This window comes from Doryrhamphus excisus, chromosome 5 (genome assembly GCF_030265055.1).
Source record: "Doryrhamphus excisus isolate RoL2022-K1 chromosome 5, RoL_Dexc_1.0, whole genome shotgun sequence".
NCBI lineage: Eukaryota > Metazoa > Chordata > Actinopteri > Syngnathiformes > Syngnathidae > Doryrhamphus > Doryrhamphus excisus.
The window spans coordinates 15,475,014-15,763,371 of record NC_080470.1 but is presented as its reverse complement, the minus strand read 5'-3'; the positions used below and the strand labels follow the sequence as shown (position 1 = coordinate 15,763,371).

Here is a 288,358-nt window from a genome sequence, read left to right as displayed (position 1 = left end):
CAGGGCATTTGCAGTGAAGGTCAACAACGATTATATGGGAGTGTTTGACCTGATGGACCAAATGGTGGCAATGTATCCTCACAGATGCAAGACCAAACACTGGTACATCAGAATGTTCTTCCACTTCCTCGATGTAACCGTTGTGAATGCCTGGCATCTCCTCAGATTCTCTGGATTGGAGGAGGGTGGTCTTCTGCCTTTCAAGGCATCTGTGGCTCATTCATTGATAAATTCAGGCACTGTCCGCAAAAGGGGGAGACCAAGTGACACATCCCCACCTCCTCTTCCTGTGAAGCGCAAACCTGCATCCAAGGTACCCTGGGAGGTCAGGCCTGGTCCTGGAAACCTCTTGCCCCAGCTGAACAACATAAAAAATGCCCAAAGATGCCAAGACCCTGCGTGCACCCGAAAAACAAAGTGCAGCTGCATGTGTTGCAATGTGGCTGTGTGCCCTGGATGCATGGCAATTTTTCATACAAGACGGTGATCTAGTACTGTATCTCAGTACTGATCGACTACATAAGTACATAAGCATAAGCATGCAGCGTTGTAGCAGGGTTGTACCACCTCATCTGTGGCTTATCCCTAACCTTGTGAGGTTGGCAGTTGATGCACTATACTTTGTGTAGTTTGTCAGTTGAAGCACTGCAGTTTGATGAGTTTTGTCAATTGAAGCACTGCTGTTTGTCTCGTTTTGTCAAAATCCACAAACGCATGCTGTCCACCTATGTGGACATATTCATAACTTCTTGAAAATTTGGTGTATAAAAACAGAACCAAATCAGTTCTTATTTTTATGTCTAAAGACACATAAAAACACTTAGTAACATTTTTTTATCTCAGTTTATCATGGGTCATGCATGAAAGGGTTAATATATCTGCAATATGTCTGCTCTTGCATATGCTCCTGTGCAATACTATGTGTATATTTTGGATATCTAGTATAAATCTTGTATATATCTAAATATAAATTGTCTTTTTTACTCTACTTTTATATACTTTTTCTTAAAACTTGACTACTGCACTGAAAGGAGAAGCTCTCCAATCTCGTTGTACATCTTGTATAATGACAATAAAGGCCATTCCATTCCAACCACCACTGGTCCGACGGGCTGCTACTCCGACAGACCAGTACACTCGGGACAAGTTTGCTACCTATTCAGACTTTCTAAAATATCCCCACATTTAGTGTACTTTCATATTTTCTGTGAAAATTCATTCATTCATTTTCTACTGCTTAAACTTCCCGTTAAAAATGAACGTGCAATTTAAATGTTGCCCTCTGCTGGTGAAAAGTCTTCAAACTTTCTATGACTGAATCACTTTGTGGATTCGACAGTGATGGCTCGGTTGATGAAGTACGGGCTTCCCAACCCAAAAAAAGGCGACGGCTAAGTTGACAACTTATTTCTTCATAACATTAATTCCTGATTGCTACCATTGAATTGACTTTAGTAAATATCCCCCCATTTAGAGTGATTTGATATTTTCTATGAAAATCCAACATCAAAATGTTCAAGTGTGTTACCAATTCTGACTTTTCTATTATTTCCAATATTTGTAAAAAGTGTTTTTTAATCACGTCAAGCAGAAGGGTGGCCAGCCAATCACAGGGCACATATAGACAAACAACCATTCACACTCACATTCATACCTATGGACAATTTGGAGTGGCCCATGAAGCTAACATGTTTTCGAAATGGGGGAGGAAGCCGGAACATGCAAACTCCTCACAGATGCCAAGTGGAGATTCGAACCCAGTCTGCTGACTGTGTGGCTCACATGCTAACCACTTGGTCACCGGCCACCATGTAGCCCTGTTTTTGAGTTTAGAGAAGTTCATGCTAGGTGGTAGCTAGGTGCTAGCATTCCTTTCTATGCTGCTAAGTGAAATCAATGCACCCAGGAAGAATGTTCCGCTAATGCTTAAAAAGACCAAAATACAGCCAAATACTGTATTATGTTCTCATGAATGTTCCTGTTACCTGTTCATCAAACCATGAAACCTTGTTTGGGGTTTTTGGAGGTGTTTTAATAGCGGGCTTTGTAGGCTGAACAGCTATCTCTAAGGGAGACGTGTAACTGCTGAGGTTAGGTGGGGAGGAGATGAGATGGAAGAGGATGAAGGACATCAACGTAACACTGCAAGCACCCTGAACTCCTCAGGGGAACGCGTGAAGCCCATCACGCCCTCCAGGTTGGGCATCTCCCCCGGAACGGCAGTGAAGGTGAAGCGTTGCAGCAGACCGGTGAAGAACAGAAAGAGCTCCATCCTGGCCAGCTGCTCCCCCAAACACGCTCGCTTACCTGGAAGCAAAAACAGCACTTTTAGCTTTTTCATTGAAACCAGACCTTCTTGCTTGGAGACTTGTGGAACCTGCTGAGAACGGCAGAAATGCATCTCTTTTGCGGAAGTGGCCCTCTGAATCCAGGAAATGTTGAGGGTTGAAGGTATCTGGTGTCTCCCACTCATTCTTGTCATGAAGCACAGATGTGAGGATGGTGGTGATGGCTGTGCCCTGGAATTCATCATCAGTGGATAGGATGAGGTCTTGGCGAGGGAGGGTCCCTTTTGCGCTTCCCGCAGCTCATGCTTCTCTTTTTCTCGCTCTGTGATTGGCTGTTCTACGTTGTCAATATCCCGCCCACCTGTTCAGGATAACCAATCAACAGAGTGCACTTGTGGTGTGCGCTGTGATTGGCTGTTCCAAAAAAAAAAACCCTAGTGGCGTGCGCTGTGATTGGCTGTTCCAACCAGCCGACCTGCTTTGGCAATAAATGTATGAAAGTACAGTAAACCTCGGATATATCGGATTCAATTGTTCCCACTGGTTTTGTCCGATATAAGCGAAATCCGTTATATGCGTATACCGGAAAATGTCCGTTTTACACATATATCGGATTTATATCCGTATATGCGTGAATTGGATTTTATCCGTTATAAAAAGGCACTTCCTTGACTATGTTTCCAATGTACCTGGACTGGGCAATGAAAAGAGACGTAAGGTAATGAGAATTTAACTTTATTGGACTCTGAGCATAACAAATTGTTAATTAAGCTAGGCCCTGTTACGCCCGTCAGGCCTCCGTTATTTCCAATAGTGAGGTTAAGATCTCATTCACTGCTGTGCTACAGTAAACCTCGGATATATCGGACTCGGATATATCGGAAATTCGCTCACAACGGACAGATAAAAAGAACCAATTTTTCTGTAATGCATTTCCAATAAAAATTCATTGCATATATCGGATTTTTTATAACGGATTTTGCCTATTTCGGACAAAATCTCCAGTCCCGTTCCAATGCATTTCCATGAAATTTCCCTCGCATATATCGGATGGCCGCATCGTGGCGCTCCGATTCGCCGAATCGTGACAGGCCGCTATACGACGTCATTTGCAGCGTTTGCAGCGTTGCCTGCGCGTCCAGGTACATTGGAAACATAGTCAAGGAAGTGCCTTTTTATAACGGATAAAATCCGATTTACGCATATACCGGATATAAATCCGATATATGCGTAAAACGGACATTTTCCGGTATACGCATATAACGGATTTCGCTTATATCGGACAAAACCAGTGGGAACAATTGAATCTGATATATCCGAGGTTTACTGTAGTATTATTGACGTCACTCACTTTTATATTTGTCCTAAATCTGGAGCCAGGAGAAAGACAGGATGCGGCCATCCGATATATGCAAGGGAAATTGGAACGGGACTGGAGATTTTGTCCGAAATAGGCGAAATCTGTTATAAAAAATCTGATATATGCAATGAATTTTTATTGGAAATGCATTACAGAAAAATTGGTTCTTTTTTATCTGTCCGTTGTGAGGGAATTTCCGATATATCCGAGTCCGATATATCCGAGAGAGGTATTCTCTTTTGTTATATCATTTTCAGCACACAGTGAGAAAAGGGAAGTTGTTTTAAAATGTATTTGTTAACATTGTGTCGAGTGTCTAAGTGGACGTCAGCGATGTTCACAATCGAACTTTGAAAGTTAGAGAGTGGCGATTTGCGATTCATATTAAAGTTCCTAGAAAAGACATTTCACTGCACTCTACACAAAAACATTTGTGCTAATTACCTTTTAACAGTTACTACGAAGTTATTTGAATACTAGCAAAAACATTCACACACAAATCCAGCTAATTAGCACGACAATTTGAAGCCTTTAGTTCATTACTTTGTAATGGTTGGTGTTTTTCGGCAGAAAATTATTACTCCAAATTTGTGTTCCGCACGGCGACCACTGAGCTGACTCTGAAATGTTCTTTGGAAGCGTGGAAGCTGGCTCAGGCCTCCCGATCAAGGCCGGCTGTGGCCTATGCCATGAAGACGGACGAGAAGGTGAAGGAGGAAGCCCGGGCATGGGTCATAGAGGCTGGAGGCGACCCCGAGTGCTGGCAGTTGGTGCTCAGTGAGAGAAAGCTCCAGTTTGGTCAGTACCGGGGTCAAACTTTCAAGTGGCTACTCGGTACTGACGTGGGCTACGCATGTTGCGTTTTGGCGTCACACCAGAAGGAGCGGGAAAGTGGCGACAAGTCCCAGTCTCCCCTTGCTGCCAATAAGCATGTGCTGGCATCGTATGCACAGCTCTTTCCACCCATGGTGGCAGCCATCCACAGTCGAGCAATGCAGATGGGCCATTGTAGTGTCACGGTGATGGATAACACGCTGGTGGGATTGGGGGCTAAAAGTCTTTATGAATCCCCCAAGGAACACCAAACGTGAGTTGCATTGAGAAAGGAGTCATCCGTTTGTGACTGTAGTGATGTCTATTTTTATTGTTGTAGTGTGTTCAGGTACTTGCAGCGGGTGAGGCGGCAGAATGTGAAAAAGGGGTCACTCATGCACACCCTCCAGCAGTACGCCATTGTTCGTGACAACCAGGCCAAGGAGCGGAGCAGTGCCCAACCCCACACCTCAAGTAAATACCACCGCTGACCCCACGACGGACGCAAATTCAGCGGGCCGTTCCAAAATCCTGGAGGCAGACTCTGCCAGAGCACCATCACGACTGGGTGGGATGCGCGCTGTTCGTCCCGGGTCCTAAGGGAAGGAAGTGCTCACCTCCAAGCTGCAGCTCTGGTGGGACCCACCCAGGAGGCCGCCGTATTATACGCAGCTCCCCGCATCGGCCAGTGCATTTTACTACATGCGTCTGTTTTTGTGGTGCCCATATAAGATGTTACAAACTTTTGTGCCCCACATGTAAGCGACAGAACTGGTGGTGGTTTGTACAAGACCATGAGGAAGGTCCTTGACGTGAGCAGCTGGTACTTCATGGCCACGGAGTACCTTGAGTGCTACAGTTGTTTGCCTTGTGGGTGCCAGTGATCGTCAATCAGATGACGGCCTACGTCAGGGAGGACACCAAGTCCAGGATCACCTCAACATTTGTAGATATAAAAATGGACTTCACAAAGAAGGCAAGTAACCCCTAAAAGTAGTTTTTTTTTCATTAACCAACCCCTTGCACTCTGCCAACACTTTTTTTTGGCTTTTTCAGATCACCAAGTTGGTCAGTGAAGCAGCAGGAACAGCAGCGTGGGTCACCAATGTGGGCAACGAGTACGGAGGTGCTCATATCGCTGCTCATTGCTGCTGAGGGGGGACGGACTGCGGGCCATGGCTGACGGGCTGGTATGGCGCTACAGGGAAGCCTGAAAGGATCCCCCACAAGTGTTGAGGGGACCGTGACTGCTGCCGCGCCAGTGGACAGTCTAAGGTGAGTTTTTTTTTTTTTGGCTCGGCCTTCGTCTCATCATGGCCAGTGTTGCCTGCCCACAAAGCAACATGTTCTTGTTATTAGGTGGCGGCCATGTTCAGCGAGTGGAAGCAGCTCGTGGTGCATCTAGATGTGTGGCACCTCATGCGCCGCTTCGCCAGGGGTGTCACCACTGATGCCCATGTGCTGTATGGCACGTTCATGGCCAGGCTGTCCTTCGCCATTTTTGAGTGGGATGAGAAGCTCCTCAGGGAGGCCGAGCAAGCGGAGGAGGGTCACGCCGGCTTTGTTCGGCTGTCGGCCAGGGAGCTGGCCCGGCACTGCCGTTGCCGCACCCGCGGGGCAGAGGAGACGGAGCCGCTCATCCAGGAGGTGCTTGACCACTTTTGGGAGACCAAGGACACACTGGGCGTTGCCCTCTTTCATCAGGAGAGGATTGGGTAAATTTGGGCAATGCAATGCAGCGCCGCCACCTGGCCTGCATCCAGGACCCACCGGGTGTGGTGCTTTACACCAAGATCGGCAGCGTTACCAGAGGCGGGGGACACGTACCTTCCTGCACAAAGTGAGTTTGGCCAATGGACTTTCTGAACCAGCCAGGGCACAAACTTACATTTTTGCACCTTAAATGACTGCCAATCAGTAGAACTTTGGCTGGCTGAATGCAGGGAGGAGGAGAGAAAATGGGCAGCCGAAGAACAAGATGCTGAAAAGTTGTAGCCAGTAGTAGAAGTGTGGTTGTTGTTGTTTGAATATAAAGCCTTGTTTGCGTAATTCATGGTGTGCTTTAGATGTGTCACTGGTCACGCGTGCTGATCGACATCACACACTGTGGTATGGCTTATAACCAGGACCCTGCATTGATTTCACGACACCGCGTCTACGCCCACTTCCTCCCGACGGTGACCGCCAGCCAGCACGTGGCTAATTTAAATGTGGTACGCCTTGCCCGGCCGGCGCATGGCTTATTTAAATACGAGTTGCGTCCGACTTCTCGTATCATTCAGAAAAGTCAAGCAATCGACCGGGAGCGACGACGCCTCGAAAACGAAGCTGCGGCAAAATGGTGCATTTCGCGCCCGAGGTAGCCCAATTTCGCAGGCAGCGGCGGCGGGACGAGATTCGTCCCCGAAGAACGGGCCCAAGCTTCTTGGTGAGGGAGGTTCCCTTGGTGGTGTTTTACCTTTGGGACAACGTATCCTCCCAATGTAGCATCTTGACTGGCCATCTTAGGGAATCCAAAGGGAACAATGTTCGCCATCCTTTGAGTTTCGTGGATGACGGCTTCCGTGTAGTGCATGTTGGGTCTGTCAGCCAACGTAGGTTGGCGAGCCTGTCCGATCACCCTGTCGATCTCCGCCTGGACTTTGTCTGGGAGAGTCAGAAGTCACAACTGTAAGTTTCTGAACGGAGTGGTTGGAAAGAGACACCCAGACTCACTCTGCATCTCTGGGTAGTGCAGCATGTAGACTAGAGCCCAGCGCAAGGTTGTGGCTGAGGTTTCTGTGCCGGCCTCCACAAGGTCAAGCATGCAAACCAGCAGGGTTTCAATGTTGAAGCCGGCCTGAGGGTCTTCCTTCCCCTGCCAAGTCGCCAACAGAAAATATTTTTCTCGGAAACAAAAGATATTAAAAAAAACATACATCTGAATCTTCTTCAAGTGAGACTTTACTGGAAAATGTTATTTGTTTTGTTATTTGAAGGAGGAGAACATTTAGAGTCCCTCCTCAACATCTTGCGCAGGCTTTTCCAAGTATCAGAGTCATGCATCTCTTGCGTCCGGAGGCACTGACTTCATGGTGTCCATGGGGAGGGACACCGAGGCCTTCCCGGGAAAGCTGCAAGACGTAATTTTCCCAGCATGTTCTAGCTCTTCCCGGGACATCCTCACCATGGAAGCTTGCAGTAGGCATCTGGACTAGATGTGGACTACTAACCTCGACTGGCTCCTCGACTCTGAGTTCCTCCCGGAGGATGGAGCTTTTTACTCTCGCTCTCTACTTGGTAAGTTCAGCCAACCTACAGAGGCTCTGATCTTGCTCTTTTGGTCACTGCCCAAAGCGCATGATCCTAAGTGAGTTGAGGAACGTAGGCGAGGAACGCTCGACCAGTGAATTGAGTTTTGCCTTACGGTTCAGCTCTCTCTTTCCCACGACGGTCGCCATTATCGCAGATGCTGCTCCGACCCGCCTCAATCTCATGCTCCAGCCTTCCCTTCCTCATGCACAAGAACCTGAATAACTTGAACTCTTCCACCTGGGAAAATACCTCACTTCAAACTCGAAGCGTGAAATCTATCTACCCTTTTCTGTCTGAGAACCATGGACTCAGATTTGGAGATGCCGAGTCTCATCCCAGAAGCCTCACACTTGGCTGAAAACCTCCCCAGTAAACTCTGAAGGTCACAGATTGCTAAGAATCACCGGGACCACATTATCTGTGAATAGCAGAGATGAGCCTAAGGACCCTAAACTGGACCCCTTCAATATCTTGACTGTGCCTGGTGACAAAGGGCAGCCTTGGCCAAGGAACAGGCTGGACTTACTGCTGGAAATGCAAACCAGCCTTCTAAAAAAGGGGGACCACCACCCCACAAATGCATCTGCTGCATTCTGCCACCACTCCAAACAATGTTAGAAGATCAAATGATCCTACAGGATTGTGATCCTAACCGTAGCTGGAATCAGGCGCCAGTGGCCTTGCTAGGGAAAAATGGAATCAACTCACCTTCTCTATCTCACCAAGGTACACGTCAATATAATCCCGGGGTTCATCTTGGTTCCACTCTTCCTTGTGCTTCTCCACTTCCTTCCGCAGAAAGACCATGATCTCCCTGTAGTTGGCATGCACCTTCTGGTGGGGACCAGGCAGATACTGTAGCAGACGGGGGAAGGCGTCGTAAACCTGTGGACAGAACAAACCCTTTAGGTTGGTGCTGCTAGATGGCCGCGTGTCATTATGGAGCGAATCGAGGCGATGGCGGCCATGACCTGTATAACCTCAGAGGTGGCGAGTGCGATGGCCTCATTGTCCAACTCCAGGAACTTGCGAAAGGTCCCGTCACTGTACTCAAAGCGGCGTCCAAAGACCACAGATGAGATGATGTTACTCACTGCATTTATTATGGTGTACCGAGGGTTGAACGGCTTTCCTGGAAAGGTAGCATGAGGATATGATGGATCAATACGTTTCTGTTTTGGAAGTCAATTTCACAGCTCTCTGAAATGGACTTGCCTTGTTCGTCTTTGAACGCTTCACAAATGAAGTTACATTCGACTTCAATGTAGTTTTCTAGTGACTTGTGGCCTTCTCCGAAGTAACGAAGGTGAATGTTGGCAAATTTCCTTTGCTTCTTCCAGTGGTAGCCATTGCTCATGGCGATGCCTGCGACAAAATGTTATTCATTTGTCTTCAGTCAACAGTTGATTCTGGTCACCAGTCAGCCACAGGTCACATAAAACCAGGTGACTGCTTCAGAGCTGGTTCAGAGTCTTCAGAGCCTTGGTTTTCCATTATCGTGGGCTGAACTGGTGCTCGAAGTATTTTTTGCTTCAAATGGGGCTCCAAAAGCTCACTTTCAATTTCATTGACTCCTTTTTTTGTCAGACTTTAATTTAGTCCGCAAATGCTGAAAATGTACCACCCGAATACGAAATCGCCGACCACAATGCCCATCAAACAAGGCAGTGAATGAGGCGAAGGGTTATTAAAATTGAAATTTGTTTGCAATTTCTTAATATTAAATTGCGTTTCCACCATATATGTAAACACTATAAATATAAACATGTAAGTCACTGTCGAGGTTTATTCCTTTAATTCACACTTATATATTGTGTTTGTGGTTGTTTCTAGCATAATCGCACATTGGTCGTGGAGAGAAATATTTTATATTTTCATCCCTATACTACTAAAATGACATCTACTCATAATGTCACAAGCATATTGGTGAGGAGGGACGCTGGCGTTGATTGTTCGCCGCTCTCCCAATCGATGCTACAGCATCTTTTGCACCATTTTTAGCTAATTTTGCTTAACTTGAAAGTCTGTTATTTCACGTGCGCCAGTATGCTTTACTGCGCATCTGCGGTGCGAGGACCCACGTTGAACCGGTGTATTACCTGGAGAAACCTCCTGCCACTGGTGACTGGGTCCACCCATCGACGTTCACTAAGCCGAATCGCTCCATGGGAAGTTTCTCTATGATTAAGGATCTGGGCTGTCTGGACGGTGTTAATTCATAGCCGGCCCGGCGTGGCTAGGTGGCTAACCGGCATCCGTCCTCATCTGACATGACTAGGGATAGACTGATATGTTTTTTTTTGGGGCCGATGCCGATACAGTTTTTTTCCATCACCCTTAGCCGATGGCCGATTTTGCTTGGGCCGATATTTGTGGCCGATACTGCTTTTGCTTGGAGAGAGCGCACACACATAACACGACACGCATTTAAAGTTGCATAGTTGTTTATGAGGCAATGATGCGAGAGGCAATGATGAGAGGTTTAGTAGATTATTCTCGCTAAACCGGTGGCTGGCTGGCTTCTGTAACGAACAGGGATTTCAGTTTGTAGATAACTGGCCTTCCTTCTGGAGGAACCCCCGACTGTTTGGTAGAGATGGCCTTCACCCTAATAGGGAAGGTGCTCTTACCCTTTCCAGAAATATAGATTACTGTTTAAGTCCCACATGACATCCTGCACTAGAACAAGTCGGGGGACAGGTGATTAGCGAGCCTGTTAGAACGGGTGTGGAGTCTGTAAGGTTATGGCTAACTGGCGCTATGCCGGACTTGAACAATACACATAGCCCTTTCTGTAGAATAAAGCAACATACTATGCATACAGATTCACAACCCATAAATGCTCCACAGTCTGTCTTGCCTTCTACTGAGGTAGGGCCTCGTGATAAACTTGAACCTCCCTCTTGTACTAGTGATGATTCAACAAACAACTATCAGACCCCTATGGTCTTGACTTCTTATCGTGTGTACAACAAGTCAAAATATGGCATGGGTTCTAGACGGAGCAATTTTGTTAATATTACTACTATTAATTCTTTGGGAGTGAACAGCCTCAGTCAGCCAACCTTTACGAAAATTGGTCTTATGAATATTAGATCGCTCTCCTCAAAGGCTGTGCTCATTAATGATCTGATAAGAGATCATAATCTCAACATAATGGGTCTTTGCGAGACCTGGTTAAAACCAAACGATTTTATATCCCTTAATGAGGCATCTCCACCTAATTTTTTGAGTTCTCAGGTTTCACGTCCTAATAGGAAAGGTGGGGGTGTTGCCCTCATCCATGAATCTGCTCTTAACTTCAGCACTTGGTCAAAATCTGAAATTAAAACATTTGAGGTCCTCGTTTTGCGATCGACCGCATCATTACCATTTTATCTAGCACTTCTCTATCGTCCTCCTGGTCCGTACTCGGGCTTCTTGGATGAATTTTCTGAATTTATTGCAGACCTGGTAACCCACGCAGACAATATTGTACTCATGGGTGATTTCAATATCCATGTCAATTCTCCTGAAGAGTCCCTTAGTGTGGCTTTTCAGACAATAATCGATACCTTTGATTTTGTTCAATTAATTAATGAGCCAACCCATATCAGTGGTAATACCCTGGATCTGGTTTTAATTCGTGGTATTAGGACCTCCAACGTAACAGTCCTCCCTTACGTAACCACTGTGTCTGACCATTATTTTATAACATTTGAAATCTTGACCCAATCCCACCGCTTGGACCGGAACCAGTGCTCTAGCAGTCGTAATATTAGTTCTTCGACTGCTACTGCACTTGCTGAGTTACTGCCCTCAGTGGTCTCCTCTTTCCCTTCCTATAAGGGTCCTATAGACAACCTTACAAATGATTTCAACAAGGTGTTATGTAAAGCTCTTGATACTGTTGCACCTTTGAGATTTAAGTGTCATGTCAAAAGACTTACTCCTTGGTTTACAGCTGAAACTCGAAGGCTGAAACAATTTTGTCGGAGATTGGAGCGCAGATGGCGTGCAACTAAACTTGAGGTCTTCCGACAGGCATGGGGAGATAATCTGACTAAATATAAACAGGCTCTTGTTGCGGCAAAAAACAACTATTTTTCTAGACTAATTGACCTCCATAAAAATAACCCTAAATACTTATTCGACACAGTGGCATTGCTAACCCAGAAGAGGACCTCTCCTAGTAGTTCCCCCTTCTCAGCCGATGAGTTCTTGCGATTGTTCGCAAATAAAGTTGAGCTCATCAGGAAGGAAATAAAGTACACCCTACCGCCAGACGGGTTTAACATGTCAACCGCCATGACCGCTGCTGGGACTACTTCCAGCCTCTGTCCCACTAGTTTCTCCTACTTTGAGGAAGTATCTCTGGACGAGCTTACAAAACTTGTCAGTACAGCAAAGCAGACAACATGTCTGCTTGACCCGCTTCCTGGGAAACTTGTTAAAGAACTGTTCCCAATCCTAGCCCCCTCACTCTTAAATATATTTAATCTATCACTCTCATCTGGCACTGTGCCTGCAGCTTTCAAGACTGCAGTGATTCGACCCCTGCTGAAGAAACCAACCCTCGACCCCGGGAGTATTTCCCACTATAGGCCGGTGTCTAACCTCCCATTTATGTCCAAGATCCTTGAAAGAATTGTAGCACAACAGCTCAATGACCACATGGCTTTGGGTGATCTTTTTGAACCTTTTCAGTCTGGTTTCAGGAGAAACCATTCCACTGAATCAGCCCTTGCAAAAGTGACAAATGATCTTCTTCTTTCTATGGACTGTGACACATCTACAATATTGTTATTACTTGATCTCAGTGCTGCTTTCGACACTGTCCATCACTCTATCCTACTGGAACGCCTTCAAACATATATTGGTGTTACTGGTCCGGTACTCTCTTGGTTTAGATCCTACCTTGAGGATCGGACGCATCGTGTCGTTTGTGATGATATGACTTCAGAGTTCTGTGGTGTCACTTGTGGAGTTCCACAAGGTTCAGTGCTCGGCCCTCTTTTGTTTAACATTTACATGTTGCCGCTTGGCGACATCATTCGCAAACATAAGATTAGCTTTCACTCTTATGCTGATGACACTCAGCTATATGTCCCACTAAAGTTAACTGACCCGCGGGACTGCTCTAATTTGGAGGCTTGCCTCATTGATATTAAACATTGGATGTCCTGTAACTTTTTACTCCTGAACTCTGATAAAACTGAGATGGTGATCATCGGCCCTGCTAAACAGAGCCGCCTGTTTAAGGACACCACTCTGAGTTTTGATAATAGCATAATTTCCCAAAGTGACTCTGTGAAAAATCTGGGTGTGATATTGGACCCGACTCTATCCTTTCATAAACACATTAAGAATGTTACTAAAACAGCATTTTTTCATCTTCCCAATATTGCGAAGATACGACCTATTCTATCCACCTCTGATGCAGAGACCCTAGTCCATGCATTTGTCACGTCTCGCCTTGACTACTGTAATGTACTGCTTTCTGGTCTTCCAATGGCGAGTCTCAAAAGCTTGCAGTTAGTACAAAATGCTGCAGCGCGACTTCTTACAAGGACACGTAAGTGTGACCATATTTCACCAATACTAGCCAACCTGCACTGGCTCCCAGTTCATTTAAGATGTGACTTTAAGGTACTGCTTCTGGTTTACAAAATATTACACGGGTTGGCACCTTTTTATCTGGTGGACCTAATTGTACCCTATGCTCCGTCTAGAAACCTATGCTCACAACACGCCGGTCTTTTGACTATCCCGAGAGCCAGAAAGAAGTATGCGGGCTCTAGAGCCTTTTCCATTCGGGCCCCAACATTGTGGAATGATCTACCTGTTAATATTAGAGCTGCTACCTCAGTAGAAATGTTCAAGTCCCGACTCAAGACTCATTTCTATACTTTAGCGTTTAGTTAAAAATATTCCCTGCCTGTTTTGACTGCCGCTCCTTCTCTCTCCCATACCGCCCCCCCCGGCTGAGGGGGGGGGGGGGGGGGGGGGGGCGTCCAGGAGAGGCTGTTTTGGAAGTTTGCCTTGACGAAACTGGACATCGGACGTGGCCTACCTTGGAGGCGCTGCAGCAGAGGGATAGTGATCATCTCAAGACCCGTGGCTGCCCAACTGTCCTAATGGCATCACATCTTGGACCTGGACTATTATACTCTATGTTTATATTTAACTGTCACATGTAAACCTCTCCACATCCATTGCAGCCTGGTCATCCTAGAAGGGGGATTCCCCCATCTGCGGTCCCTTCTCAAGGTTTCTTTTTCCCTAATGGGTTTTGAGTTTTTCCTTGCCCTGATGGGGGTTCAGATCAGCGGATGTCGTTTGTCGTCTATTGTCTGTCTTCTACTGTTGCCTGCTTGTTAAGCCCTTTGAGGCTCTTTTGTGATTAAGGGCTATATAAATAAACTTGACTTGGACTTAGTAAAGTGTTAAAAGCAAGCTAATTCTATTACTTGTGAAAACGCGCTCTTGATGTGATTCAACAGTGGGGCGGGGTACCACGACTACGTGTGTTGCGGGGTCCTCTGCCGCCGGGGCAACACAAAGCTGCCCCGGCGGATGCCTGACTGTAAATCATGCGGTGGAAAACTACATCGCGAACCCACGCCGCGTATCGGCCGATACCGATAAAAGGGAAAAACGCAAATATAGGCCCGATATATCGGCTGGCTGATGTATCGGTCGATCCTTAGACATGACCCTCTGTTACTCCACTGCACAGCTCCAAAAACTCAACCCTGCAGTCACTTCTGGATTTAATATCCCCATCGTGGAAGAGCTCGGACTCTGGCGGCGCCTCCGGTATTTTCCATAGCTTGCCTATATTAATGCTTATTCAATGTCTTTGGTTCACTGTGTTGTGTTAGTTTGACTTTGGTCATTTCCACCTCCACTGCTCTACCTATTCTTTAGATGTTCGTATTGTGTTATTATGACACTTGCTGTTAACTTTTATTATTTTCTTGTAACTGTTGCACTTTGAGATCATTTATTTGATGTAATGTGCGTTATAAATTAAATTTATTATTATTATTTATTATATTCTCTTACAATTGCAATTGTTTTCTAATTAAAATAACAAAAACATTTTTTCTCTTAATACTTTTAACTTAGAAACAGGAACAGTACCTTTGGATTGGCAGACCGGGGCGGTGGTCCCCCTTTTCAAGAAGGGTGACCGGAGGGTGTGTTCCAACTACAGGGGGATCACACTCCTCAGCCTCCCTGGGAAAGTCTATTCCAGGGTGCTGGAGAGAAGGGTACGACCGTTGGTCGAACCTCTGATACAAGAGGTCCAATGCGGTTTTCGTCCTGGTCGTGGAACACTGGACCAGCTCTACACCCTCACCAGGGTGCTTGAGGGTGCATGGGAGTTTGCCCAACCAGTCTACATGTGCTTTGTAGACCTGGAAAAGGCATTCGACCGTGTCCCTCGTGGCGTCCTTTGGGGGGTGCTCCGGGAGTACGGGATTGGTGGCGCGCTACTACGTGCTATCCGGTCCTTGTACAAACGGGGCAGGAGCCTGGTTCGCATTGCCAGTAGTAAGTCGAGCCTGTTTCTGGTAAACGTTGGCCTCCGTCAAGGCTGCCCTTTGTCACCGATTCTGTTCACAATTTTCATGGACAGAATTTCTAGGCGCAGCCAAGGCGTTGAGGGAGTCCAGTTCGGGGGCCTTAGAATCTCATCTCTGCTATTTGCAGATGATGTGGTTCTTATGGCTTCTTCGGGCTGCGACCTTCAGCGTTTACTGGGACGGTTTGCATCTGAGTGTGAAGCGGCTGGGATGAGACACAGTACCTCCAAATCAGAGGCCATGGTTCTCTGTCGGAAAAGGGTGGAGTGCTCCCTCCGGGTTGGGAATGAGGTCCTGCCCCAGGTGGAGGAGTTTAAGTATCTCGGGGTCTTGTTCATGAGTGAGGGAAAGTGGGAGCGGGCGGTCGACAGACGTATCGGTGCAGCCTCGGCAGTAATGCGGTCGCTGTACCGGACCGTCGTGGTGAAAAGAGAGCTGAGCCAGAGGGCAAAGCTCTCAATTTACCGGTGGATCTATGTTCCCACCCTCACCTATGGTCATGAGCTTTGGGTCATGACCGAAAGAATGAGATTGCGGATACAGGTGGCTGAAATGAGTTTCCTCCGTAGGGTAGCTGGACTCACCCTAAGAGATAGGGTGAGGAGCTCAGCCATCCGGGAGGGGCTCAGAGTAGAGCCACTTCTCCTTCACATCGAGAGGAGTCAGTTGAGGTGGCTTGGGCATCTAGTCCGGATGCCTCCCGGACGCCTCCCTGGTGAGGTGTTCCGGGCATGCCCAGCCGGGAAAAGGCCCCGGGGCAGACCTAGGACACGCTGGAGGGACTATGTCTCACAGCTGGCCTGGGAACGCCTTGGTGTCCTCCCGGTGGAGCTGGAGGAGGTGGCCGGGGATCGGGAAGTCTGGGCTTCCCTACTAAGACTGCTGCCCCCGCGACCCGGACCCGGATAAGCAGAGGAAAATGGATGGATGGATACTTTTAACTTTATTGTTGTAAAATTGCAGGTATTTTTTTCCCCCAAATTTCTGCTGCTTTTTAATATTTATATATTTAAATTTAATATATTAAATTATTAGCGCCCTCTAGACATGAAATATCACCATTATAGTCACCTTCACACTTTATCACCCAATATAGTAGACATAATTAGAGACATAAATAAGATAAGATATACTCACACTTTTTCCCAATTCCTGATACTAATTGTGAATGCATAAAGGTAAAATGTGTGCATATGGTTTGGTGCAACTCTGTGAAAAACAAACTGGTACCACACGCTGGTGTTTAGACTCTGGGAGAACTTAGTGGTACTTAGTCACTCACCGATGCCTTTAAAGAACTCATGGAAGAGCTGGACGATGGGACGATCAACAAAGCTGTCCAGCTGGGTGACGAGAGCTTCTTTGACCATCTTATAACCCCAAATAAACACCATCCTCTGGCTGCCTCTCCTCAGGCTGAACACCGGACCGTACTTCTTTGCGAGCTGCGGACCATAACAACCATCTCACAAATCCAAGAATTATTTGGGAAGTTTTTCATTACGTTCCACCGTTCATCTCACATTCTCCAAAGATTTGTCGTCGGCACGGGTGAAGACATTCCCGAGAAAAGGCACGGCCCAGGGTCCGGGTGGGAAACTGTGAGGTCTCCGGTTTCGGACCACATCTGTCAACAGCAGCACAACAAAACCAAACAGCAGCCAGCTGCTAATGTCCAAGCATTGGAAAAGCACATGGAAAATCATGATGAAGTTTTCCTGCGTGAAAATCTTCCTGATGGGTTGTCACGTTGTCCGAGGAGGGAAAAAAAAAAGAGAGCTCTACTTGGACATGTTATGTAACACAAATTGAAAAACTAGAGCAGAGGTTAAACTCTCCCAGCTGATAACACTCACTTCCACACAGGAGCTTGTGTATGACATCAGGTAGTACAGTAAACCTCGGATATATCGGACTCGGATATAATGTAATGTATTTCCAATAAAAATTCATTGCATGTATCGGATTTTTTATAACGGATTTCGCCTATTTCGGACAAAATCTCCAGTCCCGTTCCAATGCATTTCCATTAAATTTCCCTCGCATATATCGGATGGCTGCATCGTGGCGCTCCGATTTGCTATACGACGTCATTTGCAGCGTTTGCAGCGTTGCCTGCAGGTACATCCAGGTACATTGGAAACATAGTCAAGGAAGTGCCTTTTTATAACGGATAAAATCCGATTTACGCATATACTGGATATAAATCCGATATATGCGTAAAACGGACATTTTCCGGTATATGCATATAACGGATTTCGCTTATATCGGACAAAACCAGTGGGAACAATTGAATCCGATATATCCGAGGTTTACTGTATATGAAAGTACATGATACTACACATCTTTATCCACAATGTGGATTTTAGTCTGACTGTAATCTGTAATTTCTCCATGTGGCCACAATGTGCCTTTGTTGAAGTGACCTTAACTTTATCCCTTTCATTCCTCAGGGATGCTCTGCCATTGGCTGGCCACTAGTCCAGGGTGTACCTCCCTCTCGCCCAAAGAGAGCTGGGATAGGCTCCAGCATACCCACGACGTCAGTGAGAACAAGTGACATAGAAAATGGACGGACGGATTCCTCAGGGAATATCCTGAGAAAGTTATAGGGAAAAGCCTCATTGGAAAGTTGCTGCAACATTTTTGAAAATGCATCATTTCAGTCAAGAATACAGAACATTTTCTAAATATGCATAGAAGAAAAATGATTACAATAATTAAATTTAATTATGCTAAAGTCTAAGGGGAAGGGTTCACCCCGTGGACAAACTAGCGTACCTGCTAGCTCATGTAGCTCGGATCGAAGCACTACGAACATGGTTATTAGCTTTTCATGATCCACCGCCGCCGCCGAAACCTGCTGAGCAGTACGTGAACTATCCCTACCACCAGCCGGTGCAGCTGCTAATGGAGATTAGCACACTAGAGAGCATAATGAAGTTGCTAACGAAGCTGGATTACACCAACCGGAGGCTGGATCACATTGACAGGAAGATACTGAAGTTGGAATATATGGGGCAGATAATAGAAAAGATGGGTCAGAAAGTGGAGCAGAAACTGGAACAGATGGATCAGAAAGTGGATCTACACATCGAAACCCTAACACAGGAGATCCGAGATTTGAAAGTGGCAAATAAAGAATTACAGGCGAGTTATGCCACCATCAAAAAAGATAATTAGGAGAAAGATCAAATAATTGGAGGAGCAGAAAATCCCAATGGACGACATGAATCTGAACACAAGGATGGATGACATAATAGTGACGGGACTGAGGATCAAACCCAGCTCTTATTCCTGGCCAGTCAGGAAGGTCGAGGAAGCAGACCAAATGGATGTCGCTTCTATGGAGCAACAAGTGATTTCCTAACATCTAAAGAAGTAAGATGTGGACATCCAATCCATGGACACTTGCTTTACGGCCTTTTGTAGAGCTTCAACATTTGCATCCGAGCACATCCTGCTGTCTCTTCAAGGATGGTGGGCACAGCAGGAGGCTATCTGTAACCTGGGGTTAGGGACAGTGTCGGAGGAGGTCATTCGTTGATCAAAGCTCTCCCTTCATGGGACAGGGGACATCAGGATGTCCCACCAAATGGTTGACCCTAGGAGGTTATCTCGCTTGGGTGTGACAAACCGTGCCAGAAGAATGGGTGTGTAGGCTAACCCCCATGCATGAGGATGGCATCGGGGAGTGACATGAATGTCTCGTTTCTATTTCTATCCAGCACCGGATTCCCCCAGGGCTGCGTTCTTTCTCCTCTGCTCTTCTCCCTGTACACAAACAGTTGCACCTCCAGTCACCAGTCTGTCAAGCTCCTGAAGTTTGCGGACGACACCACCCTCATCGGACTCATCTCTGACGGTGACGAGTCCGCCTACAGGTGGGAGGTTGACCATCTGGAGACTTGGTGCAACCTAAACAACCTGGAGCTCAACGCCCTAAAAACAGTGGAGATGGTTGTGGACAACAGAAAGAACTCAGCCTCTCCTGTCCCCATCACCCTCTGTGACTCTACAATTGACATTGTGGAGTCCTCCCGCTTCCTGGGTACCATCATCTCCCAGGACCTCAAGTGGGAGCCGAACATCAGCTCCCTCATCAAGAAGGCTCAGCAGAGGATGTACTTCCTACGGCAGCTGAAGAAATTCAGCCTGCCAAAGACAATGATGGTGCACTTCTACACCTCCATCATTGAGTCCATCCTCACCTCCTCCATCACCATCTGGTACGCTGCTGCCACTGCTAAGGACAAAGGCAGGCTGCAGCGTGTCATTCGGTCTGCAGAGAAGGTGATTGGCTGCAATCTCCCGTCCCTCCAGGATCTGTACGCTTCCAGGACCCGAGCTCTTATTCCTGGCCAGTCAGGAACATCGAGGAAGCAGACCAAATGGATGTCGCTTCTATGGAGCAACAAGTGATTTCCTAACATAAGATGTGGACATCCAATCCATGGACACTTGCTTCCCTCCATATGGCAGGAACAGAACCACACTAGGGTGTGAATCTTAGCACTGAGGACGATTCGATACACATCTCCATGCACTGCCAGCGATGAAGATCCACTTGTTCTGACCTGATTTGCTTGCTTTTTCCCCGGTGTCCGACGGGGGGGTAGACTTGTCGGTGTTGTGGTGTCCCCTTTTTAAGGGGGTCTGCATGTTTGTCGTGCTGCCGTTGTACGGCTTCTTAAAGCGGCATTCTTTGCAAATGACGGACGTTTTGTCGAGCTTTCTGCCGTTCTTTGAGAATCCGTAGTGTTTCCAAACATACCATTTAAACGTTGCGGGGAGGTTAAAAATAGAAACTTCCTCGCTGCTGCTTGCGTGCAAACGTTCATGCTGTTTTACTAGTAGTTGTATGTGATGTGATAGATTTCACCCGTCAATTGCATCCATACCCAGTGAATGAGCCGATGCACTCACATTGCACGCATACTGAAACAGGGGAAAGAAGCTGAAAGGTACTGTAGCAGCATAGGAGTATATCCATATCTCCCTATGCAGCGTGTCCCGTTAAACAGAGTTCACGGCCGGCCAATCATTGTGTAGGTGGAGAGTATTTAAGCAGCGCTCCTCTCACTGCTTCTCTCTCTGCACTTCCGTCTGTGTACTTCCGGGTCAAGTGTTCGACTGAGACAGTGATCGGTGTGCTGTTGGGGCATACGTGTCTTTCGCCGTCCTATTGTGGTGAGTGTTATCTCTCCCTCTCTCTCCGTTGCTGTGCATGCTCGTAGCTTGCTAATGCGAGTGTGGTCATAGGTGAGACGCCCGTAGCCGCCTGGGTTTACGCCCTCCCTCGCTCCTCTCATGTGCCTGTGTATCTGCTTAGAAGGTACGTATGTAGAGTACTAACATAGGTCGTAACCGCATCATCGTCGGCCATTTCATTAATTTTAACATCTGCGATAGGTGTAATCTGCCTGAATGCCAGCCGTCTGAGAACTCCGCTGTTTTGTCTCCACTGCTTTGTCTCTGCTGTTCTGTCTCTGTGGTTGTTCTCGCTGCTTCGTCTGCGCGTCCGCTGCTTGCCTTGGCTGGCTGCTTTCCCGCCGCTGTGCTGCGGCTTGCCGCTGACCTGTTCCGCTGCTGCTCGGTCTTGTGGCTTCGCCTGGCTGGGAGCTTGGCGCTGGTGCCCTCTGTCTGGGCTCTGGACTGCTCTGCCTGCTGTGGTCGGCCCGCGGACTGGGCTGTGACTGACTTGCCAGGCCGCTCGGCCTCTCCTGACAGACACTACGTGCAATTTCTATTATTATTTTAGAGTTCCGCTTTTATGTGTGTGTTTTGATGGTGGGGTTGTAGGTCCCTTTTTGTTTAGTTACAATTGTATAGGTTTTTCTTTTGCTTTTGTTTAGATTATTTCTATAGGTTTACCTTTTTTGTTTTAGGGTTATTTTGACTTAGTTATATTTTCTAGTCTAGTTGCTTTATTTGATTTTGGGAATTGGGTGGATTTTCCTTGAATAGTTCTTCTTTTGTTTATCATGTTGTTTTGCTTGTTTAATTTGTGTTTAGTGGCTCTACCTTTAATTTAGTTAGTACAATTTTGTTACTTTTGTTTAATTGCGTTATTATTTCGTTTTTGACCCCACTAATTGTTTTATTCCCTTTTCAGTTGCTGAGGATCGGTGGTGGTGCTGGTGGTCTGGGTGGCGGTATCCCCTCCTTCCGTGTGCGGTGCTCCTTTGGGATTGGTTTTCTTTGCACAACCCTGTGTGAGTGCGTCACGTGTGACTGGGTGCTTTTTGAGTTGTTTTGGGTGGATCCCTCCCCCCTTCACTAGCCCATTGTCCACCTGGTAAGCCTCAGCACCTGATTAGGTTTCCCTCTTCCCCTTCTTGTGTGTGGTATTTTAAACAGATGTTAACTTGTTAATAAAATCTATTAATTTTTTTATAATGTGAACCATGTCTCCAGCCTCATGAGTATAATGAACCTGTGTATGCCTTAAGAGGGAAAAGAAAAAGAAATTGACTCTCTGGGTGAAATTCCCAGGGTGGCGTTGTCTGGTCCTCGAAAATCTCTGGTGTAAGCCAGTATTCTTTCACTCCCTACCACTGCCACAGTACAAACGTCTACATGTCAGGTTCAAACTCCTGTGACACACTAAAAACACTCAAATACAAAAGAGACAGACAACAATATTCAAAGTTACTCGCAGCGAGGAAAATGAAACAACATACCCAGTGACATGCCGCTCCACTCTGAATATGCAGTTCACACTCCTCTCTTTTTATTCTCTTTTCGGGGGTCCCTACTACATGGTGTATTTGTTTGTCAAATATTTCCCAACCCGAACACAAGATTATGTTCACTTTGTCACACATGATAGGAAGAGAAATTGAGTAGGAGGAGTTGGTTAAGAATGTCCTGGAGGTAAAAAGAGTGTCAGATAGGGTGATGAGTCTGAAGCTAGAAATTGAAGGTGTGTTGTTCAAAGTTGGTAGTGGGTATGCCCCACAAGTAGGATGGGAGTTGGAGGAAAAGGACCTTGATGAAGTGATGCAGAGCATCCCTGGAAGGCAAAGAGTTCATTGGGGCAGACTTGAATGGACATGTTGGTGCAGGAAATAGAGATGATGAAGAGGTGAGGGGCAGGTTTGGTATTCAGGAGAAGAACGCAGAAGGACAGATGGTGGTTGACTTTGCCAAGTGCTTAGCATCTAATACTTTCTTCTAGAAGAGAGAGGAACATAGAGTGAGTGGAGATAGGAGTACACAGGTAGACTACATCTTGTGTAGACGCTGTCATCTGAAGATCAGTGACTGCAAAGTAGTGGTAGGTGAAAGTGTAGCCAGGCAGCATAGGATGGTGGTGTGTAGAAGGACCCTCATGGTGAGGAAGATGAAGAGGCCAAAGGCAGAGCAAAGGACCAAATGGTGGAAGATTAAAAAAAAAGAATGAGTTAATCAATCTCCTCCATCCAACCCTGTCTTCTGCATCTGTCCATCTCACACCAACTACCCTCATGTCCTCCTTCACTACATCCATAAACCTCCTCTTTGGTCTTCCTCTACGCCTCCTACCTGGGAGCATCCTTCTACCAATATATTCACTATCTCTCCTCTGGACATGTCCCAACCATCTCAGTCTGGCCGATAACTGACTTTATCTCCTAAGCCTGTAATATCCCTCTGATGTACGTACTCCTTCCTAATCCTATCAATCCTGGTCACTCCCAATGTGAACCACAGCATCCTCATCTCTGCTACCTCCAGTTCTGCTTCCTGTCTTTTCCTCGGTGGCACTGTCTCTAGACCAAACATGGCTGGTCTCACCACGCTTTTGTATACCTTTCCTTTCATTTTAGCTGAAACTCTTCTATCACACATGATCATACCTTATTGGAATCTATTACTATGTGTTTAAAATAAGGTGTCTTAATATGTTATGCAGTTGTCTGAAGTTGTATATGTGTTACCAGATCAATAAGAATGTCTGCAAAATATTGGGTATAAAAAGGAGTTTGTGTGCCCCCTACCATCCTCAAACCAATGGTCTGGTAGAACGTATGAACGCAACCATCCAAAGGTATGTAATGCCACATTGTCATCCAAGTTGTCCCTCACAAATGATATTGTTGAATAGATTTGTAATCTATTTTTTGGTAAACTGGTAGGGTCCAAACCAGAAATGTGGAATGAATATTTGGATGCTGTTATGTTTGGGTTGCGAACAACCAAATTCTCCCCCTACTTTTTAATGTTTGGCCGTGAAGCCCGCTACCCAATAGAAATTCCAGAGGACTTTCAGGTTTGTGAAATGCAGTATTAAGTTGAATTACATTATGAAGAATGAATGTTGTCATTATGAAATTAAAGAAATAATATATTTTCAGGCTGTTTTCTTTCATATTGTATTTGTAGAATGAAAGTGTAGCATGAGCTATTGTCTATTTTACAGATGGACAGCGGTGTGGAGGATACAATTGGAGAGGAGACTGTGTGTGAGGACATTAGGCGGCTTGATGAGATCAGGGCTGTCATCAAAAACATCTCTGGATCTCAGCAGAGGACAAGAGATGAGTTTGCAACTGGTGACAGAGTGTGGCGGCAAAATGTCAGGAGCCAACAGCGTAAGGGTGGGAAGCTGGAGTCCAATTTTCTTGGGCCCTTCACCATCACGACAATCGATGGGAAAAGTGCTGATCTCCTTGGGGACAACGGAGTGGCTTATAAAAAAATCAACATTGACCATCTCAAACATTTCAGGCAGGAGAATCAGCGGATTCCCTCCAAAATTGGTGCATCCGCTGCCACAGGAACTGCTGTCACTGCGCCAGGTGTGTCTGTCCCCACTGGCACTGTCCTCACTGCCACAAGACCTGCAGTCATTGTCCTCCCCAGGACAAGACCTTCGGTGATTGTCGCCTCAGCCCTCGCCACCACAAGACCTGCAGCCACTGTCCCAGCTGCCTCAGGACCAACTGCCTGTGTCCTCCCAGTCACTGTCCCAGGTGCAGCAAGACCTGAATGTAAAGACTCTCCAGCTGAAGGACATATCACATCCCTAAATAGTGGCACGTACAGTGAATAGAAGTACAAAAATGTATGTTTATTTCACATTTTGTCTTTACAAACAAAACAAATCTGGTATGCATGGATGTTTAAAAGTTTCTAAATCAGCGTTCAGTCTTGTAACTGATTATTAACTAGTACTTTTCACTTTTGTACATCTAGAAGCAGTGTGGACTGGGAACCATTCCAGTGACAATGTGCTTCAGTGCGTTCAACACCATCCAGCCAGCACTTCTGAGGGACAAGCTGGAGCACACAGGGGTGGACCTGCACCTCACATCATGGATCCTGGACTACCTCACCAACCGTCCACAGTATGTGAGGACATGGGACTGTGTCTCCGACACGGTTGTCTGCAGTACGGGGGCCCCGCAGGGAACGGTCCTGGCTCCGTTCCTTTTCACCCTTTACACTGCAGACTTCTCATACAACACACCAACCTGCCACCTGCAGAAGTTCTCTGACGACTCTGCAATCGTTGGCCTCATCACAGATGGGGACGACTTGGAGTACAGAGGACTGACACAGGACTTTGTGGACTGGGGCCAGCGGAACTGCCTCCAGATCCACGTGGGGAAAACCAGAGAGCTGGTAGTGGATTTCTGCAGGCGCATCCACTCTCCTCCAACACCAGTGAACATTCAGGGAATGGACATTGAGATGGTGACATCTTACAAGTACCTGGGTGTTCATCTCAACAATAGACTGGACTGGACTCATCACAGGGAAGCACTTTACAGGAAGGGCATAAGCAGACTCTATCTGCTCAGGAGACTGAGGTCTTTTGGAGTGCAAGGGGCACTCCTCAAGATGTTCCATGACTCTGTTGTGGCTTCAGCCATTTTCCAGGGAGTGGTTTATATTGTTTATTTTTCTATATTGTGTATTTTGTACTGCTTAACTGACTCTGTACTCTTGCTGCTGTGCAATACAAATTTCCCCAATGAGGGACGAATAAAGGCATATCTTAATCTTAATCTTATAAAATAGTCCTTATTGGGACTGATATGAAGTTTATGATCATAGTTTAGGAAACATTTTAAACAAATCTGTTTTCATTGTCTCACTTGGTGGTATTTGTGGTGGAAAAGTTGTAAAAGTTGTTACCTTCCGAAAGGTTATTTATCCTCATGAAAAGCAAACCTTGTTTGTGGATCCATTTGGAGAAACCCAAGATCAAATAAAAAGATGCCTGGAAATAACAAGGTAAGAAGAACTTAAAGAAAGCAGTTAAAAACATCAATCTGGTCCAGACCCAGATGTATCATTTCTTCAAAGGGCATTCATGCGGAAGAGGGACTGCAAAGTGTCGAGGTGGACATGTGGTACACTTCCCCATGGACTTCAGGGTGATGGCACATCATGTGGTGCCATAGCCTTGAACGTGAGTACAGTTGTAGTTTCATATAGCCAGACTTTTAATGTTGACTCAATCAGTCCGTCTTATGCACACATAGAATATTCATAACAGATTTTAAGATTCATTGTCTGTAACCCCCCCTTACATTTTTTGCAAAGTACAAAGTATCACAAATCATTGGGTCCTTAGTATCGAATAACTTGTCTTCAGTTTGCTCACTGTCCTGGAAGACCAGCCCCTGACTTTAGACACCAGCAAAGGGGCTGTCAACAACAGACAGAACTCTTACTGTGTTTTTTCTAGATGCATAATTGGAAGGATGCAGAGGAAGCAAGACTTCGTGTTCATAGGTATCAAACATGTCCCCAAACTTTCCCTCGCAAGTTTGGTACGCACCAAATTTGATAAAATACTGTAGTTTACTGTAATTTATAACAGTAGCATACTGTTGACAGCCCTTGCGCTGTTGCTTCACGTTGAACAACTCAATGTGTTGCTGCCAATTCTGTTTCGAGTTCCAGCTGCTCCTTTTGCTTCCTTAACTGTTCCTCCTGAGCTTCAATTAGATGTTTCCTTTTCAGCGCGGCAACACGCTCCATTAGTGCCGCTTTATCCGCTTCAGCTTTTATGCGTGCAGATGTTGTAGAAGAAATGCGTGATACCTGTGAATGCTTGGAAGACTTTGATTTTGCACGTGATATGTTAGAAGCACTGTCTTCAGGATTTATTTCCTCCAAATCTGCAACATCTTGATCAGGACATTCTTTATTCGGCTGCACATATGGATTTCCGGCTTCAATTAACCATGCCTTTACCTTGTCGGTAAAATCACAGTACATTGTCATTTTTGCTTGAAAATAACCCGTTTGCTTTGCAGCTTCATCTTCTGGTAAAGGTAAATCCATGAACGATTCATGCACGTCATGGGCGTCTTGATAACAACCAATAAACTTACAAAGTTCAGAATTAACTGTTTTCACGTTTTCGTTTGATTCCATCAACTCACAGATTTTTTCCATATACCCTTTGGCTTGTCTACATTTGACACTCCTTTTGTCTTGACACGTTTTTATGTAAAAACTCAATCCTTTCGATGTCCATTTAATATTCCTTTTTGTTGCTGGTATTTCAACATCGTTCTGAGACCCTGTATTAACATCAGACATCTTTAATCATATAGTCCGTCAACCATTCCATTTAATTCAGAAGGCGAGGGGGTAAAAGGCCAAATATAATCCTCACTGGCAGCACAGCCACTCTTGCAAGCATAGATGCGCACTGGAGTTGTAGATTTAATGAATGAAATACGCCAGCACTTCTGCGTAAAGTAGCGCTTAATAGCCGACTTAACTCCGAGTTATCACCGTTTTCCAATACAGCTTTTGCAGTAACACATACCAGTTTCTGATGGCCAAGCTGAGTGTGTCGCTGGTGTGGGCCAGGCGTAGTTTGAAGCTGACACGATTTCAGATGGGAGATGAATAAAACAATTCGTGAGCTTCGTTCATCCAAGGTCCAAAAGAGTCCAACGAGTCCATTATTGATGGGTTCTTTCCTTTATCCAAGGGCGGGTTTTGTACTTGTGTAGTGGCTATTTGTCCTTCTCTAAAATAATAAACGTAACTTATAATCAAACGGCCACTGATGCACCATGGGTTTTGTTTCACGCAGGCAAAAGAGTCATTGTCCAAACAATCCTGTTGCGTTTCTTCTTTCCTTTTATTACCAAGCAAGCAAACAAAATAAAAAAGGAACAAGGGCCTTTTCCTATTGCCTCTCTTGCTCTGGTACAAAACCATAGGCCCACCCCGGTGCATGCTGGTCCTGTGAGCACCGCCTACCCAAATATATTGCAGGTGCCCAGGGTGTTATCCAATGAAATTAACCCAGAAATTAACTACTAATTAACCCCAAGAAAATATGATAGATAAACAAATAAATAAATAACTAACAAGAAAATATTATCAAGGAATCCAAACAAAACAACAACAACAAAAAATAAATCAACAGATATCAGAAACCTAGGAACACACCAATAAATAGCTCCTACACAATGCATTGCAAACTACAGAAAAAAACGTATTCCGTTAATACAGTATATTACTGTTGGATATTGGCCGTAAATTAATAGTAATTGGAGCATTTTAAATCCTTTGTGAAATCTCACTTTTATGGTCTGGCCTTTAACACAAGTTAACCGTAGCACCTTTAAAATATAATCTCATCCCAAAAGACTGACACTTTGGTTTAGAGATGAAACAGTTATGTCGGAGATTGGAGCGCAAATGGAAAGCAACTAAACTTTGCGTCGTCTGTCGGGCGCGGGGACTCTGACCAAATACAAACAGGCTCCTGTCGCAGAAAAAAAATGTTTCTTCAAGACTAAATTAGTGTCACAATCTGCATCGCCTCCGGTGTGACAGTTTTGTTTTTCACGTTGTTTGCCTTAGTTCCGGTTTTCATGCTCTTATTTTGTAGTTCTTCCTGTGTTCGTCTGTCCTGTGTTTCGTCACTTTTACACTCTCTTCTACGCGCACCTGTTTCCAATTTGTTTCTTGTATTTAGTTCAGCCAGGTGCGTCTGTTTTTTGGTTGGTTCATTGTTTGTTTTTTGCTACGTGTCGTACGCCAGTGCTGCATTCGCCTATTTTCTAAAATAAAAGCTAAGCTTTTTCCTGCACCATTCGCTTCATCTCTGCATCCTGGGGTCGCATCGCATCACCCGCATGCCGAACCGTGACAATTAGCCTCATAAAAACAACGGTAAATACTTATTCGACATAGTTGCATTGCTAACTCAGAAGAAGACCTCTCCTAGTAGTTCCCCTTTCTCAGCTGACGAGTTGTTGCCATTTTTCACTCATAAAATTGAGGTACCGTAATTTCCGGACTATAGAACGCACCTGATTATAAGCCTCACCCACTACATTTTTAGAGGAAAACAGATTTTGTACATACACAAGCCGCACCTGTAAATAAGCTGCATGTGCCCACATTAAAACATGTAAACATATTTACAAAGAAAGAAAGTTTTAATAATATAACTTAATAATATAACTTTCTTCACAAACGGTGCCTGTGACGCGGCAGTAAAACGGTAGCAACATGGTAACAACACGCTAGCAAAACAATAGCAACACAGTATAGAATGTTTTCCAGTTCGGGCCACCTGCTTTTATTACCTCTGAAAGCTTTTTTCGTCTTTTTACATTGCTCCAGTTCTTCCCGCTACCGTTTCCAGCGTCTCACCATCGATTAGTTTATGCCAAGTTTACGTGCAGCAGCTCCGTTTCCTTCTTTATTGGACAACTCTGATTGCTTTTAGCTTGAAAGCTGCGTCATATGCCTTTCTTTTTGCATTTTCCATGATGAGGGTATGTTCACGCTAATTTCATTTATGCACAAGACAAGAAGTTGCAGTCTTCCTCGACACATATATTCCACCGGTCTTAATCTTACCTTTTCATACTCGAGAGTTCCTGGCGGCCGTTCGAAAAATTACATAAATTGGCCGCATCACTGAATTAGCCGCAGGGTTGAAAGTTTGGGGAAAAAAGTAGCGGCTTATAGTCCGGAATTTACAGTAATCTGGATGAAATAAAAAGGACACTCAGTGAAACATGTCGTTTGCCATGACCACTGTTGGGAATACTTCCATCCTTTGTCCCACTAGCTTTTCCTACTTTGAGGAATATCTCTTGACGGGCTTACAAAACTTGTCAGTTCAGCAAAACGGACAACATGTCTGCTTGACCTGCTTCCTGGGAAAGTTGGAAGAGTTGTTCCCAATTCTAGTTCCCTCAATCTTAAATATTATAAATCTATCATTTTCTTCTGGCACTGTGCCTGCAGCTTTCAAGACTGCAATAATTCCACCTTTACTGAACAAACCAAGCCTTGATCCTGGGAGTGTTTCTAACTATAGGCCGGTGTCTAACCTCCCATTCAATTCCAAAACCCTTGAAAAAAATTGTAGCACAACATCTCAATGATCACATGGCTTTGGGTGATCTACTTGAACCTCTTAAGGCTGGTTTCAGGGTGAACCACTCTACTGAATTAGCCCTTGCTAAAGTGACAAATGATCTATGGACTGTGACATATCCTGAATATTGTTATTACTTGATCTCTGTACTGCCTTTGATACCGTCCATCACTCTAACCTACTGGAACGCCTTAAAACGCATATTGTCACTTCCCGAGTTCCACAAGGATCAGTGCTTCTGTTCAACATATACATGTTGCCACTTGGCGACATCATTCACAAAAATACATAAGATTAGCTTTCACTGTTATGCTGATGACACTCAGATGTATGTGCCATTAAAGCTCTAATCTGGAGGCGTGTCTCATTGATATCACACATGGGATGACCTGGAACTTTTTAACTCTTGAACCCTGATAAAACTGAGATGTTGATTGGCCCTGCTAAACAGAGTTGCCTGTTTAAGGACACCACTCTGAGCTTTGCGCAACCTGGCTCCATCAACAGTTTTTCTCTGCATGGTTCTGAACACCCTCTCCAAGAGTGCTTGGCCCCTCAACTAGCCGTGTCATACTGGCCACACTACTGTTCCAACTGGGCAACACACCTCAGTTGTAGGGGGATCGGATGACTCATCTGACTTCCTGAATGAATGACCATCAGCAGTTTAACCCCCCTCAATGGTGTCATCAGGTATACATCATATGGACTTCCTATGAATGACCAGTATACTGGTCACATGCAATTTCCGGAATATTTACAAGACAATGGCATATCGCCATCAAATGCAGCTATGTTACAACTTTCGATCTGGCTCTGTGTTGAGTCACATCACGGAGGTTGGCCCAGGGCCCAGCACCTTTCTGTCCACCATAGACGGCTTTAAAGACCTCCAAAAGGATCTAACAGATTTCCCCGTTTTCACTGAGGTTTTGGTGCCAGCTTGGGTGACTTTCAAGGGCATTAAACACAGACCAGGCATGACAGTATTCCTCTCCTACAACCCAGATGGTGAACCCCAGTTTGGGCTTATAAAATCCATCATCTTTCCAGGTCCATTGACAGACAAACCAACAACTCTGTTTGTTGTACAGAAGTGGGAAACCCAAGGTTTTGAACGGCACTTTCATGCATACAGTGTGACCCAGACTCAGACTTTGGCAGCTGTTGATCCAAGTAGACTAATTGATCATCATGCATTACATGCTGTAAAACCATACAGGGAACATGGGGACTGTTTCTACATTTCCCTTCGCTATAGAGTATTTTAGGACAATTCGACTGACGTGGTGGTGGGGTGGGTAGCTGGGGTTGAAGTTGTGTAAAAAAATTGAAAACTCGTGTGTTTGGGGGGGGGGGGTTGAAGACATTCAGTGGAGACTAGGGGTGGGGGCTGCAGACATTGAACACACTTGGTGCAACACAGAGCAACCACGTGGTGCAACCAAGACCAGATTTGACTAGGGGTGGCTGTGTTAGAGTCTAAGCTTTAAAGCTTGTTCAACTCTTAAACGCAGTTTAAAGCTGTAAAGAGTTGCCCTGCACAGGTTGGGCACACAGTTTGCCCACCAGCCACCCTCCCAAGATCTGATTTGCCAGCTGCCGCAGTTGCAAACGCAAACCCGGACCCGACGGCACCTGCAAACCCGGACACGACTGCTCCACCAATGATGCCCATAGACAAGGAAAATCTCATCACAATAAAGCAGGGGGTGTCATGGTACGGATTTTGGTGTATCACCTGATGGAAAAGTGTGGGAAAACGTGAGTAACAATTTATAGGAGCTTTTTTTTTTTTAAGATTAGTGTACGCCCAGACTATGAAAGGTCATGATTTAGATCCCCAACCAAGTCATACCAAATAAAATGGTGACTGATATCTCCCTTCTCTGCTGTCAGTATCAAGGGTAGGATGAGGGGTAAGTCCCTGTGACATATTGGCATATAGAACTATGTCCAAGATTGTACTTGTTCTTAACCTGTCTGACGCAACATACACAGAAGATGGGCTACAGTGTGACTTTTTATCGTCTAATTATTCAATCTGTACGTGTTGGCCTTTTTCAGACCTTCCGCGGTGATCAAAATTGCCCTGGCTTCCGCCTTGATCAATACATTCCCCTGCTTAAAGGATGGCAGTGGCAGTGGTTTTGCGAGTACATTTTGTGAAGTAAAACTAAATACTATCTAAAAAAGATTGAATGTATATGCACAGAGTCTAGTCGACATCTTAGGCTCATGGACTTGCATGGTTATTTTTCTATCTTGTCAGGATACATGGTATACTGTTGGAACTGTTGTAGATAAGTTATCCAATTTGCTGGTCTAGCTGTTTGCCTTTCTAGCTACAAGTTGGTAAGATAGGTATAGCTTTGTTCTATGTGTATGTATGCATGACTTGCTTTTATTGCAGGATGTGGCACCAGCAGAAGGGGACAGTTGATTGCTCAAGCAGTCAACCACGAGCAGAAGCATGTGTGCAAGAGGCAGATAGTGTTTTGTTTTAAAATGGTCTCAGCTGGATAGTCAGCACCCCCTTTCCCGTAGCAGTTGAGGCCTCATGTGACCTAGGGCATTCCTAAATAAAAGGCAGGAAAGTGAAGGCTGTTTCAGAGTTGGTTTGGAGGTTGTTACTGAGCAGACTTCAATCACTCTCTTTGAGCAGATTGCTTTACAGATGTTTGGTGATTAAACCTGACATTTACATGGTCCTTCGAGCCGGATCCCAAGATACCTGACGATTCCAGCGTGTGAGTGAGATCCCAGACAAGTCCGTGGCCACGGCAAAAGACCCTTTTCGGGACTGGTTCCTCCCTCTCGGGCTGGGATCAGACGGTTGACGGGAAATCCAAGGACAGAGAGACTGTGAGTACAGATTTTAATTAAAAGAGTGTGGAAAAAAAAAAAAGACGATTAGAAAAATTTAAGGCTCATTTACAATCAACGTCAATGGCCAAAATATGAACAAAGTGTCAGTATTCAGTCAGACACTACATGACGGCTGCCTACTGCTCTTAGGTTGCCTGCTGCTCTCGAGGTTAGCGAGATTAGTTATGTGTAGAGAACACATCTGACATGTATCGCGTAATGGTAAAATGTTGTGTTGCTCATTCATTTCTTTCTATGTTCTTGGTGGGTGTCGAGTGACCTGACATCTGTTGCTCCAGCAGAGGGAAGACTCCACTGTCAGTGTGGTCATATGAGAGACCTGCACACAGATCGGTTAAGGCAGAAAGACACTACCTGAACACTAGAGGACTACAACTACAACCAGAACGAAAGAAATGTCCATGACGCACTCAACCTTCTCAACTGCGTGTTTGGATGGAGCTCACGAGTTTGCACCGCAAACTCCGGCAGCCTATGAACAAGCGCTTCAATCAAGAGGATTGGCTGACTGACTGACTGTCTGATTGAATACAACACGAAAGAACAACAGCAAGCCATCAACGGAGGCACAAGGACTTCGACATGATTCGGCAATCTAACATCTCAACTCGTACACATCATGTTTACCACATCGTTGATGTCATACGGACAGCATCTCCCACAAAAGTTGAAGACAAACACTTTAAGACACCTGGACATCCATTCGTCTTTTTCCTGTGTCACTTATTCTCACTGGGATTGCGGGTAGGCTGGAGTCTATCCCGGTTGACTTTGGGCAAGCGGATGCACTGACTGCCAACCAATCTCATGGCATACACCAAATGAATTGAACTCACTGTCGATCAACACCTCCACCATCTATCGCAACAGTTGAACACATATTAACACGGTTTTCCACATTCCTAACTTTCATGATAATTTACTGACAACCCTGATCTGATGTTTGTTTATCTGTAAATGTACTGTAATTCGTGATTAATTAATAATCAAAAGGGAGGAGTGATGGAAAAAATTTATATTTCACAGGTATAACATAGGTTACACATTGTTTGAATTACTTTACGGCCTTTTGAAGAGCTTCAACATTTGCATCTGAGCACATCCTGCTGTCCCTTCAAAGATGGTGGGCACAGCAGGAGGCTATCTGTAACCTGGGGTTAGGGACAGTGTCGGAGGAGGCCATTCTTTGATCAAAGCTTTACCTTCATGGGACAAGGGGACATCAGGATGTCCCACCAAATGGTTGACCCTAGGAGGTTATCTCGCATGGGTGTGTATGTTAAACCCCATACATGAGGGTGGCATCGGGGGAGTGACACGAATGTCTCTTTTCTATTGTAATGTAATTCATTTGCATGCTATGGAGTATAAAAGTTCCCGCCAAGAGACCCTTCTTGGCCAGACACCTACAGACGGCCATGCATACTGTGTGTTGTCTGACCCCTTTGTTTTGCAAAGGTAATAAAAACTGCCAGAGCTATGTATTTATTTCAGGCATTCTCTATCCTACTTAGGATGATAGAATTTTTTTCCACAACAGTGTACATCATGATTAGAGAAAACAGAACGTGACAGAACGTTCTCTCAGCAGATAGTTTTATCGCACCCTCGAGAGGACATAGCTGCACGGGTCAGAAGTAGATGTGACCTCAGAGTGTGTGTGTGTGTGTGTGTGTGAGTGTCTCCAGAAGATCACATGCCAAGGAGGAGATACCCACACACTGAATAACATGTTGTACAAAAGAACCGGTTTCAACTGGAATAGTTAAACGCACCCTTCCCTTTTCGCAGTTGAAACCTCATGTAACTACGGCGTTCCTAACTGAATAAAAGGCAAGGAGAACGGAGACTGTGTCAGAGTTGGTTGGGAGGATTGTAACTGTGCAGTCTCCATCACTCTCCTTGCAAGTAAAAAGAAACTCAACTCTCTGTGTCTTCCTTTGTACAGGCTGTGTTTTACAAGTGTTGGGGTTTAAACCTGACACCCTGCGAAACAGAGTTGCCTGTTTAAGGACACCACTCTGAGCTTTGAGCAACCTGGCTCCATCAACAGTTTTTCTCTGCATGGTTCTGAACACCCTCTCCAAGAGTGCTTGGCCCCTCACATAGCCGTGTCATACTGGCCACACTACTGTTCCAACTGGGCAACACACCTCAGTTGTAGGGGGATCGGATGACTCATCTGACTTCCTGAATGAATGACCATCAGCAGTTTAACCCCCCTCAATGGTGTCATCAGGTATACATCATATGGACTTCCTATGAATGACCAGTATACTGGTCACATGCAATTTCTGGAATATTTGCAAGACAATGGCGTATCGCCATCAAATGCAGCTATGTTACAACTTTCGATCTGGCTCTGGGTTGAGTCACATCACGGAGGTTGGCCCAGGGCCTAGCACCTTTCTGTCCACCACAGACGGCTTTAAAGACCTCCAAAAGGATCTAACAGATTTCCCTGTTTTCACTGAGGTTTTGGTGCCAGCTTGGGTGACTTTCAAGGGCACTAAATACAGACCAGGCATGACAGTATTCCTCTCCTACGACCCAGATGCTGAACCCCAGTTTGGGTCCATTGGCAGACAAACCAACAACTCTGTTTGTTGTACAGAAGTGGGAAACCCAAGGTTTTGAACGGCACTTTCATGCATACAGTGTGACCCAGACTCAGACTTTGGCAGCTGTTGATCCAAGTAGACTAATTGATCATCATGCATTACATGCTGTAAAATCATACAGGGAACATGGGGACTGTTTCTACATTTCCCTTCGCAATAGAGTATTTTAGGACAATTCGACTGACGTGGTGGTGGGGTGGGTAGCTGGGGTTGAAGTAGTGTAAAAAAGATTGAGAACTAGTGTGGGGGGTGAAGACTTTCAGTGGAGATGAGGGGTGGGGGCTGCAGACATTGAACACACACAACACAGAGCAACCATGTGGTGCAACCAAGACCAGATTTGACTAAAGGGGTGGGGGGGTGTGTTAGAGTCTAAGCTTTAAAGCTTGTTCAACTCTTAAACGCAGTTTAAAGCTGTAAAGAGTTGCCCTGCACAGGTCGGGCACACAGTTTGCCCACCAGCCACCCTCCCAAGATCTGATTTGCCAGCTGCTGCAGTTGCAAACGCAAACCCGGACCCGACGGCACCTGCAAACCCGGACACGACTGCTCCACCAATGATGCCCATAGACAAGGAAAATCTCATCACAATAAAGCAGAGGCGTGTCATGGTACGGATTTTGGTGTCTCACCTGATAGAAAAGTGTGGGCAAACATGAGTAACAATTTATAGGAGCTTTTTTTTATGATTAGTGTACGCCCAGACTATGAAAGGTCATGATTTAGATCCCCAACCAAGTCATACCAAATAAAATGGTGACTGATATCTCCCTTCTCTGCTGTCAGTATCAAGGGTAGGATGAGGGGTAAGTCCCTGTGACATATTGGCATATAGAACTATGTCCAAGATTGTACTTGTTCTTAACCTGTCTGACGCAACATACACAGAAGATGGGCTACAGTGTGACGTTTTATCGTCTAATAATTCAATCTGTACGTGTTGGCCTTTTTCAGACCTTCCACGGTGATCAAAATTGCTCTGGCTTCCGCCTTGATCAATACATTCCCCTGCTTAAAGGATGGCAGTGGTTTTGTGAGTACATTTTGTGAAGTAAAACTAAATACTATCTAAAAAAGATTGAATGTATATGCACAGAGTCTAGTCGACATTTTAGGCTCATGGACTTGCATGGTTATTTTTCTATCTTGTCAGGATATATGGTATACCCAGGGCCGATACCACCACCACCACCACCCAGCAACAGGGTTCCTCGAAGAAAGACTCCGCAATATCAGAAAGCGGTTGAGGAGTTCGGGCGGTCCCAGGCCACAGCAGGAACGAGAGACTGTGCCAAGCAGGACAGTCATACCAGGTAATGCAATGTCAGTCCCTGATTTACCTCTGTTGCGGCATTGTCTGTCAGATTCCGAATACCAAAGTATTCTGTATGGAGTCATATTTGTTACACGGCCAATAATGCTGCATCTTAATAGTGACAAAACAGATATCATCATCGGTCCCAAAACATCACAACACCCACCCATAACTTCTATCTTCAATTTGACAGCGCCATCCCTCACTCCATCCCCGCTAATCCGCAACCTTGGTATCCTCCTGGACCCCACCCTTTCATTTGAACCCCACATCAAATAATTAACCCGGACTGCATTTTTCCATCTTAAGAACATAGCCCGACTCCGTCCATCACTTACATTCTCTGCCGCTGAATCCCTGATCCATGCATTCATCCCAACCAGAATGGACTACTGCAACAGTATTCTCTTCAGTACACCATCCAAAACCCTCAACAAACTACAATATATTCACAACTCCAAAATCTCCACTGGCTTCCCATTCCCCAATGCATTCACTTCAAAATTCTTCTCATCACCTACAAAGCCCTCCATGATCTGACCTCCCCCCCATATCTCACAGACCTGCTCCATCCACACAATCCCCCACGTCCCCTTCGCTCCTCAGACTCCAACCTCCTGGCACTCCCCTGTAAGACCAAGCTCCGAACCTGGGGAGACAGAGTCTTCTCCATCGCTGCCCCCACCCTCTGGGACTCTTTGCCACATTCGCTCTGTGCTTGCCCTGACCTCCCCACCTTCAAAAAACAACTAAAAACCCACCTCTTTAAATCTGTTTTTAATGTCTGACTTTTTATATCTGACTGCTGTGCCCTGCCCTGCTTTTACTCATGTTTTAACTCTGTATTAACCAATGAATGTTGGATTTTGGTGTGTCTTCTATTCTGTTTACTTGCTTTATTCAACTCCATTCTTCTGTAAAGTGTCTTTGAGTATTTTGAAAAGCGCTATACAAATAAAATGTATTATTATTATCTTCTGCAGTCTCTGCAGGATTCTGCTCTGGCTCTAGAGCTGCTATTCCATTAATTGTTTTTCCTGTGAAACTGCCTCAATAGCTTCATCGATGTTTGCATCACCTCAAACCTATGGAACCCCGTCTTATCAGTGACATGAGAAAATAGTGTATGGCACACTGGGGTAGTAGCATGGAATAATTATTTGACATTGATCTTTTGTATTTTACAGCAGCCACCATATCTGATGAGCGAGCTTTGCAGTGTTCAGAATGGTTGAAGAACAACTCACAGTCCCTCGCTCAGGTGGGGGCATATATGCGGGACACCTGCCGCCAGTACAGGGCTGGATGGTTACGGGCTGACCACTCAAAATCCATTCCTGAAATCGTGGGCGAGTTCCCCCGTCTGGCTACTCCAGGCATGGTATGTGTTACAAGGTGTAAGTACTGATTTGCATTAAGTTTGGATCATAAGGATAGTAAAGCTTATTTTAAAACATCAACTACAGAGCTATGTGTTACAAGGTGGATGACTTTAAAAACATCAATTACAGAGCTACACAAAGTTGCGGAAGAGCAATTTTGCGGAGCGTTCGAAGACCGGGGAGAGGGTGATCGTACACAAAGGAGAATGATTTTGAACCACATGTTCACCGAATGAGTGTTGAAGCGCATCAAGTGGACTTGGGTATGTATCGATCTCCATCAAGTTAACAATGAGGCTCATGATATTCATTTAAACGTGAATTACAGGGTTAAGCAACCTCGCAAAGGGGTCTGTAGAAGAGGATGGAGGTCCTAAGAAAGATCTGACTCAGTCAGAGGGGTGTGACCAAGACTCTGATGATAAACCAGGTAATGTGTGTAATTGATGATGCAATACAATATCCGATCATTATAATAATATGGTGATATCCGATCATTATAATAACGACGGTGATATTATTCCTTCGCAGACAGAAGCAGTTTACCGGGGTAAACGACAAAGCAGAGGAGCGACAGATCGAAAGAAAAGAATCAGAGCTCGAAAGATGTTGATGAAAAGTCTTCTCACCCATGCGCTTCACATCTTGGTTGAAGTCTGGTAATGTGGAACGTTTTTTTGTTTTTGTCAGACATATGGATTTTAATATGGATGAGGGTTACCCTGCTGATGTACCGTGTGAACTGGAGGCTGTCATAAATGAGTTAAATAGAATCCCCAACGAGCAAAATGACCCACTACCCGAAACAAATGATGATTATGATGATGGTGAAGAGCCTGTTTTTGCTATCAGACAAATCGCAGACTTTGAAGACTTTTTTTAATCCGATTGAAAGAGCGCTTGAGCGGCTTAATCAGCCATCAGCATCTGATTGTATACACGATGAGCCATCCTCACAAGCCGGAGGAGGTCTGGCCGAGCCACAAATTGTGAACAGAGACCGTTTCAACAATGTGGAAATAAGACGTGCGCTAAACATTCCTCCTCCTGAGCGTGTACCTAATTTTGCGACCTTCTACACAGGTGTTATGGAACATGTGAATGATTTGGCCGATAGAGCAATAGGTGCTTCAGCACCGGGGGATGTTGTGTAGTTGGAGCTGATGGGGGAGGGTGTGAGACAACACATAGTCGTTTGAACGACGCATGACCCAAACGATATCAGGACCGCGTTTCAAGATTTACTGGATCGATTGGTACAATCCAATCTAGAAGTCATGACCGATGCTGGTTTAGAACTCGTCATGCAGGTGGTGCGTGACCAGAGAGGTGGTGCAAAACGCAAGTTGGAGAAAACACTTCATTGTGAAATCATCCAAAAGAAAAAAACGGCATTTGTACATTCTGTACAATAGAGATCAATTATGCTTCGCCACCGTGATAGCTCTGATGCTAGATAGCCATCAGACGGTAGAGTCTGCCAGGCAACGGGGTCAGCACCTACATCATTGTGTAGGTTTGAGCGAACATACCCGGGTGGGTTTTAATGACATCCATAAATTTGAGACGGTTCTGAATCGTAAAATTGTTGTTTTGTACAGAAATGAGGGATTTACACCGCTTTGTCATTTTGAGACAAATTTCACCAAATCTGCAGACACATTGTTTTTGGTGCAGAATCACTACTACGGCATAAAATCAGTAGCGGCTTTTGTCGGGCACAGGTATTTCTGCCATTTTTGCTACAAAAGGTCACGACAATCTCAACACACATCGATGTCAATGGCATTGCCCCGTTTGCACCACACATGACTGCATCCGGCAAGAGATGGCAGGAGTTTACTGCTCCGATTGTCACAAAGTATGTCGCACCAAAGTTTGTTTTGCCAAACACGAGGAACGCAAACACGCCACCAAAAGCGGGGGCTGCGTTAGCACGGGCGACTTGTGGAAAAGATGTGATGAATGCAATATGACGTACTATGTCAACAAGAACAAACAACCCAGAAAGCATGTATGTCCTGTTAGACGATGTCAGACCTGCAATGAACAACTGCCTCGTGATAATGATGCAACCCCCCACCTGTGTTTCATGCAACCGCTAACGACAGAAAAACCATGCGATAGCCTGATATTCTATGATTTTGAAACCTACGTTGATCAAAACAACAAACACGTCCCTGACCTGGAAATGAGCTGAGTTGGTTTGGGGAGGACTGTGTCGAAAAATTTCTCCTCCATTTCAGGAGAGATAAGTTTAAAGGGTCGACTTTAATAGCTCACAATGCAAGAGGATTTGACAGCTATTTGGTCCTCAATCAAATGATAGAGATGAAACTCACGCCATCCATTATCATGACGGGGAGTAAAGTTCTGAGTTTTACAGACCAAGATTACAATTTAAAGTACATCGACTCGCTGTCATTCCTCACCTTGCGACTCAGCGCCAGGCCCAAAGCCTTAGGGTTTGAAAATCAAACTAAAGGTTATTTTCCACACGAGTTCAGCTCCAGGGAGCATCTAAAGTACGTAGGCCCGTACCCACCACCCAACGCTTACGGCCTAGAACGTATGGCTCCAGCTGAGAAAGAGTTGTTTCTTGCTTGGTACGGTAGAGTGCGGTGGCACATTTAACTTTGAGAAGGAAGCCTTGCTCTATTGCAAAAATGATGTTGACATTTTGTTCCAGGTGTGCGCTAGATTCAGAGATGAATTTCTTAGCGAGACGGACGTAGACCCGATGAGTTGCATCACCATAGCCTCAGCCTGTATGAAAGTGTTCAGGACCAGGTTCTTGAAACCTAATACGGTCGCTATACCGCCGCCATGCGCGTCAACACAAATCATACTCACAAGCAGGCGTCCAATATTTGGAATGGGTTACTCACAGCGAAAAAGTGAACTCTGGTGAAAAAAAGATTGGCGAGTACTTTGTAGACGGTTATGCCGAGTCTGGGGGTATAAAATATGTCTGGGAGTACCTGGGGTGTTTTTTTCACGGATGCTCCGATTGTTTTCAACCGGCTGAGATTTGTCCATTGATGAGGCGCCCCTTTCAGGAGCTGCGTGACAAAACTGAGAAGAAATTAGAGGCGTTGAAGACCAAACACGGGGTGCATGTCACGGTAATGAAGGAGCACGACTGGGACAACATGAAAAAGACACATCCGGGGGTGCAGGCATTCTTGCGTAACTATAAACCTCCGGAGCCTCTTTTACCGCGCCAGGCCTTTTTCGGGGGTCGAACGAGTGCATTTACTCTAAGGTATGCAGCTGCACAAAACGAACGTGTTATGTACGTTGATGTCACTTCCCTGTATCCTTATGTGAACAGCAACTTTGCTTACCCGCTAGGTCACCCCCTCATTATCCACAAAGACTTTGATGACCCTCGAAACTATTACGGTCTCATTAAAGCGAAAATTTACCCGCCTAGAGGCCTTTTCTTTCCTGTTCTTCCGCACAAAACATCCAAGGGGAAACTGGTGTTTCCGCTTTGTCGTACATGTGCCGAAACAAACAACCAGGAGGGGGCGTGTTCCCATGATGATGACAAGAGGGCTCTGACCGGTGTGGGGGTCACGGTTGAATTCAACAAAGCCGTTGAGTTAGCTTACAGGGTGGCCGAGATTATGGAGATGTGGCATTTTGAAAGGGCCATCAACACCATCTTTGTGGATTATATGCATACTTTTCTGAAGGGGAAACAGGAGGATTCTGGGTACCCCCCTGATGTGGTTGATGATGAAAGCAGAGAAAGTACATATGCGACTACCGAACCCACCAGCGTATCCGCTTAGACCCATCTAAAATCAAACCAAACCCGGCAAAGAGACAGATGTCTAAACTCTTTCTGAATTCTCTTTGGGGGAAACTAGGACAGAGGGATAATTTAGCCCAAACCCAACTCGTCAGAGACCCTGACGATTTTTTCAAACTCATGTTTTCGGGTAAATATGAACTCAAGTACTTTTCCTTCCTCAACGATAATGTGGCGATGATACAGTATAATTACAATCAGCGTTACATCAAGCCCTCCGGTAAATCCTCCAACATCTTTTACGCCTGTTTTACGACGGCGTACGCCAGGCTGTTAATGTACAGCGACCTGGAGCAGCTACAGACGCGGGTTCTTGACACTGACAGCCTTATCTACGTCGTTAAAGAGGGGGAGACTCCTCTCCGACTGGGGGATTACACGGACGAACTGAACGGTGACAGCATTCAGGAGTTTGTCGCAGCTGGTCCTAAAAGCTACGACTACCAAACCCGAGACAGCGGGAAAACTGTGTTGAAGGTGAAAGGTATCACACAAACGCAAGAGTGCTGCGAACGAGTCAATTTTGACAGTGTCAAAACACTGGTGGAGGGTTACATTCAATCAGACCGCACACAGGCCGCCGCCTCTTGAAACACCCCAGCATAGCATCATACGTGATAAAAGGGGATTTCATTTGAAAAACACAACATTCATGAAAAAGTTCAGGGTGGTGTACGACAAAAGACGACTCAACACTCCCGTCTGGCTATTAGCACAAAAATGGATATGGGGCAGGTTGATTTTGACCCTAGGTTAGAGCTACCGTTTTCATGTCTGATTTCAGGCCCCAGCGGATGTGGAAAAACCTTTTTTGTAAAAAGTATTTTAGAAAACTGAACATGTCATGAAATGTGTACCGCAAAATGTGGTGTGGATTTACACCTCTTATCGAACCATGTACGATGAAATGCAAAAAAAGAATAAAAGACTCAAGTTTGTGGAGGGATTGCCTGATTCCTTTGACGATGAAAGCCTCTTTCGACGTGACCAGACGCATCTCATCATCCTGGATGACTTGATCTTCCAAGCTTCAGATCACCCCGAGGTTGTAAAAATATTCACGCAGTACAGACATCATAGGAATATTTTGATGACTCAAAATGTCTTCCACCAAGGTAAATACAGCCGGACAATCAGTTTAAACAGTAATTATATGGTGTTGTTTAAAAATCCTAGAGATATGCTTCAGCTCATCACATTTTCCCCATGAGAAAGAAATATTTTTTAAAGAGTTTTGAGGACGCCACCTGTTGGAACTGTTGTAGATAAGTTATCCAATTTGCTGGTCTAACTGTTTGCCTTTCTAGCTACAAGTTGGTAAGATAGGTATAGCTTTGTTCTATGTGTATGTATGCATGACTTGCTTTTATTGCAGGATGTGGCACCAGCAGAAGGGGACAGTTGATTGCTCAAGCAGTCAACCACGAGCAGAAGAATGTGTGTATGAGGCAGATAGTGGTTTGTTTTTAAATGGTCTCAACTGGATAGTCAGGACACCCTTCCCCCGTAGCAGTTGAGACCTCCTGTGACCTAGGGCATTCCTAAATAAATAACAGGAGCGATGGGGGCTGTTTCAGAGTTGGTAGGAGAATTGTAACTGTGCAGTCTCCATCACTCTCCTTGCAAGTTAAAGAAACTCACCTCTCTGTGTCTTCTTTTGTACAGGCAGTGTTTTTTACAAGTGTTGGGGTTTAAACCTGACATTTATTTTGGTCCTTTGAGCTGGATACCAAGACACCTGACGATCCCAGCGGGCAAGCGAGATCCAGGCAAGACTGTGGCCACAGCATTAAGACCCTTTCCGGGACTGGTCCCTCCCTTGCGGGCTGGGATCCGAGGGTTGAAGGAGATCCAGAGACGCAGAGATTGTGAGTACAAATTTTGTTTAAAAGGAATGAAAGTGAGAAGAAGTAAAATAGAAGAAGAAGAGAAAAGTAAAATAGAGAAAAAGTATAGTAAAATAGAGAAAAGGTATAAAAACAAGAAGTACAAACCCTGACAATTCTAGACTCAGTTAAATTCCGTAGGTGGAGTAGACCCCCCTAGTTGAAACAGACTAGTTAAACTCTACATAGGATGAGCGGAGTCCTCTGGGCTGGAAAAATAAGACGCGCGAAGTGTGAAAGTGTGAATGTATGAATGAAAATACAATTACCACTAGGTAACTGTGTTTTATACCAAACCAACAAGAAACAAATGGTGAGCCTTTGTGGATGCTTGTAGGCAAGAAAATTCCACCTGAAAAGGTTGAAGAGACTTTTACCACAAAAGGTTGTTGATCACCATCTTGTTGAAAATAAATCCAGTGTTAGAACACGACTGGTGTTAAGAACCACTGGGTCCAAATTTAGTTCAAAATGGGGAAGGGACAAAGTAAAGAAAAACAAAAGGTCCTTGAAGAACTCCTGTGTAAGGATTGGAAGGGATAGTCTAGCAGTAAACCCCCTATATTATTGGATAAAACAGTACAAATTCAACGGAAAATTATCCACGGCATGTATTAGGGAGTTTCAACAAAACATAAAAAAGAAATGTAAGCAAAACGAGAAGAAGATGAAAAAGGAAGGTTATGAGCAGACACAAGTCTGGATGAAAAGAGCAAGACAGCGAGAGGAAGGTGAAAGAAGGGCAAGGCAGGAGAGAGAAGAGAAGAAAAAAACAGGAGAAGGAGAGACAGCAAAAAGAAAAAGAAAGTGAACAGAAAGAAAAGGAAAGTGAAGAGAAAGAAAAACCCGTAATGTTTCACAGGAAGGAAGATAATGAATATTCAGGCCCTTACAACGTGTTGAGGCAACAATTGGAACAGCCAGTGGGAGCCTCAGCACCAAATGAAGAATTAGGAGCGCAACCCCCGCAGTATACACCTCAAATAACAGACGTACCACGAAAAACGTATACCCGTTCTCAAGGAGACGTAGGAAACTGGTCCAAAACATTGACAAAAGGGATAGGAAAATTACTATCGCCAATACCAAAAATGCCAGTATTAACAGAAGAGGGAGACGAAGCTCATGTGTTTCCCTTAATAGAGCTACCGAACCCAGGTCCCAGGTCAGGGAGGAGAAGGAGCCGTAATCAGGGTCTATAGGACCTGGACCCAAGATGATGTGAGAAAAGCCGTAGCAGGCATTCCTCACCCTAAAGAAGATGTTGAGGAGTGTATGACACAGATGGAAAATCTGAGAAGGCCATATCACTTAAATGGAGTAGAAGTACAGCAAGTGTGGATGTGCAGACTTGCCAGATTGGTTTCATGTTAAGGGAACTTATTCCCCAACTGGAGAAAACCACGCAGTAATCCAAAGATCTCCATGTGTTGCAGATCCACACATGCTGCTAAATTCACTGAATCCAAATATTCAATATATAAGGACAGCCAATATTGGTTTGCATTTACTTTCAAAAGGAAGAAGGTACACCTATACCAGATTACCTCAAGGGTATTGTGAAAGTCCCACAATTTACTCTCAAGTGATTAATTCAAGTCTGTCTACCTTCGAGCCTCCAAGAAAAAGCCAGCTACTTACGTATGTGGATGACATATTAGTAGCATCTGAGACACAGGAAGACTGTGAAGCAGACACTATAGCCTTGCTAAAACATCTAGCTGCAGAAGGCCATAAAGTGAGCAAAAATAAACTACAATTCTGTCAAGAAAAGGTCAAATATCTATTAGATAGATATATTAGAAGAAAGAAAAACCGCCTTATTGCAAGCACCTAAACCATTGACCAAAAAACAAATGATGTCCTTTTTAGGACTCACTAATTATTGTAGATGTTGGATTCCAAACTATGCACAAATAGTGTCACTATTAACAGACTTAATGTACAAAACAGACTTAAAAATGACGTCACCCTTACAGTGGAATGAGGAAGCAGACAAAGCATTCTGTGAAATTAAAAGAGTAATGGTAGGAAGTACAATCCTCGCACTACCTGATTACAGCAAAACATTCATACAAACAGTAGATTGTAAAGGACATTACATGACCTCAGTCTTACAAGAATATGGTATTAAGAACGACCAATAGCATACTACTCTTCTAAGCTCCATGCATTAGCGTGCACCATGCCACATTGTGTGCGGGCTGTAATAGCAGCATCTATAGCCGTGGAAACAAGTGCAACCATTGTATTGTTCCATTCACTCGTACTAAAAGTACCTAATGCGGTTTCCACCCTGCTATTACAGACTAACATGACATTTTTGTCTCCTGCTGGACATCTGTCTTGCATTGTGACACTTTTATCCCAACCACATTTAACACTTGAGCGATGCACCACGCTCAACCCAGCTACCCTTCTACCATTCCCTGAGGAAGGCCAACCACATGATTGTTATGAGCTAACACCACAAACTACAAAGTGTAGACCAGACTTATTAGATCAGACACTAACAAAAAGGGGTGATTTTGTAGATGGTTCCGCAAAGAAAAATTATTTGGGAAAAACAACAACAGGCTATGCAGTCATAGCGCTTACAGAAGCATGCAAATTAATGAAAGGTCAAAAGGTGACAATTTATACTGATAGCCAATATGTATATTCAACAGTACATATCTTTGCACAATATTGGCAAAACAGAGGTATGACAACATCAACTAGAAAACCAGTAACTCATGCAGGATTATTAACAACTTTACTAGAAGCAGTGCAATTACCAAAACAAATTGCTGTATGTAAATGCACGGCACATACTAATAATTTGGATCCAATATCTTTAGGAAATACGTTCGCTGATAAGATGGTTCAGTTCCTTCAGTGCCGCTTGTTTTACCATTTTAACACAGAAAAAATTACAAGTAGACTTTGAGATCCTGGCAGACATAACAACAGAGTCCAACGCAAGAAATTGACCACTGGCTAAGGAATAAAGCAACCCTGGACAAAAATGTTAATATGTCGACAGATAATAAAACAATCTTGCCAAAAATGTGCCTAAGTGGGACGCTATTTTGAGCCATGGTTTTACACATGTCTCAACAGGAGGGATATGTGCCACACTATTAACACCCACTTTACTACGTATGGATTTCATTCTTATTCAAAAAAATTTTGTAGAGCGTGTTTAGCGTGTGCAAAACAATGCCCAGGGCAGCTTGCGACCTCGGCGTGGCCAATTTCAAATACCACAATACTTATTTCAAGAAATACACATGGACTTTATTGTTTTATTAGTGTAAAAAGAAAACACTGACATTCAAGTGCTATTAACTACAGGAACTGCAGTAAAAATCGCAGAACGAAGCACATGGATTCATTTGACACATTGCAAGAAAGTGATAAACTATGACTAAATTATGCATCTCCATCTTAGTATTTACCTTAACTGTACCTGTTTGCGTCATGATAATAGCATTGTGGTATCTGCTGTAGATTTGTAGCTCCTCAACGACCTTCAGAGGAAGTCCGGCTACAAAGGGGGCTGTAATTCTAGTTTGCAGTCATCTCAAACCGGTGAAGATTGTCCACAACTCTGTTGCGTTATTAGGAGGGGTTGCAAGCCTGCAGGTAAGATGATCACTCAGACGCATAAAAAATTAGCGGCAGTAGGAGGACTGATCGGAGCAATAATAGTGATGTCACTGCCACTATGGGAAAAGAATCTTAGTATACAGAAAAGAAGAGTGGGATATTACAACCCTGTTCGGTCACAAATCCAGCATAGGATATTGCACAATCCCTGCAATACTACAGACTGTGATCAAACCAAAACAAAAGAACTGTATTTTTGCTATCAAAGCAATAATACCCAGGCTGTGTTCACTTTCGGTCAGACCTTAAAAGATAGGAGGCTATGACATAAATAGTCGGAACGGATACGATTGGTACCTGGATTGTACTGGCATGAAACAATCAGGTCACTGGTGGGGAAATGTGTTCACTACCACCGGATCGTGGAAAAAAGGGACATACGGATATTCTTCAGTCTCCCAGAACTGGCAACAACAGGTATCCCTAACTAAAACTAATAATAAACTAATGTTGAATATCAACACAACCCAAGTACCCTTTGGAGAACCTGCAAGTTTTGGGGAACACCGGAACCCTCCATGCCACGGGTTAGCCTTGTGCATATGGAGGCCACATGACCCTTGTATCACACTGTGTCCTAATATCACGACCGCTGATGACGCAGCTCCGGCAATGAGGCCAGACATTACGCCAGGCCCAAAATCTAGTTCCCCTGTTGAACCTAAAATCTATATACAACCCGAGACAGACGACTGGTTCAAAATTACCACAGGAATCTCACGTGTAGACAATAATTGGCTCTTAATGGCCGAACAAGCCGCTCAGACAGCTAAGGAAGACTGTGTAATATGCATGGGGGCCAGACCACTATTACAAGTCGTGCCCTTGGCGCTAAGTCAACAATGCCTACTTGACGTAATGAACAACACTTTACCGTCAGTCAACTGTTCATTCTGGGACAAGATTTATCCGTTGACTTCTGCTGAAAAACGAAAACCAACATTCTCTAACAAGGTAGCAGCAGGAAATTTCTCTTGCATAAACAGAACCAGTAAGGGCCGTAGATTGGGCAAATTAAATAATACCCAATATCACCTAGTACAAACAGTAGACATAACTTTCAGACCAAAATCTCGTAGTGACATCTGGTGGTGGTGTGGGGATGATAAACTGTTTGATAGATTACCATACGATACCACAGGACTTTGCGCCTCAGTGTCACTGATTTTACCAGTATCAATTTTTCCAAGCTCCATCACCGATCTATTAACCGCAGTAAACAGTGTTCTTCCCCACACCTGGAAAATCAGAACAAAAAGATCAACAACAGGATGGACTGCAAAGGATCCAACATACATAGACAGCATAGGGGTACCAAGAGGAGTCCCTGATGAATACAAATTAGTCAACCAGATAGCAGCAGGTTTCGAATCATCAATTTGCTGGTGGTGCACAATTAACAAAAATGTAGACAGAATCAACTACATCCACTATAAAGTGCAGAAACTTGGTAATAGAACAGAAGAAGGGTTCTCCGCCATCCATGAACAACTGTCAGCTACCTCCCTCATGGCTTTCCAAAACAGAGTTGCTGTTGACATGCTCCTGGCAGAGAAGGGCGGAGTATGCACCATTTTTGGTGATCAGTGCTGCACGTTCATTCCGAACAACACGGCAGCGGACGGGAGTCTCACCAAGGCCTTGGAAGGTCCAAGGTCCCTTAACAGCAAGATGAAAGACCATTCTGGAGTTGACACGTCAATATGGGATGGCTTTGGAGACGTATTTGGCAAATATAAACAACTGATAATGTCAATCGCTGTATTTGCAGCTATTCTCACCTTATGTGGATGTTGGTGCATTCCCTGCATTAGAGTATTGTGCACCAGGTTAATCACCACTGCTATCCAACCAGTTAAGCAAGAGGTGTCAGAAATGTATGCGCTCCTTACTCCAAAAGGGGAGCCCCAAGAAGACAGCGACAATGAAGACACCGAAACTGAAGAGATAAATGATGAAACATCATGGCATTTTCCGGACTTGTTTTCCGATCCAGGAGATTATGCAGTTGACCTCTGAGTGTACCTTTTGTGCTATAGGATGAATCCATGACTGAAAGTCTGAAAAGAAGAGGTCAATGGAGGATGGGAGAATATAGTGCAAAGTGAATAAACAGGAGGGAAATGTTGGAAGTATTGTACATAAAGTTATTCTATTTTTACTATATTCTTATGACCTACAAACATTTCATATCACTCACATAGCAAAGTAAGATTAATGCTGTGTCGCTTGCACATGTGGTGTACATCATGATTAGAGAAAACAGAACGTGACAGAACGTTCTCTCAGATAGTTTTATCACACCCTCGAGAGGAAATAGCTGCACGGGTCAGAAGTAGATGTGACCTCAGAGTGTGTGTGTGTCTCCAGAAGATCACATGCCAAGGAGGAGATACCCACACACTGTGAACAACATGTTGTACAAAAGAACCGGTTTCAACTGGAATAGTTAAACGCACCCTCCCCCTTAGCAGTTGAAACCTCATGTAACTAGGGCGTTCCTAACTGAATAAAAGGCAAGGAGAACGGAGACTGTCTCAGAGTTGGTTGGGAGGATTGTAACTGTGCAGTCTCCATCACTCTCCTTGCAAGTAAAAAGAAACTCAACTCTCTGTGTCTTCCTTTGTACAGGCTGTGTTTTACAAGTGTTGGGGTTTAAACCTGACACCCTGCTAAACAGAGTTGCCTGTTTAAGGACACCACTCTGAGCTTTGAGCAACCTGGCTCCATCAACAGTTTTTCTCTGCATGGTTCTGAACACCCTCTCCAAGAGTGCTTGGCCCCTCAACTAGCCGTGTCATACTGGCCACACTACTGTTCCGACTGGGCAACACACCTCAGTTGTAGGGGGATCGGATGACTCATCTGACTTCCTGAATGAATGACCATCAGCAGTTTAACCCCCCTCAATGGTGTCATCAGGTATACATCATATGGACTTCCTATGAATGACCAGTATACTGGTCACATGCAATTTCAGGAATATTTGCAAGACAATGGCGTATCGCCATCAAATGCAGCTATGTTACAACTTTCGATCTGGCTCTGTGTTGAGTCACATCACGGAGGTTGGCCCATGCAGGGCCCAGCACCTTTCTGTCCACCATAGACGGCTTTAAAGACCTCCAAAAGGATCTAACAGATTTCCCTGTTTTCACTGAGGTTTTGGTGCCAGCTTGGGTGACTTTCAAGGGCACTAAATACAGACCAGGCATGACAGTATTCCTCTCCTACGACCCAGATGCTGAACCCCAGTTTGGGTCAATTGGCAGACAAACCAACAACTCTGTTGTACAGAAGTGGGAAACCCAAGGTTTTGAACGGCACTTTCATGCATACAGTGTGACCCAGACTCAGACTTTGGCAGCTGTTGATCCAGGTAGACTAATTGATCATCATTCATTACATGCTGTAAAACCATACAGGGAACATGAGGACTGTTTCTACATTTCCCTTCGCTATAGAGTATTTTAGGACAATTCGACTGACGTGGTGGTGGGGTGGGTAGCTGGGGTTGAAGTAGTGTAAAAAAGATTGAGAACCCGAACCCGACGGCACCTGCAAACCCGGACCTGACGGCACCTGCAAACCCGGACACGACTGCTCCACCAATGATGCCCATAGACAAGGAAAATCTCATCACAATAAAGCAGGGGGTGTCATGGTGCGGATTTTGGTGTCTCACCTGATGGAAAAGTGTGGGCAAACGTGAGTAACAATTTATAGGAGCTTTTTTATGATTAGTGTATGCCCAGACTATGAAAAGTCACAATTTAGATCCCCAACCAAGTCATACCAAATAAAATGGTGACTGATATCTCCCTTCTCTGCTGTCAGTATCAAGGGTAGGATGAGGGGTAAGTCCCTGTGACATATTGGCATATAGAACTATGTCCAAGATTGTACTTGTTCTTAACCTGTCTGACGCAACATACACAGAAGATGGGCTACAGTGTGACGTTTTATCGTCTAATAATTCAATCTGTACGTGTTGGCCTTTTTCAGACCTTCCGCGGTGATCAAAATTGCCCTGGCTTCCGCCTTGATCAATACATTTCCCTGCTTAAAGGATGGCAGTGGTTTTGCGAGTACATTTTGTGAAGTAAAACTAAATACTATCTAAAAAAGATTGAATGTATATGCACAGAGTCTAGTCGACATCTTAGGCTCATGGACTTGCATGGTTATTTTTCTATCTTGTCAGGATACATGGTATACCCAGGGCCGATACCACCACCACCACCACCACCACCCAGCAACAGGGTTCCTTGAAGAAAGACTCCGCAATATCAGAAAGCGGTTGAGGAGCTCGGGCGGTCCCAGGCCACAGCAGGAACGAGAGACTGTGCCAAGCAGGACAGTCATACCAGGTAATGCAATGTCAGTCCCTGATTTACCTCTGTTGCGGCATTGTCTGTCAGATTCCGAATACCAAAGTATTCTGTATGGAGTCATATTTGTTACACGGCCAATAATGCTGCATCTTAATAGTGACAAAACAGATATCATCATCGGTCCCAAAACATCACAACACCCACCCATAACTTCTATCTTCAATTTGACAGCGCCATCCCTCACTCCATCCCCGCTAATCCGCAACCTTGGTATCCTCCTGGACCCCACCCTTTCATTTGAACCCCACATCAAACAGTTAACCCGGACTGCATTTTTCCATCTTAAGAACATAGCCCGACTCCGTCCATCACTTACATGCTCTGCCGCTGAATCCCTGATCCATGCATTCATCACCTCCAGAATGGACTACTGCAACAGTATTCTCTACGGTACACCTTCCAAAACCCTCAACAAACTACAATATATTCACAACTCCAAAATCTCCACTGGCTTCCCATTCCCCAACGCATTCATTTCAAAATTCTTCTCATCACCTACAAAACCCTCCATGATCTGACCCCCCCCCCCCCCCCCATATCTCACAGACCTGCTCCATCCACACAATCCCCCACGTCCCCTTCGCTCCTCAGACTCCAACCTCCTGGCACTCCCCTGTAAGACCAAGCTCCGAACCTGGGGAGACAGAGTCTTCTCCATCGCTGCCCCCACCCTCTGGAACTCTTTGCCCCATTCACTCCGTGCTTGCCCTGACCTTCCCACCTTCAAAAAACAACCAAAAACCCACCTCTTTAAATCTGTTTTTAATGTCTAACTTTATATCTGACTGCTGTGCCCCGTTTTTACTTGTGTTTTAACTGTGTATTAACCAATGAATGTTGGATTTTGGTGTCTTCCATTCTGTTTACTTGCTTTATTCAACTCCATTCTTCTCTAAAGTGTCTTTGAGTATTTTGAAAAGTGCTATATTTATTTATTATTATTATTATTATTATTATCTTCTACAGTCTCTGCAGGATTCTGCTCTGGCTCTAGAGCTGCTATTCCATTAATTGTTTTTCCTGTGAAACTGCCTCAGTTGCTTCATCGATGTTTGCATTACTTCAAACCTATGGAACCCCGTCTTATCAGTGACATGAGAAAATAGTGTATGGCACACTGGGGTAGTAGCATGTAATAATTATTTGACTTTGATCTTTTGTATTTTACAGCAGCCACCATATCTGATGAGCGAGCTTTGCAGTGTTCAGAATGGTTGAAGAACAACTCACAGCCCCTCGCTCAGGTGGGGGCATACGTATATGCGAGACAACTGCCGCCAGTACAGGGCTGGATGGATACGGGCTGACCACTCAAAATCCATTCCTGAAATCGTGGGCGAGTTCCCCCGTCCCCTGTCTGACTACTCCAGGCATGGTATGTGTTACAAGGTGTAAGTACTGATTTGCATTAAGTTTGGATCATAAGGATAGTAAAGCTCATTTTAAAACATTAACTACAGAGCTATGTGTTACAAGGTGGATGACTTTAAAAAGCATCAATTACAGAGCTACACAAAGTTGCGGAAGAGCAATTTTGCGGAGCGTTCGAAAACCAGGGAGAGGGTGATCGTACACAGAGGAGAATAATTTTGAACCACATGTTCACCGAATGAGTGTTGAAGCGCATCAAGTGGACTTGGGTATGTATCGATCTCCATCAAGTTAACAATGAGGCTCATGATGACATTCATTTAAACGTGAATTACAGGGTTAAGCAACCTCGCAAAGGGGTCTGTAGAAGAGGATGGAGGTCCTGAGAAAGATCTGACTGAGTCAGAGGGGTGTGACCAAGACTCTGATGATAAACCAGGTAATGTGTGTAATTGATGATGCAATACAATATCCGATCATTATAATAATATGGTGATATCCGATCATTATAATAACGACAGTGATATTATTCCTTCGCAGAAAGAAGCAGAGGCCGGGGTAAACGACAAAGCAGAGGAGCGACAGATCGAAAGAAAAGAATCAGAGCTCAAGTCTTCTCACCCATGCGCTTCACATCTTGGTTGAAGTCTGGTAATGTGGAACGTTTTTTTGTTTATGTCAGACATATGGATTTTAATATGGATGAGGGTTACCCTGCTGATGTACCGTGTGAACTGGAGGCTGTCATAATTGAGTTAAATAGAATCCCCAACGAGCAAAATGACCCACTACCCGATACAAATTATGATTATGATGATGGTGAAGATCCTTTTTTTTGCTATCAGACAAATCGCAGACTTTGAAGACTTTTTTTAATCCGATTGAAAGAGCGCTTGAGCGGCTTAATCAGCCATCAGCGTCTGATTGTATACACGATGAGCCATCCTCACAAGCCGGAGGAGGTCTGGCCGAGCCACAAATTGTGAACAGAGACCGTTTCAACAATGTGGAAATAAGACGTGCGCTAAACATTCCTCCTCCTGAGCGTGTACCTAATTTTGCGACCTTCTACACAGGTGTTATGGAACATGTGAATGATTTAGCCGATAGAGCTATAGGTGCTTCAGCACCGGGGGATGTTGTGTAGTTGGAGCTGATGGGGGAGGGTGTGAGACAACACAGTCGTTCGAACGACGCATGACCCAAACGATATCAGGACCGCGTTTCAAGATTTACTGGATCGATTGGTACAATCCAATCTAGAAGTCATGACCGATGCTGGTTTAGAACTCGTCATGCAGGTGGTGCGTGACCAGAGAGGTGGTGCAAAACGCAAGTTGGAGAAAACACTTGATTGTGAAATCATCCAAAAGAAAAAAACGGCATTTGTACATTCTGTACAATAGAGATCAATTATGCTTCGGCACCGTGATAGCTCTGATGCTAGATAGCCATCAGACGGTAGAGTCTGCCAGGCAACGGGGTCAGCACCTACAGCATTGTGTAGGTTTGAGCGAACATACCCCGGTGGGTTTAATGACATCCATAAATTTGAGACGGTTCTGAATCGTCAAATTGTTGTTTTGTACAGAAATGAGGGATTTACACCGCTTTGTCATTTTGAGACAAATTTCACCAAATCTGCAGACACATTGTTTTTGGCGCAGAATCACTACTACGGCATAAAATCAGTAGCGGCTTTTGTCGGGCACAGGTATTTCTGCCATTTTTGCTACAAAAGGTCACGACAATCTCAACACACATCGATGTCAATGGCATTGCCCCGTTTGCACCACACATGACTGCATGCGGCAAGAGATGGCAGGAGTTTACTGCTCCGACTGTCAAAAAGTATGTCGCACCAAAGTTTGTTTTGCCAAACACAAGGAACGCAAACATGCCACCAAAAGCACGTGCGACTTGTGGAAAAGATGTGTTGAATGCAATATGACGTATTATATCAACAAGAACAAACAACCCAGAAAGCATGTATGTCCTGTTAGACGGTGTCAGACCTGCAATGAACAACTGCCTCGTGATAATGATGCAACCGCTAACAACAGAAAAAACATGCGATAGCCTGATATTCTATCATTTTGAAACCTACGTTGATCAAAACAACAAACACGTCCCTGACCTGGAAATGAGCTGAGTTGGTTTGGGGAGGACTGTGTCGAAAAATTTCTCCTCCATTTCAGGAGAGATAAGTTTAAAGGGTCGACTTTAATAGCTCACAATGCAAGAGGATTTGACAGCTATTTGGTCCTCAATCAAATGATAGAGATGAAACTCACGCCATCCATTATCATGACGGGGAGTAAAGTTCTGAGTTTTACAGACCAAGATTACAATTTAAAGTACATCGACTCGCTGTCATTCCTCACCATGCGACTCAGCGCCAGACCCAAAGCCTTAGGGTTTGAAAATCAAACTAAAGGTTATTTTCCACAAGAGTTCAGCTCCAGGGAGCATCTAAAGTACGTAGGCCCGTACCCACCACCCAACGCTTAAGGCCTAGAACGTATGGCTCCAGCTGAGAAAGAGTTGTTTCTTGCTTGGTACGGTAGAGTGCGGTGGCACATTTAACTTTTAGAAGGAAGCCTTGCTCTATTGCAAAAATGATGTTGACATTTTGTTCCAGGCGTGCGCTAGATTCAGAGATGAATTTCTTAGCGAGACGGACGTAGACCCGATGAGTTGCATCACCATAGCCTCAGCCTGTATGAAAGTGTTCAGGACCAGGTTCTTGAAACCTAATACGGTCGCTATACCGCCGCCAGACAATTATGCGCGTCAACACAAATCATACTCACAAGCAGGCGTCCAATATTTGGAATGGGTTGCTCACAGCGAAAAAGTGAACTCTGGTGAAAAAAAAGATTGGCGAGTACTTTGTAGACGGTTATGCCGAGTCTGGGGGTATAAAATATGTCTGGGAGTACCTGGGGTGTTTTTTTCACGGATGCTCCGATTGTTTTCAAGCGTCTGAGATTTGTCCATTGATGAGGCGCCCCTTTCAGGAGCTGTGTGACAAAACTGAGAAGAAATTAGAGGCGTTGAAGACCAAACACGGGGTGCATGTCACGGTAATGAAGGAGCACGACTGGGATAACATGAAAAAGACACATCCGGGGGTGCAGGCATTCCTGTGTAACTATAACCCTCCGGAGCCTCTTTCACCGCGCCAGGCCTTTTTCGGGGCTCGAACGAGTGCATTTACTCTGTGTGTGATGTACGTTGATGTCACTTCCCTGTATCCTTATGTGAACAGCAACTTTGTGGATAATGAGGGGGTGACCTAGCGGGTAAGCAAAGACTTTGATGACCCTCGGAACTATTACGGTCTCATTAAAGCGAAAATTTACCCGCCTAGAGGCCTTTTCTTTCCTGTTCTTCCGCACAAAACATCCAAGGGGAAACTGGTGTTTCCGCTTTGTCGTACATGTGCCGAAACAAACAACCAGGAGGGGGCGTGTTCCCATGATGATGACGACAAGAGGGCCCTGACCGGTGTGTGGGTCACGGTTGAATTCAACAAAGCCGTTGAGTTAGCTTACAGGGTGGCCGAGATTATGGAAGTGTGGCATTTTGAAAGGGCCATCAACACCATCTTTGTGGATTATATGCATACTTTTCTGAAGGGGAAACAGGAGGCCTCCGGGTACCCCCCTGATGTGGTTGATGACGAAAGCAGAGAAAAGTACATATGCGACTACCGAACCCACCAGCGTATCCGCTTAGACCCATCTAAAATCAAACCAAACCCGGCAAAGAGACAGATGTCTAAACTCTTTCTGAATTCTCTTTGGGGGAAACTAGGACAGAGGGATAATTTAGCCCAAACCCAACTCGTCAGAGACCCTGACGATTTTTTCAAACTCATGTTTTCGGGTAAATGTGAACTCAAGTACTTTTCCTTCCTCAACGATAATGTGGCGATGATACAGTATAATTACAATCAGCGTTACATCAAGCCCTCCGGTAAATTTGGTGTCTATTTATTCTCCACATTGTTATTACTTATCTTCTTTTGTGTCTGTTATATGGGAGCCAGGCAACGACATTTCGTTGGCAATTTCACTACTGTGTTTTTGTGCAATGACAATAAAGGAAGTCTATCTATCTATCTAAATCCTCCAACATCTTTTACGCCTGTTTTACGACGGCGTACGCCAGGCTGTTAATGTACAGCGACAGACGCGGGTTCTTGACACTGACAGCCTTATCTACGTCGTTAAAGAGGGGGAGACTCCTCTCCGACTAGGGGATTACTTGGGGGATTTGACGGACGAACTGAACGGTGGCAGCATTCAGGAGTTTGTCGCAGCTGGTCCTAAAAGCTACGCCTACCAAACCCGAGACAGCGGGAAAACTGTTTTTGAACGAGTCAACGAACGTCTGCGAACGAGTCAATTTTGACAGCGTCAAAACACTGGTGGAGGGTTACATTCAATCAGACCGCACACAGGCCACCGCTCTTGATACACCCCAGCATAGCATTATACGTGATAAAAGGGGATTTCATTTGAAAAACACAACATTCATGAAAAAGTTCAGGGTGGTGTACAACAAAAGACGGCTCTTGCCTGACGGGACAACACTGCCGTTTGGCTATTAGCACAAAAATGGATATGGGGCAGGTTGATTTTGACCCTAGGTTAGAGCTACCGTTTTCATGTCTGATTTCAGGCCCCAGCGGATGTGGAAAAACCTTTTTTGTAAAAAGTATTTTAGAAAACTGTGAACATGTCATGAAATGTGTACCGCAAAATGTGGTGTGGATTTACACCTCTTATCGAACCATGTACGATGAAATGCAAAAAAAGAATAAAAGACTCAAGTTTGTGGAGGGATTGCCTGATTCCTTTGACGATGAAAACCTCTTTCCACGTGACCAGACGCATCTCATCATCCTGGATGACTTGATCTTCCAAGCTTCGGATCACCCCGAGGTTGTAAAAATATTCACGCAGTACAGACATCATAGGAATATTTTGATGACTCAAAATGTCTTCCACCAAGGTAAATACAGCCGGACAATCAGTTTAAACAGTAATTATATGGTGTTTAAAAATCCTAGAGATATGCTTCAGCTCATCAGATTTTCCCCATGAGAAAGAAATATTTTTTAGAGAGTTTTGAGGACGCCACCAAAGAGCCGCACGGGTATTTATTACTGGATCTGACCCCCGCATGTCCAGAATAATATAGACTGAGGACGGGGTTACTACCCCATCACTGGCCAACCGTTTACATGCCTAAAGGCTGATATCGTAAACTTCATAAGCTTTTAAAAAGAAACGCCCCCGCAGCTCAAAGCCCTGTTTCACGCAACACCAAGAAAGCGTAAAGATAAATAAGAAAATTATACGCTTACTGGCAAATAAAAAAAAACAGTTTGAGCGGCTGGGTAGAACAGAGCCATCCATCCGACAAGACGCGGAGCATGATTTGGATTTAAAAATGAGGGCCGTGTTGGAAGATCGGACATTGAATCAGTACCATAAAGGTTAAAAAGTACGAGGCTTTGGAGTGCTATCTGCATGGGATTCCTTAAACAAGATCAGAACGAGCGTCATTCGCTAACCTTAACCGTGCCTCAGGAGCCTATTCATGACCTTATTCAGAAGGGGGAGAGCGAGAGGAAAAAAAGAGCAGCCGGGGGAAGAAGGGGGAATGGGTGCGGGTCGTGAGGTCGGCGGTTGGACGGACATTTTACAAAATATATCGTGATTTTTGTGGGTACACTTCACACAAGAACTTAACTAACAAAGCAAACATTCTAACAAGAAAGTCCAAGTAAGCAAACTGCAAAAGGCAAGAAGGAGAGAGGGTGATGCAAAGGAGGATTGTCAAATGCATGTTGTTACCTTGATGGGATTTGAGTTTACTTTTATATGAGGGGAGTCAGATTTATGGACGGCAATGGCAGAGTAGTTCAGTACAATTGAATTCTAACCATATTACTAAGTAAATTAACAGGGAAAGAAAACATTGGCTCATATTACTGGTAATGACACCCATAATTGTCCTACAGATGCCAGGGGAGAAGTCGCCCTGACGCTGCTGCCCATCCTGCTCCCTTAATAAAAAGGGCAGGGAATTGATTCGGGCGAGCATACAAGAGTCGAAGAGGGCCTTCATTGATGTTAAGCCTGCAAGTATTTTTTTTTTTTCAACAAAATTAAAATGTAAATGAATTGTGAAATGACTCCAGTTGTTCTTTGTTGTAGAGCAGGACTCTTTTTACAAGGAGCTACTTGAAAAGATTGTATTTCGTGGAATGTGTGACAACATAACATTTGTTTCTCATCTTCACCCCCAGAATAAAATTTTGAACAACACGCCATTGAATTTAAGGGTGTCATACTTCTCCCTATAGAATGCTACTAAATCAGCTATAATGGGGTTGGGAGGTGATTGAAATAGCTTCAGTAGGCAGCTGATGACAATTGCTCTGCACTGGATTGAAATACTTATTTTTTTTTCTTTTCTCATCGTAGGTCGGAACTAACATGGTGGAATATTTGGAGCAGGCAGAATCGTTGAGGGCCTATACCCATTTGTGCTGCTGCTTAGTGATGGTATTTTGTGTTCCCAGGCATTTGCCATCATATCAGGCAGGCAAAGCCATTCCATCAGATACAGCACCTGCTGCTGTGGACACTTGTTTTAAAAGCTTTTATATATTTGACTGTAATTAAAGAAGAAAGAGCCTCAAAGGGCTTAACAAGCAGGCAACAGTAGATGATAGACAATAGACGACAAACGACATCCCCTGATCTGAACCCCCATCAGGGCAAGGAAAAACTCAAAACCCATTAGGGAAAAAGAAACCTTGAGAAGGGACCACAGATGGGGGAATCCCCCTTCTAGGATGACCAAGCTGCAATGGATGTCGAGAGGTTAACATGTGACAGTTAAATATAAACAGAGTATAATAGTCCAGGTCCAAGATGTAATGCCATTAGGACAGTTGGGCAGCCGCGGGTCTCGAGATGATCACCATCCCTCTGCTGCAGCGCCTCCACAAGGTAGGCCATGTCAGATGTCCAGTTTCGTCAAGGCAACTTCCAAACAGCCTCTCCTGGACACCCCCCCCTCCACCGGGGGGGGCGGTATGGGAGAGAGAAGGAGCGGCAGTCAAAACAGGCAGGCAATATTTTTAACTAAACGCTAAAGTATAGAAATGAGTCTTAAGTCGGGACTTGAACATTTCTACTGAGGTAGCAGCTCTAATATTAACAGGTAGAGCATTCCACAACGTTGGGGCCCGAATGGAAAAGGCTCTGGAGCCCGCATACTTCTTTCTGGCTCTCGGGATAGTCAAAAGACTGGCGTGTTGTGAGCATAGGTTTCTAGACTGAGCATAGGGTACAAATTAGGTCAACCAGATAAAAAAGGTGCCAACCCATGCAATATTTTGTAAACCAGAAGCAGTACCTTAAAGTCACATCTTAAATGAACTGGGAGCCAGTGCAGGTTGGCTAGTATTTGAGAAATATGGTCACACTTACGTGTCCTTGTAAGAAGTCGCGCTGCAGCATTTTGTACTAACTGCAAGCTTTTGAGACTCGCCATTGGAAGACCAGAAAGCAGTACATTACAGTAGTCAAGGCGAGACGTGACAAATGCATGGACTAGGGTCTCTGCATCAGAAGTGGATAGAATAGGTCGTATCTTCGCAATATTGCGAAGATGAAAAAATGCTGTTTTAGTAACATTCTTAATGTGTTTATGAAAGGATAGAGTCGGGTCCAATATCACACCCAGATTTTTCCACAGAGTCACTTTGGGAAATTATGCTATTATCAAAACTCAGAGTGGTGTCCTTAAACGGGCGGCTCTGTTTAGCAGGGCCGATGATCAACATCTCAGTTTTATCAGGGTTCAAGAGTAAAAAGTTACAGGACATCCAATGTTTAATATCAATGAGACAAGCCTCCAAATTAGAGCAGTCCTGCGGGTTAGTTAACTTTAGTGGGACATATAGCTGAGTGTCATCAGCATAAGAGTGAAAGCTAATCTTATGTTTGCGAATGATGTCGCCAAGCGGCAACATGTAAATGTTAAACAAAAGACGGCCGAGCACTGAACCTTGTGGAACTCCACAGAACTCTGAAGTCATATCATCAAACGACACGATGCGTCCGATCCTCAAGATAAGATCTAAACCAAGAGAGTACCGGACCAGTAACACCAATATATGTTTGAAGGCGTTCCAGTAGGATAGAGTGATTGACAGTGTCGAAAGCAGCACTGAGATCAAGTAATAACAATATTGTAGATGTGTCACAGTCCATGGATAGAAGATCATTTGTCACTTTAGCAAGGGCTGATTCAGTGGAGTGGTTCATCCTGAAACCAGACTGAAAAGGTTCAAAAAGATCACCCAAAGCCATGTGATCATTGAGCTGTTCAAGGATCTTGGACAGAAATGGGAGGTTAGACACCGGCCTATAGTGGGAAATACTCCCGGGGTGGAGGGTTGTTTTTTTCAGCAGGGGTCGAATCACTGCAGTCTTGAAAGCTGCAGGCACAGTGCCAGATGAGTGATAGATTAATTATATTTAAGATTGAGGGGGGCCAGAATTGGGAACAATTCTTTAACAAGTTTCCCAGGAAGCGGGTCAAGCAGACATGTCTGTTTTGCTGCACTGACAAGTTTTGTAAGCTCGTCCAGAGATACTTCCTCAAAAGTAGGAGAAACTAGTGGGACAGAGGATGGAAGTAGTCCCAGCAGCGGTCATGGCGGCCGATTAACCTGTCTGGCGGTAGGGTGTCCTTTATTTCCTTCCTGATGAGCTCAACTTTATTTGCGAAGAATCGCAAGAACTCGTCGGCTGAGAAAGGGGAACTACTAGGAGAGGTCCTCTTCTGGGTTAGCAATGCAACTGTGTCAAATAAGTATTTAGGGTTATTTTTATGGCGGTCAATTAGTCTAGAAATAGTTGTTTTTTGCCGCAACAAGAGCCTGTTTATATTTAGTCAGACCATCTCCCCATGCCTGTCGGAAGACCTCAAGTTTAGTTGCACGCCATCTGCGCTCCAATCTCCGACAAAATTGTTTCAGCCTTCGAGTTTCATCTGTAAACCAAGGAGTAAGTTTTTGGAATGACACTTAAATCTCAAAGGTGCAACAGTATCAAGAGCTTTACATAACACCTTGTTGAAATCATTTGTAAGGTTGTCTATAGGACCCTTATAGGAAGGGAAAGAGGAAACCACTGAGGGCAGTACCTCAGCAAGTGCAGTAGCAGTCGAAGAACTAATATTACGACTGCTAGAGCACTGGTTCCGGTCCAAGCGGTGGCATTGGGTCAAGATTTCAAATGTTATAAAATAATGGTCAGACACAGTGGTTACGTAAGGGAGGACTGTTACGTTGGAGGTCCTAATACCTCGAGTTAAAACCAGATCCAGGGTATTACCACTGATGTGGGTTGGCTCATTAATTAATTGAACAAAACCAAAAGTATTGATTATTGTCTGAAAAGCCACACTAAGGGACTCTTCAGGAGAATTGACATGGATATTGAAATCACCCATGAGTACAATATTGTCTGCGTGGGTTACCAGGTCTGCAATAAATTCAGAAAATTCATCCAAGAACCCCGAGTAAGGACCAGGAGGACGATAGAGAAGTGCTAGATAAAATGGCAATGATGCGGTCGATCGCAAAACGAGGACCTCAAATGTTTTAATTTCAGATTTTGATTAAGTACTGAGGTTAAGAGCAGATTCATGGATGAGGGCAACACCCCCACCTTTCCTATTAGGACGTGAAACCTGAGAACTCAAAAAATTAGGTGGAGATGCCTCATTAAGGGATATAAAATCGTTTGGTTTTAACCTGTCCCCCGACTTGTTCTAGTGCAGGATGTCATGTGGGACTTAAACAGTAATCTATATTTCTGGAAAGGGTAAGAGCACCTTCCCCATTAGGGTGAAGGCCGTCTCTAACAAACGGTCGGGGGTTCCTCCAGAAGGAAGGCCAGTTATCTACAAACTGAAATCCCTGTTCGTTACAGAAGCCAGCCAGCCACCGGTTTAGCGAGAATAATCTACTAAACCTCTCATTGCCTCTCGCAGGCAAGGGACCAGAGACAACTACTCGATGCCGACACATCTTTCTGGCGAGATTACAAGTCCATGCTGTGTTCCTTTTTGTAATCTCTGATTGCCTCATCCTAGTGTCATTGGAGCCGACGTGTATCACTATATCAGAGAAACTAGTGTTTGCTTTATGTTGGTGTTTGGACCTGTTGCGAGTCAGCTCCCTAAGGCTAGCTTCAATATCGGGTGCTCTGGCCCCAGGAATACACATTACGGTGGCTGGGTTCTTAAGCTTAATGTTACGGGTGATGGAGTCACCTATAACTAATGTGCGGGAGCCAGTAGACTGTGACATAGTGGGGCTTTCTCAGGGAGTGTAACTGTTATGCGTCTGAATTGGCTCATGAGATTGAGATGCCTCATTAAGGGATATACAATCATTTGGTTTCAACCCAGAGATAATGATCTCTTATAAGATTGTTAGAGCACAGTGATCTAATATTCATAAGGCCAATTTTGGTCAAAGTTGGCTGGGTGAGGCTGTTCACCTTCAGAGAACTCATAGTAGCGATATTAAGATTGCTCCGTCTAAAACCTGTGCTATATTATGGCTTTTTAAAGCACACAATAAGTTAATACCTTTGATAGTTGAATTATCACTAGTTTTAAAATCACTCTACCAAACAGTCGGGGGTTCCTCCAGAAGGAAGGCCAATTATCTACAAACTGAAATCCCTGCTCGCTAAGCTAGCCAGCCACCGGTTAAGCGACAATAATCTGCTAAACCTCTCATTACCTCTCGCAGGCGAGGGATTAGAGACCTCGATGCAGACAGGTTTCTGGCGAGATGACTTGTTCCTTTGTAATTGCCTCATCCTAGAGTCATTGGAGTCGATATGCATCACCATGTCAGAAAAGCTAGTGTGCTTTATTACGCTGGTGTTTAGGCCTGCTGATAGTCAACTCCCTAAAGGGCTGGTCAACCTGGTTAGCAGTCCGTTAGGGCTAATGCTAACTGGACTAGTAGGTTGGCTGCAACGTATCCCATCTAATGTTACCAAACTTTTCTGCTCTATTTGGCGACACGTCCCTATCGCAGAGAAACCTCTCAAGAAGGGAACAGATGTTGTACGAAGCCATACTCGCGTCTCGTCGGTAGTCTGGTTTTAGGAAACTTTGACACAGCCAAGTCCAAGTCAGTCATTTAGTTTTGGAAAAAACAAAAAAAAGGTTTGAAAAAAAAGGTCTGTTGAAGATCGAAGTTTACAAGGCTAGCTTAATGAGCGAGCGGTCGGTCAACACAGGAGGAGGTGACATCCAACCGAAACCTTTCATACTTGATACTAAAAATGTATCTAGTATGTTACTTTCTTTTTGTGCACTTTGAAATAAAAATGGGAAAGAAGCCCTATTTATAGCCCTTGTTATATTGTCTCAGGTCAACATGGATACAAATCCATACTGGAGATAAATGCAAGGGCAGGCCCATTCAGAGTTCAGACTGAAATTTTTCCAATTACCAGCAACACTAAAAAAAAAAAAAAAAAAAAAAAAAAAAAAAAAAAAAACACAACAACAATTTCTCAATATATTTCATTTTATAAGTACTATCAGTGTAACCAACTTTAATGCTACTGTAACGGCCTTTGTTAGGTTTCTGATGGACAAAAGAATGAAAATAAACTTCTTTTTCCTCCACTTCTGCACCCCTCGTCAATGCCAACCACGTTGTGTGGCAAAGAGAGGAAGTGCTACCAGAGCTGGGGCCAACTACGGAAGCCCGGGAGGAACAGAATTGAAAAAAAAAACACAAGAAAGCAATGAAAATAGAGTAAACAAGAAAAAATAAATAACTCATTGACATAAAATTCACACAATAACTAAATAAATTCACACATTTAGAAAATAAATAATAAAGTGCATTTTTAACTCCGTTACACTACATATGAAGAATATTGACGTAACGGAGCAACCATTTACTATATGTATGGCTGGAGGGTGGGACCTAGGTATGAGCATACACTGTATGCCCATTTAATTCTCTATCCATACCCACTGGTTGGGACATAAACCGGAAGTGGGTGTGGTTTAATCAGAAATGGCTTAAATTGGCTGGCGACCAGTCCAGCGTGTACCCCGCGTCTCACCGGAAGTCAACTGGGATAGGCTCCAGCATACCCGACAGAAAAAGGATGGCTATACATTACTGCAATGGGTTTTTAATGCTTGTTGTTACACATCCAGTCCTCAATGTGTCTGTCCTAGTCAGGTGTAGACATTAAAAAAAAAAAAAAAAAAAAAAAACACAAATATTAAATAAAAATGTTAAAAAAATAAAATAGAGAACACGTCCATTTTGGTAAGAACAAATTGAACGCAATTGCAAATAAAGAATTGGAACTTGTTTGGATGTGAGAACCAGTAACCAGGTTTACATGAGGAGCTTTTCTCTTTCCGAAAACATGGTATACAAGGAAAGGAATATTCCAATCTCTTGTCTGCATGCGCCGCTATAATCAAACAGAATAGTCAATGGGGCATGCACAGTAAAACGTAAACAACATCACGTGATACCGACTTCCGCGTTTCTTATACTTGTTGGAATAACTGATTCGCAAGTTTTCCGTTTCCAGTCTTGCAATTTAGTTTGGATCAAAAACAAAATTTCCACAGCAGTCCAGTGCCGATTGCTGGCCTCCATTTTTAAAAGTGAAGAACGTCTGGATCTGCGTGTTAAGTACGTCATATCTAAGCATGCGATGAAAGAACGCACCCAGGATCAATTTAAACAGGAAAAAGATCAAATTCAATTTTGCTAATATTTTATAATTAAACTCGGGACATGTTTTATATAGATATATATTTTCTTTAATAAAACTGGACTTGTGAATAAAGTATAGAAGGGTTTAGATTCTGTTCCACAGATGGCGGTAATGCATATGAAAGCTGCTTGCCAACCGCCAATAAACAATAGAAGAAAAACACCCTGACAACTTTCCGTTTGAGCGGGTACAAGATACGTCAATCGGATATTCCACCCCTGTGAATCCCATTCGGATTGGCACGTTTCTTTGGGAATGAGGTGTATACAAAAGGTTCAATTCTCTGTTTTAGCAAATAAACCGAATGCAATTGGAATATTTGGGTCCATGTATACGTGGCTAGTGCCACTAGCTGCAGTCATCACTGCCAACATTTTACCAGCAGGCGGCGCTACACATGAATACTCGACTTGCTTCACCACTGCATTACACATACTAGCATAAACAATCCAGTAATTATTAAAAAGGGATGCTTTTTGTGCTCATTTTCAGCACTTTGAATGGAGTTGTGGAATGGATAGAACGGATACGTGACAAACAGACTTTCCAGATTCTGCAATATTTCAATTGACTTCCTGCTTTGGACCCAAACAGTCTGTTCAATTTCGTCAACCCCTGGGCTGCTGTGATTGGTCACACTCCCAGATAGATCTGCATTTACCAAGGCACAAATTAGGAAAACCACTTTATATTCAATATTGTTCTACAATTCTACTGGGATAACATAAGTAAACAGTTTAAAAAGGTGGTAATGCATGTTACACTTGGAAAAAAAAACACATATATACATCTCTCAAACTCATTTACTTGTTCAAAATTGAATAAACTTTTCACATTCATACTGTGTGAACTGAGCTTTGAACTAGTTCATGACTACTAGTGATGTTATAAGAGGTGCCGGGGCTTCAAAGTGTGTGTCGAGTAATCGAGTGGGCACTTCCGCGAAGCCTCGCTGCCCGGCTGTACCACATGTCGGATTCGAGAAAAGGTTCAGAATTTTCTGCGATGTTTGCCCGTCACTCAGCGATATAAATTATATTACTTATTATATATCATTTTTTAAATTTTTTTTTTAAACTGGACCTTCACCCATGAATGGTACGGTTAATAGTACTACATTTTAATATGAATATATTACAGTATTACCAACACAACTTATATTCATTGTGCAAATGAAGGATCACACGTTTTTAAATCAGCCACAAGAAAACATGGACGTCAAAGATACAACCCTAAAGCATAGTGGAGATGCAGCAAAAAAGAGGAATCGCCTCAAACCAAAAATTAAGAAAAAATTATTATTGAATAAAAATCAATTAAATCTCCCATATTCTGTCCAAGTTACACAAGCACATTCCCTGAGCCCATGCCAGCTAAGTGACATAAAACCATGATGAAGCTAGCCATAATCACATGATACATGGCATTTATGGACAAGAACACATTCAGTATTTTATATATGCTGTGTGTTTTATCTTACACTTTGTAGATTAATCATTTGGTGATACAATTTTCTTAGTACATAATTTCCAAGAGCCAAAACAGATCAGCATTCAATGCATCACATTGTAATTGTAAGGCCAGCAAGTGGTTTTGTGTGCACATGAAGCTTCAAGAAATGAACCCATTCTCGAACCAGTTGACTGAAATGGTTCAAAGCTTCATAGGCCTTCATCTTGCCATCATTAATGACAACTATAAACTTGCACAACATGACCAAATACTAGTAAGGCAACTGTATCTAAAAACAGGCATAGACATAGCAATACAAACACTAGCAATGCTAAACCATGACACAACACAAGTACAACAGGCTTGCAGCTACCAGGAGGAAGGAACCACTGGCTATAAGTAGGGGAAGGTGATTAGAGGTGATGCGGGGCACCCGTGCACAATCAGGCAGGGGAGGGGAAGTTCCATGATGAGGGATTGGCAACAGGTGACAGGGAACGGCAGCGTGACTGTGTGTGTGTGTGTGTGTATGCATAATATGTACATAGAAATGGAAAACATTTATTTTGTGTCAAACAAGCAATGGTGTCATTAATCAAATATCAATCATATTACATTTGCCATCCAAACCAACTAGTCAGACAGAAAAATGGCAATTTGGACACAACTTGTTGTATATTAGAAGGTTATTTTGTGTTTAGAAAAAAAGTATGTTTTTTCAAACATTACTACAGTAAACCTTGGATATATCGGATTCAATTGTTCCCACTGGTTTTGTCCGATATAAGCGAAATCCGTTATATGCGTATACCGGAAAATGTCAGTTTTACGGATATATCGGATTTATATCCGGTATATGCGTAAATCGGATTTTATCCGTTATAAAAAGGCACTTCCTTGACTATGTTTCCAATGTACCTGGACGTGCAGGCAACGCTGCAAACGCTGCAAATTACGTCGTATAGCGGCCTGTCACGATTCGGCGAATCGGAGCGCCACGATGCGGCCATCCGATATATGCGAGGGAAATTTCATGGAAATGCATTGGAACGGGACTGGAGATTTTGTCCGAAATAGGCGAAATCCGTTATAAAAATTCCGATATATGTAATGAATTTTTATTGGAAATGCATTACAGAAAAATCGGTTCTTTTTTATCTGTCCGTTGTGAGCGAATTTCCGATATATCCGAGTCCGATATATCCGAGGTTTACTGTAGCATATAGACATAGAACATGAGCAATCTTTCTTTTTATATCCATGTTGAACTGAAAATGACTTAAATAGAAGGCAATTCTGATAGAACTCACCAAAACTGAGATCAGCATGATGTTTTGAGTGTTTCAGGAAGTGCACATTCTTTGTACTGCAGTGTAAACTATTTGATACCTTACCAAAGCCATTTACAACTAACTGGTTTGTGTATGACGTATGCTCACTAGACCAGTATACTTCAACCTTTTTTGAGACACGGCACGTTTTTTACATTGGAAAAACCTTGCGGCACACCACTAACCAAAAATGTTAGGAAATGTCGCCAGGACCTCTCCCTTGCATCACTAAGCCTATTGGAGGAAGGAGGCAATCCTGCTGCCCCTTCAAGGATGGTGGGCACAGCAGGAGGCTATCTGTAACCTGGGGTTGGTTAGGGGCAGTGTCGGAGGAGGTCATTCTTTGATCAAAGCTCCCCCTTCAAGGGACAGGGGACATCAGGAGGTCCCACCAAATGGTTGACCCTAGGAGGTTATCTAGCATGGGCGCAACAAACAATGCCAGGGGAATGGGTGTGGAGGCTAACACCCATACATGAAGGTGGCATCCGGGGAGTGACAAGAATGTCATGTCTCTTTTCACTTGTAATGGTGACAGATAGGAGACAAGGGTTCAATTCCACCCTCGGCCATCTCTGTGTGGAGTTTGCATGTTATCCCCGTGCATGCGTGGGTTTTCTCCGGGTACTCCGGTTTCCTCCCACATTCCAAAAACATGCTAGGTTAATTGGCCACTCCAAATTGTCCATAGGTATGAATGTGAGTGTGAATGGTTGTTTGTCTATATGTGCCCTGTGATTGGCTGCCCTCCAGTCCAGGGTGAACCCCGCCTCTCGCCCAAAGACAGCTGGGATAGGCCCCCCGTGACCCTTGTGAGGAAAAAGCAGTAGAAAATGAATGAATGAATGGTAAACAAGCAACCATAGATAAAGAAAAAAATGGGGAAAGCATGCATAAAAAAACACTAACATGGGGAACTTTTGAGAAAAAGAGGAGTGAGTTTTATATGAACAAGAGAAAGTGAGTTAAACAAAATAGAACAAAACTAAAATAAGTGAGATTTTTGTTTTGGGGAAAAAAATATGGTGATAAAAAAAAGTTAATTATGATGACTTGAGAGACAATCAAAGAGCAATCAAAAAATTAGTTTAGGGCATGAACTGTTTGGGAAAAAAATAGTGGGGAAAAAAAAAGAAAAAGGCTAAAAACCATTGGGAGCAGAGAGCACTGCTTGCAACTAAGACTAGCAATGAGGATCATTACATAGGCAAGATCTGCAACACATACCGACATGAAAAGAACAGACAAGACTTCTCAGAATAGGTCTTCTTCTCTTTCTCCTACAGTGCCTCAGTGTCTCAGAATGGACCATGATCTTGATCGCACACCTCCACCCTTGCTCTGCCAACAACCTGACAACAAAATCCTGATTCAACAACATGCATGATGAGTCCAATATCATCAACCATGCCATTAAGTCCAGTTTCATCTTCACCAAGACCTGAAGATTCATCACATGAACTGTGTTCTGACAGCAAACCATCCCTTCCAGACGTGCCCAGTTTCCCGGACCACTGAAGAGTTCTGAAGACGTTTGCTGACATGGTGTTCACGGTGACGACAATCACATCACCAGTCACTAAAGCGGAATGTGGCCAAATTAGAACTGGATGGATCACACTTTTGATGCAAGGACAAGCCAAGCACCAGAATCCATGGGTGGCAACAAATGGCCACCTGCAAGGAGGACATCCAGAGGAGAGACTGGGACAGCAATATGACCCTGGCATGTGCAGCAAAAGGAGACTTTGGACCAGAACCGTGGAGGACTTTCTTAACAAGCATGGTGGAAGGAAGCAAGGAGGTGGCTACTCTGACCCATCTACAATAAAAACAATACCTGCACTGCTCCAGTCTCTGGCAGGCCATGGAATCTATATATATATATATATATGTATATGTATATATGTATATGTATGTATGTATGTATGTGTGTGTATATATATATATATATACCTACAGATACCTAGCTCTCAATTTGGCTACAAAGACTCAACAAGATGCTGGTTTGCTGTCAACATTTTTTTACTGGGCCATCTCTGTGTGGAGTTTGCATGTTCTCCCCGTGCATGCGTGGGTTTTCTCCGGGTACTCCGGTTTCCTCCCACATTCCAAAAACACGCTAGGTTCATTCAGGTGCCCTTCCTGACGAATACCGATGGTGCTCCCTAGTGGAGATTCAAACCCGAGGCGTCCAGAACGCTAACCACTACACCACAGTGGGCTCCTAATGTAACATGTAAGTATTTTGTATTATTGTAACACTCTAAAGAACCCTGGTTTCCACCTGAGTGGTGTGCGGTGAAAGACACGTCAGCAGGGACAGGGGGGGCGTAGCCCCCTGGAGATGCACAGGATATGAATGAATGTAGTAGACATTAGGAAATCCCAAAATATAAGGAACAAGAACCGGGATATAACTTTCACACTTTTGGATAGATTTAGTAGAGATACTCAATTGTTTTAGACCATTAAATTTACACAAGTACACACAATCTACACTGCAAAACCACTGCTCAAGCTCTGCAACCATTCTGTCCAGTGATCAATTATATAATAATCATTATTATATTATTAATTAGCCTATTATCTTCTTCTGATTATTACTACTACTACTAGTAGTCGGCTAGTATTAGCCTGCCTTTGCCCTATTATACAAAATTTGTCAGATTTTTTGTAAAAAATTTTTTTATAAAAAATATAAAAATAAACAATAAAAAATATCAAATTATTTAGGGGGGCTACATGCCTAATGACGCCACTGCACGTCAGTGTGCCGTTTGGCCTGCAGAGGGAGGTGTTGATCAGTCAAAATGAAGACCAGTCTGAGTCTGACCTCCGCCTCACCTATGTGAGTAGCATCTTTGTAGCACCAAGAGGATGTTGGATGTGTGTCGGGAGTATTTGAGCCCACGCCCCTTGACCAATCGCAAAAAAGTAGGTGTGTTTGGGGAGTAACCTGTATGGAATGTTGGAAAGAAGTCATTTGAAATGAACTGACGGGATTGGCTTTGAATATTTTTGTCACTTCTGGCTCTTTTACCCGTCATTGTCAGGGGAGGGGGTGTTTGCAGAGGTCGGCAAATTGGTCGTGAGTCATGAAGACGCGCACACACATCTAATTCCTAACGATGCGTTGGCGTTTAAGATGCAAGTAAAACAAAATCATTTATTTACGTTGTAGTGTGCTCTTCCCTGACTGGATCATTTTCATTGTATACTTGCAGACATGAAGACATTAAAATGTATATTTGATTGTTTTTTTTAAGTCAGTATGCATTCATTGAGCTTTGCCTTTTGTTTTTCTTCCCTCAGCACCCTAGCTGTAAGCCGCAAATACTTGATTAGACCAAAATATACTTCATCAAGATCTTCATGAAGTGTTTGATGCTTTATAATGACATTGAAGGGAATAAATATGAATAGGGATGTTATTATTTCTTTATGAAGAATGCTCCCTCTTAGGGATGAATGTAGAAGATCAAGTTTTAATAGTTTTCTTCTGCATATACAAAAGGATTGATTGCATCACATACTTTGTGTGAATTATTTAGCAAATAATGTATAATAATAATAATGTATTTCAGTTTGAGTCACTTTTTTAATATGGTTTATTTACCAGTGCGGCCTTTTACTGCTATAACTATTCATGTATGCTGTTACATTGTTGAGTGACATACTGTATACTGTATACTCTATACTGTAGCTTATAGGAAAATGTATAAAAAAATGTGAACAGTCATGTTAACATTTCCTTCCTGATTAGTTTTTATTTGTCACATTTAATTTTTTCTTCTTTATTTTAAACATGAAAAACATCCAAAGCACAACAAACCAACCAAAATCATTCATTCATTCATTTTCTACCGCTTTTCCTCACGAGGGTCGCGGGGGGTGCTGGAGCCTATCCCAGCTGTCTTCGGGCGTAAGGCGGGGTACACCCTGGACTGGTCGCCAGCCAATCACAGGGCACATATAGACAAACAACCATTCACACTCACATTCATACCTATGGACAATTTGGAGTGGCCAATTAACCTAGCATGTTTTTGGAATGTGTGAGGAAACCGGAGTACCCGGAGAAAACCCACGCATGCACGGGGAGAACATGCAAACTCCACACAGAGATGGCCGAGGGTGGGATTGAACCCTGGTCTCCTAGCTGTGAGGTCTGTGCGCTAACTCCTAGACCACCGTGCCGCCCCAACCAAAATCAATACAAATAAAAAAACCTATGTATATATAAATGTACACATGTTCGAAACTGAGTGGGAAGAAGTCAAGACTTATCTAGTCCTACCCCCCTAAACACCCAAATTCCACATCCTACCACCCTCACCCAGCTTGAGGCACCCAACTACGTGCCAAGAGCAACCAGTTCATTATTAGTCAAACTATCGTACATCGTCCAGTACAAAAGAAATAAATAAATAATAATAATACTTAACAGTATTATTTACAATATTAGTCAATGACAACACAATTGAACACAAAGTGCAGTTTTTCAATGAAGCTTTTTATTATTAAAGGAGAAAAAAATCCAAAGGTACAGTAAACCTCGGATATATCGGATTCAATTGTTCCCACTGGTTTTGTCCGATATAAGCGAAATCCGTTATATGCGTATACCGGAAAATGTCCGTTTTACGCATATATGGGATTTATATCCGGTATATATGGGATATATCCGAGGTTTACTGTACATGGTCCTTTTGTGAAAAAGTCATTGCTCCCCAGGCCCGGACTTTTTGGTCCAGACCGGCCCCCCACAATCTGTGTGTGGATACTGTCCCGACTCGGCCCATTGATGTACTATACATATCATCACAGCAGCCATTAGCAACACAACTGTGCTGAATAAATAACATGGCTTTGAAAAAAATAAACAATAATAAACAGTATGGAGCTCAGTTGCTCTAAAGAAGGAAACTGGAGAAAGGATTTCAGATTCAAGGGTGATATTGTTGATATAACTCACTCATATGTGGTGGAAGCGCTTATGGCATCGGCAGGCTGATGGCAAGGTACTTTGGGTCACTCGCAGTTTTATGCTCATTTTTCAGAAAACCTTCTAGATTTTCCAGAATCTGCACCTATTCCAGCTGTATTTCCTAGGAGTTGTGCTTCCCACCAAAACGGTCTGTTTTCATTTATTCCACTCACGGCCCACACCGCTGTGATTGGTGACATGCCCAAAGTACTTCCTAAATACGAAGCAATGGCACTTTCTAATATGGTGGTACAGGAGTTTAAAATATAATACGAAAGTGTTTAAGAGCTACTGGAGACGCCTGACTTACCGTGGATGAACTCCAGTAGGGACCAGTGGTGCTCCTCCAACCTGCCCGAGAAGGAGCACTCATTGTCGCACACACTTTGTCAGAGGCACCACTGGTGCCGTGGAGCTCAGGAGAACCGAGATGTGTGGCCGCTGCCTCCAACTGGACCTCCAACCTCCGAAACAGGGGAGGGCAGAGAGCTTATCTGGCTTACAGCCACGCCCATAAGGAAGCCCGCTCCTCTGTGACATCATAAAGGCAGCGTTTTACAACGCCCTCTAAAACTGAGCGTTGTGAGCCATCCCAAACTTCTTTCAGGGCTCACTTCCAAATACGCAAATCTCATGATGTGAAACTTTGGCATGGATTAACACCAGAATACAGCATTCTAACTACATTTATAGGGCAGAAAAGTGGAAAAAGCATCATTTAATAATAAAAAGTTTCATTTAAAACCTGCATTTGGTGTTTAGTTGTTCAGTGATTGACTAATATTTAAATTAGTTTGACGATCTGAAACATCTAAGTGTGATAAACATGCAAAGAAAAAAGAAATCAGGAATGGGGCAAACACTTTTTCACAAACACTCTTCCTTTGCCACTTCATGATACAAAAATCGTGACCTCACTCACTCACTCATTCACTCACATTTTTTCAAAAAATATGAATAAATGATGGACGGTCTGTTCTTACTCCAAAACATGCATATTTAAACACATTTTATATACTCTTAGTCTAAATGAATGACCACTAGGTGTCACTTGTAACCGGAGTTGGTCGCTGGGACAACAGCTTTTATTGCAGGTACAGCAATACAGTAACAGCTTCATCATCGTCATCATACGGGCTACTGTTGTGGCCGTACTACAACCCCGTCACTGTCTGTCCTCAGGTCCAGAAGACATTTATGGAAAGACACACACATGTCTTATTTATCTTAAATGGCTTATTCTCTCTGATTATGCCTACTATATTGCACTATAAGAGTGTAAAGGTGACTGTAGGGGTGTTATTTTACATCTAGAAGGCTCCAATAATGTAAAAGATTTCTATGCTCTAACTACAAAAATATTGCATTTATAATCCCACTTTGCAGAAATATAGTCATCATGGTTGGGTCTGAAACCAATTAACCGCGACAAACGAGGGATTACTGTCGTCCCTCAATATGGTGCATTTTCTCAGAAATTAAAATAATGAATAAATGACGCCTGTTTGGAGGTAGATGATGGTCTAATATCAAAAGTCAAAATATTGAAATACAAGTAATGTGTAGTATTCTGGTCATTAGGCGGCAGTTTGGCTTCTTAAGTTGAGAAAAATTAACTAGCTCACTAACTTGCTAGCTTGCTACATAATGGCATCTCGAGTTCCCGGAGTATAAGAGTTCAGGAATGTATAGCAAACAAAGAATAATAGGAGTGTAAAGGTGAGTATTCATGTCTACTACAAAAATATTTCATGTATTAACATTAAATTTTACTTTTATCCATCCATTTTCTATGCCGCTTATCCTCACTACGGTCGAGGGGGTATGCTGGAGCCTATACCAGCTGTCTTTCGGTGAGAGGCGGGGTCCACCCTGGACTGGTGGCCAGCCAATCACAGGGCACATATAGACAAACAACCATTCACACTCACATTCATACCTATGGACAATTTGGAGTGGCTAATTAACCTAGCATGTTTTTGGAATGGGGGAGGAAAACCTACGCATGCACATGCAAACTCCACACAGAGAATCGAACGTAGGTCTTCCCCATCTCCTGACTGTGTGGCCTACGTGCTAACCGTTTCTTCCATATTTACTGTTCTAAAAGTTTCCTGATGAATGTTATGTTTTATGTGCAAAGGGCCATTAAAAAAATTCTGCGGGCGACAAATGGCCCCGGGCCACACTTTCGACACCCCTGGATGCAAAACAGATGTGTAAATCCCCCACATAAAGCTACTTTGAACATTTGGGTGAATGTCATATTTGTAGGAAAAGAGAAGCGACTGAAGTCTAAATGTGAATGAATTACTCCCGAGGAGTGGGGCACACGGAGGGGGTGGTGAGGAGACCCTGTGCCAACACCTCCAGTCTCGGGATCAAAGACAGAGCAGCTGGCGCTCACGCAAGTTGTTTTGCCACCAAGGAGTTTCCTGTCAAAAGCCCCGATAATAGCGATTCTACGTTACCGGCAGTCACGGGTGCGCGTCTTCTCGTCTTCTTTGCTGCTATGAATTATTCACAGGAAATCACGCATCAATGAAGTGGCGCTGATGCTTTGACAGCCATCCAAGCTGTAATGTGATTGCTGGGAATAAGGTGACATGCTTGGAGGAGGCCCCTGGCATCGGGAAATTGGATCACAGTGTTTGACTTTTGCGTCACGTTGGTGTTGAGTGGAATATTCGTCATGAGGAACCATGTATGGGTTTTAGGTGGCGTGCTCGCCATCCTCCGGCCTGTGAAGGTTGCTAGCGAACTTTGAAATGTTTCTACGGTTTGGAAGCCGCTCGGCTATACGGGAGGACCAGATTGTTTCCGCTCAGATACGACGTATGTAAAGGCATGAAAGGTCCCATGTTACAGTAAAGTCTCGTTATATCGATATTCTCGGGAGTCGGAAAAAATATCGATATAACCGGACTATCAATATATCCGATCCTGCGCCGAACTGCATTAAAAGTGGGCGGATCTTTGATATGGCATGTAATTTTCTCCTTGAGTTCATGGATTGCGTATCTAGCATGCTTTTGTACTGTAGTGAAGTGAAAAATAAACTTATGCATTAAATAAAAACGTCTTTACACTTTTTTAATGACTATTTCTTTTCTAAAATTCAACCAATGCAAAATCCTCACGCTGTAGCAGACAAAACCATAAACATTATTGCAAAAAATGATTGCATTCATATACATAACACAATTCGGTTAAAGTCAGATGGGTCACATTTTTTTTCAACATTTATTATTTTCATAACGCACTCTAGCAATAGTGACTCTGAGTAAATATTCAATAATGCACTCGACATTGTTCTATACACACGAGAGAAACCACAAACGCCAGCATGTACATATGAAAAACAGTGATTATTGCAAGCGATAAAAAGATATCTGAATACAACACAATTAAATACATGTATGGAAAACGAAAACAATTGTTCGTGCGGATCTTATCTCTAAAACGCTTCACGAGCTTCACAACTCCAATTTATACCTGCTTTCCTCCCTTTTGATGTTTACTAGTATTGTAGATTTACTTATCATATTCATCTTTAAGATACACGTGTATTGATTTATTTCAAACAACAAGAGATTGCTTCTCTGATCAAGCAATACCGTAAGTTTACTTTCATAATTTATCAGTAAAGCTAGTGCCAAGAATATTGAACACATCTGAAAACACAAAGTCTAGTCACTGAATTTTCCCTCTAAATTATACAAATATTTACTCCTTTACTTCAAAAGATTGTTTAATACTAACCTCATATTAATTATCTGTAATCCTCTAATTACCGTCCGTCGGTGGAAAAGCCGAAACGGTGTTAGCCGAAAATCAAACAATACGCCATTTACAGATTTCTAATGGTGGTATTGAAATCCTTAAGCAAATATTGATTCAGCTTTAAGCTGCTTTTGTATCGATATAAGCAGACCAAATTGGCTGGCGGGAGATGAAAAGGGCATCGTAGTAACCGGATTATCATAATAACCGGGTATCGTACTAACCGGAACTAATTATATCATAAAAGACTAGAAATTTGCCGGGAAATGAAAATAGTATCGTAATAAGCAGTACTATCGATATAACCGATATCGATATAACAAGACTTTACTGTATATTGTTTTTTAAAGAAGTCTCTGAGTTTAGTTTTCTGTTTCTGGACTGAAATCTACAACAATCCACCCACTCTCTCTAATCAGGTGTTACAACTTCACTCATCATTTTCTGGACAACTCGCACATTTGGACATTGACTCCTGACACACAAGTGTGTGGTTTATTCACCCCATCAGGTTATCCATCTGGAACTGGAGAACCGGACTATGGGGTTTCATGTTTGCTGGCACTGGCAATTTACTGGTCATTAAAAACATTATACTCTAATAACATTTACATTATATTTGAGATGTACAGTAAACCTCGGATATATCGGATTCAATTGTTCCCACTGGTTTTGTCCGATATAAGCGAAATCCGTTATATGCGTATACCGGAAAATGTCCGTTTTACGCATATATCGGATTTATATCCGGTATATGCGTAAATCGGATTTTATCCGTTATAAAAAGGCACTTCCTTGACTATGTTTCCAATGTACCTGGACGCGCAGGCAACGCTGCAAACGCTGCAAATGACGTCGTATAGCGGCCTGTCACGATTCGGCGAATCGGAGCGCCACAATGCGGCCATCCGATATATGCCAGGGAAATTTAATGAAAATGCATTGGAACGGGACTGGAGATTTTGTCCGAAATATGCCAAATCCGTTATAAAAAATCCGATATATGCAATGAATTTTTATTGGAAATGCATTACAGAAAAATCGGTTCTTTTTTATCTGTCCGTTGTGAGCGAATTTCCGATATATCCGAGTCCGATATATCCAAGGTTTACTGTATTAGCATGCGATGGTCCTTCATTTAACTTGTTCGCATGTCTGAAACTAAAAAAAAACATAACACAACCATATTGTACAATGCCATACCATAGCATCCCATAGTGTAGTATTACATACTGTATCATCCCATCTCATAGCATACCCAAAGTGGGGTGAAATAGCTGGTGTTTTTTCCAGACTGTCAAGAAGGAAAAAGCTTCCATTGAGGATTTCTAGCGGTTTCTGTATGGAATACCAGAGGAGGTTTGGTGTGTGTGTGTAATTGTGTTCCAGTCCTCCCACACACCGTCCCCAGCGCATCTTCTGTCTCCTCTCCTAATCTGGGCTGTTTGTCTCCAGATAAGCGATATCCTCCTCAGATTACCACCCAGCGTCCGTGCCCCGGCCACCCAAGGGGGTAACGGGATCCCGAGTACGTCCCCATGAGGAGGGAGTCATATTTTTAGCCGTCTAATCCTTTTATAGCCGCAGCAGAAGCCATTGCTGCTGATGCCTGCATCACATGATGAAAATACAGGATGTTTGATGGAGCTTGAAGTTGGACGTTTGTGCACACAAACTTTGTTGGCGGATGCATGGAGGAAATACTAAACAAAAAAAACAGCCTCTCGAGGCCATGCAGACACTGCAGTGTGAGAACTGAGCTGTGGTAATCTTCTCTCATCGCTTTTGCTGTGCTTGTCTGGCTCAATATTTATAAGTCCTTTCAAATAATACATAAAAATAAAAAACAGTAAAACCAGTAACTGGTCCCCAGGCTCCTATCTGTGCACACGGATGGGATGAAGAAGGTAAGAAGGAAGGTGGTTTTAGTATCATGTGGCTCATGTAAGGTTTTCACCACATGCTTTCAACCATCTGGACCAGTGGTTCACCACTTTGGGGTCAGGACCCAAAAGAGGGTCACTAATCCATTTGTTAGCAAGCCAAAAATTACATTGCAATTTTTTAAAGGTAAAATATTTTAGTCATCTTCCTCCATGGTATATGTTCATTCAACAGTTATAAGTGAAATATCTGATTTTGAGGCATTTTTGATATTGAATCTTGATTTGTGCATATTTGTACACATTTAAAAGTGTAAAAAAAATTGAGAAAAAAACACGGTTTTATATGTTGATACAATACAGTTTTACAGCAGACACAGAGCTCTAATTTTAAGGGACGAAACTAAATGAGTGGTATCGCAGTGCACTACTATGTTGCATTACCAATACAAATATTTTCCCAACAGTTAGCATTTCAATAGCATTTCTCACCTTCTTTATTGAAATGCTGGCACTTGCGACTTGAGGTGAGAAATATTATTTCATCCAACAGCTAACTGGTGTGTTTATGGGAATAAAGTCATAATATTACGAGGAAAGACATTTCAAAGATTGAAGAAAGTTGAAATATTTTGGGGGGGAAACAGCAGAAATTGAATTAGCATCTGTAATAAACATGTTGTATTGCCAAAACAGAGGGGAAAATATTCCATTCCTAACAGTTGAATTCAATAGTGTTTCTCACCTTTATAGAAATCTGGCACTTTCAACTTTCTTTGGTGCCGTTTTGGCTTATCTTTCAGAAACACTACTTAATTGAAAAATTAAGTGGCAAAACAGGAAGGTGGTGTCCGTGTTGATTCTCTCGCCGCCTTGCATTTTTGGCAACAAAAAAATTCACCTTCTGGAATGGATTCATGACGCTAACCAAGGTTCCACTGTATAGAGTCGTCCCTCACTATATCGCGTTCTGTTAGAAAATAATAATGGTTGACTGGTCCCTGGTTGACGATAACCTATTGGTCAAAAACGCAAAAAGTTATATTTGGTATTGTGGTCACCAGCCATGTTATGAGATGACCTGACCTTTCACGCGGCAGGGAGACTGGCCACTGAGCCAGCACAGCTGCACCGGCATGCCACGTCCGAGATTCTCTCATTCCGTGTGGAAGTGGTAAGTTAGAGACTTCTTTGTGCTTCTTCCCCAGTCCATCTGAGACATTTGAAGTTTAGAAGTAAAATGTACAGTAAACCTCGGATATATCGGACTCGGATATATCGGAAATTCGCTCACAACGGACAGATAAAAAAGAACAAATTTTTTCTGTAATGCATTTATAAAAATAAAAAATTCAATAAAAATTCATTGCATATATCGGATTTTTTATAACGGATTTCGCCTATTTGGGACAAAATCTCCAGTCCCGTTCCAATGCATTTCCATTAAATTTCCCTCGCATATATCGGATGGCCGCATCGTGGCGCTCCGATTCGCCGAATCGTGACACGCCGCTATACGACGTCATTTGCAGCGTTTGCAGCGTTGCCTGCGCGTCCAGGTACATTGGAAACATAGTCAAGGAAGTGCCTTTTTATAACGGATAAAATCCGATTTAAAACAGACATTTTCCGGTATACGCATAGAACGGATTTCGCTTATATCGGACAAAACCAGTGGGAACAATTGAATCCGATATATCCGAGGTTTACTGTAAAAAGTAAATTGTCGAGGCGGGCGTGTGTTATCTCCCTGCAGTTAGCCCGTAGCTTGTGTAATGTGACGTAAACAAAGAATAACAGGAGTGTCTACAGGGCTCGAATCATGTCCAATTAGAAAGTCATAAACAGGTTTTCTATGCTATAACTACAAAAATATTCTGTTTATGAAGATTGAATCCTACCTTGTGGAAATTCACTTATCCCGGTGGGGTCTGGAACCAATTAATCGGGGCAAAGAAGGAATTTTTGTACTTGGAACACGATCCATTAATGGAGGTTCATCCCACGAAATATAAGGAATGTTTATTATTAAAAGTAAGCAATGCAAGCGCACCTGCATCGTAAAAATAGTACTCACTCTTTGATGATGCTTTAGATAATATTGCTGTTTCATCCATATTGTGCTGAGCAGCCAGGACACAGACGCCATCCATCCGTCTAACTTCTTCCAAGGTCGCTTCACCCATCTCCTCCTGGCAGATACCGTGGTGTCCCCAGGCCCGTCTATCTAACAGGTCCTGGGTCTTCCCTGAGGCCCCCCTACTGGTCTGCCGACAACAGACCAATGTAGACACCACACCAGTCAGCCTCACTTTCCATCCTTCCTTCACTTGTGAACGAGACCCCAAGGTACTTCAACTTCTCAACTTGGGGCAGGATTTCATCCCGAATCCTTTTCCAAACACCTTATCCTTTTTCTGTGAATCAATCCAGTGAAAGTTGAAGGTCACAGCTCGAGGAAACCAGCAGGACCACATCATCTGCAAAAAGCCAAAGCGAAATGCCTCCACACCCATGCTGCGCCCAGAAATTGTGTCCCTAAAAGTAATAAACAGAATGGGGGACAAAGGGCAGCCCTGGTGGCGTCCAACCCTCACTGGAAACAGACTTTTTCCCAGAAATGCAAACCAAGATCTGACACCGGTCCTACAGAGAACGGACCGCCTGAATTAGGTGGCCCGGTACCCCATATTCCCAGAGTAGTCCCCACAGAATTCCTCGGGGAACCGGTTTAACACGTTGTCCAAGTCCGAGGCCGAGACCTGCATACCTCAATAAGAAAGGGTTGTCATCACACTGACAAATTTGGTGGAACTCTGAATTGTTCAACTTTAGAGGTCGTTCAGCTTCGGACTCTTCTACTGTAAAACTGCTACCTTATCACCTATTTATAAATTCATCCTAATTTCCCATTTTGCCAAAATGGAAAAGATTGTGCCGCCTTAGAGGTTGGGCTGTATTTTCCCGTCAATAATAAGTCATTCACTTCCATTTTCAGTCCGACCCGTGATGTCATCGCCTGCCTTTTATTGGCAATAATCTCAATATTGGCTCTGCTTCAATAGTCTTTATTGTGGGATAGTGCAGTGTCTTATCACATACTGGATGTCGTTCCGCCTCTTCTCACTCTTCTCGGCATGTCACTCAAGTGCCAAATAAAAAGGTGATGAGGACGAGAGGGTGACAAATGGTTCACCGCAAGGCCGGCTTGTTGCTTCACAACAATGGCGGAGGAGAACCTTTGCAAACTCATCATTCAACTCTGCATGATTTGGAAATATTACACACACAGCGTCACACCTCAATAAATATGCCTCATATTAAATTAATGTCAACTTACAAATATACATGCGTTATGTGAAATACAGTCATCCCTCGTTTATCGCGGTTAAGTAGTCTGGTGCTTGTGTGTCTCAACCAACATTACAGTACCATTACTGACACCTAGTGACCAGTGTAGAATACTACATATCATCACATCTTTCAATGCCTCTTTTTTGTATTTTACTTCAATTACTCAGGGGTGTCCAAATTGTACATTCTGAAAATAGAATTTAAACACAAAACAAACCAAAAAATGACATAAATAACGCCATAAGTCATTTTTAAGCATAACGTCAAAATATTACATTTATAATATTGAAATTAGGCTGCAGAAAAAAGTTATATTATGAGAATAATGTGAAAATATTGTGACAGTAAAGTCAAAATTTCAAGAAGAAAAGTTCCAAGAAAAAAAGTTGGAAAATTAAAAAAGATACAGCAGAAATAGACAAAAATAGATGTCATTTGCAAGTTAAAAAAATAAAGAGAAAAACATTGTATTCTAACAAGACTTAGATTTTTATAAAGAAAAATATTACAATTTTAAGTGATAATATTATGACAAACAAAATGAAATAATGAGGAAAATGTTTTTTTATTAAAGAAAAATGTTATTTATAGTAATATTTCTAATAATAAATATAATAATATGATTTTTTTTTACATTTTTTGAATATTACGTTAAGGAAAAAGTTTTATTATGGGAATAAAGTCAAAATATTACGTGAAGAAAAATTACAAAGGATATTTGAGGAAAACAACAGCAGCAGAACAGCTGTAATTAACAACTGTAATTGTATGTGAATAAAGTAAGAGAATTAAGTCATATTCCAATTAGAGAAACGAGAACAAACTTGGAATATTAGGAAAAATGTCATTTTTAGTAGCATACAGTTGAAGTTAAGTTAAGTCAAGTTATTTAAAAGATACAGAAAAAAGAAACGGTTATAATATGTGAATAAAGTGAAAATATTACAAAGATTATTTAAGATGAATGTTGAAATATTACAAAAATATTACAAAATATCAAAGTGGCAAAGTTGCATCCTTTCAATTTTCCAAGTTTGGACACCCCTGATTTAGCTTTTTTATGCTTGAAAATGCTTGAATTAGCCCCCACCCCTCCCATAAAATAGCTTAAATATGCTATTTGTCCATAGTCAACCACAAAACAGCAAAATTATTTTCTAATTAATCTATTTTGAAATACTGTGAGAGTGAAGCAGCGAAGTGGCGAGGGATTACTGTATAGAAAAAAAACAACCAAACAATGTCCGACAGCATTCTGGGTGATGTCAAGAAGGCAAACCGAATTAGACAGATTGAGGATTTGAAGGCACTTCCTTGGCAACACGGTCTTCCATCATGATGGGACCTGTGGGGGACGGGGGGAAACATGTAAAGGAAGTAGATACTGTATGTTTTTAGTCAGGAACTGATATTTTCCTGATACTTGCCTATGTTCTACTAGTTACTAAAGAAAGAAAAAAGACGGTAGGTTCCATGTTTTTATAGCCATAAAACACAATATTCTGTGTTCCTTGATAGATCGTTCCAAATGGTCTAAAACAGGGGTGGGCAAACTACGGCCCGGGGGCCACATCCGGCCCGCCAAGTGTTTGAATATGGCCCGCCCAATCTTTCAAAAGTATTTAATTTAAACTCAACATACAACCTGGCATCATGGCCTGAGCCAACCTTTTGATGGTTGTATCAATTTCGTTGTTTGACATGGTCTGTTGTTTACAAAGTGCTCCTGAAAAAAGAGACACAAGCACATAATAATAATAAAAATTAAAATAATAATTATTATATTATTATTATAACTATTATGATATTATATTTATTATATTAATGCTAATTATTATATTAATTATATATAATAATATTGTTATATTTGCATATTTTACATAATAATAATATAATAATTATTATTTTAATTTTATTTTAATTATTATAATATTTAATTATTTTTAAAATATTTAAATATAAATATAAAATAATAAATAATAATAATAGCAGATTGCATGACAATTTTACAGATACAATAATACCAGGTGGACTGTTACGTGTAAAAGATATAGTCTGCCCCCCCCATGTTATATCAATGCGGCCCGCGAGTCAAAAAGTTTGCCCACCCCTGGTCTAAAATGAGCGGTACTGAAGGGGTTGTCTTTTGAAAAGCGTCTGGGTTTGAATGAGTTAAGCAGATTGTCAAACGTCCTCACTGGTTTCTATGATGATGGCAGCTGAGCAAAGAGGGTCGTTAGGGTTCATTTACGGCTGATCTTGTTCACAAACAATGACTCAAGCATGAATCACTTCAAGCCCTTGAAACGTGATCGACGTGTGACAGATGATTCCAGAAGGCTGCGAGAGGGGTCCTCATTACGTGATTCAGTGGAGAGCACTTGGGAATTTGTCAATTTTCACATCGCCACAATTCCACCAAATACGATGTAAGGAAGTATGCAGATGAACTCTCTCACAGCAATCACTCACCAGCCGGTGCTAATTGCAGCCCGCTGAGTGCACTTATTGAGTCACGATGGACGAGTTCGGGACCAGTGAGGATCTGACCCGTTGTTTTAACAAAAGCAAAGACCTGAGCTTCTGCTCGTGTCCTCAAATGGTTCTTGAGTAATGTTGATTTGGTGGTGACAGGAAGTTATTCATGAGCAAAGTCTGGACATCCTGTCTCATACAGCACATTGTCTTTGCCTATCCCAACCTATCCCAGCTGTCCCAGCAGGCGAGAGACGGGGTCCACCCTGGACTGGTGGCCAGCCAACCACAGGGCACATATAGACAAACAACCATTCACACTCACATTCATACCTATGGGCAATTTGGAGTGGCCAATTAACCTAGCATGTTTTTGGAATGTGGGAGGAAACCGGAGTACCCGGAGAAAACCCACGCATGCACGGAGGGTGGAATTGAACCCTGGTCTCCTAGCTGTGAGGTCTGCGCGCTAACCACTCGACCGCCATGCCGCCAATTATTATTATTATTATTATTATTATTATTATTACTACTGCAGACAGTAAACAATCATTATGCCGCTTGACCATCACTAAGGTTGCAGGGGTATGCTGGAGCCTATCCCAGTGGCTTCAACTACCGTGTGGCTAATTTATGGCTAAAAGAACTACAGTTCCCATGATGCTGATAGTGCAGATTCAGAAAGTAATAATAGTAATCACATGTTTTGAAGTCGTTTGCATTTGGTTTTGATCTGACAAATCTCGAGTAAGTTTGATCAAGTGTAGAATTGATGTAGCTTCTGCTTGGACTGTGGCAGAAAAAAAAACCTTCTGTTTCTAAATGACTGGTTGTTCATCCATTGATCATCCATTCCAGGTAAATATGTCATATAGCAGACCAACACAGGGATAGATGAGAAGGGAAATTAACTTTATAGGATTTACAGAAAATCTGCAATCATTATTTAAACTACAGTAGGCAGGTGGCTAATTGTGGGCACCCTTGTTGTTTTATTGATTTGAATACCTTTACCACTAATTGTAGGAACACAACATTAGTGAAGAATCATGAGAAAGGGTATTTAAGTTGCATCTTCTCTAAAGAGCCTCAAAACAACTGTCACATGACCTAAGAGCAAAGACTGTTCAGCATCACGGTCTAGACCAGGGGTCGGCAACCTTTTTGACATGAAGTGCCAGTTTGAAATTCTAACTGTGCCAAATCAACAGAAGGCTACAACAAAGTAAAATTACGGTTATTGACACAAAATATTATTTTTCATATTTTAAATATATTTTGTTCTCTTATTCACATCAAATTATGCATGGATCCCATTTCAAAACACTGCTTTCATTGGCCTAACTCCTTTAAAACATATTGGACTTGGAGGGAATGTCAAAAACAGACTACAGTGCATCAAAAACTGTATTATATCATAATAAAACATCAACATCTTGGCATATTTAGCCTTCCAACCAAGTGTAAGCTGAGTCTACTACACATAAACAGGCGCCTACCAGTCAGTGCGACCAACTTTCTCGTCCTCCACTTCTGGATAGATTTGGCCTTTTCCCGCCAGAAAGGCCTTGATCGCATCCAAGCAGCTGACAAATCGCTCCAAAACCTTTCTGTATGCTTCTCAGCCAACCCTCAGACTGCTGAATGGAGAGGTAGATCTTTGTATGCGCTGTCATCTCTGAAACTGTCAGCGTGTCAGCGCAGATCGTTTAACTATGAAGTTAACGACCTTTGCCACCATAGCCATAACTTCACCAAGATCCCAATTTGACATTTTTGCACAGCTCCCTTTTGTCTCCCAACCATGGTGGGGGCGCCATCTGTAGTCACTGCAAACACTTTGCTCATGTCAAGCCCCCGATCCTCAAAATGTTCAACTGACGCTTTGGCTGTGTCTTCACCTTTTATTGTGTCAGGCATCGGCTTTAACAGCAGAGTTCCTCTCTTACAGATGAATCACACGATCTTGCCATGGCTGCCAAACGCAGGATGTCGTTTACATCCACGCTCTCGTCAAGCGCAATGCTGGCATCTTTTAACCACACTTTGAGCTGACGTGGGAATGTCCTTGATTTTTTACTTGATTGTTTCTGTTTGGCAAGTTGACAAACAGAGAATAGCCTCCTTATTATCATCTTTCCGTCCTTAGCAATGCAATGAGCAATGCCGTCTCATGCTTCGTCTCAAAATGTCGCTTAACGCTTGACGTTTGGCACGCAACGTTCTCAAAACATAAAGTGCACACGACACAGTTCTTCTGAGACACACAACCAAACCCCTTAATAACTCATAATAACTTCCATCCATCCATTTTCCTCCGCTTATCCGGGTCCGGGTCGCGGGGGCAGCAGTCTTAGTAGGGAAGCCCAGACTTCCCGGTCCCCGGCCACCTCCTCCAGCTCCACCGGGAGGACACCAAGGCGTTCCCAGGCCAGCTGTGAGACATAATCCCTAGATCTGTCCTAGGTCTGCCCCGGGGCCTTTTCCAGACTGGGCATGCCCGGAACACCTCACCAGGGAGGCGTCCGGGAGGCATCCGGACTAGATGCCCGAACCACCTCAACTGACTCCTCTCGATACTCTGAGCCCCTCCCGGATGGCTGAGCTCCTCACCCTATCTCTTAGGGTGAGTCCAGCTACCCGACAGGGGAAACTCATTTCAGCCGCCTGTATCCGAAATCTCATTCTTTCGGTCATTCAGAAGACCCATATGAACAAGAACAAGAGGAGGAACCGTACCTCGCCCGGATGTGGGATACCGGGGCCTCACCCTGGAGCCAGGCCCGGGGGAGGGGCTCGCAGGCGAGCGCCTGGTGGTCGGGCCTTCACCCGTGGAGCCCGGCCGGGCCCAGCCCGAATAAGCCACACGGGATCTCCCCCTCGTAGACCCACCACCTATGGGGGCAAGCATAAGGGTCCAGTGCATTGTGTGTTGGGTGGCGGTCAAGGGCCTGGTCTTCGGCGGCCAAACTCATAATAACTTATAACTCAAAAACCAAAGCATCACAAAAAGCCATTTTACCTGTACAAAACAGCACAAAAATGTCATAAACAAGTGAGACTATTGAGTTTTGAGTGAGGTGGGGGGCCAACTTCACTCAGGGAGTTATTTGGACATACCAAGGGTCGGTATGCATGGCGGATGATAAACACAGCATTCCAAGACAAACACTTGCTACCCACAGTAACATTTGGTGGTGGTTCCATCATGCTGGGGGGCTGTGGGGCCAGTGCAGGTACTGGAAATCTTCTTCAAGTTGAAGGTGGCAAGGATTCCAGTCGGTATCAGCAGATTCTTGCCAACAGTCTTCAAGAATCAGCGACAACGTTGAAGTTGGCTGGATACTTCCACCAAGACAATGACCCTAAACACTGCTCCAATGCTACTAATGCATTCATGCAGAGGAACAAGCACAACGTTCTGGAATGGCCACCTCAGTCCCCGGACCTAAATATGATTGAAAATCTGAAAATCTGTTGTGTGATTTAAAACAGGTTGTCCATGCTTGGAAACCATCAAACCTGACTCAACTGGAGATGTTTTGGAAATAGGAATGGTCCAAAATACCTTCAACCAGAATCCAGACCCTCATTGGAAGCTATAGGAAGCATTTTGAGGATCTACTCAATATTGATGTCAGTTTTTGTTGGTGTGCCCAAATGTATCCACCTGCCTACTTTAGTTTAAATGATGATTGCAGACTTTCTGTAAATGCTATAAAGTTCATTTCCCTTCTCATCTATCCCTGTGTTGGTCTGCTATATGATATATTTACGTGGAATGGATGATCCCAACAACCAGTCAACATCTGGAACATTACCCATTTTTTATGTACTTTTTTTTTCGCTTCAAATTTGGTGTGGGTAGCTTATATTCAGGTCTGGAATTTACAGTACAGTACAGTACCTGACTTAAGAAGATGACTCATCATATTTGTACTTACATTTGATATCTATGATTGCAAGCAGAGGGGACTCATTGCTAACCGTGTCAGCAATCTTGCACATCTTTTATAATCTGAAAAAAAAGGTCATTAAGTTAGCCAGCTGACATATTCATATCTACTGTACATGGTATTTAAAGGAAATACAATATATTTGAGTTTGGGTTTGGTTTCTGGGCACTGGTGTCCATCCTGCAGAGGGTGCCAAATGTGCGATGAAAATTAATAAATATTATTTTTTTTTTTTTTTAAATCCTTGCAGCCTACTCCAACTATAGTGAACATGGCAGCTTCCTGTACGGCCCAATGAGTACACTGCATCATACAGACAACTGTTTCTCATATAACTCATTTGCAAGGCTGTCAATACTTCATATATGTGTACTATAAACATTTATTTCTGTAGAAAAAGTGAATACTCTGCAAATGTGCCATATGTTCATTTCTCATCGTAGCCAGCTATGTAAGTTGTTTGTGTGTAAAAAGAACATATTAAAACATACAGTAAACCTCGGATATATCGGATTCAATTGTTTCCACTGGTTTTGTCCGATATAAGCGAAATCCGTTATATGCGTATACCGGAAAATGTCCGTTTTACGCATATATCGGATTTATATCCGGTATATGCGTAAATCGGATTTTATCCGTTATAAAAAGGCACTTCCTTGACTATGTTTCCAATGTACCTGGACGCGCAGGCAACGCTGCAAACGCTGCAAATGACGTCGTATAGCGGCCTGTCACGATTCGGCGAATCGGAGCGCCACGATGCGACCATCCGATATATGCGAGGGAAATTTAATGGAAATGCATTGGAACGGGACTGGAGATTTTGTCCGAAATAGGCGAAATCCGTTATAAAAAATCCGATATATGCAATGAATTTTTATTGGAAATGCATTACAGAAAAATTGGTCCGTTGTGAGCAAATTTCCGATATATGTCCGAGTCCAATATATCCGAGGTTTACTGTATGATTAAATATTTCAGTCATTATAACAAACCAATAAAATATGTTTTTTAGGGTATGATATCTGTATGCTGTACTTTTCCATCTTCCATGTTGACCTGGGTCAGGATTGTAAATACATAGCACGTTTTTGGAGTGTAAATTTAGGAATGTGTTTTTTTTCCAAGATGAGAATGTGACATGAATGATTGTGTAAAAGATTAGAATGTTTTACGTACAGGCCGGTCTTGAGCAATCCCTTGTGTTGTGATAAAGTCTGTCAAAGTGTGTTCTGCATTCCGATGAAAACTTGACTGGTCCTGCTTGATAGGGAACACAAAAAGGGTCTCATCAGCCAAAATGAATTACATTTCTTCTAAAGCCACAACTTGAACGGATCAGAGTGACTTTTTGTGTCCCAGTGGAAACCGGTTCACGGCTCAAATGCATTTAGTCAATAGAATAATCGATTCGCCAATTAACATGTTTCATTTAAGCGGAGAGATTTTCACACCACTAATGAAGTCTATCCTTGTCCTGAGAAAACTAATCAGCTTAAGTCCTACGTCTGTCAGCGGCGGACCATGTAGCGCTTCACTGCATTGTAGCGATCTAAGCCTCCAACGCTCGGCAGCACTCGCAGAGTTCATCGAGTTTTCAATGACCTCGGCATACTGGAAGTTAGCTTGTCAACCTTTTTTTTTTTTAACGCCAGGTAGGCATTTTTGGTTGACTGTCCAACATCGTAACCTAACGACTGTTGTGCACCACAAAAAAGTGAAACAGTTCTTGACCGGGCATTGGATGAACACGTTGGATGCTGCGCCATCCCCATCCATGGCGGAGGACACAAAATGGGACTATTTTTTAGCAGATGTCTGCAGACATCAAGTCATTTAATAGGAATTTTAACAACATTTGTGAATAGTGTATATAAATCTACTGTATAAATGCAAACTTCAAAAATAGGCATTATTTTGCCCACCATATACAAAACATATTCTCTGGAGTACCTTCAAGAATCCCCAGGGGTACTACATGGCCCCAGCATTGGAGAAACAGTGGCTTAGACCAGTGATTTTCAACCACTGTGCCGCGGCACACTAGTGTACCTTGAGAAACCGTCAGGTGTGCCGTGAGGAATATCACTTTTTATAATTAACATTTATTAATCATTATTTGCAAATATTATGTCGATATCCATGAATATATGGATCCAAATATTCCAATTGCATTTGGTTTATTTGCTCAAACGGAAAGAATTGAACAGGGATGGAATATTCCTTTAACCAATCCAATTCAGGTATCTTGTACCCGCTCAAACGGAAAGTTGTCAGGGTGCCTTCTTCTTCCTGGTGTTTTTCTTCTTCTGTTGTTTATTGGTGGTTGGCAAGCAGCTTTCGTGTGCATTAGCGCCATCTGTGGAACAGAATCTAAACCCTTCTATACTTTATTCACACGTGCAGTTTTATAAAAAAAGAAAATATATATCTATATAAAACATGTCCTGAGTTTAATTATAAAATATTAGCAAGATTGAATTTGATCTTTTCCTGTTTAAATTGATCCCGGGTGCGTTCTTTTAGCGCATGCTCAGATATGACGTAACACGCAGATCCAGACGTTCTTCACTTTTAAAAATGGAGGCCAGCAATCGGCACTGGACTAAGCAAAGTTTGTTTTTGATTCAAACTAAATTTCAAGACTGGACACACGAAAAACTGTCAATACGGAGTTATTCCAACAAGTGAAAGAAAAACTCGGGGAAGCCGGTATCACGTGATGTTGATGTTTACGTTTTACTGGGCATGCCCTATTGACTATTCTGTATTTTCACGGCGCATGTAGACAAGAGATTGGAATATTCCTTTCCATGGATACCATTGTTTCCCGAAAGGTGATTGGGAAAGAGAAAAAGTGGTGATGTAAAAACATGGCTACTGTGGAGTGTCTGTGGTGTAAAGACTGGCAGAGCAATGTAATATTGGTCCGTGTGGCAACACCTACCTTGTTCCTCCCATAGACTTATTGATGCACGTGTGAGGTCGTGGTCACATTTTGGAACATTTTTGGTTAGTGATGTGCCGCAAGATTTTTCCAATGTAAAAAAACGTGCCGTGGCTCAAAAAAGGTTGAAAAACACTGGCTTAGATGTATTCATTTTTTTTAAACATGCCATTCTTGCATGGGGAAAAGAACCAAATACGTTCAGTCATGCGTGTTCCAGATAAAACAGTTTGGCTTTCAAAGAAGACTTTAATCAAAAAGATTTCCTCCAACATGAAAATAAAACCCTTTTTTGTAGTTTTCTTACCTGTGAAGTGTTGAATGAACTTGCTCTTCATGTTTACATCTCGAGGAACAACTTCTGCAAGGGAAAGTGAGCGTTAGGTTTCACGATATCGTGATACGTTGATGATCATACAGTTGCGTTGTCAGGGCACTGAATGCATCACAGTTGGACTGTTCAAGTTGGCCACTTCATTCTCAAAAACTACCAAGGACACGTCCTGTCTGGGGAAGTTTTCTCCTGAGGGCTGTCCTATCTGGTGTTTGAGCATGAAGTGATTAAACCTGGTTGGATGAGTTGTATGAGTGAGAATATTCACAGGTAAATGCAGTTGGGGCTCCCCCAAATCCCAGATAAATTGATTTTCTGCAACAAATATTGGGGTATTATGTACTTACCAGACTATAGAAACAAAAAATCTATTAATTTTGCCTTTAAAACATAACTACATAACTGAAGTGTTTTTAGATATTTTTCCTCTCAGGTTGCTCCGCCTCCCCTGAAGTACCATTTCAATGGCAAAAATTCATACGCCCATGTTCTCCACTAATTTTGGATCAACATTTGCAGGAAAATAGACTCGCCCCTCGACCGAATCGGAGTCACACTGTAGAAATGATAACTTTTTCGCAGCAACTATGGTGCATTCAAGGACCACTGAACAAAGTGTGAAATCTCAACGGTTGACAAAAAAACAGGATCAGTGAAGCAGACAGACAAAACATTGGTACATGTATTTTGTGCATTTTAGTTAAACATTTTTGACTAAAATTCCCCCCAGATATTAATTATCATTAATCACTCGATCACACTTTTTCATGCTGTTTCGTGATTGAATATGGCCTATTGGTCATAAAATAAGCAGAACAAACAAATTGTATGCATTTTTTGCCTATATGAAGCATTTTCAAGCATAAAAAAATGGTGAAATGAAGTAAAATACAAACATAAGATATTCAGAAGATATACTATCTTCAAAATTTTCTTCTCGTAACAAACTTTCTCTAAATCAGGGGTCTCAAACACACGGCCCACGGGCCAAATGTGACCCGCAGGACACTAGTTTGAGGCCCCCGCCTTGATATGAAAGTTTAATGTTAGTGCGGCCCGCGCAAGTTTGATATGGATGCTGTATGGTATCATGTACCCAGAAAAAATTATTACGTTTGATTAATGTTCATGTTAAAGGTTAAATAACTGTTAATAGTTATCCTCACTATCCGTGTGGAAGTGGTAGGTTTTTGGCTATTTAAGTTTAACGGAAATAACTTGAAGGCTGCCGTTTAGGTCGCTAGCTCTCTAGTTTGCGAGTTAGCATGTGTCTCAAGACTCTGCAGTTGCGCAATATGTTGTAAATAAAAAGAGTATAAATGTGACTATAGTCGTGTTTTGTCATGTCTACAGGGCTCTAATAATGCTTTGTTCATTTTAATCTGAAAAAAATCATTTGTCTACCCACCAACTATATGTGGTTTCTCAAGTTTTTATTATTTGCTGTTTTATTATTATTATTATTATATTTATTTATTACTGATTGATTGATTTTCTTTATTCTTGATTTGTTTATTTATTTTCCATCTTATTTTGTGTAGAAAAATAAAAATTAAGATATTTGAGAACAGTGGAATGTTTTATCAGAGCTTTTATTGTAGAAAATTGGAACCAAAGCAAAGTTTTTTCATTTTTCTGTTTTTAATAAATGCGTTTTTTTTTTTTTTTTTTTGAAAACCTGATGCGGCCCAGTCTCACCCAGACCCTAGCTCCAGTGGCCCCCAGGTAACTTGAGTTTGAGACCCCTGCTCTAAATAGTTTAACTTACTCCTAGCCAAATCAGAAAGTTGTGATTTTTCATTAGAATATGACTTTCTTTCTCTTAATATTTTTGAGAGAATATTTTTGCCCCGGGCTGCACTTTGGACACAATTGGTGTGAAAAAATGAAATGACAAATAAAAAAATAAAAAAAAAACAGTCTCCAAATCCTAACCTCCCATTCCTGCTGCCTCTCTCCCTCACATCTGTGGTGTGGTCTCCAAATAAAATTCTAAAAGTAAATTAATTTAAATGTATTTATTATTATGAATTGGATGGCAACGAGTAGAAGGTAGCTGGGATAGACTCCAGCATACCCCTGCAACCCGTAGTGAGGATAAGCAGAATAGAAAATGAATGAATTAACATTAAACATTAACTTATTGATTAAAATAAATTTATTTTTATGCATTTTTAGCACCTTAAAGGGAACCTATGATGCTTTTTCCACTTTTCTGACTTATAAATGTAGTTGTACTTATAATGTTGTATTCTGGTGTTAAACCATGCCAAAGTTTAAGATAATGAGGTTTACACATTTGGAAGTTTAGGATGGCTCAAAATGCTCAGTTTCAGAGGGCGTTACAAAACTGTTCCTTTGTGATGTCACAAAAGAATCTCTCTGTTTACGAGGCAAGCTCAGGCAGAAGTTATTGGAACAAGAGAAAAATATTTTCATCTGTTAACGGCAGTTTGCTGTTTTTGTGAACATGAACGTGATAGCTGCCAAATATCTGTCAAACTGATGAAGTCAGAAGCAGTGTGCTCTCGCCGGGAAAGGTGCATTAATGTTGGACATGCTGTGCGTCCAGAGAAGTGGAGAGAGTGGTTCTCTCCACCGTGGTGGTGCTCACATAAAATATGTAATGACCACATTTCCACTACCGATCTTGTGGCAAGACTGTCAGTGATAGTAAACCCGGCTTCTGAGCTCTATGGTGTCCGTGACAAAGTGTGTCCAACAATGAGTGCTCCTCCTCGGGCAGGCGAGGTTGGAGGCGCACAAGTAGTGCCTAGGCTTTGAGTTCATACAGGGCAAGAAAGGAGTCTCCAGCCACTTTTCACTCCTAAAGTAAAAAGTGTTGTTTGTAGACAGGAAGTAGTTTGGGAGTGTGACCAATCACAACGGAGTGGTTGCACAGAGCCTTTTGGGGAGAAGCACAAATACAGCTGGAATAGGTGCAGATTCTGGAAGATCCCGATATTTTCCTTTGCAGGGTATTGTGTGTAGCTGCTCTACACGAGTCCAGAACTCAATACAATCTGAGCTCTTATAGTGAGGCATATTGCCGCATGTAGTGGTACAATGTAAGCCTCATGTCAGTGTGGAGTGACGGAAAAGTGGTTCCACGTAACGTAACTGTAAGACAGCTTTATTGACAGAAATTGGACCTCAGGGTTGATGTGACTCCGTACATAAGATAGAGACCTTAGTCCTGATAGCCGCTCCGACATAGCAGGTCTCACACAACACACAGTGCATACTAACAGGCTAAAGAGATTAGTATATGGGGTGTTAATGCTCATCACAGTAAGTCTGTACAAGTAGTCATGTGGCTCCACTCGTACCCTGGAACTCGCTGTACGTACGTACATCCAGCAGCGGGATTAAACATACGCAGACTACAGCCAACATGTTGGATCTCCACTTTTGGATGCAGTAGAGACATCTGTTAAAGCGCTGTCCCACCTCTAACTTGTTTGCATTTTGAAATAAGTGCAGGGCAGGATAGGTGCATAAACTTCAGCAACACTGCCGTTTTCCCCAGAAAAACTACCATATTTCACCTCCTTACCCAAAGTTAACGGTATTTTAATTTTAATGGAAAAAAAACTGACAAAACGAGTAGCTTCCTTGACCAGGAAAATATATCATGGAAAAGTTTGGATGACTTAAGGAATGCTAACATCCTAACATTAGCATGCAAACATCTAGCATGATAGCACAAAGTGTCTGCTCAAGTTCATTTTCATTAAAATCACAAAAAATGCTAGTATGCTCATGTTAGCATGCTAACATCTAGCATGATAGCACAAAGTGTCTGCTTAAGTTCATATTCATAAAAATCACAAAAAAATGCTAGTATGCTCATGTTAGCATGCTAACATCTAGCATAATAGTATCTACACACGAAAATGGATAAAAATGCTCCATGCTAATGTTAGCTCACATTACCTCATGTTATGCTCATATTAGCATGCTAGCAATGCTAACATGCTAACATTAGCATGCTAACACCTAGCATAATAGCACAAAGTGTCTGCTTAAGTTCATATTCATAAAAATTGCAAAAAAATGCTAGTATGCTCATGTTAACATGCTAACATCTAGCATAATAGTATCTATACACGAAAATGGATAAAAATGCTCCATGCTAATGTTAGCTCACATTAACTCATGTTATACTCATATTAGCATGCTAGCAATGCTAACATGTTAACATGCTAATATTAACATGATAACACCTAGCATAATAGCACAAAGTGTCTGCATAAGTTCATATTCATAAAAATCACAAAAAATGCTAGTATGCTCATGTTAGCATGGTAACACCTAGCATAATAGTATCTACACACAATAATGGCTAAAAATGCTCCAATGCTAGCTCACATTAGCTCATGTTATGCTAATATTAGCATACTTGCAATGCTAACATTAGCATGCTAACACCTAGCATAATAACACAAAGTGTCTGCTTAAGTTCATATTCAGAAAAATCGCAAAAAAATGCTAGTATGCTCATGTTAGCATGCTAACATCTAGCATAATAGTATGTACACACGAAGATGGCTAAAACGCTCCATGCTAATGTTAGCTCACATTAACTCATGTTGTGCTCATATTAGCATGCTAGCAATGCTAACATGCTAACATTAGCATGCTAACACCTAGCATAATAGCACAAAGTGTCTGCTTAAGTTCATATTCATAAAAATCGCAAAAAAATGCTAGTATGCTCATGTTAGCATGATAACACCTAGCATAATAGTATCTACACACAAAAATGGCTAAAAATGCTCCAATGCTAGCTCACATTAGCTCATGTTATGCTCATATTAGCATGCTTGCAATGCTAACATTAGCATGCTAACACCTAGCATGATAGAGCATGCTGGCAATGCTAACATTCTAACATCTAACACTAGAATGATAGTGGTAAGTGTTTAATGTATGTATCTACCCATGAAAAAGCAACAAGTGCTCTGAGGTTTTTTTGTGGAATTATATGCAAAAATGCCGAACATGGTCTCACGAAGCTAAAGAATCCTTTAAAAGATTTCTGGATCCACATAGTGGATCATCTCAATCCATTCATAACCTCATCCATTTTCTATAGCGCTTATTCTCATTTGGGTTGCGGGGTATGCTGGAGCCTATCCCAGCATGTTTTTGGAATGTAGAAGGAAACCCGGAAGAACCACAGGGAGAACATGCAAACTCCACACACAGATGGCCAACACAGATCTTCCCGATCTCCTGACTGTGTGGCCAACATACTAACCACTCAACCACCGTGTGGCCTAACATTTGAAGTTATATTGAACACAAATTCTATTTTTTTAGTTAGAATTTTTTTAATTATTATTTTTTTTACTTTTTACAATTATTTAACCAGCAAAGAGTGTGTACTTTTGCAACAGTTTGGCTCGCCTTGATATATTGGCATGTGCATGTGTGTTCGTTTTCCTCCTCCCTCTACCAAACATGCTTGTTGACAAGAGTTCACTGATTCTGTCTCAACACCTGGGCGTGTTGGTTCTATAGCGGAATGAACAGAGTGACTGAACCCTCCAGTCAGTCATTCAGTCTCCCGTCTAACTTTGTCCCACACTGCACAATACTATGACAGTACTACTAATACTACCATACTGTATTTTTACCCTTTTTCTTTCACCTCACATTTGATTCCAAATGCTGATATTATGTGGAAATGCATAAAGTTAAGATTTCATAACATTATTAAGTGCTAATGTGCATATTTATTTGGTACACAACCTCTCTGAAAAGTAATATCCAGGCTCTTACTGGTGTACGGTGGCTCCAAAAATAATATACAGTTAGAAATCTCATGGTTTTTGAATGTTTAATGCGGTGATCTGTCCCATTTTCTTTGACTGTCCCTGAATGCACCTTCACAGAGTCTCCCGTTTGTCGAGTCCTCAACTGTCACCAGAGCTTCACCTGCAGCCCTTGGGAGGACCAGAATATTGTGTCCGAATGGGCCATATTCCGTGCCTCCATTGCTGAGGCAGCTGATCGTGGGGACAGCGGGGACGGGGGCCTGCTTGCCTCCACTGAGGATGTAGTCGAACGGTGGAAGGAATTGAGGCCCTTGACATACCTTCCATAGAGGAATCAGAGTCTGAGGACACATACGCGGACAGTTCCATCACGGTGGCTAAGGTATCTGGGGTGGTCAAAATGCTCCTCAGTGGCAAAGCTCGGGGGGGTGGACAAGTTCCGCCCAGAATTCCTCAAGGCTCTGGATGTTGAGGGACCGTGTTGGCTGACATGTCTCTTCAACATTGCGTGGCAGTCGGGAACAGTACCTTTGGATTGGCAGACCGGGGTGGTGGTCCCCCTCTTTAAGAAGGGCGACCAAAGGGTGTGTTCCAATCACACTTCTCAGCTTCCCTGGGAAAGTCTATTCCAGGGTGCTGGAAAGAAGGGTATGATGTGGTTTTTGTCCTGCTCGCGGAACACTGGACCAGCTCTACCCTATTTCCGGTGAACGTTGGCCTCCATCAAGGTTGCCCTTTGTCACCGATTCTGTTCACAATTTTCATGGACAGAATTTCTAGGTGCAGCCAAGGCATGGATGGAGTCAAGTTCGGGGGCCTTAGGATCTCATCACTGCTATTTGCTGATGATGTGGTGCTGATGGCCTCTTCTGGCTTTTGGGGTGAGACTCAGCACCTCGAAATCAGAGGCCATGGTTCTCAGTCAGAAAAGGGTGAGAAAAAAAGAGTGCTCCCTTTGGGTTGGGAATGAGGTAAGTATCTCGTCTTGGTGGAAGCGTGAGGTCCCACCCTCACCTACGGTCATGAGCTTTGGGTTGTGACCCAAAGAATGAGATTGCGGATACAAGCGGCTGAAATGAGTTTCCTTCGTAGGGTAGCTGGACTCACCCGAAGAGATAGGATGAGGAGCTCAGTCATCCGGGAGTAGAGCCACTTCTCCTTCACATCGAGACTAGATGCCTGAGCCACCTTAACTGGCTCGGGTATCTAGTGCGGATGCCTCCCTGGTGAGGTGTTCCGGGCATGCCCAGCCGGGAAAAGGCCCCGGGGCAGACCTAGGACACGCTGGAGGGATTATGTTTCACAGCTGGCCTGGGAACGCCTTGGTGTCCACCCGGCAGAACTGGAGGAGGTGGCCAGGGACCGGGAAATCTGGGCTTCCATACTCAGACTGCTGTCCCGCGACCCGGACCCGGATATGCGGAGGAAATTGAGTCACTATAATGTACGTATGTTTTTCTGGTGTGACCCAGTATAGATGTTCTAGGGTAGGCTAGCCTGCTTTTAACTCGCAGCTCATACCCAAATTTTAGCTCACAGTTCCAAACAAAAAAATCAGCCCAAGGAGAGCTCGCTTTTAAAAAAAAACACTCATTAGTTGTTGGGACGCTCGTTGGTACCACTGTATAAATGTCAATTATTGCTTCAGTACCTTGCCTCTTCTCTGGCAAGTCGACAACGTAGTCTGATATTCACGTCACGGCGACAGTCGATACAAATATCTTTGGACTTGTTGCAATAGCATTTGCCAACGCTTTGAAGCTAAATTTACCAATCCAAATACCCCTTTCTTTCTCCATTTCTACTCAATAGCTACTCCCACTTGTAGCTACACGGGGATAACAGCGGTCGGCCCAGGGTCAAACACATCAACGCTTCAACTCATCAACTTTGACAGCCATAAAAATAATACAGTATATACGTATTGACTGCATTTGTAATTATTAAGTAAATAGGATTAATATTTATTTTTTGTTTTTCCACAAAATTCATTAATGGCAGTGGGTCTCAGGGCTCTTGGGTTTAGTGATACCAATCCCGGACATCCGTCATAATGACGGTGGGCCCAATTAAAAGACTACTGATGATGAAACCTCAGGTTTCGTCAAGCTTCAAATACCCCAATGCCTAAGACAAGACATGAAAACATTCCATATTTCATGGAAACGTACATGTGATCATCATACTGTGAAGAAATATGCAGCTGATTCTGCGCATAATGAGGACGGTTTCTGATTCATCGGATCAAGACAGTAACTGCTAAAAAGACGTTACAAAGCAGCAAAGACTTATTTGAAGCTGCTGCTGCCTGCAGGTACTCTATGCATAAAGCAACTGTTTGGACAGCCCTAACCAAAGGATACCTGATGGATGAAGTAGTGGATGGTAGGTGGATGGCCACCATGTCCCAACAAGGCCGTGGTGGAGGCAGGTTTTAGATTGGAATCAATACTGAGAAAGAACTGGGTAGGTCACTGAAGCTGTGAAACGGACCACAGCAAAGCATTTTGAGTGTCTGACTGACCACTTTCTTGCATGGTACAAAATGAAGAACAATGCACATCTCATGATGCAAAGAGTGCTTCTCTGTCATTGGCTGCTGGGGACATAAAAGGAGAAAAGTCATTGTGTGACCCTCAATTGAGAACCTGTGGAGCATTGTCAAGCAAAAAAAAGAAGGTAGGAGGCAGTTTGCGACATAATAGCAGCTGCTATTTTGACAAGAAATTCAAGCAGAAGCTCTCCAAAAAGTTGAATGGATGTTATATCAAAGAAGACATCTTACTGTATGTTAACATGTTTTTAACTGAAATACCGTTTGCTTTCATATGATCGAAATAATGAAAATCTGTTGTGCATAACAATGAGTACCCAAAGAAGACTCACGTTTCACTAAACAATGTATACACAGTGCATGTTGAGTTTTTTATTACAGTAAACCTCGGATATATCGGATTCAATTGTTCCCACTGATTTTGTTCGTTATAAGCGAAATCCGTTATATGCGTATACCGGAAAATGTCCGTTTTACGCATATATCGGATTTATATCCGGTATATGCGTAAATCGGATTTTATCCGTTATAAAAAGGCACTTCCTTGACTATGTTTCCAATGTACCTGGACGCGAAGGCAACGCTGCAAACGCTGCAAATGACGTCGTATAGCGGCCTGTCACGATTCGGCGAATCGGAGCGCCACGATGCGGCCATCCGATATATGCGAGGGAAATTTCATGGAAATGCATTGGAACGGGACTGGAGATTTTGTCCGAAATAGGCAAAATCCGTCATACAAAATCCGATATATGCAATGAATTTTTATTGGAAATGCATTACAGAAAAATTGTATTCTTTTTTATCTGTCCGTTGTGAGCGAATTTCCGATATATCCGAGTCCGATATATCCGAGGTTTACTGTAGCTGTCATTTGCATTTACTATATAAGAAAATCAGCAACAAATTAGCATGATAATTTGGAACGGGGTGTATAATAATGAATATGTAAACATACGACACGAGTGTCCGTCCTTCGATTTTCTGTACTGCTTATCCTCATCATGGTCACAGAAGTATGCTGGAGCCTATCCCGGCTGATAAATCTGCAAAATGCTGAATGGTGTCCAGGTGGGGATCCACTGTATTCTCTTGAATATGTGTACCAGCCAGTCATAAATAAAAAGCCAAAGAAAAAACATAAAACAGCCATGCAGGTTAGTCCTTTGTAGCTTGCTGATCTTTGGTCCCGTGGAATATGCTCACATGATGTCATGCATGCAAGTGATTCAAATATTACATTTACTATTCCTTTTGATAATGTTCCAAATCACGGTCTCATGGGTGTTGGGACCATGGAGGATCTACTACGTTCTTCCTTCATAAAAAAGAGTGCCTGCATGACCAAAACCTGGAGTCATCGCTTTGACTCTCGGAGCAACACAATTGCTTTCTCCTTCTCATCTCCTTTTGTGTTCAAAACATCTATCATTGCGTGACCGCTGAGCTTTGGTAGCGTGACACGCATCATTTGCTAATATGCTTTATTTAGTATCATCAAAAGATAAATTCCATCCAGCCACTGGTCTGAGAAAAGTCCTTTTCCAACTGCATGATCTGACTCGCTGGAAGTTGGGGAGAATCTCCAACGGCAGACAAGCAGTGTATTATTTACATTCAATAGACTCCTTCCTACTGGAAATGTGCAAGTAATGAACCAGTCTTTCAAAACTTGGGAGTTTTTTTCTGTAATCGTAATCGGAACTCTCGGGTACTGGCCTGGAATAACTCGTTCACTTAGTCACCCCTGCTACTGCTAGGTAATTAAACAATCAAACCAGGTAACATGTCATGAATTGTGCAACTCTAACTGCATTTGGAGAAAAGTTTTAGACCCGTGGAAAGAGATCCAGATTAGTTTCACTGACTCACGGTTGCTCGACAAAGACTCGAGATTCACTACATCATGGGTACTCTGCAAGTTTCGCAGACTCAGGGGCACTCGGGACTTGAGTTTCACTAGATTGGGAGTTGTTGACAAAGACTCAGGTTTTACTGACTCGTGAGTACTCAAAGAAGACTCACGTTTCACTAAATCACGGGTGCTCGACGAAGACTCAAAGTTCACCAACTCATGAGTTCTTGACAAAGACTTGAGTTTGCCTACAAACAAGTTTTACTGACTGACTTGGTGCCTAGAAAAGATTTCATCATGGGTGCTCAATGAGGATTTGTACAGTAAACCTCGGATATATCGGATTCAATTGTTCCCACTGGTTTTGTCCGATATAAGCGAAATCCGTTATATGCGTATACCGGAAAATGTCCGTTTTACGCATATATCGGATTTATATATCGGATTTATATCCGATATATGCGTAAATCGGATTTTATCCGTTATAAAAAGGCACTTCCTTGACTATGTTTCCAATGTACCTGGACGCGCAGGCAACGCTGCAAACGCTGCAAATGACGTCGTATAGCGGCCTGTCACGATTCGGCAAATCGGAGCGCCACGATGCGGCCATCCGATATATGCGAGGGAAATTTCATGGAAATGCATTGGAACGGGACTGGAGATTTTGTCCGAAATAGGCGAAATCCGTTATAAAAAATCCGATATATGCAATGAATTTTTATTGGAAATGCATTACAGAAAAATTGGTTCTTTTTTATCTGTCCGTTGTGAGCGAATTTCCGATATATCCGAGTCAGATATATCCGAGGTTTACTGTATTTGAATACTTGACAAAGACTCAATATTTACTAACTCGCGGGTACTCAACAAAGACTCGAGTTCCACTGACTGGAGTTTCACTAACTCACAGGTCTTTGACAAAGACTCAAGTTTTACTGAGTCATGAGTGCTTGACAAAGACTTGAGTTTCATTAACTCACGGGCACTTGACAAAGACTCAAGTTTCACTGACTCATGGGTGCTTAGCAAAGATTCGCGTTTGACAGCATCAAGGGTGCTCAATTAAGATTAAACTCTGACTGACTCAGGTGTATGCGATGAAGACTTGACGTTTACTAACTTGTGGGTGTGCAACCAAGACTTGTGTTCCACTGATTCATGGGCCCAGACTTAAGAAGACTTAAGTTTCACTAACTCAAAGGTACTCAACAAAGAAAAGACTCAAAGTTCACTAACTCACCAGTGCCCGACAAAAACTCGAGTGTCACTGCATCATGGTTGCTCGACAAATATTCAAATTTCACAGATTCAGGTGTACTCGACCAAGTTTGAGGTTCAGTGAGTCAACTCACAAGTACAAGACTCATGTTTTGCTAACAAATGAACGCTCGACAAAGGCTCAAGTTTCAACGAGCCCCGGGTACTCGACAAAGACTGAAGGTTGACTAACGAATCATATGCGAGGTTGACTGCATCATGGGTGCTTATGAAGATTCATGTTTCATTGAGGGGTACTCAGGGGTACTCGACCAAGTTTGAGGTTCGCTGAGTCAACTGACAAGTACAAGACTCATGTTTTGCTAACTAATGGACGCTCGACAAAGGCTCAAGTTTCAACGAGCCCCAGGTACTCAACAAAGACTGAAGGTTCACTAACGAATCATATGCGAGGTTGACTGTGTCATGGGTGCTTGTGAAGATTCATGTTTCACTGAGGGGTACTCAGGGGTACTCGACCAAGTTTGAGGTTCGGTGAGTCAACTCACAAGTACAAGACTCATGTTTTGCTAACTAATGGACGCTTGACAAAGGCTCAAGTTTCAACGAGCCCCAGGTACTCAACAAAGACTGAAGGTTCACTAACGAATCATATGCGAGGTTGACTGCGTCATGGGAGCTTGTGAAGATTCATGTTTCACTGAGGGGTACTAAGGGGTACTCGACAAAGACTTGAGGTATAGTGAGTCTCAACGAAGACTCAAAGTTCACCAGTTTCCCAAGACTTAAGTTTCTCTGACTTATGGGTCCTGAACAAAAAGGTGATTTTCGCTAACTTACGGGCGCTCGACTAGGACTGGAGTTTCACTGACTCGTGGGTACTCGGCAACGTTTCTTTGACTCATGGGTAAAAGGGGGGGGGGGGGGGGGGGGATCATGGGATGAAGCTCTGCTTCACAATGCCATGATGCAAGTTGGAATTCATGTTTACCTCGATGAACCGCAGCTCCCCAGCGCCTGCAGCACTCATGCAGCCCCAGATCATGACACCACCACGACCATGCTTGACACACTTATAATAGCTGTGTGGTAGTGACTCTGTACTGCTTTCTGTTTTGAACTTTCCTGTCGGTATCATGGTCCATTGAGAAGATATGGAGGAATAAAACCGTTGGGGTGTACTCCTAGCCCCGAAAGCCAGGTTTAGAAGGAAACGTTTGTACCGTGCCATTTTTACGCACAGGATGGACACAGCATCCCTTCACCGATCATCCTGTCTGACTAACTCAATAAAGTTTTTTTTTTTTGCCTTTTTTGGTTGTCATTGAAGTTTTAGGATCCCTCAATGAATCACAGTGAATGAGTCATTCATCTATGACGCCCCTCCTTCCTCGATGGATCTTCGGTTCCTAGCTACGCTCTCTCCATCCATCACTGATGTAAAGCTGCAGGAATGACGGAGGAGGGACGGGTGGGGGCGGGGTTGGCGGCATTCCACCGACAACCAGTCAAAATTTGGGAGTACAGCAGCGGAAAGAAAAATAAAGCACTTTAAGTTGGGATCATTTAGGGAAATGTGATGTTATCTTCTCGATTTCCAAAATAAAAGGAGCTTCCTAATCAGGCTCCTGTAAGACGTTCAACAATGACAGCTGTCTGCCATGCTAAAATGACGGATTAAGCTTCCCTCATCACAAGCTAAAAATAAATCTTATCAGCTTACCTGTGAGTTTACGCTTCTCCAGCCTGGGAACGTAGAAAGGCTTTTCACGTGAGGACACCCTCAAGTCCTGGAAGGAGGCAAAGAGTCCACCGCTGCAACGCTTGGACAGGTGTTTGTCCAGGTGCTCGCTGTCTCTGATCACCTGTAAGATGAAGTCCAGCAGGGTCCTTCTCTCCTTCTGCTTGACCTCCTTGTTGTCCATGCACTGGCCGCCTGAGGTGATGAGCAGGAGGAGGAAAGTCAGGAGTACGTGCCATTTCCTCTCCAGCTGCATGACCTGGGTGGAAGCAAACACCCTCTAAATCTTTTCACTGATTTCACTCACAAAGAATGAAATAAATAATTTGGTCAAATCAATCACATTAGACACATAAAACCTAAAAGGTGTGTTTCTTACTCTAAGTTGTTGCAAAGGGACTACACACTTACTAGTTGGCAGACAGTTGACCTCCCTAAATGTTTTTAAGTCCTGATCCTGGTCCGGGTCCTGGTCCTGGTCTTCGTGGAAGTGCGCTCTTCTTGTTCAACACCGCCTTTGGAGATATATCCTCTCGTCTCTATTTATACGTGGAGGAGCCGGCTTCTTGGGGGTAATAGAATCGATTTCGCGTGGGTGGCAAAGCAAGGTTGACATCTTCGGCGCTATTCGCGCACATTACCGCAACTTTCACAACTCGTTCACAAAATCTAAATTTCAAAAAGTCATCCCAAGTTGTTGCGTCTCCAACATCGCTCTAGTTTTTGCTGGCAGATTTTTTTTTCATCCAAAAGAAAGAAAGTTGAAGGTTACGCACAGAAGTCAGTGTGAGCTTCACTGACCTGTCAGCGTGTAGGATGTTTGTGCACCCGTGTCTGGAGTCTTGTGACTGCATTAGAGCTGCTCAATGTGCGCACCTCCAAGCTGCACCACTTCTCGTTTTATTGTGCAATAAATAGAAGAACGACAATAAAAAAAAAGTTACTGGTGCGTTCACGCCCTCTTCTTGTGCTAGGGACAATTGTCAAGTTCTGGCAGATTTTCCTTCTATTAGACGGATTCTTGATTGGGAGCACCAGACTTTTGCACCTGTTGCGTTTTCTTTGTTATGGGTTTACGCATTACAAATGCATAACATTTTACATTACATTTTAATACATTAGAAATTAATTTTCAACTGCAATAAAGGAAAAAGATACTGAATATAACTAGTAATTATGGATGGCTGATGAAACACAGATGGATACATGATCAGTTGTGGACACAACACGTACAGCAACGATATTTATTTTTCATTTAAATAAACGTATTTACAGTACGATAGTAATTCCCCAGTGCGTGTCTATATTTTCAAATAAATAATTTCGTGTTCGTGGATTCTATTTTTTGTTCCTAACTTGTAACGATTTGACAGTATTTATTTTATGAATCATGACGCAAAGTTGTACTTTTATTCTTTTTTTATATATATATAAATAGCGCACTTTCCCGGTTTCCAAGACATGCACTACACACTCCGATCCAGCAGATGACACTGTGGCGCCTTTAAAAGCCTAGTGGCCAAACCCAACCAAAGAAGAACCGACGTTGTTTTTTGTTTCCATGGAAATCTCATCTCAAGGTATGTCCTTTTGATCTTTTACGCTACACGATGTTATTAACACGAGTAAAAATTGTTGTGCCAACTTTTATTGACTCTCTTTGTAGTTTGAGACGTTCGGTTCGGGTAGACGTCATCGTGTTCGTTGTGTAAATAAAATAACAACACAAAAGTGACGTCAGAGTTGGTTGAATATGTACAATATAATGGAAGTCGTCGTGCAAAAATGGTTGAATAAACGTCAGTAGAATATAATAACCATGTCAAACATGACCACCTGTGTCATGGATAGCGACTGTATGATTAAAACATGTAATTTCGAAAAATAGTATTGCATGTTTTTGTCACTTTATGCTAGTTAAGCTAGCTAAGTCGGCGGGCGTGATTGACTGCAACCATGAGCCTCGTAAACAGAAAAAGCAGCGCAAGCTGCCAAAATGAAACATTTAGAATAATTTAACTGGTGAGTGACACTTTCATTACACCTTTTATTATTTTATTCGCGAGAAAGAAATTCTGTGTTTTCAAGTAAAAGTTTCTCACTCTGAAAAAAAAGAGTGCAGTGTCATTTTTACTGCCCCCAGGGAATATTGTATGCATGAAATTCAATTATTATGAAAAGTGGAAATATATGAATGTCTTAACAAGTTATCACACTACCAATTATAATACTGAAATATATTTAACAGCTTAGCATGTTGACCAACACTGGTGTGGCTTTAGTGTGTTCATAAAAAAAATAGAAATAAAGAAAATAATCATATCAAAGTGGCCCCTCAGCAGTAACCCCTGTGCTAAATCAATATATTTAACATTTTATTGTGATGCAGATACAATACTGTAAAAGGGGCGTCTAAACGTGAGCCATTATATAAAACAAATCTGCAGTAGTGAGATATATGATTAGACACAACAGTAAACCTCGGATATATCGGACTCGGATATATCGGAAATTCGCTCACAACGGACAGATAAAAAAGAACCAATTTTTCTGTAATGCATTTCCAATAAAAATTAATTGCATATATCGAATTTTTTATAACGGATTTCGCCTATTTCGGACAAAATCTCCAGTCCCGTTCCAATGCATTTCCATGAAATTTCCCTCGCATATATGGGATGGCTGCATCGTGGCGCTCCGATTTGCCGAATCGTGACAGGCCGCTATACGACGTAATTTGCAGCGTTTGCAGCGTTGCGTCGCGTCCAGGTACATTGGAAACATAGTCAAGGAAGTGCCTTTTTATAACGGATAAAATCCGATTTACGCATATACCGGATATAAATCCGATATATGCGTAAAACGGACATTTTCCGGTATACGCATATAACGGATTTCGCTTATATCGGACAAAACCAGTGGGAACAATTGAATCCGATATGTCCGAGGTTTACTGTATTTGCTTTGCTACATGTAACATGAGGCTACGATAGCTTAGCACATAGGTGTCCAAAGTGTGGCCTTTGGGGCATTTATGGACTGCAGCTCGATTTCTATTGGCCAATGACAAATTGTAGAACTAAAACCAGACAAAAAGTGGTGGGAAATTTGAACAAAAACCTGAAATGTGACACTAATAACTGGGAGTGCACGATAATTAATAAGTATCGGTCCAATATCAAAGGGATTAGGACATCAAGTCTGATGCTCCAATTGTCAAGATTAGCCGTACTGTGTGGATGAGCAATTTGTAACCGTAACTTCCCCTGAGTTCACATCAGCACACAGCATTTAAAAAGTGGAAAAGGTTTCCCCGAGACATCCGTGGCGTCACACCAGCTCTCTGGAGCATGTGCCCGACTACAGTGCACCATGATGGGCCACGGCAGTTGGCTCCTCCCACTCTGTACTCTGGTTCTCCTGATAGTAGTGATGTTTTAGTAGTAATCTCATGATATTTGTCAACAGGTACACTTAGTCAAATCCTTGTTAGTCAAGTCCTTCCTACCTCCATATAATAATAAAATAAATATAATAATAAAAGAAGATAGTGGTTATCAGTATAATATCGGTTTTAAGAAACAGAAAGTTCTGGTATATAGGTTTGGTATAGCTTTGAAAAAAAGATATTGTACATCTCTATTAATAGCTATTACCGGCAATCTGTATCTGTGAATGTATAATAATAATAATTATTATTATTTTCAGTATTATTCATGTATTTTAAGGAGTGTAATTGGATTTATCCTCAGGGGGAGAATTAAAAAGGTTTCATCATCTGATCACAGTTTTTAATTATTTTTTACAGCTCGCACCCACAGGAGGCTCCCGGCAGTTATCACGTCCGTGTTCCTGCGAAGAAATGTCGCAAAGGTAAACCGATGTGTAAAATAGCTTTCTTGAGGTTTTTTTCTGATCTTGAAGCCAACAACAACCTGAAATTAGAAAAATTTACTCCTGCAAACTCAGTGATCTCAAGATTTAGTTAGCCGACCTGAGATGTTCCCCTGAATAAAGTGTGACTCTCCATCCCAGGACCTACAACGAGCTGTGGGGAGAGGCCCAGGTGGAGCTGAGTCGTCTGCTCGTTGAGGAGATTCCCGCCGTGCCTCCTAAGCCAGAAAAGGACAGAGTGGTGTTCTTCCAGCGTCTGGCCACGCTCTACGTGCGCTACCTGCAGGTCTTCCGCCAACTGGAGAACGTGTACGACCAGGTGGTGCACCCGCAGAAGAGACGGCTTCTCCTAAACGTCCTCGAGGGAGTCATGGGTCGAGTCTTAGAGCTGAAGAATGAAATGGTGGAGAAGGAGTTCTGCGAGTACCACTACATGGATGATGTCCTTCACGACTTGAAGCTCACACCTGTGAGTTTTTAGTCCAGATTTGTGATTGGCTTCCGCTACTCATGAACCTTTCTCACCAGGCCGAACTTGAGATCCCAATCCCTAACTACTTCTTGCGAGAACGCAACGGTGGAAGCCTCCAGCGGACGGAGATGCTCACAGACATCCTCCAGACGATGGAGACCACTGTCACCAAAAAAGTGAGTAACTGTTTGAATTACACGGGCCCAAACTCAAAAACAAACCTCAGCAAGGCTAGCACCAAGGAAAGCGCACAGCCTCACCATGGTTGCCTGATGATGGCAAGCAGCCATTTAAAATTTTGCTTGTTCAGTGTCCAAACTACCGTACGCCGCCATCTTGGACATCTTGGCCATCACACGGCAAACTCAATCTTGTGATACTTAGTCTTTCAGACCCTGAAGCAGCCAACAGCCCCAGACCATCACACTACCACCACTATGTTTTACTGTTGCTGTGATGTTCTTTTTCCTTGACTTTTTGACTTTTGTCTTCTGGCAAAATTGAGAGGAGCCTTAATGTTCTCTTTGTTCAGCAGTGGAGCGTTTTTGCCCAGTGTCTTTCCTATGGTGGAGTTATGAACACTGACCTTAACTAACCACCTATTGTGGATAATGCCTCTCACTGTGGTTGGCTGGAGTCCCAAATGTGTAGAATTGGCTTTACAATCTTTTCCAGACTGATAGATCTCAATTCATCATTTTTTTTAATAAGACATTTCATTTAAAACATTTAAGTGTGACAAGCATGAAAAATTAAGAAATCAGGAATACATCACTGTGACTGCATATATTTAAGGAAAAAACTACATCTCAGCTTTGTGATATTGTGATATAGCTGAAAAAGCATATTATTAGTATTATTACTATGAACATTGGATGAACATTGGACATGTGTCATATTTTCACATTTCCCAATATCTTTCTTCTGAAATAATAATAATAAATCATTAATTTTCTTCAGTAATATTTTGACTATATTCCCATAATATTGATTAAGTAATTAATTAATATATATTAATTAATCAACTCTATGCTACTAAAATCGCCTTATAATTTTTTTTTCTCATAATTATGTATTAATATTATTTATGATTAATTAAACATTCATCAGGGAGGGTTTTTGTCAAAATACTACTTTTTTCTTTTAATATTTTGTTCTTTCAATTTCTCCTGTTTTTTAAATTATAAAATATATGTACATTTCAGGGCTGCACGGTAGCCGAGTGGTTAGCACGCAGGCCTCACAGCTAGGAGACCCGAGTTCATTCCACCCTCGGCCATCTCTGTGTGGAGTTTGCATGTTCTCCCTGTGCATGCGTGGGTTTTTTCCGGGTACTCCGGTTTCCTCCCCCATTCCAAAAACATGCTAGGTTAATTGGCCACTCCAAATTGTCCATAGGTATGAATGTGAGTGTGAATGGTTGTTTGTCTATATGTGCCCTGTGATTGGCTGGCCACTAGTCCAGGGTGTACCCCGCCTGTCGCCAGCAGACAGCTGGGATAGGCTCCAGCAACCCCGCGACCCTCGTGAGCATAAGCGGTAGAAATGAATGAATGAATGTACATTTCAGCTCCATGCTACTCAAATTATGTTATTTTTTCCTCATATTATGTAACATCTGACTTCTGATTAGATTAAATTTTTTCTTAAATATTATATATATTATAATATATATTATATTATATATATTATATATATATATATATTATTTATATTATATATTCCTGCAAAATTACAACAGATTTTTCAATTTTTGCTGTTATTTTTATATTATTAGTTTCCTTGTTAAATGAGTGTCAATGCCAATAAAAAACAACACGGGCCACAAATGGCCCCAGGGCCACACGCATTACAATGTGCAATCAAGTCAACTGTGATTGCTTTTTCAGGCTTCTGATTGGCCAAAATGTGCATGACAGCCAATTAATGTGTTTTTCTGTGGTGTTACTACGCCTTGCACTGTACGGAGTTGTAACAACAAGCTACATAGACAGTCCCATTATAATGGGTTTCCTTATGGTTGAGGGCAAACATTCATTCATTCATTCATTTTCTACCGCTTTTCCTCACGAGGGTCGCGGGGGTGCTGGAGCCTATCCCAGCTGTCTTCGGGCGAGAGGCGGGGTACACCCTGGACTGGTCGCCAGCCAATCACAGGGCACATATAGACAAACAACCATTCACACTCACATTCATACCTATGGACAATTTGGAGTCGCCAATTAACCTAGCATGTTTTTGGAATGTGGGAGGAAACCGGAGTACCCGGAGAAAACCCACGCATGCACGGGGAGAAGATGCAAACTCCACACAGAGATGCCCGAGGGTGGAATTGAACCCCGGTCTCCTAGCTGTGAGGTCTGCGCGCTAACCACTAGACCGTGAGGGCAAACAGGCAGTGCCAAATGTAAAATGTGGATTTTCGGAAAGACTGTATTCAGCTTCTGTTTGAACGGGTGTGTTAGCGTGTGACCAAGACCATGACTCAAGAGGAGGCCATCAGAGTCATTCAAGTGGCAGAGAGGGCACGCCAAGGACGCCTCAGGGCAGCTTTGAACGAGGCGAGCAAAAGACTGAGCAAGATACCCAGAACGGAAGACCCGACGCCCGCTGAAATGGCCAAAGCTGCAGTCCGCATCCAGAAGGTGCCGTGTTGTCACCACAGTGAGGTAACAGTTTCATCTCCTTTTGTGACTGGTGATGTCATCTGCAGGTATGGCGGGGCTACCTAGACAGGAAGAGGACTGCGGCTATTCGCAATGAAGATATGATTTTTCTGGGAATGGTGAGTGTAATGCGACAGAAATGCTTTATAGTCCGCAAATACGTTATTTTATCTTATCTTGTATGTTGTGGTCACATCCGCCAGGCTGTGCATCCCAAATACCAGCAGCCATGCAAGGCCATAATCACTGCTCAGGCCAATGAAGATGCCACTCGAAAGAAGCAGAAGGAGCATGAGGATGACTACCAAAAGTCTGTGGTGGCAATCACAAACCACCTGCGAGAGCTGGAGGGTCAGGACATTGCCGAAAACATGAAAGAACAGATCCGACAGTGGTTTCTCGAATGCCGGTGAGATTGACACTTGGACTTGCTCGGACTCTAAGGACTTATTGAAGAGGTGTGCCCTCTTTTGGGTTGTAGTAACCTAACGGGGAACTTCCCAGACTTTCCAGATGAAGACGAGGGAGGCTCGGCCCTCCTGTTTGCCGAAAAGGATTATCAGCAGGTAAAAGACAATTGTAGTGGAAAAAAGGATGTAGAGTTTTTATATCTTTGCCGTTTTCTTTTAGTTAATAGAAGAATTGGCTGAATTGGAAGAGGAAGCTTCAGGCAAGAAAAAGGACGACAAAAAAAAGGAAGAGACAAAGAAGACCAAGGGCAAGGATGCAGTAAGGGCTGCTTTCAGTCATATTAGCATCGCTGATGAAATGAAATTATGAACTTTCCTCATTCCCAACCACAGGAAGAAGATGAAGGCTTGATGATGCTCCCTTCAGCTTTTTTGGCAGAGTTGGAAATGGGCAACAAAGCCTTTGCTGGTACGTACACAGTATTCCCCACAAGACAGTAATCTTTGTGGCTGTTGCCTAGTGACCACAATGTCTAAAGTGAGCAACAAAGCACAACCAATAAGTCTAGTAATCCCTCGTTTATTATGGGTAATTGGTTCCAGACATGACCTTGATAAGTGAACGTCCGTGAAGTTTATCATTTATATATGGAAGATTTAGTGAGCGCATAGAAAACCTGTTTACCACCTTCTATATATGTTTTTTTGGTTTGTCAAGGCTTGAGCGTAGGGTAGGTCCCAATGATGTGCATTATAAGCTAGCTCATACTACCTCCTTTTCTCTCATTAGAAAGCACAGAAAAGGGAAAGAAATAAGTGTTCATGTTTCACATAAGGATTCTGAATGGGCAGAATTCCCCCAAATTTGCAAAGTTTAGAAGAAATAACTCTTTTAGCTCACTAGCTTGCTAGCCAGCAGTCATCTCGAGCATTAGAGTTCCGGTGTAAACAATGAATAACTTATTATGTCATGTCTACAGGGCTCTAATAATATTAAAACCATATTTAGGAATTGAACAGGTTTCTATGCCCTGACTACAAACATATTTCTTTTATTAACACTGAATCTTATATCGGGCTGCACGGCAGTTGAGTGGTTAGTGCACAGGCCGCACAGGAGACCTGAGTTCAATTCCAACCTCGGGCATCTCTGTGTGGAGTTTGCATTTCTCCGGGTACTCCAGTTTCCTCCCCCATTCCAAAAACATGCTAGGTTAATTGGCCACTCCAAATTGTTCATAAGTATGAATGTGAGTGTGAATGGTTGTTTGTCTATATGTGCCCCAGGGTGTACCCCGCCTGTCGCCCCCAGCAGACAGCTGGGATAGGCTCCAGCACACCCGCAACCCTCGTGAGGATAAGCGGTAGAAAATGAATGAATGTATGAATTAATCTTATAGAAATGAATTTATCACATTCGGGTCTGGATCCAATCACCCGCTATAAAGAGGGACGATTGTAATATGTTGATGAGCGACGCCCAACAAATCTATCTGTGTACAGACAAATCAAACAATCACTTGTCCGTAATAAAAAATGTATATATGATGTGTATGTCCCTGCAGATTTTTGGGAAACCCGTAGCGAGTATAAAAATTTCAACCAGCGGCACGAGGTGGAGCTGATCAAGGAGGAGAAAAGGGTGGACATCCAGGAAGAGATTCGAACCAAGGTGAACTTTCCAATGACAAACGTGTCACGTATGTAGTGAACACAACCTAATTTTTGTTTGACAGCGCCAACACTCTTTCACTGTGTTTTCCCAAGGTGGATGTGGAGATGAGAGTGGAACTGGCAGACTGGAGGCTTGCCGTGGAAAAAGTTCCAGCCAAAGTTTATGCGAAGGTCACAAAGAAAAAAAAACATCCTTGCATTCCATTACGGAATAGTTGGCCGCGTTGCTTTTGGATTCCATACCGCCGTGTTACTGTGTTTGCAGAAGAAAGGCAAGGGTAAGAAGGATAAGAAGAAGAAAAAGGGGGAGAAGGATCTGACAGCTGATAGGTGAGGCCACATAGCGCTCTATAAAATTAGTTGTGGGGAATTATGATACATAACTCATTGTAGGACTCTTGAGTCTCTGTGTCAGGAGATGGTGGAACAGGGTTTGCTGAAGCAGGCAAATGACGTTCGGATGCGGGACTACATGGGTAAGTCCAAACTGTCCGTGTCTGCTGTGTTCCATGATTACTGCTGAGGGCAAAGGGATGACCATAGGGATGACCATAGGGATGACCATAGGTAGTACGACCAAAGGTACGACCAAAGGTACGACCAAAGGACGACCAAAGGACGACCAAAGGACGACCATAGGGACGACCATAGGGACGACCATAGGGATGACCATAGGGATGACCATAGGGATGACCATAGGGACGACCAAAGGGACGACCAAAGGGATGACCAAAGGATGACCAAAGGATGACCAAAGGGACGACCAAAGGGACGACCAAAGGGACGACCATAGGGACGACCATAGGGACGACCAAAGGGACGACCATAGGACGACCATAGGGGCGACCATAGGGACGACCAAAGGGACGACCAAAGGGACGACCAAAGGGACGACCATAGGGACGACCATAGGGATGACCAAAGGACGACCATAGGGACGACCTAAGGGACAACCAAAGGGACGACCCAAGGTTGACCAAAGGGACGACCAAAGGGACGACCCAAGGGACGACCAAAGGGACGACCAAAGGGACGACCAAAGGGACGACCCAAGGGACGACCAAAGGGATGACCAAAGGGACGACCAAAGGGATGACAAAGGTTGACCAAAGGGACGACCCAAGGGAGGACCCAAGGGGCGACCAAAGGGACGACCCATAGGGACGACCATAGGGACGACCATAGGGACGACCAAGGGGACGACCCATAGGGACGACCCATAGAGACGACCATAGGGACGACCATAGGGACGACCCAAAGATGACCCAAAGACGACCATAGGGACGCCCAAAGGATGACCATAGGGACGCCCATAGGGACGCCCAAAGGGACGCCCATAGGGACGACCATAGGGACGACCATAGGGACGACCATAGGGACGACCATAGGTAGTACGACCATAGGTAGTACGACCATAGGTAGTACGACCATAGGTAGTACGACCATAGGTAGTACGACCAAAGGACGACCATAGGGATGACCATAGGGACGACCAAAGGGACGACCAAAGGGACGACCAAAGGGACGACCAAAGGGACGACCAAAGGGACGACCATAGGGACGACCATAGGGACGACCATAGGGACGACCAAAGGGACGACCAAAGGGACGACCAAAGGACGACCATAGGACGACCAAAGGGACGACCAAAGGGACGACCAAAGGGACGACCAAAGGGACGACCATAGGGACGACCATAGGGACGACCATAGGGACGACCATAGGGACGACCAAAGGGACGACCAAAGGACGACCATAGGACGACCAAAGGGACGACCAAAGGGACGGCCATAGGGACGACCATAGGGATGACCAAAGGACGACCAAAGGGACGACCCAAGGGACGACCAAAGGGATGACCAAAGGGACGACCAAAGGGATGACAAAGGTTGACCAAAGGGACAACCCAAGGGAGAACCCAAGGGGCGACCAAAGGGACGACCCATAGGGACGACCCATAGGGACGACCATAGGGACGACCATAGGGACGACCATAGGGACGACCATAGGGACGACCAAGGGGACGACCAAGGGGACGACCCAAAGATGACCCAAAGGACGACCAAAGGGACGACCCAAGGGACGACCCAAGGGACGACCAAAGGGACGACCAAAGGGACGACCAAAGGGATGACCATAGGGATGACCAAAGGGACGACCAAAGGGACGACCAAAGGGACGACCAAAGGGACGACCAAACGATGACCATAGGGACGACCAAAGGAACGACCAAACGATGACCATAGGGACGACCATAGGGACGACCATAGGGACGACCATAGGGACGACCATAGGGACGACCATAGGGACGACCAAAGGGACGACCAAAGGGACGACCAAAGGGACGACCAAAGGGACGACCAAAGGATGACCAAAGGGATGACCAAAGGGACGACCAAAGGATGACCAAAGGGATGACCATAGGGATCACCCAAGGGATGAGCAATGGGATGACCAGGGATGTAGTAAATCTCTTTGTAGTAGAGGAGTTGTTCCCAAACTTTTTACAGTTGTGTAACCCTTCAGACATCCACAAGCCATGTAGCCCCCTACTCCTTCACACTTAAAAAACATAGACCCCTTTCTCTTAAAGCGGACCTATTATTCCGATGCAACCCCGTCTCTTGCTTGTCAAACCGTATATCCGGTCACGTCGACCCAAGGGACGACCAAAGGGACGACCAAAGGGACGACCAAAGGGATGACCATAGGGATGACCATAGGGACGACCAAAGGGACGACCAAAGGGACGACCAAAGGGACGACCAAAGGGACAACCAAACGATGACCATAGGGACGACCAAAGGAACGACCAAACGATGACCATAGGGACGACCATAGGGACGACCATAGGGACGACCAAAGGGACGACCAAAGGGACGACCAAAGGACGACCATAGGACGACCAAAGGGACGACCAAAGGGACGACCAAAGGGACGACCAAAGGGACGACCATAGGGACGACCATAGGGACGACCATAGGGATGACCATAGGGACGACCATAGGGACGACCATAGGGACGACCATAGGGATGACCAAAGGGACGACCAAAGGATGACCAAAGGGATGACCATAGGGATCACCCAAGGGATGAGCAATGGGATGACCAGGGATGTAGTAAATCTCTTTGTAGTAGAGGAGTTGTTCCCAAACTTTTTACAGTTGTGTAACCCTTCAGACATCCACAAGCCATGTAGCCCCCTACTCCTTCACACTTAAAAAACATAGACCCCTTTCTCTTAAAGCGGACCTATTATTCCGATGCAACCCCGTCTCTTGCTTGTCAAACCGTATATCCGGTCACGTCGGTTGATCCTTCACAACCCCAATCAATACAATGTGTATCTATTGTGGTTGTGGTGGTCCAACATGTGTCAGTCTTTCCAAAGATGGAAGCAGTATTTAACTAGCAGCACTTTGCTGCCCTCTTCTGGTGTGCAAGTTAGTAACACCAAGGTCATGTTAGTCTGGTATTTTGTCACCATGAAGTCAGGTTCCAATGCCTTTTCACTGTTTTGCTCATTTCTTAACAATTTTCTTTTCTTCCTTAGGTGACTTCAATTATCTTGGAACCACGCTGAGGCAGAATGACATTGAACCCATGCCCTCAATGTCTGACGTGCGGCAAATCGTTTCTCTCTATGCCATTTTACCTTTAGGTATCTGATTTTCATGCTTGAGCGATACAGCAGGATGTCAGCAGCCTTTAGTCTCAATACTCCCACTATAATAACACAATCATGACAACTTTTGATTTTTGTTTGTTTCTCATAATATTTCTTTAAACATGATTTTTCTTGTGTCAAATCTGTTCATTATTATAGGACATTATTTTTCATCTGCTTTGTTTTTTTCCAACTATTTCGCCATTCTGTCTTGTAATATTATGACTTTATTCCTATAATATTGTAACTTTTCCCCTTAACCTACTTTTCATTTTGTTTTCTTTGTTTCTTATAATATTATACATCTAAAAAATAACAGATTTTTTCTTTAATATTTTTACTTTATTACCTCATAATATTACAAGTTTATTCTCATAAAATTAGAATGCACTCTTTTTTCCCCAATATTTCAACTTTATTCTTGTAAACTATATTTTTTCCATTTCTGCTATTTTTTTCAACTTTCTTGTAAATTCTTGACTTTATTCCCATACAGTATTATTATGATTTTATTCCTTTATTGATTTTATACTTTATAACCATTAGCCCCAACATATTTTTCCAAAACTTTATTTTGTTTTGTTATCTAGTATTTTTGTGACATATTCATGGTTGGCCTACAATGAAAAACAAAACAGTACAACAAATCCGCTAACATGTAATCTACAGTAAATGAACTTCTACTACGGTGTAGACTATAAACTACTATATGCTCTGCCTACCCAGCATGCGTTGCGGTCACAGTGTAAATAGCTAATGACATGTTGGCGTTATCTTCCGGCATAGAAAATGGATGGATGGATGATTGTCGTTAGCGTTAGCTACTCATGAGTTGTGTACACTTGGCAGGCTCTCACGTGGTCCATCAGAAGGCCCCCCTGACAAAAGCCATCCTGCTGGCAGGACCATCAGGCGTGGGAAAGAAGATGTTAGTGCATGCGGTTTGCAAGGAGACCGGGGCCACCCTCTTTGACCTGTCCCCTCTCAACATTGCTGGAAAGTATCCAGGCAAGAGTGGCCTCACCATGATGCTCCACTTGGTCTTCAAGGTACCACAAACACACCACTCGTCCAATGCATCCCACAGGAGCCACGTTTCAGCAGCCATTGTTCTTTCTTCTCAAAGGAAGATACCATAGAAATGAAACGTATATCACTGAAGTGTGGCATGGGGGTCGGAACATTCTATAAATACAGTCAACAGGAAAAATTTATGAAAATAAACTCAAAATAATAGGAGATTAAAGTCATAATATTACAAGAAAAAATTGTCATCTTATTGGGAAAAAAATCAACATTTTCCAAGAATAAAGTCATATTAATGGAAAAACATGTCATTTTTAAAAGCTTAAAGGTTGAAATGTTACAGAAAGAATAATATTTTCAAAAGCCATAATATTCTGAAAAACAAAACAAAAAAAGGACATTTTAGGAAAATAAAGTCATATTATATAATTAGGGAAAAACGTGGAATTTTTTAACACAAAAAGTTGCAAAAAATACGCTAAATTTATGAAAATAAACTCAAAGTATTAGGACATTAAAGTCATAATATTACGAGAAAAAAATTGTCATCTTATTGGGAAAAAAATCAAAATTTTCCAAGAATAAAGTCATATTAATGGAAAAACATGTCATTTTTAAAAGCTTAAAGGTTGAAATGTTACAGAAAAAAAATATTTTCAAAAGCCATAATATTCTGAAAAACAAAACAAAAAAAAGGACATTTTAGGAAAATAAAGTCATATTATATAATTAGGGAAAAACATGTAATTTGTGAACACAAAAAGTTGCAAAAAATACGCTAAATTTATGAAAATAAACTAAAAGTATTAGGAGATTAGAGTCATAATATTATGAGAAAAAATGTCATCTTATTGGGAAAAAAATCTACATTTTCCAAGAAAAAAGTCATATTATTGGAAAAACATGTCATTTTTAAAAGCTTAAAGGTTGAAATGTTACAGGAAAAAAAAATATTTTCAAAAGCCATAATATTCTGAAAAACAAAACAAAAAAAGGACATTTTAGGAAAATAAAGTCATATTATATAATTAGGGAAAAACATGGAATTTTTGAACACAAAAAGTTGCAAAAAATACGCTAAATTTATGAAAATAAACTCAAAGTATTAGGAGATTAAAGTCATAATATTATGAGAAAAAATGTCATCTTATTGGCAAAAAAATCAACATTTTCCAAGAATAAAGTCATATTATTGGAAAAACATGTAATTTTTAAAAGCTTAAAGGTTGAAATGTTACAGAAAAAAAAATATTTTCAAAAGCCATAATATTCTGAAAAACAAAACAAAAAAAAGGACATTTTAGGAAAATAAAGTCATATTATATAATTAGGGAAAAACATGGAATTTTTGAACACAAAAAGTTGCAATAAATACGCTAAATTTATGAAAATAAACTCAAAGTATGAGGAGATTAAAGTCATAATATTACGAGAAAAAATTGTCATCTTATTGGGAAAAAAAATCAAAATTTTCCAAGAATAAAGTCATATTAATGGAAAAACATGTCATTTTTAAAAGCTTAAAGGTTGAAATGTTACAGAAAAAAAATATTTTCAAAAGCCATAATATTCTGAAAAACAAAACAAAAAAAAGGACATTTTAGGAAAATAAAGTCATATTATATAATTAGGGAAAAACATGGAATTTTTGAACACAAAAAGTTGCAATAAATACGCTAAATTTATGAAAATAAACTCAAAGTATTAGGAGATTAAAGTCATAATATTACGAGAAAAAAATTGTCATCTTATTGGGAAAAAAAATCAAAATTTTCCAAGAATGAAGTCAGATTAATGGAAAAACATGTCATTTTTAAAAGCTTAAAGGTTGAAATGTTACAGGAAAAAAAAATATTTTCAAAAGCCATAATATTCTGAAAAACAAAACAAAAAAAGGACATTTTAGGAAAATAAAGTCATATTATATAATTAGGGAAAAACATGGAATTTTCGAACACAGAAAGTTGCAATTTTAAAGAAAAAATTTGTTATTTACACAAATTATGAAAAACAAAAAAAATGAAGTTGGGAAAATGTGAGGAGAATCAATTCAAAATATTATGGTGAAGAAAGTCATAACATTACAAGACAAAGAAAATGTAAATTTTGAAATATTTTTTGGGGAAAAAAAAAACAGATGGAAAAAGTAGCAAAAAAGGAGGTGTCATTGAAGGAGACAAAGTTCATAGTACGCTTTTCAACAGAAATGGACCAAGGAGCAAAGTGTGATTTAAGTTACGTCACAAAGCTGGGATGCATGGTGGGGTTTCTTCTTAGCCTATCTGGGCTGCTTCAGTATCAGTCAGGCCCTCTATATACACCCTTCGGACACCCCTGACGTCAGCGTGGCTTATGGGCACATCGTCACACAGGTTGCAAGACTGATGCAGCCTTCGGTGATATGGATTGATGGCGCAGAAAAAATGTTCTACAAGAAAGTTCCCAAGGAAGAAAGAGCGGTAGGTATCTCAGTGCACAGTCTGAGCATCAAATTCCAGCATCAAACAAACATTCCCATTCTAACGGAAAACACTCTGCATTGTCCAGCTGGAACCCAAACGCTTGAAGAAAGATTTGGCCAAATCGCTCAAGCTGATTAAAGAGGAGGACCGCGTTCTCATTATGGGGACAGCTAAAGATCCCATCAGTGCCGACATCAAGTCCCTGTGTAAGCTGTACAGCAAAATCATCCTCATCCCGAGGCCTGACTACGGATCCAGATATGGTGAGCACGTTCATCATGATCATCAAGTTCATCAAGCATCTACAGCATGTTCATATTGTCTGAATGGACCGGTATTGGACAGTATTGTGGAAGCAACTGATCCAAAAACACGGAGGCAAGATAACCACCGCCTTGGACCTCAGCTCCCTGGCAAAAATTTCCGATGGCTACACCCCAGGTCACATGATCCAGGCCATCCAGACAGTGATTACGAAGCGACGGCTCCTGCTGCAGGAAAAAAGGCCTTTGAGTGCCATTGAGTTCGTGGCCCCGTTAGCCAGGTTTGCCCCTGTGTTTCAAGCTGAGGAAGAAGCCTTAAAAGTACAGTCAACGTCTTTCCTTAACTACAAATATCCGACAGTTCATAGTTTGCATTACTGTTGTTGTGTTTTTTTGCTCTCCAGAAATGGTATGCAAAGACTCCCTTGGGAAAGAAGCGGAGCAAAGCTGCTGCAGAGAGGGAGGAGGCGCTGCAGGCACAGGCTAAAGGCAAAGGTGCCCCCAAAAAGGGGAAGAAATAATCCCAACCGATAGTCTGTGGAAGCTAGAATTTAAAATAAACTTATAATAAGCAAAATAGATCATTACAGTGTTGTTTGTGGCGAGTAAAAAAAGTTTAGAGACAACTCCCCGTTCAAAATTACGGCAAAGTGTCTCCAAACTTTTGACCGTTAGGTGTTTCTTTTGTAATCAAAACTTTTTGCCACAAGAGGGCAGCAAAACGCTTTTATTTTCATGCCTGATTCCCAGAAGCGGTTGGACGTCTTCTATCACTAATAACGACAGGCTAACCAGTGGTGGGCAAACTACGGCCCGGGGGCCACATCCGGCCCGCCAAGTGTTTGAATATGGCCCGCCCAATCTTTCAAAAGTATTTAATTTAAACTCAACATACAACCTGGCATCATGGCCTGAGCCAACCTTTTGATGGTTGTATCAATTTTGTTGTTTGACATGGTCTGTTGTTTACAAAGTGCTCCTGAAAAAAGAGACACAAGCACATAATAATAATAAAAATTAAAATAGTAATTATTATATTATTATTATAACTATTATGATTATTATTTATTATATTAATGCTAATTATTATATTAATTATATATAATAATACTGTTATATTTGCATATTTTACATAATAATATAATAATTATTATTTTAATTTTATTTTAATTATTATAATATTTTATTATTTTTAAAATATTTAAATATAAATATAAAATAATAAATAATAATAGCAGATTGCATGACAATTTTACAGATACAATAATACCAGGTGGACTGTTACGTGTAAAATATATAGTCTGCCCCCCCCCCCCACCCCCCCGGAAATTTTGTTATATCAATGCGGCCCGCAAGTCAAAAAGTTTGCCCACCCCTGGGCTAAACTTTTTATAAAAGTAAACATGAAGTCCAGACAGGCTGAATGAAAGAGTTACAGGCCAGGGACGAGTAGTCGGCTTCCAGGCTGTGCTGTAATTAGACATGCGGGACTGTTGACAAGGCTTAAGTCAAGGTCATCTGATGTTATTCCATGACAGTTGCCTGGTGTGACACACATTAAAGTGTGTTATTACAACCACCTGCAGGAAATGGTTTTTAGGTCACTTTGTCTGGGCCACTGATAAAAAACAGTTTGACAGAAACATGCTTTTTTGTGACCGCTGTTACGTCTGCAAGGATGGCGAGTCGGAAATGTGACACTTGTGTCTTAAGTGGACACTTCAGCTGTTCGAAATCCACTCAACACATCCTCGCATTGCCTTGCTTCTTTTGACTGCCGGCTTTTTTTTTTTTTTTTAGTCCAATGGGATGCTCCTCATCAATCTAGCACATGATGCTCCTTATAAAACAAAGCAATTGTACAATTTAGCACAAATCAATCCCCGAAATCAATACCCTTGTGATAAAGGGGCAATCGGAACTCTGGCAAGTGCAGCTGGCTTGTAGGCCGCCATTCCTCCCTCGCTGACGACAAGCTGTTTTTTTTTTTTTTTGTGCCACAGAGAGATTACTCCGTCGATAGAGTTTCACTGGATTAGGAGTGCTCAGTAGCACATGGAGCTGTCCGTCAAGCAGAGCCAACACAATGCCGGGCGAGCCTGTGTCTGTGCCGCGTCTGCATATCTAGGTAAAACCTGCTGTAAAATCAATGCCCATGGAGGACTTATTAGTTCGAGTATCTTATTTGAGGGGTGGGAGGAATTTTACCATCTATCCTTGTGTGTAGGCACTGTGTTCAAATGCACACACTTACGAAAGATGAATTCGTTATTATTATTGCAAATTCATTATTGTTATCCAAAAAAAAGAACCAAAAAAACGCATTTATTAACAAAAATTTTTAAAAAACTTAGCTTTGGTTCCAATTTTCTACAAGAAAAGCTCTGATAAATCATTCCACTGTTCTCAAATATCTTACTTTTTATTTTTCTACACAAAATAAGATCAAATCAAGAATAAAGAAAATCAATCAGTAATAAATAAATAAATATAATAATAATAATAAAACGGCAAATAATAAAAACTTAAGAAACCACATATAGTTGGTGGGTAGACAAATGATTTTTTTCAGATTAAAATGAACAAAGCATTATTAGAGCCCTGTAGACATGACAAAACACGACTATAGTCACATTTATACTCTTTTTATTTACAACATATTGCGCAACTGCAGGGTCTTGAGACGCATGCTAACTCGCAAACTAGAGAGCTAGCGACCTAAACGGTAGCCTTCAAGTTATTTCCTTTCAACTTAAATAGCCAAAAAGTTACCACTTCCACACGGATCGGGAGGATAACTATTAACAGTTATTTAATCTTTAACATGAACATGAATCAAACGTAATAATTTTTTCTGGGTACATGATACCATACAGCATCCATATCAAACTTGCGCGGGCCGCACTCATGTCAAACTTTCACATCAAGGCGGGGGCCTCAAACTAGTGTCCTGAGGGCCACATTTGGCCCGCGGGCCGCGTGTTTGAGACCCCTGATCTAGAGTATAGACGTCTGTCAGTCTGTCTGTCTGTGCAAAGGCAACTCCGACCCAGTGGTTCTCCTGAGCAACATCCCCCCCGCCCTGACGTTGGGGTGCGTTGCATCTGTTTTTGAACACGTCACCTCCATACAGGAACAAAATAAGTGCATAAAATGAAAGCATTCTTGAGTAGAGATGAGAACGGTTCTGCACGCATCATTTAAAATCATTATGTAAACATGAACACACCCCTTTCCCGTGCATTATAATGCCACAAAAAGTTAATAGCAGCTAGCTAACAATGCACGTCATTGGGACACACCTATTCCGACTATGAAGCTCTCCAAACAAACCTCTAAAACGTTTTACATACATGCTGTGATCATGTACAAACAACATGTAATAACATGTAATACTTACAGTATCAGTATTGATTTCACATAACCATTGATCGGAACTAACGCTACTTCTGTCAACAAGGTAGAGAATAATGTTGCTACACAACGTCTGTAGCGAGGAGTTTAATATAGTTTTTGTGCTAGCTGCTATGGTAACAACATGGCTGTAGCTCGGTTAATATACAGGTCAGTTATGGACATGGAACTATATTGCCGTTTTTTTTAGGGGTTTGTTAGGGGTTGTTTGTTGTCAAGATAGCTCTGTCCCGATGACGTCCATTGTTAGCTAGCTCGTATCAACTTGCTCTTTTGCATTAAAATGCACAGAAAATGGACTAAAATTTTCATGTTTCACAAAAGGATTGGGAATGATGGGCAACATTTAAAAAGTGCAGTGCAGGAAGTGAACAAATGTAACAGTTACTGATTGTAAAAGTACCAGATGGAGGGGTAGGATTTTTGCTTCTTCCTACTCCTTTTGGACATGTGGAACTGTGAACTGATTATGGGATGCACTCAATTGTAATCTCATGCATGTTCAAATGAAATTAAAGCATTACCATGCTGGAGAGAAGGGTACGACCGTTGGCCGAACCTCTGATACAAGAGGTCCAATGCGGTTTTCTTCCTGGTCGTGGAACACTGGACCAACTCTACACCCTCACGAGGGTGCTTGAGGGTGCATGGGAGTTTGCCCAACCAGTCTACATGTGCTTTGTGGACCTGGAAAAGGCATTCGACCGTGTCCCTCGTAGCGTCTTTTGGGGGGTGCTCCGGGAGTACGGGATTGGTGGCGCGTTACTACGTGCTATCCGGTCCTTGTACAAACGGGGCAGGAGTCTGGTTCGCATTGCCAGTAGTAAGTCGAGCCTGTTTCCGGTAAACGCTGGTCTCCGCCAAGGCTGCCCTTTGTCACCGATTCTGTTCACAATTTTCATGGACAGAATTTCTAGGTGCAGCCAAGGTGTTGAGGGAGTCCGGTTCGGGGGCCTTAGAATCTCATCTCTGCTATTTGCAGATGATGTGGTTCTTATGGCTTCTTCGGGCTGCGACCTTCAGCGTTTACTGGGACGGTTTGCATCTGAGTGTGAAGCGTTTGGGATGAGACTCAGTACCTCCAAATCAGAGGCCATGGTTCTCAGTCGGAAAAGGGTGGAGTGCTACCTCCGGGTTGGGAATGAGGTCCTGCCCCAGGTGGAGGAGTTTAAGTATCTCGGGGTCTAGTTCACGAGTGAGGGAAAGTGGGAGCGTGAGGTTGACAGACGGATCGGTGCAGCCTCGGCAGTAATGCGGTCGCTGTACCGGACCGTCGTGGTGAAAAGAGAGCTGAGCCGGAGGGCAAAGCCCTCAATTTACCGGTGGATCTATGTTCCCACCCTCACCTATGGTCATGAGCTTTGGGTCATGACCAAAAGAATGAGATCGTGGATACAGGCGGCTGAAATGAGTTTCCTCCGTAGGGTAGCTGGACTCACCCTAAGAGATAGGGTGAGGAGCTCAGCCATCCGGGAGGGGCTCAGAGTAGAGCCACTTCTCCTTCACATCGAGAGGAGTCAGTTGAGGTGGCTCGGGCATCTAGTCTGGATGCCTCCCGGACGCCTCCCTGTTGAGGTGTTCCGGGCATGCCCAGCCGGGAAAAGGCCCCGGGGCAGACCTAGGACACGCTGGAGGGACTATGTCTCACAGCTGGCCTGGGAACGCCTTGGTGTCCTCCCGGTGGAGCTGGAGGAGGTGGCCGGGGACCGAGAAATCTGGGCTTCCCTACTAGTTCCCCTTTAATTAGGACAGAAAAGTCAGATTTTGCTTGGACAAAAGTCTTGATACCAAAACAATGTCTGGTAGGAATTATATTTTCCTGTGATACAAAACATGTTACAAAACCATGAAAACATAAACTGAGGGTGAATTCATATTGTATATGACTCCATGGGCTTGGAGGACTCCATCCATACGTCCCAACAATGGCACTAATAATCTATCCATCCATTTTCTATACCGCTTATCCTCACCCGTGTTGGGCATGTTACTTTAAAAAAGTAATTAGTTATAGTTACAAAAAAAGGAACCGAGTTAATAACTGACATAATGCACTACAAAAGTAACTATTTACCAGTAACTATTTACCAGTAAAAAGTCGACGGGGGTTTCTGTGGGTTTGAGTTGCTCACACTAGACAACATTTCCTTCATCTAACCCCAAACATGCTCAACTATCTTCATGTCTGGCCACTGGGCTGGCCAATCCTGGAGCATCCTGACGCCATTATTGTCGCCATTATGTCGTCTGAGGTTGTGTTGGCGTTGGTGGGGCCAGAAGGTGATTTTGCGTTGAAAGTCGTCATCATGTACATGATGCACTTTTTTGGTCCATTATTCCACTGATTCCGAGCATTGTGCTTCACATCATTGAAGCTATCTTTGCCAGCGGACCCACAGCAAGCTATTTGGAGGTCAGTATGCGGGGAGGGATGTGTCAGCTGTTCACTAAGTCGCTCCATCACAACAGCACGGGGAAAAAAAAAGAACGTAGTGTAAGGGCCGTCTCCTTCGTGGAGCGTGACTCAGATTTCGTATGTATGGTCCTTTTTGGGTTTGGTGCTTACGGTGACTTTTTAATGTACATACATAATTATTTTTCCAAGAGGGACTTTGTTTTCCATGACCATCACCATGCGCCAGGAGTGTGTGTGAGCATGGACTGTTTTGACTGAGTTGAAGGTGCGTACATCACTACTAATGATGTGGCGTGTTCTGTGTTGCTTGGCATGCATCGTTTAGAACGCCATCCAGGACGTCCAGGGAGGAATATGATTTTAATACTACAGCATTAGTTCACATGTACAGCATATGGGGATGTACTTTTATGGTTTTTAGACTTCACTCTTCCGGAATGAGTTATTGTTCTGGCTACGACATTAAGCCTATTGAGTTGAACTTGTGGCTTGAATACAAATGATAAGACGCGGTGTTCGCGTCGAGATGCTGTGTAGGACAGCAATAAACATCCTGGTCCTTGATAGATAGCCATCTTAAATTTCAAGCATTAGAGAATGTGGGAACTTTTCTCTTGTTTTTTTTAAGCTTCCCTTCAGCCATCGCAGCTGAATCTATATCGGTGGTGATGAGCTAAGTCGAGGGAGGTGACAGAGATTACGCTGCTCGTCGTTACCAGGGCAGGTCGAGCAATGCCGTTGCAGGGATCCACCTTTTGAAAGGGATGCCATGTGGATGCGTTTTCATTTACTTTCTAACATCGTTAGCAGCAATAACAAGACACAAATGTCAACTCATCGATATCCACTACGAGGCTACTACAGAGGCAGAGATGGCAATGATGCATTTTCAAGGTCATTTGTAGGTGAATTTGTAGTACACAGGTACACAAAATTACAGTAGTTAATGAGGAACCACCCCACCTAAGCCTAACCACTACTCAGTTCCTCAATAACTACTCTAAATGTATGTGCCTTAGTTCCTCAGTAACTACTCATTTGTTCCTCGGTAACTACTCATTAATTCCTCGGTAACTACTCATTAATTCCTCTGTAACTACTCATTAATTCCTCAGTAACTCCTCATTGGTTCCTAGTAACTACTCATTAGTGCCTCAGTAACTACTCATTAGTTCCCCAGTAACTACTCATTAGTTCCTCAGAAACTGCTCATTAGTTCCTCAGTAACTGCTCATTAGTTCCTGACCTTCTTCGCTTTCAGAAAGTTTGTGGAGGCTGTGGTATGGGAAGGAGCACCATCCTGCTGAAGAATTTTCCCATTTTTGTAATTTGGAAGATAATGGCCAACAAGAATTGAGAGACACAGAAGAATAGAGGAAGTGAGGAAATGAGGACTGGGTAGCTCTGTATTGGACAGGAGCCAATCATGACCTATGGAAAAACAATGCACTTGCCAACCCATAGGGAATAGCAGGAAGTCATTACTGAGTCACGGTGTCGTCTTACAAACAACACTAAACTCATCACACAACAACTTAACACTCACAAAATATACCTAATAAATATACAAACATGTATGACTAAAAAGCGTTTCATTGGAGGACAAGCAGCATAAGGCATTGACTGTCCACCAGAGGGGGGCTGACATCATCGCAGTTCCTCCACAGCCTCCAATGAATGCTTTGCTCACATGCAATGCATTGTGGTAAAACGCTTTTTTTAATTGCCGTAGAAAGAGCTACCCTTTTCCTCATTGACTTGTGAGTAAATTAGTATTTACACAAGTACAGTAAACCTCGGATATATCGGACTCGGATATATCGGAAATTCGCTCACAACGGACAGATAAAAAAGAACCGATTTTTCTGTAATGCATTTCCAATAAAAATTCATTGCATATATCGGATTTTTTATAACGGATTTCGCCTATTTCGGACAAAATCTCCAGTCCCGTTCCAATGCATTTCCATTAAATTTCCCTCGCATATATCAGATGGCCGCATCGTGGCGCTCCGATTCGCCGCTATACGACGTCATATGCAGCGTTTGCAGCGTTGCCTGCGCGTCCAGGTACATTGGAAACATAGTCAAGGAAGTGCCTTTTTATAACGGATACAATCCGATTTACGCATATACCGGATATAAATCCGATATATGCGTAAAACGGACATTTTCCGGTATACGCATATAACGGATTTCGCTTATATCGGACAAAACCAGTGGGAACAATTGAATCCGATATATCCGAGGTTTACTGTACTTGCATAGTCCGTGGAGTGCAGATACATTTTGTGTTATTTTTATTCCTAATTGAGGAGGCGATGTGACGACCTCCCGTTGTGTCTTTGAGTGTCAAAATACATCTTTGTATGGGCATCTCCGTTACGACTTTGTCTGGGTGGTCCCGGAAAGTCACTTTGCCGAAAAGTGTGGGATCTACTGTATCACATTAAAACTGCCCCACTCAAATTTGTTTATACTTTTACTCTGAAAACTGCTTATGAAAGCTGATAAATGGCCAGTTGAATTGACGACCGCTAAGCTGCTTCATAAATGAGAGCAAATATGCCCCCCCAGGGGACAGTTAATAGGATATAGAGCGATCTTACTGTCGCCATTATGTCGTCTGAGGTTGTGTTGGCGTTGGTGGGGCCAGAAGGTGATTTTGCGTTGAAAGTCGTCATCATGTACATGATGCACTTTTTTGGTCCATTATTCCACTGATTCCGAGCATTGTGCTTCACATCATTGAAGCTATCTTTGCCAGCGGACCCACAGCAAGCTATTTGGAGGTCAGTATGCGGGGAGGGATGTGTCAGCTGTTCACTAAGTCGCTCCATCACAACAGTACGGGGAAAAAAAAAGAACGTAGTGTAAGGGCCGTCTCCTTCGTGGAGCGTGACTCAGATTTCGTATGTATGGTCCTTTTTGGGTTTGGTGCTTACGGTGACTTTTTAATGTACATACATAATTATTTTTCCAAGAGGGACTTTGTTTTCCATGACCATCACCATGCGCCAGGAGTGTGTGTAAGCATGGACTGTTTTTCTGAGTTGAAGGTGCGTACATCACTACTAATGATGTGGCGTGTTCTGTGTTGCTTGGCATGCATCGTTTAGAACGCCATCCAGGACGTCCAGGGAGGAATATGATTTTAATACTACAGCATTAGTTCACATGTACAGCATATGGGGATGTACTTTTATGGTTTTTAGACTTCACTCTTCCGGAATGAGTTATTGTTCTGGCTACGACATTAAGCCTATTGAGTTGAACTTGTGGCTTGAATACAAATGATAAGACGCGGTGTTCGCGTCGAGATGCTGTGTAGGACAGCAATAAACATCCTGGTCCTTGATAGATAGCCATCTTAAATTTCAAGCATTAGAGAATGTGGGAACTTTTCTCTTGTTTTTTTTAAGCTTCCCTTCAGCCATCGCAGCTGAATCTATATCGGTGGTGATGAGCTAAGTCGAGGGAGGTGACAGAGATTACGCTGCTCGTCGTTACCAGGGCAGGTCGAGCAATGCCGTTGCAGGGATCCACCTTTTGAAAGGGATGCCATGTGGATGCGTTTTCATTTACTTTCTAACATCGTTAGCAGCAATAACAAGACACAAATGTCAACTCATCGATATCCACTACGAGGCTACTACAGAGGCAGAGATGGCAATGATGCATTTTCAAGGTCATTTGTAGGTGAATTTGTAGTACACAGGTACACAAAATTACAGTAGTTAATGAGGAACCACCCCACCTAAGCCTAACCACTACTCAGTTCCTCAATAACTACTCTAAATGTATGTGCCTTAGTTCCTCAGTAACTACTCATTTGTTCCTCGGTAACTACTCATTAATTCCTCGGTAACTACTCATTAATTCCTCTGTAACTACTCATTAATTCCTCAGTAACTCCTCATTGGTTCCTAGTAACTACTCATTAGTGCCTCAGTAACTACTCATTAGTTCCCCAGTAACTACTCATTAGTTCCTCAGAAACTGCTCATTAGTTCCTCAGTAACTGCTCATTAGTTCCCCAGTAACTACTCATTAGTTCCCCAGTAACTATTCATTAGTTCCTCAGTAACTGCTCATTAGTTCCTCAGTAACTGCTCATTAGTTCCTCAGTAACTACTCATTAGTTTCTAGTAACTACTCGTTAGTTCCTCAGTAACTACACATTAGTTCCCCAGTAACTACTCATTAGTTCCCCAGTAACTACTCATTAGTTCCCCAGTAACTACTCATTAGTTCCTCAGTAACTACTCATTAGTTCCCCAGTAACTACTCATTAGTTCCCCAGTAACTACTCATTAGTTCCCCAGTAACTACTCATTAGTTCCCCAGTAACTACTCATTAGTTCCTCACTACTAATTAGTTCCTCATTAACTACTCATTAGTTCTTCAGTAAGTACTCAGTTCCTACTAACTACACATTAGTTCCCCAGTAACTACTCATTAGTTCCCCAGAAACTACTCATTAGTTCTTCAGTAACTACTAATTAGTTCCTCATTAACTACTCATTAGTTCTTCAGTAACTACTCAGTTCCTACTAACTACACATTAGTTCCCCCGTAACTACTAATTAGTTACCCAGTAACTACTCATTAGTTACTCAGGAGCTACTAATTAGTTCCCCAGTGACTACTCATTAGTTACTCAGTAACTACTCATTAGTTCCTCATTAACTACTCATTAGTTCTTCTGTAACTACTCATTAGTTCCTCAGTAACTACTCATTAATTCCTCAGTAACTACTCATTAGTTTCTAGTAACTACTCGTTAGTTCCTCACTAACTACACATTAGTTCCCCAGTAACTACTCATTAGTTCCCCAGTAACTACTCATTAATCCCTCAGTAACTACTCATTAGTTCCTCAGTAACTACTCATTAGTTCCCCAGTAACTACTCATTAGTTCCTCAGTAACTACTCATTAGTTCCTCAGTAACTACTGTATTTCTGTGTACCTTCTTGCAAGTGAGACCAACAATATGTTCATTAATGTGTTTGTGGTATGCAAGTGGTGTAGAATCATATTCATAGAATCAAAGTCTTCTTGTCACAAAATGTTTTCCATTCAGCCCAGCTTGAACAGCTTTAAGTGTCAACACAATATTAAAATGCTTCTTGTGAAGGTCTTCCTTCAAATAAGTCATCAGTGAAACATCACTGTAAACATCCAGCAGTAACACAGAAAAACAGAGGGGTGTGGTGGCCACTATCATAGCTTAACATTTCCATTCAATAAACACACTAAAATCAATCCAATGTGGGTGAAGATATTGAATAAATGTCAATAAAACCAGCCTGCATCTCAGCTTTGTGGTTTAGGCTCCATTCTCAACACGGGTGTAATTTGATGGTATTTGAAATGTACAGAGATATCATGACGAGATCCTGAGGCCATTGTTATGCCAATCCTCCACAAGCACCTCGTGTTGCAGAACGGTGATGCACAGCCCACATGTTGCGAGGATCTGTACACAATTCCTGGGAGCTGACAACGTCCCACGTCTGGGACGCCCGGATTTGGCTTTAGCGTGGCCGTTTATTGTGGCCACTCTAAGGCAAACCTGTGCAATACTCGTGCCGTCTCATCAGCATCTTGATATGCCACACCGGTGACGTGGACGGATGATGCTTCTATTTTTGTTGGGTGTAGACATTTACCTGTCGCCTACTGGGAATCCTGGCTCTGAGAGACTGAGAGAAATCTGACACTGGCAGGTAGTATGGCGGACACAATACCTGGAGGAATAGTCGCTGCTGCAAGTATGTTCCGCATTCGTTGACAACATTGGTCGTAGATTCCATGCGCAACATGTTTTCCATGTTTTATCTCAAAATTCCTTGTGTGTCTTCATAATCCAGAGAACCGTCTCCAGGTAATGAAAGGTTTGGAGGACGTGGAAGTGTCAGAGTGCGAGAGCTGCTCCTTTGACGTGACCCTCAACTTGGCCTACATCGAGGGGGTGTGGACCAGGGATGGCATGCAGCTCAAGTCCAAGCCCAACTGTCGCATCAGTGCACATGGGAAAACGCACTCCCTCGTATTGAATAGGGTGGCTCTGGGAGACGTGGGTTTGATCTCTTTCCAGGCCAACGGTATCCAGACATCTGGCCGACTCACTGTTAGAGGTAGGCTCAGAAGACTGCTAGATTGTTTTGTCTTTTGGTGTGGATGTACCCTTTCACAAGGTGAATAAGCCAAAAGTGGTCAAAAATGGTTGCATTCTGCATTTTCGCAAGAATGAACTGGTAAGCTAGCCCACAGTTGACACATCGAGAAACTGTTCTTTTCCCTGCCAGCTAGGGACATCCACATCGTAAAGGAGCTAGAGGATGTTGATACGATGGAACGCCAGTCCGTCAGCTTTTCGTGTGAGGTGAACCAGGTGGACGTGGATGGTCGGTGGTACAGGGATGACTGCAGGATCCGACACAGGGACAACATTAAGATCAGACATCAGGGTAAATCGGTCTTTTCATTCATGCAGTATGAAACCATTGGACTCATTCTTTCTGAACTGCTTTCAGGTAAAACCCACACCTTGTCTTTTAAGTCAGTCAGGCCAGAGCATGCTGGTGAGATCAGATTCACAGCCGAGCGTGTCTCGTCTTATGCAACGCTTACCGTAAAAGGTGAGTCTGTCCGAGAAAATGTAAACTTCTGAGATGTACATCATTGCCACCGAGTTGTTAATTCAGCCACTTCTTTCAACTTTCAGAGCTCCCAGTGCAAATATTGCGCCCCCTGAGGGTTAAGATAGCCATGTATCGCCACCGAGGCTTGCTGGAGTGCCAGGTTTCTCGGGCCAACGCTCAAGTCAAATGGTACAAGAACCGGAAGGAGATCTTGTCCTGCAAGAAGTACCAACTTATAAGCCAAGACGTCTTCAGGCAGCTCACCATTGACGACGTCTGCTCCTCGGATGAAGACACCTACACGTGTGACACAGGCGATGACAAAACTTCTTGCCAGCTTCTAGTTGAGGGTGAGATATACACAAGCGCTACATGTAGTGGATCGAATTGAATCCTAATTTTGGGATGCTAATCGACGTTTGATCCAATCAAGAGTCACACGGTCTGCATCGTAAAACCTTTAAATAACTAGACAGGCATTCTACAAACCGTTCTTGGCTGATGGGGGCTGTTTGTTGTCTTTGTGAATTGAGGAGGACACCACGGCGGGCGGCGTCTTAGGTGGTGCGGGCGTCGTTGTGGGCTTCTAGGGCACCATTGTGGTGATGCTGGTGTTTTGGGCGGCTGAGATCAGATTTATTGGTATGACTTCATAAGTCTTTCCGTCAGATATTTGCTTAGTAAATTCATTCATTCATTTTCTACCGCTTGTCCTCACGAGGGCCGCAAGGTGGGCTGGAGCCTATCTAGATGTAGAGGCGTGGGTACACCCTGGACTGGTGGCCAGCCAATCACAGGGCACATATAGACAAACAACCATTCACACTCACATTCATACCTATGGACAATTTGGAGTCGCTAATTAACCTAGCATGTTTTTGGAATGTGGGAGGAAACCGGAGCACCCGGAGAAAACCCGCATGCACGGGGAGAACATGCAAACTCCACACAGAGATGGCCGAGGAGGGAATTGAACTCAGGATTCCTAGCTGTTGTCAGCCACTGTGCAGCCCCTGCTTAGTAAATATTGTTAATAAAAATATTATCTTAAGTTTTATGGTGGTTAAAGTGGCTTAAGTCCAATGACCTCACTTAACTTCTGATGTATTTTCCTCTTGTCCCAACACCCCTTGGTGAGAGTGGGCCTTCTTTTGGAATAAGTGTTGAAAAAACCCCACAAAAATCTGAAGAAGCAAAACACCTGCATGCTCTTGATACTTGTTGAGGTATGTTGACATCACATGTAGTCAAGATTTAAGGTGGTCAAATTTGTAATAGCTCGGGGGTGTTGGACTTCAGAGGTTCTTCTGAACAGTATTCTATCTACACAGTCAACTGTGCTGGTAACACAAGCGTATATTGTGGCAGAACGGGCTATCAGTATAGTTCGAGGGATGACCTCAGTGGAAGTCATGGAACCAGAGCCTGCGCTCTTCCAAGTAGAGACCAGCCTGAAGTCAGGGAGGCCGCCCAGATGGACCCTGAATGGTACTGTGTTGGAGCCCAGTGAAGCGGTGGATATCTACAGGGAGGGAACCCTGCACAGCCTGTGCCTCACCTCAACAGAGACCTGCATGTCAGGGCCGGTGGTTTTCATTGCTGGCAAGAGTCGTTCCTCTGCTCAGCTTACTGTGAAAGGTGGGTGGAGCAATCCTCTCTAAATACATCCTCTCTGTGATCAGTATCACTTTCAGTCGGTCAACTCCCCCGCAGAGAGACCCCTCCAAGTTGTGCGCGATTTGGATGACGTGGAAGCCAAAGAGAACAGCTCTGTGACTCTGCGCTGTGAGTTTGAGCCCTCGCCCAGGGTGGTGCGGTGGTTTAAAGGTCGTACGGCTTTGAAGACTTCAAACAAATACAGCATGAGGCGAGAAGGGAAACGTGCAGAGTTGACCATCCATGGATTGGTTGGAATGGATGCAGGGCAGTATCGCTGCATGGCGGGCGGTTCACAGAGTGCAGCGCATCTTAAAGTCGAAGGTATGTTCAAGCGAGATTTACTCAACTGAGCTCGAACGCTGAACACTTGAATCTCTATTTGAAATGGCAGTGCGAAAGCTTAAGTTAGTGAGACACCTCGAACCGGTGGAAATCGAAGAGGACGGCATCGCCACCTTCGCATGTGAGCTCAACTATGTGGTTGCCCATGCAGAGTGGCTGCTCAACAACGTCCGCATCTATTCCAACGCCATTAACAGAATCCAGCACATGGGCACCATGTATAGCCTCACCATGAAGAAACTGAGGCCCCAGCAGAGTAGGCTTACCTTTAAAGCTGGTCTTCTTTCTGAGACAACTACTTTAAAAGTCAAAGGTCAGCTATGATAAGGCACTTTCTTATAGTTTTGTTTAGTTCTGAGAAATATTCTGGCCAATGCTCAAATCATGTCTTGTCTTCAGAGCGCCCTGCAGTCTTCCTAAGACCTCTGGAGGATGCAGTTGGAGAAGAGCAAGGGGAGGTCTGCCTTCAGTGTGAAATTTCCAAAGAGTCTGTAATCCCAGTCTGGAGCAAGGATGGCATCGTGCTGACGGCTGATGAGAAGCATGAGATGTGCCAGTTTGGACGGGCCATGGCGCTGATTGTTCATTGCTTGAGCAAAGATGACGCCGGACATTACACCTGTGATCTGGGCACCAGCCAGACCAAAGCTAAAGTTTCTGTGCATGGTTGGTTGAGGAGAAGTCAAAATGAAATGTCCGGTCGGAGCATATTTAGGTAACAGAATTTACTGTTTGGTCTATTTCCAGACTTGCATATCACTTTTGCCCAGCGCTTGAAGACTGCGTCCGTGCTAGAAGGTGAAAACTACACTTTTGAGTGTCACCTTTCTCACAATCTCAGTGATGAGCCCTCCTGGACCATCAATGGTCAGGTGGTCATCTCCAACACTCGTTTCCAGGTTTCAAACAATGGTCGCAAGTACAGGTTGAGCATTAAAGACGCGGTTCTAACCGATGCTGGTGATGTGGTCTTTACAATTAAAGACCTAAGCTGTAGAACTATGCTCTTTGTCAAAGGTAAATATCCAGTATTGGAATCAGGAAAACATAAGTATACGCCCTAATGCTTGTTCTATTTTGTCAGAGAGGCCAGTGCACATTTTTAGGGATCTCCTTAACGTCAAGACTGTGCCAGGTGAGGATGCAGAGCTGAGCTGTGAGATCACCAAACCTGAGGTCACCATCCATTGGCTGAAAAACGGTCATTTAATAAGGCAGGGTCCCAAATATAAGATGAATGTGGAGAAGAACCTGGCAAGGCTGATCATCAAGAACACCACAATCAGGGATTCAGGAGAATACTCCTGTCAGGCTGATGGGGTTTCATCCCGTGCAAAGCTCGAGGTCAGAGGTAAGTACTCTTGGTGAAAAATAAATCCAGAACACGGAAATGGATATTTCTTTCTCCGCAATTGCAGCCTGGTTTCTAACCGTATGTATCCCTTCCAGAACTGCAACACACATTTGCACGGGAGTTAAAGGACGCCCAAGCAGAGGAAAAGGGCAAAGTGACCCTGGAGTGTGAGACCAGACTGCCAGCCAAGCGAGTGACTTGGCTGAAGGGTATGATGGAGCTGAGGTCTGGTAGGAAGTATGTCATGAGGCAGAAAGGTGTGGTGCTGTCACTCACCATTTCATATCTGGAGAAGTTGGACACGGATATCTACACGTGTGATGTCGGGACCATGCAGAGCCGCGCACAGCTGACAGTGCAGGGTGAGGAAAATGCTAAGCACTTCAGCACTGTTGCTCAGGGATGTTGAGTTTGACAAAGGCCGTACAGTTTAGCTACAGTTTGTGGCGTCTTCATGGGCCTCACAAGGATGGCCCAATGGGGTTTAAACCTCATATATGTAGATTGCACGTTTAATGTGCACTGACAAGAACTGAGATTTACAGTCCATTTTCCATCCATCAGGCCAGAAAGTAGTCATCCTGGATGAACTGGAGGACGTTGAGTGTCTTGAAGGCGACACAGTCACGTTCAGGTGTCAAATCTGTCCCAGTGACTACGCGGGTGTTAAGTGGTACCTGGACGAGACTCTGCTGTACAACAACGAGCTGAATGAGATCCAAATGTTGTCGGGTGGCTACCACACGCTCACATTTCGACAACTGTCACGCAAAGACACCGGCACCATCTCGTTTGCAGCCAGCGACAAACGATCCTACGCTTCACTGTTGGTGAGAGGTGAGGCGTGTTCCTTAACCAATTTTACTGGATATTCCACTACAGTAAACCTCGGATATATCGGATTCAATTGTTCCCACTGGTTTTGTCCGATATAAGCGAAATCCGTTATATGCTTATACTGGAAAATGTCCGTTTTACGCATATATCGGATTTATATCCGCTATATGCGTGAATCGGATTTTATCCGTTATAAAAAGGCACTTCCTTGACTATGTTTCCAATGTACCTGTACGCTGCAAACGACGTCGTATAGCGGCCTGTCACGATTCGGCGAATCGGAGCGCCATGATGCGGCCATCCGATATATGCGAGGGAAATTTCATGGAAATGCATTGGAACGGGACTGGAGATTTTGTCCGAAATAGGCCAAATCCGTTATAAAAAATCCGATATATGCAATGAATTTTTATTGGAAATGCATTACAGAAAAATCTGTTCTTTTTTATCTGTCCGTTGTGAGCGAATTTCCAATATATCCGAGTCCGATATATCCGAGGTTTACTGTACTTTCATTATAAAACCACCGCCCCCTATTTGCATACCAAACAGCGTTATACATCATTGGAAAACAGGCGGCATGGCGGTCAAGTGGTTAGAGCGCAGACCTCACAGCTAGGAGACCAGGGTTCAATTCCACCCTCGGCCATCTCTGTGTGGAGTTTGCATGTTCTCCCCGTGCATGCGTGGGTTTTCTCCGGGTACTCCGGTTTCCTCCCACATTCCAAAAACATGCTAGGTTAATTGGCGATTCCAAATTGTCCATAGGTATGAATGTGAGTGTGAATGGTTGTTTGTCTATATGTGCCCTGTGATTGGTTGGCGACCAGTCCAGGGTGTACCCCGTCTCTCGCCCGAAGACAGCTGGGATAGACCCTCGTGAGGAAAAAGCAGTAGAAAATGAATGAATGAATAATTGGAAAACTAATTTTGCCGAGATTCTTTAATTTATTTAACATTTAATTTAACAGACATGAGAAAACTGTCTTGAAAGAAAAGATAGACTGTCAGGAAACCGTGTGGCTTTGTTTGCATGACATTAGCGAAGACTTGACCAAGTGCGACCATGACACCAAAGTGAATATTTTGAAGGTACTGTACATGCTTCTAAAGCTGAGGTCACAACCGATCATACGGGCCCCTACAGCCACTCTACGTACAAAAAAAACCTGCTGATTTCCGAGCCGTAGACTGGCCATCAAAGGTTCTTTGACTCCTTTTTCTCTCCTACATTTATTACTCCTTCATGGTTAACACACCTGCAAACCTTCTCCACAGGTAAACAGCAAAAAAATCAAACGGCCCAAAAAATCGTACATTCGGTTGTGACCTGGACTGAAAACATAATACAAGCAAACCTAATAGGTCCTTCTTCTCGGTATATTCAAACCCCCAGTAGTGCTGCCACTGAGATACATTCTGACCGTTGGGGTTAAAAAGTTAGCTTGATAATAAAGTAGGACTCAGTATTAATGAACACAATATTTTTCGTAGGTGGAGCATAGAAAACTTGGTCATGGCTTTGTAAATATGGCTTTTTAAAATTATTAGACTCACACACATGAATTAACACGCCAACAGTCACTCCAATAATAGAGACATTAGAGACCGTCACAGCATAACGAGCTACCAAGCTAACTGGTTAGCCCAGGGGTGGGCAAACTTTTTGACTCGAATTTCCGGGGGGGGGGGCAGACTATATATTTTACACGTAACAGTCCACCTGGTATTATTGTATCTGTAAAATTGTCATGCAATCTGCTATTATTATTATTTATTATTTTATATTTATATTAAAATATTTTAAAAATAATAAAATATTATAATTTAAATAAAATTAAAATAATAATTATATTATTATTATGTAAAATATGCAAATATAACAATATTATTATATATAATTAATATAATAATTAGCATTAATATAATAAATATAATATCATAATAGTTATAATAATAATATAATAATTATTATTTTAATTTTTATTATTATTATGTGCTTGTGTCTCTTTTTTCAGGAGCACTTTGTAAACAACAGACCATGTCAAACAACAAAATTGATACAACCATCAAAAGGTTGGCTCAGGCCATGATGCCAGGTTGTATGTTGAGTTTAAATTAAATACTTTTGAAAGATTGGGCGGGCCATATTCAAACACTTGGCGGCCCGGATGTGGCCCCCGGGCCGTAGTTTGCCCACCCCTGGGTTAGCCTCTCCAAATTACTTATTCTAAATTCTAAAGTGTTTCAAACTGAGTGGGGAAGAAAGACAAAGAAGTAAAAAAAAAAACTTGCCACAACAAGAGGACAACATTTTTTCACTCGGATTGAGCCATGGCATGTCCATCTCAGCCATGGCATGTCTGTCTCAGCCATGGCATGTCTGTCTCAGCCATGGCATGTCCATCTCAGCCATGGCATGTCCGCCTCAGCCATGGCTCACCCACCTCAGCCATGGCATGTCCGTCTCAGCCATGGCATGTCTGTCTCAGCCATGGCATGTCCATCTCAGCCATGGCATGTCCGCCTCAGCCATGGCTCGCCCACCTCAGCCATGGCATGTCCGTCTCAGCCATGGCTTGTCCATCTCATGTCGGCTTGGCTCTGCTGCCACAGTATCCAATCTCCATCGTCCATCCCAGCCATGGCATGTCCGTCTCAGCCATGGCATGTCCGTCTCAGCCATGGCATGTCCGTCTCAGCCATGGCATGTCCATCTCAGCCATGGCATGTCCGCCTCAGCCATGGCTCGCCCACCTCAGCCATGGCATGTCCGTCTCTGCCATGGCTTGTCCATCTCATGTCGGCTTGGCTCTGCTGCCACAGTATCCAATCTCCATCGTCCATCTCAGCCATGGAATGTCCGTCTCAGCCATGGCTTGTCCATCTCAGCCATGGCATGTCCGTCTCAGCCATGGCATGTCCGTCTCAGCCATGGCTTGTCCATCTCGTCGGCTTGGCTCTGCTGCCACAGTATCCAATCTCCATCGTCCATCTCAACCATGGCATGTCCATCTCAGTCATGGCATGTCCGTCTCAGCCATGGCTCGCCCACCTCAGCCATGGCATGTCCGTCTCAGCCATGGCTTGTCCATCTCATGTCGGCTTGGCTCTGCTTCCGCAGTATCCAATCTCCACATAGTTTAAAGGGTAATGTAATCTGAGGTCATGTCTGATAACATTACTGATGCCGAGTAACCGCAATACTACATAACTTGACGTTCAATATTTGGACTCATATAAAATAAGCATTAACAACTGTATTTTTGTGAAACTTATTGTAAAGTGTCAGCCAGTATTTGTACCTAATCATAGGTCATAGTCAACCATGAAACAGCCATCACTTTATTTGAAAAAAAGGTGAAATAGTGAGGGACTGATATTTGAACCGCGGTATAGCGACTGAACTTTGGGTCGGGATTTTTAATCGATTTAGCCCCCCAAAAATCCTAGCATGCAGTTAACTGGCTTCACGTCTTCACATTTCCAGAGAGACGTCCAACCATTTGTAAAGCTCTGGAGGACTGCGAGGCTATCGAAGGAGGTGGCCTTGTTTTGTCCTGCGTGACATCAAAGCCATGTCACATCCTGTGGTACAAAGATGGCTGCCTGATGTGGAACTCATCCAGGTACTTCACAAGTCGTTCAGGTTGTGAGGCTCGGCTGACTATTCGGGAGGTTTCCCAAAGTGATGGCGGGGTATACGAGTGCAGTGCTGGATCTGTCACAACCAGGGCTGTCGTCACCGTCAAAGGTATCTTCTAGGCTTGTCAGCCAGAATCAACTATGAATATGGAATAATAACATCACAATTTCTGTCTCTGTTAAGCCATCCCAGCTGAGTTCACGCAGCCTCTACAGAGCGTAGAGGCCCGAGAAGGTGACACCGCTACCCTGACTTGTGAGTACTCTCTGCCGGACGTCCAATTCCACTGGAGAAAAGGTGTGGAGAACCTCAGGTCTGGAGTTAAGTATGCAATGAAACAGAGAAAGACCATCAATTCGCTCATAATCCGAGCTCTCCAGCCAGATGACTCAGGGGAGTACACCTGTCAGTGCAGAGGTCACCACACCACAGCGAGCCTCAAAGTACACGGTAAAATCCATGCAACTTCAAAAGGTCCTTTTAAAAGGTCCATGTTTCCCAACATGCTCTTTCTTTCTTGCTCTCCAGCCATTCCGGTTACGTTCATACAACATCTGAAGAACATGCAAGTAGAGGAAGGCAGCAATGTGGTCCTGCGTTGTGAACTCTCCAAACCCGGAGTGCCGATAGAATGGAGAAGGGGACAAGAAGCGTTGAAGAATGGAGTGAAGTACCAGATGAGGAGATGGGAGACAACGCTTGAGCTTTTGATATGGAAGGCTGTGCCCGAGGACAGCGGCCTTTACAAGTGTTTGTCTGCAGATCAGATCACGTCCGCCACTGTCCAAATCACCGGTAGCAAATTCTGTTCTTTCAACCAGAACCAATCGCTTCAGAATCTTGCCCAAGTGGTCTTATTCATTCCTTGGTGTTGGCTCCTCAGCTCTACCGCTCAACTTCAAGCAGAAGCTACGCAATGTGACCATCGAGGAGGGCAGCACTGCAACTTTACGCTGTGAGCTCTCCAAAGCGTCTCTCTTTGTGGAATGGAGGAGGGGGGAGGAGCTCATTAGGAACGGAGAGAAATATCACATTCGGCAGAGAGACACGCTGATTGAACTGAGGATCCTGGACGTAACGGAAGAGGACAGCGACAGCTACACGTGTATTTGTGGGAACATCGAGACTACGGCGACCGTCACTGTGAACGGTAGTTATTATAAGCTATAGATAAAATACAGTAAACCTCGGATATATCGGATTCAATTGTTCCCACTGGTTTTGTCCGATATAAGCGAAATCCGTTATATGCGTATACCGGAAAATGTCTGTTTTACGCATATACCGGATTTATATCCGGTATATGCGTAAATCGGATTTTATCCGTTATAAAAAGGCACTTCCTTGACTATGTTTCCAATGTACCTGGACGCGCAGGCAACGCTGCAAACGCTGCAAATGACGTCGTATAGCGGCCTGTCACCATTCGGCGAATCGGAGCGCCACGATGCGGCCATCCAATATATGCGAGGGAAATTTCATGGAAATGCATTGGAACGGGACTGGAGATTTTGTCCGAAATAGGCGAAATCCGTTATAAAAAATCCGATATATGCAATGAATTTTTATTGGAAATGCATTACAGAAAAATCGGTTCTTTTTTATCTGTCCGTTGTGAGCGAATTTCCGATATATCCGAGTCCGATATATCCGAGGTTTACTGTACAAATAACCAGTAACCAGTGTAGTCCTACACCACAATTGAACAAATACTGGATAAATGACATTAACTTTCCTCTGAACAAGCAATGGTCCTAAAAACTGCTGACTGCTCTTGTTTCTCAGCTCTCCCCATCACCTTCAAGCAAAAACTGAAGAACCTTCAAGTGGAGGAAGGACACAACGTCACGCTGTCTTGTGAGCTCTCCAAACCTGGCGTCGCTGCGGACTGGAGGCTGGCTGGTGAGCTGCTGGAGAATGGAGACAAGTACCAGATGAAGCAGAGGGGCTCGGTGCTGGAGCTGACCATCAGAGACGCGCTACCAGAGGACAGTGGCGTCTACGTCTGTGTCTGTAGAGACCAGAAGACGAAGGCAACAGTTAAAGTTATTGGTATGTTAGCCAGTATGGCAGAGTTTTTATTGTTGTGGCTCATTTGTATGTACTTTAAATACCATACTGACCCAAATATAAGTACTGTATTGTTCCCCCTTGAATATGGGTTGCCAACAGCTGGCACCCACCAACTTCTTCCCAAGTACTCAAAGCTTTTCTTTCTGTCACTCACACCCACCAATGACCTTTTTTTTGAGAAGTCATCTTATGTTTGAGTCATCCATCCATCCATTTTCCTCCGCTTATCCGGGTCCGGGTCGCGGGGGCAGCAGTCTTAGTAGGGAAGCCCAGACTTCCCGATCCCCGGCCACCTCCACCAGCTCCACCGGGAGGACACCAAGGCGTTCCCAGGCCAGCTGTGAGACATAGTCCCTCCAGCGTGTCCTAGGTCTGCCCCGGGGCCTTTTCCCGGCTGGGCATGCCCGGAACACCTCACCAGGGAGGCGTCCGATGGGAGGCAAACCCCTGCTTTTCTCTGGGTTTACGTTCTGACACAAGGCTCACGCCAGTGTGAGTGACTTTTGCAGTTACAGTCGTCCCTCGTTCATAGCGGTTAATTGTTTCCAGACCCGACTGCGATAAATGAAAAACATGGTGAAAAGAGAGCTGAGCTGGAAGGCGAGAAAGAATGATATCACGGATACGACTGAAGCGACTGGAATAGGTTTCCTCCGTAGGGTAGCTGGACTCACCCTAAGAGATAAGGGTGAGGAGCTCAGTCATCTGGGAGGGGCTCAGAGTAGAGCCGCTGCTCCTTCAGATTGAGGGTAGCCAGTTGAGGTGGCTCGGGCATCTAGTCCGGATGCCTCCCAGGTGAAGTGTTCCCAGCATGCCCAGCCGGGACAAGGCCCCATGCTGAAGGTATTATGTCTCACAGCTGGCCTGGGAATGCCTTGGTGTTGAGCTCCCGGTTGAGCTGGTGGAGGTGGCCGGGAACTGGGAAGTCTGGGCTTCCCAGCTGCAGACTACTACAAACCAGACCCGGATAAGCGGAGGTGAATGGAACGGAAGTCTATTGGGAGCAGTGCTGGTTGTACAGCCTGACAACTGCAGGAAGAAAGGACCTGCGATATCGCTCCTTCACACACTTGGGGTGAAGCAGTCTATCGCTGAAGGAGTTCTCCAGTGCTGTCAAAGTGTCCTGCAGGGGGTGGGAGTTGTTCTACAACATGGATGACAGCTTAGCCAACACCCTCCTCTCTCCCACCACCTCCACTGGGTCAAGGGGGCAACCCAGGGCAGAGCTGGCCTTCTTGATGATCTTATCCAGTCTCTTCCTATCCGCAACCGAAATGCTGCTGCCCCAGCAGACTACTCCTTGGAAAATGGCTGACGCCACGACAGAGTCATAGAACGTCTTAAGGAGTGCCCCTTGCACTTCAAAAGACCTCAGTCTCCTGAGCAGTCTGCTCAGAGCCTTCTTGTAAAGTGCGTTTGTGTGATGAGTCCAGTCCAGTCGATTGTTGAGGTGAACACCCAGGTACTTGTAGGATGTCACCATCTCAATGTCCATTCCCTGATGTTCACTGGTGTAGGAGGAGAGTGGATGCGCCTGCGGAAATCCACCACCAGTTCTCTGGTTTTCCCCGTGTTGATCTGGAGGCAGTTCCGCTGGCCCCAGTCCACAAAGTCCTGTGTCAGTCCTCTGTACTCCCTGTCGTCCCAATCTGTGATGAGGCCAACAATTGCAGAGTCGTCAGAGAATCTGCAGGTGGCAGGTTGGTGTGTTGTATGAAAAGTCTGCAGTGTCAAGGGTGAAAAGGAACAGAGCCAGGACCGTTCCCTGCGGGGCCCCCGTACTGCAGACAACCGTGTCCGACACACAGTCCCGTGTCCTCACATACTATGGGTGGTTGGTGAGGTAGTCCAGTATCCACAATGTGAGGTGCAGGAACACCCCTGTGTGCTCCAGCTTGTCCCTCAGAAGTGCTGGCTGGATGGTGTTGAACGCACTGGAGAAATCAAAGAACATGATTCTCACAGTGCTCCCAGGTTTCTCCAGGTGAGAGAGCGCTCTATGCTGGAGGAAGATGACGGCGTCATCCACCCTGGTGCCAGGTTGATAGGCGAACTGAAGCGGGTCCATCAAAGGACCCACCAGGGGGCGGAGATGGTCAAGGACCAGCCGCTCCAGGGTCTTCATCAGGTGGGATGTTAATGCCACCGGCCTGTAGCAGCTGAGGTCTTTGGGGTGCGGCGTCTTGGGGACAGGAACCACACAGGATGTCTTCCACAGCTGTGACACCCTCCCCAGCTTTAGGGTCAGGTTGAAGATGTGCTCGACAATCCCGCACAGCTCGTCCGCGCAGGACTTCAGGAGCCTGGAGCTGATGCCGTCTGGTCCCGCCGCCTTCCTCACCTTGGTCTTCCGGAGCTGGTTTCTCACCTGGGATGTTGTGAGGGTCAGGTTGGAGCAGAGGGGCTGTGCGCGGGGGGATGTTGGTGAGGAGGTTGGGCCGATTAGCTGAGCAGTGGGGGGGCTGTGTGCAGGAGGGGAAAGTGGGGGTGTGGCCGTCCATTCGATGTGTCGATGGGGGGTGGGGTTGCAGCAGGGGTGCTGGGCTGGGGGACATTCGCACTCAAAGTCATCAAATCTTACCTTTATGGTAAGATTCACTATGGTTGCCCGGCGCACGACTAAGTTCCTCCTGAGGAACAGTTATATCGACACCCCTGTGCAGAAGGGGGGAGTCCCAAAGGTGCCAGGTTGCATCGAGCATACAGGAGTAATCACCCAACTGATCCAGGAAGCACGGGAAGGCAAACGAGACCTGGCAGTCCTGTGACTTGACCTTGCCAATGCCTACGGGTTTATCCCACACAAACAGACACCACATTCCAGGCAAGATCAAGGACCTCATACTGGACTATTACAGCTGCTTCAGTTTGAGAGTCACTTCCCGAACAAAAAAATCTGCATTTCATAGGCTTGAGAAGGGCATTATCACGGGATGCACCATTTCAGTGATATTGTTTGCCTTTGGTGAAGCCAGCAGAGGTGGAGCGCAGAGGCCCACTCACCAGCTCTGGTATGCGGCAGCCCCCCATCAGAGCATTTATGGATGATCTGGCAGTGACTACAACATCAGTCCCGGGCTGTAGATGGATCTTTCAAGGCCTGGAGCGTCTCATTAGCTGGGCCCGGATGGACTTCAAGCCAGCCAAGTCCAGGTCTCTGGTAGTGAAGAAGGGGAAAGTCACAGACCAGTTTGCTTCTCACTAGGAGGCACCCAGATTCCATCGGCTGACAGCAGTGGATAAATCAGGATTACTAGGCAAGTTTAAAACCTGGATCTACCAACATCCTGCCACTCTACTCTGGCCGCTGCTGGTCTACAATGTGCCACTGACCACAGTCGAGGGCTTCGAGAGGAAGGTCAGCTGCACCCTGCGGAGGTGGTTGGGCTTACCACGAATCCTCAGGAGCATCGCCTTGTACAGGAGGAGCAACAAGCTGAAATTGCCCTTCAGTAGTCTGATGGAGGAGTTCATGGTCACTCGAGCAAGAGAGGTGCTGCAGTATAGGGACTCCAGTGACATCAAAGTCTCCTGGGCTGGCATAGAAATACGAATGGGCAGAAAATGGAAGGCTCATGAGGCAGTAGACCAGGCTGAGTCCCACTTGCGACACAATGAGCTGGTGGGAACAGTGGCTTCTGGACGGTCAGGCCTCGGGAGCAACCGAGGACCTCACTTCAACAAGGCCCAGGGAAAGGAAAGGCGTCAGCTGATCCAGAAGGAGGTCCGAGCAAGGGTAGAGGAAGCTCGCTGTGCTAGGACAGTCGGGATGCGGCAGCAGGGAGCATGGACCCGATGGGAGGAAGCAGCTGACTGGAAGATATCGTGGACAAAGCTATGCCGATCTGAGCCACACCGGATCGAGTTCCTCATCCGGTTGGTGTACGATGTGCTTCCAAGCCCGTCCAACCTCTTTCGCTGGGGCTTGGTGGGGAATCCACTGTACCCTCTCTGCCGGAGTGCTGGATCGTTGGCACACATCCTGAGCTGCTGCCCAAGGGCACTGGGGGACGGGTTCTACCGCTGGCGCCATGACCAAGTGCTGCGGGTCATTGCAGAGGTCATCAGCACAGGAATCTCCACCAGTAAACACCAACAACCAACAAAGCAGCCCATCGCCTTTGTTGGGGCTGGGGAGAAGCCAAAGCAGTGCCGGAGTCAAGCAGGGGGGCTTGGCAGCTTAAAGTCCACCAAGGGAGACAGCTCAAATTCCCGGAGAACATCGCAGTGACTACTCTCAGGCCAGACATGGTCCTGGTGTCAGAAACAACTAGGCAAGTGGTCCTGCTGGAGTTGACTGTTCCCTGGGAAGACCGGATGGAGGAGGCCTTTGAGAGGAAGAGGGCCAAGTATGAGGAGCTGGCAGACGAATGCCGAAGCAGTGGATGGAGGACCCGATGCAACCCCATGGAGGTCGGGTGCAGAGGATTAGCAGGCCCGTCTCTCATCAGAATACTCAAGATATTGTGAGTGAAGGGACAGAAGAGCCATCACTGACGTAGCAGAAAAGGCATCCAGATGGCTGTGGATCAAGCGGGGAGATCTGTGGAGAACAACTAAAGCTACTTAGACACAAGCTCAGACTAAGCAACCCGGCTTGGTCACCTGGGTGAGGGTGTGAGACCCAAAACACCTAGTGAACCCAGAATACAACACTGATGTCCAAGTTGCACCAAAAGTGGATGTCAGAACTAGTTTGCAATTTGGATGAAATGTTTGAAGACTATTCCCCGATGTTTTAGGTATTTTCATTTGTACATATCATGAAGGAAAGGTGCATTGAGGCAATTCTTTAATAATATTCCTTTCTGAATGATCCTAAATGGGCTTTTTACTCACAAACATTTGGAATTTAAAACCAGTATCATAAATAAACAAATCTTATTTTGAGCAAATAAGACACAAATACACAAAAACATGTTAGTGTGAGAGGTCTCACTCGCTCACATTTTGTATTTGCTGAATGTCTGTGGGCGAGTTTAAGAGCTAATATGCTAATAATAAAGAAAAATAGTCGTACAAAAATATGCTTGCTGACTGTATTTTTTAAAATAATGTTCCAAAGTTCCCAAATTGATATCCCTTTACATAAAATTTGATTGTTTATCATTTATCGTTGTAGTTGCACATCAAATCGTTTATCACAAAGAGATTTCCCCTACTTATTATAGATTAAAACATATTTCCATCTGCGAGTAAATGCGATTAATTGTGAGTTAACTATGGACAAAAATGTGATTAATCACGATCAAATATTTTAATCGATTGACAGACCTAATATATCGATATACATATACGTACATACACAATGGGTTGCAAAGGTATTCATACCCATGACCAACACTCAATTTCTCGACACAGAACAAAGTTTTACATGAAAGGAAATTACCAAACATGACAATCCATAACTGTTCTTAATAAGTACTCTTTACAATAGATAGATTGCATAAGTCTGTATTTCATTTCATACAATATTTTTGGGCCCCAAAAAATCCACTGCACTGTTATTCACAACAGAAAAATACCTCCATCTTTCCATTACACTTATGTACAGTCTTAGGACATGTCCCCATTGTAGCCTTGGATGGGATATACCTCTCGTTGTCACAGAATAATATCTGTGTTCTTCTTTGTGTACATTTTCTTGTAGCTGTTCCCGCAACATTCAAAGTGACCTTGAAAAACCAGGAGCCAGAAGAAGGCAAAAGCGTGACGCTGTGCTGCCAACTGTCAAAAAAAGACACCCCGGTACAATGGCAGAAAGACGGACAGGCGCTATCTGAGGTGTCGTCCAGCAAATATCACATCAAGCAGGAGGGGAAGACGGCTGAGATGACCATTGTCAACGTTCAAGTGGAAGACGCAGGGAAGTACAGTTGCATCACAGGAGATGAAAAAACCACCGCTGAGCTCAAAGTGAAATGTAAGTGAAACTATACCGGCAGAACCTGCGACAACAATCACATGTAGATGATAACCTTAATGATGTGTCACTGAAAACAGCACTTCCTGTCACGTTCAAACGAGAACTCCGCAATGTGGAGGTAAAGGAAGGTGACAGTGGCGTTTTATGCTGTGAGCTCTCCAAACCCGGAGCTCCCGTGGAGTGGAGGAGAGGTCGAGTGCTTCTGAGCAATGGAGGCAAATACGAGATGAGGCAGGAGGGCCCTTACACCAAGATGATTGTCAATAACGTGGAGGAGAACGATGCCGGGAAATACATCTGCAAGACGAAGGACAGCCAATCGACTGCAGAGCTCACAGTCCAAGGTGACACACCAGTCCTTGAATTTTTACAGTCGCAAATCCTAGCTTGTACGTTGTGGGACCACCAGCAAATTATGAAAAAAAAAGTAATTGAGCCTAAGCCCGCAACAAAGGGTTCTTTTCATAGATGATTAATCTGAAGCTTAATGTTTCGATTAATTGAGTATAGAACTGCAACAATTAATCAATGACTAAAGGATCATCTAATAATTTGACAGCTACAGTAAACCTCGGATATATCGGACTCGGATATATCGGAAATTCGCTCACAACGGACAGATAAAAAAGAACCAATTTTTCTGTAATGCATTTCCAATAAAAATTCATTGCATATATCGGATTTTTTATAACGGATTTCGCCTATTTCGGACAAAATCTCCAGTCCCGTTCCAATGCATTTCCATGAAATTTCCCTTGCATATATCGGATGGCCGCATCGTGGCGCTCCGATTCGCCGAATCGTGACAGGCCGCTATACGGCGTCATTTTTCAGCGTTTGCAGCGTTGCCTGCACGTCCAGGTACATTGGAAACATAGTCAAGGAAGTGCCTTTTTATAACGGATAAAATCCGATTTACGCATATACCGCGTATAAATCCGATATATGCGTAAAACGGACATTTTCCGGTATACGCATATAACAGATTTCGCTTATATCGGACAAAACCAGTGGGAACAATTGAATCCGATATATCCGAGGTTTACTGTATTTTGGTATTGGATTCATCATTTGATTTAACAATGTAAATATACTCTGATTTTAGTGTCCCCAATGTGAATTAGGGATGTTCGCTCAATGCTCGAAAAATGTGATCTGCAACAAAATCACTTATTTTAGTCCGGGTTCGTATGCAAATAATTAACAGATAAAAAACAAAACAAGCTAAGACTGTATTCTAGAAAATGGATAGCTTTTTTAAAACAGGGTTAAACATCATTGGTCCTCCACTTTCAACTAATTTCATGCATTTTTGCTATTGTTCTTGACCAAACAGGCCTGCCGCCACGTTTCACGCTGCTGCTGGCAAACCAGGAGGTAACGGAAGGCACCAGCGTGTTTTTTCGTTGTGCGCTGAACAAACCTGTCCAGTCAGTGGAATGGCAGAGAGAAGGGTCGGTACTCAGGCATGGAGACAAGTACCAGATGAGAAAGAGGGATTTGCAGCTGGAGATGACCATCGGAGAGGCCACCCTGGAAGACGCCGGTGATTACACCTGCACATGTGGTGAAGAGAGCACGACGGCGCGGGTCGCTGTGAATGGTGAGGACTGCATAGAAATACAGTGGTGTGAAAAAGGTTGGGCACCCCTGATAATTTCCAAGATTTTCCTTAAAATTGTTGGGATCGGCCATTTCAGTTAAATATATCATATAGCACAGTGATTTTCAACCACTGTGCCGCAGCACGCTAGTGTACCTTGAGAAACCGCCAGGTGTGCCGTGAGGAATTATCTAATATCACTTTTTATAATTAACATTTATTAATCATCATTTGCCAATATTATGTCAATAGCCATTATGTCAATAGTATACATGGACCCAAATATTCCAATTCACTTTGGTTTATTTGCTCAAACGGAAAGAATTGAACAGGGATGGAATATTCCTTTAACCAATCTGATTGAGGTATCTTGTACCCGCTCAAACGGAAAGTTGTCAGGGTGCCTTCTTCTTCGTGGTGTTTTTCTTCTTCTGTTGTTTATTGGCGGTTGGCAAGCAGCTTTCGTGTGTATTACCACCATCTGTGGAACAGAATCTAAACCCTTCTATACTTTATTCACAAGTGCAGTTTTATTAAAAAAAGAAAATATATATCAATATAAAACATGTCCTGAGTTTAATTATAAAATATTAGCAAGATTGAATTTGATCTTTTCCTGTTTAAATTGATCCCGGGTGCGTTCTTTCAGCGCATGCTCAGATATGACGTAACACGCAGATCCAGTCGTTCTTCACTTTTAAAAATGGGGGCCAGCAATCGGCACTGGACTAAGCAAAGTTTGTTTTTGATTCAAACTAAATTCCAAGACTGGACAGATGAAAAACTGGCAATACGGAGTTATTCCAACAAGTGAAAGAAAAACTCGGGGAAGTCGGTATCACGTGATCTTGATGTTTACGTTTTACTGGGCATGCCCTATTGACTATTGTGGTTGATTTTCACGGTGCATGTAGACAAGAGATTGGAATATTCCTTTCCATGGATACAATTGTTTCCCGAAAGGTGATTGGGAAAGAGAAAAAGTGGTGATGTAAAAACGTGGCTACTGTGGAGTGTCTGTGGTGTAAAGACTGGCAGAGCAATGTAATATTGGTCCGTGTGGCAACACCTACCTTGTTCCTCCGATAGACTTATTGATGCACGTGTGAGGTCGTGGTCACATTTTGGAACATTTTTGGTTAGTGGTGTGCCACAAGATTTTTACAATGTAAAAAACGTGCCGTGGCTCAAAACAGGTTGAAAAACACTGATACAGCAGACCAACGCAGTGATGAAGTTTATAGGATTTACAGAAAGTATGCAATTATTATTTAAACAAAACTAGGCAGGTGCCAATATTCGGGCACCTCAACAAAAAAATGACATCAGCATTTAGTAGATTTTCCTTACAGACAAAAATGAAAGTTGATACGAATAAGAGGTTTTTAAAAATATATATATATACATATATATATATATATATATATATATATATATATATATATATATATATATATATATATATATATATATATATATATATATATATATATATATATATATATCACAAAGGGGCTGCATGGCGACCAAGTGGTTAGCACGTAGGCCTCACAGCTAGGAGACCCGAGTTCAATTCCACCTTTGGTCATCTCTGTGTGGAGTTTGCATGTTCTCCCGGGTTTTCTCCGGGTACTCCGGTTTCCTCCCACATTCCAAAAACATGCTAGGTTAATTGGCCACTCCAAATTGTCCATAGGTATGAATGTGGGTGGGAATGGTTGTTTGTTTAGATGTGTAATTGGCTGGCCACCAGTCCAGGGTGTACCACGCCTCTCTGAAGACAGCTGGGATAGGCTCCAGCACCCCCCGTGACCCTCGTGAGGACAAGCGGTACAAAATGAATGAATGAATATATCACAAAGCAAATAACTTTGTTAATGCAATAAAAATCCAATACAAAGCGCATACCTTGACACTCACATGGTGTTTTCCCTTCAGAACGACCTGTCAGATTCCTGCAAAGACTGAGTAACGTTGAAGTGCAGGAGGGAAATGTTGTTGTCCTGTGCTGCGAGCTTTCCAAAGCAGGGCTCACGGCTCAGTGGATGAAAGGAGACAAAGTGCTAACCAGCGGCGAGAAGTACCAGCTGAAACAAAGAGGCTCCATCATGGAGCTGGTCATCAGAAAGAGTCAGCCTGAAGACAGCGGCCTTTACTGCTGTGTTTGTGAAGACATTAAAAGCACTGCTACCATTATCATCACCGGTGAGCGATAATACAATAATAAATAAAATATACTATTTTTAAATAAATATCTCAATTGTAAAACCCCAGTTTCTGTTCCTCTCACTGTGTACTACTTCACGTTCCATCCATCCCTCATCGGATTTTCCCCTCTCAGCGATTCCAGTGACATTCAAGCAAAAGCTGAAGAACCAGGAAGTTGTAGAGCAGAGCACTGTGACGCTCCACTGCGAGCTGTCCAAAGCGGGAGTCCCCGTGGAGTGGTGGAAAGATGCTCAACTTCTGAAGGAGGGAGGAAGATATCAGCTGAAGCAGGAGGGCAGGGTGTGCATGGCGCTGATCAGAGATGTAACGCTCCAGGATGCTGGCGAATACGGCTGCTCTGTTGGTACAGCCGTCACTTCGGCGGATATCAAAGTAAGAGGTAGGCGTCATCTAAACTGATCCCATTTAGCAAAAATGCTCCCTTCACAAAGACAATAAGACTCAGCACAGTCAGCGAGCTAAAAGTAGTAATTAAATGTAATAAAAGCACTACACAGTCATCCCTCAGTTAGAGCGCTTAATTGGTTCCAGACCCAGCTACAATTAATTAATTAATTAAGTAATTCCTGTGCAGGGTGTTGGTATACACTCCAGCATACCCGCGAAAAGTAAATGTCAATAAATGGATTATGTTGGTAGTTAGAACATAGAAAACATGTTCATGACTTTCTGAATATGTTTTTTAACATTATGAAATAACACCCCTATAGTCACCTTAAAACTCTTATTATTCATTGTTAACAACACATTGTGCAACTCTTATGCTGCAGCGACTTGAGACGGTCACTAGCTAGGTGACCAGCTACCTCGAATTCATTATTTATTTATTTAATTTTTTGCCATTGGGGCAGATAGTATTGTTGATCTAAATGCCCTTACATGCTAAACAGATTTGCTCTGCCAGTGTGAGCTATACCGTCCCTGTACTATGAAATTTTATTTGGCATTATTTAATGTCTTTGTTATGCGAATTTGGAGCGGCCAGACCGGAGCAAGAAGGGACACAGAAAAGAAGTAGAGAAAGACAAAAACAGCAGCAACAACAATTCCCATAACAACAACAGTGACAAACAGGACTGCATCAGTTAAATGTCAATGATGGCTAAGGGTCACAATGGAGATGATATCACTGAAATGAAACAGTCCAACTTACCCGTAGCAATAGTAACAATGAAGACATGACCCGTGATAGAAAACAGAATTACAGCCATACAGTTACAGTAATTAAAATCTCACTGCTTGACATCATTATTACTGTAATAATAGCATACCAATAGCATAAATCGGCATCCACCAGGAGGCAACCCCCCCGAACCAGCAGCGCACCATCCACATACCAGAGAACCATCCCAGACGAGCCCTAAGACAGACTGGGCAACTACAAGAAAAGCACCCCCTCCCCCAGCAGGCCCGACCCCAAGGCCCACCTCCCACACACCATTCAGGCCCCCGTCCCCACGAGCGAGATCAGGCCCCACCCCAACACACAGCCCCTCCAAGGGAAGTACCGCCAACTGCGCCCCTAGGGCAAGCCCCAGCATCAGCTGGTTCCAGCGGGACCCCCAGGATGGCTAGGCAGACCAGACCAAATCATCCCGCAGCCCAGGCCACCCCTAGCAAGCCGCCGCCCCCCAGCAGCCAGCCGGCCAATCACGAGGGTAGGCAGAAGGCTCTCCGGTCCCGCCCGCCACACTTGTGTGTACAATGGAATGGTATTGTGTCTATAGTGCAATTAAAAATAGGCCTTCACCAAAGGGCTGCCCTATATGTGGTGTATGTATGTGTATGTATCATATGAAGTCATTAAAAGTGGAGTGCAGCACAAGGAAACCCCTCACCCCCAATTGCAGACCACCCCCAAGGTTCTACATGTATGTGAGGTGGTGCAATGCAGCAGGGAGGACCGGGGCCCCATACGCCCATCCCGCACTACCGACCCACCAAGCGGGGCAAGCCAGCACAACACCGCCCGGAGCAAGCCATGGGCTACAGGACCGGCCACAGGCCACCAAAGATCGCGTCAGCTATGCCCTCCCAGACCACCAAGAGCCGCGGACAAGCCATGCCTCAAGACAGCCCCCACAACCGCCAGAAGAGCAGGGACCGTGCCCCGGCCAAACATCCAATACCATGGCAGCCCAGGGAGCGACAACGGACGCAAAAAGCGAATGCCGCCCCCCCCATGCCCTGCCCTCCGCCACAACGCAGACCCCACCACATCTCCCATCCGCCCACCGACCCGTCGAGTAGGAGACCCCGGAGGCAGGAAGACCGCCACTAGATCAGAAACAAAGGGGCCAGCCAGACACCGGCAAATAGCAGGGGTCGTCTGCGAGCCCCTGGCCAGCCCCACCCCCAAACCCCTGGCCAAGGCTCCCCCACGACCCCCCGCCAATCCCCCAAACAGTACGCTGATGGCTACAGGCTGCAAGCTCATGTAATCGGTGTTGAAAAGCATTTTTCACAGAAATCGGATTATACTGATGAGTGGCCGATTGATCAGAGCATACCTATACCATATCATACAGTCATAAATGTTTTACTTATTATAAAATTAATTAATTAATTATCGAGTTCTTGGATTGGCTCACCGTCAGTGAGTCTGAGGTGCGACTCTCCTCCTGTTGAAAACAAAACCCCTGACCTATACAGCATGTAACCATGTGTAACCATGTGTAACCATGTGTAACCATGTGTAACCATGTGTAACAATGTGTAACAATGTGTAACAATGTGTAACCATGTCTAACCATGTCTAACAATGTGTAACCATGTGTAACCATGTGTAACCATGTCTAAAAATGTGTAACCATGTGTAACCATGTGTAACCATGTGTAACCATGTGTAACAATGTGTAACAATGTGTAACCATGTCTAACAATGTGTAACAATGTGTAACCATGTGTAACCATGTCTAACAATGTGTAACCATGTGTAACAATGTGTAACCATGTGTAACAATATGTAACAATGTGTAACCATGTGTAACAATGTGTAACAATGTGCAACAATGTGCAACAATGTGCAACAATGTGCAACAATGTGCAACAATGTGCAACCATGTGTAACCATGTGTAACCATGTGTAACCATGTCTAACAATGTGTAACCATGTGTAACCATGTCTAACCATGTCTAACAATGTGTAACCATGTGTAACCATGTGTAACCATGTGTAACCATGTCTAACAATGTGTAACCATGTGTAACCATGTGTAACCATGTGTAACCATGTGTAACCATGTGTAACCATGTGTAACCATGTGTAACCATGTGTCTGGTTAGTGCAGAGAAGACATTGTAATGTGTTGGTTTCCCCCAGCGCTTCCTGTCACATTTATCCAAGAAGTTCAGAATTTGGAGCTAAGAGAAGGTGACAGCGGAGTATTCTGGTGTGAGCTGTCCAAGCCTGGAGCGCCGGTGGACTGGAGGAAAGGAAGAGTGATCCTGAAGCCTGGGTATAAATATGAAATGAAGCAGGAGGGAAATCTCACCCAGCTTTTCATCAACAACGTGGAAGAGAGTGATGCTGGCAGATACACCTGCAAGACCAAAGACAGCCAATCTACTGCTGAGCTGGTGGTGAAAGGTGAGCGCTCGGTTCTTCTGGTTCTCAATAAAAAACAATCACATGCTGTTACAATAACTTGCATTTCCAGCGCCTCCCATCACATTTAAAACCAAGTTGAAGAACCAGAAAGTGGAGGAGGAGAGCAGTGTGACGCTGGCATGTGAACTGTCCAAGCCTGGCCTTGCTGTGGAGTGGAGGAAAGGACAAGAGCTGCTGAAGAATGATTTCAAGTATCAGATCAAAAACCGAAACAGCATGTTGGAGCTGATGATCAAGAACATGCAACTGGAGGACAGCGGGGTCTACAGCTGCATCTACGGCGACGTAAAGACCTTAGCAAACATCACTGTTACACGTAAGCCAGAAATGTAAATATAGGAACGTGTGCAGTGAATTAGAATGATACATTACCCAATCCCTCATTCACAGCGATCCCCCTCAAATTCAAGCTGGGTCTGAAGAACCAGGAGGCTGCTGAGGGAGGCAACGTCACCCTGCGATGCGAGCTCTCCAAGACAGGGGGTCCTGTGCAGTGGTGGAAGGGGGAGGACCAGCTCCATCAAGGAGGGAGGTATCACATGACTCTGAAGGAGAACATAGCTGAGATGAGCATCAGAAACATCCAGCCTGAGGACGTCGGGGAGTACAGTTGCGTCTTCGGCGAGCAGAAGACGACAGCTGAAGTCAACGTGCGAGGTAATCACGCATGCTTCTATTTTGTAGGATTTGCTACAAAAATAACACAATTTATTAGCTTCCTGGTTTGTGTCAGGACTCACTTTTTTGGCGCTTTGGCAGAAACAATGAACTTCCTGTTGTTGAGAAATCCAATTTGTATTTAAAGGGGACCTACTACGCTCATTTTTCAACCCTTTGTATTGAGTTATGGACCTCTACAGAGCAGCAACACACGATAACCCGCACAGAAAACTTTATAGATCTTCCAGACTCTGCACCTATTCCAGCTGTATTCCCTTGGATTTGTGCTTCCTGCCAAACAGTCTGTTTTAATATACTCCATCCACGGCCTGCCTCCGGGCACGCCCAAACTAGTTCCTCACTACTGTGAACAACACTTGAATAAAGTTTTTGAAAACACTAAAAGTCGGGAACAGTACCTTTGGATTGGCAGACCGGGGTGGTGGTCCCCCTTTTCAAGAAGGGTGACCGGAGGGTGTGTTCCAACTACAGGGGGATCACACTCCTCAGCCTCCCTGGGAAAGTCTATTCCAGGGTGCTGGAGAGAAGGGTACGACCGTTGGCCAAACCTCTGATACAAGAGGTCCAATGCGGTTTTCGTCCTGGTCGTGGAACACTGGACCAGCTCTACACCCTCACGAGGGTGCTGGAGGGTGCATGGGAGTTTGCCTAACCAGTCTACATGTGCTTTGTGGACCTGGAAAAGGCATTCGACCGTGTCCCTCGTAGCGTCCTTTGGGGGGTGCGCCGGGAGTACGGGATTGGTGGCGCGCTACTACGTGCTATCCGGTCCTTGTACAAACGGGGCAGGAGTCTGGTTCGCATTGCCAGTAGTAAGTCGAGCCTGTTTCCGGTAAATGTTGGTCTCCGCCAAGGCTGCCCTTTGTCACCGATTCTGTTCACAATTTTCATGGACAGAATTTCTAGGCGCAGCCAAGGTGTTGAGGGAGTCCGGTTGGGGGGCCTTAGAATCTCATCTCTGCTATTTGCAGATGATGTGGTTCTTATGGCTTCTTCGGGCTGCGACCTTCAGCGTTTACTGGGACGGTTTGCATCTGAGTATGAATCGTCTGGGATGAGACTCAGTACCTCAAAATCAGAGGCCATGGATCTCAGTCGGAAAAGGGTGGAGTGCTCCCTCCGGGTTGGGAATGAGGTCCTGCCCCAGGTGGAGGAGTTTAAGTATCTCGGGGTCTTGTTCACGAGTGAGGGAAAGTGGGAGCGTGAGGTCGACAGACGGATCGGTGCAGCCTCGGCAGTAATGCGGTCGCTGTACCGGACCGTCGTGGTGAAAAGAGAGCTGAGCCGGAAGGCAAAGCTCTCAATTTACCGGCCGATCTATGTTCCCACCCTCACCTATGGTCATGAGCTTTGGGTCATGACCGAAAGAATGAGATCGCGGATACAGGCAGCTGAAATGAGTTTCCTCCGTAGGATAGCTGGCCTCACCCTAAGAGATAGGGTGAGGAGCTCAGCCGTCCGGGAGGGGCTCAGAGTAGAGCCGCTTCTCCTTCACATCGAGAGGAGTCAGTTGAGATGGTATCTGGCCTACAGCCACGCCCATAAGAAAGCGCACAAAGGAACAGTTTTGCAACGCCCTCTGAAACCGAGCGTTTTGAGCCGTCCCAAAACATCTTTCAGGGCTCACTTCCAAATGGGCAAACCTGATTATCTGAAACTATGGCATGGTTTATGGCGGCATGGCGGTCTAGTGGTTAGCGCGCAGACCTCATAGCTAGGAGACCAGGGTTCAATTCCACCCTCGGCCATCTCTGTGTGGAGTTTGCATCTTCTCCCCGTGCATGCGTGGGTTTTCTCCGGGTACTCTGGTTTCCTCCCACATTCCAAAAACATGCTAGGCTAATTGGCCACTCCAAATTGTCCATAGGTATGAATGTGAGTGTGAATGGTTGTTTGTCTATACGTATGTGCCCTGGGATTGGCTGGCCACCAGAAAATGAATGAATGAATGAATGAATGGCATGGTTTAACACTGGAATACAACATTGTAACTACATTTATAGGTCAGAAAGGTGGAAAAAGCATCATAGGTCCCCTTGAATTACAGTGACTCTTTTTTTGATGGGATACCTCAAAGTGGATCAGAGGTTTTCAAACTGGGAGGCACCAAAAGACATCAGGAGAGGTGCAGAAACATCTTTTTCAAAGCTGCCAAATTACCTTGACTTTTGAAGGCAACATTCATTGATTTTTCTTCCCTTTAGATGGGATGAGAACACCATCAAATCAGTATATGTTCAGCTTCTTACATTGATAAGTGTTTTAGGTATATTAGATGCAGTTTTTTTCGTTTTGAATGTCAATGCGAGGGGAACATCTCAGAGGTCTTCAGTTTTTATAATATTTTTTTAGGTTACTATACACTACCACTCAAAAGTTTGGGATCACTTAGAAATGTATTTGGCCAGTCTGATTTATGGCTTTTTCTTGGCAGTCCTGCCATGAAGTCCAGCTTCCCGAAGTCGCCGCTTCACTGTTGATACTGACACTGGTGTTTGATCAGTACTATTTAGTGCGGCTGCCAGGTGACGACCTGTGAGGCGTCTTTGTCTTATACTACACACTCCAAGATATTTGTCTTCTTGCACAGTTGTACATCAGGGCCTCCAACTCCTCTTTCTGTCCTGTCCTAGACCCAGTTTGTGCTGCTCTCTGAAGGGAGTAGTGGTAAGAGATTTTAGTTTTGGTTTCGATTTTTAGATGGCTTTCTAATAATCTATTAGCCTTATAAAATGATGAACTTGGATTAGCAGCCATACCAGGAGATTGATGCAGAGGACTGACAGTTGTTGATAGTAGGCCTCTATGCAAAAATGTACATCCTTCTTTGAAAATCATCTGATTCATTTTAATTGTTTGTGGAATGCATGAAAGTCTTTTTCTCCGGAAAACTGATCCCAAACTTTTGAGCGGTAGCGTAATACTACAAATACTTATATATATAATATTTATAAAATGTATATAAATTTATTGTTTTCATTCTTTTGAATATTGAAACATAAAATTCAAAATATTTGTTAATTTGTTAAAAAATAAAAATAATTTTAAATCTTATATTTTCTAGATAATTTAATTAAACAGCTACATATATTACAGATATTAAGATATGCCTTTATTCGTCCCTCAGCGGGGAAATTTGTAAAATTTTATATATGAATTTTGTATATGAATTTGCTGCCGCGATTATCATCATGGATGAATATCTTTGAATTGTTTTTAATGTATTGTTTTTATTTTTTCTATAATGTATCATATTATAAATTGTAAATTAATTTATTATTGTAAATTAATTGATTAATTTAATTAATTTAAATGTAATTTAATTTAATTAATTTTCTAAATTAATTTCTTTATAATTCTTCTAAAATACAATTATATGTCTTTCAAATGTATTGTTATTTTTATTGTACAATTGATTATTATGCATATTTATAGTTTCATTCTGTATAATTAATTATTATTGTATATGTATAATGAAATTATTAAAATGTAAGAAATATATCATTAAATATTTGATTAAATCAAATACAAAATTAATTTAAATATTTATATAATGTAATATTTCTTCTCATTTTATGTATTTGTTTTAAATATTATATTCTATTTATTCTATTACAAACTCTTCTAAGATGAATCACAAGGGGACCAAATATGGTTCCCTGCCAAATAGTAATAACAATCTGATAAATCATTGACTTTATAGTTAGCAACTTTTGAAATAAAATTGTACACATTTAAAAATTCTAGTAATGTTTTCCTGACTGTTTCCTTTCCAAGAGAGTCAATACTCAATACTGAGTATGCAGAGTTAAGAGTTAAAGGAGGAATATATCATTCATGAAAGGCTACTGCTACTGTACTTACTGGTTGTACTGTTTCACAGTAAAATTGCTGCACAGTAATTAGAGTAGCAATTAGGGTGTGGTTATATATTTTTTATTTTTTTATGACTTTAGCATTTTGAGTTATGAAAACTATCATATGATAATACAAAGTGTGCTCAGTCTAAGTCGGTAAATGGAAAGTAAGCATCAGCATCTCTTGTTCTGCTGTAGCGGCAGCATCCGTGTTCTTTGAGAAGGAGCTGGACAGCCAAGCGGTGATGGAGGGAAAATCGGTTCTTCTGTCGTGCGAAGTTTCTAGCGCTAACGTCCCGGTCACATGGAAGAAAGACAACGCTGCGATTGAAGCAGGGGGACGAGTGAGTTTAACAAAAAAAGGAGCCACGCACACGCTGGAGATCAAGCAGCTGCGTCTGGAAGATGCTGGCGAATACTGTTGCATCACCAGGGGCAAGAAGACCACTGCCAAGTTGGTTGTAAGAGGTACGTGGAAACACAGTCCTTAATCCTTATGAAGGCTCAGACTCGACAAAACCATCTTGATCTACCGAATGTCCAACACAGAGAGAGTGCGAATTGTAACAGAGCTTAAAGACGTTACGGTGACAGCCGGTGAGGACGCCACGTTTGCATGTGAGCTCAGCCATGCCAATGTGAGCGAGGGTACGTGGTGGCTCGACTCCAGCCCGCTGCAGAGGAATGAGATGAACCAGATGACATACCAGGGTCGCCAACACCGACTGGTACTCACCATGACAACACCCGAGGAGACAGGCACTGTGGCGTTTGTGGTCGGGGAGGAAAGGACATCTGCAAGTCTTCTGGTGGTACCAAAGCCCAAAGGTGAGAAGATGTAAACATCTAAACCTGTTGTCAGGATTTGCTAAAGCAATGCTTTTATTTCATTTCCAGTTTTATTTGAAGAGATGCCTAAAGATGTGACAATCATAGAGGGAGAGACAGCCATGTTGTCCTGCACAATCTCTGACGTCACTGCCGCCGTTACCTGGAGGTGCAACCACATTCCTCTCAGGAACTGTGAAAAATTTGAGATACGTCAGGAGGGAAAAGTCAACCGACTGCTCATCCACAATGTGGACCCCCTGGATGTTGGAGTATACTGCTGTGATACGGGAGACGTGCAGGCCACTGCCAAGCTGACTGTGACAGGTAATGAATGAAGTCAGGCGACACAACCTGAGCTGAACGGGCGTGTCCACAAGTATCCTTTCTCTCCCCTTCTTCAGAGCGCCCTCCGTTTTTCCAAGAAGAGCTGCAGAGTGTTGAGACTGAGGAGGGAAGCTCAGTCGTCCTGTACTGCGAGCTGTCCAAGCTTGGTGTGCCGGTGCAGTGGAAGAAGAACTGGCTGCCGCTGAGGGCTGGCAGGAAGTACGAGATGAAACAGGATGGCTGCCTCCTCCAACTTCAGATCAAGGAGCTCAAACTCGAGGACAGTGGCAGCTATACATGCCAAGCAGGAAACGCAGAGACAACTGCGGCTGTTACAGTCAAAGGTGCATTGATTTTGACCTCGTACATTATTATACAGTAAACCTCGGATATATCGGATTCAATTGTTCCCACTGGTTTTGTCCGATATAAGCGAAATCCGTTATATGCGTATACCGGAAAATGTCCGTTTTACGCATATATCGGATTTATATCCGGTATATGCGTAAATCGGATTTTATCCGTTATAAAAAGGCACTTCCTTGACTATGTTTCCAATGTACCTGGACGCGCAGGCAACACTGCAAACGCTGCAAATGACGTTGTATAGCGGCCTGTCACGATTCTGCGAATCGGAGTGCCACGATGCGGCCAGCCGATATATGCGAGGGAAATTTAATGGAAATGCATTGGAACGGGACTGGAGATTTTGTCCGAAATAGGCGAAATCCGTTATAAAAAATCTGAAATATGCAATGATTTTTTATTGGAAATGCATTACAGAGAAATGGGTTCTTTTTTATCTGTCCGTTGTGAGCGAATTTCCGATATATCCGAGTCCGATATATCCGAGGTTTACTGTCTTATCCCTGCGGTCATAGCCTGACCTGCATGCCTCTTTTCCTCCTCTCAAACAGGCAGAAGAGAGCTCACTCTGTGCATTGGTTTGTTCCATTGAACAATGGCATGAATGGAGTGAGCCCTTTTGTCAGTCATACAGTCTTTTTGTCTTGGTGGGTGGAGGCGGGGCCCCTAGCACATACACAAAGAGTGCAGAAGAATGTAACTTATAGAAATTATATTAGTAGATTGCAATATGTCGTCGTATGTTTTTTCATTGCACGTTTCTTAAGAGTAAAGTTTAAATCTAGTCTCGTCTCTCAATCTTCGTCTCGACTCGAGAGCTGAGGGTCTCCTGACGCTCCTACTAAATGAGCACAAATAATTGGACATATTCATATTAACTCTGGAGGAGTCTGTCATGTTTTGACTTGACTTTTTTTTTCGATGATGACTTTTTAGTTGAATTGAATTCTCGTAATTTTGACGCAATCAACTTGCCACGAAAGAGCAGACTTCAAACTGCATGCAAGTGTTTGAATGGTGAAAATTGGCCAAGTAACTCCAGATTTACGATCAATAATATTACACCATTACTTTGTTATTGTCACTTTCAAAGCAAAAGTAAACAGTCAATACTATACGTAGCGTAGTATAAAGTATAAAGAATGTCATCGATCAGTCAAATCATTAGCAGCTGTTTCTTTGCAGACAAAGAGGTTGGAAGGTAAGCCAACACTGCCGGGTTATGGCTTTGAACGGACAACGTAGACCTGAATTTTTCCCACTGAGAAAAACCTGTTTATGACTTTCTCAATAGGGTTTTTAAAAACATTATGGGAGCCCGGTAGACATTAAATAACACCCCTATAGTCACATTTACACTCCGATTATTCATTGTTTACGCCACAGTGCACAACTCTTATGCTATCCTTATGTAAGGACTCAAGACGGTTAGCTAGCGAGCTAGCAAGATAGCAAGCTGACCAGTTGTAACGATCGTGCCCTCCTATAGAGGTAACGAAGCTACAACGCAAACAAGAAGGTCGCGGGGGGAGCGGATATCAGCTCTAAGAAACAGAAACACTGACAAAAATGCAAAAGTGCCCCCAAAGTTCCTTTAAGAGTCAAAGTTCAAGACTGAGAGGAAAGCTGCAGTTCCACTCAAGAACTCCTCGGGTCCGGAATCTCCCGGCAAAGTCCAATCCGCTCAAGCACGAGTGAAGGAAAGGGTAAATCCCATCAGCCGGTAACTGATGGTGGTGATAGCAATGACGATATGTATACGGTATGTGTATAATACCTGTAAATGTTCCTCTGTACATAGACCCTGACAGCAGTGCTCTTACAACTGAGTCTTGAAAATAGTGACCCGCTTACGGACCCTAACTATGCTGTTAGCTGTTATGCAGTCACCCTCAAATTTATTTCTTCTAAACTTTAGAAACACAAATAAGTCAAAAGTTTGTTTTATTTTTTTTAATATTACTACAGTAAACCTCGGATGTATCGGATTCAATTGTTCCCACTGGTTTTGTCCGATATAAGCGAAATCCGTTATATGCGTTTACCGGAAAATGTCCGTTATCCGATATATGCGTAAATCAGATTTTATCCGTTATAAAAAGGCACTTCCTTGACTATGTTTCCAATGTACCTGGACGCGCAGGAAACGCTGCAAACGCTGCAAATGACGTCGTATAGCGGCCTGTCACGATTCAGCGAATCGGAGCGCCACGATGCGGCCATCCGATATATGAGAGGGAAATTTAATGGAAAATGCATTGGAACGGGACTGGAGATTGTGTCCGAAATAGGCGAAATCCGTTATAAAAAATCCGATATATGCAATGAATTTTTATTGGAAATGCATTACAGAAAAATTGTTTTTTTTTTATCTGTCCGTTGTGAGCGAATTTCCGATATATCCGAGTCCGATATATCTGAGGTTTACTGTATTATTAATATTATTAAAAATTACTGATAATATTCAGTTTAATTTTTTTTGTGTTACTTGTCATTGTTGGTTGTCTGATTGATTTCCAATTGCATTGTATGTATTTTCTTTGGTAAAGAAAAAAAAATGTTGAAAGGATAAGATAGTGTGTAATAGATTTATTGTAATGAATTTTAAATAAAAATAAAAAATTTAAATTTTTCGCTCTATTGTTGACGCAGAGCCACCTCCATTCTTCAAGAAAGATTTGCGGAGTGTGGAGATGGATGAGGGAGGTTCAGTCTCTCTGAGCTGTGAGCTGTCCAAAGCTGGCGCACAAGTGCAGTGGAAGAAGAACAGACTGCCTCTGAGGGCCAACAGGAAGTATGAGATGAAACAAGATGGCTGCCTCCTCCAGCTCAACATTAAGGAACTGAAACCTGAAGACAGTGGAAGCTACACATGTCAAGCAGGAAGTGCGGAGACCGCTGCAACTTTAAGAGTCAAAGGTGTGTGTATTTCATTCACATTGTCTTCTTAGTTTCTTCTACTTCCTCACATGAAATCAAATCTCTCCCAGAACTACCAGCATTTTTCAACAAAAACCTCCAGAATGTAAAGGCAGAGGAGGGTGGTTCCGCCTACCTGTGCTGTGAGGTATCCAAGCCAGAAACCACAGTGCAGTGGAAGAAAGACAAGTTGCCATTAAGAGTCGGGAACAAGTATGAGATGAAGCAGGATGGACGCCTCCTGCAGCTTCACATCAAGGAGCTCAAACCTGAGGACAGCGGTAGCTACTCATGTCAAGCAGGAAGTGCAGAGACGAGTGCCACTTTGTCAGTAAAAGGTGCTGCTCTTGTTTCCTTTATGGCATCATTGAAGCTGTATCCAGCAATGGGATTTGCGATGCTATTTTTAGACTAATGCAAGTCTTTTACTATTAGAATAATTGCTAAAAATGCTACTGAAGCTAGAGACTCTGCACTTTCCAGTGATAGACCGTTTTTTCCGGTAGGGACTCGACCCTGGCCGATATGGGAATTTCCGGGCCGATGCCAATACCGATATTGAGTGCTGAAAGAGATCGTCTGATAACCGATACAGTGGCCGATATACTGTGTATAAACAGAGCATTGACATACACAGGATACACAGTATACTGTACAGGAAGCGACAGAAGAAAATAAGTATGTTGAACGTCAAATGTAGCAAGTGTAACAAATGTAACAAGACATGAGAAGCAAAGCAGGAAGATAAGGGAGAAGTAGGAACTACGCAACCAAAGAAGACTGTAGATTGATTTGGTGTGAGAACGCAGACAGTTGGACAGTTTATGTTTGCATTGTTTTCATTGTGTCTGATGCTGCATTTTGATTCATCTTGTTTTCAACTATTTTATGGCTTCATGCATCACACCGTGGACACTCACACAACTGGAGCAAATTGTTTCGGAACTGCCTCTAGGAAAACTTTTTTGTCTTACCTTAATCCCATTTTGTGTCGAATTCCCACAGAACTCCCACCATTCTTTGTTGCAAACTTGGAAAATACCGAGGTGGAGGAGGAAGGTTCAGCCTGTCTAACCTGTGAGCTGTCTAAACCTGGAGCGCCAGTGCAATGGAAGAAGAATAGACTGCCTCTGAGGCCCGACAGGAAGTATGAGATGAAACAAGATGGCTGCCGTCTCCAGCTCAACATTTATGAGCTAAAACCTGAGGACGGTGGCATCTACACATGTCAAGCAGGAAGTGCCGAGACAATTGCAACTGTGTCCGTAAGAGGTGTGTCCAAAGAATAATTCCCTTCAATTTGAACTGGTTTATTCCTAAAAGCAATTATATTCCTATTCATCTCGAGCTTTTACCATTTCCTTAATTGGGAACATCCTATGTCTTTAATGCCTCTCCAGAGCTTCCAGTGTCATTCAAAGCTGACTTAGAAAATACAGAGCTGGAGGAGGGAGACACAGCTGTCCTAAGGTGTGAACTGTCTAAACCTGGAGTGTCGGTGCAATGGAAGAAGAACGGGCTTCCTCTGAGGGCCAACAGGAAATACGACATGAAACAAGATGGCTGCCTCCTTCAAATCAACATTATGGACGTTAAACCTGAAGACAGTGGAAGCTATACTTGCCAAGCAGGAAGTGCAGAGACTTCTGCAACTGTAGCCGTGAGAGGTACGTACATTGTGCCGGTGTACATTGAGTAGTTATAAATTATCCAAGCAAAGTAGTTACTAAATACATTTCTACATTTTGGAATTCTATCCCATTTCTGCAAAACGAACTGTAAGTTGGGTTTAAAAGCTATTCTATTATGCTTCTCCTTGGAATGGATTGTATTTTCTGCACTATAAGGTGCACTTGAAAGCCTTTCATTTTCTCAAAAATCAACGGTGCACCTTATGGTGCGCCGCTTATCCTCACTCGGGTCGCGAGTATCCCAGCAGTCCAGGCACACAATCGTGGCCAGCCAATCACAGGGCACATATAGACAAACGACCATTCACACTCACATTCATACCTATGAATACGTAGTAGGTACAATTGGGAGCTTGCCATGATTCCAGGAGGATTTACAAAAGAACAAGGGCGTTCAAAGTGAAGTTGCTCGTGCCGTGAGAGCAATTGATGAAAGACGGCGAACACACCGTTACTAAGACTGAGAGGCAGTGCTGGGCGAGTTTTTTCTCTTGTGTCCATGAAGAGCCAAACATTTCACTACTGTTACAAAATGATATGCCATATTTTTCAGAGCTCCCATTATTCTTCAAAGTGAAACTCCACAGTGTGGAGATGCAGGAGGGAGGTTTAGTCTCTCTGTCATGTGAACTGTCTAAACCTGGAGTGTCAGTGCAATGGAAGAAGAACGGGCTGCCTCTGAGGGCCAACAGGAAGCACGAGATGAAACAAGATGGCTGCCGTCTCCAGCTCAACATTAAGGACCTCAAACCTGAAGATGGTGGAAGCTACACATGTCAAGCAGGACGTGCAGAAACCACAGCCACTTTGTCAGTGAAAGGTGTGTACTCATAGTCTTGTGAGTCCAATTCCCACTGCATCACAAAATGTTGAGAAATGTAATTATCTTTTGTTGAAATCCCCCAGAGCTGCCGCCATTGTTTGTGACAGACTTACAAAGTGTAGAGATGGAGGACGGAGGTTCAGTCTCTCTGTCATGTGAACTGTCTAAACCTGGAGTGTCAGTTCAATGGAAGAAGAACGGGCTGCCTCTGAGGGCCAACAGGAAGTATGAGATGAAACAAGATGGCTGCATCCTCCAGCTCAACATTAAGGACCTCAAACCTGAAGACGGTGGAAGCTACACGTGTCAAGCAGGACGTGCAGAAACCACAGCCACTTTGTCAGTGAAAGGTGTGTGTACTCATAGTATTGTTTGTCCGTGTCGCGAGTTCATTCAAGAAAGAAAAATAAATTGTTACAGAAACAACACAAAAATATGATGTCTCAGAAGAACAAAAGAAATACAAAAATCTCAAAGAAAATAATTCAAAAATGCAGGCACATGTTACCAACAATGTAACATTGCACCACTTCTACTCTCTCACCAATGCAACAGCAACTACAGTAAACCTCGGATATATCGGATTCAATTGTTCCCACTGGTTTTGTCCGATATAAGCGAAATCCGTTATATGCGTATACCGGAAAATGTCCGTTTTACGCATATATCGGATTTATATCCGGTATATGCGTGAATCGGATTTTATCCGTTATAAAAAGGCACTTCCTTGACTATGTTTCCAATGTACCTGGACGCGCAGGCAACGCTGCAAACGCTGCAAATGACGTCGTATAGCGGCCTGTCACGATTCGGCGAATCGGAGCGCCACGATGCGGCCATCCGATATATGCGAGGGAAATTTAATGGAAATGCATTGGAACGGGACTGGAGATTTTGTCCGAAATGGGCGAAATCCGTTATAAAAAATCCGATATATGCAATGAATTTTTATTGGAAATGCATTACAGAAAATTTGGTTCTTTTTTATCTGTCCATTGTGAGCGAATTTCCGATATATCCGAGTCCGATATATCCGAGGTTTACTGTACTCTCATACGTTCTACTCTCACACGTTCCTCAATCTACTCTCTCACGTTTGGAGAGACATCTTCCCTTGAAACACTCTCGCACCTCCCTTGGGCGCACCCACTCCACAATAGGGGTGCAGCACCCTGTTTGCGACTTGGTTCAGTCCACCGTCACCTGACCACAACTCGCGCGCCAATTTCGCTTCTTAGGGGGGCCGTCCCAGAAGTAGTCCTTTCCGGTGTATGCCGGCAGCAGGCTGACAGTCTTGCGGTCCAATGAGGTGAGCCTTGCGTATTCGTAGTATGGATTATATGTGGCGTGTGGACATCGAGTGTGCACCCTTGAATGTCCACACATGGGAAATACGTTGTCCGGACGCAGGGAGAAGTTTGTGTTTGATTACGTGCCAGCCTATGCGCGTCCACCTTCATTGTGAGAGCGAACAGCGTGAGCAGCACAACATCTCATAGGGACGGAGGAGTCCTCTTCTCCATCACACTCCGATTCCCACTGCATCACACAATGTTGTAGAAGAAATGTAATTATCTTTTGTTGAAATCCCCCAGAGCTGCCGCCATTGTTTGTGACAGACTTACAAAGTATAGAGATGGAGGACGGAGGTTCAGTCTCTCTGTCATGTGAACTGTCTAAACCTGGAGTGTCAGTGCAATGGAAGAAGAACGGGCTGCCTCTGAGGGCCAACAGGAAGTATGAGATAAAACAAGATGGCTGCCGTCTCCAGCTCAACATTAAGGACCTCAAACCTGAAGACGGTGGAAGCTACACGTGTCAAGCAGGACGTGCAGAAACCACAGCCACTTTGTCAGTGAAAGGTGTGTACTCATAGTCTTGTGAGTCCAATTCCCACTGCTTCACACAATGTTGTAGGAGAAATGTAATTATCTTTTGTTGAAATCCCCCAGAGCTGCCACCATTGTTTGTGACAGACTTACAAAATGTAGAGATGGAGGACGGAGGTTCAGTCTCTCTGATGTGTGAACTGTCTAAACCTGGAGTGTCAGTGCAATGGAAGAAGAACGGGCTGCCTCTGAGGGCCAACAGGAAGTATGAGATGAAACAAGATGGCTGCATCCTCCAGCTCAACATTAAGGACCTCAAACCTGAAGACGGTGGAAGCTACACGTGTCAAGCAGGACGTGCAGAAACCACAGCCACTTTGTCAGTGAAAGGTGTGTGTACTCATAGTATTGTTTGTCCGTGTCGCGAGTTCATTCAAGAAAGAAAAATAAATTGTTACAGAAACAACACAAAAATATGATGTCTCAGAAGAACAAAAGAAATACAAAAATCTCAAAGAAAATAATTCAAAAATGCAGGCACATGTTACCAACAATGTAACATTGCACCACTTCTACTCTCTCACCAATGCAACAGCAACTACAGTAAACCTCGGATATATCGGATTCAATTGTTCCCACTGGTTTTGTCCGATATAAGCGAAATCCGTTATATGCGTATACCGGAAAATGTCCGTTTTACGCATATATCGGATTTATATCCGGTATATGCGTGAATCGGATTTTATCCGTTATAAAAAGGCACTTCCTTGACTATGTTTCCAATGTACCTGGACGCGCAGGCAACGCTGCAAACGCTGCAAATGACGTCGTATAGCGGCCTGTCACGATTCGGCGAATCGGAGCGCCACGATGCGGCCATCCGATATATGCGAGGGAAATTTAATGGAAATGCATTGGAACGGGACTGGAGATTTTGTCCGAAATGGGCGAAATCCGTTATAAAAAATCCGATATATGCAATGAATTTTTATTGGAAATGCATTACAGAAAATTTGGTTCTTTTTTATCTGTCCATTGTGAGCGAATTTCCGATATATCCGAGTCCGATATATCCGAGGTTTACTGTACTCTCATACGTTCTACTCTCACACGTTCCTCAATCTACTCTCTCACGTTTGGAGAGACATCTTCCCTTGAAACACTCTCGCACCTCCCTTGGGCGCACCCACTCCACAATAGGGGTGCAGCACCCTGTTTGCGACTTGGTTCAGTCCACCGTCACCTGACCACAACTCGCGCGCCAATTTCGCTTCTTAGGGGGGCCGTCCCAGAAGTAGTCCTTTCCGGTGTATGCCGGCAGCAGGCTGACAGTCTTGCGGTCCAATGAGGTGAGCCTTGCGTATTCGTAGTATGGATTATATGTGGCGTGTGGACATCGAGTGTGCACCCTTGAATGTCCACACATGGGAAATACGTTGTCCGGACGCAGGGAGAAGTTTGTGTTTGATTACGTGCCAGCCTATGCGCGTCCACCTTCATTGTGAGAGCGAACAGCGTGAGCAGCACAACATCTCATAGGGACGGAGGAGTCCTCTTCTCCATCACACTCCGATTCCCACTGCATCACACAATGTTGTAGAAGAAATGTAATTATCTTTTGTTGAAATCCCCCAGAGCTGCCGCCATTGTTTGTGACAGACTTACAAAGTATAGAGATGGAGGACGGAGGTTCAGTCTCTCTGTCATGTGAACTGTCTAAACCTGGAGTGTCAGTGCAATGGAAGAAGAACGGGCTGCCTCTGAGGGCCAACAGGAAGTATGAGATAAAACAAGATGGCTGCCGTCTCCAGCTCAACATTAAGGACCTCAAACCTGAAGACGGTGGAAGCTACACGTGTCAAGCAGGACGTGCAGAAACCACAGCCACTTTGTCAGTGAAAGGTGTGTACTCATAGTCTTGTGAGTCCAATTCCCACTGCTTCACACAATGTTGTAGGAGAAATGTAATTATCTTTTGTTGAAATCCCCCAGAGCTGCCACCATTGTTTGTGACAGACTTACAAAATGTAGAGATGGAGGACGGAGGTTCAGTCTCTCTGATGTGTGAACTGTCTAAACCTGGAGTGTCAGTGCAATGGAAGAAGAACGGGCTGCCTCTGAGGGCCAACAGGAAGTATGAGATGAAACAAGATGGCTGCCGTCTCCAGCTATATATTAAGGACCTTAAACCTGAAGACAGTGGAAGCTACACGTGTCAAGTAGGACATGCAGAAACCATGGCAACTGTTTCCGTGAAAGGTGTGTGTGCAATGCTTTTTCTATGATGCATGCTCTAATGATGGAGCCCCACCATTGTCACCATTTACCATGATATTTATGTAGAGCTCCTTCCGAAGTTCAAGACAACACTACAAAGTATGGAGACGGAAGAGGGAGCGACAGCCATCTTGTGCTGTGAGTTGTATAAACCTGCAGTGTCGGTGCAGTGGAAGAAGAACACTGTGCCTCTAAAAGCTAACAGGAAGTATGAGATGAAGCAGGATGGCTGCAACCTCCAGCTTCATATTAAGGAGATCCGTCCTGAGGACAGTGGCAGCTATACATGCCAAGCAGGAAGTGCAGAGACCACAGGGACGGTGTTAGTAAAAGGTTTGTGTAATAAATATACAGCAACAAAGTTATTATTTTTAACTCTCAAACATTTTTTGTCCAACTTCCCACTAGTGCCAAAGACTACTTTACCAAAGGAGCCTCCAACGATAATGCCACGGAGAAGGAGCAGTGTTTCCACACCTACGCCTGAGAATGGGCATCTACTTGATGCTCACCCTGTTCCTCCAGAACCCAAGAAGAGGACAATGCGAAAAGCATCCATCACAGTGTTAGAACAAGATATAGAACCTATGTTTAACAATAAAGAGCTTGCCCAAGCATTGCAAAGAGAAAACACCCAGAATACAGAAACTTCTCAGAATGCAAACCAACAGGACAAAATGGACCAGGATGTGGAGGTTCAAAAAAGACCAGTAGTGTTGCGTGAGAAAGAGGGTAAGATTGAAAAAGTTGACCTAGACAAACGAGAACCGGGAATGCGACAAGATAAAGTTATTCACCCAGACAGGACTCTTGGAGACAAGGTGGAAAATCAATGGAACCAGCCGTTTGAAGACTTGGAAACAAGTCAAAAGCGGCAGGAGAAACCTTTCAGTAAGGCTGGTGAAATTGAAGAGATGGAGAAACATCCAGAGACAGTACTGTGGAAGAGAGTCGAGGAGGACAAAAAGGCTGTGAAACCGATTATAACATCCATTGGGAGCCAAGCAACAACAGAACACGAAGGCAAGTCAATTCAGCATAGCGAAGAGTATTTAAAGCCACCGGTCAGGTCCAAAGGAAAGGTAGGTGGTAAAGAGCCTCTTGAATGCGTTCCAAAGGAAACAGACAAGATCATTCTCAAGCCATCAAACATGACAATCAATGATTCTCAGGAAGGAGCTAAACAGAGAGGCCGGGCGAAAGAACGAGTGACCACACAAATCGTAGAGGAACAACACGTAATGGCTCAAACTCAGGACAACAATTCAGTTGAAATACAAACTAAGCCTCAAGACCTAAAGGCTGGACATGGTCGTCCAAAGCCGCCTGTGAGGTCAAAAAGCAAAACAAGGACAGGACTGGAGCAACAGCTATCCAGAGACACTGAAACAGATCAAGAAGAGCAGCTTGCAAGGAGAGTCATCACGACATCTGAAGAACAGCTTCTAAAGCAGCCAACATGGCCTTTGAAAGAGGAGCGATCAAGACTGGAGGAAACCCAGTCGCCGCCAGCAGATGCTGAACTGGTTGAGAATCAGAAAAAAGCAGTTTCTAAACAGCTGATCAAACATCCCGTAAAACCCATGAGAAAAGAACCTGAAGCTGACAAAGAGACGGATCTCGGTTCACTGGTAGGGAACGATGACTATCAAGCAGTGCAAACGACAGAAGAAGACATTCCTCTCCTCTACATCTCTGAAGATGAAACTTTCTCAGAGGCTTTGACAGAAATCCCAGTCCAATCCAACCCAACCCAACCCTGCGGCCTTAATCCCGTGGTGGTTGTCCAGAAGACAACCCAGAATGCTTCACCGGAGATGTGCACCAGCGCTGGCCATGAACAAATAAAAGAATCTCCAATCAAAGACATGCGTCCAGTCTTCAAAGAGGTCTTTAAGAACCATTGTGCAGATGTTGGCGGCAGCGTCAGTCTGGTGTGTGTTGTAGAAGGACAATATGACACACTATGTTGGCTCAAAGACGGCCAACAAGTCAGCAGTGATAAGCGTCATCTTATGGAAGCTACAGAGAATGGCGTATGCACTCTCGCAATAACCAACCTGACCCTCAGTGACAGTGGCATCTACACATGCGAGGCGGCCAATATGCACGGCATGACGTCCCACAATAGCAACATAACTGTGGTCCAACCCCAGCAGCCAGAAAGAAAACCTGCGCACCCGCCGCTTGCCGCCATTACCCCTCTGCAACTGGCCCCTGAGGACAAAACACAGATCAAAACACAGATTCAAAATAAGCCTCAACACACCTCTGCCTCAGATGCCGACAACTATGCGGAGAACGTGGATGTCTCTTGGTGGGAGGCCTACAACCTGACCGAGCAGGACAACCACCTGAGTCTCCAGGAGAGGAGAGCATCCTCCCTCATTGCCAGCAGCTCCAGTACGTCATGCACTTACTTTTTCATTCCTTACAGTAATCCCTCCATTATCATGGTTAATTGGTTCAACACCCCACTGCGATAGGTGAATTTCCACAAAGTATGCGTGACAGGCCGCTATACGACGTCATTTGCAGCGTTTGCAGCGTTGCCTGCGCGTCCAGGTACATTGGAAACATAGTCAAGGAAGTGCCTTTTTATAACGGATAAAATCCGATTTACGCATATACCGGATATAAATCCGATATATGCGTAAAACGGACATTTTCCGGTATATGCATATAACGGATTTCGCTTATATCGGACAAAACCAGTGGGAACAATTGAATCCGATATATCCGAGGTTTACTGTAGTTGTATGTGCCTCACAGCTTCCATCCGTATTCAATACAAAATGCGAAATAATGATGGTGCATTCATGGCACCTGGGTAACAGCATATGCGGTGAAGTTGAACATTAATAAAACAGTGCTTGCATCGGATTTTACCGATACCCACCAACGCATCGAGATGAATCTAGATTTCACTCGTCAATTGCATCGGTACCCAGTGAATGAGCCCACGCACTTGCATCGTGCGCATGCACATCCATATATCGATTAATATCGATAATTTTCCACATCCTTAATATGGACCTTAGTATAAATCACAATATTTTTGGGATGTTTCACGATATGACAATATTAAATTTGAGTCTTGCATAACAAGTCATATCATGGAATACAAATCGTCAATTATTCATCGGTAACAACCAAACACATTGCTACAAAATCTTCAACAACCTCTAATACCTGTGCATATGATTAAAGAAGATGTAGTCACCCATGCAATTCCAACTGCTAATGTAAGATCTTTTTTTTATGACTCTTATTGTGTGTATGCATACATGGGGCAAACTGCGCTCTAATTTTGATGGACGGCCACAAAAGTGTGTTCCGTGTGTGTAGAATGTTTATTTACAACTAAGATGAATATAAAGGTGTTTCTCATATTTTTTCCACTCAGAACCTGCACGTCGTCATCGGACAGTGTAAAATATTCCTTCCATCAAAGTTGAAAATATTCTCAAGCCAGAGTCACACACAACCACGCAAGCATGCTAAACTAAGCTAACCCCGCTAGCTTCCATTCACACACTTTGGTCAGCGTTTATCGCCCTTTCAATCTGTTTAGGTCAGGAAGGTATTCTTAAGTGTTTCGAGTGATTTTGTGCCACAATTGAGTGGTCTGCCGAGTAAATACTTCACATGAACGTTCCCTCTTCTCACGATGACAGCAATTGAGTCGTCTTATATATCTGTTGCAGCGCAAAGTCACCAGAAAAATACTACCTATATGTGTCTCCTCGTGAGGAGTCTAGTACCTGTCTCACAGACACCTCAAGACCCATGTAGAATACAGTATTGTACGTATTTTCACTTGTTTTGATTCCAACCATTTTCTTCACCAGTGTCAAGTCCATCCGACTATGAGACCGCTCCAGATGTGATGGAACCTTTAGAAATATGCACCATTAAGACCACCCCGCCAAGGTAGGAGATGGGAGCAGTGTTTCTCAACCTTTACTGAGCCAAGGCACATATTTTACATTACAATGTTGTAATGTTGCATGAATGTTGTATGAATGGTAGCAGCTGGGCGATACGAGTACAAATTCTGCTATCAATCTGATACCAAGTAGATACTGTGCTAGTATAACCCATACTGATACAAACACTTTTACAAAATATAGTAAACCTCGGATATATCGGACTCGGATATATCGGAAATTCGCTCACAACGGACAGATAAAAAAGAACCGATTTTTCTGTAATGCATTTCCAATAAAAATTCATTGCATATATCGGATTTTTTATAACGGATTTCGCCTATTTCGGACAAAATGTCCAGTCCCGTTCCAATGCATTTCCATTAAATTTCCCTCGCATATATCGGATGGCCGCATCGTGGCGCTCCGATTTGCCGAATCGTGACAGGCTGCTATATGACGTCATTTGCAGCGTTTGCAGCGTTGCCTGCGCGTCCAGGTACATTGGAAACATAGTCAAGGAAGTGCCTTTTTATAACGGATAAAATCCGATGTAAAACGGACATTTTCTGGTATACGCATATAACGGATTTCGATTATATTGGACAAAACCAGTGGGAACAATTGAATCCGATATATCCGAGGTTTACTGTATCAAAGTTGCATCCTTTCATTTTTCACAATGTGGCCCTCAGTGGAAAAAGGTTGGACACCCCTGTTATAGATATATATACTCTTATATTTATAATAATAAATACAGTTGTCATTTTGGGACCAATTATGTATGTGAAATTGGATCATCTCTTTGTGCCATGACGCAGTCGTTGGGAATCACCGGATTCAGGTCTCTGTTTGATTTCATTGCAATAATGACCGTCTATTCATTTGGTAAACATCATCCCAGGGAGCTTCCTGAGGCAAGAGACCAAATGCTTCCAACGGACGAAGATTCCCAACCACTTAAAAACCTATTAACGATCAAAGGTGAGCAAGACTGAACAATTCCCTTTCTGTGTGGTATTATTATGATCAGATACCTTCATGCTATTTTGTGTCTGCGACTGACAGGAACCCACGAAAGCCGCATGAGAACACCATCTCCTAAACATCTTCGAGCCCATACACCGTTAGCCAGCACTGTCTCTGGATCCGAGTCTGAAGGGGAAGAAGATCAACGCGAGGTTTGGGATTTTGCTACTTGGATGCTTCAGAGATGTCTAAAAAAAAAAAATAATATGACAAAGGCTGTGATAATAGAAAGTGTTTCCCGAGCTTCGTGGCTGCTGTCCTTTGGTTGTGTCGACCTTGCACAACATCAGCGGAAATCTTAATAAGACCCTCGGTTACACACAACAACTCAAATTCCAGGCTTCACATTGCAGACATTGCAAGCTGAAATAACAAGATACTGATATGAACCGAGATCTCATGTTTACGCCAACGTCGGCCGATTATATCTCTATACCCATAAAAATTTTAAATATTTTTTACACAGGGCACCACTGAAATATTGGCTTGATAAAAAAAAAACATTGTCAGTACAGTATCAATACATGAACATGTAAAAATTGTGACCTTTCTAACAGTGGTACATGTATGTTATACATTTGACCTATATGATCTAAGACCTCTTTATAAATGATACTGACTTCTGGTGAATAAGATTTGGGTTTTTTTGGGGGCGACCATACAGCTCTTTCAAATATTCCCATTTTTCCCTCCAGACATTTGAAATCTATGTGGCTCGAGCAGGTTGCAACCCCAACAGTGGAAGCAAGGACAGCTTTCTCCTGAAGGAGGGTCAATACGTGGAGGTCATGGACTCTGTCCACCCAGACAAATGGCTGGTGAGGACCAAACCCACCAAAACCAACCCTGCTCGCCAGGGATGGGTGTGCCCGGCCTACCTGGAGAAGAAGAGAAAGGTGGGATGAGGATTTGTAACTTAAGTTACAAAAGGGGTGAATTTACTGTTCCGTAGCATGTTAAAACTGGAATATACTCGGAGAGCGCCCTAAACATTTATTTTTGTATAGATTCCTCGACCATGAAAACATGCCATTGAAGGGCGCGAATGACTTAAAGAATGCTAACATTCTGCAATATCTGTGACTTTGTGTGACAACTATTACAATAATAACAATAGCATGCTAACACCCAGCATGATAATGTTTGTATAGTGCCTCCCTCTGAAAGTGCTAAAAATGTTAGTATTGATTGCTAACCTAGGATTATAGCGCTAAGAGTCTGCTTTGGTTCATATTCATGAAAATCGCTAAAAATGCTACTATGTTAATATGCTTGGAATGCTAACATGCTAATGTTGTTATGTTTAAGAGTCTATCCATGAAAATGATAGTATCCTAATGTTAGTATTCATGAAAATCGCTAAAAATGCTACTATGTTAATGTGCTTGGAATGCTAACATGCTAATGTTGTCATGTTTAAGTGTCTATCCATGAAAATGATAGTATCTTTATGTTAGTATTCATGAAAATCGCTAAAAATGCTACTATGTTAATGTGCTTGGAATGCTAACATGCTAATGTTGTCATGTTTAAGAGTCTATCTATGAAAATGATAGTATCCTAATGTTAGTATTCATGAAAATCGCTACAAATGCTACTATGTTAATATGCTTGGAATGCTAACATGCTAATGTTGTCATGTTTAAGAGTCTATCCATGAAAATGATAGTATCCTAATGTTAGTATTCATGAAAATCGCTAAAAATGCTACTATGTTAATATGCTTGGAATGCTAACATGCTAATGTTGTTATGTTTAAGTGTCTATCCATGAAAATGATAGTATCCTAATGTTAGTATTCATGAAAATCGCTACAAATACTACTATGTTAATATGCTTGGAATGCTAACATGCTAATGTTGTCATGTTTAAGTGTCTATCCATGAAAATGATAGTATCCTAATGTTAGTATTCATGAAAATCGCTACAAATGCTACTATGTTAATATGCTTGGAATGCTAACATGCTAATGTTGTTATGTTTAAGAGTCTATCCATGAAAATGATAGTATCCTAATGTTAGTATTCATGAAAATCGCTAAAAATGCTACTATGTTAATATGCTTGGAATGCTAACATGCTAATGTTGTCATGTTTAAGAGTCTATCCATGAAAATGATAGTATCCTAATGTTAGTATTCATGAAAATCGCTAAAAATGCGACTATGTTAATATGCTTGGAATGCTAACATGCTAATGTTGTCATGTTTAAGAGTCTATCCATGAAAATGATAGTATCCTAATGTTAGTATTCATGAAAATCGCTAAAAATGCTACTATGTTAATATGCTTGGAATGCTAACATGCTAATGTTGTCATGTTTAAGTGTCTATCCATGAAAATGATAGTATCCTAATGTTAGTATTCATGAAAATCGCTACAAATGCTACTATGTTAATATGCTTGGAATGCTAACATGCTAATGTTGTTATGTTTAAGAGTCTATCCATGAAAATGATAGTATCCTAATGTTAGTATTCATGAAAATCGCTAAAAATGCTACTATGTTAATATGCTTGGAATGCTAACATGCTAATGTTGTCATGTTTAAGAGTCTATCCATGAAAATGATAGTATCCTAATGTTAGTATTCATGAAAATCGCTACAAATGCTACTATGTTAATATGCTTGGAATGCTAACATGCTAATGTTGTTATGTTTAAGAGTCTATCCATGAAAATGATAGTATCCTAATGTTAGTATTCATGAAAATCGCTACAAATGCTACTATGTTAATATGCTTGGAATGCTAACATGCTAATGTTGTTATGTTTAAGTGTCTATCCATGAAAATGATAGTATCCTAATGTTAGTATTCATGAAAATCGCTACAAATGCTACTATGTTAATATGCTTGGAATGCTAACATGCTAATGTTGTCATGTTTAAGTGTCTATCCATGAAAATGATAGTATCCTAATGTTAGTATTCATGAAAATCGCTACAAATGCTACTATGTTAATATGCTTGGAATGCTAACATGCTAATGTTGTCATGTTTAAGAGTCTATCCATGAAAATGATAGTATCCTAATGTTAGTATTCATGAAAATCGCTACAAATGCTACTATGTTAATATGCTTGGAATGCTAACATGCTAATGTTGTCATGTTTAAGAGTCTATCCATGAAAATGATAGTATCCTAATGTTAGTATTCATGAAAATCCCTAAAAATGTTACTATGTTAATATGCTTGGAATGCTAACATGCTAATGTTGTCATGTTTAAGAGTCTATCCATGAAAATGATAGTATCCTAATGTTAGTATTCATGAAAATCGCTAAAAATGCGACTATGTTAATATGCTTGGAATGCTAACATGCTAATGTTGTCATGTTTAAGAGTCTATCCATGAAAATGATAGTATCCTAATGTTAGTATTCATGAAAATCGCTAAAAATGCTACTATGTTAATATGCTTGGAATGCTAACATGCTAATGTTGTCATGTTTAAGAGTCTATCCATGAAAATGATAGTATCCTAATGTTAGTATTCATGAAAATCGCTAAAAATGCTACTATGTTAATATGCTTGGAATGCTAACATGCTAATGTTGTTATGTTTAAGAGTCTATCCATGAAAATGATAGTATCCTAATGTTAATATTCATGAAAATCGCTAAAAATGCTACTATGTTAATATGCTTGGAATGCTAACATGCTAATGTTGTTATGTTTAAGAGTCTATCCATGAAAATGATAGTATCCTAATGTTAGTATTCATGAAAATCGCTGAAAATGCTACTATGTTAATATGCTTGGAATGCTAACATGCTAATGTTGTCATGTTTAAGTGTCTATCCATGAAAATGATAGTATCCTCATGTTAGTATTCATGAAAATCGCTAAAAATGCTACTATGTTAATATGCTTGGAATGCTAACATTCTAATGTTGTCATGTTGAAGTGTCTATCCATGAAACTGATAGTATCCTCATGTTAGTATTCATGAAAATCGCTAAAAATGCTACTATGTTAATATGCTTGGAATGCTAACATGCTAGTGTTGTCATGTTGAAGTGTCTATCCATGAAAATGATAGTATCCTAATGTTAGTATTCATGAAAATCGCTAAAAATGCTACTATGTTCATATGCTTGGAATGCTAACATGCTAATGTTGTTATGTTTAAGAGTCTATCCATGAAAATGATAGTATCCTAATGTTAGTATTCATGAAAATCACTAAAAATGCTACTATGTTAATATGCTTGGAATGCTAACATGCTAATGTTGTCATGTTTAAGAGTCTATCCATGAAAATGATAGTATCCTAATGTTAGTATTCATGAAAATCGCTAAAAATGCTACTATGTTAATATGCTTGGAATGCTAACATGCTAATGTTGTCATGTTTAAGAGTCTATCCATGAAAATGATAGTATCCTAATGTTAGTATTCATGAAAATCGCTAAAAATGCTACTATGTTAATATGCTTGGAATGCTAACATGCTAATGTTGTTATGTTTAAGAGTCTTTCCATGATGAAATGATAGTATCCTAATGTTAGTATTCATGAAAATCGCTAAAAATGCTACTATGTTAATATGCTTGGAATGCTAACATTCTAATGTTGTTATATTTAAGAGTCTATCCATGAAAATGATAGTATCCTAATGTTAGTATTCATGAAAATCGCTAAAAATGCTACTATGTTAATATGCTTGGAATGCTAACATACTAATGTTGTCATGTTTAAGTGTCTATCCATGAAAATGATAGTATCCTAATGTTAGTATTCATGAAAATCGCTAAAAATGCTACTATGTTAATATGCTTGGAATGCTAACATGCTAATGTTGTTATGTTTAAGAGTCTATCCATGATGAAATGATAGTATCCTAATGTTAGTATTCATGAAAATCGCTAAAAATGCTACTATGTTAAAATGCTTGGAATGCTAACATGCTAATGTTGTTATGTTTAAGTGTCTATCCATGATGAAATGATAGTATCCCAATGTTAGTATTCATGAAAATAGCTAAAAATGCTACTATGTTAATATGCTTGGAATGCTAACATGCTAATGTTGTTATGTTTAAGTGTCTATCCATGATGAAATGATAGTATCCTAATGTTAGTATTCATGAAAATCGCTAAAAATGCTACTATGTTAATATGCTTGGAATGCTAACATGCTAATGTTGTTATGTTTAAGAGTCTTTCCATGATGAAATGATAGTATCCTAATGTTAGTATTCATGAAAATCGCTAAAAATGCTACTATGTTAATATGCTTGGAATGCTAACATGCTAATGTTGTTATGTTTAAGAGTCTATCCATGAAAATGATAGTATCCTAATGTTAGTATTCATGAAAATCGCTAAAAATGCTACTATGTTAATATGCTTGGAATGCTAACATGCTAATGTTGTTATATTTAAGAGTCTATCCATGAAAATGATAGTATCCTAATGTTAGTATTCATGAAAATCGCTACAAATGCTACTATGTTAATATGCTTGGAATGCTAACATGCTAATGTTGTCATGTTTAAGTGTCTATCCATGAAAATGATAGTATCCTAATGTTAGTATTCATGAAAATCGCTAAAAAAGCTACTATGTTAATATACTTGGAATGCTAACATGCTAATGTTGTCATGTTTAAGTGTCTATCCATGATGAAATGATAGTATCCTAATGTTAGTTTGCTAGTAATGCTAACATCAGCATGATAATGCAATGTACCTGGAATGCTAAATGTCCCAAACAATGCTCTCACCATTGTTTTTTTGCCGGGGGGCGTTAAAGCACAATTGCCGAAAATGATTTCACCCTCTTCCGACAATTCCTGAAAATTTCATCCAAATCCATTCAGAACTTTGAAGTTATTTTTAATACAAACAAACAATCAAATATATCACTGTGCTGCGCTTGGTGGAGCTAATAAATGCAGTGCTGTTGTTGTTTAACACAGGAGACCATGACGCAATTCAGGGCACCTCAAGAGGGTCTTGATGAGATTGGTTCCACAGTAGAAGAGTATAGGAGGGCTTTGAGGTCAGTCACATCATTCATTCTCTTACAACACACAAATATGAAATATTGTTGCATCTGGCTTCGAGATAGCAGTTGATAAGTATTGTGTAGCGTGAAGTCAAGTCCAGTAAAAGTGAATGGAGGATGACTAGATGGTTCCGGCAGCTGATTGGTGTCGTTTTCTATCTGTAGCCAACTGATCCAAGGCCTGATTGACGGAGAAGAGGAGTTCGTGAAAGAGATGATGATGTTCATTTCCCATCAGCTGAATCACTTGGACTCTAGTCGTCACGTCCCGATCAACATCCTCAACCAGAAGGACACCATTTTCAGAAACATAAAGGACATTGTCTTTCTCCACGAGAGGTGCGACACAACAGCCACTGCTGGCCAATGGTACAATGGTGCAGACTGGCGTTGACATCACGTGCTGCTGTTTCAGTTCCATTCTTCCCGGGTTGAGGGCGTGCGCTACGGATGACGATTTCGCCATGCATCTGATCAAGCACTCAGAAGATTTTGAAAAGTACATCCACTACATGGTGGGCCAAGCACAAGCAGAGGTCTGTATTGCTGATAAAGTTACCCAACAGTACCTTAAGGTAAACGTATATTCCACATTATTCCGGCTAAATGATAATATTTGTTTTAAGGACATTTCTTGCCGTGTTACAGGAGTTACCGGGATCTGGTAGGCCTGAAGGTCCTGTCATGGATGCCATGACCTTCCTCCAAAGACCAATCGAGAGGATTCAGACATATCAAGCATTACTAAAGGTGATTTTCACAATTTTTATGTTGTTTTGTGTTTGCTTTTGTATCTAAAGTTAAAGCAACGAAAAAATGAAAAATAACCAGGTTACTCATGTTTATAAGCCACACTGGTATTTGAACAACTCTGACACCTCTGGTGCATTCAGGTGCTATCTAGTGTCGTAAATTGGAACTCCGTTTAATCAGGTAGAAAAAGACAAAGTATTTTAAAATATATTGTCCTTTCCAGTTTACATGTCATTTTGATTTAAACAAGAATAACAACAAAAAAATTATTTTGGCTTGAGCACCTTATATTATTATTATATAAATAAATTACAGTAAACCTCGGATATATCGGAAATTCGCTCACAACGGGCAGATAAAAAAAGAACCGATTTTTCTGTAATGCATTTCCAATAAAAATTCATTGCATATATCAGATTTTTAAAACGGATTTCGCCTATTTCGGACAAAATCTCCAGTCCCGTTCCAATGCATTTCCATGAAATTTCCCTGGCATATATCGGATGGCCGCATCGTTATGCTAATCTTGTTGATGTCACTGGCTATTGTCTTTCTCCTGGCTCAAGATTTAGGACAAACATAAAAGTGAGTGACGTCAATAATACTAGCACAGCAGTGAATGAGATCTTAACCTCACTATTGGAAATAACGTAGGCCTGACGGGCGTAACAGGGCCTAGCTTAATTAACAATTTGTTATGCTCAGAGTCCAATAAAGTTAAATTCTCATTACCTTACGTCTCTTTTCATTGCCCAGTCCAGGTACATTGGAAACATAGTCAAGGAAGTGCCTTTTTATAACGGATAAAATCCAATTTACGCATATACCGGATATAAATCCGATATATGCGTAAAACGGACATTTTCCGGTATACGCATATAACGGATTTCGCTTATATCGGACAAAACCGGTGGGAACAATTGAATCCGATATATCCGAGGTTTACGGTATAACATTTGTGGTTTATTTGGTCCCAAAAAAGATGACAATACAAGATCGTTTTGTGACATGGTCAAATAAAAGAGTTTTTTTTCCAGTCATTTTTTTTCAGTCACTTTCATTCCCATCATGGACCATCCAGAGAGAAAGTCAGGTCTGAGTTGGAAAGCCATGATGTGTCAGTTTGGCTTTGAAAGCAGCCGCCAAAAGCAACAACATTACAAAATCACAGTGAATATTATTGATCGTTTTCATTTGACCAAATGTCATCATTTAAAGACTCGTGGGCAGTTTGAAGTCTGCCCTTTCAACGTGTCATCGTGCTCGGCCACATTTCATGCTGTGCCGTCTGACGATGTCATCTTATTTGTTGATTCTACCCCGATCTGACTGAACCTTACATTTGCAGGAGTTCATCAAGAACAAGGCCAAAAGCGGTCAGAGCTGCTGTCTGTTGGAGGACGCCTTCTCCCTGGTGTCCTGTCTGCCGTGGAGGTCGGACAACCTGCACCAGGCCTCCCTCATTGAGAACTACCCTGCCCCTTTGACCGCCCTTGGAGAGCCTGTGCGACAGGTCAGTGCATATTTTTGCATAATCTTAAGGATTATGTGAAAGCTAGCGAGCTAACAAGCTAACCGGTTTGCCTCAAATATATTTCTTATAAACTTAAGAAGCCAAAAAAACGTACCCTTCTACATAGAATGAGAGGAGAACTTTTTTCACTCATCATGTCGGACATGCCATGGCTGATTTCATGATTTGAAGCAGTGTTAAGGTAGTGTAATGTAAGGTAATGTCTCAATGTTTTGTGTCATTACTGCTGCTTAGTGACCAGAATACTACACATGTATTTTAACATGTTTTGACTAATAATCGATACTGGAACCATGGTATTGCGAATACTACATATCACTTGTATTTCAATATGTTTAAAGAAAAATTTTGCCCATCATCCACACTGCCTATGCGGGACGAAAGCTCTAAGAATAGATAAAACCAGGCACCTAAGAATGCACATCACAAGACTCACCTATTTTGCATATAAACCATGCTACAATGACATTGTTTTTATTATAGCTATTAACATTGATACACCGAAGAACTATGTTACTGGCGTAGTGACACATTGCCACACCACAACAGCCAAGCTACTAACCTTTTTCGGTGGAATGGGTGTGTCTCATTACGTACATTCTTAGCTACCTCTTTTTAGCAGTTTGTATATCTTTAGAGCTCACATAAGGATTGTAGATTCATTCATTCATTTTCTACCGCTTTTCCTCACGAGGGTCGCGGGGGTGCTGGAGCCTATCCCAGCTGTCTTTGGGCGAGAGGCGAGGTACACCCTGGACTGGTCGCCAGCCAATCACAGGGCACATATAGACAAACAACCATTCACACTCACATTCATACCTATGGACAATTTGGAGTCGTCAATTAACCTAGCATGTTTTTTGGAATGTGGGAGGAAACCGGAGCAAACTCCACACAGAGATGGCCGAGGGTGGAATTGAACCCTGGTCTCCTAGCTGTGAGGTCTGCGCGCTAACCACTTGACCGCCGTGCCGCCCCAGGATTGTAGATAATGGGCAACATTTTTAAAAAAAAGGGCAGTTTAATAAACAATAGTCAACCACAAAACAGCGATAATTTTATTAATTTCTGATAAAACGTAGTTACCATGTTGGGTAATAGGAGTGTAAAGGCGACTATAGGGTCTAATGTCATGTCCCCAAGGCTCTAATAATGTTCAAAACTTGTATTTAAACAGGTTTCCTACGCTCTAACTACGATTTATAAATAAGGAAGCCTACTTAGCGGGAATTCACGTAGACGAGGGATACTTGAAAAAGTAAGGAAATGCATGTTGCTGTGTTCAAGGGAGCCTTCACAGTGTGGGAGGAAACGCCAGAAATCAATACAACCTCAAGAGGGCACCAGAGACAAGTCTTTCTTTTCAAAGAATGTATTGTCCTCTGCAAACTGAAAAGGGACGCCAGTGAGACCTACACCTTCAAGAACAAAATGAAGGTAATATCTACAACCAAAAACTACAGATGCTCCCACGTGACAGGGTACAAAATATCTTACCGCTTTTTTGGACGTTGCCAGCTGAATGATGTGGTGCTAAAGGAGACAGCAGGAGGCGATGACAAGGCTTGGGGGCTGTGGCACGAGCACAGAGGCTCGGTGCGGAGGTACACGCTGCAGGGCCGCTCACCGCTGGTGAAACTTTCATGGCTCAAAGACCTGAAGGAGCTGCAGCAACGATCCAGCCTGCCGACCAACAGTAGGTCTTCCACTCCTATAGAAGCATACAATAACTTTGCGGTTGGACTCTTGTTCTGAGAGTTTCAGCCAAGAGAAGAATTCAGATTTACCCACAACACAACTTTTTATTCAATGGAACTTCAATGGAACTGGACCCATTTCATGATGCTTTGTTTCTGTCGTTCAACAAGGTCCACCCATTTTTAAATCTTTACTTTCGGACTGCACAACAAAGATGGGACAGACCATCAAACTGAGCTGCAAGGTCACAGGGACACCGCAACCAGCAATCACTTGGCTCAAAGGTCCGTTTTGAATAGTTTTACATCATTCACACAGTGACTCGCTACACAGAAATGTCTATTCTTCTTCTCAGACGGTCTACCCTTGGAAGATGACCCTCGTCACATCATCACGGCAGACCGCTCTGGCACATGCAGCCTCATCCTGGACAGCTTGACCACAGAGGACGCTGGTCAGTACGTGTGCTATGCTAGCAGCGGCGTGGGCAGTGCTGGCTCTCTGGCTACTGTTGTGGTGCAGGGTGAGTCTGAGGAGAGTCATGAGTCATTCTACTTTTCGAAAATCGGAATCGTACAAAAACCCAGGCTTGACTACATGTCAAAAATGACAATCAGGGTTTTATGCTATCGATTCCGATCAAGGGGATTAAATGTCGATTTTTCAATGTACTATGTAGCAAATATAGTAATCGATCCATGTCAATTTCAGACTTAAAATAATGTAAGGCCAACCCTTTTCCAGTTAAACCACACCCACGTCCAGTTTATACCCCTCCCACTACGAGTACAGATATAGTACAGATGGATGAACAGATACTGTACAGATAGTGGTGTACTCGCTCATCCCTAATGAGTACCATTGGCCAGGGCCACCGTTTGACTAGTCCAAGGGCCCCTGGCAAACAGCTAACGCTCATTTGGAGGACAAGACTTAATTAGTGTAATGACACCAATGACACCAAAGTTTTTTTTGTTTTTGTTTTTTTTTTCTCTTATTGATAATTGCTTTAATGACCATGACAGACAGGAGAGAGGGGAGAAACATCTGAGTCTTATAGGAGGGGGTCCATTGTTGTCTACCTCTGTATTGTTGTCATTTTCGTATTTGTTAGCATTAGCATGCATTACTTTAACAACAACAGTGGAGTAGCCCAAGCAATATTTTATTTTATTTTATTTTATTTTATTTTATTTTAGAGAATTATTATTTTTATTTTTAGAGAACATGCAAACTCCACACAGAGATGGCCGAGGGTGGAATTGAACACACTAACCCCCCACTGCCGTGCCGCTTTTATTTTATTTTATTTTATTTTATTTTATTTTATTTTATTTTATTTTATTTTATTTTATTTTATTTTATTTTATTTTATTTTATTTTATTTTATTTTATTTTATTTTATTTTATTTTATTTTATTTTATTTTATTTTAGAGAATTATTATTTTTATTTTTAGAGAACATGCAAACTCCACACAGAGATGGCCGAGGGTGGAATTGAACCCTGGTCTCCTCGCTGTGAGGTCTGCGCGCTAACCACTTGACTGCCGTGCCACCTTTACTTTATTTTATTTTATTTTATTTTATTTTACAGAATTTTTATTTTTATTTTTATTTTTATTTTTATTTTTATTTTTATTTTTATTTTTATTTTTATTTTTATTTTTATTTTTATTTTTATTTTTATTTTATTTTATTTTATTTTATTTTATTTATTTATTTTTTTTTTTTATTTATTTTTTTATTTTTATTTTTTTTTTTATTTTTATTTTTATTTTTATTTTTATTTTTATTTTTATTTTTATTTTTATTTTTATTTTTATTTTTATTTTTATTTTTATTTTTATTTTTATTTTTATTTTTATTTTTATTTTTATTTTTATTTTTATTTTTATTTTTATTTTTATTTTTATTTTTATTTTTGACACCAAAGTTAATCCTGAATATACTTCCCCATGGGACAAAAACAAGCTCCAAACTAACCGCATGGATGGTTTGTTTTAAAAACAAAATGTCACTGTGGTAAAAAGTACAAAGAGGCAGACAATTCTGGCTCGCTAGCTCTTTAGCTTCAGTTGTGAGCAGCTAGGCAATGCATGTAAAGAAAGATGTCAAATATATATCAAAGTACTTCAATTTGTCTTATGGCAGCTCCACCCAGATTTGTCAGTCGGTTGGAAAGTTGTTGTCTGATGGAGAATGAAGACATGCAGTTTACCTGTTCTACTCGTACCACTCCTTTACCAAGAATCAGGTCAGTATGACACCACTTTCCAGTCATTCTAGTAATTTCCTACTAATACTACTGTGTACTCACCAGCCACAGTACTAGGTACATTACCCAAATAGTTATGCTATATAAATGTTGTACAGTACAGGTAATACTGTATGTGTATACAGACTTTGACAAGTGACTACACCCATCACATTTCACCAACCATAGAAATACTCAAAGCAATGTACTGTACTCTACTCTACTGTACTCTACTCTACTGTGCTCCAGTGTTTTTCAACCTTTTTTGAGCCACGGCACGTTTTTTACATTGGAAAAATCTTGTGGCACACCACTAACCAAAAATGTTCCAAAATGTCACCACGACCTCACACGTGCATCAATAAGTCTATGGGAGGAACAAGGTAGGTGTTGCCACACGGACCAATATTACATTGCTCTGCCAGTCTTTACACCACAGACACTCCACAGTAGCCATGTTTTTACATCACCACTTTTTCTCTTTCCCAATGACCTTTCGGGAAACAATGGTATCCATGGAAAGGAATATTCCAATCTCCTGTCTCCATGCGGCGTGAAAATCAAACAGAATAGTCAATAGGGCATGCCCAGTAAAACGTAAACATCAACATCACGTGATACCGACTTCCCCGAGTTATTCTTTCACTTGTTGGAATAACTCCGTATTGCCAGTTTTTCGTCTGTCCAGTCTTGAAATTTAGTTTGAATCAAAAACAAACTTTGCTTAGTCCAGTGCCGATTGCTGGCCTCCATTTTTAAAAGTGAAGAACCTCTGGATCTGCGTGTTACGTCATATCTGAGCATGCGCTGAAAGAACGCACCCGGGATCAATTTAAACAGGAAAAGATCAAATTCAATCTTGCTAATATTTTATAATTAAACTCAGGACATGTTTTATATAGATATATATTTTCTTTTTTAATAAAACTGCACTTGTGAATAAAGTATAGAAGGGTTTAGATTCTGTTCCACAGATGGCGCTAATGCATACGAAAGCTGCTTGCCAACCGCCAATAAACAACAGAAGAAGAAAAACACCACGAAGAAGAAGGCACCCTGACAAATTTCCGTTTGAGCGGGTACAAGATACCTCAATCGGATTGGTTAAAGGAATATTCCATCCCTGTTCAATTCTTTCCGTTTGAGCAAATAAACCAAAGTGAATTGGAATATTTGGGTCCATGTATACTATTGACATAATGGCTATTGATATAATATTTGCAAATGATTATTAATAAATGTTAATTATAAAAAGTGATATTGGATAATTCCTCACGGCACACCTGACGGTTTCTCAAGGTACACTAGTGTGCCGCGGCACAGTGGTTGAAAATCACTGCTGTACTCTACTGTACTCTACTCTACTCTACTGTACCATAGAGCAGTGATTCCCAACCGCTGTGTCGTGTCACAGTACAATTAATTTACCTTTATACCAGTGAAGCATACTGGTAAAACAATGAAATGCTACTACGTTCATGGAACAAAAGAGAAGTTCGGAAGCCTACCTGATGCTCCAGATCTGACGGATATCCTTTTTAAAAGACTTGAGATATAATATTTTACTGTATTATAATAAGTGTTTAACAAAGACATGAAAAAAAATGTACCTTTTTATTTTGGCAACTTTTTTTGGGCATCCTGTTTGACTCCCCTGGTAGACTTCTTAGAAGCCTGGCTAACTTCCTAGAATCGCCTGGTAGCCCCGCTAACTTCTTAGAAGCTCGGCTAACTTCTTGCTAGCCCAGCTAACTTCCCAGTGGCCTGGCTCTTTTCCTGGAAGCTCCCGGTAGGTTACCTTTTTGGTAATGGGGCTAAATTCCTTGAACTTTCTGGAAGCCTGGCTACCTCCCCTATAGCCCGGCTAACTTCATGGAACCTCATTGTAGCTTTTCTTGGTAGCCCGGCTAACTTTTTGTTAGCGTGGCTACTAACTCCCTAGAAGCCTGGCTAACTTCCTAGAATCGCCTGGTAGCCACGCTAATTTCTTAGAAGCTCGGCTAACTTCTTGCTAGCCCAGCTAACTTCCCAGTGGCCTGGCTCTTTCCCTGGAAGCTCCCGGTAGGTTACCTTTTTGGTAGTGTGGCTAACTTCCTTGAACTTTCTGGAAGCCTGGCTACCTACATTATAGCCCGGCTAACTTCATGGAACCTCATCGTAGCTTTTCTTGGTAGCCCGGCTAACTTTTTGTTAGCGTGGCTACTAACTCCCTAGAAGCCCGGCTAACTTCCTGGAATCGCCTGGTAGCCACGCTAACTTCTTAGAAGCTCGGCTAACTTCTTGCTAGCCCAGCTAACTTCCCAGTGGCCTGGCTCTTTTCCTGGACGCTCCTGGTAGGTTACTTTTTTGGTAGTGTGGCTAACTTCCTTGAACTTTCTGGAAGCCTGGCTACCTACATTATAGCCCGGCTAACTTCATGGAAGCTCATCGTAGCTTTTCTTGGTAGCCCGGCTAACTTTTTGTTAGCGTGGCTACTAACTCCCTAGAAGCCCGGCTAACTTCCTGGATGCCAAGCTAACTTTCAGGTTATTAGAAATGGTAGTTTGTAAAGGCAGTTCTTGTTAGGTTCTCATTGAGTGCGAGTGCTAAATAAGTTTCTCTTTTGGACAACAGATGGATGAAAGATGGCCAAGAGTTGATTGACAAGCGCAAATATTTCATCCTGAATGATGCCCGCAGTGGAATCTTGTCTCTGACCGTCATCGGTGCAACAGAGGCGGACATCGGACACTACGAGTGTGAGGTATATGATGCTCTCGTGTGCAAGTAATTATTGGCAGAGTTGCTATCTGAAAACTCCTCTTGCTTCAGCTTTCCAATGAGTTTGGCTGCATCAAGTGCAAGGCCGGGCTGTGCCCCACCTACGTGGCGCCCAGTGACGACCAGGCATATGACTTACCTCCTAAAGAAGGTAGGACAGTACGAGCTATTGGGGATAAATATGCTGTGCACCACCAGAGACCACTGGTCGTTACTTTCATATATACAGTAAAGTCTTGTTATATCGATATCGGTTATATCGAAGTACTGCTTATTACGATACTATTTTCATTTCCCGACAAATTTCTAGTCTTTTATGATATAATTAGTTCCGGTTAGTACGATACCCGGTTATTGCGATAATCCGGTTACTACGATGCCCTTTTCATCTCCCGCCAGCCAATTTGGTCTGCTTATATTGATACAAAAGCAGCTTAAAGCTGAATCAATATTTGCTTAAGGATTTCAATACCACCATTAACGAAATCTGTAAACGGCGTATTGTTTGATTTTCGGCTAACACCGTTTCGGCTTTTCCACCGACGGACGGTAATTAGAGGATTACAGGTAATTAATATGAGGTAAGTATTAAACAATCTTTTGAAGTAAAGGAGTAAATATTTGTATAATTTAGAGGGAAGATGGAAGATTTTTTTAAAGTATTGCAGAATAAGTAATGCAAATGTTGCAGTTTTGTTTTCCATACATGTATTTAATTGTGTTGTATTCAGATATCTTTTTATCGCTTGCAATAATCACTGTTTTTCATATGTACATGCTGGCGTTCGTGGTTTTGCTCGTGTGTATAGAGCAGGGGTGGGCAAACTACGGCCCGGGGGCCACATCCGGCCCGCCAAGTGTTTGAATACGGCCCGCCCAATCTTTCAAAAGTATTTAATTTAAACTCAACATACAACCTGGCATCATGGCCTGAGCCAACCTTTTGATGGTTGTATCAATTTCGTTGTTTGACATGGTCTGTTGTTTACAAAGTGCTCCTGAAAAAAGAGACACAAGCACATAATAATAATAAAAATTAAAATAATAATTATTATATTATTATTATAACTATTATGATTATTATATTTATGTTATATTTATGTTTATATTATATTAATGCTAATTATTATATTAATTATATATAATAATATTGTTATATTTGCATATTTTACATAATAATCATATAATAATTATTATTTTAATTTTATTTTAATTATTATAATATTTTATTATTTTTAAAATATTTAAATATAAATATAAAATAATAAATAATAATAGCAGATTGCATGACAATTTTACAGACACAAGTCAAAAAGGGTCAAAAAGTTTGCCCACCCCTGGTATAGAGCAATGTCGAGTGCATTATTGAATATTAACTCAGAGTCACTATTGCAAGAGTGCGTTATGAAAATAATAAATGTTGAAAAAAATCTGACTTTAACCGAATTGTGTTATGTATATGAATGCAATCATTTTTTGCAACAATGTTTATGGTTTTGTCTGCTGAAGCGTGAGGATTTTGCATTGGTTGAATTTTAGAAAAGAAATAGTCATTAAAAAAGTGTAAAGACGTTTTTATTTAATGCATAAGTTTATTTTTCACTCCACTACAGTACAAAAGCATGCTAGATACGCAATCCATGAACTCAAGGAGAAAATTACATCCCCCATTTATCGGCCACTTTTAATGCAGTTCGGCGCAGGATCGGATATATCGATAGTCCGGTTATATCGATATTTTTTCAGACTCCCGAGAATATCGATATAACGAGACTACTGTATAATTTAACTTGGAAATACAGTCAAAGAAGGGAGCGAGCACATGCCATCTTTGGGAACAGTCTGTGTCTTTTCTGTCACTTTCATCCATTTTGTCATGTTTATTCCATTTTGAGACATGATACTTTTTGATCCATTCCACACACTCACAAGGTGACACCGGATCAGGATTTGGGGGATGAAAGAAGAAAAAATAACTTCCAATCATTTAATTTCTAATATTGACATTGTGAGTATTCTATAACCTCCATGTTCTCCATCTTCCCTCTACTCCACCAAAAGCAGGAGGTTCCTCATGCGGACCGTTCCGTGTAAGTGGCCATTGTCATGTTAACAAATAATCACTCGATGCTCCCCTTTTCTCCCCCCTCGTGAACGCATGCCCATCTAACTCCTCCCCACCACGAGTAGAGATGGTCATGTGCTGGGCGTCTTGTTCATGTGGTGGGTACTGTAGTTTCATTAGAGCCGGAAGCCTGCAGGTAAGGGACACGTTATTCCCCATTATTTGTCAGGTAACATACTTTTTATGGAATCGATCCTTAAGCTCATTGTGTGATATTTGGGATCATCTAGATGCAGAATCCGAGGGTTGGTCGTCTTCCTTTATGAAGAAATGGCTGCAAACAGATTTCACCCCTTCCTCGATAGCCAAGATGATCTTTCCGCCCACAATTCATGGCCAGTGAGTACAGTAGCAGTACCCTTTCATGAATGATATATTCCTCCTTTAACTCTTATTTGCTGCTGAGTATTGAGTATTGACTCTCTTGGAAAGGAAACAGTCAAACTAATATCGGAAAACATTACTAGAATTTTTAAATGTGTACAATTTTATTTCAAAAGTTGCTAACTATAAAGTCAATGATTTATCAGATTATTATTACTATTTAGCATGGAACCATATTTGGTCCCCTTGTGATTCAGCTAAGAAGAGATTGCAATACAATAAATGGAATATAATATTTAAAACAAATACATAATGATAAAAAATATTACATTATATAAATATTTTAATTAATTTTGTATTTGATTTAATCAAATGATTTCATTATATATTTCTTACATTTTAATAATTTCATTATACATATCCAATAATAATTAATTATACAGAATGACATTATAAATATGCATAATAATTAATTGTACAATAAAAATAACAATACATTTGAAAGACATATAATTGTATTTTAGAAGAATTATATAGAAATTAATTTAGAAATATGATACATCTGTAATATATGTAGCTGTTTATTTAAATTATCTAGAAAATATAATATTGCTAATGGAAAAACGACAACGAGTGCAGCCTGTCCATGTGGCAAAGTCTGCAAGAACCAGCGTGGTCTGAAGATCCACCAGACCAAAATGAAATGCTTGACGGGCCTGCTGCCAACAAGGAAAGAGAGTGGCTCGAGTTTGACAATGATCTGGACCAAGTCCTTAGAGCTACTGCCAGGGGAGATGCAGACCAGAAGATACGGACAATGTCTGCAATGATCATCAGCATAGGTGCTGAGAGGTTTGGCATAAAAGAACACCAGCCACCCAGAGGCCTAGGGGAGCCAAACAGACGGGAGGTGAAGATCAGCCAACTTTGGCAGGAGCTTAGACTGCTTGGCCGGCAGTTTAAGCAGGCAAGGGAGGAGGAGAAGGCTGGGCTGGCAGAGCTCCGACATATTCTGAGGAAAAAACTGATCACTCTCCGTCGAGCTGAGTGGCATAGGAGGAGGGCCAGGGAAAGAGCCAGGAAACGGAGAGCCTTCATCTCGAACCCCTTTGGCTTCACCAAGAAGATCCTTGGGCAGAAAAGAAGTGGCCAACTTGTCTGCACAGAAGAGGAGGTCAACAAGTACCTCAGTACCACCTACGGCGACAGCGCCAGAGAGGAAGCTCTTGGGCCATGTAGGTCCTTGATAACCCCGCCAGAACCTACCACGGCATTTAACACCAGGGAACCAACTTTGAAAGAAGTTGAGGAGGTTGTCGAAGCAGCTAGATCCAGCTCAGCACCAGGCCCCAGTGGCGTCCCCTATGTGGTCTACAAGAGATGCCCCAGTCTCTTGAAGCGACTATGGACATACCTCAAAGTCATCTGGAGAAGGGGGAAGGTGGCACAGCAGTGGAGACATGCAGAGGGGGTCTGGATTCCGAAGGAGGAGAATTCACGTACCATCGAGCAGTTCAGGATCATCTCACTCCTCAGTGTCGAGGGCAAGATATTCTTCAGTATCGTTGCCCGGCGCACAACGGAGTTCCTCCTGAGGAACAGTTATATCGACACCTCTGTGCAGAAGGGGGGAGTCCCAAAGGTGCCAGGTTGCATCGAGCATACGGGAGTCGTCACCCAGCTGATCCGGGAGGCACGGGAAGGCAAAGGAGACCTGGCAGTCCTGTGGCTTGACCTTGCCAATGCCTACGGGTCTATCCCACACAAACTGGTGGAAACCTCGCTTGACAGACACCACATTCCAGGCAAGATCAAGGACCTCATACTGGACTATTACAGCTGCTTCAGTTTGAGAGTCACTTCCGGAACAAAGAAATCTGCATTTCATCGGCTAGAGAAGGGCATTATCACGGGGTGCACCATTTCAGTGATATTGTTTGCCTTGGCGAAGTCAGCAGAGGTGGAGTGCAGAGGTCCACTCACCCGCTCTGGTATGCGCCAGCCCCCCATCAGAGCGTTTATGGATGATCTGACAGTGACTACAACATTCCCGTACAGTCCCGGGCTGTTGATGGATCCTTCAAGGCTTGGAGCGTCTCATTAGCTAGGCCCGGATGAACTCCAAGCCAGCCAAATCCAGGTCTCTGGTGGTGAAGAAGGGGAAAGTCACAGACCAGTTTCGCTTCTCAGTCGGAGGCACCCAGATTCCATCGGTGGGGGAGAAGCCAGTTAAGAGCCTGGGCAAGATCTATGACTGTACCTTGAAGGACACCGGAGCACTCCAAGCGGCATCAGAGGAGTTGGGAACCTGGCTGACAGCAGTGGATAAGTCAGGATTACCAGGCAAGTTTAAAGCCTGGATCTACCAACACGGCATCCTGCCACGCCTACTCTGGCCGCTGCTGGTCTACAATGTGCCACTGACCACCGTCGAGGGCTTCGAGAGGAAGGTCAGCTGTTTCCTGCGGAGGTGGTTGGGCTTACCGCGAAGCCTCAGCAGCATCGCCTTGTACGGGAGGAGCAACAAGCTGAAACTGCCCTTCAGTAGTCTGATGGAGGAGTTTATGGTCAACCGAGCTGGTCAAGAGAGGTGCTGCTGTATAGGGACTCTAATGACATCAAAGTCTCCTCGGCTGGCATAGAAGTACGAACTGGCAGGAAGTGGAAAGCTCATGAGGCGGTAGACCAGGCTGTGTCCCGCTTACGACACAGTGAGCTGGTAGGAACAGTGGCTTCCGGACGGGCAGGCCTTGGGAGCAACCAAAGACCTCACTTCACCAAGGCCCAGGGAAAGGAAAGGCATCAGCTGATCCAGGAGGAAGTCCGAGCAGGGGTAGAGGAAGCCCGCTCTACTAGGACAGTAGGGATGCGGCAGCAGGGAGCATGGACCCGATGGGAGGAGGCAGCTGACCGGAAGATATCGTGGACAGAGCTATGGCGATCTGAGCCACACCGGATTGAGTTCCTCATCCGGTCGGTGTACGATGTGCTCCCAAGTCCGTCCAACCTCTTTCGCTGGGGCTTGGCGGAGAATCCACTGTGCCCTCTCTGCCGGAGTCCTGGATCACTGGAACACATCCTCAGCTGCTGCCCAAGGGCACTGGGGGACGGGCGCTACCGCTGGCGCCATGACCAAGTACTGCGGGTCATTGCAGAGGCCATCAGCACAGGAATCTCCACCAGTAAATACCATCAACCAACAAGGCAGTCCATTGTCTTTGTTAAGGCTGGGGAGAAGCCGAAGCAGTGCCGGAGTCAAGCAGGGGGGCTGCTGGCGACAGCCCGAGACTGGCAGCTGAAAGTCGACCTAGGGAGAATTCCCAGAGAACATCGCAGTGACCACTCTCAGGCCAGACATGGTCCAACTCGGCAAGTGGTCCTGCTGGAGTTGACTGTTCCCTGGGAAGACCGGATGGAGGAGGCCTTTGAGAGGAAGAGGGCCAAGTATGAGGAGCTGGCAGATGAATGCCGAAGCAGAGGATGGAGGACCCGATGCAACCCCATCGAGGTCGGGTGCAGAGGTTTTGTAGGCCAGTCTCTCATTAGAGCACTCAAGATGCTGGGAGTGAAGGGTCAGCATAACAAAAGAGCCATCAAGAACATCACTGACGCAGCAGAAAAGGCGTCCAGATGGCTGTGGATCAAGCGGGGAGATCCGTGGAGAACAAAAGCTACTTAGACACAAGCCGGGACTGATCAACCCGGCTGGGTCACCTGGGCGAGGGTGTCTGTTGTGAGACCCGAAACACCCAGTGAACCCAGGATACAACACTGATGATGTGTCTAAGTTGCACCGAAAGTGTATGTCAGAACAAGATTTAAAAATCATTTTTTATAAAAACTTAATAGATATTTTGTATTTATGCTCAATATCCAAAAGAATAAAAAACAATACATTTTATATACATTTTATAAATATTATATATATAAGTATTTGTAGTATTATCTTTTAGTATTACATCTTTTTAATATTATATATTTGTTCGAGATTTTTAAAGACGTTTTTACATTTATAAAAAGCACAATGAAAAAATAGATGATAATATCTTACAATCTATCAATTGACTTTCTACTACGATACACTCTTCTGCACTCTGTGTGTGTATGGTATCAGCCCCGCCCCGCCCCCACCCACTGAGACAAAGACACTGTATGGCTGACAAAAAGGGCTCACTCATGTTGTCGTTCTATGGAACAAACATGCCAGGGTGCTGAAACCAATGCACAGAGTGAACTCTCTTCCTGCCTGTTTGGAGGCAAGAAATTAGGAAAACAGACACATATGAACATGGCCATATATTGAGTATTATATACAGTTATAATATTATGTATTAATATCATGACAAGTTCTAATCTTCCGAGATCCTGCGGCATCATTCATTTTCTGACCTTTTGTGTCACCAGAGCTGAGCGTAGCGTTGGAGAAGTTACTCAGTTAGCATCTGCAGACCAGCCGGCACTGCCGCAGCCTCCATGTTACTTGGAGGAAGAAGAAGAAGAACTCTACATCTCCGAGCAAATGCAGGAAATTACAGACGGTGCATGTCTTTCTCCCCCTTCAAAACCCGTCTCAACCAGTTACCTTGTGACTTACTCCGATGTCCTTTTTAGTTCCTCCGTTCGTCCAAGTAGCACCAGAGGACGTGTGCGTTGTTCCCGGCCAACAAGTTACTTTCACTACCATCATTACGGGAAGGCCTACGCCACGTATTCAGTGGTACAAGGTAGGAGCAGTGTACACGTGATGGAGGTGATATCACTTGGCTAATGATGACTTGTATCTGCACTGTTACCGGAGGATGGAGAAGAACTGGTAGCCAGTGAGAATGTGGAGATAGCAAAGCAGGCCGCTCGCTGCTCAGTGACCATCGTGTGCCCTGAAGGTGAGGACAGCGGCATTTACACCTGCTTCTCCTACAACGACTCGGGGCACGTTTCATGTCAAGCTCAGCTCACAGTGGAGGAAGGTGAGATATTAAATTAGCCATGAGTTAAAATAGAGTATATGCTGCACAGTAAAGCGTTACCTGCCGTGGTGTAGGTCCGCTGGGGTCCCAGGACAGAGAGGTGGATCTCGGGAAGAGAAGGAAGCTGTTTGCTGTCTATGATGTCGGAGAGGAAATAGGAAGGTGAGCCCATTGTTTGACAGTCAATGCACATATCTTCATCCATCTTCTTCCATCTTCTTCCATAGGGGAACATTTGGAGTCGTGAAGCGCGTCATCCACAGACGCACGGGTGAAGTCTTTGCCGCCAAATTCTTACCCCTGCGCAGCAGCACCCGAACCCGGGCCTTCCAGGAGCGGGACTTGCTTTCCCGCCTGGCTCATCCCAGAGTGGCTTGTCTGCTGGATTTTTTTAGCACCCGGCGCACGTTGGTGCTCATCACAGAAATGTATCCCTCCCGCTAAAGGTCAGCGTTTTCTCTCCCTGTGGGTTAGCTTCTTCTTTAACACGCTTCCTAGCTGCTGCTCTCATGGGCTGGTCGACCATTTGTTGCTCAGAGGATTAGTCTCGGAGAAAGAGGTAAGAGATTGTGTCTCTTTTGCTGTGATTGTTCTTTTCTTGTTATGAGTTTGATTTTGTTTTCATTTTAGATTCAGTCGTATATGCAGCAGATTCTTGAAGGCGTTGGGCATATCCACAGCATGAACATTTTGCATCTGGACATCAAAGTGAGATTGGGGCTAAAATCCAAAGCTGATAACACGATTTATTTCATATTCACACAAGCCATCGTTTGGGATTTCTTCACAGCCAGAGAACATCCTCATGGTGTATCCGCCCAGAGATGAAATCAAGATCTGTGACTTTGGCTTCTGTCAGGAAGTAGACACGTCCAGACACCAGTACAGCATGTTTGGTACGCCTGAGTTTGTTGCACCCGAGGTTGTTCACCAGGAACCTGTCAGTGTGGCCACGGATATTTGGTGAGTGTCTTCACACAACGTTTTACCATTTTTCACGTTATGATGACTTTTAGTTGCGGTGTTTTGCGTTACGACTAGGGGTGTGAATCTCAGCGCTGAAAACGATTCGATATACATCACCATACTTTAACCATACATGGACTGTTCTGGCCATACAATGCGATACGATTCACCCTCTTCACGATGCGATACGATAATCATTTAGTTTAAATCAATTCAATCCGATATGATATGCTTCAATTTCTTGCGATATGATGCAATTCAACATGATGCAAATAAGCAAAGGGAAAAAATGGAATTCAGTATGGTCCTACAAAAAGGATTTGGCTTTATTCCTTCTAGGCACTTGGCAGTAAATTCTACTGAAGTGCTGTTTGTCTTTTTTTACTATGCACCACTTCTTGATTATTCTTTTTGCCATCTTAAAACATTAATGATGGTGCATTCATGGCACCTGGGGAACAGCATATGGTGTGAAGTTGAACATTAATAAAACAGTGCTTGCATCGGATTTTACCGATACCCACAAACGCATCACAATGAGTCTCGATTTCACCCGTCAATTGCATTCATACCCAGTGAATGAGCCGATGCAGGCACATCGATGTATTGATTAATATCGATTATTTTCCATACCCTTAGTTATGACGTGGCATCGTGACGATGCTGTATGGTTACAATCTCCGAGATATTGATGATACGACATTGCATCCTTAGGGCATTTCATGGTTTTGATGTTTTTTGTTTGGACATTTTGAGATCCGATATTCCGTAGTTACACCATTTTATGTTGCAATTGGTGTTATGACATTTCATGGTTATGATGCTTTCTAGTTACGGCATGTTTTGTGTGATACAACATGGCGATATTATAGAATTTTGCGTTATGACTTTTTGTGATACGCCCTTGCGTGATTACCATGGTTATGGTTGGTGTTACGATATTTCATGCTCATGTTTTGTGGTTACAGCATTTCATGTTACAGCGTTTAGTGATGTGGTTGCAAGATTACAATATTGCATGGTTACAACATTTTGTTATTATGTTTATGTTATGTTTATACAATAAAGTCTCGTTATATCGATATCTATTTTATTTTCATTTCCCGGCAAATTTCTAGTCTTTTATGATATAATTAGTTCCGTTAGTATGATACCCGGTTATTATGATAATCCGGTTACTACGATGCCCTTTTCATCTCCCGCCAGCCAATTTGGTCTGCTTATATCGATACAAAAGCAGCTTAAATCAATCTTTGCTTAAGGATTTCAATACCAAAAAAAAAGAACACGGCGAACGGCTGCTTCCAGTCAACTTTATTTTTCACACTTCCACCACCAGAGCGCAGCACACACACCGATTCCCGCACTTCCTGGTTCACAGGTCATGCTCAACCCGCCCCACATAGCTGGCCAAACACATGCCTGCAACAGAAGAACCAACTGACATAGCATACACACCTATTCCAACGAAGACACAAGTGTACAAATACATGTATTTAATTGTGTTGTATTCAGATATCTTTTTAATCGCTTGCAATAATCACTGTTTTTCATATGTACATGCTGGCGTTCGTGGTTTCTCTCGTGTGTATAGATTCTATACACACGAGAGAAACTGTTGCAGGCATGTGTTTGGCCAGCTATGTGGGGCGGGTTGAGCATGACCTGTGAACCAGGAAGTGCGGGAATCGGTGTGTGCTTGCTCTGGTGGTGGAAGTGTGAAAAATAAAGTTGACTGGAAGCAGCCGTTCGCCGTGTTCTTTTTTGGTATTGAAATCCTTAAGCAAAGATTGATTTAAGCTGCTCGACATTGTTCTACACTATAGAACAATGTCGAGTGCATTATTGCCCACTTTTAATGCAGTTCGGCGCAGGATCGGATATATCGACAGTCCGGTTATAGCGATATTTTTTCCGACTCCCGACAATATCGATATAACGAGACTTTACTGTATATGACATTTCATGGTTATGAAGTTTCATGTTACAACTTTTCATGGCTACAACGTTTGCTGGATCCGACAATTTGTGTCATGTTTGCATGTTACATGGTTACAAAGTCTTGTTTTTTTCATGGTTACCTCATTGCATGATTACTGTTCTCATTGTTCTCATTAATGATAATGATGATCGGTCCTTCAGTGTGTGTGACTTAGGTGTTTCTTTAGTTTTTTTTTCTTATTACATCCGAACGGAAATCATACATAGACCCAGCATCTTGTGTTATCTGGCATAATTAACAGGGTTTCTCTTTCACCAGGTCTGTGGGTGTGATGGCGTATCTGTGGTATGTACAGTATATGTCCTTTCAACTTACGTTATATAAAAAAAACTGTCCATAAAATGTGACTGTCCCCCCCCCATCAGTCTGCTGTGTCGATGCCCCTTTGTGGGCGAGACGGACCGCGTTACACTGCTTAGAGTGGGTGAAGGGACACTCAACTGGGACGCCCCAGATGTCATGTGTCGAAGTCCTGAGGCCCAGAACTTTCTCCGCAGTCTTCTTCAGCCAGACCCAGAGTAGGAACTCTTGCATCCATGACTATTTTACTAAAATCTGGACAGACAAAATGCAGACACCGATAAAAGTGGACGTATTACCATGATGAAGAAATTGCAATGACATCATTTCTAGTTACCTGAAACACAAGTATTACGTAACCACTTTGCTGCTTACTGTAGGTTTACACCTACATTATACGCAGGGGTGGCCAAACATTTTCCACCATAATGACATCAGTGGAGGTCGGCGACATTTTATAATTCTAATTATTTTAGTTTTAAAAATAAGTTAATTTCTGTAAAATGAATGTTTTTGTAGTTTGAGCATAGAAAACCATTCATTCATTCGTTTTCTACCGTTTATCCTCACAAGCATCGCGGGGGTGCTGGAGCCTATCCCAGCTGTCTTGGGGCGAGAGGCGGGGTACACCCTGGACTGGTGGCCAGCCAATCACAGGGCACATATAGACAAACAACCATTCACACTCACATTCATACCTATGGGCAATTTGGAGTCGCCAATTAATCTAGCATGTTTTTGGAATGGGGGAGGTCTGCGTGCTAACCATTCATACATAATGGCGGCTTCCATTAGCACAGCAAGCTAGCAAGCAAGTTAGCCTCTCCCATTTACTTTCCTAAAATTAATCAATCGTTTCTAACGCAGCTCCTCTGGCTCAGTGGCCAGTCATGTGTGAAAGGTAATGTAGTCTAACGTCATGTCTCGTAACATTAGTGATGCCTTGTGACCACAGTGCTACATAAACGTGCCTTTCAGTATTTTTTTGACAAATAATAGGCCATCGTCAACGAGAAGTAATTATTTTTGGGGAAAAACAGCCATGTAGTGAGGGAGCAATATTCGAAAAAGAAAACAAGCTCCGGGTGGAAAATGCCTGCCCCGGATCCCCCTGGTGTAGACAGTACATGTAACTCATGCAACAGAATACAGTAAACCTCGGATATATCGGACTCGGATATATCGGAAATTCGCTCACAACGGACAGATAAAAAAGAACCAATTTTTCTGTAATGCATTTCCAATAAAAATTCATTGCATATATCTGATTTTTTATAACAGATTTTGCCTATTTCGGACAAAATCTCCAGTCCCGTTCCAATGCATTTCCATTAAATTTCCCTCGCATATATCGGATGGCCGCATCGTGGCGCTCCGATTCGCCGAATCGTGACAGGCCGCTATATGACGTCATTTGCAGCGTTTGCAGCGTTGCCTGCGCGTCCAGGTACATTGGAAACATAGTCAAGGAAGTGCCTTTTTATAACGGATAAAATCCGATTTACGCATATACCGGATATAAATCCGATATATGCGTAAAACGGACATTTTCCGGTATACGCATATAAGGAATTTCGCTTATATCGGACAAAACCAGTGGGAACAATTGAATCCGATATATCCGAGGTTTACTGTACTTTTAAGTTTCTTTGTGTATTGTTTAGGAAGCGACCGTCTGCCTTTGAGTGCTTGAGCCATGAATGGTTCCAGGTGAGACCGAAACAAACAACTTGCATTGTACATTTTGTCAAGAAAAACTAAATAATAATAACGTTTGAACAGGATGAAAACGCAGGAGAAGACACGGATGAAATTTACACCAAGAGTTTGAAAGTTTTCATCTCGAAACGGAAATGGCAGGTGAGATATTTATATTGTAAAACATACTTACATCTTGAGGTAGATTCTGTTAATGTGGAACCTTGGTTAGCGCCATAGATCTGTCCCAGATCCAATTCATCCATTCCGGACACCCAAAGCGTCTTTCTTTGGCTCCGTTTGTAGATTATTTTGCAGTCATGATTGATAAGAAACGCAGAGACTTGTGGTGTAGCTGTGGTAGTTAGAAAGTAACTACAGAGTCAACCACTGATGATGTCATAGATGGGATGGCCGAGCTTGGGGACAATGGCTCCTGGTTCTGGTTTCCAGGTTAGTGCATCCTAACAAACACTTTGTGACAAACACTGTTGGACTCTCGCTACAACAACTACAACAACTACAACAACAAATACAGCGTACACGGATGTAAACCGAAACATACACTAACCGGGGGCGTATGCCAACTGAGGTTCCAATGCATTTGCCTTCAAAAGAATGCTAGGACTGGTCTCAGCCAAGATGTTTCCCATTTTTCCCTCCCCCCCCCCAGCGTTCTTTGACTTGCGTTGGTTCCGTGCTTACGTTGAGACAAATCCCAGAGCTTCTGGATGCTCCTCTCAGAGACACGGCAGCTACCGTACCCCGGGAACCCCAGCAGAACAGCAGCAGCTCCGTCAGCAGCGGCTCATCATCCGACTATGACGAGGCTGACTCGTGGAACTTCTTCCAGCACTGCAGTCCAACTGAGGAGGAGGAGGAGGAGGCAGAAACAGAGGACGACTACGACCCTTTGAGGGAGAGAGCCCAGCTCCCGGAACCGTTTGCTATACATCACCAAGATCTGGATGAGGAGGAAGAAGTGACCTTTGGGGAGGAAGAGGATGAGGAGTTGGGGGGGAGGGGGAGCGTGCTGGAGCGCAGTGTGAGCAGACAGTCCGTGGCGTCGTCAGATGTGTCATACCTGCAAACACCTCAGAATGAGCGAAGGTTCAACAGGGGCAGTAGTCCGTCCCTCAACCTTTCCGATGGAGATGAGGGCTCCGGGAGCGATGCGGGTCGAATCCCTCGTGGCAGCGTGATCCGAAGTACGTTCTACAGAACCTCCCATCAGCTTTCACCCATGTCTGCCAGACACATGACCTTACGGGACAAGTTCCAGGCCAAAAAGCAGGAGAGAGGCCGCAAGCCACTCCGCAGGAGCCTTTCAGGACGCCTCAATGAACCTCTCATAGAATACGTGGAAGATGATATGGAGACCAACCGGAGCCAGAGACGGGGGTCCGTCCAACCCACAATGCACAAGTCCTCTTCCTTTGACAGCTGCGTCGTCCTCCCCCAAACCAACGCACCGCCCCACAGGAGGAGCAGGTCTCTCGATGAGTACTCTCGGCGATCCTCTGGTTCACCCAGACGCTCAAAACCAGGAGACGAAGAAGGTAGTCAAAGTCTGAAGGAGGATTTCACAGATGATGAAGTGGGAGGGAAGAACCTTCTGGTCATTCCAAGCCCTCGGCGACCCACAAGAAGAAGGGGTTCCCTCGTTCCTGTGCAGGGTGCACAAACAGCGGGTGGTGTGTCTGGTCCTGTAACCCTTGTTGTTGGTGACAGAATAGGCAGGAGGTTGGATCAGGACCAATCCGAGGGCGAGGCCTTCGCTGGCTCCCAGGGTTCCTTGACAGACTCATTCATTTTGGAGCATGGTGGCTCTGAGTCCTCCAGTAGACTTGGGTCATATGAGGATCTCAGGGGGCGATACAGATCAGGAGAAAGTGACGATCCAGGGGAACCACTGACTTCACCATCCCCTCACTCATTTCAAGAAGTCAAACCGAGATTCCCCTGTCCACAAGTCCCACCACGCAACCGAACACGATCCAACCCGAACATAAGTCACATGCAGACCTCGTTAACACCCAGTCCCAGTCCGAATCCTAGCCTCTCCTCCCTCCAGGTTCCTGAAAGGCCTCCCAGAGCCAAAGATAAGAAAAAAGGCCTCCAGAGAACCGCATCTGCACCGGCCCTTGAACTTAGTCCATCCACAGGAAAGTCCCCAAAGCTGGGATTGTTCAGGATCTTCCGCAGGCAGTCCTGGACTGGCAATTCCGACTCCCAGCTGGAGAGCGCACAGTTAGGACCAACCCTCGGAGAGATCATGAAGCCGGATACACCAACCATGTCGCTCCGAAAGAAGATGAGAGCCTCAGCCTCAAGTCTCACCAAGCTGTTTTCAAGGTCTTCCAGTAAGGAGGATCTGAGTCAAGGAGGTAAGCGACTGTCATGTCATTTATAGCTTTCATCAAAAACATACGTACATTTATCCAGCTTTTGTTTGTACAGCAGGGCCAATAGTTAAGGTACTTGAAAGGGAGCCGGGTCTTGAAAGTGGAAAAAAGAGGACCTCCAAGCGCTTGCCTTCTTTGAAGATACCAGCATTCAAAAAAGCCAAAGGTATCAAATTAGTCTTAGTTTGCCTCTTGCCCATTGTTAAAAACTCTTCCTGCTCTGCTGCTTAGACCTTCTAGTACGTCCCAACAAGGCCGAGGTGCTCCAGTTAGATGGTGGTGGAGTATTGCTAGTGTGGAGACCTGTCCCATCCAGCGATCCTGTGACGTACTGCGTTCAGTACTGCATGGACGGTGGGCTTAACATCCCAATCAACTACTGTAGGGGTTTAACGGTAGATGTGCAACACATTATGAAAACCGGCACAAAATTTGGGTGCAAAACCGAATCACAGGAAAACTCAGTTTTTACAATCTAAGATTTTTTGTTTCTTTCTTTTGGCTTTTTTTTTCCTGATCACGGAGTCGCCACATTGGATCTTTTCAGCCGCATCCTGGTTTTAGCTTGAGCACTTTATGTTCCGGATGCCCTTCCTGGCGATTGTCATTGGTTTAGAACCCAGGGTGTTTGCGCCGAAGTCCAGAACGCTAACCACTACACCACGGTGGCTCTAGAACAGGGGTCTCAAACTCAATTTACTTGGGGGCCACTGAAGCTAGGGTGTGTGTGAGACTGGACCACATCAGGTTTTCCAAAAAAAACCCCAAAAAAACGCATTTATTAAAAACAGAAAAATATACAAACTTTTTCAGTGCTTTGGTTCCGATTTTCTACAATAAAAGCTCTGATAAAACATTCCACTGTTCTCAAATATCTTAATTTTTATTTTTCTGCACAAAATAAGATGAAAAATAAATAAACAAATCAAGAATAAAGAAAATCAATCAATCAGTAATAAATAAATAAATATAATAATAATAATAAAACAGCAAATAATAAAAACTTAAGAAAGCACATAAAGTTGGTGGGTAGACAAATTATTTTTTTCAGATTAAAATGAACAAAGCATTATTAGAGCCCTGTAGACATGACAAAACACGACTATAGTCACATTTATACTATATTATTATACTATACATTTATACTATATTTACAACATATTGCGCAACTGCAGGGTCTTGAGACACATGCTAACTCGCAAACTAGAGAGCTAGCGACCTAAACGGTAGCCTCCGTTTAGTTATTTCCTTTCAACTTAAAAAAGCCAAAAACTTACCACTTCCACACGGATAGGGAGGATAACTATTAACAGTTATTTAACCTTTAACATGAACATGAATCAAACGTAATAATTTTTTCTGGGTACATGATACCATACAGCATCCATATCAAACTTGCGCGGGCCGCACTAACATTAAACTTTCATATCAAGGCGGGGGCCTCAAACTAGTGTCCTGCGGGCCACATTTGGCCCGCATGTTTGAGACCCCTGCTCTAGCGTAATCCCTTTGTGGTTAATTAAGTGAAGTGGGATTCCTTATTTATGAATGCAACATTTATGTAGCATAGAAAACCTGTGTCCGATCTTCTAAATACACTTTGTAAACATTGTTAGAGCCCTATAGACATGAAATAACAACCCTATATTCTGACCTAAACTGAGTCGGTTTTAGCATATTTTAATGCACAAAACGTGTGCTGGAACTGTTTATAATGGCATACCGCTAGACCCCTACAATCCACACACAGTCTAGACTTTGAGTCATGTGACTCTCACGGTGAGTCTTAAGGGTTGTGTTCCTCCGTAGGTGGAGATTGGACAGTCCTGTCCGAGGACGTGACAGACAGCAGCTACGTGGCAAAGGAATTACCCACAGGAGCGTCATACGTCTTCAGGGTGGGCTGCATCACCAAGACCGGAGCGGGACCGTTCAGTGATGCCTCAGCTCCCGTTGTCATGGCAACCCACCCAGAAGGTGACGGTGACTTGGAAGGCCATCATAAAGCCTTGCTATGGATTAACGTGACTGTGTTATGACCTTGTGCAGATGCACACATCCCCCTCATCAAGACCGAGTGCCAGGCATCGACGATCAGCGGCCCAGAAACCCAAGCAGCACAAAGGAGTTACAACTTCCTCTCAGAGATCAACAGGTGGGATTCCTACAAAGGCGAACGTTTTCCAGCTGGCGCTAAGTCTCCTGCTTCCTTATTTCCTTTCACCTCAGGGGTCGCTTCAGCATCGTCACCTTGTGTCGGGACGCAGAGACCAGCCAAGTGTTTGCCGCCAAGATCACTCCTTACCGAGCCGAGCAGAGGCCGCTGGTCCTGAGGGAATATCAGCTGCTGAGACGGCTTCACCACGCCCACCTGGTGCAGCTGCACACGGCCTACATCACCTCCGCATACCTGGTCCTGGTGGAGGAGCTGTGTCCTGGCAAAGAGCTGCTCTACAGTCTCGCTGCAAGGTCAAATGCGGCTTGAAAACTTAACCTAGCTTAAAATAGCCTAGGGTGCAGAATGGATGCACTTTGTGGTGGAATTCCGGTCAATACTGCCATGCTGTCATTTTAGAAGCTTACTTTGCACTGAACAGGAATTTTGATTAAGTGGACACTTTCCGCTACATAGACATATAGAGTTATTAAACATTGTTTTCAAGAATATCCATGTACCAACCGCAGTTGCTACATACAGGTCACACATTGAAGGTCAAGTAACACCTCACCTACAGCGTCAAGTAACACCTATGCAGTCAACGTATACCTTGACATAAACGGTCTGGTCGTACACGTAGGCTTTTTTTACACACGATCTAGAAATAAGAGTTATATGTATTTGAACTTTGTGTTTAAGTGACAAAGTGTATCAGCAACACTGCCATTTTTTCCATGATTGCTGTTGCTTTTTTGTGTTTAATTACATTTCCAGAATGTAAAAATGTAAAATTTCCAAATGAAAAACGAGTCGGAGCCATTAGTTGGGACACCCCTGCGGTTAAACGTGTCGGTCATTCAGTGTCAGTAATCGTTCGATGTGACGGCCTCCGAACATCAGACTTGAACTCGAGGCTTTTATGGTTGAAATGATCTGACATAACAGTTCTAATAATAGCATAGCTTACTGTTACAGACGTATCTCACAAGAAGGCCCACGTCGCTTCCTGTTCACCAACGATTCTGCTCCTTTACTTATATAATATCTCTGATTATGTTCTCTGATTATCTATATATATATATATATATATATATATATATATATATATATATATATATATATATATATATATATATATATATATATATATATATATATATATATATATATATATATATATATATATATATATATATATATATATATATATATATATATATATATATATATAATGATTGTGTTCGGCAGAGATGTGTACTCGGAGGCCCACGTCGCTGAGCTGCTGGGGCAGATCCTGAGCGCGGTGGACTACCTTCACGGCAGGCGAGTGGTCCACTTGGACCTCAAGTCGGACAACATGCTGGTGGACGACGGCAACCACCTGAAGATCGTGGACTTTGGCTCGGCTCAGTCCTTCATGCCCGGTCAGCCCCTCCACGTGGAGCACCTTCAGGGCCTGTCGGAGAGCAAAGGTGACGAAGGCTCGCTCGCTTTTCTTTGTGTGTGCTCTGTCGTCTTAGTAACTCAACCTTTGACTGTCATGGCTTTCAACAGAGCACCGCAGCAAAGGTACGCGTTCTTTACGGGAGGATGGATGGATGGGAATAACCTCAGCTGATCCTAACATCCATAAGCACAATATTTTCTTACCTTTTTCTAAAAGCCTGAAAGACGAGCATGTGAGTGACAGTCGCGATAAAAGCCCAGTATTTTATGAACCACGTGGTGTGTCTTGTCTGTTTGTCAGTTTATATTGTCCTTCCTAAAGCTCCGGAGATCCTGGAGGGCCAAGGCGTCGGGCCTGAGACCGACGTTTGGGCCATCGGCGTTCTCCTGTTCATTATGTAAGGACTGAGTTCAGTTAATCTGTATCGATGTTCTTCTTCTACTTCCTGGCACCGATGTTCTATCGTGTTTGCTTTTCAAGGTTGAGCGCCGACAGTCCATTTCATGCAGAACGGGGCTGGGAGCAGGACAGGAACATCAGGAAAGGGAAGATCCAGTTTGGACGCTGTTACCCGGGTTTGTCCGAAGGAGCCTTGACCTTGATGAAGAGCAGCCTGAACAACAAATCCTGGTGAGCCTCTGCTGAAGAGTTACTGCTTGCATGCACCTGGAATACCTGGATCCATCGCCCCATCGCTCCATCGCCCCATCGATCCATCGCCCCATCGCTCCATCGCTCCATCGCCCCATCGATCCATCTCTCCTTTGCCCCATCGCCCCATCGATCCATTGCCCCATCGCCCCACCGCCCCATCGATTCATCGCCCCATCGATTCATCGCCCCATCGATCCATCGCCCCATCGCTCCATTGCCCCATCGATCCATCGCCCCATCGATCCATCGCCCCATCGATCCATCGCCCCATCGATCCATCGCTCCATCGCCCCATCGATCCATCGCCTCATCGCCTCATCGCCTCATCGCTCCATCGCCCCCATCGCCCCATCGATCCATCGCCCCATCGCCCCCATCGCCCCATCTCTCCATCGCCCCATCACCCCATCGCCCCATCGCTCCATCGCATTTAGTGTCTGGCAATGTGGTGACCTCGGCGAAGAACCACTTCCAGTCTCTTTGAGCCAGATAGATTACCATAAATGTTCCAATGCTCCCCGTGAGCAGCCCGGCGGGTGTCGGCCGGTGCGGTGGGGTGCCTTGCTGCTCGCCTGCGTGCCCCCTCCGCTTGCTCATGTGCGGGCCTCCCCCCCTCGCCCGCTGTTTTGTCTGCCTCACTGCCGTAGCCCCGACGCCGTGGTCGACGGGGGGCTGGGGTGCTATCCCTTGGAGGCCCGTGCCTCCTTGGGCTCGGGGCCTGGTTGTGGGTCCGCCCTATAACGCCCTGGATGCCCCACCCGGGGATGTCCACGGTGTCTGCTTGCGTGTGTGCGTATTGAGTGGATGGGGTGTCCGCGTGTGTCTGAGCTATTTTTATGTATTTATTGTTTTAAATACGTATTAGTTTTATTATGATTATATGTGTATATATATATATATATATGTGTGTGTGTTTGTGTATATATGTGTGTAAATGTATAGCTATATAGCTATACGGGGGGAGGGCTCTGCGAGGGTCTGGCGCTGGGTGATCCATCTCTGCCGCCTGGTCCTCCATGGGGTAGTGGGTCCCGGCCTCATCTGTCCCGGCTGGGGCGGTCCTGTGTCGGTGGTCCATCCTGGGGTTACCTGGGGCTGGCCGGGTTCCGCTTCCTGTGGGTGTGTGGGGGTGGCGGCGCCTCTGGCCATGGGCGGGCTCCCTTCCAGTTGGCGGGGGTGTCCTTGTGCCCGCAGGTGTGTGGCCCTTGATGCCCTTCTGCTCTAGTGGGGTATGGTCTCCCGCCGGTCTCGGGGGTGTGGCTCTCCTCCAGCCTGCTGGCGCCCTGTTTCTGGTCGGGGTTGCCTCTCCATGGCCCCTTGCCATGCCCCTTAAAAACATTAGAGCCCTCTCGACATGAAATAACACCCCTATAGTAAGGGATTGTGCCTCAGACAGATCATCGTACAGAAGAGTTCCTGTTCTGTACAGTACTTCCTGTGGTGGCCATGTCTCATCAATGTGACCTTACTGTCAGTCTTACTTTACCATAAGGAACCCCCAAAAATACAGTAGTTATTAAGGAACTAATGAAGAATAATCAGGAAGTAATGACCAGGGTTATGTAGATTTCTTGGTTAGCTACTTCCATTTTGTGTACCTTATTGTAAAGTGTAACATTATTGACGCCTGACTAAAAATCCCAGGGTCAATTTCCTCCCTAGCTTGCCCAGAGGACAGCCAGAAGCTTAGCTATTTCTGTTAAACACGATATCCAAAGTCTTTTGGAATTGTCTTCCAGGGGGCGACCCTCCGCGGCCGAGTGTCTCCAGAACGCGTGGCTGCGGGCTCACCGAGCCCCCCAGCGATCGCGCCACTCCAAGGTGTGTTTCTCCACCGACAAGCTGAAAGCTTACCTGGCGCAGAAGGAGGAGAAGCGAGACCAGGTGCGCACCAAGCTTCAAAGTCCCTTCCTCCAGCAGTGAAGCCCCCAACACCCCCCCCCCCCCAACGTCAGCATCTTTAGCGAGGAGGAATGTAGCTTACATGCTTTACGTTACGTGGTGGCGTTAAGCATCCTCTGATGATGTGTCTTAAAAAGCTGCATGATCCTCACATTTCAGGGCTCAGTGCAGTGATGACAGTGATTATATACCATGATGATATGGTTTGGTCTTTTTGTTTTGATGTGCAGTGTTGGCAGTAATAAATATAACATTAATGATGAGTTCAATTGCTATACAGCTGTTTGCGACGTGTTAGTATGCACCAATATCGATATCAACCATCTGGGTGTGGCTTCAATCACCATCGCTCAATACTGCTTATAGGAAACTAAACAGCTAGTCAACCAGAGTTGCAGGAAAACACTGACCCCTAGTGTTTTGGCAGAGAACTGCATGTCACAATACAAAGAACTAAAGCCCAACTCTTTGACATATTTGAAGCCTTTTCAAAACAGTCACACAATAATGACATCCTTTTTTGCTAAAATAACTACAGTAATCCATAGTTTTTTACGGTTAATTTGTGAATTTCTGCAAAATTCCTTATTTATAAATGGAATATATCTACAGCATAGAGAACTTGTTTACAACTTTCTAAATATGCTTTTTAAACATAATTAGAGCCCTCTAGACATGAAATAACAGCCCTATAGTCGCATTTGCACTCCTATCAACCAATGGAGTAGACATAAGAGTAATTAAATAAGTCATAAATAAGACTCATGTGTGTAAGTGCTGCTCTCTGATAATCAAAATAATTCAGTTACTTTTTGGGAAAGGAACTTCAGTAGTCCCTCGTTTATTGTGGTTAATATGGGAATTTCAGCAAAGTGTGATTCCTGATTTTAGAAATGGAATATTTTTGTAGGTAGAGCATAGAAAACCTGTTTAGCACCTTTAAAACATACGTTTTTTTTAACATTATTAAAACCCTGTATACATGAAAGAGCACCCCCATAGTCACATTTACACTACAGTAAACCTCGGATATATCGGATTCAATTGTTCCCACTGGTTTTGTCCGATATAAGCGAAATCCGTTATATGCGTATACCGGAAAATGTCCGTTTTACGCATATATCGGATTTATATCCGGTATATGCATAAATCGGATTTTATCCGTTATAAAAAGGCACTTCCTTGACTATGTTTCCAATGTACCTGGACGCGCAGGCAACGCTGCAAACGCTGCAAATGACGTCGTATAGCGGCCTGTCACGATTCGGCGAATCGGAGCGCCACGATGCGGCCATCCGATATATGCCAGGGAAATTTCATGGAAATGCATTGGAACGGGACTGGAGATTTTGTCCGAAATAGGCAAAATCCGTTATAAAAAATCCGATATATGCAATTAATTTTTATTGGAAATGCATTACAGAAAAATCGGTTCTTTTTTAGCTGTCCGTTGTGAGCGAATTTCCGATATATCCGAGGTTTACTGTATTTCTATTTAGGAAAAAACGCATGATTTGGACAAATAAAACCATTACTGTACAACTAATTACTTTGGAAAAAAGTCATTTTTGCCAACACTACTGATGTCTAAATGGTTGAAATAAACACCATCAAGTCGATTGGTGATTGTCTGGTTTTATTGATTCAGCACGAACTTGCATGCGGGTGTTCCCACGCCACCTGGACATCCCAGTGAGTGACACCGTATACATCCACTCATGTCCACAGGCCTTTCTAATAATTAGCTACATGGTGTACCAAATAAAGTGAGCGCAGACTGCCCTCCAACCCCCACTTGAGAATTTCCCAATGCGGGTGAGGAATAGACTGGGCTAATTAGAATCTAACCGCGTCTAAATATTCTACTAACACAAACCTCCATCTTGCTTTCTTTTTCTCCTGAGCAGGACAACCTGCTGAACTAAGCTCTCCGCCGTGACACTTGGAGCATAACAGACAAGCTTTCTCCAGCAGGGACTTTCCTTAAGTTGCTTACGAGCATTGTCGCGTCCTGAGGTACGGATGCGTGGCCTTTTTAGGATTTGTTCTCTTGAACCTTTTGGATTTCCTGCACAAAAACACAAAAGGTGACCACATTGCTTTAGCAGAGGTTAGCATTGGAAATGATCCATAGTGGCTCTTTACCGATATCCCATATGCCACATATGCCATATATGCCATATCCCTAATTTTCCTCAATTTCCTCTTATTTCTCAGAATATTCCAACTTGTTCAAAACTAACTTTTTTCTCATGAATTCAACTCTGTGCTACTAAAATGACATTTGTCCTCATAGTATGATGGGATTATTGTCCTAAAATTCTGACTTTTTTCTCTCTCTTTTTAAACGCTATTCTGGTAAAATTGCATGGGTTTCCCTCCCCAACAATTTCCTAGTAATTTTTTTTGTCATAATTGTGATTTATTCCAATGATATTCCAAAATTTTCCAAAAATGCCAACTTTATTTTGTTTGGAATCGTGACGCTCGGGACTACAGCAGCATTTGTTTTTTGGAAAGGTTCATGAAACCATGACTATTAATCAAAACGTTCAAAAATGGGCCACAAGATTAGGTACATCTGTTTCTATTTTTAGAACAGCACATAGAAAAGCCAGAGAAAAGAGAATTTACAGACTTTTCACAGCCTTGTAGCTCAGCCATGCGGCCACGTAGAAACGTGATTAATGGCTCATTTTTTTAGATAAACTTCTCAACTATATCTGTCGCTAATTATTTTTTTCGTTGAATGTTTAGTTTTGGCTCTATCTTCATCAGAAGGAGGTGTGCACAGGGCCCTCATCTCCCACTCTGACGCTAGAGCACGGGAGGCGAAAAGATAACTTTTTTTTTGCAAACAACTCCTCTTCCTGGCCACACCGTTTTAGCTAGCTTGATTTATTTTAGTGAAAACATAGGAATTTTCCGCCCCTTTCCAAAAATGTCACTCTCATGTCTGAGATGTATGAGATGTACGGATTGCCTTCTGGGCCCCTAGAAGCGACGCAAAATTTCTCCCATTCACTCCAATGTTAAAGACACCGTCTTTTTTTCTACAACTCTTCAATTTTCGATGTTTTCGACTCGTCCTCGTGCGATCATTTCTCAACCGATATGCAAAACGAGCAGATCTATGCGAAGCCCCGACCCTTGGGCCGCTCACGGTCGTCTCGTGGTGTCGATATCTCGAATCGTTTGGCCGTAAGAAGCTTCTGTTCGACATGAGCGATTCAGCCTTTTCAGTCATTTGTGCCCATTCATTGTCCTCCTCCTCACAGCCCCTCCCTTTGAAAACGACGGTGTGTCGACATGTGCGATTACGATGATTCCCTTCCCAGCTGATACCATACAGCTCATTTATTGTGTAGATTTTAAAAGTTAGATTTTTCTAATTAAGCACAGTGACTCCAGGCACCTCAAATACCAAAATATCAAAATATCAACATTTTCGTAGAATCCATGATACAGCAATAAGCTGTGTTATCATCATGTCAGGAATCGATAGTTCAGTATCAACCCGCACGTCACACCCGCTCTGCTCTTTAGTCCTCCATGGCAATGCAAGTGCTGCTTTCAATTGGAAAACAACACATGACATGTACAGACACCACAGCAGTGCCTGGCAACTTTCATGACTTGATGCTATGTCCTAGCAATTAACATGCTAGCACTTAGCATTTAAGCTAATTTACTCATGTCCGAAGGCAAATACACACATGGTATGATGTGGGGACACCTTAACACTTTTGGGACTTGAAGCTGTCTTGCTAGGTGCTAGCATGATGACCGTTAGCATATTAGCATGTTAACATTTTCACTAATTTACTCATGTCTAAAGGCAAATACACACATGGCATTATGTGGGGACACTATGGGACTGCCTTATCACTTTTGGGACTTGAGGCTGTCTTGCTAGGTGCTAGCATGATGTCTGTTAGCATATTAGCATGTTAACATTTTCACTAATTTACTCATGTCTAAAGGCAAATACACACATGGCATTATGTGGGGACACTATGGGACTGCCTTATCACTTTTGGGACTTGAGGCTGTCTTGCTAGGTGCTAGCAGATGTCTTTTAGCATCTTAGCTAATTTACTAATGTCTAAAGGCAAATATACACATGGCATTATGCAGAGAGGTTCTAGGACAGCCTTGGTACGTTCTAAAATTGAGGCTTTCTTGCTAGATGTTACCATGCTAACTCTTAGCATGTTAACATTTTTAATAATTCATCTCTACGGAACTCCAATTACATTATTTTTCGTTATAATAAGTTTATTCTTTTAAAATTGGTATTTCTGTCCCAGCAGAATAAGACTTTTTTTCCTCTCAATATTTGAACTTTAGTCTCGTAAAATTTTTAATAATAAAATAAAAAAAATAATTTTAAAATTAAATCATAAAATTTCTGCTGTTGTTGTTTCTACAAATTCCACTTTTGCCTCCCAAAAATGACAACTTTATTCGTGGTAACAAGACGTTTATGTTGCTAAAATGTTGCTATTTCCCCCCATCATTTCTCTTAAAATTATAGCTTTTTCCCTTCATATTTTGACTATATTCTTGTAAAACTACAGCTGAGTTTTCCCGTTAAATTCTATTTTTAGAATGGCCGCAATGCACCTCTGCAACAAAAGGAGGCTTAGGCTTAGACGGCCATGTCAGCCGGAGTGATGAATAGGAAGAAGAAACGCGTTCAAGTGTTCCGTTCGCTCACATCATTGAGGATCTCCTTCAGCTCCGCGTAGGCGCGTTCCAGGTCATCGTTGATGATGATGACGTCAAAGACCCCTGGCTCCTTACCTGGAGAGGAGTGTTCCGATCAGCGTCACATATTGATGACGGCATGAATGAGGAGAGATGAACTTACTGAGCTCAATGTCAACGCGAGCTGCCTCCAGACGTTTCTGTAGACTCTCCTCTGACTCCGTCTGTCGGTCTCGCAGACGTTTTTCCTGAGCAAATTAGAGAGGTTGTTCAAGGGTCCCTGACACAAAAATGTTGCAGTTCAGCCTCATCCCGGAAGTGACGGAATGGGGGTGACACCTCTTGGCTAAAGCATAGTAACCGAACAGCTATAACTATTCGGCTGGACGGTCCAATCAAAATATTCCATTTTGTGTTGCTGTTTAAGACAGCAGCGGATGAAGAAGTTGAGACAACCTGAGACGGAGGCCACCCACCTCCAGTTTTGTCCTTTGCAGGCATCATTTCACCGATGACTGCTATTACGGTATAAACCAGGGGTGGGCAAAATGCGTTCTGCAGGGTACATCGGGCCCACCGGGTACTTCCAATTTCTTTTAAACCTTTAATATGGAAGCTAATATCGAAGCTATATCGAGGCAAACATGACTGACCAGCAGTGCTATTGTGAAACACTTTTGAGGACGCCATCTGCAGCTGGGGCAAAAAAGTGATCCAAACAAGAAAACACGTGACGCATAACATAACCTCCAAAACACAAACTCCAGCATATCTACGCAAAATATCGCAAAAATACGCAAAAATACGCAAAAATACGCAAATATTCCTGCCGCAAGACATGCTGGGTAGCTTGTGATGCTCTTTCTCACAACATTTTGCCGTGTCGCTTTTTTGCTCCATTGCAAAATATGTTGATGAGGTCATCAGGTAAGTAAAAAGAAGGGATGTTCATATTGTTGTTGCCACTGGGTTACCCAGAATGCCTTGTGGCGCTTAAGCTGTTTATTAGCAGTTGATTTACGTGATGCGCTATCTTGCTGTGGATGTGTCGTGTTTTTGTGTCGGTTGTTGCACCGTGAGTAAGTGATGATCACGCTTATACGGAGGGACCCTCGGACAGATTTTTTTAACTCAAAGTGGCCGGTGAGTCAAAATGTTTTGAAAAAGGAAGCTAGTCGGACAAAAATAGACAAGAAAAGCGATGTCAAAGTAAGAGTTGTCAAAAAACATTTTCATATAACGCATGTTCCAAATTGGCTCATTCGATCGTTATCCAATCATGTTGTGTTGTGGTACATGAAGAAGTCTCCTCACCAGGACCTCCATGGACGGGGGCTGGATGGAGATGTAGATGGGGTTCAGGTCCGTCTCTTTAATCCTCCTCACCCCTTGGATGTCCACATCCAGGATGCAGATCAGGTTCTTGGCCCGCACGTCTTCTATGGCTGCTTTACTATCACACGCACACATGAAGTGAGCGAGCTAAGAGGATCGCTGCCTTGATTCAAGCCGCTCACACATTTTGTGTTATCCTCACAATAAGAAGGAGAGATTAAGCCTCACACACACATGGGGGGGGGGGGGGGTTAAAGCTCCATCTGTCCCAAGACGTTTATATCTCCTCTTTATCCTGTTGATCCCAGTGGGACCGTGGAAATGTGTACAACCTGTTTTCATGAGGAACAACACACTTCACTCCGGAGTTGTTGTTGTTGCACAAAAGAAACCCACTATTCTTTCATCCACCTCAACCCCCCCTCCCAATGAATGTTGAAATCTATTCACCGTCCGAGAATGGAACCAGCAAACATCCGGTTGGGAGACGCCCACTCTGTCGCCCCCTATCCACCAGTAGGGGGCGACAGGCTTTTTGAATTTGAAATTTACAATTCATTTTCATTTGGGGAAAAATGTCATAAAAAATATTGAATTATGAAAAATGTCGGAATTTTTACAAAAGCCCAGTCAGATGGCCCCCATGTGAGGTAGAACTGGTGAAAAGTGGAAAACCATTGTTAAACTTGAAAAATGACACAGGGACTGAGGATCGAACCAGCAACCATCGGGTTGGGAGACAATCCACCTGAAATTTTAATGATTACAGCGGGCTGGAGAATCTAACCAGCGACCATCGGGGCCGGAGACCACCGATGTCCACCTGAGAAAATGAAAGATTATTTTCCACCAGTAACCGCAAGTAAAACTACAGACTGAATGTTAAAATTTATAAATAAGATAAACGATAAATGAACGATTACGCAGGGAGCGAGGATCGAACCAGCAACCATCAGGTCGGGAGACGACCGATCTCCCTGAGCCGTGTCGCCCGTGTTACAGTAATGAAACACGTCATCGGATTTTCCACCAGTGGGGGCCACCTTTTAATCTGGCCATTACAGGGGACTTGGGGATCGAACCAGCAACCATTGGGTTGTGCCTTTAGCAGCGCCATTCTGTGGATTCCTTAGCATTCTCACGCTGGTTCGGTTATGAATCAGAGAATGTGGTTAGGAATTGAAGTTGTTAGTGGCTCACCTTGTTCCGTACAAGTTCCCGGAAAACTCAGCGTTCTCGATGAAATCGCCCTGATCGATGCTGTCCTGCATGACCTGCCGGGTGGTGAAGTGGTAATCTGTGCCGGGGGGAAGAGGAAATATGGAACTCGTCTGATTGGCACGTACACACAGCATACATCGTACGTCTACATTGTTACTTCAGCACCAAACTGGGGGGATTTTACCAAAACAAAGCCAGTTAATACTCTACTCCAACAAAACACTCAATCATTAGCATGGGATGTTACTATAACTTTCACTATTATTATTATTTTATTTTACGAGACGATACACGAGATTGGGCCGACCAAAAGGAGACGAGATTTTAACATTACTTTTAAGAAAACTACAACGAAAAAATCGATGACAATATAATTTAGTCTCCTAATTTTGACTCTCTTCTGCTCTCTGTGTGTATGCCAACAGCCTCGCCTCCACCCAACGAGACGAAGAGACTTTATGACTGACAAAAGGGCTTACTCCGTTGATGCCGTTGTTCTATGGAACAAAAGCGACAAAGGTGCTTAAACTCTCTCCCTGACTGTTTGGAGGCAGGAGATGAGGAAAACAGACAATATGACAATTTTAATTTATTATGCGATTAATTAATTTATGATCGTCCCATGCCTAGTGCCCATGTGACAAATCATGTCAAGTTTTCATCGCGCAAGATCGGTGAGCGGTGACCCTCCTCTTAGCTTGACATTGATGGAGAAATTAGATACAAGTTTCACATTTACGTCTCACAGAAGCTACTGTTTGATGCGTTCAAGGACCTAGGAACAAAGTGCAAAATCTCAACACTTGGCGAAAAAAAAAACCATATACAAATTGCGGCTTTTTAAAAACAGATTTATGAATAATTACCCACTTCTGGCGAATGAGATGTACGTATTTCACGTGGAAAAAAACTTTCTTTGGAGAACTGAGAAAACCTTTTGAGCAAAAATGTGTGAATTTGCAGCGCAGTGAATGCTGAATTTTGAGCATGCTGGCTTGATATTGCCTTGAGTTTCATTTATTGTGTGATTAATTAATTTATGATCATTTATTTAAATGATATTTAAATAAAATATAGGAATAAAGCATTGTACCAATATGCTTACTATGACTAGAATGTTAAAACCTACATGCATCAGTGATGCATCAGTCATGTGCTACTATCAACTTAAAAAAATAAATATTAATAAATAAAAATACAACACCACTACAAATTTATCTGATAAAAGATCTCACAGGAGCAGGTTCCATCCATATTGTTATTAGTAGCAGTAATACAAAAAAAATCATGATAAAAATTATGTTAAATGTGTACTATTTATTTTCCTAGCAAAAGGAAAAATGTACAGTTAATTATTAAATATATTGTTATTTTAAAAAAATAATATTTTTTATATAAACTTAGATGATAAAAAATACAATATACATTATTTCTCTTAAACATTATTTTTTTAATGTGTACTATTTATTTTAATTGCATAAACATTCTGAAAAATTAACAGTTAATTCCTACATGTGTTGTTATTTTTTTTTAATATTATTATTATATAACTTTAGATGAAAAAAAAACAATATAATTTTGTTTTCCCTTTTTTGGCCACAGACTTTCAGCCGAGTACTGCACTCCATTTTGCCTGAACTGCCAATTCATCAACCATGGAGGGATAAATCAAGTAATGGACTACGGTGTGTCTGGTTAAGTAACACTTGAGCTAATGATTGTTTGCAGGTTGTTAGTACTCTACAGAGGGGGGCAGCTGTAAAACAGGACAGGACACGGGAGTCACTACGGAGGCATCACAGGGGGCTATTTTCAAAAGCTTTTTACTCCAAAGTGTACTTTCAAAAGTCTTGTTTTTTGTTTCCAATGGAAAAGAGGACCAATGGAGAGCGTTTCCAGGGTGATGAAAGTAACCCCCCATCTCTCTTATGCCTGAAGAAACGGCACGTGGAATCACGCGGCAGTCACCTTCGTGTGTGGTTTCTGATTCATTTGGACACGACAATGAGTTTTCTAAGTCTTCGGAGGAAAAGACGTCAGCTACGGGCAGTAAAGTAGCCCCCAGAAGCAGGGGGAGAGTGTTGAGGCCTATGGAGAAAGCAGAACAGGCACAGCTTTATCCCGTCCCAGACTGAAGGAAGGCGGGTAAGGAGGGGGACATAGGTTGGGGGGGCGGCATTCGTCAAGTTCACTTGGGAGTAAGAAGACGTGCGGGAGCCTGCCTGGCAGACTGGGACGTATCATAGAGGGAGGAAGGACGTGTACAGGGGTGTCCAAACCGTTTACACAGAGGGGGGGCTATCGTACCGAGGACAGCATGCCTCTGTGATATACTCACAAAATGTTCGGGTGACATTTGAGGACAAAAAAATGAACCTTCTCCACACAGCCTTAGTGTGACCTAACATTATGTACACGTGTTTCTACAATGGCGGTCAAGATGTGCTAAGCAGTTAAATATTGCTGACTACGTACAAAATACAGGCCTATAATATGTTTGTTTTTTTCACTGATAATCCAAATATTAGAGAAATATTATATACAGGCCAATATATTTTTCTTGGATTTTAAAAATACTATGATAAAAAAATTCCATCTAAAATACATTTCCTAATTATGTAAATAATACAACAATATTACACACACCAATACATATTTTTTGGGAGTTCTGTATTTATTTTTGTATATTTTTATTGATTTAACTTTTGGGGGAGAAAGTCAAATATAATACCTGACAATGATTTTTCTCTTCTACAATTTAAACAAAATCATTGCTAATGTATTTTTTTAAATAGTTGAAATAAAGGAAAGTGTAATTGTTGATGTATTGACGTATGTATTATTGTAATGTCTAATATTATTTAAATTCTTGAAGATCCCAATCAAGGCTAATTATTCTTTTTTCTCATAAAATGTTTTTTTTCAGGTATTGAATTATTTGATTTAGTCTATTTTTATTTTTTGACAACGTCAAATATAATAATTGAAAATGAATGACTTTAAAAGAAAGGTGTTTAAAAAAATTTAAAAATAGTAACATGATTTTTAAACTATAAAATAGTTCTAATGGAAATTCTAATGATGATGGATTGGCAGGTTGTAATTTCTTATTTTATTTAAAGTCTTAAATATCCAAATTGATTATTGACTATATTATATATAACAGAGAACTTTTTCTCATAACTTTAAAAAAAAAAAAAATCCTTTCAATGTAGCTCTGATACTTTTCCCTGTATTTATTTTTTTATATTTTTCTTATTCAACAAAACAAAGCCTATTATTAATACTATTATTATTCAGAAAAAAACAAGTTCCCCCCTCGGCCGCACTTTGACCACCCCTGCTGTACTTAAAAATACTTGGTACTGAGGTGTGTACTCAGGTGAAACTAAGGACTGAAGGTGCTAAAACATGAACGCTGAGTTCTTTGCAGTACCTTTGCCGTCTTCCTCTCCAGGTCGAGGGTTCCTGGTCGTGTCTGTAAAGAGACAGGTTACACATTGTTAATATCAATAATAGAAATAATAAATGGCATTTAAGCGGTAAAGAATATGGATGGATGGCATTTACGCCAGTCACAATACTGCAGGGGCAGTGCCCTGCCATATCCACCAGATGGTGCTATTTAATAACTCCAGAAGCAGCTGACAGTTACCGACAGCCAAAGCCGTGGAGAACGTTTTTCGTATACAGTGAAGAAAATAAGTATTTGAACACCCTGCTATTTTGCTATTTCTCCCACTTAGAAATCATGGAGGGGTCTGAAATTTTCATCGTAGGTGCATGTCCACTGTGAGAGAGATAAACTAAAAAGAAAAATCCAGAAATCACAATGCATGATTTTTTAACAATTTATTTGTGTGATACAGCTGCAAATAAGTATTTGAACACCTGTGTATCATCTAGAATTCTGACCCTGAAAGACCTGTTAGTCTGCCCATTAGAAGTCCACCTGCACTCCATGTATCATCCTGAATCAGATGCACCTGTTTGAGGTCGTTAGCTGCATAAAGACACCTGTCCACCCCATACAATCAGTAAGACTTTAACTTGTAACATGGCGAAGACCAAAGAGCTGTCCAAAGACACCAGAGACAAAATTGTACACCTCCACAAGGCTGGAAAGGGCTACGGAGCAATTACCAAGCAGCTTGGTGAAAAAAGGTCCACTGTTGGAGCTATCATTAGAAAATGGAAGAAGCTAAACATGACGGTCAATCTCAATCGGAGTGGAGCCCCATGCAAGATATCACCTCGTGGGGTCTCAATGATTCTAAGAAAGGTGAGGAATCAGCCCAGAACTACACGACAGGACTTGGTCAATGACCTGAAAAGAGCTGGGACCACCGTTTCCAAGGTTACTGTAGGTAATACACTAAGACGTCATGATGTGAAATCATGCATGGCACGAAAGGTTCCCCTGCTTAAACCAGCACATGTCAAGGCCCGTCTTAAGTTTGCATATGACCATTTGGATGATACAGAGGAGTCATGGGAGAAAGTTTTATGGTCAGATGAGACCAAAATAGAACTTTTTGGTCATAATTCCAATAAGCGTGTTTGGAGGAAGAAGAATGAAGAGTACAATCCGAAGAACACCATCCCTACTGTGAAGCATGGGGGTGGTAGCATCATGCTTTGGGGGTGTTTTTCTGCACATGGGACAGGACGAGTGCACTGCATTAAAGAGAGGATGACTGGGGCCGTGTATTGTGAGATTTTGGGGAACAACCTCCTTCCCTCTGTCAGAGCATTGAAGATGGGTCGTGGCTGGGTCTTCCAACACGACAACGACCCGAAGCACACAGCCAGGAAAACCAAGGAGTGGCTCCGTAAGAAGCATATCAAGGTTCTAGCATGGCCCAGCCAGTCTCCAGACCTGAACCCAATCGAAAATCTTTGGAGGGAGCTCAAACTCCGTGTTTCTCAGCGACAGCCCAGAAACCCGACTGATCTAGAGAAGATCTGTGTGGAGGAGTGGGCCAAGATCCCTCCTGCAGTGTGTGCAAACCTGGTGAAAAACTACAGGAAACGTTTGACCTCTGTAATAGCAAACAAAGGCTACTGTACCAAATATTAACATTCATTTTCTCAGGTGTTCAAATACTTATTTGCAGCTGTATCACACAAATAAATTGTTAAAAAAATCATGCATTGTGATTTCTGGATTTTTCTTTTTAGTTTATCTCTCTCACAGTGGACATGCACCTACGATGAAAATTTCAGACCCCTCCATGATTTCTAAGTGGGAGAAATAGCAAAATAGCAGGGTGTTCAAATACTTATTTTCTTCACTGTAGCTTTGAAGAGATTCTGGACAACCATCCACCTTCTCAGAAGGTGCTGCTGATCCCAATACCAATGTGGTGGAAATGTGTTCAGAAGTTACAATGCCAAACAACAGTCCCGTTATAATGTGTTTATGGGCCAGGGCAAAAGGGCTACACTTGGCCCAAATTTGTGAGAAACACTGAAATAATCCCCAGAAAATCAGTTTTTCAGGGAGAAGGGAAGATCCCAACTGCAGGGAGGCTACCAGACTTTGCAAAGTCCTGGTCTAGATGAAGAGCTGAGAGCTTTGTGTTGTTTTGCTGGTAATGAAGCCTACTTAAGCGGTTGTTGGAGCTTAAAATGTGACAGGAAGTGCTTGGTACACGTACGTGACACACTGAATCCAAAGACGCCTTCATGTTCCTTCAGGAGCCTCTTCATCAGCGTGCTCTTCCCCGCTCCGGATGGACCGCTCAGCACCACCGGCCTCGGTCCTGACATGGTCTGACATGGACACGCAGTGATGGAGTATTGTTTAGTACATACGATACCAGTACTTCTCCTGTTAAGTCATCTGTGCTAATCCCCTGATCCCTGCTGCTCTGATCCACTTCACTTCAACACACACACACACACACACACACACATGGGAGGTGTAAAATAGATCTTTTATCAAGACATCACTCATAAGTGTCACCTTTTAATTCAAATACTAAAACATGCTCCTTCACCTAATTGGTGCAACAGGCCGGGGCCCGGGGGTTCAATGCTGGATCATGAAGTCACGGCGAGTCAGAAGCAGGATTAATTGGGTTTAGGCCGAGTAGCACAAAGGCTGCTGGGATGCCTGACCTGTTTTACCTGCTCATTTACACAAGCATGTCATGATCGGGACTTCAGATTTTCCTTTATTCATCACCATTTATAAAACATTGGCCACTGCTACAAAGGGTCGTATAGGTATCGATAACATGCAGCTACATTCTGACTTCACCTATATTCCATATAGTTTTAGTCTACTTATGTTTTTTCACTTTTATTTCTCTAACAGCCGCTCTATTTGTGACCATTTGCATATGTTCATATATTAATCGCTGATCATATTGTCCCTCAGTGTATTTGAAATAACTATATATTCCATAATTGTAATTGAACAGTTCGTTTTTACCAAAAACCTGATATAATTGTTTCAATTTTTAAAGTATTAATTATAGGATATAATTATTAGTGATATCCGATATGCCGATATTGTCCAACTCTCAAATTCTGATACCGATATCAGCCGATACCGATATGTGTAACTATCTCCTGTGGTGGATTGAATACAAATGTGTTTATACATTTTTAACATTGTTTTTCATGATCGGGGACAAATCTGATACTGATATCAACAGATATCAGACTGATAATTATTCCAAATAGTTACAATAGTATCATTTCATTTCTATACCTGTTTTTATATATTTGATTATCATAAAGATGTATTTTAACTATGATTAAAAACAGAGGGTTAACAACAATTTTTTTATTACTATTAGTATTTTTTTCTATTTCCGATGTGCTCGCTGTGATCTTGTGCTTTTATTCTGAAGGGGATGTTTAATGCCGCTAATGTCGTCTATTAATGGGCTAATATAGAGTAAGTGACTCCAACGCTCCAACGTGCTTTTTTTTGGCAACCTCTCCTCCAAGACCAACACGTTAGATTATAACATGTTACTTTTTGTTCTTATGCTTATTAAATATAATCCCTTTACCTTCGGGAATCGCGAATGCTAATGGCTAGCACTACATGGGATTTTCTATGTAATTAACATTGTGCTAAGCAGGAATGACTTTGTATCTCACGTGAGTCATAACTGGAATGTTAGGCTTACATATAAAACACTTTTGTTATAAAACATACATTTTATCTAATAAATAAGTTATATTTATTGTATTTTTTAATCAATGATTACAAGGGAAGGCATTTTCCTTACCTTTCCTGGAGAAGAAGTTGAGTATATCCCTCGGTCAGGTCTTGTTGTTCAATGAGGGAGTCTCTGATCAGCTCACTGTCAACCTCAATTACCGCCGTCTCCCCTCAGCCCGAACCGACCCATCACACGGCGGCTTTTTTATATCCCGCCCATCCACACCTGGACAGTGCAGGTCACATGACCACTGCTGTGCTATACACACATCAGGAAACTGGGGCTTACAGATGGAAGTTAGACATGAGAAAATTAGCAATATTTTCCGGGCTGAGTATCTTTCAAAGTAAAAGCCGCGAGTATTGAGATTTAGCTCCGGTAGAGCCGCGCTTGGCTCCACCCTGCTAATCCCGCAGCGACCCACTTCTTGAAAAGTCGTTACATCTCCATCAGCAATATAGTACAACCTCAAGCCTCCTTTTTTGGGCCACATCTTTTATTTTGGTAACACGGACGAAGAAGTTAGTGTGGACGCAGGAGCAGCTAAAGACAAACTGTACAGTCAATATACAAACACCAAACACAAAAAAACTATATACATGTGCTTCTATTCCTCATAAAACACACAAAAGGGTTATAAAATTGATAAATATCGTCTCGTTGTTCGCTTAATCCACCAATCAGGTTGCAGGAAATGGTTTAGGAGTCACTGAGGGAGGCTGCTCTGACTAAAAAGTAGGTCCAAGGTGAGAACGAGGGTGGGAGTCAGGCCAGCTGCTCACAAGTCCAGCCCTCATGGTGGTCCCGGCGTCACAGGTAGACTCTCCTCAGGTCTCCAGGAGAGGTGATGGTGTTGCATTGAGGGCACAGCTTCTTCGCTCCCTGAATACATACACGAATCTATCTCTTTTTTTTTTTTTTTAAAGATACATTTGCAGAGAAAGAAGCCTACCAGCGTTCGGAGCCAACACTCCTCACAATGAACATGCCAGCATTGGATGGAGGTCAGCGGGGTGGTGTACGTGTCCTGTGTGGGGGGACACGTGCAAAGCTTTAATACGTATAATACTACACCAGGCCGCTAGATGTCGCCCAAAGCAAGTACATTGACACTTGACATGTGCTTAATCTACAGCAGTGATTCCCAAAGTGTGGGCCGCGGCCTCCTGGTGGGTCATAGTGGTACTGCAGGTGGGCCATGAGAGGTCATAAAAACTATGATTAAAAATTATTATTTTATTGTAAAATATTTATTACATGATTTAAAAAATATTTATAGGCCTAATAATAATAATAATAACAACAACAACGATAGCAAGTTAAGTGCTTTGAGAATGCAGCATTTCGTCAATGTACTGTTTATAGGACAAAGGTGGGCCGCATACATTCTTTAGATTTTCAAGTGGGGCCTGAGTTGGTAAAGTTTGGGGACCCCTGCTCTACAGAATTGTAACGTTAACCACATGGCATGGATCAGCATGGAGGAACGCAGGACATCTTCAACTCACACTTGAAATAAAAGCCACAAATGATTATTTGATGGCGATATTAAAATAATGTAATTTATAATAATATAACATAATATACATAAATAGAAATAATATAAAATAAAAGTAAAATTAAAATAAAAAAATGTATAGTTTTTATGTAATCTTTAAATTATTCATTGATTTGAAAGTTTTTTTTAAGTTCATTGGTAAAATAATTAATTGATCTCATAAATAATACAATACATATTACTACTACTATTACTAATAAGAATATACTAAATAAACACATATACAACTGTCAATTATATAAAAACTACGCCAGGTCTTTTTCATTTTTATACAGAAGACAAAGAAAATATATTTTTAGGATTTTATATAGATATATTTTTGATGGATGGTTTCCAATACCTATAATTTTTCAAAATCTAATCAATAATTGTTAATATAATAATAACAATAACATATAAATATTTAACAAATTAATTACAATAACAATAATAATTTAATGTAAATTCTAATTTTACTATAATAACATAAATAAAAGTAAAATATATAGAAATACAGGAAGATACACTAATAATACTACAAATACTACAAGTTGTACTAATAATAAGAATGATCATTATAATAATGATTAATTATTATAATGAATTCATAATACAAATAAATGGAAAAACTACAAATACAGAAAAAACACCAATATTATTAATAATTATTATTAAAATTATTGTTCATCATGATCATAAATGACAATAGTAAATAATAAAAATAACAATAATAACAACTAATTCCATGAAATCAAATAAATAATAACACATTCAGAGGAATAAACCTCCTGAAATATGTAAGCCATCAAGCCAACTCACCATGCAGATGAGGCATTTAAATCTGTCTCCTTTACACAACTGTTTCTCTAAATCTCGTATCCGAGCTTTAAGAGCATCCAGGGACGTCGGCGTGCAGTCTTCTGGGAGCCTGCACACACACACACACATTAGACACAACAGATCACTTATAAATGGGAGATCTATGAAATGGCTCGCCATCATGGACAGTGAGCATGGCATGTAGCAGCAATCCCATTGGCTGCATGTGTTGTGTCGTTTATCAGATGCACACACTAAAATGTGATATTTCACAAAACTCACATGTCTGTGTTCATGTTTTTGCAGGTTTTCGGGAGGGCGTCCACTTTGTCGCAAGTGCTGGTGGAAGGACTCTCTGCAAGGTGACAAGTGAGCAAAAGTTGAAGCATGAATCGGAATAGTGATTCATCTTATGTTGCCATACCCTCACTGCACCATTTGGAAATTTCTCTGTGGACTCCGGGGTCGGGCATTATGCTGCCGCTGCAGAGGGACAACCAAACATGGCATCACAGCAGGCAAGGATGCTTTGACGTGTGAAGCGGCTGAGAAAAAACACATACTTGGCTGTCGACTCCTTGATGTTTTCACCAGAGCACATGATCACATCTGTCTCTGTGTATCTGACGACAACGCTCAGGGAAAAAACGCAACAAAAACACACCAAACTCTTCTTCTTATGTGACACCGTTTGAGAATCAAAGTCAGAATAGTCAGAATACAGTATAGGAATACGTATTATCACTACATTTACTTCATCAAATACAGTAAAGTCTCGTTATATCGATATCGGTTATAACGAATTACTGCTTATTACGATACTATTTTCATTTCCCGGCAAATTTCTAGTCTTTTATGATATAATTAGTTCCGTTAGTACGATACCCGGTTATTATGATAATCCGGTTACTACGATGCCCTTTTCATCTCCCGCCAGCCAATTTGGTCTGCTTATATCGATACAAAAGCAGCTTAAATCAATCTTTGTTTAAGGATTTCAATACCAAAAAAAAAAGAACACGGCGAACGGCTGCTTCCAGTCAACTTTATTTTTCACACTTCCACCACCAGAGCGCAGCACACACACCGATTCCCGCACTTCCTGGTTCACAGGTCATGCTCAACCCGCCCCACATAGCTGGCCAAACACATGCCTGCAACAGAAGAACCAACTGACATAGCATACACACCTATTCCAACGAAGACACAAGCGTACAAATACATGTATTTAATTGTGTTGTATTCAGATATCTTTTTATTCTATACACACGAGAGAAACCACGAACGCAGTTGGTTCTTCTGTTGCAGGCATGTGTTTGGCCAGCTATGTGGGGCGGGTTGAGCATGACCTGTGAACCAGGAAGTGCGGGAATCGGTGTGTGTGCTGTGCTCTGGTGGTGGAAGTGTGAAAAATAAAGTTGACTGGAAGCAGCCGTTCGCCGTGTTCTTTTTTTGGTATTGAAATCCTTAAGCAAAGATTGATTTAAGCTGCTCGACATTGTTCTATACTATAGAACAAAGTGCATTATTGCCCACTTTTAATGCAGTTCGGCGCAGGATCGGATATATCGACAGTCCGGTTATATCGATATTTTTTCCGACTCCCGACAATATCGATATAACGAGACTTTACTGTAATACAAATATAAAAATAACATAAGACTTTATGAATAGATGAATAAATAAATACATACAAACTAATAACCACATAAATAAATGGAAATACCAAAATCCTGACTATATAAATACATTGAAAAAATTCCCGACATAAGAGGTTATAATAATAACCTCTATATTATGATAAGAGGTTATAGGTCGATGTCCGAAAATGACATTTTTGCTGAAAATCCAACTCTCAATTTCAGCCAATACCGACACCGATTTTGTAACATGACATATCTCCAGTGGTGTTGTATAAAGCATTTTTAAAATCGGTACTCATGATTCAGGAAAAATCTGACACCGATATCAACTGATATTGCAATTTTATGCTAATATCAGACATCCCTAGAATAATTAAAAATAACTATGAAGCATCAAAATGACATATATTATATTCATTCTACCGCTTAACCTCATGAGGGTTGTGGGGGTGCTGGAGCCTATCCCAGCTGTCTTCGGACGAGACTGGTGGCCAGCCAATCACAGGGCACATATAGACAAACAACCATTCACACTCACATTCATACCTATGGACAATTTGGAGTCGCCAATTAACCTAGCATGTTTTTGGAATGTGGGAGGAAACCGGAGTACCCGGAGAAAACCACACAGGGGTGGCCCAGGATGGGATTGAACTCGGGTCTCCTAGCGGTGATGCCTGCGCGCTAACCACTCGTCCGCCGTGCAGCCCACATACATTATATACGATATATATATGATATGATATACTGCAAATGACTCCAAAATGTATAATAATGTAATCACTATCTTGATACTAATTGTAATTTTATATACTGTGTCAATTTTGCATTATTATATTCTTACTATTTCCTAGCTTTCCTTCAATCTTCCTGGCTTGTAAAAAAAAAAAAAAAAAAGGATACTGGGCTCGGCCGTACTCTAAGGTGTCGTCTCCGTCCACGTCCAGGTCGGCGTCGCTGTCCCGCCCTTCTTTCGATGTGCTGCTCACCAACATGGCCCCTTCAGAGATATTTTCACATTATGCGGAATGCACAGAGATGCCACAGGGACAGCTTTGCTACACATCCTAAAACTGCCATCTGTCAATCAGCTGCAGATGTGGGGGCTGGTGGTTTGATCATTTTGTTTTCTCCATGCTAACCTAGCATGTTGTTATTGTTGTTGAAAAAGTGTGTAATGTTAGCATTTTGCACTTAGCATTTTATCATCACATACTAGACCAGGGGTGGGCAAACTTTTTGACTGGCGGGCCGCATTGATTTAACAAAATTGACGAGGGGCCAGACTCGATATTTTACACGTAAGAGGCCACCTGGAATGATTGAATGATTACAAATTTCCCCACTGAGGGACAAATAAAGGCATATCTTAAAATATCTTAATTGTATCTGTAAAAGTGTCATGCAATCTGCTTTATGGGCACTTTGAGATCATTTATTGGATGTAAAGTGCATTATAAATTTATAATAATAAATGCATTATTATTTATATTATTATTATTATTTATTATTATTAATTGTATTATTATTATTATATGCTTGTGTCCCTTTTTTCAAGAGCACTTTGTAAATAACAGACCACATCAAATAACGAAATTATTGTATCTGTAAAAGTGTCATGCAATCTATATGTGCACTTTGAGATCATTTATTTGATGTAAAGTGTGTTATAAATTTATAATAAGAATATATTTTTTTATTATGTTATATTATTATTATTTGTTATTATTATTATTATTATTATTATTATTATTATTATTATGTGCCTGTGTCCCTTTTTTCAGGAGCACTTTGTAAATAACAGACCGCATCAAATAACGAAATTATTGTAATCTGCTATGTGTGCACTTTAAGATAATTTATTTGATGTAAAGTGCGTTATAAATTTATAATAATAAGAATACATTTATTATTATTTGATATTATTTGTTACTATTATTTTATATTATTATTTTTATTATTATTATGATGTAAAGTGCGTTATAAATTTATAATAAGAAGAATAAATGTAGTATTATTTTATATTATTTGTTATTATTATTTTATATTATTATTATTATTTGTTATTATTATTATTATTATGTGCCTGTGTCCCTTTTTTCAGGAGCACTTTGTAAACAACAGACCGCATCAAATAACGAAATTATTGTATCTGTAAAAGTGTTATGCAATCTGCTATATGTGCACTTTGAGATCATTTATTTGATGTAAAGTGCGTTATCAATTTATAATAAGAAGAATAAATTTATTTTTTAATATTATTATTATGTGCTTGTGTCCCTTTTTTCAGGAGCACTTTGTAAACAACAGATCGCATCAAATAACGAAATTGATAAAACCATGAAAATGTCGTCTCAAGCCATGATGCCAGCTTGTATGTTGACTTTAAATGAAATACTTTGGAAAGAACGGGCGGGCCGTATTCAAACACTTGGCGGGCCGGATGTGGCCCCCGGGCCGTAGTTTGCCCACCCCTGTACTAGACCATCCATTCATCAACACTTCAGGCTTCTGATTCATGAGTTCCCTTTCCCACAAATGACAAAAATATATTCATTCATAAATCATTGCTGCTTTGTGGTTGAATTAGCCCCTATAAGTCATAAAAAAACATACATAATACATATATTTTTGCCTAAATGAAGCATTTTCATACATAGAAATGGCTCGATGAAGTAGTAAAGTAAAAGTAATGTTACACTGATGAGTATGTTATGTCTACCACACTAGTCTAAAGGTGACTATAGTGGTGTTAGTTCATGTCTAGAGGGCTCTAAAAATGTAAGCATTTTTCAAAGGCTGTAAATTATGAAAGTATGCTGTTTATAAATAATTACGGTATAAGTAAAAAGTGTTAAGTACACAATGGTGCTTCATGGAGACAAACACAGCACATTAGCATTAAAGCTACACACACACACACATAAAGACAGGGCCTTTTAGGTTGTGTGTGTGTGTGTGTGTGTTTGCATGCCAGCGCTTGTGCTAACCTTCAAGGCACGCTGTTCCTTGCTCGTAATGTGGACTGAAAAGTTCAGCGCTTTTTCAGCTGCCACTCACTCACGTTATTTGCCCTCCACCGCACACACACACACACACACCTTTGAACCCTCCGACCAGCGACATCATCTGTATCTTCCTCCTCTCGTTCCACTCATCCTCCGATGGTGTGGTGTCTGCAGGGACCTCCTAAACACACACACGGCAGATTGTAGCTTTAGGCTGCGTTTTTCATCGCAACAAGAAATCACGCCGACATGACAGTCATCCTGATCTTGTGTGAACACAATAGCGGCGTTCATGACAAATCTGTGCTTGCTGATATTTCTCACAAGACCACAAAAATGCCACTTTCATCATCTGTCTTTTGGGAGGAGGTGATAAAATCAAACACACCTGAATGTCGTCTGGTTTCCTCCTCTTCAGTTTGCTGATCCTGACTGCGGATGAAGACACACAAGCATCACTATTAGATCATATGCATCTTTAACAACTTCAGTCATGGAACTTCAGCCATTAGACCGCCCTTTTCTTCCTTCGGTTTCTTGTCCATTTGAATGCCTGGCACAGCTAAAGGTGCCTTTATTATTTTATATTATATATAATGATGACAACAAAAACAGCCCACAAGAGTTTCATTTTTTGTTTTCAGGAAAATTCAGTGACTGAAAAATCGTCAAAAGCTCAATATTGCAAGCTATCGGTTCTCACCAGTGGCAGGAAGAAAAGCTCAGATTCTAAGCTCAGAGTATAAAAACACCCCATTTTTCAGATCCTTTTCTCACAAAAAAGCACTTACACAAAATTGGTCAAAAAGCTCAATATTCTAAGGTACTGATTTGCATGAGTGATAGGAAGAAAAGCTCCGGCCAGTATAGAATGACACAATATTTCAGATCCTTTTCTCACAAAAAAGCACTTACACAAAATTGGTCAAAAAGCTCAATATTCTAAGGTACTGATTTGCATGAGTGATAGGAAGAAAAGCTCCGGTCAGTATAGAATGACACAATATTTCAGATCCTTTTGTCACAAAAAAGCACCTACACAAAATTGGTCAAAAAGCTCAATATTCTAAGGTACTGATTTGTATGAGTGATAGGAAGAAAAGCTCTGGCCAGTATAAAATGACACAATATTTCAGATTCTTTTCTTGCAAAAAAGCACTTAAAGAAAAATTGTCAAAAAGCTCAAAAGAGTGAAATATTTCATTCTTGTGTTTCTTAATTTTGTAATGTGTTAATGATTATAGTTAAGTGACAATAAACACAAATTCGGCATGTCATAAATTAGCAAAACTGTCAAAAAGGTGAAACTTTTCTATTCTATAGTGAAATATGTCATTATGCGTTTATAATTTGGTAATACAGTAAACCTCTGTATATCGGATTCAATTGTTCCCACTGGTTTTGTCCGATATAAGCGAAATCCGTTATATGCGTATACCGGAAAATGTCCATTTTACGCATATATAGGATTTATATCCGGTATATGCGTAAATCGGATTTTATCCGTTATAAAAAGGCACTTCCTTGACTATGTTTCCAATGTACCTGGACGAGCAGGCAACGCTGCAAAAGCTGCAAATGACGTCGTATAGCGGCCTGTCACGATTCGGCGAATCGGAGCGCCACGATGCGGCCATCCGATATATGCGAGGGAAATTTCATGGAAATGCATTGGAACGGGACTGGAGATTTTGTCGCAAATAGGCGAAATCCGTTATAAAAAATCCGATATATGCAATTAATTTTTATTGGAAATGCATTACAGAAAAATTGGTTCTTTTTTATCTGTCCGTTGTGAGCGAATTTCCGATATATCCGAGTCCGATATATCCGAGGTTTACTGTATTTCAATGATTATAGCATAGAGACAATAATCAACACAAATTGTCAAAGATCTTGATATTATGAACTACTGCTTTGTGCGAGCAACAGGAAGAAAAGCTCAGACATGTTGCAAGACCCCCAATACAAAACATCAGGTCTATTCCACAGTTTGAATGACACTATGGGAATTTGTGAGGGAAAAACTTTAACCTCACGGTACTGTATGTTCAAGAAAGAGATAACATTTTGTGTGCCAGTGTGAGCACGGGGAAAACACACAATTGTGTGCACTGCAGCCCCGCTTTTCCTCCCTGACGTGAAAGTTAACACGGCAGAACAGCAGCAGCATCTCCTTCTCCGTTGGGACCACGCTGGCTGCAGATTGCAAGTAAGGGGCATTAAGTTTTAGGGCCCCTTAATTCCCGCATGACAGTAGCTCCTGACAGTCGGGGTGACTGTGGGGGGGTTGGTGGTGCACACACACACACACACACACACACACATACACACACATCGGGGCTGGTGGCCGTGACCTCGGGCAGCGCCATGCCAGCAGATATAATGAGGGTTAAAGAGGCGGTCATAGATGAGGAAGAGCTCATCAAACAGAAAAGAAGAGGAGAGAAGGAAAGTGAGAGGTTGATTAATCAACACGAGAGACCCCCCCCCCACACACACACACTCTTCATGTGACGTGTATTTAGAAGCTCATTAAGGCGTCCTGTTATAAGCCCAATAAAGCCTAACAGACCTCGACAGCAGTTTCGGAAGAAAAGCTCTGCACTCCTTTAGTCTGCCATTTTTCATATTTTTTTCATACAAAATGCAAGACGTGTGCTTTCCTTGAACTTTTATGAGTACATATTTCAACTCTTGAAACAGAGAAAACACAATCAAAGAACTCGGTGACAGGTTCGTACTGAATATATAGATTTATTTGTGGATTATATCAAAGAAAATTCCAAGAAATTAGACTAGTTGACAAAAAAAACCTCCTAGTATAAATCATCTATTATTATTTAAATATATTTAAAATTATTTGTTATGCTATATAAATTGTGTATTATTATTTACACATAACAATAATATTTCAATATTTTTCTAACAACATTTCAAGTATAATGGCTAACAAACATTTAATTATATAATAATTAATTATATAATGAATATTAAAAATAACTTTATATTATATAACAATTATTTTGCATATGATTAAATACATATAATAAATAATACTATTTTAAAAATATTATTTACAATTTTTTTTACAAAAATTAATCAATGTTGTCTTCTCTAATACTGTAAATACAGTGCATAATATTAAATAATAGTTATTACTTAGAGTTCAGTATTTCTTTTTAAAAAATACTGATAATATTTGTGTCTATATACAATAAATCATATTTATATAATTACTAATATACTAGTTGAATTATTATTTACAGACCATCAAATGTGTTTTTTTTCATCCTTTCTCTTTTGCTATCAATATTCGAATGAGTTGTGCTAAAAAGAGCGTTTGGGTATTGTGTTATTAGAATGTGTGCATCGGGTGGCGTCCGTGTGGCGTCTTACCAGCTTGTGTGCAGTCTAGATGGGCTCCTGCGCTGTGGGGGCGTAATGGGGCAGATTTGACGTAGCACCTGCACCAGCAGAGGTCGTCGACTGTTAACATATCAAGAGGTCAAAGTTGAAAGGTTAATAACTCCTCTGCTCGTGTGGGCGCTAGGTCGCTCGGGGTGGGGAAGGTTGTTTGCCACGTTGGCAAAAGGGAAAAAAAAAAAAAAAAAAACCTCCATCTTGTTAAGCTGTGTTATATTGCTGAGCTGCGGCCTCTCATACTTTTTTACTGTCAGACCAACTCGGTAGCAATGAAACAAACTATTTGCTTCAGAGCGCATGCATCAACGTACCGTTTAGTCTCGTGTGTCTGTTGGCCCGCACACGGAGAAAGGTCTGCAGCAGAGAAAAAAACAACAGGGCGTCACACTTTATATTCATTATTATCATTGTAGCCATTGATATAACCTACCTTTTTAAATCACACTTTATATTCATTATTATCATTGTAGCCATTGATATAACCTACCTTCTTAAATCACACTTTATATTCATTATTATCATTGTAGCCATTGATATAACCTACCTTCTTAAATCGCATATCTGCACGGATCACTTTTTAGTAATCAGAACAAAAGGAATAGTAGTAGTAACACTATGTGAAGTGACTGCTCACATATCAATGTTAATTACAGTAAATCTCGGATATATCGGACTCGGATATATCGGAAATTCACTCACAACGGACAGATAAAACGGACCAATTTTTCTGTAATGCATTTCCAATAAAAATTCATTGCATATATCGGATTTTTTATAACGGATTTCGCCTATTTCGGACAAAATCTCCAGTCCCGTTCCAATGCATTTCCATTAAATTCCCCTCGCATATATCGGATGGCCGCATCGTGGCGCTCCGATTCGCCGAATCGTGACAGGCCGCTATACGACGTCATTTGCAGCGTTTGCAGCGTTTGCAGCGTTGCCTGCTCGTCCAGGTACATTGGAAACATAGTCAAGGAAGTGCCTTTTTATAACGGATAAAATCCGATTTACGCATATACCGGATATAAATCCGATATATGCGTAAAACGGACATTTTCCGGTATACGCATATAACAGATTTCGCTTATATCGGACAAAACCAAAACCACAATTGAATCCGATATATCCGAGGTTTACTGTATTTTCCACAATAATGGTAACAAAAACAGATTTTTTTAACAAGAAACATTTATTTATGAGCTCACATATTTGAAAGTCAGAGGGAACACCTTTCTGTGATTTTTTCACCTGCCTAGTGAAAAAAGTCCTTTGTTTGTCCAAAGCTGCCTTTAACAAACGGGCCTTTTCCGCCCTTAATGCCCTGCCGGGTGGGTAGCTCGCAATGAAGCTTTCGTGACAACTTTTGAAGTGTCTCTCCACATTGTGCCGCTTTGGTATTGCAACAGTCGTCCCGCAAATAAGACACATACATTTTAATTCAAAATCCGTAAAGAAAAATTCTTCCTCCCAATCACGGTGGAAAATGTAAGTCCTTTTTCCGCTTTTCTGCCATGTTTTTGGGGGCTAAACTGCACGAGGAAGCTAACTCCTCATCACCGCTGCACTATATCGGAAAAGCGGTGATCGGACGCGTGCGCACACATGAACTTTGACTTGAGGTAAGAGTTTGTTATAAAATATTTTTGTTTTAATTTTTGATGTTATAAGACGATTAAAAAAATACATTAATGTAAGCAATTCTGATTCAAAATTTAAAGCACAAAATAACAATGAGAATTTGTGACCAGTGCGGACCAGTGCGGACACAGCGTTGGTGACCCCTGGAATAAATTATAAACATGGACGCTACCAAAACAAAGATTAGACTCCTGTCTTTCATCAGAAAAAAAAGATTCTTTACACCTTTTTCTTTAGAATCAGCAGTACAAAATGGGTACGTTTCAGGAAAATATCAGTTCCCGACTAAAATAATAAATAACAGCTACATTTCAAGCAAGACTTTCACTTTAACACGGATTTTTTGGCTTTTTGACAGCTCAAATGTATTCCAAAACATTGACATGAAAATAATGATTTATTTACGTACAAACATAACATGAACTGTTTACACTTTTCACATCAGAACTAAAGTGAGTGCGAGTGCGTAACCTTCTCCACGCTACACTCCTTGTTCCATGTTCTTCTTCCTTGCTATCGAGTGTTTTTAATAAATCCTCTCTGCTGAGCTCTTATCGAAGGCGCTCCTGCCACCTTATGGCCGTTTTTATGGCTTAGAACTGCTCCAAAGGTGACATCCATGAGTGTGGAGTTGCAGCATCACCTCTTTTTTGCCTTTCACGCAAAAAAATGTCAACAATGTCTTCGGGATCGGCTGCTCCGGTTTATAAAAATGTATAAATACGTCCTCAGTGTAAGTCTGCATCATTCATTTAGAATTGTTCTGTGTGTAATTGGAGGTGTTTTACTCGTACTAATTGCCTTCAGTTTGATGAAGGTTCGTACTCATCGCGGTGTGTGTTCACCTGGGATTTTGCATCCAGTTCCAAAGCGGCACATGTGAGCAGGAGAGGAAACATGAGCTGATTGAGACATCTGCATTTCATTCCTCCCACTCTTTATTACTCTGTCAGGAGTTAAGGCGAGCGGCACCCCGATGAACAGACTACAACGAGAGCGTTGGCTGCAACATGTGATCGACTCCCAGCCCGTAAAACCGCTGAGTCACTGGCACCACATCAAGACCAGATAGCATGTTTATGATGTCGCTAACTACTAGCGGAGTGAAGCTCGTTTGGAGGCAACGCTTGCAAAATGCAGTCGGAAAATGAAATGCATGGAGCTACGTACGTATGCTCGAGTGAAAAGAAAGAGGTGAGCTTTTGACTAGTTTAAAAATATGTTTCATGTGGTGTGTGTATTCATCAATATAAAGGGCTCAAGCCAAATCACAATGCGGATCAAAAAAGATCTGCCGTTGCGACACCGTAATCAGGAAACAAACAAAAATTCATCCTAAAAAGACAACATTACTTTTTAAGAAAGTACAATCAAAAATTCATTCATTCATTCATTTTCTACCGCTTTTTCCTCACGAGGGTCGCGGAGGGGTGCTGGAGCCTATCCCAGCTGTCTTGGGGCGAGAGGCGGAGTACACCCTGGACTGGTGGCCAGCCAATCACAGGGCACATATAGACAAACAACCATTCACACTCACATTCATACCTATGGACAATTTGGAGTCGCCAATCAACCTAGCATGTTTTTGGAATGTGAGAGGAAACTGGAGTACCCGGAGAAAACCCACGCATGCACGGGGAGAACATGCAAACTCCACACAGAGATGGCCGAGGGTGGAATTGAACCCTGGTCTCCTAGCTGTGAGGTCTGCGCGCTAACCACTAGGCCGCCCACAATCAAAAATATATAATAATAATATATATAATATAGGGTGGCATGGCGGTCGAGTGGTTAGCGCGCAGACCTCACAGCTAAGAGGACCAGGGTTCGATTTCTCGGCCATCTCTGTGTGGAGTTTGCATGTTCTCGGTTTCCTCCCCCATTCCAAAAACATGCTAGGTTAATTAGCCACTCCAAATTGTCCATAGATATGAATGTGAGTGTGAATGGTTGTTTGTCTATATGTGCCCTGTGATTGGCTGGCCACCAGTCCAGGGTGTACCCCGCCGCCTATCGCCCAAGACAGCTGGGATAGGCTCCAGCACCCCCGTGACCCTCGTGAGGAAAAAGCGGTAGAAAATGAATGAATGAATGAATGAATAATATATGACAATTATATTCCCATCTACTAATTTAATTTCTACAGATTTCTACATTGCATTGTTCCTCAGGCGATGTGTAAGCTTGCGACCCCGCCTCCAGCCACCAAGACAGAGACTGTAATAGGGCTCACTCCTTTCATGGCGTTGTTCTATGGAACAATTGTACGATTCGGATGATGTGCAATTTGCGGGAAAAGAAGTACATTTAACTTAAATTACGCAATGTCTTTGAACGCAACCCCTCGTTGTAATTCAAATGTTCTGGTAATATTAAAGGGACGAAACAAATGGCTTTTTGGACCTTTGTGGTATCTTTTGGCTTGATTGACATATTTAGTTCTAATACATCCATACATCAAATATAGAAACACTGCGGAGGAGCAGTCATCACATTGATGCTAGATAAAACTGTTAAACTGATAAAAATGTTTTGCAAATAGTTGAATATTTATTCCTTTTAAAATGGATAATGTCGTTTAAATGTGTGTTTAAGAAAGCTGAATCCTACTTTGTTCAGTGTTTACATTTCAATAAATATTTGTTTAAACTTGACACCTGTAATATTTGTTATCATCATATTTTTTTCATATAAATTGAGGGAGCAAAAGCAGTATTGGACACAAATATCGGCCCAAGCAAAATCGGCCATCGGCTCAGGGCGATGGAAAAAAATCAGTCTGAAAAAATACATATTGGTCGATCCCTACTAAAAACCTAAAAATCCAAGATAGGAAAATTTAGATTTGAAGAGCTTGCAACCAAAAGGCGCTAAATCCAATTTTCACTAAGTTGCATGTTTTTCATGAGTTTAATAGACCTCTGTCATGTGTATCCAAATCACATATTTTGGTCTTGAAATTATTTTTAAAAATATGAAAAAAAGTGATGTGAAATTTATGCTTTCAACCAAAAGGCGCTATTTCCATTTCAGATTTCAACCAAAAGGAGCTAAATCCCTTTCTTTATTCTTTATTCTGATTGGCCCAAGTTTCCCATCTATTGATAATCTGACCAATCAGAGAGAAGAATACAATTGGCACTGCACATACAGTGCCAGTATCAGTGCGCATCCTGTGCGCATCCTGTTTTGTTTGTGTACATTAAGTACACGTATGATAGTTACAGTATGTTATGCAATTCAGGAGAACGCAAATTGTGTTTTTACAGTATTCTGTAACATGAAGTTTTTTATTAAAAAATAAATATAAAATACATGGTGTGTGCAGCATGCATTTTTATGACCTATATTGATAGCTCTTTCATTTGCAATATAGACTTGATGACCAAATAGATTGATATGTGCGTAGTTAAAAATCATTGATTTTCTCGAAATCAGTCAAAATGGATTTAGCGCCTTTTGGTTGCAAGCTCTTCATTTATTTTGTGTAAAAATATCAAACATAATATAATATCAAACGTAATGAATGGGGGTGTCACAAGATCTTGTGAGATTATATCGTGACAAGATTTGTCGTCCCAATTAGTTAATGCACTATGAAGAAATGCTAATATAGTATCTCTACAGAGCATTTCCTAATGTATCGCCCCCACTGGTATGGCTTTTGATTCTGATTTGAAGCATTACCTGATAACGGTCAGAGTGGGTGTCGTCAGCCGGTCGGTTGGGTGAGCTCGGTGAGCCTCCTTCCCGTTTGATGTGCAGAGAAAAAGAAAGAGCCTACAAGTAGAAAACGAGGGACAAGTGTCAGATGTAGAGCGGCAAGGCTAACTAACGCACATTATGATATGACAATATCAACTGTGTTTACCTTTGGCGTCCTCATGACGTGGTCGTGCTGCACAGGGGTGATACTAGTGAGGGGGGAGAGGTGGGAATCAGACACAGGTCGAAGAAACAGTGCATGCATAAAACACACAAATCCAAAATGATGTCAGGAATATGCTCTATCTCGTACGTTGCCTGCTTTTATCTTGTCCAAATTTGCATATAAGTGTTTGTATTACCTCCTTTTTGTCTTTTCACTCAGTCTTTATCACACACACACACACACACACACACATATCATATATATACATATATATATACATATATATATATATATATATATATATATATATATATATATATATATATATATATATATATATATATATATATATATATATATACATACACACACATATATGTTTAGTGTTCCATTTGAAACCATTACTGTCCACCAAGTGGTCTTTAAGCAGATTTAGAGTGTTATGTCTTTATTGGAAAAATCCTTCTTCTGGCCAAGCAGGAGTGTGTACAATATGCGTGTGTGTGTTATATGTCATGTGTTGTGTATGCCGCGTGCATGAGCGAGTAGGTTTGGCTTGGAGCAGCCATTAGCGGGACATTACTTGCCCGCTGTATGATTTGTGGCCCGGAGGCTGACGGCTACAATATGAAATATGTAGGGAACAATGAGGCACCTTGTAAACAACGTACGATGTAGGCGACACAGATGTTGGCAAATCACAAAAGGGGATGGGGGGGGGAGTGAGAGTACAGCGACTGTCTGCATTCATGAGCAGCCAACATATACAGTAAACCTCGGATATATCGGATTCAATTGTTCCCACTGATTTTGTCCGATATAAGCGAAATCCGTTATATGCGTATACCGGAAAATGTCCGTTTTACGCATATATCGGATTTATATCCGGTATATGCGTAAATCGGATTTTATCCATTATAAAAAGGCACTTCCTTGACTGTTTCCAATGTACCTGGATGCGCAGGCAACGCTGCAAACGCTGCAAATGACGTCGTATAGCGGCCTGTCACGATTCGGCGAATCGGAGCACCACGATGCGGCCATCCAATATATGCGAGGGAAATTTAATGGAAATGCATTGGAATGGGACTGGAGATTTTTTCCGAAATAGGCGAAATCCGTTATAAAAAATCCGATATATGCAATGAATTTTTATTGGAAATGCATTACAGAAAATTTGGTTCTTTTTTATCTGTCCGTTGTGAGCGAATTTCCGATATATCCGAGTCCGATATATCCGAGGTTTACTGTATAATGTATGCCAAGTGGATCAATGCAATTTGCCAGGATTTGTTCAGATACATAAACAATACAAAAACTGACATTGAAACTCTTTTGGATGAAAAAATACAAATATGGTGGATGCCCTCCGTAAAGCCGTCCTCACGATACCAGTGGTATCCTGCTATAGATTCTTCCAAGAAAATGACTTATACCGGTATAAATGATAAAACGTAAAGAACCCACTTTGATGACTTCACACCGCAACGGATATATGATGAATGAAATGCTGTCATCGTGAGGAGAAGGAACGTTCATGTGTTGAAGTATTTGCTCGGCAAACCGCTGAGTCCTGGCACAAAATCAGTAGAAACACTAAACAATCCCCTCCCGACCTACAAAGGTTGAATTGGCGATAAACCAAGGTGAAAGTTGGCTGAATCGCCTCTTCCAGAACATGAACAGAAGCTAGCAGGGGTTAGCTTGTGTGGTTTTGTGTGTGAGACTCGGGCTCGATGTTGTGTTTTAATGAAACAAACACTTTACAGTGGCCGGTGATGACGTGGATGTTTTGCATGAAAATATCAGAGAAGTGCGCTTATTTTTGAACGTAGCTCTTCTTAGCTGTAAATACACATTCTCCACACGCAACGCACTTCAGTTACCGTCGTTAAAAATAAATGTGTCCCATGTCTAATGGGAACATGAGAACAAAAAATGTCTTTCATATGGAGTTGGCATTGCATGGGTGACTACATCTTCCTTCATCACAAACACAGGCATTACACTTTGTTGAATAGTTAGTAGCAATGTGTGCAGAAGTTAGTGTTATGATAGCTTGGATTAACCGCGGGTGTATTGTAGGGGTGTCGGTATACATCATGCTGATTGGCCGATGGGGAAGACTTGTGGTACCTGATTTGAAGCTGGCTGAGCTTGGTCAACTCCTGCTCCATGTGGTCTTGCAGCTCTCCCGGTCGCAGAACGCTTTGACACACTGGACAAACTGGAGCCCCAGCATCATACAGAACCTTCACCTTGCCTGCAAACAAAGTATTTGTGTCTTTATGTCACATTCCAGTCGTTCCATTGCAGAATTTGTATACGGTATCACAAATTTCCGAGGAATCAGAACTTAGTTAGATCATGCGTTCTGTAGAGCAAACTTTCTTATTGACAGAGTAATACAGGAACACACACATCGCTACAGCGGCTGCCCGTCGTCAGCGTGTCGACATCATAGGCTGTCAATAGGAACATTACCCAGGAGGGCCACTCGGCCCGCTGGGCCCCGCTGATGGATTACTGCCATAAGCGGCCAGCTGGGATCCCGAGGAGCTCCACTATATCAAAATTTTACCTAGTAGATGAGGTGATTTACTCCTGAAAGCCATCAATCACAGAGTGCTAGTAGGCAGGACGCACCTAATTTGCCATCTCTGCACAGTAGCGGGAGAACCAATGCCTGATCTGGTTGGCGTTTTTAGGTACAGTAATCCCTCCCCGCTCCAAGTTTTGAATTTGACGACAGCCTATTAGTAGTTCAGAAATATGCATATTTAAGCAAATGATACAATTTTAGGCCTAAATTAAGTCTTTTCATGCATAAAAAGGTCTAAGTGACGTAAAATACAAATATAAGGTGTTCAGAAGATGCATTCAAAGACATGCTATGTTATGTATTATACACTGGTCACCTGGTGTCAGTAATGTTAATTATTAGTTAATGAGTAGGGATGTCACGAGACACTTCATGAGATACAGTAAACCTCGGATATATCGGAAATTCGCTCACAACGGACAGCCAAAAAAGAACCGATTTTTCTGTAATGCATTTCCAATAAAAATTCATTGCATATATCGGATTTTTTATAACGGATTTCGCCTATTTCGGACAAAATCTCCAGTCCCGTTCCAATGCATTTCCATTAAATTTCCCTCGCATATATCGGATGGCCGCATCGTGGCGCTCCGATTCGCCGAATCGTGACAGGCCGCTATACGACGTCATTTGCAGCGTTTGCAGCGTTGCCTACATTGTACAAGGTACATTGGAAACATAGTCAAGGAAGTGCCTTTTTATAATGGATAAAATCCGATTTACGCATATACCGGATATAAATCCGATATATGCGTAAAACGGACATTTTCCGGTATACGCATATTACGGATTTCGCTTATATCGGACAAAACCAATTGAATCCGATATATCCGAGGTTTACTGTACCAATGTTCTGTGGCACAAACGCGGCAAGATGCTGAAACCAATGCACTTATCGTCCCAGGAACACAAGGGGGGGATCTTATCAAGTTTTAGTCTTGCGAGATCTTGTCACACAAGATTTTGTGGCACTTATATTAATAAATAAATAATAATACAAAAATATAAAATAATAATAATAATTTGAAAACATGTATATAAAAAAGTGCTGTCCAGAAACCAGAAGTAAAAAAGGAACAAGGAGCTCTCTCAATGCTAACATGTGTGAGTCTATATTATGTCTTACATGTGTTATTTTCTCATTATGTCTACTATATTGGCTAGTAGTGTAAAGGTGACTATAGAGGTGTTAGTTCCTGTCTAGAGGGCTCACATAATGTTAAAAAAACGTATTTAATAGGTTGTAAACAGCTTTTCTATGCTCTAACTAAAAAAAGGTTCCATTTATAAATAAATCACCTATCTTGAAGCGATGAACTGCTCTGAACGAGGGATGACTGTAGTGTGAATAAAGATGACCATAGAGAGCAACCACCCGACGAAGTCCATCTCAAAAGAGATAACATACGTCAATAATATGGCAACATCAGTAGCGCTATGTGGGCCCTTAATGCGCAGCTAAATGGGGCAAAATGTCCCCTAAATAAAACATGGGGTGGGAAATGGAAAGTGGTGTCCTTGGGAGAGTGACAGCTCTCCTTGCCTCGGCCGCCTACCCCCTCGCACCCTTTTTGCATCCCCTCGTGGAAGCCTAAATGACTTTTCCTGACACGCATCAAATGTTCCTGTGCTTTGTGCGCTCCGCCGCCCGGAACATGTCGGCATCAGTAAACAATGAAATCTCCGGGCCGGAATTGAATTTATAACCACATTACCTGCGCAGATAACGTCTCTGAATGGCACCGCGATAAGAGGAATGGGATTTGATTTTCAGGAGTTTTATTGGTCCACTTTTGGGATTCAAAACCACAATCCCCCTCCGATTGCAGCCTTGCCCGGCATCGTCCACCTCTGATCCAAATACAAACACCAGATTGTGTCTTTTTTCTCGGCGCATGTTTGCTGAATCGCGACTTTTAGAATAATGGAACTTTATTTATCAGACATACAATGTACAGTGAACTTAGTCTATGCATTTAACCCATCCTCTTCACTTTCGGTACACTTCCCTACTTGCCCACAGACGACAGCTGTGACTGGGACAAAAAAAGCAGGATTCGAACCACCCACCCTCTGGTTACTGGACAACCCGTACTACCTCCTGAGCCACGCCACCCCTACCTTCCTGCTTTGACACATTTCAAAGCCCCTTGCCCCATCCTACATAAACCCTGTCAGTATCAGTCAGACTCAGGCCCTCTTCAGCCTGGGGGGTCTCAGACACACAACTGGGGGCTGTAAAAGCCGTCTGTGGGGCTTGTAAACTGTTCCTTCACTACAGCAACCAGCTCGGATGGATTGTTGGCCCGCCGTTGTTGGGCCGTACCTATTCTGAAGTGTCTATCGCCGAATGTCGCTGATTGTTTCCTTTCTTCTCTCTGTCTGGACACTTCAGGACCTCCTTTCTCGGCTGTCGAGTATTTATCCTCATTAGTTCACTGATGAGGGCAAGCAGCAATAGAGTAAATGTCACTATATAGAATTTGTTTGTTTTATGATGTAACAAGTAAGTGAAAGAAGAGGGAAAATAGCAACATACAATATCATGGTTCAATTGTCGCTCCCTCATTATATGGTGTTTTTTCAGAATTAATTAATGAACAAATGATGGCTGGTTTGTGGTAGAATATGGTCGTTATGTCATTACGGTCATTCGTGCAAACATATTGAAATACAAGTGATATGTAGTATTGTTGTCATTGAGACATAAGCTTACATTACATGACCTTAACACTGCATGAAGTCAGGAAGTCAGCCATGGCATGATAGAGTAAAAAAAACTTCCTCTCCCATCCAGTGTGGAAGTGGTACATTTTGGGCTTCTTAAGTTAAGAATAAATACATTTGCTCACTGGATAGCTCACTAACTGTCACGTATCGGTTTGCTGGAGTAGTGTCACGGCCCCAGGATGCAGAGATGAGGACCCAAATGCAGGTAAAACGTATTTTAATGACTGGTGCTATGCAACTAAATAGACAGTACTCAAATGGGAATGGTGCCAGGGATAGTAAATGCAAACAGAAAACAGAATAGGGTAACACAGGAAGTGAGTACAAAACAAGGGCATGAAAGGAAAACTAAAGGCATGAAAGGAAACTAAGGGGGCTAACTAACTAGTGACACTAGCTAGCTGTCTTGAGTCCCTGCAGCGCAATGTGTTGTAAACAATCATTAATAGGAGCGTAAAGGTGGTTGCAGGCATGTTATGTCACATCTATATGGCTCTAATAATGTTAAAAGCTGTATTTAGATAGTCATAAAAACATTTTTGACGCCATCTCGGTTATCGTGCAATATTGCATGTAACAAAGTTCTCCATTTGCCATGCACTGTATCATTCCACGTGCATGCTAAAGATGAGGAAGACGAACGCTTTGTAGTCAATCACATCTGCACAATGTCCAGCACCAAGCCCTGAAGCAGCAAGATCAAAATCCCTCTAAAAGTCCTCAAAACATCACATCGCCTCCCCCCGGGGCCTTGGTAATGGTCGATGCCAGCGCCCATATGACGGCTGCCACTTCAGCAGATGCAGATGGAGCGGAGATGCCTAACGTGACCTTTAGTGAATGCCACATCACATCAGGCCGGGATGTCACCCGTTGACATTATGCTAGGGCATGGAAAGGCTGTTCACAGGGAGACACGGTGACGAACGCGCTTAAACCCACCAGGCCCGCACCCAGCCATCCCCCTTGGCGACAAACCTGTGGATGCGGGATAATTTTGATTGATGTGGTCTGGACGGGACGGCTTTGAATTGCAGAAGACACGCGAGTGAATGTTGAGGAGAGGACGTGGCACTTGTTTTGCGTCAGCTCCTTTTTTCACTAGCGATAAAGTGCTGAGACAAGTCGCTCCAACCAGAATCATTATCCCAATCATCAAACAATTCCTTCAGCACATCAGAAAGCCCCCCTATAAAGCAGTAACAAGCACAGACTCTATATAAACAGTAGGCATGCAGAGATTTGAAGGGGGGGATTCTGTTAACGCCTGGTGGCTAACGCTGCACTGGTGGGTGAGTAGGCAGGTCCTTGGCACACTTTCAGAGGAGATGGAGACCTATAAAAGCCATTGGCTCCTGCCACACCTGTGCCCCACCCTATAAGGCGGCCTGCATCCCATTTAAAAGCATCACGCAGGATATTAGTCAGGACTTTTTGCCGTCTGTGAGGTACAGCTAATCTCCAAAGCGGAGTGGGGGAGAGGGGAAAGTATGCAGGCCGCTGTTTGTCTTTTATTGGGGAAATAATGGCCTATTGAGAAGTTTGGTATTTAATGAGCAACATAATAGGCTCTGTAGTAACACATCTGCTACCAGCATAGTAATTTCCTCTCCTTTCAAAGCTGCCCCAGCCTTTGAAACACGACGGCGACTCGCCTTTGACACATTATTTCAAGATATCTGCTTTCTATTAATTGTTCGACAGCTTGGCTCCGCATTCTTTGACTGATGAAGAAACACTTCTCCTCCCGGGTCGACCTCATATCTCCTCTCTGTGTCCAATTTAATTCCTGCATCCTTCAAAAATGGCCCTCCTTCTGAGGAATCAATCGCATTTAATGTGTTAAAGACACTGGCCACAAGCACAGCAACCTTTGCCCCCTGCAAAAATCAATGCCTCGTTAGATTGCTAATGATCATTCATTGACTAATAAGATCTGTATCAACCTCTTGTAGAACATCGATTGGCCTTTGTAGCTAGTAGCTCTCTGGGCTTCACGTGGCGATGCCACATGCGACAGGAGGCAACAGCTGGAAGTCCTCGGGAATCAGATGATGAAAAAGCTCCTGGTGAGAATGGAACCGAATCCTAAATCTCAAATGGACTCATTCTGAGGCACCTCAGGCTAAATCCTTTTTTCTCCCGACCTACAGATCAATGGACATAACCTCTCTGGCCATAGGTCAATCAGCACACAACCCCCAAATTTATCTCTGTCTCCCTCTCGCCCTTTCTCTCTCTCATCTTCTCCATTAGTCACCACAATTGTTCAATCAGGTACGGGTGTGGCTGAGCATGCCTGAGTCCAATCATGTCGTTGATGGAGAGTGGACCGGGGAGCCGAACGACTGTGACCGTGTTTTCCCTTCTCAGGACTGGAGGGCAAAGGATCGAACCCTGCCTCCCCTCCGTTCCAGCCAATCAATCTGGCCCTCATTGAGATGCATGGCTCAATGATCTGTGATAGTAACTTACAGATTGGAGAGAGCCAGTGCAAGTCAGGGGCTGTCTTTGGTCATTTGCGGTGATGTAAAGCTACTTATGTGCTCACTCACGGCAAATCCACAGGTCAAGACTTTTTGCAGAATGACATCACCTTTGAAACCTACTAAACTACAAAATCTGTTACAGATCACAGTATGAGTATGAGAAGTGATCATTGATTACAAAACTAAGACGACATTTGACCCCAGATACCTCATGTTTCTGTCAAGTGATACAGTTCAGTCTGCAGCTCCACCCTTTTGCTTTTGTAGCACTGCTACTCCAACAGAGGAGGACCAGAAAGCGGGAGAGGTATTTTTGCTGACATCAAGGAAAGGAAGTTTTACGATTCCTTTTGCCTTTGCCAAAATACTTACGTCAGACGAATTCTAATGTTTTGTTCTAATGATTTGGCCGTGGACGGTGGATAGAACACCATATTGCTTGAACTGACAAACTAGGATGCCTTTGAGGGTAGCACTTGGAACAAAAGCTGATATCCTTACTGATTATTCGCTCTGAAGTGTATGTACCTGACTCATCTATCCATTTGAATACACTCTACAAGTTCTTTCTTCTGTCAGAAACAGACATTTCATGGTTTTCCATGCAGAGCATGAGATGCAATTGAGCTCTTCCTGGGGGCAATCATACAATGCCAGATCTAGCCTTTCCCAAGCTCTTCTACCGACATGCCGTCAGTCTGGCAGGATCAGGAAAGCCAGCAAGTGTATATGGAGCACTACATCGGTAGCCTGTCACTCATTCTGATGGCATCAACCAGCCTTGCTGTGAAATATACTGTCAGATTCAATCACACAGCCAGGTCTGTCTAAACACAATCAATCCGTCATATTTGGTTTCCAGCCCAGGGAGAAAGTTCAGTTTTCTTGCTATTTCAGTTCAATGCATCATACATTTTATAATGGGTTTATTATCCTTAACACAACTTGGAAAAAGTTTATTAACGTTACAGTTGACATGCAATGTACGCCTATGTGTTCATCTGATTGGCTCTAATTAGGGTGTGTTCACACTTGTCTTGGTAGTGTGGGTTGTTTGGTTGAGATTTGGTTGGTCCACTTGCAAATAAACTCGTACTGGTACACCAAATGAACCACCAGACACCATTTAAATGACAACAAAGAATAGTGATTAGAAAGAAGAAGTGATATATGAGGCGGACACGCTGTCTCTCTGCTTTAAAGGTACATTTACAGTATATATATAGAAAAATATGGATATATGTTTATGGAACATTTGAGCAGAATATCAAAATAACCTATGTATTTAACCAAGCAGATGGTGTGGGTTTTGATTTACTTTGAAATATTAGATTTTTGTCACATAATATGTCTCAAAAAGCTGTCAATCATGTCCTTACCTCATACATATACCTTTTGTCCAACGACACAACGGCATTGTGAATTGTAATCAAACCTGTGGAACCTGCAATTTGCAACTTATCAATCATGGAAATAAATTTGAAGATTTTTGGTCAAAAGGGAGGTTTGTAGATTTGTTGCCGTTAGCTTGTACTCACCCACCCCACCAACACACACACACGTTCTTCACACAAGGTGTAGTGCAGGTGAAGATATTTGACATAAAGAAGCAACACCCTACAGCGATGTTGAAAGCTCTTTAAAACCACCAGCATACTTAGACAGCATAGGGGTGCCTGACCAACAATGAGCCCCGATCGGGCCCTCCCGTCAGAACTTTTTGGAACAGTGTCGTTTACCACCCCACAACGTTTTCAAGCCTTTCAGCCTCATCTGTTGACATCATGAGCAATAACAGATAACATCCGATACTGTCCAAAACACAAGGCTGCTGCTGGTACCAGACCGGAACATGCACCTGTGTTTGGGTTAGCCCCAATTCCTCAAGGATGCTATTGTGTCTGCCTGGATGAACAAACACATGATAGAAGATAAGCTATCTTCAGTGACATATGTCTCATTTACAGGATCTGATTCTGAGCTGTTCATGTAGAAAAATATCTTGCACAGATTAGAAGAATCATCACAGTGTAAATGAAGCCTTCATACTGTCCTATGACAAGATGAAGATGAAGAAGATACAGTAGAACTGTAGATTCAGGTTTCAGCATACCGGTGTTGACAGAAAAAGCAATGACTTCTGTTCCTGTGACACTTGTCAGTCAAATTTTAGTCTAAGATGGAACTCATACCGAAATGAGTACCTAATACCCACAGTACACGTGAAGGGCATAAAATATATAGTACAATAGTAGACAAAAGAACAAAAGACCAGTACACTGCGTAGTTATTACTGTCACTTTCATAGGAATTCCTCAAGGCTCTGGATGTTGAGGGAGTGTCTTGGCTGACACGTCTCTTCAACATTGCGTGGAAGTCGGGAACAGTACCTTTGGATTGGCAGACCGGGGCGGTGGTCCCTCTTTTCAAGAAGGGTGACCGGAGGGTGTGTTCCAACTACAGGGGGATCACACTCCTCAGCCTCCCTGGGAAAGTCTATTCCAGGGTGCTGGAGAGAAGGGTACGACCGTTGGTCGAACCTCTGATACAAGAGGTCCAATGCGGTTTTCGTCCTGGTCGTGGAACACTGGACCAGCTCTACACCCTCACCAGGGTGCTTGAGGGTGCATGGGAGTTTGCCCAACCAGTCTACATGTGCTTTGTGGATCTGGAAAAGGCATTCAACCGTGTCCCTCGTGGCGTCCTTTGGGGGGTGCTCCGGGAGTACGGGATTGGTGGCGCGTTACTACGTGCTATCCGGTCCTTGTACAAACGGGGCAGGAGTCTGGTTCGCATTGCCAGTAGTAAGTCGAGCCTGTTTCCGGTAAACGTTGGCCTCCGCCAAGGCTGCCCTTTGTCACCGATTCTGTTCACAATTTTCATTGACAGAATTTCTAGGCGCAGCCAAGGCGTTGAGGGAGTCCAGTTCGGGGGCCTTAGAATCTCATCTCTGCTATTTGCAGATGATGTGGTTCTTATGGCTTCTTCGGGCTGCGACCTTCAGCGTTTACTGGGACGATTTGCATCTGAGTGTGAAGCGTCTGGGATGAGACTCAGTACCTCCAAATCAGAGGCCATGGTTCTCAGTCGGAAAAGGGTGGAGTGCTCCCTCCGGGTTGGGAATGAGGTCCTGCCCCAGGTGGAGGAGTTTAAGTATCTTGGGGTATTGTTCACGAGTGAGGGAAAGTGGGAGCGTGAGGTCGACAGACGGTGCAGACTCGGCAGTAAAGCGGTCGCTGTACCGGACCGTCGTGGTGAAAAGAGAGCTGAGCCGGAGGGCAAAGCTCTCAATTTACCAGTCGATCTATGTTCCCACCCTCACCTATGGTCATGAGCTTTGGGTCATGACCGAAAGAATGAGATCGCGGATACAGACGGCTGAAATGAGTTTCTTCCGTAGGGTAGCTGGACTCACCCTAAGAGATAGGGTGAGGAGCTCAGCCATCCGGGAGGGGCTCAGAGTAGAGCCGCTTCTCCTTCACATCGAGAGGAGTCAGTTGAGGTGGCTCGGGCATCTAGTCCGGATGCCTCCCGGACGCCTCCCTGGTGAGGTGTTCCGGGCATGCCCAGTCGGGAAAAGGCCCCGGGGCAGACCTAGGACACGCTGGAGGGACTATGTCTCACAGCTGGCCTGGGAACGCCTTGGTGTCCTCCCGGTGGAGCTGGAGGAGGTGGCCGGGGATCGGGAAGTCTGGGTTTCCCTACTAAGACTGCTGCCCCCGCGACCCGGACCGGGATAAGCGGAGGAAAATGGATGGATGGACTTTCATAGGAGCAGATCCTTAGTTTCTGCAATAAAGAGATTGTTGATCGACCACCGCCTTGTCATCCTTACAGTAAGTAGATGATAGAAACCCATTTTTATCCTTAATAATGGTAATGATAGCTGACTGTTGAGAGTAGCATGGCTGCATACAACTAGTTCTCGAGTCTCATGTTCATGGACCAAATTAATATTTAGTAACCATACAACGCTGTAAACTGAAGACCGCCTGCATTTTCTATCTTGCTAACAACAGGGAAAAGGGCACACTGGAAATACATAATAAAGGATGCTTATACTTGTAAGGTTCCCTTTTTTAAGGCCATGTATGCCAGTATGGATAAAAGACATGTCTGCAAACACACTTGTGCACTAATGTGTGCATGCATTCATGAATATATCTCTTACACACACACACCATGTAGCCCCTCTGAGCTACCCCGTCAATACACCCCTCCGATCTGGCAGCAAACACAGAAGAAGAACAAAGAGACCCGCGGGGCCGCCAGAGGGTATAGATCTTCTCGCCTGTGTTCTCCCCCGAGTGAGGTCACACAGGAGCCGCTCAATCTCCTCGACTTGACTCATCACAAGCTTGGAGCTGCGGCTGCTGTTGCTGCTAATGAGGCTGGACCAGGCCCACACAGAGTCGAATGGTTTTGGGCTTTACTGTATTAGCGGACTGGATCTGGAGATAAGGCCAATGCTGCTGAAATAGTTTTTACACTATTTTACCTGATGTACTCATGCACCAACGTACAGTAGCAATTCAATGGTTTGTGCTGCACATTTTCAAAGTTTGTTACTTTGAAGTTACAAAGAACCCTTAACATTAGCCACGTTTACATGAGGAGTTTTTCCTCTTTCCGAACGGAATCTTTCTGAATGACTTTTCTGAAAACATGGTATCCATGGAAAGGAATATTCCAATCTCTTGTTTACATGCGCCGCTATAATCCAACAGAATAGTCAATAGGGCATGCCCAGTAAAACGTAAACATCAACATCATGTGATACAGTAAACCTCGGATATATCGGACTCGGATATATCGGACTCGGATATATCGGAAATTCGCTCACAACGGACAGATAAAAAAGAACCAATTTTTCTGTAATGCATTTCCAATAAAAATTCATTGCATATATCGAATTTTATATAACGGATTTGGCCTATTTCGGACAAAATCTCCAGTCCCGTTCCAATGCATTTCCATTAAATTTCCCTCGCATATATTGGATGGCCGCATCGTGGCGCTCCGATTCGCCGAATCGTGACAGGCCGCTATACCACGTCATTTGCAGCGTTTGCAGCGTTGCCTGCGCGTCCAGGTACATTGGAAACATAGTCAAGGAAGTGCCTTTTCATAACGGATAAAATCCGATTTATGCATATACCGGATATAAATCCGATATATGCATAAAACGGACATTTTCCGGTATACGCATATAACGGATTTCGCTTATATCGGACAAAACCAGTGGGAACAATTGAATCCGATATATCCGAGGTTTACTGTACCAACTTCCCCGAGTTTTTCTTTCACTTGTTGGAATCACTCCGTATTGCCAGTTTTTCCTTCGTCCAGTCTTGAAATTTAGTTTGGATTAAAAAGTTTTCGCAGCAGTCCAATGCCAAATGCTGGCCTCCATTTTTAAGACCGAAGAATGTCTCGAGGTGCGTCATATCTGAGCATGCGCTGAAAGAACGCACCCGGGATCAATTTAAACAGGAAAAGATCAAATTCAATCTTGCTCATATTTTATACTCGGGACATGTATATATATATATACATTCTTTTTGAATAAAACTGGACGTGTGAATAAAGTATAGAAGGGTTTAGATTCTGTTCCACAGATGCACACAAAAGCTGCTTGCCAACCACCAATAAACAACAGAAGAAGAAAAACTCCACGAAGAAGAACGCACCCTGACAACTTCCCGTTTGAGCGGGTACAAGATACCTCAATCGGATTGGGAAAGGAATATTCCACCGCCGAGAATCCGATTATATGTTCATTTGCATTGGCACTTTTCTTTGGGAATGAGGTGTATACAAAGGTTCAATTCTTTCCGTTTCAGCAAATAAACCGAATGCAATTGGAATATTTGGGTCCATGTATACGTGGCTAATGGCAACAAATCTGTAAAACTAGGACTAGAGCTGCCCTGTCTAGGTTTCAACATGAACTGAAAAAGCCTGCTCAAATGAGAATGCAGGCCTATCTAGCCTTGGAGGATGATGAGAGCTGTCCTGTCTATTGATGACTATCTATTGTCTAATGACAATTCTGTCCTATCTAGTATGAGGTGAAAATGAGAGAAGTCCCATCTAGTCTTGGAGGCTGTAGAAGGACTACAGCTGTTCTATCTACTCTTGAGCACAAACAGACAAAGCCTGTTTGAATGCGAGTGCTGTCCTATTTGACAAAAACTGTCCTTTCTAGTCTTTCTTCATTTCTAGAACTCTCATATCTAGTCATGAGCATGAACAAATGAAGCCTGCGCAAATGAAAATGCTGTCCTATCTAGTCTTGGATGAGGACGAGAGCTGTCATATCTATTCTTTGAAGAGGACTACAGCTGTCCTATCTAGTCTTGAAGATGAACTGGCGAAGCCTGCTGAAATGAGAACGCTCTCCTATCTTGTCTTGAGCTTGAACTGCTGAAGGCTGCTGGAATGACAATGCTGTCCCATCTAGTCTTGGTGAAGTTTTAAAGCTGTTCTACTATATAGTCTTGAGCATGAACTGACGACGGCTGTTTGAATGGGAATGCTGTCCTATCTAGTGTTGGTTGAGGACAGCAGCTGTCCTATCTAGTCTTGAAGATGAACTCATGAAGCGTACTCGGATGAGAGGAAAACGTCTTGGAAGACAACCTGAACAGTTCAGTTAGGATCGACTCAATGCCCTGAGAATGAATGAGAATATTCACAGGAAACATTGAAACTTTCCGTAAAAGCTGATGCAAAATCAGCCATTTCGGTTGCAACAATCACAAAAAAAACTGGACTGCTTCATGTTTTCATCCACATGACTAAAATGTGTTCTATAAATTCCTATAATGATGTTATTTGCATTGAAACAATCCACCTCATGAATCCCATAATCATTCAGTAATTGATTGGTAGGCAGTTGCACTAATGGAGTCAGGGCCAAGACAATAGGATGTGTGAAGCGGATCCTGCGCCGTGACCCTGGCCGGTGGCCTCACAGCGAGGGCTGCCTGTGTGGTCTATGGGGACAATTAGCACAATCTCCATACTAATGGCCGCCTGTAATGGACACTGCTGAGACTGGTGAGTGTGGTTGCATATGCATGTGTTTGTATGTGAGGAACTGGTTTCATACGCGCATTTCCTTGAGTGTAAATATGCGTGCCCTCTGGTGTGTCAGTGACTTCTGAGTTCCTATATCTGCAAGGAAGTGATCAGTCAGCAGTATTGCAGTATCCACCCCCCCCCCACCCTCTTGGCTTGCAGCTCGAACCCTGACGCCCGGCCACTCATTAGCACCATAATAAAGAGTTGAGACGACACATAAAAGGTTATATACTGCTGGACGGCTGTTTTGCTACCAATTATAAATCATGTGATTTATGACCCCATGCTATTCTCTCAGGAGGATCGGGGTGGAGGGAGTGTTTACACCCCTGTACGGTGGGGTCGATGCTGCTCAACTTTGACCTTTATGGCAGGGGCGATTCTAGCATCTGACCTTTAGGGGTGTTTAGCCACCATTCACACAGAAGCTCACAATTTGTAGGTCAATAAAAGCATAATCTTGATGATGCTACTTGTAGTCACATATGATCTCTCAATTTGTTAGTGATCAGGTGACAGCAACTCCTTTTTGAACCACAAAAAACGATAAGATAAAAACATACTCACCCACTGACATGTCAGCTAGCAGAATGAGTATGCTAATCCAGTACATCTAGCAGTCATAGCTAAATCTTAAGCAAATTAGCATGTGAGCTAACTCTTTAGACTTTAGACCATTATTAAACATAATAGAATGTCTTAAATTATACATTTGAGTCATAAAATTGCCTATTAAACTTGAATTCAATCCATAGACACCAATGCGCATCAAGGCCATTTGCGTAGATACTGCAGTGCATTGTGGGACTTGTAGTGTTTATACAGTGTGTCTTGTCCTCTAGTCAGCTAGCTAATGCTAGCTCTTCAACTAATTAGCTTAGTCAAGTTTATTTATATAGCCCTTAATCACAAAAGAGTCTCAGGCTGGAAAAAGGTGAGCTAGCTTATTAAGAAATGCAAAAATCTGAATTAAATGAGCTACATGGATGCTAATGGCGTCAACGCTAACATCAGTACAGGGCACTGATATTGCCTTGCATTGTGGGACTTGTAGTGTTTATACAGTGTGTCTTGTTCTTCTAGTCTGCTAGCTAATGCTACCTCTTCAGCTAATTAGCTTAGTCAAGTCAAGCCAAGTCAAGTTTATTTATATAGCCCTTAATCACAAAAGGGTCTCAGGCTGGAAAAAGGTGAGCTAGCTTATTAAGAAATGCAAAAATCAGAATTAAATGAGCTACATGGATGCTAATGGCGTCAACGCTAACATCAGGACAGGGCACTGATATTGCCGTGCATTGAACAATACTTTACTTTACTGCTAGCTAATACTAATAATAACCATTACTACTTCAGCAAACTAGCTGGGGTAGGCTAAATATTTATGACACATACATAAAATGGTGACTTTGATGATTAAACGCGCTACATAAACACTAATGAGCATCAAAGCTAACATCAGGGCAGGACACAACTGTTGTACATTATGTAGTGTGTAAATACAAAACATAAAAATATCTAATAAAAATTAATAAATGCTATGTTATTATTACATTCATATTAGATGGAATTTAGCAGCTTTACTGTGTTGAAAAGGAATTGAAAATGCCTTTTTTGTGCTTTTAAGAGGGCTTTGTAGCTTGTATAGCTAGTCGCTAAATCAACAACCTTTTATGTGTATGTGATGTAAAGTTTCCCAAGTTGGCCGAGTTCAGCTGAAACTTCACTTTTCACGCCTTATGTACATCTTGACAAGATGTTTTTTTTTCATAATTTAAAAAAAATGCAAACCATGGCTTAAAGTCACAGAATGATGTCAGAACATTGTGCAGTGGGGGAGGTAAAGCCATCAAGCCTGGCATGCCTTTTTGACACACTTGGCTTTTGTCAAGCTCCTCCACAGCTGGAAGACTTGTAAAAAAAAAAAAAAATCACAAGCGATATGCTGTAATGAGGGACACACACACACACACACACACACACAGACAGCAGTATGTGTTTAACTTCAACGTTCGCCCTCTCTGACATCTCGATGAGCCCGACACTGATTTGTCGGGCTCGGGGGACGCGGGAGAGGATGCGTTTGCGTGCATGCATGCCACTTCTGAAGAACTGAAATCCTCCTTCCGCCGTTACCCCCACCAGTCCTTCCTATGCATGCACACACACACACACACACACTTTGATGTGAGATGGGAAGCAGCTGCAATGCAGGTTGATCAGGTGCTTGGACTGGAAGGTGGAAAGAAGGGAAAATGGAGAGAAAGAAGGAAAAGCCTCCTGTGTTAAAAAGCAGGGTGTTGTTTTAACAACCCGGGGGCCTTGGACTCATGACGACTCCCCCCCGTCTCTGTCTCAGCGGGACATGCAGGCAGATGCAGTGACGACAAGATGTGTTATGACTTGTGATGGTCTAACAGGTGGTGACGGTCACCACAAAAAGATCTCAGCGCACACAAACACGCACATAAACGCACACGTGTCCCCCTGCTACTGTAAAACCCTCCTGCCAGACTTATAGGGATCCTGTCTGTCTCCAACAAGCCGTGTGGTCCTCATCCTGATGCACACTCTTGGAGAGACAATTCAGGCCACAGACACACAAGCATGCTGACCATTCTGAAATAAATAAATATATACAGTATATGTATATATATACTGTATATATAGTGACGGAAAATGGATACAAGAAGAAATTTCTTTAGAATACTCGGAAATAGCGGAACTCAAATAATAGTGGTTTCAATTTTTACCAGTGTAAAAATAAGCTGACGTCATTACGTTTGGTCTTGGTTCCAGACCCGTCAGTGATAAATGAATTTACACAAAGTAGGATTTCCTATTTAAAAATAGCTAGAGCATAGAAAATCTGTTTACATCCTTATAAATACAATTTTTGACATGATTAGAGCCTTCCAGTCATAAAATAACACCCCTATATTGTAGACATATTAAAAATATATAAATATACAAACAAATGTAAATGTGTTTCGATGACTAATTAAAAAGTATTCGAATTTGAGAGGCTGAAATCAGTGGACATTTAAAAATATAACATTTATGAACCCAATACCAAAATAGTTGTTGATTAATTGGATAACTGATTACTCATCAACTAATTAATTGTTGCAGCTTCTGGTATATTGTATTTTGTTTTTAAGCACAGCTGTTGATTCAATTCTGTGTGAATTGCAAAACATTGCTCATTGTGTTAAGTGTTGCTATTCAATTAAAATGCAATTACACAGACTCTAAATAAATCCTTTTTACGGAGACCCATCACTCGTATTTAAAGAACATTAAAAATAAATAGGAGACACTGATGCGGTGCTGGAAGGGAAATCATGAATTACAAATGGAAGCAGCAATTTTGAAGCTTTGGGCAATACGAAAGAGCGCCACGACGCCTTACTCTGGTTGAAAGTAACTGCCAAATAAAATGATTAAAACTCCATTCCTCCATCATTTAAAACCTGTAACGACTTGAAGAGTTGGCATTTTGGATTTTTGGTATGATACATTACAGGGGGGTCCAAAGTGTTTGCGTCCTGTTGCTGATTTTTCATTGGCACATTTTAAAAGTACAATTAAACATGAAAACAGACAAAAACAACAAGAAAAATGGGAATAAAGCCATAATATTAATTTGTAAAAATGTTCAGCATAAGCATAAGATCATAACACTGTAAGAAAAATGTCTACAATAATTTTCACATTATTAGTAACAAAACAAACAAAGTTGCAGTTTTTGGAAAATTTGATTGGAAGAAAAAAACTGTGGTATTATGAGAATCAATTGAAAATACAGTAAACCTCGGATATATCGGATTCAATTGTTCCCACTGGTTTTGTCCGATATAAGCGAAATCCGTTATATGTGTATACAGGAAAATGTCCGTTTTACGCATATATCGGTTTTATATCCGGTATATGCGTAAATCGGATTTTATCCGTTATAAAAAGGCACTTCCTTGACTATGTTTCCAATGTACCTGGACGCGCAGGCAACGCTGCAAACGCTGCAAATGACGTCGTATAGCGGCCTGTCACGATTCGGCGAATCGGAGCGCCACGATGCGGCCATCCGATATATGCAAGGGAAATTTAATGGAAATGCATTGAAACGGGACTGGAGATTTTGTCCGAAATAGGCGAAATCCGTTATAAAAAATCAGATATATGCAATGAATTTTTATTGGAAATGCATTACAGAAAAATCGGTTCTTTTTTATCTGTCCGTTGTGAGCGAATTTCCGATATATCCGAGTCCGATATATCCGAGGTTTACTGTATATATGAAAAAGTAACATCACGGTTAATTGGTTCCAATGCAATATTTTTGTAGTTAGAGCCTAGAAAAACTGTTTCAAAAATGACTTTTGAAATACATACAAAAAATAACACCCTTATAGTCATTTTTACTCTCCTGTTATTCTTTGTTTGGATCAAATTGTACAGGCTACGGGATCACTGCAAGAACATAACCGACGGCCACCGCTACCTTACCAAGAAACTGTTTTAATCAGGGTGCGGAACAGGAGCAAAAAAAAAGCCCCAAAATTACCACTTCCACACAAAATAAGAGGAGAAACTTTTTTTCTCTCAATGTCAACAATCCTACCCCTTCCCAGTGTCTACTGCTGATTCCTTCATTCACATCCTATCTTTTACATGTTGGCACAATATTTGGCTACATTTTGTCATTCAAAGTGACCACACAGAATCTGAAATGTAAAAGTCAAATTCCATCCTGCATCTCTATGGCCCTGATGGCGAGGATGAAGGAAAGGAGGTAAAAATCACTGAAGAGTTCCCCCCTCCTGCTAGGATGAAAGCGTCTTTGACTTGGGAGGACATTAGGAGAACAAACTAGCATCACTGCAGGAGGGGGTGGTGGGGATGGGGGTGGGGGGTGGGGGGCAGCGGACACATCAAACACGAGCAAGCATTAATATTGTAATGCTTGCTGCTGGAGCAAGAAGAAGAAGAAGGAGAAGACGACCAGTGTTGTCAGTCGCAGCTGCTGCAAATGCATGCATGCTGGAACCTATCCCAGCTGTCTTCGGGCGAGAGGCGGGGTACACCCTGTACTAACCAGCCAATCACAGGGCACATATAGACAAACAACCTTTCCCACCCACATTCATACCTATGGGCAATTTGGAGTGGCTAATGAAGCTAACATGTTTTTGGAATGGGGGAGGAAACCGAAGTTTTCAGAGAAAGGATTCAATATTAATAAATTGAATTTTTTCACTGTTTTTGACTCTCTAAATAGCATGATAAAATTAGGAAATTCATTTTTTTGCAATTTTCAAGAGTATAAACTAGGTGTTAGCATGTTAACAGTTTACATGTTAGCATCGCTAATATGATAATATTAGCATGTTGTATTTTAGCCATTTTTTTAGGTATCATCTTTACATTGACCCTTAGCACTATCATTCATTCATTCATTTTCTACCGCTTATCCTCACGAGGGTCCTGGGCATGCTGGAACCTATCCCAGCTGTCTTCGGGTGAGAGGCGGGGTACACCCTGTACTAACCAGCCAATCACAGGGCACATATAGACAAACAACCTTTCCCACCCACATTCATACCTATGGGCAATTTGGAGCCGCCAATGAAGCTAACATGTTTTTGGAATGTGGGAGGAAACCGAAGTTTCCAAAGAAAGGATTCAATATTAATAAATTGATTTTTTTCACTGTTTTTGACTCTCTAAATAGCATGATAAAATTAGGATATTCGATTTTTTTGCAATTTTCAAGAGTATTAACTAGGTGTTAGCATGTTAACAGTTTACATGTTAGCATCGCTAATATGATAATATTAGCATGTTGTATTTTAGCCATTTTTTTAGGTATCATCTTTACATTGACCCTTAGCGCTATCATGCTAGGCGTTAACATGCTAACATTTAGCATGCTAACTACAACATTTCAGTCTAGCATCAGCTCATCGGTGACAGACGTTAGCATGGTACCAGTTACCAACTCGTCAACTCGTCAGGGTGTAGCATTGCAGTTCGGCATCAGCTTTGCTAGAATTCACACGCAATTTCTCTTTTTGTTTTCTGTTTTCTTGGAGTTATTATCCTGTTTTAGTGCATATTCCGTTTCCACCTTAAGTGGTGTGTTTTTGTTAATGCTATAACTTTAGTAATGCCTCCGAGTTTCCTTTGTTACTGTTGACTGTTGACTGAAGCGTGCATCCTGGGAATAATAGCGGCGAGCAGATACTAAATGTATATGCATGAGAATTGAGTGGTTGCTATTGATCCCCTCACGGTTCGCCAGTGGGATGTAAACACCGTGTCTTTCAACCACAAGCTCCACTCAATACCAACAGATGTCCACGACAACACACCGTCCTTGTTATCACGGAGTAAAGAGCTCCTATTCATGTTCGCGTGTCGATGAGACAAACTTCTGGATAGACACAGACAAGAATGTGGGCTATTTTTACAATTTAGACTCTTGGTAGGTCACATTGCTTTACTCAGTGCTGTAAATGTAACATTCTGGAGATAAATTACAGAGATGAAATAGCATCAATGCAAATTCATGCATACTCACACACACAGACACACACACACACCGGGCTCATTTAAGCCGCGTCTGCAGCCAGCTTAACCCGTCAAGCTTCACCGTGACCAATAAATCCACGTGACAAATCTAACACAGAACCATGTTATATTGATTCTGTTTCCACAAAGAAGCGACTTGCACTCTTTGTACCTCTGCCAAGGAGGCCCCGGTGTATTGAAATAATTCCTCCGCGCCGGTGATGGGAAACCCCACTTTTACTGACTCCAGTTCTTATGAGTCACTCACGCAAATGAATCGGGTATCCAATTCACTCGAGTCACTCACCACAAAGCGCAAAAAGTGAGTCAGTGAAACTGGAGTCTCTGTCCAGCACTCAAGAGACAATGAAACCCGAGACTTCGTCAAGCACCCGTGCGACAGTGGAACTTGAGTGTCCACAAAGCCCCATTTTAAGTCTTTGTCAAGGACCCTTGAGGAAGTGAAATGCGAGTCTTTGTCAAGTTGAAGTCTTTCTTCAAATTGAGTCAGAGCAACTCGGGTTTCTGTCAAGTACCCATGAGTCATTGACACTTGAGTCTTCAAGTGCCTGCGAGTCAGTGAAATGTGAGTCTTCATCGTGAAACTTGGAGTCAGTCAAATCTTTGTCAAGTTGAAGTCTTTCTTCAAATTGAGTCAGAGCAACTCGGGTTTCTGTCAAGGACCCATGAGTCACTGACACTTGAGTCTTCAAGTGCCTACGAGTCAGTGAAATGCGAGTCTTCATCGTCCCATGAGTCAGTGAAACTTGGAGTCAGTCAAATCTAGTCCAAGTCAAATTGAGTCAGTGAAACTCAAGTTTTAGACGAGTACCTGTGTGTCAGTGTAACTCGAGTCCTACAAGTCAGTGAAACTTTTTATCGAGTACCCGTGAATCCGTCAAACTCGAGTCTTTGTCAACACAGTGAAACTCAAGTCACAGTTTTTAGTCTTTGTTGAGTTGAGTCAGTGAAATTCAAGTCTCGTCAAGCACCATTGGGTCGGTGAAACCCATGTCTTCTCAGTGAAACTGGAGTCTCTGTCCAGCACTCAAGAGACAATGAAACCCGAGACTTCGTCAAGCACCCGTGCGACAGTGGAACTTGAGTGTCCACAAAGTCCCATTTTAAGTCTTTGTCAAGGACCCTTGAGGAAGTGAAATGCGAGTCTTTGTCAAGTTGAAGTCTTTCTTCAAATTGAGTCAGAGCAACTCGGGTTTCTGTCAAGTACCCATGAGTCATTGACACTTGAGTCTTCAAGCGCCTACGAGTCAGTGAAATGTGAGTCTTCATCAACCCATGAGTCAGTGAAACTTGGAGTCAGTCAAATCTAGTCCAAGTCAAATTGAGTCAGTGAAACTCAAGTTTTAGACGAGTACCTGTGCGTCAGTGTAACTCGAGTCCTGCAAGTCAGTGAAACTGTCTTTATCGAGTACCCGTGAATCCGTCAAACTCGAGTCTTTGTCAACACAGTGAAACTCAAGTCACAGTTTTGAGTCTTTGTTGAGTTGAGTCAGTGAAATTCAAGTCTCGTCAAGCACCAGTGGGTGGTGAAACCCATGTCTTCTCAGTGAAACTGGAGTCTCTGTCCAGCACTCAAGAGACAATGAAACCCGAGACTTCGTCAAGCACCCGTGCGACAGTGGAACTTGAGTGTCCACAAAGTCCCATTTTAAGTCTTTGTCAAGGGCCCTTGAGGAAGTGAAATGCGAGGCTTTGTCAAGTTGAAGTCTTTCTTCAAATTGAGTCAGAGCAACTCGGGTTTCTGTCAAGTACCCAAGAGTCATTGACACTTGAGTCTTCAAGTGCCTATGAGTCAGTGAAATGCGAGTCTTCATCAACCCATGAGTCAGTGAAACTTGGAGTAAGTCAAATCTAGTCGAAGTCAAATTGAGTCAGTGAAACTCAAGTTTTAGACGAGTACCTGTGTGTCAGTGTAACTCGAGTCCTATAAGTCAGTGAAACTTTTTATCGAGTACCCGTGAATCCGTCAAACTCGAGTCTTTGTCAACACAGTGAAACTCAAGTCACAGTTTTGAGTCTTTGTTGAGTTGAGTCAGTGAAATTCAAGTCTCGTCACGCACCAGTGGGTCAGTGAAACCCATGTCTTCTCAGTGAAACTGGAGTCTCTGTCCAGCACTCAAGAGACAATGAAACCCGAGACTTCGTCAAGCACCCGTGCGACAGTGGAACTTGAGTGTCCACAAAGCCCCATTTTAAGTCTTTGTCAAGGACCCTTGAGGAAGTGAAATGCGAGTCTTTGTCAAGTTGAAGTCTTTCTTCAAATTGAGTCAAAGCAACTCGGGTTTCTGTCAAGTACCCATGAGTCATTGACACTTGAGTCTTCAAGTGCCTACGAGTCAGTGAAATGCGAGTCTTCATCATGAAACTTGGAGTCAGTCAAATCTAGTCCAAGTCAAATTGAGTCAGTGAAACTCAAGTTTTCGACGAGTAACTGTGAGTCAGTGTAACTCAAGTCCTACAAGTCAGTGAAACTTTTTATCGAGTACCCGTGAATCCGTCAAACTCGAGTCTTTGTCAACACAGTGAAACTCAAGTCACAGTTTTGAGTCTTTGTTGAGTTGAGTCATTGAAATTCAAGTCTCGTCAAGCACCATTGGGTCGGTGAAACCCATGTCTTCTCAGTGAAACTGGAGTCTCTGTCCAGCACTCAAGAGACAATGAAACCCGAGACTTTGTCAAGCACCCGTGCGACAGTGGAACTTGAGTGTCCACAAAGCCCCATTTTAAGTCTTTGTCAAGGACCCTTGAGGAAGTGAAATGCGAGTCTTTGTCAAGTTGAAGTCTTTCTTCAAATTGAGTCAGAGCAACTCGGGTTTCTGTCAAGTACCCATGAGTCATTGACACTTGAGTCTTCAAGTGCCTACGAGTCAGTGAAATGTGAGTCTTCATCAACCCATGAGTCAGTGAAACTTGGAGTCAGTCAAATCTAGACAAAGTCAAATTGAGTCAGTGAAACTCTCATTATAGAGATGAACACTCTGTTTTCTGACGCTTTTGGGTGCAAGAAGCCTTTCAACATCTGGCTCTACTTATGACAACCTTCTACCAGCTTTGGCACCCTGATACACACACACACACACCACACACACACACATATGCATACAGTACACACACTGCTTCGTCAGAATCTGCCCATAGCTTCCAGTATCCCTGCTCTTGTTTCTGGTAAAAGCACCATTCTGCTTCCAGCTCGGTCCAGCACCGGCGAGCATCTCCCTGAGGAAAATAAGCAGGCCTCGCTCGGCTGAAAGCATCTGCCCTTTGAAAGGCAAGCGAGACTGTTTGAACAGCTGTCAGCCGCACGCTGAGCACCTCGGACCTTAACTGATAAAACTGAGGAGAGTCTGGAGGGGAAAAATCAACAGAAAGGGGGGAAATCGCTAAACGGGGGCAGACGGAGAGGTGTCCCGACACTGTGATGCACGGGCCAGATGTGGCAAGCTCCATATTTGGTACACCTGGTAAGAGTTGCGGGGAATTTCTTACATGATGAAGAAATACCAAAAAAAAAATATTTTCAAAATGTATGCTTAACTAACAAACAAAGTCATTATTAATGTACAGTTTATGGCCATTTATCTGTAGTTATGTATTAAAATTTCAATACATTTTTAACTAGACATGGAATAACACCCTTATAGTCACACCCATATAGTGGACACAATGTAATCAGAGAAAATTTCATCGTCAAAATAAGTGTGTCTCGATGATGTGTATTGTTAGCTAGCTCATATTAACTTGTTTTCTCATGTTGTAATGCGCAGAAAAGGGAAATAAATATGTGTTCATGTTCAAGAATTGGGAATGATGGACAAAATTCCCCCCAAAAGTGCAGTTCCCCTTTAAGAAAGTTTCCCTTGAAGGGGAGCAGAGCGGTTGGTGGACAGGAAGTGAGGTCAGGGGTTCAGAGTTGACTTGCAGCTCTTTGTAGGCAATGGCTGCCACAGTAGGCCATGTTATTATGATTATTAGTATGTTACTATGACTGAGTAAAACCATTTAAACCTGCAATAAAAGCATGTTGTTTTGGCGATCGAGTCTGGTGCTCGTAACGAACAATTATTGAGACCTAGTGATCAATATAGAATACTAAATTCAGAAGTGGAATGGTGGCTTAAATATATATTTTGTTGCATTACATGTACAGGATGCAGATTGAAAAAAGGTTCTCCTCCTATTCCATGTGGAAGTGGTAAGTTTGTGGCTAGCTGCGTGGTCTGCGCGCTAACCACTCGACCACCGTGCCAATAAAAATTAAATTATAAATTATAAATTCATTATTAAAAATAAAAAAAATATCTAAAAATGTCATCCAATAATTCTCTACAAGAGAGGAGAAATATGACCTCAAACAATGCACAACGATGAGCCAATTCAAATTTGAGGCTAGCTGGTTAGCTTGTTAGCTCGCTAGCTAACGGCCGTCTCGAGTCCCTGCCTAAGTTGTGCAATCCGGTGCAAACAATTAAACAGTGTAAAGGTGACTGTAGGGTTGTTATTTTATGTCTACAGGGCTCTAATAATGTTAAAAAACATTGTTTTTTCAAATCCTAAACAGGATTCCCATGCTCTATGATTCCATTTAATAATTTTGAACCCTACATCGTGGTCGGGTCTGGAACCAGTTAACTGTTATTAAAGAGGGACGACTGTATTATTATTATTATTATTATTATATTATTTCCGAGAAAAATTGCCTTGGTTTTGTACATTTTGTTTTTCGTCTGGCCTTTGGGAAGAAATAAACGACTGGCACCGAGGTACCACGGTACAAACTCAGAAGAGTGTGAGAAACAGCCCACCGCTGAATAAAAGTTTGACTCATCCGTCAAACTTGTTTGCATGCCGATGGCTGCCCTAGTCTGGGAAGCCGCGTACGCTCTCCCGGTCGGGGAAGTTTTGGGGTTTTATTTAAGACTGGAGGTGGTGAAGTGACTGTCTGCAAGTCAGTCAAGAGGAACAAGTGCATGTCAGTGCTGGGAGCTCAATTGCATTAAAGCTCTTAAGTTCTGCCTTCGCTCCTGGTCTAATTGGATCAAGCCCGCAAAACCAGATTCCCATTTTTGTCCTCAACTCAAACTGACACCCCCCCAGCTTCCCTTCCACCTTTTGTCCTTGTCAACATTCCCCTAAATGAGAGTCCCAAAAAGCAGGAGGTGAGCGTAGCGCGCATGCACGGCTGCACCGAGCAAACACCGTCAGGCAGGCACACCTCTCTCGCCGGCACGCTCGGCGTTCCCGTCATCTCTTTCCTTATTAAAATTCCATATTGAGATTCCGTCCCGCCAGGCCTTGTCACTCAACACGTTTCAACAAAAGACGGGCGCATGCAAAACTTTTCTTAAGACAACTTGTTCCTGCTCCATGTCCTTTATGTGTGGGATGAAAGTTTCCTTTAGGTGCGTCTGTACCCCCACCTTCACCCCCACTCTTCATTGCCATTATTTCTCATAGTGTCCCCCTCTGATCTGACGAGACTTTGGGTGCTCTCTCCCCTCGCTGCGTCTTTCGGCGCTGGCTTTGAAGTGTCAGGCACTCCCTGCAGCGGCGGCCGCTGAGGAGGGTTTGATTTCCCATCATGCCCGGCCGTGCACCCCCCTTCCCCCTCCAGAGCGTGTTGCCCCCGCGTCGTCGGGCAATTATCCCCGGGAGTAATGAGGAGCGTCTCTTCCTTCCCCTGCGCGCTGACTGACACCTCTCCCACTCATTTGTCAACAAATCAGAAGGCTGGTGTGGGCGGCCATATTTGCGCTGAGGGTTTTTTTTTTTTTCACTTCTTACTCTCTCTCGCTCTCGCTTTCATTTTCTCCATCCTCCTCCATCCCTTCCTCTCTACCGCTGCCACCTCGTTATCTCTGACGGGATGTCACTCGTGTTCCGACGCTCACTCCTCCGCCGTCTGCCCGCCGTACGCTCTCCCGTGTATCCGTGCTCCTCAAGGAAAGTCTGACTTCCAATAGTCCTAATGGTCATATGTGGCTAATGATCGCTGCGCTAAACAGGTGAAGATGTTCACATGGTTTGTGTCAAAGTCGCTGGGAAAACAGGGTGCGTAGAGCGGGATACAATATGTTACATAGATAGCTGCACCCTTATGCAACAATTGTAGAACACGATTCCCTGGCCGAGGACCGAGATCCAGCTTCTCTGGGACTCGAACCCACGTCACACAGATCCCCTCTAAATGGGATTTGAGATAAAAGCCTCAGCTCTGAAGGCATCAGGGTGTCACTTTTACCAAAACCAACACCGAGGGGGGGTCCAAAAGTGCCATCCGAGGCTTTTTTGGTACCATCCATCCATTTTCTATACCTATACGAGGGGGTATGCTGGAGCCTATCCCAGCTGTCTTCAGACAAGAGGCGGGGTACACCCTGGACTGGTGGTCAGCCAATCACAGGGCACATATAGGCAAACAACCATTCACACTCACATTCATACCTATGGACAATTTGGAGTGGCCAATTAACCTAGCATGTTTTTGGAATGTGGGAGGAAACCGGAGTACCCGGAGAAAACCCACGCATGCACGGGAAGAGATTCGAACCCAGGTCTTCTATCTCCTGACTGTGAGGCCAACATGCTAACCACTTGTACACCCATCGTGCGTTCTAACATTCTCATGATAAAGTCATTACCAATATAATCTCTTGTCAAAGAACACCAAAAACGAAAACAATCATCAGTAATTTTACAAGAACAAAGCCAAAATATTACAAAACTAATTTGTACTCTAAGGACAAAAAGTGGTATTTTTACAAGGATATCATAAATGGCATAAAAGTAGAATTAAACAAAATACAGTAAACCTCGGATATATCGGACTCGGATATATCGGAAATTCGCTCACAACGGACAGATAAAAAAGAACCAATTTTTCTGTAATGCATTTCCAATAAAAATTTATTGCATGTATCGGATTTTTTATAACGGATTTCACCTATTTCGGACAAAATCTCCAGTCCCGTTCCAATGCATTTCCATTAAATTTCCCTCGCATATATCGGATGGCCGCATCGTGGCGCTCCGATTCGCCGAAACGTGACAGGCCGCTATACGACGTAAAACGGACATTTTCCGGTTTTAACGGATTTCACTTATATCGGACAAAACCAGTGGGAACAATTGAATCCGATATATCCGAGGTTTACTGTATTAAAGATAAAAGATATTTTTTAAGTCAAAATTATTTTTGGAGAACTAGGTTGGAGAAAAATGTATAATATTACGAGAACAAACTCAAACTACTATGGGAATGAAGTCATAATTCCGCAAAGAAGATTTACAATAATAAAGACAAAATACGAAGAGAAAACGTTCATATTCTGACTTCAAGAATAAACTTGTAATATTATTAAGAAAAACAATGTAACATACTAAAATACAAAATAATAAAACACTAAACTAATCTGCTCTTTTTATGTCCTAACATGGGAAATAAACTATTTTTGGAGAATTGTGTTGGGAAAAATATATAACATTACGAGAATATATGGTCAAAATATTATGTGGTAAAAAGAATAAAGAATAAACTTAAAATTATTCCATTTTAGGAGCATAGAGGTTTTTTTAAGCCATAATATTATGAGAAACTGTATAGGAAAAGTTATAATAGTATGGGAATAAAGTCATAATATTACAAGAAGAACATTTTTGTAGATGATGTAAGTAGAAGGTTGAAAAGAGCAAAGAGTGATGTTGATATCAATAAGAGGCTTTTTCACCGAAATGATAAAGCTGAGAAATGTCGACACATCATGGGAACACATTTTTACGCATCACTATCCAGTAAAAATGATGTACAGTCATCCCTCAATATTTTCACATTTCACCTTTTAACATGATTAGAGCCCTCTGGACATAGCATAACACCCCTATAGTCACATTTACACTACTAAGACATAAATAAGAGAAAACTTATTGTGTTATTGTGTGATGGTGTCACGAGTAAACAATGGCAATTGAAAGGCTAAGGGGAGCTGGATCAAACCCAATTACTACAACAGTCAATTTTATTGTAAAGGTGATCCAAAATTGTAGGAGAACATCAACGTCAAGCTAGCAGGCGGGTGTGTGTCAAAAATAAAATCTCTCTATTGGCCAATGTTTTTCTTTAGTATTTCAACATTGCTACTAAAACAACATTATAAGTTTATTTGTGTCAAATTGCATTTCTTGTTAAATTATGATTAGAATAAGAGTACATGTCATGATTACTGACATTATGAATAAAATTTGCCACAGGCTAATAGAAGTTTCTGGCTAGATGACCCCCGTGAAAAGCGTAGATCGGCCGTACTCACTGTGCTCCTTACGCTCCTCCGGGCTGGACGAGGTCTCACCATCAGACAGCAGGCCGGACATGGAGAACAACTTCCTCCCCGAGTCTTCTCCGGCTTTCAGCGAGCCTCCGGGAGAGCCAAAGTCAAACTCCTTTCCCTCCCCTGCCGAGAAGCAACCTTTCAGCCTCTTGGCCGGTGTGAAGGCCGAGTGGTAGCCCATGGATTCCCTCTCGTCATGAGCGGACGAGAAGGGCCGAAAGGCGCCGGCTACCCCGCTGTGGTTGAGCACGCCTAAAGTGGAGCAGTCCAGGTTGGGCGGGGTGAACGGGGGGTGCAGGTGGAGCAGGGAGGCTGGGAAATCTCGGCCGGGGAAGGCGCCCGACATGGGGCCCTGGCGCTGATACATGGAGGCGAAGGTGTAGGAGGCCGAGGGGAAGGGGAGGTGGAGGTCTTTCTCCACCGAGGCAGGGACCCCGAAGGGTCTGGGCGCCTGGCAGGGGACAGAGGCGTCTCGGCCGGCCTCGGCAGTGGAGGCGAGGACCATGAGGGCGGGGGAAGCGAGGGGAGCAGGAAGGTAGGAGGGGCTGTCCATCTTGAAGGGGCGGTGGAGGTCCATCAACCTCCTTGTCAGTGCCGCTGAGAATGAGTGGAGAGGAGAGTATTAGGTGTAAAAGTACACACTCACTTTACATGCTATTTCCTAGTACTCAACTGTCATAGTTTCTCCACAATGTCCCAGCAATATTTACTGCAGTATAACCCATACATTCATGCTACTTCCAAATCACAACAATAATTTGCTGTACTACTATTACTACTATTTTCATTCCTTTTCTCATTATTGCGTTAAAAATACACACAAAAAGTGAATGTGAGTTTTTAATGGTTTTTAAGAAAAAAATGTTTACGGTAAAATCAAATACAAATATTTTTAGCCACCTCTACAGATTTACTTTTACTCTTTTTTAGTTGTATTTATTTGCATTTAGTTTCATTTAGACCCAATTGTTCAAGACTTATTGAAGACATTTTAAAGACAAGCAAAAAATACTCTTTCAATGAGTCACTTTTGCTTTATTTTACTTGCATTTCCTCTCAGTCTATTGACCTAAATATAACATGAGCCCTTTTTCAACAAGCATTTTTGAGAAAAAATGTTTACGACAAAATGAATATATTTTTAGGCATGTTTACAGATAATTTTACTTTATTTTAGTTGTATTTATTTGTACTTACTTCCAGTATAATCACCCAATTGCTACATGGGCATTTTCAAAAGCCATTTTTGAGAGAAAAAATGTCCAGGATAAAAACACACCACATGAATCCATGTTTAGGCATCCTTACAGAGTTACTTTTACTGTATTTTAGTTATATTTCATTCCAGTGTATTGCCTTATATTTAACATAAAACCTTTTTGAGATTTTTTAAAGTAACAAGTGTAACAAGTAACATGACCAATTGCATATGTTTAGGCATTTTCAAAGAGTGGTTTTTACCTAATTTTAGTTGTATTTACTTATTGACCCAATTGTAACACGCAACTCTTTGTCAAGACCGATTTTTGAGAAAATAAAAAGGTTTAGGACAAAATAGAGGACACAAAAACTCTACATGTATATATTTTTAGACATCTTCAATTATTTACTTTTACTTTATTTTAGTTGTGTTTCAAATGTGTGCCTTCATTTTCAAGACATATTTAAAAAATATATATGTATTCATTACAACTCTTCAATGCGCTACTTTGGCCTTATTTTAGTTGCATTTCCTTCCAGCACGTTGACCCAAGAAAAACACGATCCCTCTTTTTTTCACCACCCATATTTGAGAAATAAATGAGAAATAAATGTTTACGACAAAAAAAAACAAATTAATATGGGTTCAGGCATCTTTGTAGTCACTTTTACTTTATTGTAGTTGTATTTCATTACAGTGTATTGCCTCAACTATAACAAATATATAAAATATATACAAATATATATATATATATATATATATATATATATATATATATATATATATATATATATATATATATATATATATATATATATATATATATATATATATATATATATATATATATATATATATATATATATATATATATATATATATATATATATATATATATATATATGAAAAACGCATTTCTGAGTATTTTTTATGATAAACTCAAATACAAAATACCAAATGGATATTTTAGGTGACACAGTTTTTAAATTCCATAGTTAATTAATCCTCGTCTCACCTTTGGGTGACTTGTTTTAGCCCCAATCAGCCACCTCATCGATTGCAGAAAACTTTATTTAAATTACAATTCCGCCATTCAAAACTTCCTTCACGTGAACGCGCCGCTTTGGCGCGAGTTGTTACACTTTTCTTGTGAAAATGACGACCAGCAAATCGCGCCAAATCAAACAATCAATGACGCCAATTAGAAGAAGCACTCACCGTGACGACGTAAGAAGTTCGCTCTCTCGCTACAAACTTCCAAATTGGTCGGCGGACGAGAGACACTTTCCACGGGTGCGAGTGCGGAGGACAGCGCGTGGACGGGTCCGCCTTCTCTTTCTCCTTCGGGATGCTGCGACTGCCAGACTTCGGCAGTGGTCGTGGATCAGAGCGGGATGAGGACACCAGTCAACTGCCTGTGTTTCCGTGTGTGTGTGTGTGTGTGTGTGTGAGGCACCCCCTTCCTTCCTGTCTCCCAGCCCTCTTTCCACTCACCCCCCACCCCACGCTCCTCGGACACTTTTCATGTCACGCCTCCTGCTAAAGATAAGCCAAATAAGCCAGTGGCACTTGTTTTTGTCCTGGATGCAAATATCCGTATTCATAACATAACCTTTTCATATGGACAACTTATTAGATAACTTTTGCAAACTTACATAAAAGGAACCCAATGACTATTTTTTTTAGAGTAGTCAATGTACAGCTTGTATCCCTTATGTTGATGACAACAATCTGTGTTACAAATGCTGCAAATGAAAAACACGTATATAAACGCTGCAGGATGAAAAACATACTTACAAGAATGTGAGGTGCATTCACAGACACTGCGTCGTTACATTATTATTTTCATTTTTCGCGACCCACTGAAAATGGATTTGCGACTCACTTTTGGGTCCCGACCCACCAGTTAGGAACCATTGCTTAATTATACAGTCAAACCACAGTTTACATACGCCCAGGATATGTATAATTTTTTCTGCCCAAACGTTGCGCCAAACTTTTTCCCCGGTTTTCGTAATTGCAATTGCAATGCCAGCACTGGAGAGAACAATCAGTCCACCAACCAAAGTCTAGCACGCTCTAAAGGGAAACTGAGTTCATCTACCCCTTAAACAATGCTAATTATCTAATTGCGCCCAGAAAATGCTAAAAATATTAGTATAATTATATTAGCATGTTAACATTAGGATGTTAACACCATGATAGCACTAAGTGTCTACTTAATTTTGTATTCATGGAAGTCACATAAATTGTTGTTAGCATGTTGTTAGCATGCTAGCAATGTTAACATTAGCATGCTAACACTTAGCATAATAGTGTCTACATATGAAAATGGCAAAAAGGTTACTATGCTCATGATAACATGCTAGCAATGCTTGGCATGCTAATGTTAGCATGCTAACACCTAGCATGATAGTGCTAAGTGTTAATATAAGTGTCTACCCATGGAAACAGCTAAAAATGTTAATGTGCTAGCAATGCTGGCATGCTAATGTTAGCATGCTAACACCTAGCAAGTGTTAATATATGTGTCCACCCATGAAAATTAAAAAAAATGCTAGTATGCTTACATTAGCATGCTAGCAATCCTAATATGCTAACATTAATATGCCACACCTAGCATGATTTTTTGCTCTGATCTTTTCTCGTGAAATTATAAGCACAAATGCCGAAAATGGTCCCTTCTCGCAGTGTTAAAGGGTCCTTTAAAAAATTCCTGTGATCCAGATCACTCTCAAAATTAAATCACTTATTCCATATCAAATTTCAGACAATTCCGGAAAATTTCATCCAAATCTATTTGGACCTTTGGAAGTTATTTTGAAAGACACAAGACACTGTGCTGTGCGCGACGGAGGCAACGTGGGTGTGTGAGATGAAGGGAGTGTGATAGATAAACACATACGTACATGTTGCAGTACCCATCTAGAACAAAGTGGAAAATATTCCATTCCTAAAAAAATCTAAGAGTGATTCAGCAACCGGGCAGTACATGGCCGATTGGTTTGTTGCGTGCAATACTGTATGAAAACTGAAACAGTGTACAAAAAATGAGACAAAAACTGAGTCATACAAAAACTGGGGTGTAGGAAACCCTGTATGCGACGTTCCAGCAGCAAGTCAACAAGAAAAATGGTGAAATGTTTCAATGTCCTGTGTCAGTATCAATATTTTTTCCCGTAGAAAAAACAGTCAGTGAACGGGGCGGCAAAAAACAGAGCGTCAGAGTCAGAGCGTTTGTATATATTATGACTTTATCCCCATAATAATAATTATTAATAATAATAATAATAATAATAATAATAATAACAATAATAATATAATAATCATAATAATAATAATAATAATAATAATTTTTTCCCAACCTTGTGGTCCAAAATTTACAACTTTAGTTTGTTTTGTTTGTCTCTCATGATGCCTTGAACATTTTTTTACCAACATTTCTACAGGATTTATGCTACAAAAATGCTGTTTTTTCCAAATATTTCAACCTGAATATTCTAATCATATTCTTAAATATTCTTTGTAATTTTTCTATCTGTCTAAACATTCATATTATTGAAAAAAAAATTAAAAAATAAAACAATAAATTTTTCAGCTACTAAATTTCCACATAATATTATGTTATTATTATTCTCCTAAAATTGTGACTTTTTTCTTGTCTTGTTAGAATACATAATATTTTGACTTTTTCCTTGACGTAATTTGGCGAAAATGACAACTTTATTTGTTGTTTTGTTATTACAACTCCAAAAATATATATTTTTCTTTAATATTTCAACTTTATGCTACTAAAATGACACAATTTTTCCTCATAATATTACAATTAAATTAGGACGTTGGAAATTTTTCCTCGTAATTTTTGTCTTTATTCTTGTAAAATCATTGATGTTTCCGTTTTTTGCTGTTTATTTTTGTAGTTTTCTTATTAAATGCTCCAAATTATGAATTTTAGAATGTGCAGCAACTGCGGTCGGCACCGTCATAGACTGAGCCAGTTGTTGGCAAGTAACTGCACGTGGACGTTTGCAACATAAATGCACGAATAGTTTCAAGCCAGTCAACAAGTGCAGGTGTGATAGGTGTCTGGCGGCTGATGGAGTCATGCTCTCCGCCGTGACACTCGAATGCAGCGCAGTCTGCAGCCCGTGGCGTGACTGACACCCTGGAACATTCCCATTTAACGAGACACGAAGCTATTATTTGTCAACCATCATCTGCTTCCAGCGGCCGGCGCGTTACAGACGGTGTAACATCTGCATAAATCATATCCCATTTCAAGCAAATTGTCAGAAAGCACGGCTCGCAGCGCCGCAAATCAGCCCAAATCGCTCTTAATTTGTTTTTATCGGTATTGGTTTTGCTTAAAGAGTTTTTGAAATAATGTAATTGAAATAATTCTTTATTCCCTCGAGCCAATCCGGAGGCTTTACACTGCTAATCCAATGTGACACGCAATTTCCGTCTCTCAGACGATTGCTTCCCCTCAGGTCCCTGTCTTTAATGAACAGCCATTTGGCTGTGAGCCTGTGTGTGTGTGTGAGAGCGATCAGAGAGTGACTTGTGAGATAGGAAATGAGTGAACGGGGAATACGTCCAGCCTTATGGAGACTCTCAGCTGTGACAACAAACTGGATTGCGGCTATATAAAAACAAATGTGACTCGTTACTTAAGCAGCGTTTTTCGCATCCTCTTCGTGTTCCACGCAGCTAACTCGTCATAGCCAACGACAGACGCAAACCTTAAACCAGACCAGTCCAGACCGAGCTCCTGCCCTCCGAGCCCTTCTGCGGCAGGACAAGGTCATCACCGCCCTCGTCTTCACACGTTCTTTTGGGGTTGGATGACTCCAAGCCATCCGCAAGGCTACTCTGGACTAGAACCGAGTCCAGCACAGACCTCAGCCAAGGTCGTATAAAGATAGACTCAACTCCTGACACTTCCCACCACGGTCCTGTAGGTGGCGCAAATATGTGCTGGAGCTGGTAGGGCACTGCCCCACTTGTCCTCACGGCACGCTATGGGTTCTTCCTTAAAGTGGTTTTGGATCTTTATAAAAAGAAATTAAATAACTGTTAATAGCTATCCTCCCTATCCGTGTGGAAGTGGTAACTTTTTGGCTATTTAAGTTTAAAGGAAATAACTTGAAGGCTACCATTTTAGGTCGCTAGCTCTCTAGTTTGCGAGTGTCTCAAGACCCTGCAGTTGCGCAATATGTTGTATAAATGTGACTATAGTCGTGTTTTGTCATGTCTACAAAGCAAAGTTTTTAAAATTTTTCTGTTTTTAATAAATGCGTTTTTTATTTTTTTTGGAAAACCTGATGCGGCCCAGTCTCACCCAGACCCGAGCTCCAGTGGCCCCCAAGTAAATTGAGTTTGAGACCCCTGACTTAAGTGGTTTTGGATCTTTGTAAAAAGAAATTGCTTTAAACAATTCTTGGAAAAAAGGTCTGTTTTTCATTTACCGTAAATCAATAAATCTTAATACATACAAAAGCCCCAAACAATGACAGTTTATCCACATATTTGCCATTCAGCATTCACAGCCACACACATTTTCTGAATTTTGGTTCAAATAAAATGATATTTTTTTCAATTTTTCCCACAGAAAAAAATCTCATTCACTATAATTAACCATAATATAACCATAATCATTTCTAAATATAAAAGCCCCTAAAGCAGGGGTATCGAACATGAGGCCCCCGCCTTGATATGAAAGTTTAATGTTAGTGTGGCCCGCGCAAGTTTGATATGGATGCTGTATGGTATCATGTACCCAGAAAAAATTATTACGTTTGATTCATGTTCATGTTAAAGGTTAAATAACTGTTAATAGTTATCCTCCCTATCCGTGTGGAAGTGGTAACTTTTTGGCTATTTAAGTTTAAAGGAAATAACTTGAAGGCTACCGTTTTAGGTCGCTAGCTCTCTAGTTTGCGAGTTAGCATGTGTCTCAAGACCCTGCAGTTGCGCAATATGTTGTAAATAAAAAAAGTATAAATGTGACTATAGTCGTGTTTTGTCATGTCTACAGGGCTCTAATAATGCTTTGTTCATTTTAATCTGAAAAAATAATTTGTCTACATACCAACTATATGTGGTTTCTTAAGTTTTTATTATTTGCCGTTTTATTATTATTATTATTATATTTATTTATTTATTACTGATTGATTGATTTTCTTTATTCTTGATTTGTTTATTTATTTTTCATCTTATTTTGTGCAGAAAAATAAAAAATTAAGATATTTGAGAACAGTGGAATGTTTTATCAGAGCTTTTATTGTAGAAAATCGGAACCAAAGCAAAGTTTATTCATTTTTCTGTTTTTAATAAATGTGTTTTTGTTTTTTTTTGGAAAACCTGATGCGGCCCAGTCTCGCCCAGACCCGAGCTCCAGTGGCCCCCAAATAAATTGAGTTTGAGACCCCTGCCCTAAAGCGTTAAACTTTCTTTTGGTGTTTTTCTTATTGTGTTCTGTGTTGTACCTTTGCTGCCACCTATCTGTCATGTGGCTGCAGTGCATGCACTCATTCAGAGGCGGAGCTGTGGGCAACACCTGCGTGGGATTACTCACCTGGCCTTCTTATACTGTGTGCCTGCTTTCACTCCATGCCAGATTGTTCCCCAGTCGTGTCTTCTAATGTTGTGTTATTAATTCGGGTCATTTTTGGCTTTGTGAATATTTGCCTTGGCTTTTTCCAGAGGTGGTGCCTTGCCCCTTTTGGGTACTCGTACCTCCTGCTTAGTGCTAGTAGTGTTATTTGTCTGTCAATGGTAAATAGCTTTAGCATTTTAGCATTAGGTTTTCTATAGCATCAGTAACGTGTGTTTTGCGGGACTACCAGTATGTAAAACCTCGGTCGGGCCCGCTAATTGCAGTGGGAAAAGACTGTTAGCAACCCCGCTCCCTGTATGCACACTCTATAATGCTACTTTTGCTCCATGACTCCATGAAAATAAAGACAGTTAGGACACTGATAAACTGTTATTTACTGCTTCCTTTCGACTCTTCCACACCATCAAGTTTGTGGGGTAGTCCAGCTGCATAGCGGCCCATGTTCACGCCCATATAAGGAAGTCCGCCCCTCTGTGACATCACAAAGTTTTACAGTTTTACCACGCCTTTTGAAACCGAGCATTTTGAGCCATCCCAAACTTCTTTCAGGGCTCACTTCCAAATACACAAATCTCATGAGCTGAAACTTTGGCATGGTTTAACACCAGAATACAACATTCTAACTACATTTATAGGCCAGAAACGTGGAAAAAGGTCTTATTTAAAGATTTTTTTCTCTGCGGATGGTGTCATCCAGGCTTCCAACTTGCTCCGAATTTAAACATTCTCTGTCTTTTGTGTGCCGTTTGTTCTGGGTGATGAATGATCGTTTGACGTATTAAAGCTAAAGTGTCCCCAATTTGCTCCAAGATGGCGTCTGTGTAGTAAAAAAATGTAGCCTTTGTGCATCTTTTTCCATAATTATGCCTACCTGCTGACAATTTCAATCAGAACACAACCTGTCTCCTCGTTTCCTTTTCAGCAGAGGTAACAAGCGAGAGACACGAGCGAGCAAATGCGGCTCAAGTGTCCTCATTTGCCAGCCGATGAGCGAGCGTGCATCGTGCGATTCCCCTCCTTCTCGCGGTGAGTGTGGGTGTGCAGTGGATGATGGGTGTGTGTCCTGCAGGCCCAGTGAAGTGTTAATGATGTCCCCGCTCCCTCAGCCAGGTTATGGCACAGGGGCCGTCAGCCGCCCTGGGTAAACTGCAAGGCTCCCAGAATAAATTGCCACCCGGAGCCACGCAGATTGGTCAGCTCGCCAATTATGGGCCTGCCCACTCAGCTGAGGATGATGGGATGCGATGTTAATTGTATGTCTTCATTTTCTGGCAGGAGGTGAGTCACTTGGCTGTCTTGGTGACTGTCACACGCACGCACACACACGTCAGAATTTATGCGAGGTTTTGAACGGCGCTTCCAAATGCACTATTGTGGCACCTCTCAGACTTATTTCAAATAGATGAAAAATACAAAAGTATAGAACCTTCTATTTGCCATTCATGTTTATCGCACTTGACTGGGAAGTGAATTTCCATCAAGTAGGGTCTTATTTGTAATTGGAATATTACGGTAGTTAGAGTGTCGAATGAGCTTCCAGATACATTTGTAAACATTATTAGAGCCCTCTATCATGAAATAACACCCCTAGAGTCACTTATACCAAATATAGTTGGCACAATAAAAGAAAATAAGACATATAAGACCGAAAAGGTGTTTACCACCCTTCTACATAGACTTTTTAACATGATTAGCGCTCTCTAGACATGATATAACACCCCTATAGTCACTTATACTGAATATAGTTGGCATAATTAGAGAAAATAAGACATATAAGACTGAAAAAGTGTTTACCACCCTTCTACATACACTTTTTAACATGATTAGAGCCCTCCAGACATAATATAACACCCCTATAGTCACTTATACCAAATAAAGTTGGCATAATAAGAGAAAATAAGACATATAAGACAGAAAAAGTGTTTACCACCCTTCTACATAGACTTTTTAACATTATTAGAGCCCTCTAGACATGATATAACACCCCTATAGTCACTTATACTGAATATAGTTGGCATAATAAGAGAAAATAAGACATATAACACAGAAAAACTGTTTACCACCCTTCTACATAGACTTTTTAACATGATTAGAGTCCTCTAGACATAATATAACACCCCTATAGTCACTTATACTGAATATAGTTGGCATAATTAGAAAAATAAGACATATAAGACAGAAAAAGTGTTTACCACCCTTCTATATAGACTTTTTAACATGACTAGAGCCCTCTAGACATGATATAACACCCCTACAGTCACTTATACCGAATAAAGTTGGCCTAGTAAGAGAAAATAAGACATATAAGACAGAAAAAGTGTGTACCGCCCTTCTACATAGACTTTTTAACATGATTAGAGTCCTCTAGACATGATATAAAACCCCTATAGTCACTTATACTGAATACAGTTGGCATAACTAGAGAAAATAAGACATATAAGACAGAAAAAGTGTTTACCACCCTTCTACATATACTTTTTAACATGATTAGCGCTCTCTAGACATGATATAACACTCCTATAGTCACTCATACCAAATATAGTTGGCATAATAAGAGAAAATAAGACATATAAGACACAAAAAGTGTTTACCACCCTTCTACATAGACTTTTTAACATGATTAGCGCCCTCTAGACATGATATAACACCCCTATAGTCACTTATACCAAATAAAGTTGGCATAGTAAGAGAAAATAAGACATATAAGACAGAAAAAGTGTTTACCACCCTTCTACATAGACTTTTTAACATGATTAGAGTCCTCTAGACATAATATAACACCCCTATAGTCACTTATACTGAATATAGTTGGCATAATTAGAAAAATAAGACATATAAGACAGAAAAAGTGTTTACCACCCTTCTATATAGACTTTTTAACATGACTAGAGCCCTCTAGACATGATATAACACCCCTACAGTCACTTATACCGAATAAAGTTGGCCTAGTAAGAGAAAATAAGACATATAAGACAGAAAAAGTGTGTACCGCCCTTCTACATAGACTTTTTAACATGATTAGAGTCCTCTAGACATGATGTAAAACCCCTATAGTCACTTATACTGAATACAGTTGGCATAACTAGAGAAAATAAGACATATAAGACAGAAAAAGTGTTTACCACCCTTCTATATAGACTTTTTAACATGATTAGAGTCCTCTAGACATGATATAACACCCCTATAGTCACTTATACCGAATAAAGTTGGCATAGTAAGAGAAAATAAGACATATAAGGCAGAAAAGGTGTTTACCACCCTTCTACATAGACTTTTTTAACAGGATTAGAGTCCTCTAGACATGATATAACACCCCTATAGTGACGTATACTGAATATAGTTGTCATAATAAGAGAAAATAAGACATATAAGGCAAAAAAGGTGTTTACCACCCTTCTACATAGACTTTTTAACATGATTAGAGTCCTCTAGACATGATATAACACCCCTATAGTCACTTATACTGAATAAAGTTGGCATAGTAAGAGAAAATAAGACATATAAGACAGAAAAGGTGTTTACCACCCTTCTACATATACTTTTTAACATGATTAGTGCTCTCTAGACATGATATAACACCCCTATAGTCACTCATACCGAATAAAGTTGGCATAGTAAGAGAAAATAAGACATATAAGACAGAAAAAGTGTTTACCACCCTTCTACATATACTTTTTAACATGATTAGCGCTCTCTAGACATGATATAACACTCCTATAGTCACTCATACCAAATATAGTTGGCATAATAAGAGAAAATAAGACATATAAGACAGAAAAAGTGTTTACCACCCTTCTACATAGACTTTTTAACATGATTAGCGCTCTCTAGACATGATATAACACCCCTATAGTCACTTATACCAAATAAAGTTGGCATAGTAAGAGAAAATAAGACATATAAGACAGAAAAGGTGTTTACCACCCTTCTACATAGACTTTTTAACATGATTAGCGCTCTCTAGACATGATATAACACCCCTATAGTCACTTATACTGAATATAGTTGGCATAATTAGAGAAAATAAGACATATAAGACTGAAAAAGTGTTTACCACCCTTCTACATACACTTTTTAACATGATTAGAGCCCTCCAGACATAATATAACACCCCTATAGTCACTTATACCAAATAAAGTTGGCATAATAAGAGAAAATAAGACATATAAGACAGAAAAAGTGTTTACCACCCTTCTACATAGACTTTTTAACATTATTAGAGCCCTCTAGACATGATATAACACCCCTATAGTCACTTATACTGAATATAGTTGGCATAATAAGAGAAAATAAGACATATAACACAGAAAAACTGTTTACCACCCTTCTACATAGACTTTTTAACATGATTAGAGTCCTCTAGACATAATATAACACCCCTATAGTCACTTATACTGAATATAGTTGGCATAATTAGAAAAATAAGACATATAAGACAGAAAAAGTGTTTACCACCCTTCTATATAGACTTTTTAACATGACTAGAGCCCTCTAGACATGATATAACACCCCTACAGTCACTTATACCGAATAAAGTTGGCCTAGTAAGAGAAAATAAGACATATAAGACAGAAAAAGTGTGTACCGCCCTTCTACATAGACTTTTTAACATGATTAGAGTCCTCTAGACATGATATAAAACCCCTATAGTCACTTATACTGAATACAGTTGGCATAACTAGAGAAAATAAGACATATAAGACAGAAAAAGTGTTTACCACCCTTCTACATATACTTTTTAACATGATTAGCGCTCTCTAGACATGATATAACACTCCTATAGTCACTCATACCAAATATAGTTGGCATAATAAGAGAAAATAAGACATATAAGACAGAAAAAGTGTTTACCACCCTTCTACATAGACTTTTTAACATGATTAGCGCCCTCTAGACATAATATAACACCCCTATAGTCACTTATACCAAATAAAGTTGGCATAGTAAGAGAAAATAAGACATATAAGACAGAAAAAGTGTTTACCACCCTTCTACATAGACTTTTTAACATGATTAGAGTCCTCTAGACATAATATAACACCCCTATAGTCACTTATACTGAATATAGTTGGCATAATTAGAAAAATAAGACATATAAGACAGAAAAAGTGTTTACCACCCTTCTATATAGACTTTTTAACATGACTAGAGCCCTCTAGACATGATATAACACCCCTACAGTCACTTATACCGAATAAAGTTGGCCTAGTAAGAGAAAATAAGACATATAAGACAGAAAAAGTGTGTACCGCCCTTCTACATAGACTTTTTAACATGATTAGAGTCCTCTAGACATGATATAAAACCCCTATAGTCACTTATACTGAATACAGTTGGCATAACTAGAGAAAATAAGACATATAAGACAGAAAAAGTGTTTACCACCCTTCTATATAGACTTTTTAACATGATTAGAGTCCTCTAGACATGATATAACACCCCTATAGTCACTTATACCGAATAAAGTTGGCATAGTAAGAGAAAATAAGACATATAAGGCAGAAAAGGTGTTTACCACCCTTCTACATAGACTTTTTTAACATGATTAGAGTCCTCTAGACATGATATAACACCCCTATAGTGACGTATACTGAATATAGTTGTCATAATAAGAGAAAATAAGACATATAAGGCAAAAAAGGTGTTTACCACCCTTCTACATAGACTTTTTAACATGATTAGAGTCCTCTAGACATGATATAACACCCCTATAGTCACTTATACTGAATAAAGTTGGCATAGTAAGAGAAAATAAGACATATAAGACAGAAAAGGTGTTTACCACCCTTCTACATATACTTTTTAACATGATTAGTGCTCTCTAGACATGATATAACACCCCTATAGTCACTCATACCGAATAAAGTTGGCATAGTAAGAGAAAATAAGACATATAAGACAGAAAAAGTGTTTACCACCCTTCTACATATACTTTTTAACATGATTAGCGCTCTCTAGACATGATAT

At 42.4% G+C, this 288,358-nt stretch overlaps 6 protein-coding genes across 21 annotated transcripts; 2 read left to right on the top strand and 4 right to left on the bottom strand.

The window, feature by feature from the left end:
• Positions 1-1,994: 1,994 nt before the first annotated feature.
• Positions 1,995-17,134, bottom strand: LOC131130178 (cytochrome P450 2J2-like). 3 transcript variants are annotated; one of them, XM_058074428.1, is made up of 9 exons: positions 16,850-17,133; positions 16,609-16,771; positions 8,971-9,120; positions 8,727-8,887; positions 8,464-8,640; positions 7,177-7,318; positions 6,920-7,107; positions 2,378-2,519; positions 1,995-2,307 (listed from the first exon to the last, which is right to left on the bottom strand). In XM_058074428.1, the coding sequence occupies exons 1-9, from the start codon at positions 17,030-17,032 to the stop codon at positions 2,132-2,134; spliced, it is 1,482 nt and encodes a 493-aa protein (XP_057930411.1). In that variant the 5' UTR covers positions 17,033-17,133; the 3' UTR covers positions 1,995-2,131. The 3 variants fall into 3 exon arrangements, 2 of the variants coding, with proteins under 2 accessions (XP_057930411.1, XP_057930412.1); XR_009129969.1 differs by having other exon boundaries at positions 2,293-2,307; positions 2,378-2,649; XM_058074429.1 differs by lacking the exon at positions 2,378-2,519 and having other exon boundaries at positions 2,015-2,307; positions 16,850-17,134.
• Positions 17,135-81,069: 63,935 nt separating this feature from the next.
• On the bottom strand, positions 81,070-106,431 carry alkal1 (ALK and LTK ligand 1). Of its 3 annotated transcripts, none has more exons than XM_058074439.1 (6): positions 105,966-106,429; positions 105,537-105,813; positions 92,374-92,427; positions 90,299-90,382; positions 89,108-89,181; positions 81,070-84,033 (listed from the first exon to the last, which is right to left on the bottom strand). In XM_058074439.1, exons 2-5 carry the CDS (start codon positions 105,808-105,810, stop codon positions 89,117-89,119), a joined length of 477 nt encoding a protein of 158 aa, XP_057930422.1. In that variant the 5' UTR covers positions 105,811-105,813; positions 105,966-106,429; the 3' UTR covers positions 81,070-84,033; positions 89,108-89,116. The 3 variants fall into 3 exon arrangements, with proteins under 3 accessions (XP_057930422.1, XP_057930424.1, XP_057930423.1); XM_058074441.1 differs by having other exon boundaries at positions 90,299-90,379; positions 105,966-106,428; XM_058074440.1 differs by lacking the exon at positions 81,070-84,033 and having other exon boundaries at positions 88,947-89,181; positions 105,966-106,431.
• Positions 106,432-106,992: 561 nt separating this feature from the next.
• Positions 106,993-123,050, top strand: zgc:153738 (uncharacterized protein LOC558115 homolog). 3 transcript variants are annotated; one of them, XM_058074417.1, is made up of 20 exons: positions 106,993-107,134; positions 109,363-109,427; positions 109,590-109,917; positions 109,977-110,096; positions 112,386-112,565; positions 112,634-112,705; positions 112,790-112,995; positions 113,068-113,152; positions 113,217-113,315; positions 113,390-113,465; positions 114,562-114,668; positions 114,764-114,841; positions 114,936-115,000; positions 115,064-115,146; positions 118,224-118,331; positions 119,187-119,386; positions 121,736-121,822; positions 121,911-122,088; positions 122,171-122,409; positions 122,493-123,049. In XM_058074417.1, exons 2-20 carry the CDS (start codon positions 109,417-109,419, stop codon positions 122,607-122,609), a joined length of 2,439 nt encoding a protein of 812 aa, XP_057930400.1. In that variant the 5' UTR covers positions 106,993-107,134; positions 109,363-109,416; the 3' UTR covers positions 122,610-123,049. The 3 variants fall into 3 exon arrangements, with proteins under 3 accessions (XP_057930400.1, XP_057930403.1, XP_057930401.1); XM_058074418.1 differs by lacking the exon at positions 106,993-107,134 and adding an exon at positions 107,343-107,576 and having other exon boundaries at positions 122,493-123,050; XM_058074420.1 differs by lacking the exon at positions 122,171-122,409 and having other exon boundaries at positions 122,493-122,691.
• Positions 123,051-128,066: 5,016 nt separating this feature from the next.
• obscna (obscurin, cytoskeletal calmodulin and titin-interacting RhoGEF a) lies at positions 128,067-216,227 on the top strand. 8 transcript variants are annotated; one of them, XM_058074403.1, is made up of 83 exons: positions 128,067-128,183; positions 133,586-133,695; positions 133,795-134,061; positions 134,233-134,394; positions 134,461-134,565; positions 134,652-134,918; positions 135,937-136,206; positions 136,282-136,548; positions 136,619-136,882; positions 136,969-137,235; positions 137,317-137,586; positions 137,654-137,920; positions 138,019-138,285; positions 138,488-138,760; positions 142,251-142,514; positions 142,590-142,856; positions 142,935-143,201; positions 143,290-143,556; positions 144,192-144,458; positions 150,130-150,402; positions 150,483-150,749; positions 151,742-152,008; positions 153,947-154,213; positions 154,350-154,616; positions 157,560-157,826; positions 157,897-158,163; positions 158,238-158,504; positions 162,584-162,853; positions 162,935-163,213; positions 163,283-163,540; positions 163,618-163,884; positions 166,559-166,825; positions 166,897-167,163; positions 167,831-168,097; positions 168,226-168,492; positions 169,070-169,336; positions 169,423-169,689; positions 170,935-171,201; positions 171,292-171,558; positions 172,804-173,070; positions 173,161-173,427; positions 173,512-173,778; positions 173,854-175,848; positions 177,297-177,378; positions 178,279-178,358; positions 178,443-178,555; positions 179,099-179,299; positions 184,324-184,406; positions 184,578-184,751; positions 184,828-184,987; positions 185,061-185,162; positions 186,514-186,678; positions 187,987-188,136; positions 188,218-188,395; positions 188,568-188,681; positions 188,753-188,920; positions 190,550-190,652; positions 193,266-193,395; positions 193,464-193,563; positions 195,603-195,876; positions 200,266-200,399; positions 200,473-200,585; positions 200,660-200,828; positions 200,903-200,990; positions 201,056-201,256; positions 201,327-201,387; positions 201,459-201,536; positions 201,619-201,791; positions 204,055-204,081; positions 204,162-204,314; positions 205,761-205,806; positions 205,879-205,956; positions 206,468-208,181; positions 208,258-208,365; positions 208,431-208,553; positions 210,009-210,176; positions 210,249-210,354; positions 210,429-210,668; positions 211,606-211,829; positions 211,912-211,926; positions 212,105-212,201; positions 212,285-212,434; positions 214,198-216,227. In XM_058074403.1, the coding sequence occupies exons 2-83, from the start codon at positions 133,656-133,658 to the stop codon at positions 214,379-214,381; spliced, it is 19,293 nt and encodes a 6,430-aa protein (XP_057930386.1). In that variant the 5' UTR covers positions 128,067-128,183; positions 133,586-133,655; the 3' UTR covers positions 214,382-216,227. The 8 variants fall into 8 exon arrangements, with proteins under 8 accessions (XP_057930386.1, XP_057930389.1, XP_057930390.1 ...); XM_058074406.1 differs by having other exon boundaries at positions 184,828-184,948; positions 208,255-208,365; positions 214,198-216,226; XM_058074407.1 differs by having other exon boundaries at positions 188,753-188,851; positions 208,255-208,365; positions 214,198-216,226.
• Positions 215,962-229,128, bottom strand: guk1b (guanylate kinase 1b). Of its 2 annotated transcripts, XM_058074437.1 has the most exons (9): positions 228,877-229,128; positions 227,287-227,401; positions 225,063-225,104; positions 223,595-223,714; positions 221,606-221,702; positions 220,385-220,523; positions 219,234-219,318; positions 219,081-219,166; positions 215,962-216,428 (listed from the first exon to the last, which is right to left on the bottom strand). In XM_058074437.1, exons 2-9 carry the CDS (start codon positions 227,396-227,398, stop codon positions 216,396-216,398), a joined length of 714 nt encoding a protein of 237 aa, XP_057930420.1. In that variant the 5' UTR covers positions 227,399-227,401; positions 228,877-229,128; the 3' UTR covers positions 215,962-216,395. The 2 variants fall into 2 exon arrangements, with proteins under 2 accessions (XP_057930420.1, XP_057930421.1); XM_058074438.1 differs by lacking the exon at positions 223,595-223,714 and having other exon boundaries at positions 215,963-216,428; positions 228,877-229,125.
• A 17-nt stretch (positions 229,129-229,145) lies between these two features.
• rnf220b (ring finger protein 220b) lies at positions 229,146-277,213 on the bottom strand. Of its 2 annotated transcripts, XM_058074425.1 has the most exons (16): positions 276,991-277,212; positions 274,554-275,168; positions 246,892-247,018; positions 244,756-244,798; positions 244,572-244,664; positions 239,555-239,597; positions 239,217-239,306; positions 236,206-236,249; positions 235,911-235,998; positions 233,713-233,809; positions 231,730-231,789; positions 231,591-231,649; positions 231,449-231,521; positions 231,167-231,275; positions 229,763-229,837; positions 229,148-229,692 (listed from the first exon to the last, which is right to left on the bottom strand). In XM_058074425.1, the coding sequence occupies exons 2-16, from the start codon at positions 275,146-275,148 to the stop codon at positions 229,621-229,623; spliced, it is 1,668 nt and encodes a 555-aa protein (XP_057930408.1). In that variant the 5' UTR covers positions 275,149-275,168; positions 276,991-277,212; the 3' UTR covers positions 229,148-229,620. The 2 variants fall into 2 exon arrangements, with proteins under 2 accessions (XP_057930409.1, XP_057930408.1); XM_058074426.1 differs by lacking the exon at positions 239,217-239,306 and having other exon boundaries at positions 229,146-229,692; positions 276,991-277,213.
• Positions 277,214-288,358: the final 11,145 nt, after the last annotated feature.

What these genes read in the sequence shown, in the direction of transcription:
- obscna (XM_058074401.1), top strand. Translation starts at nt 133,656, where the DNA reads ATGGCGGACACAATACCTGGAGGAATAGTCGCTGCTGCAA. An exon ending in AAACCTATTAACGATCAAAG is followed by an intron (nt 178,359 to 178,442) that starts GTGAGCAAGACT and finishes TGCGACTGACAG; the next exon opens with GAACCCACGAAAGCCGCATG. An exon ending in ACTCCTTTACCAAGAATCAG is followed by an intron (nt 190,653 to 193,265) that starts GTCAGTATGACA and finishes TTTGGACAACAG; the next exon opens with ATGGATGAAAGATGGCCAAG.
- alkal1 (XM_058074440.1), bottom strand. Translation starts at nt 105,810, where the DNA reads ATGCAGCTGGAGAGGAAATGGCACGTACTCCTGACTTTCCTCCTCCTG. An exon ending in GGAGAAGCGTAAACTCACAG is followed by an intron (nt 92,428 to 105,536) that starts GTAAGCTGATAA and finishes TTTCCCTTGCAG; the next exon opens with AAGTTGTTCCTCGAGATGTA. An exon ending in GTTCATTCAACACTTCACAG is followed by an intron (nt 90,383 to 92,373) that starts GTAAGAAAACTA and finishes TTCCCTATCAAG; the next exon opens with CAGGACCAGTCAAGTTTTCA.
- zgc:153738 (XM_058074418.1), top strand. An exon ending in AAGGATCTGACAGCTGATAG is followed by an intron (nt 115,001 to 115,063) that starts GTGAGGCCACAT and finishes AACTCATTGTAG; the next exon opens with GACTCTTGAGTCTCTGTGTC. An exon ending in TGACTACGGATCCAGATATG is followed by an intron (nt 122,089 to 122,170) that starts GTGAGCACGTTC and finishes GGTATTGGACAG; the next exon opens with TATTGTGGAAGCAACTGATC.
- rnf220b (XM_058074425.1), bottom strand. Translation starts at nt 275,148, where the DNA reads ATGGACCTCCACCGCCCCTTCAAGATGGACAGCCCCTCCTACCTTCCT. An exon ending in CCCACTCTGACCGTTATCAG is followed by an intron (nt 239,598 to 244,571) that starts GTAATGCTTCAA and finishes TCTCTGCTGCAG; the next exon opens with ACCTTTCTCCGTGTGCGGGC. An exon ending in TTCCAAATGGTGCAGTGAGG is followed by an intron (nt 231,522 to 231,590) that starts GTATGGCAACAT and finishes GTCACCTTGCAG; the next exon opens with AGAGTCCTTCCACCAGCACT.
- LOC131130178 (XM_058074428.1), bottom strand. Translation starts at nt 17,032, where the DNA reads ATGATTTTCCATGTGCTTTTCCAATGCTTGGACATTAGCAGCTGGCTG. An exon ending in TGAGTTCTTTAAAGGCATCG is followed by an intron (nt 9,121 to 16,608) that starts GTGAGTGACTAA and finishes ATTTTGTCGCAG; the next exon opens with GCATCGCCATGAGCAATGGC. An exon ending in ACCTTGGTGAGATAGAGAAG is followed by an intron (nt 7,319 to 8,463) that starts GTGAGTTGATTC and finishes GCGACTTGGCAG; the next exon opens with GGGAAGGAAGACCCTCAGGC.
- guk1b (XM_058074437.1), bottom strand. Translation starts at nt 227,398, where the DNA reads ATGTCAGGACCGAGGCCGGTGGTGCTGAGCGGTCCATCCGGAGCGGGG. An exon ending in CCCCGTCCATGGAGGTCCTG is followed by an intron (nt 219,319 to 220,384) that starts GTGAGGAGACTT and finishes TAATTTGCTCAG; the next exon opens with GAAAAACGTCTGCGAGACCG. An exon ending in TGAAGGAGATCCTCAATGAT is followed by an intron (nt 216,429 to 219,080) that starts GTGAGCGAACGG and finishes GTTTTTGTGCAG; the next exon opens with GAAATCCAAAAGGTTCAAGA.